The following is a 239,513-nucleotide window of genomic DNA, read 5'->3' as shown; positions in this document are numbered from 1 at the left end:
TTTTGTAGCATATTGCCAAACTCCTGGCTCACACCAACATCACCCAAGGAACCTGCTGGCACAAGAACAAATGTGGGCTCAGCAAACAGCATTACTGGATGAGCCAATATCGTTGTTCAGCAGGGGAAATAGTTCACACATGTGGCAATTTAGAATCAAATAGAGCCTGGGCATCCCAGCTGGCTCATTCTGAAGCACTGTGCTTTCACATATGGCTCTCAATCTCTAATGCATGTGATCTACATCAACCAACTGTACATATACAGTACTGTGTACTTTGTACATATGAGCTACATCAGCTGTAGGCTGGCAGATGAAAACATAGAACAAGAAAATAATTTTCAGCCCAACAGATGTTTGCACACCTACAGTACACAACATTTAGAGTTGTTGAAAGTGCACCGGCATTGTTCCTTCAGGAAGTTCTCAGGGGTTATTCTTGATCACAAGACGGTGTTGTCGGTGTCAGAGCCTCCGGTGTGAAGCCTCAAACACAAGGATGACAGATGTGTGGGGTTCTGCATGCTGCGCCGAGCGCAGAGTGGAGCCTGCAATCCAGCACGTTGTGCTCCCTTGTCAGTTTGTTTTCAAGAGTCATTTCCAGAGTGGAAGTTGAGAAGTGTGCTGGCTGCCCTCTGGAATGTCACACACGACCAGGTCGTGAGGTGTGGTTTAACCCGAGCTTGAATCCACTGCTTCGAAGGCAGTGTTTGAATTTGTATAACTTTTTTGTTTATACACGGATTTGATTTTTCAATTAGAGGCTATAAAAAGAAATTTCAGTTCCACCAAGAAAAGGAAAGAAAACATGACTTGAATTGCATGAAAGCTGAATATTTTGTCAAGTCAAATCCATTCAAATCTTTCTGTGTTCATTTAGGTTAGTGATTAGAGAGCGGAAAGATTAATTAAAAGGGCTAATGATCGATATTATAGTAACATCAGAAGCCTTGGCATATAGCCAACCCTATTGCAACTATGCGAAATCCTGGGAAGCTTTGTCCCTCAGCCCTGAGCTGAATTAACAATGCCATGTGTAACATTTCTTATCCCTACTGTAGCTGGGAAACCGTCAGGGCAGTTCTTGTATAGCATTCAGTTAGTATGGTGATTAAACATGGTATTTAACAAAGTACAATTATAAATTAGCTGTAAAATTTGAAGTTTGCTTGGACAAATGAAACATGATGTGAACTTCCAGCCACTTTGTTGGAATGTCTACTTTTTCCTAGATACAATTCTTCTGTATTACCGTGATGAAACAGCTTGTTTCAGTAGGTTCTGATGATGCTTCTGAACAGAGGCTTATTATTATTACTACTACTACAACTACTAATAATAATTCTAGAATAAAATGGCAAAGTTATTTTTCAAGAAACAATTTTCTTCATGAAAACGATTTATGTGCATGCTACTAATAGTGAAGGCTTGTGTCACAGAGTTATTAAAATTGCAAATGCCACAGATCATCTAGAATCTGCAGCAGGACCATGATCAGCACAGAGTGGTATTTGTGTACCACTTGGCAGGATTGTCAAAATGTTTGTCTTTATTATTAATAGACTGTGCCCGCTGAGCTGGAAATAATAGTGTTCACATCATCTCTTGGCCAGGAGTGACTATCATTGTGGGCAGGTTTTCTGAAATTTGGTTCTCACCTTGGTACCTATGGATGTCCACCCACACACACACTCAAGACAGAAAGCGCATCCCTGATGATTTGTACACATAAGCCGTAGGAATGTCTTTGCAATTAATATATCTTGGACTTGGTCACTAAGAGTTAAGAGTTAAGTTAAGATCACTTTATTAGCCATATACTGTACAATTTCTTGTATTTGTCAAGGAATTTTGTCTTTTTTGCATACCCCAGCTAGCTCTCCATGAGACACACAGGCACACAGACAGGGAGAGAAGCTTGGGGTCAGAGTGCAGGGTCAGCCATTTATACGGCACCCCTGGAGCAGTTGGGGTGAAGGGCCTTGCTCAGGGGCCCTACGGAGTTGGATTCCTTTGCTGGCCGTAGGATTTGAACCGGCAACCTTCCAGCCACAGGAGAAGATCCTGAGCCAGAGAGCCACCGCTCCGCCCCTCAACAGTGAAACACATGTTGTGTGTTTGCAGGTTATTTAGGATCTCCCAGGCTCTGACCCCCAGGTATGGCAATACCTGCAGGAGGATTAACATTATAGCAGCTGGGCTATAATTCCTCTGCCCACTCCCCTCATTTCAGTTCACTTTGAATAAATTACATCAGTGATGACCACTTCAATTAGTGTAATACGCTTCTAATGTGCTATTTCTATTGCCTGTGAAATGGTGGCATTTTAACTGAAAGTCCTTCTTAATCTGTTTAATGCATTCTGCTTTTACAACGTGTCCTTTAGTGATTTTCATTTATTCGCAGATTCCTCCTGGTAGTTAAATCTACAATTGATTTTATTTATTTATTAAGATTGAATAACTTTGTCAGTTTAATAAAACCAAGCAAATGTAAGGAACCCAAAACTATGTACAACCTTTTTTTTTTTGCTAAAAAACACGTATTGTCCACCTGTAGAGGAACAACTCTTTCTGTCTTTCTCCAAGCAGTTTCAGATCTTTTTTATGACTCTGTTTATTGTTATTTGACAAATTTGCTATGGTTCGGCATTCTGACGGCACTTCAGCTGTGACATAAACTCCGTGCAGTTTTAAAGGGGACAAACCGTGATTCTGGCGTTCTGTTCGCTTTTGCTACAGTAAAAAATAAAAGCAGCAAAGCTTTGTCTGTTATAGCAAAGTGCAGGGTGTTAACTAAATCAGTTTAGGAAATGAGTGTGTCCTTTTCTTTTTGGTTCATTCAACCAGCAATTCAATGGTTACGTTCATTTACTTAATTGAGAGCATGTAAAGCATGTGCACATGTTTGCACAAATAGAAGAATGAATTTAATACTAATAATAGAATTGTTTCAAAGTCAGTTTTTTTTCTCTGTGTTTTTCTGTTATGGTTTAGTTGTGCCTTAGAAGAAGATTAAAACAACAAAAGAAACACTTCTTTACTCTGGATAGGGGTTATCGGATTCTTTGACATTCAACACTGTTTCCTTTGTTTCTACACACAGTATGTCAGAGCCAAGTAAGCCATTAGAAGTTTGAAGAGAGAGCTCAGTAAGGTCATTTACACAGTTACATTATTGTTTGCTGCAGTCTTTGACTTTCTTCAGATACCAAGATAATAAAACGTGTGATTGGTTGGTATATCTGCCAGTGGCCAGTGCTGCCCCACAAGCTGCATTCTACTCAGGCATTTCAATTTATCTGTTGGCTGAACTGTTCATGCTGTCATTCTGCAGCATAGTAGGCTGGTACTTAGCTAAAAATGACATCTCAATTTCTCCTCCTTGGCAGGACATAAATTGGATGCCTTTTTAACTTCTGCTGATGGGGCAAATAGATGATAGTGGGGTTTTTTTAAAGAGAAGAATTCCTGTGAAAGAGCCTTTTCACTGGAAAGCTTACCGCTGCTAAAAGCTTTCTATGTTTTTACAATTCACTTCTCACTCACAAACTCCGATCTTGTTCAAGAAAATGAGTGGTTTCCTCGTAGAGTATAATATCCCAGCTTCAGGTATTGGAATCTAAGTTTCACATTTCCTTCAGAGCTGGAACATTTATATACAGTACAAAGTCTTGAAAAAGTATTCAGACAATTCCTATGGTGTTCCATTTTGTGGAATTACAAAATGATGCATAGATATTGTTTAACTTTAAATTAGTATTTTATTCAAATCCTGAATACTCAAGTTGAACCCTAGGGACACTAAGTCACAGTAAATGTCAACAAAAACTAAAGAGAAAAAATTGAAATATGTCAATGGCACAAGTATTCAGACGAAGGAACTCAATATTTGGTGGCATCACCTTTGGCAGCAGTTATACATTTTGGGTCTCTACCAGTTTTGCACACTAGCTCTGTGCAATTATTTCCTATTGTTTTTGGGAGATTTGCTGAAGCTCTCTTGAATGGCTTGGGGTTCACTTATGGACACCTTATGGACATTTTCCAAGTCATTCTACAGATTCCCAACAAGATTCAAGTTAGATCTTGGAATAGCAGTTACAATATAGCTTTAAAAGGTCTGGAAGTTCCTGGCACTACACAGTTCTTTTAAATGAGTGAGAAAGCATGGCATTAATAGCAGGAAGGACACAGCATTGAAACCTGCAAGGTTCGTTCTCCACGGACTAGTATCGCTCATGTGTGTATACAATAATCCATGCATCTCAAGATTGCTAAAGACTGTTCTCAGTTACAGGAGTTACTGCACAGCATAGCCAGACACTGGCGAGGTCACACATACAGTACAAACAAAACCAGAACTTGCAGCACAAACATGAAAGCATTCTTGCGCTGCCGTCAGGACAGCTCTGCACAGCAGGAAGTGAGCTCACGGCAATCTTTCATATCAACCACAGGTTTACCCAAATAAATCCCAAGCCAGTCGGCTGAAAGACAGCTCCCCCTTGGATCCTCACGCTACTCAACTGAAGTCCGTTTCGTCCGACCAGCTTGTCCCGGGGAATTAAGTTGTCCCAGCACCAGGAGGTTGCTTAGGTGCTCATCCATTTGCCCGCATACTGTACAGTGCAGATGTGTTGGGTGTGGGACCAACCTGGACATGTGATTAGGACAACGTCAGCAGTCTTCACGTTATTTGTGTACGGGCCCATCAATTAAGGCGCTTAGGGTTCGGCAGCTGTGGGTTGTGGAGCAATCCTGGAAATGAGGGGTAGTGAGAGAGCACAAGAGTGGCCAATTATCAGTCCAGACCAGCCCTCTGAGTCATTATGTGATCCGCATAAACTGGAGTAGTATCGCTGTACACCTTTCTGTCTTACGAAAGACATTTATTTTCTTGTGGCAGATCTGCCAGTAGCCTGCTCCATTCGCTTGGCCCCTGGCCTTGACGGGCTTCTTAGTCCCCGCCGATGAGAAGGAGATCCATAGCCTCATGCTGCCGCCACCAGGCCCGACAGTAGGGATAAGTGTGACTGCATGATGCAGCGTTGTGTTTTTAGACTGAAATGTTCCAAGTTTGTCTTATCTGACCATAAAACAAATTTTGCGACGTTGGCAATATCGCTTAAGTGCTTTGTAGCAGATCCCATGTGGGATATGAGATGTGTTTGTTTCAGTATTCTTTACTGTACCTTCTGCCACACATGGGCCTTCATTCCATCACATCCCCTTCCAGTTTCCTCTTTGCTCGGCTGCTCGGTTTCGAAGGACTGCCTGATCTAGGCAGTGCCTGGCTTCATTATTCTCCAAAGGATATTCAGTGTATTTGAAGTTATTTAAAGTCCTTTTTGTGCCTTTCTATAAATCGATCCCCAAACTGCTCTGAAAGCTCCTTGGTCTTCATGGGTGAATCTTTCTTTGAAATGAACTACCTGAATAAGGGATCTTGCAGAAATACAGTAGAAGCACATACTATATTTATTCTGAAAAAAAACCCCACTGTTATTGCACTAATAGACAAATAGCTGAAGATAATGGTACCAGCTGATATATACTGTAATAGCGTTATTGAATTCCTAAAGATAAACTGGGAGCATATGGATTCAGTGGCTCTTGGTGATGAGAAAGCTGGGATCTGGTTCTTACACTGGCTCCGGGTTATTGTAGCAGTAACACTGCAAGACATAAAGTTTTTCCCGATGTGATCAGCAACTTTTAAGATTTTGGAATAAAAGAAAAAAATATGCTGTCGAGCAACCGCAGGCCCATAGTCGTATAGCAGGTGAACTGGCGCAAAGTGGTGTTCTTTAGTGTTAATGAAGCATGAGAGTTGGAATCGGTCTGCTGCAAGAGAGGTCGCTCTGAAGTTGCCCACTCTCCTTTCCCAGATGGCATTCCAGCACTTTGCAGCTTTCTACTCCTCTCGACTGAGGTCCTGATTCCCCGCAGAGTGCAGCTGAAGTCTGGGATCGGTTTCTTTGCTTCTAATGGCTCTTTGGCCTTTTCTCTTAAAACAAGGGTCTGGGACACAGGAACTGCTGCTCCTTTAATACCAGGCTGCTTCAGGCGGATGATGAGTTTGAGCCTTTGGGTGCTGGTTAAGTATGAGGGACGCCTGGAAGCTGGAGAGGAATCTACACGAGTGGGATTCTCTCAGCTCCAGGGAAATGTAAGCTTGACAAAATCCTAGTGATCAGGAGAGAGCCTTTGACACAACCTTCTGGGCTGATTTCACTGCTGCCTTACCAGGGCTGCCAACAGCTTGGCACACTGCGAGCAGCCGATAAAAGATTGAGTTAGCGAGTTGACTTATCAACACTGGAACAACAGTGAGATCTTAAAACCATAATATGAAGTCCACAGTACAGTATAGCCGTTCATGCACATTTTTAAACTGGATACCTTGCATTGATTTATGGCTTTCCCACAAAATACAGTAGGTGTGTTTATAGAGTGTAGTCAAGAACACCGATAGCAGTATGTTTTAGTTGAATAAGTATTAATGCAACAAAAACAGTCAACCACATAACATCGCAAATGATCAGTTAATTAAAACTATGCCAAAACATTTAATCAATGTCGAGTTAGTCCTATATGTTTTACTTATTCTAAAACTGTACTGTAGTTGCATTCTCTGGATAGCATTCTTCAGGATAGCATTATGAAGTTTGGGCCATTAAGCTTGTCCATTAGAAATACTAAGTGTGGAGTCAGTACTGTTCTTTATTTTGATAAGGCAGAAGAACAGTTCAGTCTGTGTTTCCACTCTGGGATAGAAATGGATTAAGTAACTTTGTTCAGTCTTTTCAAAACACTTTTTTTTTCTGAGAAGTTTCTCAGTGAATGATGTGTTCATTTTTTCTTTTGGATTCCCTGACATTCGTCCAAGATAAACACTAATTAATGTTGTTAGAGCACTAATCCCCTCATGAAGGCATTGATCCTCCTTTCTGCTAGCCTTTACAGATTACGTAAAGTGATGTGCAGAGGCTTTTAAATCACTTATCTGTAAAGTACAATACTTGGAATTGATACAAAGTCTAAATATTAATACCCATGTTACTGAGGCTTAATAAAATCCTTTCTTCCTTTCTTTACCTTTGATATACAGTACTGTACACAAAATCAGCTTTACAACTTGTGTGGCAAGAATGAGTCTTTAGTGATATTAAAAGGGCATCTTCCTGTTTACTTCACAGTCTGTTTCCTGGTGAATCATTCGAATCACCACAAGGGATACATTTGACTGGTTAATGTCACCGAGTGTCTCGCCATACCCTTCATTAAAAACCTGCTCGAGCCACTTTGAAGCCATCACACATCGATGGCCACGGAATACTCCGTCTGTCGTTACTTAATTATTCCATTTCATTTTCTGCATTTGCATGTGTGTCTTTTAATTGTCCTGCGCCAAGAGCCAAACTCTTCATCTGTCTCCATGTTGAAGCCAGGCCAACAATAACAACAGTACAGCAGTGCATCACTGAGTTATCTGCCACAGTCCTGAGCTGCAGTTCTACAGCACGAGAGTCACCTTCCTCAGGATGCTTACCTTAATCAAGCCCAGAAATAGATAGCTGGATGATTTTGATTTCAGACGTTTGCCCTACCTAATATGTTAAGCAACAAGGTCACAGTTAGTTCATAACAATGAACTAATGATACAGTAGTTAAAAAAGGGCTTTCTGCACCATATTACTGTACATACAACCTAGTCTTGATGAATGAGACTTCAGAGTGAAAAAGAAAACTATTTTGGATGTTATGTTAGCTAACCAATACAAATTGCTGGGAGAACTAGCTAGATGAAAGAACAGAAATATGTGCTGTCGTTGGCAATCCTGTCTAGCAGTAATATTAATGATAACAATATGGTGCGCTCGGAGTGGCAGGCTTCGCTCTGATGTACAGCAGATACAGATACACTGCTGGAGGTGCCGGAAGGGTCCGTCGAGCACACAGACTGGCAAACGTCTTGGAGAAAAGGGCTGTTAGCAGCCAAAGAACTACAGAAGCTGGGCCAAACAGCCTCTTGGACGTCTTCTTGGACTCGTTTACGTTCTTTCATTGGTGGTGCTTGACTTTGCCCTTTTCCTTAGTTTTTACTCTCGTTTCTTTCGTGAATTCAGGATGTGTTTACATACAGTGCAGCAGTCCATGCCCCTCCCTTGTACATTAATACCCATACTTTGTATTCCCCCCCCCCCTTGTTAATATTTTTCTCTGGGCACGTTAAGGTCAGTTTTGTTGTCCGTTATTCCAAATATCCCTTGACTTTGTTTCCAGTGGCAGCCGTCTTCCCGGTGCAGGTTTCCGAGGTTTATCCGGAGTGCCCTGCCCAGTATATAAACACATTGCTTTCGCCTGTCTCATCCTGCAGCTGTGCTCGGTCTCCCACGTCCACACCATCACTTCCGTCACAGCGCCGGAGTGTGCTACAGGGAGAACAGATCATAGCCGCTGAGCTCCTCGAACAACAGACTCCACCAATCCCAAACCGCAGGCGCGAACTCCCAGGCATCGTCTTTTATGGCGCCCGGCACGGTTTATTCGTGAAGGGAAATTGAGATTTTCTTTTCCAAAAATTTTGATTAAAAAAAAACAACAACAAACCAAGTAATGCTTGAACTGGATTTAATCTGATAATGCAGTGAATAAGTTGAGGTCCACGTCTAACAGAGAGGCCTATCAGTGAAATCATAGTACTTAAGTATATAATAAAGGTCAGGAAAGAAGAAGCTATTCAGCTATTTGGGTAATTTTGTAGCTGATGATGCGTCAGCAAGGTGCTCAGCTTTATCTTCGGTTGCAAGCTATAGTTAAGCAGTTTTATTTTCTAATGCCAACAGCCCATGCTTGTGTTCCTCAGGGTACTCTGGCCTTAGCTGCCTTGTTGAAGGAGCTGTTAAAGCAAGTGCCTTCTTGCTGCTTTCTTCCCCGGGAGAAAGTCCTGTTTCTGAAGAGACCCGCTGAAAGGATAAAGCTGTGTGCACACACCCCATAAGGTGAAAGGTTCAAATGGCACTTTGGGATCCAGAAATAGGGAAGAGGCATTTTGACTTCATAATGAGAATTTGGTATTTTAGGAAATACAGGATTTCTTAGACCGGGCTGGTTTTTGTGCTGTTAAAGCAATTCGACTGCTCCAAGCTGCCCTCTACTTCCACACCCCCTCTTCCCAGAAAAATGTGGCAGAAGGGTTTGGATGAATATCCGTAGCGGTGAGACCGCGGCGGTGAGCAGGCCCCTGTCTCTTTCCTCTCTTCCACACCTTCACACAACGGAAGGGACCGGCTGCTGCTGCCGAGCCAAGAGGCTTGACCAGTCTCCAAACCCATTCACGCCGAAATCCTGCTCAAGGACTGGCACTAAAAGTTTCGGTAGAAATTGTGTGAGGACACCCTAGAATGAAATGGGCGTGCTTTCATAGTTGCGCTCATCATTAATGAACACATGGGAGCCATTAGAATTGTTTTGCTTTTGAGGGGAACGGCTGCAGTGAGAAGTTAATTAGAAGCAGGGCTGTACGACGAAAAACAGCGTCTGCTCCGCTTTATTCCTATATGGATCAGCAATGGAGGAGAGGCAATAACATAGATGACTGGAATCTCTGGCGCTGATAGAAAGGGTCTGTGCTTCGTTTGCTACCCAGCAGTTCAGGAATATATTCAGAGCACATTTATAAGGAAAAAAGATACTAGACACTGTACACTAGGCATGTTAATACCGTTTGCTACTGATCTGAAGTGCTGCCGAAAGCTTGGTGCATTTTGTAACAAACTTTCTACTTGTCCTTGGTCTTTCTCTTAAGATAAATTCTGAGCTCTTTAGAAATACCATTGAATACCTCAGATTAATTCCAGTTTTAAAAGATGCCCAATGTTACCCTGTGGAAGTCATCACACAGGAACTTCCACTTCTGACAAAAAGCGAAATGCGTAAATTCCTGTCATCCTGATCCATCCCACCTCATTCCGGCCTCAAAGGGGTTTCAATGTGGAATGTTTGCAAAAGAAAGAAGAATTCGACTGCAGATTGGAGTTGCGCACTGAAGTTTATTAAAACTTTCTTCAAGGGAGGAAGGCTTCATCTCCACAGCCTAATACTCACTCCATGTGATCTGTCCGTAGTGCAAATAAAACAGACCTTTCCATGACCTGAGCTGGCAGGACCCTAACTCATTGTAATAGTGTTGTACTTGTTGTTACAGGGTTCTGTTCATGCCACTGGTTTTATTTATCTGGTGTCCATGACCCCACTGTGAGAATGAGTGTATGGCTGCTGACCCCGTTCCATCTGGGACTCTTCAGCTTAGAGGAGGCAGGCAGACAGCAAGTGGGCCTTTTGAGCACGTGTATGGCCAGTGCAGCCTGCTTCTGGAATTGCTCCTCCTGGTGGGCATAGCTAACCACTGCTCCGAGCTCAGCACACGCAGGTCGTAAAGACCTCGTCTCCTCCACACGTATGCAGGTCCAGTCCTTGAGGCCCAGAAGGCAGGAGGCTTTCCAGGTCTTTCGAAAACATCCACAGATGAAGACCTCTGAAAAGAGGTTTGTTAAACTGGGTCACTTAATTGATTAGTTCATTTAAGTCATTAAGAGCAGAGGTGGAACAAAATCTCACAGACACTGCATCTGCATTCTAACCTGTGCTGTCCAAACTGTAATTACTCCCTACAGTAAATACCCACACCTCTTCTAAGTGCTAAAATATGATTACATTTTGTTTAATAAAAGGGGTAGTCTTAACTGAACTGAAGTAAAGGATTATAAGGGAGTTGTACAACTGTTCTCTAAGGAAGGATACTTAATTTGAAACAGGTATTTATTATTTCATTAAATTTTATAAATACTAATTATTTTACTACAGTAAAATGTTATTATTTAACAAAGTTGTTCAATGTTGTACTGTACTCATTGATTCATCCTAGCACGGAACTCTAAATCTTCTGGGTGTATTAACAGCGTTCAGCTAACTGGTTCCAACCCTGATAACTACAAATCCATGGCTCTCTGAGGAGCTGCAGTGAAACAGTGCCCTTTCGTACTCCTTGTCAGAACTCAGTGTGTTCACCTGGAATCACCTTTATACACTGTTGGAAAAAATACTGTAGCAATAAAACCACATTTACCAAATCATATCAATTGGCATACAAAGTGTCTAATGAAGAGTGTGCCTACAGTACCTTTGTCTGCAAATGCCTATTGTGATTTGAATGTTCAGTACCTCTTCAGGAGTGACACCCAGCCCTCAAACCCCAAAAGGACTGCATGCTTCATACAGATTCTTTCTTGTTCTGATATACAGCAGTAGAGACTGTTCATAGGCATCATACATTGTGCAATCCACATGCTTTCCATTGGAGAAGTGTACTGTACTTGATCTCAGAACTGACCAGATCTAATTTGAAATCAGCATTTTTAAAATCAGATCTGAACCTGTGGTACATTATCGGTCCCATTGTAATGCACTATGTCCCTAGTCGGTGTCATGTAATTTGTCCAGATAAGCACCTCAGTTTCAAAGAGGGATGACACTGAGCTGATCGCTAGATACCACATGTGCAGTGTACAAGTGTGCAATATGTAGAACACTGCTGCTTTCTCATGTAAACCTGACTCCTTTAAATTCACTGTTTTTCTGTTGTACACACTCTCAGGGAATAAGCCACAGTTTCAGAGACGTGTTTAAGAAAAACATCTTTGTTAATCTCGTTCTGTTGATTGCCTTCAGTGCAGCTGTCAATAATGAAAGAGTAGCTTCTGGAAACTAAACCTACAGTAACTGCAGGGGAAATCCTTGTGAGTTCACTTGTGCACGTGACACCAAGAAGGCAGAACGTGACTCCGCTACACTTGTGGAAATTGTATTTGTACACAACTGTCTGAATGTTATGAATTCGTGATTAGGGGTTGGATTTTGCATTTAAATAAGATACAAATGGTTGATTTTGGCATAGAGTGGTTTTGCTAAAATACTACAATTAATCAAATGACTAAATGACACCCTGCAAATTACTGTAAATTAGCTGAACTATAATGACACAAAATTGTGATTGTCTTTCATTTTAATTTTTTTTTAATTTTAATTTTTTGATAATTATTACATGGTAATGAATGGGATAAATCAGGGGTTCAAAGATGTATAGTAAAGTGAATTGATCTGGCCCTGGGTGGCCACAGCTTCATATCCTCTGTGTACATTTCCCCCATAATTGTCCTTGTCTCTAAAATCAGAGAAGCTGTGTGAAATGCAGAGTCAAAATTCTAATAAAAAAACCTCTTACTGAGAAAAAATAAACTAATAATTTTTGTCTGCACTGCTTACGCTTGTGAGTTGTGAGAAATGGGCTTGAATACTACAGGCTAAAAAGGGTTTTGGTTTTTTTCTGTCCACTGTGTTTTTAGTTGGCTGTTTCACCTCCTCATTACCCTGGAAAGTGAGTGACAAGGGACTCACCCTTATTAATTTGTTATCTTGCGAAGTCATTAAGCAGCTTTGACGTTGGTGTTTAGTTTGCTTTGGCAGTAAGACTAAGTGAAGTTTAGCTGTGTACAATTTCCTGTTAAAGAACATAATACCTGGAAGTGTCCATGTAAACATCAAGAGGTAGTTCAGGAACATTTTAACTTCAGCGTGCAACTAAATAAATGTGAAGCTTGAAAGCTCACTTTATTTTTAACTCATACCTGATGTTTGAAGTATGTAAGAGGAGAGGAAGAAACTAAAAAAAAAACAGTCTCCGTTAACCAAATGCCAGGGATTTATGAATTCAGGATGAAGACATATTGCTTATTCTGGAGCTGAAGTGTAAATATTAACCACTTGCAGGCGTCTGTGGCCTCTGTGTTGTGCTGTACTCCCTGGAGTGGAATAGAACTGAGGAGATTAAATGGTTAGTTATACAGAATCCATGTTCTTGCCAAGACATTTTGGATTTTAAGTTATTAAATGGCATTTATGTACAATTCTCGGTGGGTCCTCATTTTCTTTGCTTTTCCAAAGTTGATGTACAGTATCTTCCAGGGCCTTTTCATTTATGCTGGAAAAGGGGTTAAGGCCTCCTAAATCCTCCTAAATGTTTTTATAGTCTCTTGTAGAAACAAGACTTGAAATGCAAGGCATTAGTTTGCATGTGTTTGATAAAATAGTGTATTGCTTGTCTTCTGGACCAAATGTTACATGCTTTGCAAATAATTTAACAAAATGACAAGTTTAGAAAGAAGAGGCTGTAACAAATTAAATCAAACAAAGGATTGTGCACATAAGTCTGCTTTTTGGTCCTTGATGTCTCGCGGCCTTTAATCACATTGCATGTGTTGTGTACAGTGTGTAGAATGGTTTCAATAAGCCTGCACAAATGCTAGGAATGCATGAGACAATGGCACACCCTACCAAAAAGCTTCAAATCCTTTTTAAAAGAATAGACAGAAAGTCACTTTACATCATAAAATATGGAATACTGGGTTCACACAGGGTCATGGATGTAGATTTGCATACCTGATTCAAATATTTGTTGGAGTTATTTGCAGGTATACCACATAAATTCACGTACATTCAGGGTAAAACATATTGCATATACGGTATGAATGTTTCAAAAACTTAAAGAGAAAATGCATTATTTTCTCATTCTTCTTTTTTTCGTTAGGTTCTATCTGGGAGAAATCCATACGTCAAATCGGCTTTGAGAGGTAAGAGATTCGATTGTCTGAGCCTGCATTGTAAACAATGTCTATTAGGGAAAAATTTAAGGCTATGTTTACCTATAAGATAGTATATCATACCTGCTGCCACAGTTTTCAGCCTATGAGCCTGATATTTGCCAAATTGAACATAAAAGCATTCACTATTAACTTAGGCTTTGTGCTCTGATTTCCACCAAGACATCTGTAACAGTGATACACTAAGTGAGTAAAAGCTGACACAAAATGGAATTCAGCAATGAGGCATTACACAATTTGTTGAGAGTTGAAAGTCCATTATTTACACTCATTGTGCTGAAGAGAGAGATAGGTTTATAATGACATAAAAACATCACTATTGAGAAACTGATGGAAATGTGGGAATTTAGTGCTTTTTGATTCAGCAGATCTATGTCTTGTATTTTCTTTTTAAATGTTGTGTATCTTAAAAGCTTTATATTCTTTGTATTTGTTTTTGTTACTGAGTTTATGCAGTTTTTTCACTATATTTCTCTGCTATTTCTTCTGCTTCTGAGCATGAGATGATGAGCTTTTTTTTGTTTAAAAAAGGAACAAACTACAATCTTAAAAACAAAGTATTTATTGTATTCTTGGTACATTTTGTTTTTCGAAAGTCTGCAATTTCCAAATTCCAGTATAATGAGTGTGTGCACTAAATGTAATAATCCCATTGTTTAAGTAGTTAGATGCCTTTTCAGGAGCTCTACCCAGCCAACCTGTTTATTACAGAAGCATTATGACAGGGATGACACTTGGTAGAAAGAAATGTGAGAGTTTTGTAGTTCCAGAGCTTGGTAGTGGTTTTTAATTAAAAAAAAAACAATACACAACTACCCTAAACAGACCATGCCAGCCTGGCCAGGCAGGTCACTCTCAATGATGAAGTGCTCTAAAACATGCAGTCGCACCACGCGACAGCACTGCCCAGGATGTGGTTTGTGTACCCCAGTCCCTCTTGGGGTCCTGATCGCCTACAGAGTCCTGCAGCAAGTGGAGCTCTCCGGCTCGCTTCGCAGTCTGACTGCAAGATCCTCTTTTCTTAAGCACCAGCTAATTACTTCATAATTTAGTGGCCAACTGCTTTGGTTCCATTGTGACCGATTTCGCTACCCCCTGCATTTAGATCTGATACCGGGACGAACTTGTTTACAGAGCAGGCTGGGGGATATGGATCATTTTGTAATTTGTAAAATTCCTTATGCACATCATCTTCGGTGCAGCTCCCGGAGTGATTTTTACATTTCTGCTGTATCACACTTTTTGAAACGTTCCATTAAACTGAAAGTACTGCATATTTATCATAAATCTCCATGTGGAAAAGTTTTCCTCCTTCAGTTGAATGCAATAGAAAAGCTTTGGGAATGGTGTCCCTGCTTCATTAGGATGCTGGGAAATATTATAAAAGCGTTCTTCAAATGTTTATTTTTTTGCACATTTCGGGAGCAAGTAGCCAGGATGCTATTTTTTTCTGACAGAACAAAATTAAGTATCGACTTTATTATTATAACTTCTCACCTTACGTGAGGGCATACATACTGTATATACCTAGTGAACTTCGCCCTAGCGTGAATATGCAGGACTTATTGGTGCTGTCAGTCTGTTGAGCTGCACTTTTCACTTTCATTCATTCCTTTGCATGTTGACTTACGTGCGTATAATATCCTATTGCAGCCTCAAGGGTCATAACATGAAATATGAATATGTTATTTTTCAGTCCTATAATTTTTTTTTTAAAACTAAGAAGTGATCTTTTTTGTATAGAACTGTTACAATATAAAAGTCAGAATGACGGGACTATCGCTCTTCGTGGGTTTTCTTTTGCTTGGATTTACAGCAGTAGTGGGATGTCAGCTACAGTGATTCTCGTCCTGCAGGCACAGGGTACTTTTACTGAATCTCAGTACTAGACAGGAACCTGAAATACTGGACTGGTGTAGCTCTGTGTCGCACAAATGCCCTTACAGAATATTTAACTTGTGCTTTGCTGGTTAGGTCTACCCACTTAAACATATTTATTAGAAATAAATATTCTTCAAGGTCTGGACTAAATGGATAATTTAGTATGAGGCAAAACTTTTGCAAGTTAAGGTTTGTGTTTCTGTGCCTGAACTAAACCAAAATGTACTATTTTATTGGTATTATTCTTTATTTAATTTTATAAAGTCACTTTCCAGCACTGTAAGATTTTAGCAGCACTAAATACAAGATGAAGCTGCCTAGACTTTACAACTGTTTGCTGTTTAGAAGTCCTCCTTCAGCCTTCTTATGCTAGTGTTGTATGTCATTTCTAAAACTGGCAAGGAAAGAACCTTACGTTTTAAATACTAATAAGGGATTGTAAATTGTGAATTATTTTTCAGTTTTAAGCTTCAGGCTTATTCTGCAGAAAGGTTATGGCAGTAAAGCTGATCAATGTCCAAAACACCCTTGCTGAAGAACGTGGTGCCAACCTGTCTTAACACGGTACACAATATTACATATTATTCTATTGCACATCTGGTAAAAACCTTTCTGATGGTGCAATGCCTAAAATATTTAGGGCAGCATACAGTACAGTAGTTTCCTTTTTGGCTTCTCTTTGAGCATGTTTTCACAAATCTTTAAATCACTTTCTTTCATAATTGTGATGGAATTGATGGAATATCAAATTATTCAAATTATTTGCTTCAGACTTCAGAAACATTTATGAATAATGGGATATATAAATATTAATTATGCACTATATTTTCGTAACTGTTATTATGAAGAGTTGAATGACATGCTGGTTGCTATTATGTGGTTTTAAACAAACCACCTAAAATCTTTGGACCAATCTCTTTCGTCTTTGGGTCTTTGGGGTGGTTTCTGAGTAGCATCTGAGAATCTCGAAAGCCGGGGTTAAAACTTTTCTTTCATCGCAAAGGCAAAGAGCATTTGCCACTATGCTCCCACTAACTCTATACTTTTATTAGAAACATAAACAACATATAAAAATAGAAACGGATAAGTGAAGAACATGGCAAAGTTGATACTCAGTGAAAAAGCTGTAGGAAAGAGATACTTTTGCATTTGGTTGTATTGTAAGTAAAACCAGTGACTCCTTCCTAAAAGATTCCAGCAGAATAGATAGCAGATGTCTTTTGTACTGAAGCCTGTAAGCTCACAGGATAAACAAATAACATTATTACATGGGTTCAAGACCTGTAGATTGCACTCAACAAGAATATCAGTCACAGTATCAAGGTCAAGCAGGAAATGTAAAGTTACAGGCAAACAAACAGAGTCTGATAAATAGTTTGAGTTCTATTTTTGATATAGAAGTTGAAGATGAATTCATATGAACTGAATTATATAGAATTAGTGAGGGTTTGTCTTCTAAGGAAATTACATTGACTGTAATTCCAACATTACACATGACTCTGGGTGTCATACTGAAAATAAGCACTTGATTTTTTCTGTCTAAAACAGACAGAAGGAGACTTACTGTAAGTACAAGTCTTGACAGAGTTACTCCAAAAGAATACCTCACAGTCAACAGAGACTGACTGCTCCCAGGGTCATTAACGAATATTAAGATACATTTTATTTAAGTCTCAGAGAAGGAAGGTATTATTTATTCAAAGGATGGTGGGTTTCTGGAACAAGCTGTGCATCCATGTTTTAGTTGATCCTTTGGGATCTTTCAAGAAACAGTCTGAAACAGATTCACAGATCTGTAACTTGTAACACACTGATACCCAAACAAGCTAGTCAGAGTGACCTGTGACCAGTGTTATTTTATGATGTTTCCATGCTCTGACTGTGTGTTTGGTACAGAATTTTGCCATCACACCAGGATTTACAAGACAAGGAACCGTTGGAAAAGTCACGCCCTATAAAAATGAAAGGCTGCAATTCAAAATATCTTAAAGACTGGAAAACTTGAATTATTTTCATGGGATTAAATTTAGGATTTTAAAAGATAGTATAAAAACGAGTCTTGCAAAACGTAAGAAAAAAGCCATATAGCGAGTCTTAGATTTTATGTTGGTGTTGACAGCCACAGAAATGAATGAACAATGTGGTGAAAAAGAGGGCCCGTTGAAATTTTGATTTTCATTTTTATCAAGATTTTAAAGCATAGAGTGATTTTTTTTTCTTATTGAAAATATTCTCATCTGGCAAGAAAGAAATAATGAAACAAGATGAATTTAACAAGAACAAACGCGTGTTTCATATTTATTGGCTGGTGTCGCCCCAATGCATTAAAGAACCCTTTCAATCTTATTTTTCTTGCAGCTCCAAAAAATTTCAGGTCCAGCAAAATGTAGGGCATTGCTAGTGTACGATTCCTGCTGTGATGCAGATGATGATTTATTCACATTTTTTGAATTTTATGTGGTCTTATGTTATAAATATAAACAAGACATCTGACTGGGGGGAACACTGGTTCGTGTTGTCTTGTGCTTCACTCATTATTTTAAGATAACAGTGCGTACACTGGGTTCCTTCAAGAAATGGCTGGATGAGATCCGAAGATCTGTTAGCAGCTCCACAAGCTACGTGGGCTGAATAGTTTGCCTCCTTTCTCATGTTTCAAATCGGCATTTAAGACGCTTTCGCTGGAGGATTTTCAGAATGTAATATGCTACATAACTGTATATTCAAGACAAATGAAATCCATGATATACTGTATAAGACAGTGCTGATAGGGAATTTTTGTCAGGAATAGCTGCCATACTTAACAAGACGAAAATGGCAAAATGATGAGGAATTAGCTCAGATAGAGCTGCCCTCTTCCCTGGTGGTGGCTAAGGTTCCAGGAGCAGAAGAAAATAAGAGCTCTGCATGTACTTTCACACACTCTGAAGTGGTGTGAAGGGCCAAAGCCCTGTAGCGGCCACAATTTTACAATATTGGTTGGCAAAAAGGCTCGCAAGAATCTCTGTGTGAAAATAACCGTTCAACCGTAGCTCCAGGGATACTTTGTAGGATTAAAACAGCTAGAGGCGCATTAAATGAAAGCGTTTGTAATTAATGAAAGTAAAAAAATCCACTGAATATAAAAATAGCTCAAACTGCAGTTGGATTGATCATTTAGATAGGAATTGTTGCCAGCAGTTTTTACAATTAAGCCCATTTAAATAAAGTAAGCAGTGATTGATCTCTAGGTACATTTCCAATGAGCAATACAGAAAATGTACCTTTAGGAATCATTTTATTGCTCTTGCACACACCGCCCTGCGCACACGTCCAGTAGTTGAGTCCTCCATTATCACCGCCTCCCTTTCAGTGGGGGTGAGGGCTCCTGGGAACTGCCAATGGCTCAGCCCAGCATGCTCTGGGGAGCTAGTCCCATGTCTTCCACATTTGTGTTGAAGCAGAGCTAAGCAAGCTAGGTCTCAAAGTCCATGAATCTTGGACTCAAGGTGCTCATCCAGACGACAGCATTCACAAATGAGCTCTCCCTTTCTCTCTATCCAGAAATTAAATTCTCTCTGAAACCACGCACTACATGGGCCTCATACAGTGCTTCAAATTCTTTTAAATGACCTACAGTACCTTTCTAACTGAGCACAAGGTTCCAAAAGAGACAAACGTTTTAGGGAATCAGTGTTTGATGCATCAGTTTTTTTTATTGTTTAGGATTTATCTTAAATATGGAGGTTAACTAAAAACAAAAAAATATGAGATGAAAACAGACAGAAAACATGTACTGTATTTAAAGGAGCCATAGAAGCAAGAAAGATAAACAAAGGTACATTAATTTAGAAGACCAAAAAAGAGAGAAGGTGATTTTATTTTGGTCTGTTAGCCTAACTAATGGGAAATGGTGTTTCACTTTCATTTTGGCCAGACAGAAGTGACAGACTCTTAAATGAACCTGTGCTACAGGTACACAGAGCACCCAAGCCAGAGAAGTTGCGAAAATGAAAGCACAGAAATGTTAACTTAGATCACTCTGCTAGAATTGTTGGTTTAAAGATGTCACTATGTTAGCCTGCCTACCATCCATCTCTCACCACAGCATTGTGAACACGCCATTACAAAACACTACTCATACCCAGTTCTGCTCCCGCCATGGTGGAAATTTATATTTTGTGTCTAAGGATGTGCTTAGTGTGGGAGTGTGTTCATTTTCCAGGGATTAGTCCAATCTTCTTGGTACTATGAAGAGCTACATATTGTTGAACTAGATTTTCCTAAACATCTAAGTAACTGAATATATCCTTTTGTTGTGTAGTATTTGAAAACTATCGAGAGGAAGTACTACAGTATATGTAACAGTTGTCATAGACTAAGCAAGAAGGACACTATTAGCTCTATTAAGGTGCAACCCAACTGCTACTTTATTTTCTGCTTGTTCTTTCAGTGTGTATAAGTAAAAATACAGTAGTAATAGTAATAAAGAAGAAATAATACCATGTGCCTCTGGTATTACTCATGGTGTAATGTGATGCTGAAAGAGCACACTCGGGATCTGAGTTTCCTTTAAGTAAGGGTATTTATCTGAATGTGTTTGATTTGAAGTTTGTATTGTTAGTATTTGTATTTTAACTCCCAAGGCAACATTTCTCAACCCCTGCCAGGAAACATGTATCTCTGTAATATTCACAGTGGTTCCCGTGTGTCACATTCTCTAAAACAGGTATGCACCTTAAAACCTTCAAGACACTGATAAATGCTTATCCGGAGGGAAGATTTATATAGTGTGCTGAGTGATAGATTATGTTTACATTTATCTGCTGAAGGCAGTCATGAGCAACAGGCTTAGCTGATTTTTAACTGTTAGAGAATGAGTGTGAGCCAGTGTTACTGTACTGTACTGTATGTGTTATTTAGGGCACGTTAAGAAAATGTGAATGTTGCACTTTTAGGATTTAAATAAAAAATGCTTTAAAATAGCACAGTAGCTATAATTCACATGGGCTTTTTACACTTTGTTATGATTTGTCCAGTCATGAAGGAGATGCTATCACCTCAAAATAATAACATAAAACTACCAGGTATCCTAAATGGAGTGGGGAAAAAGTGCATTGTGGTTCTCAGTACAGTAGCTCTAGCTTGAAGTTCTCTACCAAATGCTCAAATACTTCACGATGCCAATGTAAAGACGACTTAAAGAATAGGAGGGAAAACTACAAAACTATAAATCAGTTTGGGGAAATCGAAACTCTTCAGATGCATTTTGGAAAGGGAGGAGTGTGGAATATGAGCAGAGCTGCTCTCATGTTTTCAGGAGTGCCTCTGCGCTGGTTCTCCCAGTTCTGCCATTTCATGTCGAACGTGGGGCAAGATAAGATGGAGCAGCTTCCAAGTTCTTTTGAGCTTGATATGTTGAAACTTGCCCCCATAAGTACTGTATTTAATCAGAACTGGAACAGTTTTGGCATTTACAGTATGCATTTGTTCAAACGAAATGTGATTTTGTTAGGGATTAGTTCACATCCCTAATTTACTTTCTAAGGGGCCTGGGAATAATTAATATTCAGAATAAGAAACAAGGCCCAGAGTGCAGTATTCTGAGTGACACGCTACCCCATCAAAGGGCTTATTGTTGTAATATGCTGTTTTTGTCCTTTTGTTTTTCAAATCCCCATTTTAACACATCCAGGATTATAATACATTCCATCTTGATTTCTGATCTCTTCGGGGCATCTCCAACAGACAGCTATAATTTAGCCGTCCCTGCGTGTCAGCCTTTGTCTATAAATAAGATAGGTGCTGCTGGAGACTCCCAGGAGCCGCCAGCAAACAAGTTATAATTTGTAAATATTACCTTGCAGTATTCCTAAAAGCCCCAGCAACAGCAGGCTAGACAATTATCGGAGACTTTCCTTTAATTATTCATTCTAAGGGCTGATCACTAACGCGCAGTAATGATAAATTTGCTGTGCATGTTTAGCGATCTGTACTGGAGAGAAAAATGTTACTTGAATGTGAAATCACTGAAAAGATGTTTTATTTTGATTTTTGCATGTTTTACACTAGTACGAATGTGGTACTATCAGAAAGTTTAATCACACATTGAACTCTGCTTTACTTATATATCATGGCTTCTGAGTATTATTACTAAATTGTATTTTGAACTTGGAAACATGTTGTAACTTTTGTTCCAACATTTGTGTTTGAACACTTAGAAATTAGTCTTCTTAGCATTTGAATTATATATTGACATACTGTATGACTTGTTAATTTGGATGTATTACAGTATTTAATTGTGTGGTTCTATCTATCATTAATATATGCAATGCATGGAAATGTTTTTTACTGTTAATTTACATATGTTATGGTAATCCTTCATAAAAATGTGATAAATTAGTTAAATATTGGAATTAATCGATTTCTTACTGTTCAGTAGTATAACAGGCAATCCTTGCTTCTATGGTACAGTACTTTAAAGAAATAATATTTACATCAGAGACTATTTCTTACTGCATATTTGTAAGCCACTGATGTATACAGTATATGCATTAATAAAGAAATTGCAGGAAAAGGTGAGTTACTCCTTGGACTGTATGACAATGAGAGATATTTCCGTTACAGGAACAATTTATCTGGGATTTAGTTAAACAGCATCTAAAATTAGGAGTAGCATAGCCATCTGTCCGAGGTAAGAAGTGCTACAGTATGTTTTTGAATGGCAGTCCATATCAAACAGTCAGCCATACCAAGTACCAAAATTAATCTGTCATTTTTAGTTTTATGTTGTAACAAATCCACCAAAAGGAATTATACCAGAAAACGCTTTTGAAATTCTTTCTAAAACCTTTTTATCAATAGTGTTCTCTATAATGTGTAGTAAATTAAACCACAGGCATAGATCATTTAATCTAGATGTGTTATAGATATTTTTCAAATACAGTACTGTACATCTATAATATACTGTAGGCACTGTGCTGATGGGTAGCTTCTATTGTCAGAACAAACAAACCAGAGTGGAAAATATTTTAATAGCTTCATTCCAGTGTTGCAAACAAAATGCTTTTTTTCCTTTAAATACTTGTCATCAGTGCTCTTAAAATTTTAAATGGGTGATTTGTCTGATTTCAGTTGTTTTCGGTGACTAACAGTGGAAAATTTCCATGATGTTTTGTTTGTATTCACTGGCTGTGTGCACTATCAATTAAGCTTGGCCCTAAAATGCTCTATACCCAAAATGAAAAGAAACCCAACATATTTATTAGGTTTTCTTTGGTTCATTTGGTTCTTCAGAAATGTTTTTATAGTTTTATAATGGAAAGTTCACATAATGCTTTATTGCCATTAGACCTTGTATAACTGAATCATTTTGGAACACCCTTCCCATTGTATCTCTAATGTTTTAAACATAATATGTCCTTTTTTAGGTTCCAAGGAGTGAAAACCTATAGTAATAGATAAGATAAGGTTTTTCTTTCTTTTTTATTTTTTCTTGTTTCTTAGAAGTGTTTTTTTCCCTACTTTTGAATCAGCGATCCAAGGCTGGGTAGCTAAGCACATTAATACCATAAGGGTACAATGGGACAGCTGCACCATTTCATGTGGGGAAAAAAAACTGAGTGCCACCCAATCAAGATGGTGACCTTACCTGTGTATTCAAGAGCCCTTTTGATATAGTTTCTTGGGAACCCATCAGCCATATCACCCTGCAACTGAAAACTGGCACTGAACCCATGGAAAACTCAGCAGGTGCGAGTCTGGCCAGTACCTGGAAAAGCTAAGGTTGCTGCTGGAAGACATCTTAGAGGGGTTAGATGGGGCGTTCACCCTGCGGTCTGTGTGAGTCCTAATGCCACAGTGTTGCTCATAAAACCCATAAACCCATTAAACAAATTTTCCCTGGGGATAATAAAACATTCTTCATCTTCTACATTCTTCAAACTTTCTGTAGGTTTGTTAACTGACATGCTCCTCGGTAGACATACCTTGCAAAAGTGTTCAGACCCTTGTTGCACATTTCGTGAAATAACTTACGTTTTGTTAAACTGAATGTTTTATTTAAAACCCCAATACTCAAACATGTGAGAATAGCGTAAGTTACCATAAATGTCAGCAAAACCTAAAGAGAAAAAAAACCTGAAATTCATTGATTGCTTTTTAAATCGCTCAATGTTTGGTGCAGTTTTCAGCAGCAAGTCTTTTTGGGTAAGTCTCTACCACAATTTCCAACTGATTTAATGTAATTGGTGTCCATTCTTCTAGGTAAATTTGCTCAGGCTCTCTCAGATTGCTTGGGGGCTTGCTTATGGACAGCAGTTGTGCAGAATGTTGATTTAAGTCTGATTAAAGTCTGTACCTACTGTACAGCCTTTCAAGCAGTCCAGCTCTTTAGGTGCAGAGGTAGTGTTTAGGTATTGTGCCCACTTAGAACTCATAGTGATAGCTCATTTTAAGATCTTGGAGAATCTCTTGAAATGAGAATCAATAGTCCTTTGCCTCTTTATTTAATTATAATAAAATTATATAATAAATACTTGCTATTTCTCTATAGAGTTTGGAATCCCGAACTTTAGATCGGTTATGTTTAGAATCATGAAGTCAAATAAAACTTTGAAGGCTTGGCCTGATAATGTGTTCTCTTGTTATATTGTCCCTGCAGTTTCTTAAACAGTGTGAATGAGTAATCATACACTCATCATCACCATCTCTTGAATTTAGTGATGTTGTGCCGATATCATAAGAATGCTCCATTCCACATCACCTCCTTGCTAATTCTTGTTCTGGCCTCTAAACATTAAATGCTGTAGACTGTTATTCTTTGGTAACTTTATTGTTTACATCTATGAAGCCATTCCAGTTTTACATATCAGAATTATTTTATTTTATTGATACTTTTAATATATCCTGAATTGACCAACACGCCACCAGAGACCCTCATTAAAATACATCTCCAGTACTCTCTTCAGACAGTTACTCGATGCATTAGCCTCTTTACTTTTCTTGTCTTGTTTCTCATTTGGCCTCCACACATCTTACCAATTCCAAACACCAGCACAGTGTCCAATAAACACAAACCGTACATTCTCACACCACGATTTTAACCTCTGTACTTCTGTTTTTGTGCCATGTGTTGAGTTTCTTGAAGGGAGTTTATACCTGGTGTTGTGTTATATTTTTGTCCTTTTGTAGTTGTACTTGAGATAATACTGCATAGTGAGGCAGATTCTTAACAGAACTACAGATAACTGAGAAAACTACGACATCTGTTGCTTCACCTTTCCTTGCCCTTATATCTGTTGTCATCAAAATATACAAAGGAGCAGACACTCTCCAGAAGTAAGAGTCTATGATAAAAGACACTCTCTCCAGATGGTTACCAGCTTCAGTCTAGCTGTCACAGGGTGTGGCAGAAGAAGACACTTTTAGACAATTTCTGCTTGTGTGGCCATGTGAACTGACCCTGCCTTCTTGTGGTGATTACACCATTTATATCTGTCTGGGGATCCATGACTAACAGCTGACTTCATCAAGCCTGTTTCTCTGCAAACAAAATTACCTTTTGAAGTTTTCCTTTTCTTATCTGTATAGCCCACACATGCCAGCTTTGAGAGGAACCTTCTACATTCGTTTTGTCAGTGGCACTCTCATCACTGCAAGGAGAGTGGCCTTTCAGCTGGGAGTCAATTCCTAGCACACCTTTTTCAGAGGTGCTGACTCCTGTAGCCTCTGCTCAAACCGACGGTGGCAGAGGTCAGGCTGGTAGTGGTACATTGTGCGTGTACTGGAGTGGCTGCACAGCTTGGATCACCTGTGCGACTTTTGTTTTTGGACTAACAATCATGGTCTCATACTCTGCCTCACAGTTATTGAGTTTCTGAGACCTTGCTCCAGCTGTTTCCGAACAAGCTGATGTACTGTAATCACGCTCATAGCCAAGGAACTCTGCTCACATAACCCCGGGAGCACAGAGGCTCTGACAGCAGCATGGTCTTAAATAATACCTCTGAGTGCGTCACGAGTGCCGTTCGGTCACATTGGCATCGCTGTTCACCCCAGGGCCATGACATTATGGCCGTCTATGCTCCTGTTCTTTTCAACAGGGAGCACTACAGGAATATGCTTTCTTTCAGCTCGATCATTATAGGACAAGGCTAGTTTTTTTTTCTAACAAAAGCTTAAGATGTGTTTGTCCAGTTTTTAATGCTTTATTTAACCAGATAAGCCCATTGAGAACACTATCTGGGGTTCAGATTGTTAGCCACACTTCCACACACAATGATATTTTGCTTGTTAATAAGGTCCCAGATGTGCCTATATTTAAAAATCTTGCACCCGCTGGTCAGGGTGGGTGTTGGGTGATGGTATAGGTCTGGTTCCTGTGCAGAATATTGTACACAATCCATAGTTTTTAGTTTAGTTTTTCATTCTCTGCTGGTAATTCTAGTTTAATGAACCCTTAAGCCTACTAATACTTTTTCTGAACTATTATTATTATTTCTGAACTATTAACACTGCTGTGTCCAGTTCAATATTTGACTTCTCGGTAATGTCAACATACGTGTGATTTATTGCTGACCGCTCAGCTGCTGCCAATTTCTTTACTACTTTGGATTGTTCTTGGTTTTACTCCACACACTGTATGAACAGTCCGACACAGACATGGCTATACATTAGACCTGGTTGATTCCTGCGGTCGAAATGTGGACATTTCCAACCTACAAGCATTTAAACTGGACATTCCTGACCGTAGGTTTTTCATATTAAAAATAACTTTTAATAACATATAAATATTAAAAAAGAGTATGATGGTGCAGCGGTTACCCTTGAGCCCTGGGCTCAGTTCCTGGTTTGCTGTACTGTATGTGTTCCCCATGATCGTGTGGGTTTCCTCCAGGTGCACCAGTTTCCTCCCACAGTCCGAAGACATGCTGGGAGGTTAATTGGCTTCTGTAAAATGGTGTGTGAGGGTGTGCACGTCTGTGTGCATGGACTGGTGTCCTGTCCAGGGTGTATCCTGCCTTGTGCCTGTTGCTTGCCGGACGACAGGCTCCAGCTCCCCGGTGATGCTGCACTGGATTATACGTGTTAGAAAATGGATGAATGGAAAAGACCATCCCCTTATGTAGACTAGACCTGGCGAATCTACTGTAAGTAGAACTTCTGAACCTCTCTCTGCTCCAAGAGCTCCATTTTGTTTAGCTGTGTCTGTTTTGCTTTAAGGTTCTGTTCAAATTATCAAGGTTTTTTTTTTCTCGTTTATTTTGCTTGGTGTGCCCCATGGTACATAAACAAGCTGCATTCCATTCGAGCAGCAGAACAACCTGTGCTTTTGGATGTGATTCCTCTGCCCCTGCTCAATCCTAGTCTCTTAAACCAAACACCATGTTGTTTTCTGAGCTATTTATGCTGCTGTGTCCAACCTCTGCAAGTGAATACAGTCTAGATATTATTTATACTTATTATACACTTATTACATTTTTAATACTTTCACTGTGATAGTTTTACATAGCTTTCACTTCACTGTTATTGATCTTTCCGATAGTTCTTATTTTTTCATTACTTAGGTATCTGAAAATCTTCTGTGTCTACATAAGGATCATGTGGGATGATGCCTGTGAACAGATATCAACTTATCTATGGAGCGTAGATCACAGAATCATGCTGTATGTTTTTAATATGCTGTACATGGATAAACATATGAAGAGCTATAGTGAGGGATGCAGATTTTTACACGGTTGTCCGCACATACTGTACCCTTCAAATGAGGATGATCACCTTGATATTGATTCAGACATTTTTACAAATGTATATCCATATGATTTTGTTTTATGGACGTCTGTGTTTAAAAAGCTCCGTGTTTAAAAACCTAATTACAGAACAAAGCTAACTGTCGGAAAATATACCCCAAAAGCACAGTATCAGTCTCTTTGTTAGGTGGCTAAAAGCAGCAAACTAGTCAAACGTTACACTAAAGGTCACAGTAGTAAACAGAAAAGAGATTTGTATTTTTTTTTACTGTATTACATTTGGAGGTAGAAAACCTGTGAAATGTTCATCCTGTAAAGAAAGAAGTATTTTAATACAGTATATAACCAGCTTTTTTCACAAAATAATCTAGATTAATTCTCATTTTATAATGATTAGTTCAAGATGTCATACACCTTCACTGACCTCTCACAAGAGAACACCTCCAGAAACTGCTGTTAACCCACAAAGATAATAGTGGTTACATCCTGCTTGTATTCTGCAACCTGTACTGAAAGTAGAGACAATTCTTAAAAAATTCCAATAAGTGTCACTGAAGCACCACCTCACACTGGCAGGAGAAACTTTAGTTACTTTAGCCACTTGATTATCTGTATTGCTTATGACAAGCTTGGTTGTGTTCCCAATTAAAAGAGAGTTACATTGCCAGCTTTAATTTGAAATTGAAAGTTTTTCTCACTTATCATTGAATGCGCTATTTTAGAGTTTGCTAAACAGATATTTTTTTAATTTTATCCTACACACATACTGGAGCCACACCTAAGGATGTAGTGTCACTCTGTTGTGCAGTAGATTGGAAGTGATGTGCTTCATTGCTGATTTAATGTAAAGGAGCGTGAGATTGTGCCAGTGACACAGTGACACAGGATTTGCAATGCCACAGATCGGTCTCCTTGTCTGCATTGGTGCCTCTAAGAAAGCCGGCATTAAAGACTCTCTCTTGCAGGTCTTGACTGCATGACTAACATCTGACTGCAGGGATTCTGGAATGCACGCACAAAAGAAATCTAATACCTAGCCTGAAGGTATTCATAAATCAAAAGCATATTTTCACTAAGCCTAACCTGTTTGTGCTTGAATTCCCTCAAAAGATTCTAATTTTGTGTGGTTGCTGGGCATTTATGTGTTTAGAGGTATGCATCTTATTTTAAGCAACCTGTTTTGAAAACAATGCAGATTAATCAATTTTTTATAACTAATAAATCGCTGAACCTAAATTTGGAAAGAGAAGGTTCTGTCTCACCTGTTAGAATTATTTTAACGAGTACTGGATACTGTATAGTATATTTACACTTCAAGAAAGCTTTTGATTTGGTCCCTCTTAAAAGCCTGCTACTTACGTTCAACTTCATAAGCATCTTTTTAGTCCAGAATAATGGAGATTGAGCCAAGATTCAGTATGTGGAGCGGTGGCTCTGTGGCTCAGGATCTGCACCTGTGGCTGGAGGGTTGCTGGTTCGTATCCTGCAGTCGGCAGAGGAATCCTACTCCGTTGGGCCCCTGAGCAAGGCCCTTCACCCCAACTGCTCCAGGGGCGCTGTACAATGGCTGACCCTGCACTCTGACCCCAAGTTTCTCTCCCTGTCTGTGTGTCTCATGGAGAGCAGGCTGGGGTATGCGAAAAGACAAATTCCTAATGCAAGAAATTGTATAAGGCCAATAAAGTGATCTTATCTTATGTAAGGTGCTCAGCAGTATAAATGGGGCATAGTCTAAAACTAAATGGAATTTGGTTAGTGCAGAGAATAGGAAACACTCATTTACAGAAAGAGTTATGGATGTCTGGAACAAGCTTCCCAGCCAGGTGGTAGGGATCCAAACTGTGAGCAGATATAACAAATGGCTGGACAAGATTTTAGTTTCACTGAGCTATTAAACTACCAAACGAGCAAGAGGGGAGAGAAGCTTTCTAAAATTCACCCAAAATAAAAAAAAACAGTTTCACAAAACTAACTAATATTTCATCACTGTATTCCCTGGCTTTCCTGTATTTGAGGATAGATGTGTTTAAAATGTTAAAACAACACATTGTTTTTCTAGAAATTACATAACAAAATGTCAAACGTTCAAGTCAACAAAAATGTCTTTACAGCCTATACAGTGCCCTACAGAATTGTTCATATTCTTGATGAATTATGAACATAAAACATCATGAACAGTAGCAGAATGGTCATGGTTTGGATAATGTTTCTTACTTTAAATATTTCTAAAATTGTAATACTGTTACCGGTAAACTGAAGTATTACACAGAGCATATTACACATTTGTCATAAATAATTTAAGTCCAGAAAACACAAATGTCACATTTATTCACTCTTCTAATTAAAATCAAGGAAAGTCAATAAGTTATGTTAAAGGATTTGTGCTCTCCTGGATATATTTTTCAAGGCATGTTAAGAAGTTATATCTCTTATGCATCAGCTAAAAATAATGTGTTTGCATTGAAATAACACAAGTCAGCAATCAAGTATTCAGTGTGTCTCAGATTTCACTTGCACTCTAAATAATTAAATCAAATTACTTTCACTCTTTGTCATCTCAGTGAGACCCCCCTCAGAGACACAGTGCACAGGCCACTTGCTGCTACCGGCCGTGAATCAGTTTTGAGTTTCAAACTATTAAGAAATCTTCCAGATTATTTATGCAAATGGTGTCTCCTACCCTCTCGCAGACTCCCACCCAGACTAACGCATGATCACCCCCACTGCTCTTGACATTTCCACTACAAATACTGTCTTCCTGGAGCCTGCTTTTTTGATGGATGGACCTGGAGGTAGAAAGTGCATACTGTAGATCACCCAGTATGACTACTATATAAACTACTTTATAAACAGTATAACTGGTGCAGCCAAATATACTAAAATTAATGAGCTGTTGCAGTCACTTAAACTACTGTATTAGTGTTCTAGACAAGCTGGTCCAAAGAACATATACTTTATGAAAAGGTACAATGAGGTGGCTCTGTGGCTCAGGCTCTTTGCCTGTGGCTGGAAGGTTGCCGGTTCGTATCCCGCGGCCGCAGAGGAATCCTACTCCGTTGGGCCCCTGAGCAAGGCCCTTAACCCCAACTCCTCCAGGGGTGCCGTATAAATGGCTGACCTGCGCTCTGACCCCAAGCTTCTCTCCCTGTCTGTGTGTCTCATGGAGAGCAAGCTGGGGTATGCGAAAAGACAAATTCCTAATGCAAGAAATTGTATATGGCCAATAACGTGATCTTATCTTATGCAAATAAAGTTGAACCTGATGGAACATTATACTGTACCATGACACACATTTAATGCACTGCATGTGTTTCTAAGATCCAGTAGGAGAAAATTACTGACCTTAGTATGAAACGATAACTATTTCACATCATTTGTAAGACTCTATGCTTTGAGAGTTCATCATTTCATTACATTACTTTTTTGTGCAAAGACTGTGGAGGTGCTGTGATATGTTGTGTGCATACATGCAGTAGTACATACTGTATACTGTACTGTATATATAAATACATAGAGTATATGCATACATGCTGTACATTTAACTGAAACGTGAATTAATTTCACACCACTCATTATAACACATCATTTGCTGTTTTATTGGATTTTTCTTAAGAATCAAGCAACATACTTTCACAAGAAAACAACAATACTCAGGTGTCTGCTATGACCTCACCCACAATGGTCTGTGTCCCTGTCTTGACACCGATGGATCTAGTGAGCCTCTGAACAAGCTGCTGTGTAATAGTCTGCCGCCACTCTGATGACATTAAGGTGATGTTCAGAACTTCTTCTCATACTGTAAATGTCCGATTGGTTTCAGAGCAGAAGATGATGATGATGGTACAGTTGTCCATTATTTCAGCTGCCATGGCCAGAGGCAGAGATCGCAGTTACTGTGAGAGAGGGCTGATTGTTCGGGCATGTTTGGCATGAGCTTCAGTGACAGTGACTGTTCAACTTGGGTGAGGTGATGTCGGCATGGAAGTCTGAGGGAAAGACTACGTCAGCTAGGGGCAACTGTGGACAAAAGAGCATACTCCTTTAATGTGATGTCAGTGCATTGGTTCGAATAAACGGCAAACGAGCAAACCTGAGTCACAGGGCACGAATGGTCACTGAATGGTTTGATGAGCATGAAATCTATGATAATCATATGCCGTGGTCATCCCAGTGACCAGATCTCAACCCAATTAAACACTTCTGGGAAATGTTTTCCACCGCCATCAACAAAGCACCACATGATGGAATTTCTAGTGGAAGATCGGTGTCCATTCCAGCTGTTCGTTTGGCTCATGGTGGCCCAACGCTCTATTAAGATCTGTATCTTATCTGTGTATCTGTAGAACACTGCCAAAGCACAGTAACATTATTCAGGGACTATCGAGGATGTTCCTGTGGTTAATAAGATACCACAGCAGCTCTTGAACTGTTGGCTGGGCGGTTCAGAATAGGTTCTAGAGATGCAGTTCTGGTTGGATGCGGGTGCCCTCTGCCTTTCCAGATCCCAGCTAACATACAGTAAAACATTGTAACATCTTTTTCATAAGTTGCTGGAAGCTTGTGTTTAGCTTATGTCAGTGAAATGTCGTGTTTCGGAAGGTTTTGTTCCTGGAACACTGCAATTTGTTTGAATGTCAGACATCAGATAATGGTGTAACCTCTTTACAAAAACAGAAGATGTTTAGAGTTTGTTGTGTACAGTACATCATTGCTTGGGGGGGATGTCTTACACATAATATTAAGGTTTTAGAATGTTACAGAATCCCAAGCTGACAAGAGCATATTGCAGCAACATTATGTTTGTGTTGCTGTATATTTTGGTTGTGACAACATTATAAAGTATGTTTTAACAAATTTGCATTCTCACAATGGCCTTCTACCAAGTAGCAACTTTTTGTGATGTTTCCACTTCCTGGTTTAGTGGAATGCAGCCCATTTCTTGGTTTTTGTGACATGTCATTATATGAGTAATGTCTTATATAAACAAGGCCATTTCAAACCAACAGCAATCAATCTAGTCAAACAAAGCATTATTGTGTTTCCCTTCTTCCCATGTTAGCATAAAACCATAGTTTATTTTTTTGTTTAACAACAAGTCCATTTGTTATTCCTCAAACTGCAATTCATCTGTGTGCTGCTTGTGTGTCTTTAAACAGCGTTGAAGTCATCCCAAGAAACACAATAACACAGCGAAACAATAAAAAAAACACCACACATTGTATTAGTCATGTGCACCAGATTCTAAGTGCTTCCACTGGCTTTTTAATATTAACCGTGCAGCGCTGTTTTCATTGTGCACAGGGACATTAACCGTGCTCATTGTGCTGAACGTTCTGTTTGTGAAAGCACATTCAAAGGCTGGCACATTACAAACGACATTTCATCGGAGCTATGCACACTGGGCAGCCATGGAAAAAGAGCCAGAAACAGTCCTGAACTCTGTAGCTGAAACTTGTTTTTAGGATTTTGGAATTTCTTTGAACAAAACATTTTGGCTTTACTTAAAACTCCTTTTTTTTTTTTTTTTGTTGTTGCTCCTAATAGTTTTTGGTATTTGTGAGGTGGAACCATCCTACCCCATTTTGTATTCATATACAGTACCTGGCTTAACCTTTCCCGTTAAACCTTTCGTGGCTCTTACACAACCTCCCTGCCTGTTGCATCTTCCTTTCAAAGGACTTCACGGGCTTCTGGACACTGCGCCCAATCAGGGAATTAAAGCACATGGATGCACCTTGGACCACTCAGGAAAAGAAATCTCCTTTCCCTGGAAACATTAGCAGAGAACGATCCTGTTTCACTTTGTAGACATTTATGTAGAAAAGATTCTATCTTGTGTTCAACAGATATCTCCGCCTTTCGTTTCTAACATTTTAACGGGACATTTTTTAATAGAGTGAGTGCTGTAAATCTGTTAAATCCTCTATTTCTCATAAGAAATACACGGAGCATTATAGGTTTGGAAAATAAAGGCACAAAGAATTCAGAAAGTTGATTGACTGTATCATGGTGTCTGTCTTGTACTTAACATGTGACATCTGGAATATCTTTTTTGCCAGCTTCCATTCATTTTTATAGGCTTTAGAGATGAAAGGAACCTTGAACCAATAAAGTACAAACCATTTAGATATAGAGAGGATTCATTAAAATGGGTTGCTGAAACACGAGTAAAACATCCTTTACCCTTTTGTGTGTTTAAATGTGTTAACAAGTGTGGTAGGCTGCTCGTTAAATTTTATGAGACAAATGCCTCTGACTTCAAAGCAAATTGGCTAAACTTTCCAGTTGCTGTTCCCCTTTGAAATGTTGTGTAATATGCGTAATTAGCAGGAAGTGCATCCAAATATTTGTGTAAAATTTTTAGAAACTTAAGGGAGGTTAGCGATATTTTAAGGCAATGTTAATGTTTAGCTTTTGTAAAAATATTATACATTACGTCTCTTTTAATCGTAATTATTCATTAATTAAATTAAGAATGAATGACCTATTGAATTAAGTACACTTCCACTCTTTGCATTGCAAAGACAGCTCTTGAGTTAGTGTGTTGATGCTTTATATTTCTGGCTGAAACCATCTTATTAGTTTGCATCTAACTTTTATTAGAATTAGTTTATACATATTTCCCTTGACAAATGTGCATGATTTGGTATTTTTGCTCGTAAAAATATGTCTACACAAGTATTTTTTTGCTGTATTTTATAGGAAAGGTCTCAACGGACAGTTAACATGGGTGGAACAAAAAATCCTTTAACTTTTTCTCTCCCTCCCCCTACTCCCTCACAAAAACAATTGAAACAGAGCAGCTCTGTGAAAATGACGACATAAATAATGTGATCAGTCCCTTCTTGAAGACCCTACACAAGCATTAAATCTTATTTGGAATAAATCCAATGAGGAGGGTGGTTTATAAATGACTATGCAGGTACTAATAGTTGACTTCATCACTCTAAATGTATGTAGGGCAAAGGGCATATAACTTCAAAAACAAAGGACCCAATATTCCAAAGTTGATAAAGGCTTTACTAATGAATACAGATGTCAGAATGTCAAATTTTGATAAATCATTCAATATAACTAAAAACGGCTCTAAAAGAAGGCATATAACTTACTTAAATGTAAACAGTTATAATTGTAAAGTAGAATATAAGTAAATACAGATGATCTTATTTGAAAAAGCTACATAATGTAAAATCTTTAATAAGCTTTTCACCAGATTTTCAATATTAAGACAAATACCTTGGTGTACTTAGATATGTTTTATACACTATTGCAAAACCAACATATTTTTAACTTTAACTTTTGCATAGAAGGATGGTTGCCCTGAAATATCATTTATAGAGATTTTAATTCAAATAATGAGCATTCAGTAAATGAATCCGTGTTCTGTGTATTGGTATTTCGAACATATTCAAAGCTGCGTTACTCCAGCAAGCGAGTGTCTTCTCCCTGTTTATTTTTTAAATACAGTATGTTATCTCCTCTGCGCAGCACCCACACACAGTGACACACAGTATGGCTTCTCCAAAGCGTTTTTCATGTTGCGAACCCTGTGTCTCGGCCCTGATTAGAGGAGAGGTACAGTCCAGTCCTAAAATGACACTGCAAGCGCCCCTGCACCCTGAGTTACTATTGCACGACAGCCTGAGGGATACCCAGCCCTGGGGACAGCACTTGTCCAGCTGCTCGGAGACTGGCCGTGCGTGTGCTGGGTCTTGACGTTCTCTTCCGCCTGGGAGAGCGGAAGTTCACGAGCAGTCCAGCTCTCACAGCTCCGCCGGCTGTACTTTCCTTTCCACGTCCTGCTCCTCGCTGACTCGCTTGCCCGTTTCGTTTTCACCTCCCTTCTCCTTGCACCCCGTCTTCACCCTCGTTCTCTGACTCATCCCTCGTCAAGGAAGAGGGGTGGGTGGGTGTGTGTTGGGGGGGGTGTTGTAGAGAGCCCCATTCTTGCAGGCTTCTCTTCAAGATCACCTGAGCCAGGTGAGTTACCCTAATACTGCTTGCTATTCTAATCACTCTTCTTATCTTAATTAGAATCTGACTGAACTATAGAAATTAAGGAGCAATGCACGGAATATGGACATATATCTGAAGTCTGATTTTTTTTCTGTCAAAATAATACCTTATGAAACCCTTTGTAAATTTAGTTAAACGTAAAAGTTAATTTTGGCACAGTGCTTTAAAGACCCAGTGAGAGAACTACATGATATATACAGTAATGCCGTTTGATTCCACTATACAGTGTAGTTTATTTCTTGTATCAACTGAGCTGTAGGCATTTCTTGCCATAATGACCATGAGGTAACACAAACTCTCATCTTGATAGCAGGTATTGACTTCGGGATTCTATGTAGAATGTTTTGATGTCCATGCTTGCCTTTTTTAACACATTTCTTGTCAAAGCTAATTTAAATTGTATGCAATATATTTTTTTATCTGGCTTCATATTGTGAGTTAATGACAGGAGTTATATAAAGCAAAGTCGACACCTTTTGATTTTAAGATTTACACATTCATCTGTCCAAATGTCTCTACAGGCTTCTGCTCATTATTTAACACCTTTCTGAAAAAACATTTTCATTCAGTCTAAATTGAAAAATGTGGATGTGATATTTGATTCAGGCTTGACATTCGACCTACATGTGCAGGTTATTGTCAAAACATCTTTTTTTCACCTCAGAAACATCACTAGACTACATCCTATGTTATCACTAACTGTGACTGAAAAGCTGATCAACACATTTGTCTTCTCCCAAATCGACTACTGTAGTGTTCTACTCGCTGGGGTTTCTAAATCAACTTTGAACAAACTCCAGTATGTCCAAAATTTGGCAGCCAGAATCCTGACCAGGTCTAGTCCAAGTGATCACATTACTCCTATCCTGGAGTCCTTGCACTGACTTCCTGTCAAGTTTCGTGTCGACAAAATCCTCTTGCTCACCTACAAGTCTCTGCATGGTACCTCAGTACCTGTCTGAGCTACATCATCCTGCTCCCCACCTCGCAACCTTCGCTCTTCTAATTCTGGTCTCCTAACTGTCCCCCAAGCCCGTCTACACTCTGTGGGTGACAGGGCCTTCTTTTATACCCCTGGGCTCTGGAACTCTCTGCCCAAAGATATCGGAGAGTCACCTTCTCTACACTCCTTCAAATCCAGACTCACACCCTTCTTTAGAAGAGCCTTTACTTAACTGGCTCTGTTCTTTACCCCTCTGCTCCTACTGTATTCAGTACCTCCATCTACTGTCTCCTCTTATTGTTGTTGTCATTCTGTAAAGCGCTTTGAGAAGCCACCTTTAAAGGCGCTGTATAAAATAGTTTATTATTATAATATTTTAATGAGCATTGTTCATTTTTTAAAAATAAAGGTGAAGATGCATCTTCATAAAGGATTAAATACTTTCATACGGAAGCCAGTATTTAACACTCCTTTAAACTCTTTCAGAGCTTTAAATGCAAATGCAAGTGCAACTTTTAAAACAATTATTTTGAATTTAAACCAGATCAAATGGTGTGGAGTATTATCTGTCAAGGGGATCATAAAAACAGGAGACTGATAGAAGATGTATGCTGTGCTGCTTTGCTCTGCCACTGCTGGAATTCAGTCAGAGCCACTGAGTTCAGAGCAGAATCAGCGCCACTCTGAGACAGTGGCAAACTCCAGTGTGCTGTGAGACTGAACAGCCTGCTGTGGGAGAACTCCACGCTGTCCAGATTTCTAGGGGGTGTCGTCACCTTTCTTAATAGGCTCAGTGCCATTTAGCCCTGTTAAACAATCCTGACTCTTTTCTAATGCAATTCTTAAAAATAAAATGTTGTTGTTTGGGAACAAATCTTCATTGGATAATTACATTTCATCCAAGCTCAATTAGTTTTTTTTCCCCCCACGTTTGCATGTGATTTATATGTCTTTTTTGTTTTAATGAAAATATTTATTCCCTTAAATGAAGGCCAAGCTAGCTTTTATTATGTTGATAGGTTTCTCACAGATGCATATAAAATTGCACATGTACAGTAGGACACAATTTATGTACAGAATTTGCTTTTCTGTGGAAACAGTCTTGGCTCCCTTGGCTTTATCGTAAAGGGTGCAGCAACCAATATGTATTTGCAGATATGGTTAGCTGAGCATTTTTGTCATCTTGTCATAAATAAATGTTATCTTGGTTCAGCTCCAGGATAAGTTGAGACCATGTAGAACCTGCTGTGTCTGGAATATTCTTATTTTTTATAGATCCCCATTCCGTTGATTTAGTATAGTGATTCTAGGTTTGAGAGCATGGTTTTTATGAGCTTAGTATGAGAAGGCAAGGTCTCATGGTCAATCTGCTTACAGTTTATTACAATTGAGTCTCTTTGTACACGTTAACTGTTCTGAAGTTCCTGTAGTCTTCTTTGCTCAAATCAAGAAAGATTCTCTGCTGTTAGTATCAGATACAGCCTGTCATTATAGGATTAATGACAGGCTGTATTCAATTAAGAGTTCACTACACCCAGGAATGCACAGTATCTGCTCTTATATTGTTCTTGTACTGTGTTTATACAGTGTTAACATAATATCCATTAATTTAATTTCTACTCTTTAAATTTCTCATCCTAACTTTTTGGTTTGCCTTTTTATTGCCAAGATTGCTGGTTCCCAAGCAAGGTCCAGGGGGACTGCTGTGTTTGCTGATTTCCATTCCCACTGAGCTCTTAAATCACCTGGTTGTTTAGATGTTTGTGCACTCGTCCCATACTCTGCTTGGAGGGTATTGTATCCAACTACAGCAGCAGGCAGAACTTAAGGGAGTCTTCAAGAGTTCACTTAATTCTGACTCAACAGCTCTTAATAAGTAATCAATATATGATAAGTGAGAACAGCACTGTACAGTACACTGTTTTTTTCTTTTCATAGATAGCTCAATCAAGTTCTGTTTTACATCTTGTATCTATAATTTATTTTGTGCTACCTATTATATGTGTAACATTGCTGTATGCACTAATCTATGTTAAATTGAATTTGCTAAGCGCTTGCCCGATCTTCAATTTTTCTGCATCTTACAGTATTTAAATTCCTTTGCAATTTGCATTTAACAGTGAAATTCCATTGACAGCTAATCATTCTGTTTTGGTACTATCTGCAAATTTGACTAGTTTACTAACTGTACCGGAATCTGTATTATTGATATGAATAAGGAATTACAGTGGTCCTGTGGTCATACAGATCCCTGTGATACTCCACTAATTACAACATCCAAATAAAAGCATTCAACCTGTATTGTGTATTGTTTTCTAATTAATTCAGCAGTTCTTAGTCCGAATGCATGAGTAACTGTACCTTGTCTGCCTACTAACTGCAATTTAATAATGAATCTTTGGATGGACAATAAAGTTATAAGTTATTATATCTTAGTCTTATTTTGAATCTTTCACAGCCGGTCAGCTGGTACAGTAGCACATGCGCCCGAGTACATCAGAAGGCATTTCTTGCAAAAAAAATCTGTAAAGGCTTGTTTTTCTGGGGAGGAGAAATAAAGCCTTCCAGCTCGACAGCCATGGTGACACAAACACACCAGCGGTTTAGTAGCTACATGCAATAAGTGCATACTGCACAGATACAGTATGCGAAGTGGATGTACCTGTATTTAGTACATGTTTTTCCCCTTTCCCGTTCCTGATGCCTATCTTTCTTCTCCTTTGCAGTGTGAGGGGAGCAGACGCAGGCAATGGAGTCAGAGTGTTCATTCCGGACATCGGCATGTTTATCGCTGGCCTGTCGACCTGGCTTCTGTGTCGAAGCCTGGTTCAGAACAACCCCAAAGAGGACATGGCACAGTACAATGAGGATTTTGAAACTGAGGATCAGGTAATGTCACTATTGTCTAGGATAGATGTGTCCAAGTCTCTGCACTCATCGTTTTGCTGCCTCAGTCCGGTATTTCACCAGTGGCAGAAGAGTGTTTCAGAAGCATTGACGTGTTATTTATCTGTTATGTTTGCATGCGTAATTTGGAACACTGTGCTCTCTGGTGGGTCAGTAAAGTGTGTTTCTGTGCCATTGTAAAACTTTCCTTGTTGCTCCTATTGTGCAGTTTCTACTGTAACATGCAAGAACCTTCAGAGAATTTCAAAGCTTTGTACTCCTAGACAGGAGTTGTTCTTCCTTTGCTGGAAGAAATTATGAAAGAATGACATTGCCAGTCCAGCTAAGACAAAATAATTGTGAAAAAACAAGAATAATATTTGTTTTTATTTGAATGTCTTTTTTGTGTTTAAAATTAGGTCTTTAGGGAAAAGGGAAAGGAGGAACCACATTTTACACTTAACATAACAATGTCCTGTCATTTAAAAAAAAAAATGTTGTAGAAGCATCCATAATTCCAGGTGTATTCCAGTTTATGATACGCTACACTCCATTACTAGTAGGAGTATAATGAGTGGGGAACATTATGGTCTGGAATAAACCCAATTATTATTCACTTTGTACTATTTCCAGGATCCTGATACTCTCCTCTCAACCTTTTCCTGATCGTAATGGAGTAATGGATGTTACGACCTGGAATGTTCCCAATTAGATGTTATTCCTGTCTTGTTTGATAAGCACAGGCTTGCTGAGTGATCCCCCCCTCCTGTTCTCTTCCTTATGCTTCTTGAAAGTCTCAGTTGCTGATTACTGGTAATGCACTGGGTGACATCGGGTTAAGTCTACCAGGTCCTGTATAATGGATGGTCCAGGCTGTGATGATAAAAGGAGTTTGTAACGAAAGTCCAGGAGGGATGACAACAACCAAGTTCAATCAGACTCGGCTGTCAGTAATTAGCAATCATTCATGACTCATTTCCTCTTTTAAAACGCCATAAATACCTACGACATCCCCTTCTCTCCTTCACGTGCGTCTTTTTGTATCCCACCTGCACCCCATCTCCCCCTCTGCAGCTGCCCCTGGGTCACCCCTCACCCCACAGGGGGCCCCAGCCTCCTCGTCCCCTGGCCAGGAGGTTAGCGTTCAGCCACATTTTCACTAAACACCCCATAATCCATTCAGGACACTTAATTCATGGGTGTTGTTACTTCTAGTGAAAATTATTTTAAAAGAAAGTAAGGTGAAGTGTCCGTAGTATCTCAGTGTTGAGAGCTCCACTGCTCAAAGCATGTTTTGACCCGCGGTTTAGTTTATGAAGCATGCTGTTTTGACGTTAGTATTGTGCCGCTGATTTGAGGTTGTAGAAGCCCTCAGAAAAGCGGTGACAGAATGGGAGTTGTCCGTTGGGTTTGAGGGCAAAACAATGAAGTTGCAGAAACCTCAGGGAAAAGGATGACTGCCTCCAGCCTAAAGCACAGTGGTGTCATGTGTTGCTGACAGCCTGTAATCTAAGACACATTTTCTCCTAAAGAAACATGCCTTGGTTCCATGTGTGTTCTTCTCAAACTTGTGGATGTTTTTTTTTTTTAAATGTGGGAGTGTGTAAACCACTTTCCTGGACTGTCTGCCCTAGCTGTCACGTATCGCAAACTGTACTATTGAAGAACACCTTTGGGTAACTTGAAATAGCTGTTTTAGAGCTCTTTTAAAGGTAGTAGTTCAGGTGGGCAGCTGCATCGGCATGCGTAGGCTGCAAAGGAACAAGTAAGAGGTTTATTCCATGCTGAAAAAAAAGAAGAAAGAGAATACAACGTTTCGGCTGTGGAGCCTTCTGAACCTGAAGAAGGCTCCACGGCCAAAACGTTGTGTTCTCTTTCTTCTTTTTTTCAGCATGGAATAAACCTATTACTTGTTCTTTTAAAGGTATTCCTGTAATACAGGTAGAGAATTCCTTTTCCAAATATGAAATTAGCTGTGAATAAAGCTTATTTTTCAATAGTTCAGGTGGGTAGCTGCGTCAACATGTGTAGGCTGCAAAGGAAGAAAGAAAATGCAGGGTTTGTGTTTTCTTTCTTCTCTTTTCAGCATGGAATAAACCTATTACTTCTTCCTTATATTTTAAATGGTTATTTGGTAAATTACACAAATAAATCACCTTGAACCTTAATTTTTCAAAAAAAAAAACAGTTTAGTAGCAGTTTTTATATTCTGTTTTTGTCTGGAGTGTCTTTTGAAACATAATTTCCTTATTACCAGTTTAAATTTACATAACAGTTATTGTATGATTTTAACATACAGTAAAAACCATTATAAAGACCTACTGTAGACATCCTATATTGAAAGTTTATCAAATCCATTGGGTAAAAGAAAAAGATCATTTGACTTTATGTTTTGGCACACATCATTGAGATTTAAACGACTTTTTCTCTGGATTTAACAGATTTTTGCTCTGTTATAAAGAGTTCTTCCATTTTTAATTTAAGAAAACTGTGGTTTTAAAGGCTTCTTTCACTGCTATTGGTCCTGATGGCTCATTCCAGCAGTCATGATGGAGGCCAGCATGCATGCAGAACAGGCGAAAAATCAGCCTAGAGTCTGTCTGATGTTGTTACCTCAAATAACACTGAGAATCATTTGATCAGGCCAAGCCACCCAGAACACTTAAATTGATCCAGCGTGACCCCGAGCCCTTTGTGTTACTTGATTACACAGTGGAACAGCTGCAGTTAACACTAAACAGTGATTTAATTGATCCGATTTTAATTAGACCGTACCCTTTTATTTCATGGTTCATCTGCATCTTCTGGATGGGTTGCAAGTTTTACAATGCAGGTCCTGTTCCAGTTGAGATTTTTATACATGTGGTTGAGGCCTGTTTTCTTGACTCCAGGAGACTATTGAGTTCTTCTGGCTTATTTTACCTTCTAGCTCCTCATAGTTCACTATTTGTTCTGGCTACAGTCTTTATTTTTTCCCAGTTTAGCATGTAGCACGTTTACATCTGACATTTTGCTTCATCAGATTTTGTTTTGAAATCCACACAAAATGTAGGCACATAAATTATAGAGCCAAAAAGGTCTGACGTTTGCGTACCAAACGAATTTGCTAGGCTGTGCTGATTCACTGGAACCTCTCAGATAACACTGTGAGAAAATTAAGTTAAATTATACAAATTTGATGAGAAAGATTGTTTTATCGAGAGCTATTTGTATGATCTTAGCATATTACTTTATCTTTTAATGTGGTGTTAAATTCATATTACTGTACCCTGGAATTGTGATAGTTCTGTGTATAAGCATGCTTCTTTTTGCGGATATAGTTTGGCACTATGTTTCCTTTCCATCATTTTCTAAACAGCTTTTTTTCTTTTTTTTTTACAAAACTGAAAAATCAGTTCTCTAAACAGTCTGTTCCTGAAGTGTCCCAGGATGCTGATTATGAAGTTGGCAGATGTTTCCCCAAGATTTGCTTAGCGCTTTGAAGCAAGTGTGATTACAAGATGTTCACCTCCCATCAATTTAATTAGACGGCTTATCAATACAACTAAATTGTACATAAACTTCACCAAATGTGTATGATCTCCCTGTATGCAATACTTACCTTAATTCAATATTTATATTGCTTCGAGATGCACACAGCAGTGTAACCCAGCTTTCCCATTCGTTTCTGTGCTGCTCCCATTAATAACGCGATTGCATTCCAACACTTGATGTAGCCATCTGGTGTGAATTATGGCTGTTGTATTTTCAGTGGCAGCTCTGCTAAAGTCACTGGGGTTTCTTTCTTACCTTTATACTTTGTGACTTGTATCACTTCTCTTAAGGGCCTGCCAGCTGGGCCACGTGCCAGCTCAATGCTCCTGCTTTAAATTTTCTCTTTCTTAATAAAAACAGTCTGCAGACATGTTCTCTCCAAGTGTGCAACCATTTAGGAGTTGGTAATGAGTTGGCCGGCAGCCCTGGATGTGGCAGACATTTCCACTTCATGACTCACTGCTAATTAAAACCACACTGCTTTCTTACTCCCCGTCCACCGTGAGTCTGCGAACAGATGAAATCTCCTAGATCAAGATATGGATTTCCTTTTGAAAGATTCATTCTACGTTTTGATGTTTCAGATGTTTTGGATGTCAGTGGTAATTAGCTGCAGTCGAAAGAGTAACTGGGGAGAGCACATAAGAAATGAGAGGTGAATCAACTTGTTTGGTGACTACTAAGTGATCTGAGGATCTCATCCAGCTCTTGTCTTTGACAGAAGTCAGGGTATGAGCTTCTGACAACATGACTGGATACTGTAGGTTGTTCCATACCCTCGCAACCCTTTGTGTAAAAAGGTTAGCAGTATCATCAGTCCTGAATACGGATGTAGCCATTCAAAATGCATGGTGAAACCCCGTAACGCGGGGGTGGGGCTGCAGGTTGCGGTGGCTTGTGATTCGCTGGTCAGGGATGATCGACAGGCGGCACTTGCGGTGCTTTAGTTGTTAGTGAAACGATTACTTCATTTAATCTCTCTACTGCGCACGTTTAAATCCTCTTAATCTGGAATATTAATATGGAATTTTACAAATAAAGGGACATTGCGGTAGCTGAGCATAAAAATTACAGGAGCATAACGTCTATGAACATCATATCATCATAAATGATATTAATTTGGGAATATAAATATATTATACATACTGAATATGAATGGTAGCTTAAATAAAATGTACAGAACAGTATTCCACTTTCTTCATAAACTTCTTTAACTTGGTCACCTGCTGTGGTTATTTTGGAAAGGTTAAGATCTCCTTATTGGCCCTATACAATTTCTTGTATTAGGAGTTTTTCTTTTCGCATACCCCAGCTTGCTCTCCATGAGACACACAGACAGGGAGAGAAGCTGGGGGTCAGAGCGCAGGGTCAGCCATTTATACGGCGCCCCTGGAGCAGCTGGGGTTAAGGGCCTTGCTCAGGGGCCCAACAGAGTAGGATTCCTCTGCTGGCTGCGGGATACGAACCGGCAACCTTCCAGCCACAGGTGCATATCCTGAGCCACAGAGCCACCGCTCCACTCCGTTTTGACGTGCACGTTCTGACTATATTAAGGTTATATACTTTATAAAAAGCTATAATGTTTTAACCTTTTCTATGAATACTTGCTGTTGTTATTGCAGTAAAAACTGTGTACTTTTTAGAATCTGCTCAATAGGGAATATAATATGGAATTGCGTAACTAAAGAAATGAATAATGGTATTAATTTAAGAATCTAAATATAATATATTTATACGGCTGGTAGTATTACCGTAGTCCTCTTCCTTTGTCAATGTGTTTTATTTGCCAGTAGTTTCCTCTTCCGTCCTCTTGCTTGTGTTTCACAATTGGTTCTGAATCTAGTCCATTGTGGTGACTTTGTCGATGCCTTTGAGAAGTTTGAACGCTTGATTCAGGTCTCGTTACAGCCTTCTCCGTTCAAGGCTAAAAAGATTTAGGTTTCCAGCATGTGAGTACAGGACATTCCTTTCAGCCCAGGAATTCATCTGGTCACTGTCGTCTGGACTGATTCCAGAGCAGAGATGTATTTTTGTAATGTGGTAACCACAATTGCACAGAATATTTCAAATCAGATCCTACTGGTGCATTGTGTAATTTTAACATACAATCCCTTTATTAAAATTCTGTTTTTAAGCTTAGTTCTAACATCCTGTTTGCCTTTCTGTTGCTTTTCCACATTGTCTAGAAGATGTAAAATATGTTTTAACGCACACAGCTAATCCTTTTTCTTAGGTCAGCGGTTTGCATTTTATTTCTAATTAATGTTTTTACTAAGTGCTGTACATGTAACACTCTGCACTCGTCTACGTTACATGCCATCTGCCAAGTGTTCACTGTCCTTGAATGTTGTCAAAGTCTTTTTGAATTTCCTGTGCAGCTTCTCTAGTGATGAATACCTCTCCAGCATTGTACTGCAGTGTGTGTTGGGATCGGCTAATTGTGAAATTGTCATTTTCCATTCTGGACTCAGAATTCTGGTCAGTACGTACTATTAAACAATGAGGGTGCACAGATGACTCACTCAGGCCTCATGCATAGTGGCTCTTCTGTGTCCATCCGGCTGTACTGGGTGGTTGTGTAGTGTCCTCTTGCAACCATCCTCCAACAGGATGGCTGGTGCAGACCTGGACCTTTGGATGGCCCAAGACGCCACTTGAACGTGAACGAGGAATGCATAACTAGTGTCACTTGTCCTGAGACACATACAGTACTGGACACCAAAGATCCGTCCTTCGGACGCGTAAGCACTGTGAGACAGAGTGCTCTGTGAAAGATGCGATAGTTCAACACGATCAAACTTTTTTGAACCCATGTTGCTGTGACCGTCGCAGTTCCGCGCGGGTCCTGCCCTCCGCCACCCATTCCGTCCCGCAGCACCTGGGGCGCGAACCCGGGTCTCTGGCGTAACGCAACAGGGAACCAGCCCCATGAGCTAAAGGAGACCTCCCTCAGCCCAGGCAGCTGAGGTCCCTGCTACGCGCAGTAAGGGCGATCACGTCACCGTATCTGAACTAGCTCCGCTACATAACGTAATCCCTGAAATACTGTACATCCTTGTACAGTATGCTTGTTGTCAGATGTTTCTTATTGTCTGTGATGCACTGACCTATCCTTTTATCCTTTATCTACTGTTCTTTTAGCTTTTTTGTGCTGTTATTTTGGGTCTGTGTTTCAAGCATAATATCCTTAAACAATTGCTACCCATTTTCTGTTGATTCCATAAAAATCATTCTATTTCTCTTAAACTTCATGCTTTTCCATCATTTTCTAGTTTCCCAAGATCGAAAATCATTGTTTTTGACTCAGGGGGGCACCGAGACTCGCGGTGTGAATCTGGCTCGATTGATGGGTCTGAGTGAGACCCTCACTGCCAGGCAACTGTGAGATACCGAGCCTCGTGGTGAGACCTCAAGGTTTGTGTCCACTTGGGTCTGAGTGAGACCCTCGCTGTCAGGGGACGGTGACATATTGAGCCTCACGGCGAGGCTCTGAGTGTTTGTTTCAAAGAGAGGCGCGCCGTGAAAGATCTTACCCTGGAAGGGACTGGTTAAGGTTACAACGGCGATCACGGAGGAGACTGCAGTACTGAGTTACTCGTTTCGAACAGGCTTCGGAGGAAACCTAGTGTGAGTGTGTGTGTTTGTGTCTGTACGTGCCCTGAGATGGACTGGCCTCACATCCAGGGTGTGTCCTTACTTGCGCCCTTTGCTTGCCGAGATAGACTCCGGCTCCCCTGCACCCCATGACTGGAAGAAGCAGTTAGGAAATGCATGGATGGGTATTTACTAATTACGCACTTATATCCGAGATGTTTTACAGTTCATTACCTTCAATTCTAGGTGTGTAAAAATACATATACAGTAGCTGCAAGTTGGATGGGTGTAGCTCTTCTCTGGCCCTGAGGGGTTTCGATTATGGTTATTCATTGGCCTAGAGCAGACACTGCAAATACGACAAAATATCAGGTCTTTTGCTTCTATGCTGTTTGAGGCTTCATGGGGGATGATGTCATTTCTGTAACATTCTTAGTGCCCTGTTACACTAGCAACAATTATATGTGACTAGGTCAGTGTATCTCATTTTTATTGAAACACCTTAGCATTTGACCTTAAAGAGAGAATTAAAGGTCTTAAATAAGGACACATATAATAAAGCACTTCTGATGTCCTCTTATGTGTCCTACAGTAGATGCCTGTGCTTTGTTTTATGGAACAGAAATTTTGACCACCCCTGAGTGACAAGGTGACCTACCGTCCGTCATGTTCACCAGGTTTTGCCTGTTCAGTTGTTTTATATTAAAGCCAAGTTCATGGCCAAACCCAACCCCATGAGCCTTTGGTGTAATTTTGTCTCAGATGCAAGCTTCCCTTGGCCTTTTATAATGCTGCCATGTGTTTATGTGTTTTCGTCAGGGGGTTAAGTTTTCTTCCGCATTTGAAAACAATGTTATAGAACAATAGAAATCAAAAGACAACATTGTTGCTTGACCCCTAATAAGGCAAATAAATAAATGAATCCTACAAATGTACAGTATTCCACAGTATTTTACAGATGTCCAATCTACCTTCTTGTCCATACCTTTATACAATGATTGAGTGAATGCCTTTAAGAGTTTTTTTTTATCCTGAGACATTTATCATAAGAAATAACAGTCAAGAAAATCTGCGTAACTGAAGAAACGTAGACCTTTTTTTTCTTACTTGTCATGGTGACCATTGCAAGAGCAGTTTCACCGGGCCTTTAGTGCACTGCAGTTTCATAAAATAAAATATTGGCAATGACGTTTTTAGAAATAATTGAAGGGGCTTCTTATTAGAACTGCTCAAGATATTAGTTTAATATCAATCCTTGAACTGTCCGAGGTGCTGAAAGGCTGTGTCTTCTGTGTATTAAAAGATATCATGATGACAATGATAACTGTATGTACTGCTGAAAAGTACATTTATATTTTTTCTGTCAGCATGTGCCATATTCTTACATATCTAGCCACACTGTATTAATCAAATATTTTAAAATAAGGACAAAATAAATAAAACTCCTCATATTTGTAGAAATATATACTGTATATATTCAAAGTACATAACAAATACTCAAAACATTTAAAGCTTATAGCACCTCTTAAAGTTAGCATACAGCTATGACACTTGTGTTGATGTGGTGTTTTTAAACCATTATTATACATTATAATTATCTTTTATTTATAATTGTCATTAAATGTAAAACCACTATGAACTCAGCACAGTGGTAGGTTTTTTGACGTGGTCGTGTATAGAAGGGTGAGGATGCAGGTTTAGTTGTCTTACTTATTTACTTACACTGTAAGTAAAGCACAGTTCTGTTGTGCTTCTATGTTTCGGATTTTACAATCAATTTATTTTGTCTGCCCCTTAAACACAGCCCATTTGGGAAGATCTTACACACCTTTTATTTGTCTTACACACGTTTATTGACACATTCTGTACTTGTCCCTTTCACAAAGTAGAATAGTAGTATTACTATAGTAATAGTAGTAGTAGAGTTTATGTCAGATGTACAGTACACGTACAGTACATTGGAGTTCTTTTTTGCACTGATCTCTCAGGACATACACAGTACAACAGACAACAACACACACTGTAGACAATACATTACACACATAATCATTAACAACAGAACAATAAATATGTGGTACTGAAATAACAAGGTAGACCTTGTAAAAAAAAATATTGTGGACGTGCATTGAGTCTGAGGCATTGCAGTCAGCTGTTGAGGATGTGCACTGCTGTGGGATAGAAGCTGTTCTTGAGTCTAGTGGTCCCTGCTTTAACAGTGCGGTACCACTTGCCAGAGCGCAGGGGGGAGAACAGTTTATGGCTGGAATGGTTGGGATCCTGAATGATTGGGCTTCATTGTGACAGCGGATGGAGTGAATCTCACGAACAAGTAATATGGGATTTTGAACTCTGAGGCTTGTGCCATGTTCTATACAGTACCTCACCTATAAATGCTATATGTCAATTATTTCTATACTTAATGCATTTTATATAAAAAGATTTAAAAGTGTAATTATGAATAACAATGACCATCTTATTCATTTTTGGTTTAATTGAACCATTTTTGCAACCCTTATAAATAGTCAAGCGAATAGCAAAAAAACCCATGCGTATACAGTACAGAGCATGAAGATTTTCACACAGCGACATAAAAATCTGTTTGCAAAATGGATTATGAAATGAAACGGAATGAATAAGGTAAACGCCAACAATTGTAGCCATGCCAAGTCATGTTGCGGTTTGAAATGAATAATTATTCACATTACAGCGTAAATGCTCATGCCTTACAAATTAACGATTCCTCTGAGGTTACTTTAATGCTACACAATTTCTGAAAATGATGTAATAAATTCTAAAAGAAGGCTAACTACAAGAAAAGGAGGAAGGTGTGTTGAGTTCTGAGGGGTTCCTTGTTAAGGGAGCTGAGGAGACTCACTGGAAGTCGCGAAGCACCTGAAGCAGCTGTGCTCGGCAGCCATGCCCTGTCCTGTTGGTGAGCTGTCTGGAGGAGCAGAGCTCGGTGGGCTGTGTGCACTGTGGAGCCCCCTGCCCCACGGACCCTCATCCCCACCAAGCCCTTGGCAGAGCTGGAGGAGAACCGCGCCCTGAAGACCGGCGGGCAGAATCCGGCACACGTGCGTTTATCTCGGCTGTCGTGCAGCAGCAGCAGGTTCTAGACACCTGAAATCCACTTTTGGATTGTCTGGCAGCTGGGACAGAGTAGAGAGCAGGAGAGTAGCGGTGTTTATTGCCATATGTAGGTGTACATTGGATTTGGAATTCGTGCTGATCTCTTGGGACGTACAGAACACAGTACGGCAGACAACACAGAACCACACAATGTAGACAGTACATTACAAACATAAATAATAACAGCAGAACAATAAATATGTTGTGGATAACAATGAACATGTAGTAGTGAAAAGAAACATGGTAGACCATGTAGAAAGTGCAGAGTACAGATGTGTTTTGAGTCTGAGGCCCTGAGCTGTAGAGGATGTGCACTGCAGTGGGATAGAAGCTGTTCTTGAGTCTAGTGGTCCTGCTTTAACAGTGTGGTACCACTTACCAGAGCGCAGGGGGGGGAACAGTCTGTGTCCAGGATGGTTGGGATCCTGAATGATGGATTGGGCTTCATTGTGACAGCGGATGGTGTGAATCTCACCGATTGATGGTTAAGTAAGCAGGCATGTGCGGGTCAAATTTATTTTGTTCGGAAGCTGATTAGTTGTGCCTTTCAAACAGCATAGTTTGTGCACCCTTATTGTGGAACCAGAGGAAAAAGAAAATGTGATTAATCACTGTATTAATAGCACTTACTGTAACAGGGCATAGCCTAGTTCTACAGTACATCTTTCTGGCAAAGAGTTCCCCTCCAAATACCAAATGATCACTTCTGGGTGCTGTGACTGTTCCAGTGAAAACACTGCTGTCTTAGTAGTTCAAGTAGGTACAGTAGCTGCGTCAGCACACGTAGGCTGCAAAGGAACAAGTAATAGGTTTATTCCATGCTGAAAAGAGAAGAAAGGAAACACAAAGTTTCGACTGTGGAGCCTTCTTCAGGTGTGAGATTTTTTTAATAAAGGGAAGATGGTGTGGAGCTGTTAGCCGTTAATATCCTTAGCTTCTTTGATGTTGTTGTCAGAAAGGGTAATCTGTTGTTAGAGGGAGAAAATGGTAGAAAGCATTAGTTTCCGTGAAAATTGTTGTAGAAGTCTCTGAGTGTTACTCTGGGAGGTGTCTGAGTCAAAGGAAAAAGTGTTCAGGTGAAATCTTTTAGGAATGATATTATAACGATGAGACCTGTGAAGGAATAGGAGGTGATTAGAAAGCCCGGTATTGGAACAGATCCCTGTGAAGAGACAGAATGCTGGTTTAGTAACACAGGGGGGCAAGTAAGTAAGGGGGGAAGAGAAGGACCGATGAAAAGATCTTGAAAAAGATTTAGAGGAAGGCATAGCGGGCCTAGGCTGCAGAGGAACAAGTGAAGGTTTGTTCCATCCCGAAAAGAGAAGAAAAGAAACACAATGCTTTGGCAGTGGAGCCTTCTTCAGGTGTCCGACAGAGTTTTATACTGTTTGAGGGTGCTCACACCCGAAGAAGGCTCCACAGCCGAAACGTTTCGTTTCCTTTCTACTGGATCTTAGCACTGGTGAGTTGTACTGGTCTTGAGGTGCTGATATGACATACATCAGAAAAATACAGAACTGTCTGAACGTACAGTATAAACACAGTCAGACCAGTGGGATCCCAGGTGCCTGGGTGTGACCAAACTTGAAGCGGCCTTGAAGCCTTTATTTATGGAAGCCAGCTCTACAGGTACAGGACTTGGTTGCGTTGACATGCTGCGTGCTCGAGACTTTACTGGTTACACTTTAAAGAAACATGTTTTTATTCTCCTGACTGCAATATTCATTTATTTACAAAATATCCGGCAATGAACTGCAGCACACATTAAATACAGGTTTGTAGTAAAATGTGTATTCTCAGCCCTCCTTCACAGCAAGGGAAATGCATTTGTTTTCCTGGCTGATGGGAGTGGAGCTGAATTAATGTGAAAGCATTAACTTAGTTATAACATCTTTAAAGATGCTCAGAAAGGGAGGTGTGTCAACATGCGCAGGCTGTAAAGGAATGCCTGCAGAAGCTGCACAGCTGAGACGTAATGTTTCTTTTCTTTGCCTTTCACGAATGAACCTCTACCTGTTCCTTTACAACATCTTTACTCATTTTTTAAGTTAATATTGATCAAACCGGTGCACAACATTAATGGTAAGCTGTTTGATTTTATAAACACTTCCAAACACACTGTTTTGCTGAGCTTATGTTCCAGTAACTGCCAGTTTATACTGCGAATGATCCCATTTTAAACAAATAAAATTGGTTGAATTTCTGGAGTGGAGATGTCTCAAATAGAAACAGCAACAATTATGGTACAGTACATTACAGCATAAATACAATTATTACATCATTCCGTGATTTAGTATTTTTTTAGCGTTTTTTTTTCTTGGTTGTTATTTAGCTATTAACACACTTGAAACCAATCTTTAATGTCCTTACAAGCACAGTAGTTTCCACTTGTTCTGGTTTGTGTTTTACTTTTGATTCTGGAGATCGCAGCTCATGCTGTATAATTATGTCAGAACGATCTCAAAGAAGGGAAAGATTTTTAATTATTCAATTCAAATCAGTACAGTGAAAACTATAAAAAGTCATATTCAAAGTGTCCTGATTTGAATTTTCTTCCATCGTCAAGATGAAGGATTTACACACCAGGAGAAAAGTTTGAATCGAAATATATTTTTCTTTTCCATGCCCTTTAAAAAATAATGTGTGATTTTACACATGTAAAATACATTTAAAGTTGGATACTTTTTTATTACACGTAGACTTGTAATCACAAGCATGATTATATTTTGCATATTTACATACGTACAATTCAAAAATGGCATTTGTGATTGCCATTTAAATGGGATGATTTAAAAATATTTTTTACTTCTACTTAGAAATCTGTTTTCCTTGAGTCTGACTGCTCGGCTGGGATAAACCCACGGAACAGTTGGGGATTTTTATCCGCAGTTTACAAAGCCTGTCAAAGTCTTCCAGAAATGTGTGCAGGAAAGGCCTTCTGTATGAAGGCATGCTTTGAAAGGACGAAGCAGCCTGGAACCCGATCTTAATGGAAGCTAAGAGCTCTGCAGCCTGTTTTTCTGAATGTGAGTTCTGATTGAGGTGTGGAGCAGTACGTGGAAGCAGTTGGATAAGTTAAATAAACTATGCTTGCTCAAATGTAACTTGTTAAACCAATTAAGATACACTACAACCGATATCATACAAATTAAAGGCCTGTTTTTTCAGCTCCACAAGGAAGAATTTCTTTCACGACAGGCCACAGGCAAGCAGTCCAGTGGTGTTATTCATTGCGCTGGTATACTACTGCATAGGCCAATTGTTTGAGAGTCACATTACAGGGTAGTTTCTGTATAGATCCCCTCAAATAAACAATTACAGAAGGTGTCAAAAGGTGTTAATATTTTATATTATTTCAGTGAAGTCGTTTAGGAGCCTCAGTTCGGAAGGTTCACTCATCCCTTTGTCCTCCAAGCCCTATCGCTAACCCTAACCCTTTGTCCTCTAAGCCCTATCGCTAACCCTAACCCTAACCCTTTGTCCTCTAAGCCCTATCGCTAACCCTAACCCTAACCCTTTGTCCACTAAGCCCTATCGCTAACCCTAACCTTAACCCTTTGTCCTCAAAGCCCTCTCGCTGCGTTGCACTGATACAAGTGAAACCCAGTGTTCCCACAATTCCTAGAAAGGGTGGAGGCAAAAAATAACTCCTTTAATCCAGTTTTTGCTTTTTTACAGTATGTACGACATATACTGTAGGTGTTATATGTGTATTAAATTATATAAATGTGGTTTTGAAAGAGCAAATTTTCTAAAATTTATTTTTTTAATTTAGTATGGAGTTTGACAAGCCAACTATAGTATTTAATTGTATATAGGCTTTTTGCTTTTTGCTTTAGCCTTTCCAGTGGTTTCACAGCTAACATCACCTAGACCTTTTTTTCATATCGAGACAATGCTTGTCAGAACAATTTTTAATTCTCTTGCTTTTTCTACAGGTACAGTAACTGCAGTTACACTGGGACATCAGTTACAGTAAATAACCACGGCAAATAGGTTTACTAATGATCTAAAGACAATTAAAGAGCTGTGATGATGACAAAACGGCTAACAATTACCAGTGTATTTTTTCAGCTTCACAAAGAAAGTTTGATGTTACTGTACATCAGTTAGGCTGCTACAGTAGTTTCGTCACGTTCACTGTACGCACACCATGCATGCATAAACTGATGCATTTCTTTCTCCTGGTATGTGAGAGTTCCTAGAAATTAAAAACTCTGAAGCGCTACAGAAACTGTACAGCAGGTGCAAAACATTCCTGCAAGTGACCTTGCAATAACATTTACTGCAGTAGGGTAATGCACACCATTTTGGTGAAAAAAAGTATGTAAAATTTTTAGAAAATTGATGTAAATCATTTGTTTCATAAAATGTTTAGAGAGTCCTTTTTCCGTACCTGAAGAACACATATTTACATGAAGTAATGTTAGCCAGGCTTACATTAGCAGAATTCCAGAAAACCCTCCAAAATAAATTATTTTAGCAGAAGGATAAAATTCATGTTGACTTTTGCTATGCTGGCTCAGTAAACCTGCCTGTAACATCTGCAGGGGGTAGAACAAAATAGGAAAATACGTAGTTCAGGCTCAGGTAGAATAGGAGAGAGATGAATCAAGAGTAATAAACCTACTTAAATCAATTTGTTAAAGAAATGACCGTTCAATAAGCTCTTCAAAACAAAGCAGAACTGAAGACAAAACAGCAACTATATCACAGAAACTATATAATATGTACACAAAACGTTAGTTGTATCTTTGCTGAAACAGGTTTTTTCCAACATTTTTATGTACAGAAAAGAAGGCATTGCTGCAGTAACTGAAAGTCACTTTGAGATGCCAGCTTCCAACAAACTGTCCAAGACTTCACATACTGTATCAATATATTTAAAGTTAGTCTCTAAAACAGCTGATTTCATCATAATTGCAGTCATGCTTCAGTAACGCATGATTTCAGTTTTCATTGGAGTCATTTTGAGGATGGATATTTCACAGAAGTTTTGCAAACGCAATGCTTGGTTAGTCAGAAGTAGTCGATGGGTCAGTTGAAAGGGGTAAAGAAACACTCGACAGCCTCAAAGGTGGATTCTGTTACATGGTCCCATCCTTAGTTCCCATATATTCCGGTTAGAAATAAAAACGTTTCTAATCTAAATATCTCATAATAAAACAGCATGAAAGACTCAGACACAGGTGTCATTGCAAATATTACCTGTAAAGCGCTTTGTCCATTTCTTGGTCCTGTGGGATATAGTCCACTGTTTCCTTGGTCCAATGATTCTTCTTGCTACAGTATGTTCCTAAGCCAGCAGCTGTATCACCCTGCAGCTCACAGCTGCCAGCCCACTGAAGCCCAGCAGGTGTGAGCCTGGTCAGTACCTGGAGGGGAGACTCCTGGGAAAGCTAAGGCTGCTGCTGGAAGAGGTGTCAGTGGGGCCAGTAGGGGGCGCTCACCCTGCGGTCTGTGTGGATCCTAATGCCACAGTATAGTGACGGGGACACTATGCTGTAAAAAAGGTGCCGTCCTTCAGATAAGACATGAAATAGAGGTTATTACAAATCCCAGGCCATTTCTTGAAAAGAGTAGGGTTGTTAACCTGGCGTCCTGAACAATATTTCCCCCTGGCCTTTATCAATCATGGCCTCCTAATAATCCCCATCTCTGAACTGGCTTCATCCCTCTGTTCTCCTCCCTACTGAGAGCTGGTGTGTTGGTAATGTACTGGCGCATCATCCAGGTGGGGCTGCACACTGGTGGTGGTGGAGGGGATCCCCATTACCTGTAAAGCGCTATGAGTGGAGTGTCCAGAAAAGCGCTATACAGAATAAGTGTAAAGATGTTTTTTACAGATCCGCTAAGCAAAAATACTGCCTTTTGTACTGCAAATTACAAATTGGGTTAACTGTTAATTTAAAACAAAATAGTAAGCAGTTGAAGATAACTGTAGAAATTTGAAAAATACTGCGTGAAAAAAAGAAGAATAATGGAAAGTACCTACAGCATTTGCAAAGCAGGGTATAATAATGATTATACAGTACAGGAAATTACCCTGAAGGTTTTACTTTATTGCTTTGTGCTAATAATAAATCCTAAATGCACTTTAGTGCCCCCACTATTAGCGATATTGACTGAATTTGTGTCATTCCAAAATATTTAATGAACAAGTGAATGGAAAATCAACTCAAATATAATTACCTAACTGTATTTGGTGCAGTATTTACACAATAGATATTTGATGTTGCAAAATGTCTGGTATTTTTTCAATGCAATGCTGTTTTGCTAGTAGTAGGCACATTGTAAGATTGCTTTTATGATTGAATTCCACATGCAATGTGATCTTCCTGTGTCGCATTCAGTATCCTGTCTGCGGTGCAGGAATGTTCCACACTAGTTTCCTTGTTAAGTTGGGGGTGACTTCTGTGTTCACCGTCTGTGCTGAAAAGAAACACAGGTTCTGAAACCTGGGTCAGGACATGTTCCTGTTCTCACATTTCAGTGCATGAATGTGACTATATTAGCTTTAAAATAACTGTTTAATGTGAAATGGAGATATAATACACATCAGTACAGAGTCAAATATCACCGAAATGAGGAATTACAGTTTTCATATGGTTTTCTACAAAACAGTAAATAAATAGCTAAGAGTGACAAGGTGCATGAATTCCCATTCACTGTGGTTGGGTTTAAAAGCTGTGTTTGGCTGCAGACCTAAATACAGTACCATTATATAATTAAGCGTTACTCTGTTTATCACACAGTGACATATGCCTAAGTGTTCATACCGTTTGTACCAGATCATGACATACGTATGACGTTTTCTGGTGAAAAATGAATAAAAATTATATATATATTTACAGAATATAGTCACACTAGTATTTAATTACACCTGGTGGTAAAAACACAGACTTGTAAGTACTTTGTAGTGAAAATAGGAATGCAGTTAGTTGTCAAAAACAATATTTTCTTAAATATTGTTAAGCCTGTCTGAATCCTGAGTGTAATTTAATTGAAATCTGTCAGGGTCAATATTAATCTTTTTGCTGTAACTTTTTCCAAAATAATGTGGATCCAGGATATGTACTGTAGCATTGTTGTATAATATCCCTTACATTTGACCCACAAATAGCTTTCAAAAGCCTTTAAGTAATTATCCTAAGTGATCTAATTGATCTGACAACAAATGTCAGCAGTGAATTGGAACAGATTGTATTCTGACGCTGTACATACAGTTCAAGAAACTGCGTTTATTCATGTTCAGAGCCTCCGACAGTAGGAGCTCTAACCCAAGCAAACCATCAGACTGGATCATTTTTCACCTGACTGTGACAAGAGTGAAACCTAGATGTGACATACAGTACCGTAAGAACGTTGCAAATAACAGGATGGCATTATGCCCATCTAGCTGGTCCTTGAAACAGGCCAGTGTATCGGCTCCAACAACAGGACTGGGTAGCTTGGTCCACACTCTTACAACCTTTCCTCGGTTTTAAAAGAGCTTCCACATACTGTAGTTTCCTCCTTTGGGTTTTGAATGATTGTATCGTGCCCCCTGGTAGCCATCCGTATTGAGGACTGAACAGGGTCAGTTCTTTCAGTCCGCAGGTGTGGGTCATCAGGTGATTCGGACTGCACTTCTCTGGATGGATTACAGAGCAGTCATATTTTTTTTAATTGTTCAGAATATTCTAGATGAGGTCTTGCAGGTTCATTAAACAATTTTAAAATAGTAAACCTAGATTTCAATTCTATGCTTTTGACTATACTGTATATCCTTTTTATCGCTTCCCCAAATGTTTTTTCGGCTCAACATTTCCATTTTTCTATTAGTAGTTTATGTTTGTTTTTTTTACCTGCATTGACCTCTACCCTGTACCTGTCCATCTTAACTGTAATTTCCAGGTGTTTATCCAGTGTTGAATGTCATCTGAATCCCTTTGAAGTTTATTTTCTGTGTCTGCAGTGTTTGCTAATCCTCATATCTGCAAACTTTGACTAGCTTATAGATACACCAGAATCTAGATCATTTACATAAATTAGGAAGAGCAGTGATCTTAGCTCAGATCCCAGCGGTACTCCACTATGCATATCACCCCAAACTGATCATTCACCCCTTGTCTGTGCTGCTTGTTTTCTATTTACTCACTGGTATATCCCAATACACCACATCATATCCTCTTTGTTTGTTCCTTACTGTTGCTCATTTAAATGCGTTGGTTAAGCAAGACCTACCTTTCTAAATCCATGCTAACTATTCCCAAAGATCTCATTTCCGAACAGGTGAATAGATCATAATGTTTCCTTTACTTTTGTGTGTTGCAGATGTCAGAATTAGTGGTGTGTAAGAGACTAGAGTAACTGTTTTCCTGCACTCGGCATCATGCAGACAAAGATTAGCCGTGACTGCTGGCATTCGGTGTGTGACTTTAACCATGTTGTGTGTTGTGTGTTGTGTGTTTCTCTGTCTCCAGGAGGAGGAGAAGCTGGAGGAGGATGATGAGCTGATGTTTGAGGAAGATTTCGAACCTGACCTCGAACCTCATGATGAAGAACTCGAGGAAGATGAAGAGGAGGAGGAGGAGCAGGAAGAAAGCACCAAAATGAAAATACTGCGCCGAATCGCGGGTGTGGCATCAAAATTAAAAGAAATAATTGGCAATTTAATAACAACCGCTGGAAAAGTAGTTGTGACCATATTACTTGGTTTAACAGGTTAGTATCTTTAAATATGAAATATTAATTGAATTCATATCAAGATGTTATTGTTTCTAAAATCTATAAACACACCCATATGACATGTGATAGCTTTTTACTTTGATAAAAGTCAGAAGAAAACATAATGACATGTCGAGTAGTGTTACTCATTAAGTTCAGCACGTCTGTTTTTTGTATCTCTTTAGATATGCTGTTTTCTTTTGAAATAGATTATTTTTTATTTTTTACTGTATTATGTCAATGAATTTAATTCTAAATAAAGAACTAAATTAGAATATGTGGGAAAAATCCTGACTAAGCTTAATAGATGCAAATCATTTAAGCCTATGTGTGAGCCAGTTAAGATAATTGATTTTTTCTGTTTTGTAGTTATTTCATATTTCTAGATATTCGAGAATATACACATTTAATGTCTTAAATAAAAAAAACAGTTAATATTCACCTGAAGGTGTGAATTCTCTAAGGCAGCAGTTTCAAAGTAGCTTTTGATATAACCACTTGTATTCACATCTCAATACTAAAAAGCCAGATTGATCTGAATTGAATAAAAAATGACTTGAGTTGGGTTGGGTTGAAAACAACCCCCTGGATGTCTCACGATTATGAGCTAAACCAAACAGGGGTTTGCCCTTTTTTTGAGATTTCTAAAAGTATGTGCTGGTGAGCTTAAATGGTCCATGTGGCTTATAAGTACATTTGCCCACATTATTTAATACCTTTATAGTAACTACGAAGAGACAGACTGAGGTTTAGAACAATATTATTAGACATTCGGACAAATCCTGAGGTTTAATAGGATCTGCCTGAGTGGAACTGTGATCTGTTTTCTTCCAGGCATCATGCTGCCATCTCTAACTTCAGCCGTGTACTTCCTTGTGTTTCTGGGACTTTGTACCTGGTGGTCCCTGTGTCGAACGTTCGATCAGCTCGTCTTCAGCTGCCTCTGTGTGTTGATGGCCATATACAGTGCAGGGCACCTGCTTGTGCTTTATTTATACCAGTTTCAGTTCTTTCAGGAGCTTGTCCCACCTCACGACAACTACACGAGGTGAGTGAAGTATGCCGTCTCTCCTGCAAACATTCAGCCATTAGCTTTTAAGATAAGATCAGATCACTTTATTGGTCCTATACAATTTCTTGCATTAGGAATGTCTTTTAACATAGCCCAGCTTGCTCTCCATGAGTCACACAGACAGGGAGAGAAGCTGGGGGTCAGAGCGCAGGGTCAGCCACTTATATGGCACCCCTGGAGCAGTTGGGATTAAGGGCCTTGCTCAGGGGCCCAGCGGAGTAGGATTCCTCTGCGGGCCGCAGGATTCAAACCAACAACCTTCCAGCCACAGGCGCTGATCCTCAGCCACAGAGCCACTGCTCCGCTCAGCTCTTTATATAAGAACAGAGAAAATGACTAAGAAGCCGTGAGACTATAGACTTTTCCCGTGGATAATCCTTTGAAATAGGAGCTGCTTTTTTATCTTTCATCTTTCAGCTGTTCCTTTGTTGTTTATCAAGTTAATACTGTAACTACATATTTTAAAGGGAAATATCAACCTTATTACTGGCTACTGTATATTGTAATGGTACTGTATAGTGTGCCATTTGGAACATGTGTGAGATAAATAATTTCATATGACAATGATTATAGTTTAATTTTTTGCTATTTGTCCTAGAATTTTGTGATCATTTTTTATCTCATACACTATATCGGGTTCAATATTATTAGAAAGTCAAAAACCAGTGGCAAATACATTTTGACAAATCAGCTCATATGTTTTTGGTAGTTCTGTTTCTTTTAATAAATAAATCAATAAATCTTAGACTATTAACATTAGCTTAGCTCTTAAGATAGATCTTCAAAAAGCTTGAGTGCTTAGTATATACTGACAAACCAGTATATAACCTTCAAAAACTCCTATGCCCTAGAGTCCTTTGTTTTGTACTTGGCTATTAAAATACTTACTTTCTTGTTTTCTGCTTGTAACTTTCATCAGAATGATGTAACTGTCTATGTGTCAGATAATCTTAAAGTGAAGTTGCTCTTAAATGGACTTTTTGGCCTAAAAGAAAAAGCTGCAAAATAAAAAGATGTAGTATTGTATTAAACATTAACAATACAATATAATAGTTGGAATTTTTTCAGATGGGATTTTGATCATCAACACAACGCATATTTGCAAATGACTCACTAAAAATAAAAATTATATGATGTACTGTATTAAATGGACCTTCCTTTCCTTTTTTTTACCATGCTGTATTTGTGTACAGTACTGTAGGTATTGTATAATTAAACATTTCGGCTGAGGACAAAAAGGAATTAGGCTTAAGATCTGCTAAGCATCACTAACATTACAGTGTCCCTGCAAACCCATGTGAGGGTGTTCCCCCCATGTCCAGGCACTAAGGCACTGAACCCTGACCATCTGTGTGTGTAAACTTGGCAAAATTGACTAATTTGCTTGAGGGGAATCTTCTTAGCTGATGGGATCAAATGAAGAATAAGGTAACCCCAAAGCGGTCCATCCACAATATCAGTCCACTGCTTTGTATAAATGTGAATTAAATATGTATTATATCGCAGCATTTGTATGCGGAGAAATTCATTTTATTGGATTCGTATACACGTGATTCAAAGAAGAGAAATGGTACTTGGTTACTGAAGAGAATAGATGGTAAAACCAAAGGTTAGGATTTCCAAGAAATCTCCATGGACTCCTGCCAATGACTGGTGTGTCTAAGTTTAGAGGGTACACACTGTAAAACATCTGTGTTGTCTGGTATTCTGAAAACTACACAGAGCAATATGTTTGACATCTGCATAGAGTAGCACATTATGTTGTATTTGATCAGTATAGAACCCCGCTGAGCTGAAAAATGTCTTCACTCTTGAAGTCCATTTCAGACACAATGTGTCGTAGAAATTCTACAGAAAGCAGAAATAATTATACTCTGTATTTTGAAGATTTAGATTTTTTCTTAATTTTTGAAACAACCTACACACTTCAGCAATAATTAAAATCTGCAAAAAGTGGGATCTCATAAAAAACAGGGTAACGAGGGTTGATTAAATAAGATTAAAGAGGGTTAATTATGTTTTGAACAGAATTCAAAGCATCTGTGACCAGGCTGTCAGTTTTCTCTAAAACCACATGAAGTCTAGCTGTACTTTTCTCCTACTGTACATATTAATGCAAGCAAAGGTATACTTTCCATCCGTTTTAGGAGCTGTGCAGGAATTGTCTCTCATGAATACTGTACACATGCTGCTAGATTTAATAAAACTGAAATTATGTCGTCATTTTGATTTAATTAAAATTAAAAGCTTTGAAATACCGTAACTTAAAATTAAATTAAAAGGGGCTAAGGGTAGAAGAACAACAAAATTGGTAAAAATGCAGAAACTGTGGTGTTTACAGAATGGGTTCTGTGTTGTGATAAAGAAGAGCTGCGGTATATACTTTACAGAATAGTATTAATGTAAATAGAAGCTGTGGGTGGTGTTTCACTTCTCTGACTGATTTTTAGCCTAAGTAGGAAATGGCTCAGTACTTGGGAAGTCATGCTTAATGTATTGCACAGACATACAGTACTGTAGCCTATGAATGGGAAATGTCGATATCAATTAGTCACTTAGCAGGAGCTTTCGCCTGAAGCACATTTCCAGAGACTGGATGGTGAACGAAGACACTGGCGCTGAGGTTCCACCATGTCCCACAGAACCAGAGGAGAGGCCTGGTCTGAAACCCAGCACCTACAGTAGCTTCAGGGATACAGTATATTGATGGGGACGTGTGTTCCGGGGACCCCTGTTTAGAGCAAGCAAAAAAGTTTCTGAGTCTTTTTCCGAGTCTGTTTGTCATTCTGTTTTAATTTTTGCTGGGGTCATCGTTGCCTTAACGACATTCAGTGATTCTGCACTCGTTGGATGAATATTTTCTGAGAGTCCAGAAAATAGTACATTTTCTAAGTCCGTTAACGACTCTGAAAGCTGAAAGAAGCTGGTGGTAAGTCATTGTGTGGCTCCCCGCAGAGACTGTGTAATTAATTGGCCAAACGTTTGCAAAGATGGCCTCACCGTTCTGTTTCTGGTGTTTCTTGCACATAAGGGCTCTCGTTTGCTGTCTCTGTCCAATAATGAGTGCCAGGCTGCAGGCCTGTGCTGTAGTCAGCTGTGCTTCAGCACACAGACCTTCCTGGCACTAACTACACAGCCAAAGCCTAGTAGATGGCTCAAGTGTCATTGTTACTATTTACACAGACCTGAGGAGAGCGGCACCATGCTCTATGCAAACGCTTTGCGACACATTTTATTAGCAAAGTTCTAGATCATTTTACCACAATGCCGTCTTTTAGCAGGAGTCCTCAAGGAGTTTCATTTTATACCTGAACCGGGGTGGGGTGGTGAGTGTGCTGTGAGTGAAAGTGGTATGAGCAGCTTCACAGACCCAGGTGGTTCTCATTAATGTTAATAATCTTTGGCTTGCACAGAAGTTGCACAGCTGTGTCAGGAAACTGTTCATACTGCGGACGAAAAATGTGTCTACAAAACTCGGTGCACACTTAGAATATAGAGTGTACCAGATTGAAGTGCCATGAAGTAGAAGCAAGGTAGACACAATTGATCTTAATGGGGAAACCAGTTGCAAAGTCTCCTATGCACTGAAGCACTCTCATTGTCAAAACATAGACTATGGTATTGTCGTTGTCTGGGCGATATTTCAACAGTGGTAGTCGCAGAGTTATATTGAAAAGCAAGGAGTCAAGTGCAGGACCTTATCATAATTGTTTTAACTTTTTGTGATTTCATAAATTAAAATACATGACAAAAGGCTAAAACGCCGATGAATAACAACACATGGTGTTCAGAAGCCACCGTGCTTGTTCATCGGTTCAGAAGGCAGAGATTTTTGAGTCGTATTTCCTAGGCTTTGTAGTTTAAATTTATTTTATTTCGTGATCGATTCTTACTTCACTGTCATATCCCTGGCGTTTTACAGGTTGGTCAAATCTTTAAGGAATAAACTCTCACAGTATATTATTCGAGATTGATTCTTGCATGGAAATGCAAAAACCAGAGGCACTCTCTTCCCAAAGGGTTTCGTCCGAACAAGCAGAACACTAACATAGTATGGGACTGGCCACCGAGTCATATTGTGGAAGCCAGTCCTCTGGTTTTATTCAAAAACCAGCTGGATGAGATGCCTGGAACAATTAAGCTAGATGGGCCAACTTGCCTCCTCCTCCATTTTTATGTTCTTATTTCCAACATTTTGTCTACTTCAGCCCCGGGACATTGTAATGTTACACATCTCGGAAAAGTCCCCTGACCTGACTTGGCCATTGCCTTTCAGGAATTTGAAAACTCAAAAGTGCACCAACTTCATCTTTCCTGTTCTCACAATGGGTAAGAAGAGAAATGGCTTCTCTCCTGCCTCTGTTTAGGGAAATGAGACCTTTAATCAGATGGTATTTATTGTAAATTAACTTTACAACATTATGGACTCAAAACAAAGTTCAAAATTCATATGCACTCTCCTAGGGCCAGTTGTACTAGAGGAATCTGATCCTCTTTCTTGATCCCTTTAGTAGGCCCACTGCCTGACTGTAATCAAGGTGGTTTTTAAATAATAGGCTTAAATTATTTAAGTCATTATCAATTACAGTACAGTATTTACGGATGAACATCCAGAGCTTTATCTGTCTATCAGACCATCACAACAAGCCTAAAGTCTGCAGTCTGTAATGCTGGCTTGCTTACTTAGGTTTCAACAGACGGAACACAATAACCCTGGAAAATGTGCTGTCCTTGACTTTTCAAGATCCCATTGATTTTAAAAGACTTTCTAATTTAGGTACCTTCACAAGGCTGCTCAGCCCACATGATGCTATTATGTCTATTTATACTCATACTGCAGTTACTTTCCTCTTTTACGCTATCAAGAATTGAATGGCATCCAACCCAGCAGAAAATATCGACATTCTCCATTAACCTTTGATTCTCTATGGAAAAAACAATAGGACCTCTCTATATAATATATATTTAACATGCTTTTACAATAATCAACCAAGGCATTTCCTTTATTTCTTGTAAAGAAGAGGAGCCAGTTTCCTAAAAATCTGTCATCATTTATGAATTTTCCTCCGAGACAGATGATGAGTGTTTTTTTTTTTAAACACATTGCAAACACAGCACATTGCAGTATTTGCTTGATTTATTTAAGGCTGAAGATTAAGAGCTATCATACACAATTTGAGAGTCCACAATGTGGACTTCAGTGTGGTTTACCTTTTTACAATAAGCGGTGGAAGCTTTTGCCAACTGCTATGAAGAGGCTGACTCCCATCTGCAGCTTTTTAAAATTCTTACTGTACATTCCAATATCTTTAATGAAAACTAGTTTTACAAAAAAGACTTGATAAGCAAAGATGCTAATAAAATTAATAAGTGGCTGATAGTGCCCTTTGAACAATATTCCTGAATTCTGAAGTCTCTTTCCTCTTACTGTGCTGTGCATTTTCATTCTCTCTTCATACATTTTGCTCCAAAATATTGCATATCATGCCCATGTGTATGCTTATATACCTATTTTATAGAGATGGTGTTGAGAGTTTTTGAAAAAAAATGATGCTCTTATTATTTACAGTAAGATTTTAGTTTCATGCGAAAATGATTTTACGTGTCTTATCACAGCTGTTAGTGGTTTCTCTTGTGCTAAAGATTATGAAAGACATCACCATGGGTTAATATAATGAGAACAGTTGGATGGATTTGGTTTCCTTTCCTTGGTCATAGTTCTTTTGCTGAGCTGTCAGGTGCCAGCTCTTTAGTGAATGCTCTTGTTTGCTCACCCTGACAGCGTAACGCTTTCGTGACAGAGTTCTCTCACTTCTTTCAGCGGCCCAAAACTGCTGGTCTTCCATCTGTTTCTCAAACATTGTCATTTATGTGCTGTGGAAATCTCATCACAAGGGACAGCTAAATTTGGATTAGATATACTTTTCTTTTTGGGGTCACACATGCTTTTTCCTAAGGATATGTGAGGTGCTCCAGGGTTTGAAATAAAAACTGTCAATTGTTTTTTTTCTTGCAAGTAAACAATAGCCTTATTTTTCTAGAAGCCACCTGACAGGCCTGAGCTGTTTGCCAAACACCTGGCCCTCATGTTAGGTGCTGCTGAGTGATTGTGTCGAAGTGGCGACATTTTTATTGCACTTCCTGCCTATGATTACAATGATATAGCTCCTACTGTACATGTTGCGCCGACCTGTGAGCTCACAGATGCCCAGGTGCAGGAAAAACATAGCTGACAAACAGTCATTTCAGATACTATAACTTTTCTCCCTTGAGGTGAAGTGTAATAAAAGCAAGATGAACTCTTAATGTGAAATAATAGGATACTATAGTGTGAGGGTACTGAAGACTCCACCACATGGCGTGTTGAGCAGTCCTTATTGTAAATATTGTAAATCCTTAACTATTTACAATAAGGACTCAGCCCAGAAATGGAGAAATGTAACTGCTGGTTTGAATTATTTAATTATTATCTTAATTATTTAAGGGGAATGCTTCTGTTTTCGCTGCTGTAAGGATCCCCAGAGAAACGGCTGCTTCCCCCGGTGACGGGAATGCCATCTCCCGTCAGGATCGTCCAGTTATGGGTTCGGCACTTCCTGGCAAATGTCCGATGGGGAATGGCTGCCGCTGCAATACTATTAAAACAGTTTTTAGACAGTTATTAGATTAATATCACATTATTGTTATGTGCTAGAGGACCTTCATTTATTAATAAAATCAACTACAGTGGGTGAATCCAGGTGCTAGTAAGACGATGTAAACAATCAAGCAATTGCGGTTGATAATTGAAAATGAAACGATGTGCACTGCTTTCAGGAAGATGTGAAGATTCGTGTTGTCGTCTCATAATCAAGTAGAAAACAGGACCCTCTATGTGAGTTTTCGAAAGCTAACAGTAATTGTGTTATTGGACAGAAGTTTGAGTAGACGTCAAGTTCTAATCTTGTACTTCTGCTTCCCTGACCATAAAATCTCCCTGGCTGTAGACGTGCCGTGGGCAAATGTGCTCGTATTCTGCATTGTGAGGACCTTACTTCCATCACACTCAGCCAAGACTGGAATCGTTTCTTTCCAACCTTAACCTCCCACCAAAAACAAGGAGCTCTGCTTCCACCATCTGTCAGCGTTTTACTGCCGGGTCACCTGATGTCAACAAGCCTTCTAGGATATCAGAACAACTGCAGAAGTTGTGTTCTTCCACTACCCTTTTTCTCTTCCTAATCTTGCCCGATCCTGTTCTCCTTCCTTTCCCCCTTCTCTCCTTGTTTCTTGCGGAGCGTCCAACCCACCGAATTTATAGCCCCAGCCTATATGAAGTTGTTTCGTCTCTCCCCGCTCCTTCTTTTTGCTGTTTCGACAGGAGCTGACTCCCACTCTGGCCTGCAGATGCACGGCCACCTTGTTCACAGCTCACACTGTCCCTTCTGCTTGTGATTATACTTCTATGGTGTCCATTGATCACCTCCCTTGGGGTGGTGTCCAACTGGTGCAGTCCAGCCCTCAGCTCTTCCCCCTCCATTTCTGCATGTTCCTTTTACTTGTGGGGGTTTCGCTCAGATATGTTCTCATCCATTCTGTCTGGCAAACTTCAGTAAGTTATAACTTTCCTGCTTCCGTGTCAGGCACTACTCCTCTGGCTCACCGCAGCATTTTATGAAATGAAATCAATAAAAAGACATTATTCATGCCAAACTAAAAATACTTTTCTTTTCATACAGTAGGAGATACTGATTATTTTTGTTATTTCAGATATGTTGCACATATAGATATATATACATACAGATATATTACAAATCAATAATTATGTCTCTTGTCTCTTGATTACACACGGAGGAGAACAAGGGAATGTAAGCAGACTGATCCCACTCAAATAGCTGAGCTCTGCCACTTGGGGAATGTTGGTCACAGTCAACCTGTGTCATGACTCAGGCTCAAACATGGGGTAACAGAGCTCATTCTGTGCTCGGGCCAGCACCTTTACCGTTTGAGTCACTTTCCTTTTAATCTCCACGTGGTAAATAAGTACCCATAGCCTTATGACCAGAGATTGAGGGAATGACAAATAAATTTAATTTACACTCGTGGGGTTTTAAATGAGTTGACTTTAGATTAAATTAAACCTTGCTGTATTCTGTATTATACAGGCAGAGAGAAGACTAGGTGCTACAGTATATGACTGAAGCCGCAGAGAGTCCAGTGTCCATGAAGTCCAGAGAGTTCGCTGTAACTCCTGTTTTCCGAGCACGGTGCCCTGTGTTTTACTGCTGAAGTTGTGAAACATGCCTGCGGCTCATTGCAAAACCAGCAAAACAAGCTTTTACAGTCTCTGATTTTGTTGCCATTGCTCATGAGACTAAATGACTAATCTTGAGTCTAGACAGTTTACTGGCAACAGACAACTTCACCAGATTATGAATGTCTTGCACCTTGTTCGGCAAGGTTTTTTATATCTTAAGTTTTTCTCCAGTCTTAGTGTTAGTAGTCTTTTCTCTCTTTGTTGTAAGTCATTTGATAAAATTCTCTTCTGCATTCATTAGAAGATTAGAATGGTGCATAAGCTACTCCATTCATTTAAGGGAACATCTCTTAAGTAGTAAAATGGTTTTGGTCCACAGGGTTTTCTTGAGGTAATGTGGTTTGTGAAGATATTGATTTCCTTTTTTTATAGTAATAAAGAAGCAGTGCAACTGTGAGTCAAGCAATGGCCCATCCTAACCAAAAAAAAAGGTATCATAAATGTTTCATTTTTTTCAATAGTGAAGTGTGTTGCGTGTGGAATCTAAGCGATAACACAGACTGTTGACTTTTATCATTTGTTCCTCTCTGTTGCATACCTTTAGAAAATTATGACTATTTAATTACCATATGCCAGTGTATATAGTACGTGGGACCTACAGTACGTGACACTGCTTGATAAGCAATTAGATTATGAACAGCAAAGGGGACACCTAAAGACAGTGTTTCTTTAAATGGCTTTAACTCAATGACATGCAGTGCATACCTCTGCACACTTAAAGGACAGTCGTTTGTGACTGTAAATCACCTGATGCATTCCTTGCTGTTAATGCTTAGTAATTTGTATATGTACAGTAATTAGTTGAAGAAAGCCTAATCCATTTAATCCATATGCAAAGCCAACTGTATTACTTGAAAGACTACTGAACTCTAAAATATCTCCCCAGTTCCCAGAGTAATATCACCTACAGTATGTTGAATCAATACTTTAAGGCATCTGAATTGTACTTTTCATCTTGCGAATGCGAGAAGATCTCACTATTGCCAGCTGTGCAGATACCAATCTTTTTGCTGAGGAGTGTCTTTATAATTTAGGTAATTTAACTTTGCTCCCTTTCTGATACAACTCACCAGCAGAACAATTGCTTTACCTAATGAAGGTGATTAGCCAAATTGCTGGATTTCGTGACTCACCGGTCCTTCTCTACATTGTCTCATTTGGCCCTGGCTCACATTGTCCCAGGAGTATGAGCAACCTCAATCATGAGCATCTAATTCTCTCTTCTCTCAAAACTCAGATTCGCTGCTTGTGGATCCCCAAGTTAAACAGGTTTCTTGGTCTCATGTTTTTTTTTTCATTCTGCATTCCATAGACAATACATGTGATTTTAAAGGAGCAAACATTAATATCTAGGGGACAATTATTAATGAGCTGCAGGGTAGCTGCTGTGTTTATTTCAAGTGATTTGATTTTTCAGCGATGGGTTTAAACAACCTCTTAGCTGAAATGCAGGAGATGTTTGATTCGACTCAATCAGTGCCACACTAAGTACAAGACTGACTGGGAAGAATAAGAAAGTCAATTGAGTATGAAGGGGTGAACAGTGGGACCGAGTAGAGAGACTTAAACTGCGACTCGTCAAGATCTTTCAGTTTTTGGGTCAAATTCTAATAAGGGCAAAACAAGATGACAAAAAAAAAGGTTTAAAGTAAAAGGTGTAGTATGCTTAATACTTTGTCTTTAACTCACCTGGCTGAAGAAATGACAGAGCTGTCACATTTCTCCTCACCTATGAGGTATGATGTAGGGAGAACTGCTCATCAGTGACAGTTGGCTGGAGAGAAAGGAACTAGTAAAAATACACAGCCAGTGAGCTTTTATGCACAGGGAATTGAAAGTCCACAATTACACTGTGTCCTCCATCTGAACTTCTGTTCAAGAACACATTAAGCTTATATTACACAGTTCATTTTGGTGCCTACAGGCAAATCAAGGATGTCATTTTAAAAATGTGTTACAGGAACCAATTGCTCTGTAATTCTCATACGGAAATCCTTTGAAGTCCGAATGTCCAGTGTCCATATACAGATTGATTTAGGAAATTAATAAAGGAGACATTTGCTCCTTTCATGTTAAAATTGGCAGTTTGAAAATACAAGAACTGATAGCACTGAGACCACAGAAAGAAGGATCTGAAAACCTCCACTAAAAACTAATTTGAAACTGTTACCAGAACAAGAATGAGTATTGGAGTTCGTTTTTTTCTTATCTAATGTGTCTATAACAGCATGTTCATACCCTGCAGTATTTCACACAAGGCTCCTTTGTGCTTTGAACTACTCCTACACAGTTAACAGTCGACTTTTCTGTTTCATTCATTGAGAAACATACCACTGTCCCAAATAAACAAGGTGTTGGATAGCAAACGAAAGACTCAGGCATGCCTTCGCAAATCCATATGTCAGAAGTTGGAAGATCGAGGAAGATAAGATCATTTTCTGGGTTATTTCAAGAAACAACCCAGTAAGCAGGGTGGTCAAAATGATTGCTTCTTGTTTTAACCTTTCTTAATGTCTGTTCCTGTTTTCTAAGACATCCAAACCATCTGCAGGAATCTGCAATACTCCTGACTAATATTGTTTCCGTACTTGGCCACCGTTAACTATCGACAGTGGGGTACTTTCAGATTAAGTAGTCCTGAATACAGTATGCTTCAGTGCAATATTTGTTCATTCTAGTGTGGAATTTAGAATCACAGCCATTCCGGCAATTAAACAGCTGTGCTGAGTAATTGCCTTTTCTACATGCGCATATGTTTAAAAAATACAACTACAGAACATAAAGCCATGGACAGACTTCCAGGCAAAAAGAATGTACTTCTGAGTAAAACAATGTTTGTGCTGGCAGCACTTTTTGAGCATATGCTATGTTCAAGTCTAATGTAATGGCGGTCTCTTGGGTTTGTTTCAAAACTATTTGTCCAGTAATTCCTTCTGATTGACCGTTCAAGCAGACTGCTGTACTGTTTGTTGTTAAGCCTGGATTATTTGTACAGTTTTATTTTTAATGCGCAAGGGGCCGATGGGAATTGTATGCCATTTTATTTTACCTCGTTGTTGCAGCTTAGGGGAATTAGGGCAAGACGCAGGGGCTGCAGTACCTGCTTAGTGTGAAATGACAACTAACAAATAATTTTGCTAGACTGGAAGGGAAGCCTGTCAACTTTACACAACGAAATCCTAAAACACATAAAAAATGTAAGCCTATTCAATACATACACTTGTGGTGGCCGTTATACTCTATGTACTGTCCATAAGAAAATTAGCAAACATCTGTGACAAGTTTAGAACGCATTTAAAATGCTTTTCTGTCCTGCAGAAAGTAATTTAAATTGAAGTGAGTGAACAGACTGAAACCCCTATTTTTAATAGCACACAGTTATTTGTGTTTAAGGTTTGTATTGTGACAAGTTTCTATAGCAATGTTCCTTGAATATAATTTTGGTTATGGGATGGAAAGAGTTAAGGAATATCCTCAATACACTATTCAAGCTCTCAATTGTGTGTATTGACTAATCCTATTCTATTTTCACAATTATACTGTACCATTTCATACTCCTAAAACTACTAAACCATGTAATCTGTAAAATGGTTTTGTGGCTTAATGTCCTACTGTTTTAAATTTAAACATATTAAGACAAATTAAGCGTTTGTTTTCATCTTAGGTATAGTACACATTAAGCATGCTGCTATTTGTACATTTTCTGTAATTATTACTGTATTGTAATGAGAAACTATTTCTGAAGCACTAGTGTTTATAAATTACCAAGGTATGAAGTTTCTGGGAATTTGGAAGTGTATCTCACATTAAGCATGTTACTGACACGGCTTTATGTTTTATATTAAGAAAAAATCGATCACAAAATAAGGCTTGGCATTTGCAACATTTCTAAAGGAGTAATTTGTAGGTAAGAGCATTAAGCACTGTTACCAATTTTCCACATTAAGCATTATGGATTCGTTCCTGTCGTACCAAAAACTCTTGTGGTTACTCCACACATCAACTAGAGCCAAGTGCGTGTACTATCCTTTTGGTAGAAAGAATTTGAGGGTATTTTTTCATTAATACCACTTTTAAAATACAGTACAGTAGCTGTAACGTATAACTAGCAGAATAATGGCATAATATAATTCTGTTTCAGAAAGATTACCCAACAGTAGTGCAGCAACTGTAAAATTTATCATTTTCTGTGCAGCAAATCAAAATAAAACTAAAGATGTTAAGATATATTTGGTGCATGTGAATTCAAATTCTGTGTCTCTCTAAACAAGATCAAACACACTTAGCTATAATACAGTTTCATTTATGTAATGCAGACCTCTTCAAAATGTAGGATTATTAAGAAACAGGCAAACTGCATACCTAACATTTTGTTAGAGTTTCTAATAACCTTTTACAGTTCCATGTTGATGTCCATGTTCAGATTTCCTGAATATCCCTTGGCTAGTACTACAGTATGTTCTGTGTTAAGCCAAGATCGAAACACAACCAGTTTGCTTATGTGTTGGTATGAAAACATTACTGAGTGTGGATTGATGGAGAAGAAATGGGTAACAGAGGCAGAGATCAGTAGCAGCATTTTAAGGTTTTCATTCTGTGTGTTTTTTTAGTGTTGTTTTGTACTGTATTATTATATACCAAATTGTGCTTAGTCTTGCTTTAGATTCCTGGTGCGCTACCTCACAAAAGCAACATACAATTTTGGATTAGTTATTATTGGTTGATCAAGAGCTAATAACTAATCGAAAAGCCAGCAGCAACTCACAACTGGCAACCCGCTGAAGCTAAGCAGGTGTGAGCCTGGTCAGTACCTGGAGGGGAGACTCCTGGGAAAGCTGAGGCTGCTGCTGGAAGAGGCATTAATGCGGCCAGCAGGGGGCGCTCACCCTGTGGTTTGTGTGGGTCCTAAGGCCCCAGTATAGTGACGGGGACACTATACTGTAAACAGGTGCAGTCCTTCAGATGAGATGTGGTCATTAAAAATCCCATGGCATTTCTTGAAAAGAGTAGAGGTGTAACCCCAGTGTTCTGGCCAAATATCCCATTGGTCCTTACCCATCATGGCCTCCAAATAATCCCCATATCTGAACGCATTATGGCTACCGTAGCAGCCAGGTGGGGCTGCACACTGGTGGTGGTGGAGAGGAGTCCCTATTACCTGTAAAGCGCTTTGAGTGGAGTGTCCAGAAAAGCGCTTTATAAGTGTAAGCAATTATTATTATTACTGGTATTCAGTCTGGTGATGAGATGGTCTTATGAGACCATCTGTGTCTTTCCATTTACATGAGCATTAAGCCAAGTTACAAAGAAGTACATAAATAATAAGTAAGTGGGAGATTGAATGAGTGAATTAATAAACCATTACTTTATTTAATGTATATTCATATACATATACTCAGCTACAGCAAACATTATTTTTATTGACAATAATTATGTCAGATGTGAGATGACACTGAGATGTGTGTAGTGTGAGTATTTTTTGTTTGTAGTTAAATTAATTGTGAGAGCACAACATTTAGACACGACTGAGTAACTTAACTAAAAGCCTTATTGGCTGTCCTTTAGCTAGACATCTAAATTTCACTTTTGACATCTTCTGTCTTCACAGAGGAACATGACAAAAAGGAAAAAGCCCCCCTGTGTAATGGGCTTGCTCAAATGACTGCTTGAGAGACAATACTCAAATATTTACATTTTTGCATCCTTTTAGAAATAAACAGATAGTTAAATAAGTGTGTTATTTATTAATGTTATCTATGGATTCAACATTATTTTATTTTACTTCTAGACTGGATGTTTTTTTTCCTTGTATCTCCAACAACTTGTTTAATGTGACCTATTACTGTCATCGCCGTTATAGCTTGCAGACCCACTGGGACGGTGCCTTGCAGTCTGGAGATTCGCTCTGTTTGTGTCAGAAAGGGCTGCAGAGTGATGTGGTTGTGCTCTCTGTGGTCTTTGGCAGAACGGTTTGGTCTCGGGCCAGCATTGTTTCAGCAGTATAAGATACAGGAAAGCAGGGTACGGACACAGCAGGCAGACAGCTCCGCATTTCACAAGATACCCAGAAATCATGGCTAGAAGCTCGGAGTCACTTCTGCTCCGCTTTCCACAGCACACCAGCCCAGATGTTAATTACTAGAATTAGTGATCTGTTTCTCACTTGGGCCCTGGGCGTTTAACAGCCTGTGTCAGCGGGCTCAGGGCACCGAATGAGGTACAGAAGTGATGTCACCCTCCTGTGAAATTCAAACAGTATAAAACTCTGTCTGACACCTGAAGAAGGCTCCACAGCCATAAAGGTTGTGTTTCTTTTCTTCCCTTTTCAGCAGGGTATAAACCTTCACTTGTTCCTTTGCAGCCTACGCATGCTGACGCAGCTGCCTACTTGAACTACTGAAACCGTCTGTCTTTTCACATGGCCGAGTTATCCACTGTCTAGGGACCAGGACTGAGTCCCAGCAGGGGCAGGGGGAGCTCCTCATGCAGAATTGCACTTGCTCTTGTGTTGAAGAAGGGGCGCTGACTGCATTTAAACTGACAACATGTAGACCCAACCTGTGGGCTGAGCACCGTGTTTTACAAAAAGAGGACCGCGTCTCCCTTTCATGTTCATAACACTTTGTTTTGTTTTGTTTTTGTTTTGTTTTGTTCACAGTTGGTTTGGCATATCCTCTGTAATTCAGACCAACTGTTCATATACATGGATGATTATAGCTAACCACGAACTGGAGTGGTACCACTATGTCAGCCCCATCATGATTCTGGTGTTGTACTACACTCTGGCCACCCTCATCCGCCTCTGGCTTCAAGAGCCCACCGATGAAGTAAGTCGTCTGCTGCGTAGGCTGTTTAAGACCCCTGCTTTCATCATCATGTCATGATCTTTATTTATAACGTTATAAAAAAGTGAGTATGAGTCTCATTTCATTCCGGTAAAATAACAGGTTCCAGTTCCTAACTTTATGGGATAATCGATTATCCCCTATAAACCAGTTGGCAATTACACGCTACACACGATTGATTGCAGCAGGTTGTTTTTCTCCTGCTTTTAAAACAAAGCAGCATTAAAAATAGGATTATTGTATAAATCTGCACGCAGGAAGAAACGAAATGAGCTGACATTTCGTGTTTCAGTACCGTTTCATTGATCCATTCAGAAACATAACACCCTCTCCAAAGAAAGAGGTATCAAATTCAAGTTGGAAAAGCCCCTGTCACACCCCACTAAACCAGCCCTCTCGCCCTCTCATGGACTCATAGGAAAAGGAATGATTTATTTTTCAATTATTGTTCACTGTTCAATATTTTAATGCTACAAAACTAATAACATATCAATATTTGAGTTAACACGAATCACTCTCATGTGTAGGGAATTAACGTATCAACTTTGGATATCTTTATTGATGTAATTTATGCTATTACAAATAGAACTGTCTAAGGAAATTGATACTGATGTATGAATTGTTTTCATAAAACAATGTTAAAATTGCAGTTTTCCTTTTCATCGGCGACAAAATTAACCCCCTCTACCCCTCTGCTTCGCGATACATATACAATACAAATAGAAAAATATAGCTTCAAGGTGCTTCATCATTGGTGAAGACAGATTACAGCAGATTTGTCAAAACTCATTTCCTATACAGGCCAGATTTAATTTAAATTTACAGTACATCAAGTGGGCTATACGTACACATACCAAAAAATTATCCAAATCTTATACGCAACCATTACATACTGTAGTATTATTCACAGTATTTGTAGTGCTTTGAGTTTTTGGTAGATATTATACAATGGGATACCTTCCTTAGAAACAGATATTGTGTCTTCTGTGAAAAATTTAGTAAAACTGAGTTAGTGACGCGTTTTAGTATTATTAACCATAATTATTTAGAACTATAACAGTTGCAATTATTGTATCTTAGGTTGATCTCTGGTCTGTTGAAAAGAACATTATGTTATCTCGTTCAGTAACTGATAAAAAATAATTACTATATTCACTCACCCCTCATTATACAGTACAAACGTTCAGTTTATATAACTTTGCTACAACAATACTGGTCCAGAAAAGACAAAACAGGCAAACATACAGTAATAAAGTAAGGAACTTATTAAATCCAAGTAATGCATTCATAGAGTTGTTGACGTGAAAAGTCTGATGCAAATCAAGGCAAGCAATATACTTTGCAACATACAGACATACTGTAGCTTTCAATAAAAGGGGTTTGATGGTCTAAGAAATCGTTATCTACTGCGTGTTTGCTTTGTTCCAATTGAAAATCCATATATCCTGCTGTTAATAGGTCTAGAGGCCTAACAACTACTCGAATGATTTATTGCTTATTAAAGACAGCAGGGTCTGGTTCACCGAGATAACCATGATTATACCCAAACACCTAGCATTGTTTACGTGAACTGACATACGAGCAAGATTAGTGCTGATGAAGGTCTGTGAATCCACTAGCATGTTCACTAACAGGGTCTGGCCTGGTTTTCTTTCTTAAGGAGTTCAAAGGAAACTTAACGAAGCTTAACGAAGAATTTTTTCGAGTAGTCTTGTGTAAGTGTAAATCACTGTTGAAAAGGAGAGGCAAGATCGTGCCGGAGATATCCTCCCACCCCCCCCCTCCCAAGTGTTTTTGTCCGTGTGTTTCTCCTAGATGTACTATGACGATGATGAAGAAGAAAAGAATGAGACTGAGGAGGACGAAAAGGAGATCATGTGCAATGAGATGGCCAGTACAGCGGAGAAGAAGCGACAGATATGGCGAAATGCGCACTGTAACACGGAGGAGAGAAATGTAGGGAGCGAGTGCTCTTTTCCCCAAATCAGCATATGTGCTTATTGAAACATTACTAAAACAGAGAGCTTGACATCTCTGGCCGACACATAGGAATTTACAAAAGTGGTATCAATAAATCGTTAATGGGGTTTCTTAACAGGCATTTATCATCTTTATAATTATGTGGCACCTTTCACGACACATTATATCAATTCACTCTACAAAACGAGGAAAGGACAAAAGGTGACATGTATGCCAAAAAGAGAACAAAAGAAACACAGCATTTCGGCTGTGGAGCCTTCTTCAGATGCGAAGAAGCCGAAACGTTGCGTTTCTTGTCTTCTCTTTTCAGCATGGAGTAAACCTTTGCCTGCTCCTTTGCACGTGCTGACGCAGCTGCCTGCTTACAGTATGACATGAATATGAAGAACAATAAATTAAATGAAATGAAAAGCTTACGTGGAATGAAGTTTTAAGAAAGGATTTGAAAGCGCTGGACTGACTTGCAAGATCTACAGTAATGCTGTCTGTGTTGGGAGATCATTCCTCAGCCTTGGATCAACAGAACTGAACACTCCCCCAGGATCAGAAGTCTCGTTCTGGGAAATGGAAAACAGCCAGAGAGCTTAGAACAGAAATGATGTGTAGGGGTGTAAGGACACGTTCACGAAGGAGTCAGACCCTTCCGTATCACCCCGTCTGGTTAGATTAACAAGAGTGACATCATCTAAGTGGTGTAACAAGGTGGATAGTGTTTGATTAAATAACTCCAGTCCTACTGTGGACTCCAACCTCTGTTGATCTAAACTGGCAAAGTAAGCAGACAGATCCACAGCACTAAAAGACAGCGGTGTGACTACATTATTTAAATGTAAATTAGGAAATTAAGAGAGCTTCGTGAAAGATCAACATTTCTATTGACTTTCTGGTTATTGAGTGGCATTCACCAACATATTTATAATTTGAAAGTTGTCCCTAAATTTAATGACATTAATCCATGAGTTCAGCATGAGGTCTTGATCAGTCTACAAGTTTATTTGCTTAAAAGTTTAATGCCTGTTTCTTCTAAGAGCAGCATTAAACACCATTTTAAAACCATTTTCTGTCTCACAGTTTCAGATGTTAAATTGTGAGTTCAGAGCCCTCAACAAACAAATAATTATTGATATATTTACAGTCACAGGCAAAAAAAATGAAAATGCACAGAGAAACTTATATTGAGTTACAGCTTATATAGAGTTTGTTATAAGATGAAATGTTATCTAAGATACATTAAAAGGAAAAGAGGATAAGAAGGAATTCCATACTTAAACACATTTGGGCAGTGACATATTTCAAGACTAATTGATTTAGCTAATTATTGATGGTTGTCATGATTGAAAACCAGCTCTTGAGGATTATTGTAGAAATATGTAACTATCAAGAAAATGGGATTTTGTTAATACTGACAATCAGAAGAGCAGAACCTCTGGAACTAATGACAGATGTGGAAGATCAAGGAAAATGTCTGTGAAATGTCACAGAAAAAGTGTTTGACTGTCCCCAAACGGTTCTCTGTTTATGATAAAATATTTGACATGAGAAATGAAATATACAACAGAATGAAAAGGGATGTTAGTGAGCAATTCAAAAACACTTACAAGATCAAGATTCAAGGGTGAAAACCAAGATGCCAACATTTGTTGCAATACTATGCAGAAGAAGGACACTGGAGTTTTTAGCTCACTGCCCACTTAGTTCACACCAAGTTCTCTTCCCAGTGCTGATGATCGGATGAATCCCAAACAGTTCTGCTTCTAACAACACTGTCCAAATGGATTTGTGTGCTGCTGTATGTAGCTTGCGTTAACAGGATGTAACTACAAGATGAGTAACATACGTATATTGCATCCATATCTTCTTCTGGCTTGCTCAGAACCCTTCAGTCTTTTTATTCTAGCAGTTTGGCTGAATGAGATACAGTGTGCTATGTACAAAGCACTGCTTGGCTGCCGTGTTCATGCTTAGAAAAAGATAACAAAAGTTCATGCCTTTGAATGTTTGAGCGCATCAATAACCTGCCTTGCACTGTTTGCTGTTTTACAGCTTCTTTCCACTCAGGATGGATACAGCACATCTGATGTTAGTATCTAATCCCTTAGCCTTGTCTTTGGCAAGAGTAAGATATTTTGCACTAGGCAAAAAAAATCTGTGGAGCACAATGCGATTTTAAATCCCCAGGACTGTCCTTAACCATGCCATCAGTTATTTTTATTTTATTTCAGAAATAACAATCTTTTAAATACAGATTTTCTTCTATCTGTCTGTCAGTGTTTTGATACATAGAAAATGCTTTGTGTCACATGCTCTCCCATTAATTTGATTATTTATTAAAAAAGCGTGGTGCTGTTACTCTACAGAATGTGCTGTGGTCAATGTATGACACGAAAACAGTTTTCAGAAAAGTTACTTTTAAAAAGTAACCCATTACAGTTGCATGTTACTTGTATAAAACATAACTTTAATAGAGTAATAAGTAGCCAGTGGAGATTGTTTTAAAAGGTACTTCACAGAGTAACAACACACAATATAACTGATGACTGAAATTATTTTCCTCTAACTTCTTATTCACTTTAAAAGGTACTGTAATAATATATTTTTAATTAATGTTTTGTTAAGCTTTTAAAAACCAATGCAAATATTTTCATGTATTTCTTATAATCTCTTCTGAAAAAATAAAGTAATATTTCAAATTGTTCCACAGGTACCCTTAGTTACAGCAAATGGAACACCTATTGATTACCACAACTTATCAACTCCTTTGGCTATTGAGAATGGGCCAAGACAACTAGACACCTACTCCACGCCACAATACAGGATTGACCAAGTAGATGATGAACCAGGTGGGTTACATCCCACTTTATTTTTTTACAAAACACTGCATGAAAACCTATGGAAAGTACAAGACTAATAGGAACAAAAGATTGTTCAGGAGCTTAGAACACAACGGTAAAACCAAGGTTACATATTATCACAGCTGCTGCATTAATTTAATTTGTGACTATTCCCTTGCATGTGACCTGGCTTTATTTTGCTCTACAGAGAAAAAAGAAGATAGTCTCTCTGAAGTTCTTGAAGATGCTGATGAGATGTCAGAGGAAATTGAGAACCCAAAAGTGAATGCTTTGGTAACAATCTTCAGGTTTATCATGAAGCAAAGCTACATCTGTGCTTTAATAGCTATGATGGTAAGTAAAAAGCCATTCAAGGGATACATTTTAGGTTACAGTGTAGAACTGCTACTGCACAAACTTCTGAGTATGACAAGGTCTGTTCAAGACAAGGGCTGAAATTTAGAAGGCTCTGTGTTTTCTACAGTTTCTACCCAGCAAGCGTCGGCAGTATTTAAGTTGGTTGAAAATGTTATCTTCATGATGCATTCCTGCTTTCTCCATACTCAGTGGTCTTGTAAAAATATGGTAATTAGAACATGCAGATGCAGGCAGGAGGGTTTTAGAGAATGAGATTCCGGTTTCTGTTCTTTTCTTTGATTTGTATGTTTCTTTATTTGGAAGTGTGTATGTGGTCATTTCTGTTCATTCAGCATATTTGTACTGTGATGTGCATTTGCTCTTTTGCATCTTACATGCAATCATCTTTTTTGTTTTTCATTTGATTGAATAAAATCACTTTATTAGCCATATACGATTTCTTGCATTAGGAATTTGTCTTTTTCACATACCCCAGCTTGCTCTCCATGAGACACACAGACAGGGAGACAGAGAGAAGCTTGTGGTCAGAGCGCAGGGTCAGCCATTTATACAGCGCCCCTGGAGCAGCTGGGGTTCAGGGCCTTGCTCAGGGTCCCAACGGAGTAGGATTCCTCTACTGGTGGTGGGAGCCACAGTGCCACCGCTTCACCTTATATCAAGTTGGGATTTAAAGAAATTAGAGCCTGTCTCCCAGCTGACGAATTCTTAGTTAATACAGTATGTGGTTGATATCAGCATCGTGAGTCTAGCTTTGCAGGTGAATGTTTCGAGCCAGTGTTGCCCTTGTGTCTGCAGGCGTGGAGCATCACCTACGTCAGCTGGCTCACCTTTGTCTTCCTGATCTGGTCCTGCACCCTCTGGATGGTCCGCGACAGGAGGAAATACGCCATGCTGACCTCTCCGTTCATGGTCTTCTACGGGAACCTGCTGCTGATCCTGCAGTACATCTGGAGCATTAAGCCCATCGAGCCGGTTTCTGGACTCTTCCTAAAGAAAGGAGTACCCTTTCAGGAACTGGGAACGAAGGTAATGTGCGTTCCTGTCAAGGTGCACAGCAGTGCGTTTTTTTTTATTTAAAGTGGATGTTATAGCTGTAAGAGTCATTGTTTATTCCTGAGTGCGCAAATACTACTGCTAGACCTTCATTAGTGTTTGTCATCTTCATTGACTTCTTTCTTCTTGTTCCTAATAGCATGTAAGAATATTTCCACACCTTTCGTCCTGTGGAAGATGGGGGGGATACTGTGCTTCCCATCACACTGTTGTGTCTGTCACTCTGTCCCACTCTTCACTAGCACTTTACTTCTACTTTGAAATATCACCTGCACCCATCCACCACAGCAATCTTTATATCAATGTTTCCAAATCTCAGGGAATTCACACAATGCGGATCCAAATAAAACTGCCCAACACCATGATATCTCATGTGTTTTTTGCAAATATTGTGATCATTTTTAAGTTCTCTCAAACCTTATGTCCTATGGCCTTTTTTCACATTTCTAAGCACTGTTTAAGACACCTTGGGAAGCTTCTTCACAGTTTATCCCCCTGCCCTTAGTGTAGCCTCCCTCTGTGAACCCAACATACAGTGTTATTATTTTGTACTTTTATCATATATATGTTACAGCTCATACTATACCTATGAGAAATGTATGTACTGTATATGTGGCTTCAGTTCACTCGTTTCTTTGAAATGTACCGTTTCTCATATTGTGTGCAATTGTGGAGCCAGACCTTTTGGACTAAGGCTCTGTGTCTGCATTTCAGCCCACAGCATAATACCTGTGTGCACATTACACATCAGGTTTAGTACTGAGAAAACTCAGTGATCCCTTTATAAATTGACCATTGACTGATGAAGACACTATAGAATGACACTACTGATGTCCACTCCTATAGAATATGTGACTAAGGTACAACATGACTGAGACTGCAACTTAACTTCCAGTTTCTAGAAATGAAGCCATGAGGTGGATTTGAAAGATGTGGACAAACATATGGATAGTAAGTTATAGAGTTAAAAATGAGAGCTGCGGTCTCCCCAGTGTTCAATGTCCATGTTGCAGACAAAACCCAGGGCACTCATATCTGCAAGGGGTCCACAGCATTTCCAAAGCGCAAGTTACAGTAGACGCCTGATCGTGGAGCTGATTTCAGTAAACTAATGCTGTATCGGCAGATTCTGTGTTTGCTGAGCTTTTGGCTGCTGTTGCGCCAGCATCTGATGGAGAAGCAGGAGAAGCTGCAAGAAGAAGCTGTGTTAACTGATGTCAGAGTGGACAGTCAGAAGACTGGTAAGGAAGGAAGTGAGACACACACCACAAAATGGCTGCAAGCAGGACCTCAATACTGGAGCGGACTAATCAAGCAATGTGACCCTTCTTTTTTTCTGAGGGTGGATGAGAGTATTCTACAATATTGCAGATGAGCAAAACTAAGGAATACTGTACTCATTGAAAAGTGGAGCAAAATGCATTGGCTATTCTCCTGGCTGCCATGCCTTTCTGCTCATCATTTAGGGTCACTATAGTATTGCAGATGTTCCAGATGTGGCCCCAGAGATTGCAGTGCTAGTGTTCATGCGGTGGACCTGAAGGGGTGGAAATCAGTCCCTGTGTTTGTTCAGGCTCCATATGGACTTTATGAATTTGTATCTGTATGCATGTACCCCTACTGTATACCCTGGTAGGTCTATAGAAAAGTATCCACCTAGCATAGTGTGCTCCACATTTAAACAAAAAAGTCAAAATAAGTAGAAGCTGTAACTTTAGACTCATGGAATATTACAGTTTTTGCCATATTTTGTTTTGTGTTGTTTTTCACTGAGGTGTTGGTCCCTTGAATGTAGATTGTGTTAGTTTAACCTGATCGAGCAGTTCATTGCAGGGCTGTGAAGTGCCTCTGATTTTTTTTATAGAGGAGGAGGAAGATGAGGAAAACGGTGGCAACAAAGAAATAATGCAGGTTCTAGGCAACATGGTGATGGGAATGTTTGTGAAGTACTGGATATACATCTGCGGAGGCATGTTCTTCTTCGTCAGCTTTGAGGGAAAAATTGTCATGTACAAGATCATCTACATGATGCTCTTTCTCTTCTGTGTTGCACTGTATCAGGTGAGATCTTTCCCTGCACACGTCTAGGCAGATGTACAGTAGCAGATAATGGCCCTGAACCTTACTGCTAAGAGTCATTGGTCTGCCACAAAATCAGTCCTCAGACTTTACTGTCACAGTACAGTGGTTTAAGCCAATGTTTGCTTCAAACAGTAATCTACCGTATTACTGTATGTGCCTTTAGAATGGTTATGCAGTGTTATGCAAGGTTGCAGTGCATGCCCCATCACCAGCCCAGTGCCAGGGGGTCTCTGTCTTATTATCTGTTTAGAGACTTCATTTCCATCATTAAAAACTCAATGCACGGATCAGAAAATGAAAAGCATTGAATTGAGTTTAATTTAATATTCTTTCCATTGACACATAGTTAAATTAAAAGGTCCTGTTCTCCAGACCACTGATGGGATTACTGTAAGGGATAAGTGCTTTGTTTTACAGAGGGTACTGCACGCAGTATCAGGGCTGTAGTACTACAGCTCCTGCACGGGATCAAGTGTTTTGGTTTTCAGATATTTCCAGTCACCTACTAACAGAAAAACCTCATCTTTAGGGTTTGAGTTGTGTATAATTGTGATTTTATACACAGCACAGTGTTACATTAGTTACAACACAAGTTATAGTGCAGTTACATCAATATGCATGTTTCTGTAATCGAGCCTGTCCTAATTAGTACAGTTATGCAACACTCACTCATGCTGCGAATTATTTGACGAGATTATTGATTTTAACAGAATCTCTCATGTCACTGCCGCGTAGCAGCTGTCTCCAGTGGGTACAAGGCAAGAACAAAACAGCCATTCTATACACCAGGGGCTTGTGGGTACTGTCCAGAAACCCCCTGTCTGTTTGCATTCTGTGTCCACTAGATGACACCTTTGCTTGCTAAATCTGTAATGTTTCTTAACTGTTTAGAAATATGTAAATAGTTGCAGTCTGGCTACATCATTATTTGAATTAAAGGGCCCGTTTGATATTTCAGGAGGAAGAAAAACCAACAAATCAGAGGAGATTAAAATCCCCTGCTCTAAAGGTCCAAAATTCATACATTTTTCAGGCTTAATATTTGCCTGGAAACATTGGGATCACTTAGCTCACTTTCATACACAACACAGGCTGTGGAAAAATATTAATTTTTTTTTTAATTTTGATATTTAAAAAAAACACATTCTTTCTTCCAGGTGCATTATGACTGGTGGCGGAGAATTCTGAAGTATTTCTGGATGTCAGTTGTGGTTTATACCATGCTGGTCCTCGTCCTTGTCTACACCTTTCAGTTTGACTCATCCCTCCGTGTCTGGTCAAATATGACTGGCCTGAATAAGGAAAAGTGAGTACGAGAGTGCAGCTACTCATCGACAGTCCCTCCACTGCCCTGAGGGAATTCCGAATATCGGGCACGTGGGTATGGGCACGTACTGTATCTGACTCATCAGGGAATCTGTGCCGGAGACTGTGTCCAGTGAAGAACTAGTTAGGAAAGATTGAAAAAAGAAAGAAAAATCAAAGTTATTTTGCGTCAGACTTGTCAATCAAATAGTACTGACAACCACTTTGCCTTTCTCTAAGATTTTTTGTTTCTTGTTTTTCTTAAATGTGCCGACAAACATATCTCAGTCCATACAATGAAAAAACAGAAGGTTGTTGTTGTTTGTTTTCCTAGCTAGGTTTGTACTCAGATGTAGCCACATTCTTAAAAAAAAAAAAAGATACAAACCCCTGATGTAGAGTTTTGTGTACAATTTTAACAGGAATCATTTGACTTAATTCAGTCAAAGTGATTAAGCAACCATCAAAAGAATCAGCAGTCTGTGTAGACAAAAATGTACAGTATTTAAATCACAGTTATTACCTGGGAAGGTACGTCAAAAAACCCACACAGCATGTCCTGCACTGTGGTGTGCTGTTGGCATTCAGAGGATGTGGATTCTCTTTCCTGTTTTACTTCACAGACTGGAAGACCTGGGACTTGAGCAGTTCACTGTGTCGGCCCTGTTCACAAGAATATTTATCCCCACCTGCTTCCTGCTAGTGTGCATTCTGCACTTGCACTATTTTCACGAGCGCTTCCTGCAGCTGACTGACCTGAAGGCTGTGGCTGCGAAGCAGGACTGCACTGTGTACAGGTGAGAGATGAACACACCACAGTTCAGTTCTTATTCAGCCATTAACAGGTGGGAAGGTTGAAGAAATAGCTTTTACAGAATGTAGTTAAACGGGTAGCAGTTTTATCTGATGAAAGAATGAGAACTCAAATGTTTCAGGATTTCTGCCTTTTTTCAGTTGATTTAGAACCTTAGGCGAATTTTTACAATCCGAAAGGATTACTGATCAGAAGACAGTTTGTTATTGCGCTGAATAAGCAATGCATATATCAAATTGAAAAGGCTTTGCGTGATTTTTAACTCTGTAACTTATTATCCATATGTTTGTCCGCGTCTTTCAAATCCACTCCATGGCTCATTCACAATTCTTCGGCAGAACTGTACTCTTCATGCTCTGTCTCTGTGTTTACTACGGCTATGTTTACGTGCTAAAATCTAAAATGCTAAACGAAGGCCCTCATCCCCCTCAGGGTGGGGTGCCAATCCATTGCATGATTCCCCCCAGCAAGGCTTATACTGTCGACCTGGCTGGTTTGGACCAAGTTGGGTAAAGTGTTTTACTCAGGGGTTCAACACAGGAATTTCAATAACAAATAACCCGTCGGTTATCAGTCAAGAGGCTCAGCAAACACTCTGCTGCTGTCACCTCTCCCCCATTTCTGCTAAAAAGGCAAATTACCTTGTGAATAACATAACTGTGGGAGAAGACACATGAAACTGCTCCAGCAAACGCAGAACTGAAACTGTGTCAGGATATATTGCTTTTATGTAACATAACCTCAGAGAAATAAAAAAAAAACAATCAGATCTCTCAATATAGGGCTGGGAAGCATTTAACCAATTGTTGAGGTATAAAAACGATATCAAACCATTTAAATCAAATATTTTTCTTCTGGAGCTATTCAACAGTTTAAGGCCTTAAATTTCTTGGTGTTAAAAAAAATTATGGCACTGTACTTTTTAACAGAAATGTTATGTTTGGAAAACCTTTTCTGATGAAGTGTAGTAATCCTATATGGTTTTATTTTTTTCTTTTTCTTTTGTTTTGTACTGTAAATGTGAAAAAAGGGATTTTGCTCTGCTTTTCCTATACTGTGTGTTACAGAATATGCATGATGTGGATATGCTACAACACATTGGTAGGACAATAGTAGATCAATCAGGGAACTTCAGACCTGCATGTAAGCATAGCCAAAGTCTCCAGTTGAAAGTCCTCACTATTGCTCTGTTTGCATAACTAATATTTGGAAACATCTTTGCCGTGGAGTTTTAACAGTTTACACTCATGGAGAGATTGCATGATCTTCTTCACCATCAACATCATGCTTTTTTGGGGTTATTGTTAGTGAACAGAAATAGTATGAGGAATGCATAGTTCTCCATCTCTACTGCTCAAGCATCCTCAGATGTTTTGATTTGTTTCATTCTACCCGAGCTCTTAAATACATCATTTGAACTGCTGCTTTGCTTAAGTGACGCATTCCCATGATTGATCTAAAAGTCTTAAGCATTTTAAGATTTAAAGAGAAAAGCCTGTAAATTCTGTTTGACAGGGGTCCAGGCTGACCAAATTGCAAATTAAAATGAAACAATCCCTAAGGCCGTAAAATTAATAACAACAACTCAAAAACACATTAAATTGACAAGGTTCATTTCAGTCTCCGGCTACGGCTGAACAAAGTTAATGACTGTTTAAACAATTTTCAGAATTTGTGAGCGATAGAAAGAAAATATAGCCCAGGAGTGTTCAGGACAGGAATTTCAGTCCTCTGTACAATCAGAGCACATTCATTTTCCCTGTTCCTCCAGGCCGGAGGCAATGTCAGGCTGAGAGTTTTCGTCATCCTATTTTTCAGAAGACTAAAACACTGGATGAATTCATAACTTTGATCCACAGGCCAATCCAAAATTACTAACCCCGCTCTGGCTGGTGGCTTTGTTGTACCCACTGGAAATCTGCCATCAGGTTTTGTCATTTCCGTTTGTCGATGTTTTGCTTCAATCCAGGCTAAGGTCCTCTCTCTGAATCTGAAGTTCTGTTGTCTGAACTGTTGAATACCTATTCTATATACCTGTGGTATTGTATTTTGTATGTCACATGTACAATGCATTTGAATAACTCTTTCCTTTGGAATGGAGTGTATACAGTGCATAGATCAGTGTGCCAATGCATAGTGCATGCGCCATTTTCCATAAAGACAGTTCATTCATGCGCTGTCCTGCTTTGCCAGTGAAATTTACCTAACCATGCTGTCATTTCTGCGTTGCTGTGTTTGTCATGACTCTTTATTCTTCCTTCTGTCTCTCATTTCTTCTTTGCCATCCAATTCCATGTTGCATCGTGTAGCCATGCCAAAGTCAATGGTCGTGTTTATCTGATAATGAATAGGTGGGTACCTGTTTTCTGACTTTCCTGGATATCATGTCAGCTTGGAAAAAGAGAATATTTAAATTATTGTTGTCTTCGTATTTTATTCTTAGCAGTTTTATTGTTTGTAGGCTTTGCAGTTTCCATATTTATGTTTTTGTTTCACACAAAATACTGTGGCAAAGCATTCACGTTTTGAAGCTATTTAATTTAAACAGACCTTGACTCTGCTTCGTTTTTTTCTATTTAGAGCAATTAATCAATTAATAAAATAATCATCAAAATAAATATGCAAAAAGATTTAATTTAGTGATAGTGGTAGAGATGTGTCATTTTAGTACTTTGAAATGGGTGGGTGGGACTTACTGAATGTTTGCGTTTTCTGAAAGATGCTAATTTAGTCTGTCTTAATGATTGAATCTGTTTAATCGATTTGAAAGGGGATAGAAAATATGTAAAATTGCTAAAAGCTCACACTTTTTAGATAGACAGGTTAAAAAAGGTAACTACTATAAATGCAACCCATTTAGATGAAAAGGTGAACCTTTTCTTTGAGGGATATTGTGCACTGAAAAATATAAATATTACAACTTGCTAAACATAAATATTATTAGTATTAAAAGTGGCATTATTAGTATTTATACTTATACTTAAGCAACAATAAGCTTAATAATAAGTGCTGTAGCTTGTTTTATGTCATTCAACAATTCCCTTAATAAGTTTTAAGTTGTGAAAGAAGAGCTCAGTCACAATAATTGACATGTCCTTATCATGTCCATGATGCATTTAGATTTTTAATTACCTCTCTTTGCTTTTTAACTTGAACATTGTTTTTATCTACAATTACCTCCTGGTTTTTTAATGCATCTTGGTTTTCCACTTAATCTGTTTAAAATAATGTCCCTTCCAAGAACAGTAGCTAAGCTTTAATGACACAAGTTTTTCTTTTCCTGTCAAGATATTAATATTTCCCTTCATTCCACATCTTTAAAGGCTTAGGATATGAGATTACATATACACAGAATTTTCAGTAAATGAGTCAGCAAAGAAAATGTAAATGATTTATTGGTTGCTTTAAACATTTTTTTCTCGTTGTTGTGAAATGTCATTACAGAAATCTATTTTTAATTATTCCCCTGAGTTCCCTAAAACTTAAAAATATTTTTTTAGGAATGTGCGTGATCTCTACTGTAAAAATGATTTATTTGATTTTTTTAAAATTCATTAAGTAATTAAAAACCTTATTCCTATTATTTCTTACACAAAGAAAGAATGTTCATATATCTAATGTGCTTGTTTTAATTTTTTCAATCACTGCAAAACTAACTTTATTCAAGTATAGAATGGAAACTTATTCCTCTTTAAGAAAACCTCTAACCCCTTAAAATTGAGGTTTGTCTCCTTTTCTGTCTCAGCTTTACAGCAGCAATGTAACTGCATGCAGAGTGTATTGTTCTTGACATGTGCTCTCCTTCTGATCTCTCTTCTTTTTGTCAATTACTGTGAGCAGCATCAAGCAAAAAATATCCACTCATCAGAATGAGTAAGTTTACTGAAGACATGAAATGCCCGCTTTGTTATACAATACTGTCATTTCATGCTTCCAAATCTTAAACTCTGACTATTTTCACTCTTCTGAGGAGGAAATGTCAAGTTTAAGCATTACTATATTATTGCTACTACTATCTGCAACCAAATAACTGTGAGCACCCAACAAAGCATATCCTGCACGATAGTTTTTCAAGTCTGCAGAAAAAGGTAATCTCTTACACTTGTAATTTAGGTTTGTTATGCTCAAGCAGCACTTTCATGGCATAGAATGAAAAGCGCTGAAGGTCGATTCATGAATCTGCTTGTCATTCATTACAGTGATGTTTGGGGACACGTGGCTAGGCCTTGCCATTGACACAGTGCTCCTGTATTCTCAGGCTGGTCCACCAGGACGGCAGCTTGGCAGACATCACCATGCTGAGCTCCAGCCTCAACCCGGCGAGGAAGGAGGAGGAAGAAGATATGTCTCAGGAAGCAGGAGGGGAAAAGCCCAACGAGAAGGAGCTGCTAGATGAGGGCAGCAAAGGAGAGAGTAGACACTGCAGTGTAGGAACAGAGACGACGACTGAGGACACATCAGGTAGTTCATTTTAAATGCCACTCATCACCGCCTCTGCGTTTCTTCTCTCTTGTCAAGGCGATTTGGCGTAGGTCGTATTGCGTCAAAGGTCAGGGGTCTTATTATTAAATGCTGTCCGAAAAGAATCCAATCGTTTGATTTTTTTTTTCGTGGCCTGTGGCGTGATGACAGGTTCACTTAGGTCATGTAAATTCTGTAAATAAAATTGACCTTTGATGAATTCCAGCAGTGTTATAATATCTCAATAGATAGTAGCTACTGAGTAGTTTTTATAGGTATTTTCTCTGCATTGGCTATAGGTTTCAGTTCAAGTGTCAAGCTCAGAGGTATATACACACATTGGTAAGAGGAGGCAGAAACAAAACACAGAACCCCAACGAAATTCTGAATCAAAGGGTTATGTGAGATTGTGAAGTCCAAGATATAATCACTTTGTACTTTCCGGCTTAATTGAAACCATGTTTACTGCATTATCTTGCTATGAAACACCGGATTTATCTTGAAAAGTTTCAATATAAAACATGCCTGAAATATCTTCTACTGAAAACAAAACATTTCTGCAGTACCAGACAAAAGCTGTCGGTAAAATATCAGGAGTTTTTTGTTGAATTTCAGATCTCAAGAATAAATGGCATTTGGTGATAGATCGTCTGACAGTCCTTTTCCTGAAGTTTCTTGAATACTTTCACAAACTGCAGTTGTTTATCTGGTGGCTCTTAGAACTGCACATCATTAAAATTGTGTCATCATACATCATCTGGGTCACGGTCAAGGAGGTGAGTACATAACCTGACAAACTTGTGACTTGCAGAACACAGAAAAGACAGTAAAAACCTGCTGTTAAGTCAAAGCAAATTGTACCAAAGAAATTCTAAAGAAAAATGTGCTACCGGCAAATTTCAGCCCATTCTTCATCTGTTTTTCCTTTGGCAACTGTGCTCTGGGAATTCTTTCTCTGTATTGTGTGGCTACAGATAATGTTACCAAAATAGACAAGCATCTTACACAGAACATATTTCAGACTTTTAAGAGCAAATGGTGACTTTGACTTCAAGGTTATGTGAATATTAATTAGCTCGAAATCAAGAAATGGTCTTTTAATCAAGACTGTTTCTTGTTTTTTGGGAAGAACCTTAAAATCAGGCTTCTAATTTCACTTCTGTATGTGTAGTGCTGATGTTAGGAGCTACGTATAGCTGTTTCTGCCTCATTTGGCTCATCAGCTGACCCAGCTATCTCTGACAGGTGAAACAGACATACAGTATATAAGTATTTAATTGAACCTCATAGTTCCTCAACACCTGATTAAGAATAAAGCAAGTATATAGGGAAATTTTACCTAGTTTAGTGGTGCAGATCGCAAAAAAACACTACTTAGTGTAACTCACTCTGTTGCTTGAGAATTATTTTGCTTTTTTGCAGACTCAGCCTAACATTAATTATTGATAGAATAGCTCCTGCTTAATCTTGCCTTACTTCTTATGCTCTTTGGTCCCACAGAACACAAATTACTTGAACTCTATGAAAGCAGGATGATGCCTTGTGCGTTTTTATAGAAAATCAGCATTCACGCTTCACCTGCAGGCTTATGACCAACATTAGTTGGAACAAATTATTTGTATCTATTTGGTCCGCGTTGGTCACTGTTAAGCAGTAAGGATTCGGCCATGGCGTTTTTGGGCTATCCTGTCATTAACTGGCCTGGTTTGAATCCCACCAATGGCATTTGGTTACAGCTCCAGCCTCGTGAAACCGCTTGCTAAGGATTTGAAGCCTAATCTTCTAGCCCTGTCTCACTCTGCTGATACACAGGGCAGCAGGTGATCACTAACATTACCAATTGAGTGTCTAACTCAGGCTCACAGGCAAGATAAGGTTGCTGGGTGGAAATGAAAACAGAGTGCAGCCAACTTCTGCAACAGGCCAGCATTCATCGTCCTGAATGTCATGTAGCTTTCCACATCGGTCAGTCATGGCATCCTGCAGATGAACGAGACGAGTCAACAAGGCGGTGTTTTCATTGGGCTGGGATGTGGACAATACACAAGCCTCATGACATCTTTGCACAGGATGAAATTCCACAAAATGTGTACACTTCTGCAGACTTGTCACCAATTGAGAAACAGCTCTGACAGTCTTTTTCCACATGCTAAAGTGTGCTCTTAGTCTTGATGTTTAACTCAGATTGTTAATGTAATAAATGATGACGGTTTATTGCATGTTTTCCTGCAAAAGACCATCTTTGCATTTTTATTTTTAACTATATATTTTTGCTAAATACGTTGAGAACATGAGGCTCTCACAAATGAAGTAGAATCACTTTTGGGAGTTTCATGCTCATTTACACCATATGCATTTAAAAGTAATGTTTAAAGGTAAACATGTATTTATCATGAGGGCCACAGCATTGTGTGCTCTGTGGTAAGAAAACCATCAGATACGTTTTTGTGTCACTGCCCGGTGACCCTCTCACTGTACAGTACTGTATGTCCTGCCTGATGGTTTTACTTATGGTTTTTGCACATGTAGTTTAAAATCATTTCACACAAACATTATGTGTAACATTTTCGTCATTATTATTCCATTATGTTTCAGGTTTCCTTGTTCAATTACGCCTTCTTAATATGCTGGGCTTTTGCTCTTCCATATAGTCAGTTTCGGCCCTTGGCTTCAAGTATCTGTACTGTGTGGACCTGTGTGATAATTGTCTGCAAAATGTTGTACCAGCTGGGATCTATTCAACCTCCTACCTACTCTAAAAATTGTTCAATGGTACGTATTCTGAATAACAGCAAAGAGTGTCTACAACACGTTTAATAGATTTTAGAGAATGTATTTTGAATGTATCATAAATATTAATATAAATAAATAATATAGTTTGCATTTAGTTATTAAAATTAAAAGTTTTAATTTTGATACAGATGATGTAGATTCTAAGCATATATTTTGTGATCCATATCACTACAGAGCTTGAACATTATGGTTCAGTTTCAGGTTCAAAGAACGTCATTGCTATACATTTATTCAGTTTACAAGTATAATAATCACAATTATAGAAGTTAGTCGCTGAACCGTGTGTTTTGTGAGTATTACATTGTTAAATGATACAGGCTATAGAGACAAGGAGCAACAACAGAAAAAAAAAGTTATTGGAAGATTTTATTTTATTGAAGGATCATCATTACAGTAACAGATATCTGGCCCTGGAAATATGGAGGGGACTGATGTAGTTTTTTGTTTCAAGCTGCCTGCGAGATTTGAGTCTATCCACCCATCCATTTTATAACCACTTTATCCAATACAGAGTCGTGAGGGGAGACGAAGCCTACCCCAGCAGTAGGATGTGTCTGTAGCTCAATTAAATGTCTATTTTATCATAACTGGATTTCAGTCATTTTTAGAATAGTTACCCAAGTCATTATGAATATTCTGTTTTTTCAGCCGGTGAATTATACCGATGAACAGAAAAAGGAAATGAGTACATCACTTCTTTACAACGGTTCTATTGATCCAACAAACTGGGTTGGTCTGAAGAAGTCTGATCCTCTTCTGGGGTACCTCAGGGTACGTGAAGTGCTTTTTAGCTAACTGTGAAAATGCACAAGGGTAAAACAATGGAAAAGAATCGGGTCAGAAAAAACTACTATTGCATTTGGTGAACTGTATATAATGGCTGCTTTCAAAATGCACTGCCTATCAGAAAATATTGCATGAACACAATTCTGTTATAATTGTATAGCTTGAATCTTAAACCACACCATTGCCAATTTCTGTAATGGTTGTAGTGTAGCTGATTTTTGTATTGATTAACATGATTTGAGTTTCAGGTATTAACAAGTGCATTAATTAGATTATATTGTCTCTCACACTGCATTTTTACTGTATCTAGAACAACCTCTTGATGCTGGCAATCTTGGCTTTTGAAGTGACAATTTATCGTCACCAGGAATACTATAGATTAAGAAACAATCTTACAGCTCCAGTCACTAAGACTATCTTTCATGATATTACAAGACAACACTTGGATGATGGAATTTTAAACTGTGCTAAATATTTCATTAACTACTTCTTCTACAAATTTGGTTTGGAGGTAAGTCATCCACCTTTTTATGGGTTTTTGTGATCAGGAAAATCTCAGTTTAATACTAAATCTGTGTAGCAGTAACAACTCACACTAAAAATAGATAATCTCTTTGGTGCTAGTCATGAATAGATCTCAGTATATTAAAAATACTAACAAATCTTTTAGAAAGCCTTTTTCTTATAACTGATTGTAAACACTCTATTAACATGTCATCTCTATAATGGTGGTAGAATAGTACACAAAATTGTAGTATTTGCCTTTCTGCTCTAATGTAATGTATAATACTTTATGTCAATGGTTTGCACACTAATACTAATGTTCCTTGTCTTGTCTTCAGGGCTAATTTAAAACTACTAATGTTTTCTTAGTCATAGCTAAGTCGCTAATTGTAACATAATTACTAGTGAAAGAGCTCCAATATTGTTATTTTTTTAGTTACCCCCTTAACATCTATTTAAATATGAAGTTACAACATACAATTCTGAAACCAAACCGACTTCTCTCTTGAATTCCCTCTTTTCCTTTATTTTCAATCAGCACCAGTCTTGGAAAAAGAGAAAAATATTTGACCAGTTTGATTGAACTTCTCTCTGCAGAATAACATCACTGTTTTAATCTTTTGGTGATACAGCCTTGAGTCCCGTCTGTATTTGTTTGTGCAACAGTATCAGCTGGGCACAGCTAGGAGAATGAATATTATTTAACTGACTTTTGATGAGCTTGGCATGTGTCGTCCTTCACCGTTGAGCCCAAAGATAAAAACCTCAGACCGCAATTGAGGAAGAGTTACTGAATCAATGTACTTTCTCTCTGGTTTTATTTAAGACGTGCTTCCTCATGGCCATCAATGTGATTGGGCAACGAATGGACTTCTATGCGATGCTCCATGCGTTCTGTTTAATCGCTGTTATGTACCGACGCCGGAGAAAAGCCATAGCAGAAATCTGGCCCAAGTACTGCTACTTTCTGGCTTGCATGCTGACATTCCAGTACTTCCTCTGCATTGGCATTCCTCCAGCAGCCTGCAAAGGTACCGTGTGGTCATGTCATGTCATGTCACGTCACGTCACGTCACATCTTGACGGTCCTGCTTATCCACTTTCCCACAAACATTTCATGTCAACAAGAGTTGAAGAGTTATTGATTTAGCATCAATCTATGCAACCTACAGTACTGTACATAAACTCGTCATAATCAATCCTTTCCTTCTCTGTCAAGTCTTGGTTCCTTGATCTTGATCACCTTGATCAATTAATGAAAGTGGAATTGAATGGCATGGACTGCAAGAGCTCAGTGGTCCTACCCCTGTCTGGGACAATGGCCTCAGTTAAGAAATGCCCAGAACACACCCACACAGTGTTTGGCTGATTGGTACCCATATACAGTACAAGCTGCATGTGTGAATGTACAGGACATCAGCTTCTGTATGTGCGCTGAACCTCCTTTTTATTCTTTCTCAGATTATCCCTGGAGATTTCCAAGCTCCACTACGGGCTCCAATGTCATAAAATGGCTTTACATCCCCGATTTCCATACACAACCAAATCCGCTTTTTCTTGTCTGTAAGTATGGAGAATGCCTGTAGAAAAAACTTCCTTGTGAAATTGCCTTGGTACTAACTCATAAGTTATGCATTTAAGAGCGATTGTACAGCAATAAGTCTTATTGTAGACTGATATGTTTCACATCTACAGTATTATGTAATGTAAATGGTATATAGAACCAGAGAACTGTCTGTGTGGAAATAGAATACTTGGGGTTATTGTACGTTGAAGCAGTACACTTTAGTCAACGAACTTCTTAGAGACTTTTGAACCAGCAACAACAGTAAAGAACACACACCGAGCAAGTGTGACATCTTGATATTTTTGATAAAGGCTTTTGATAAACATCCTCATAAAAAAGGATTCATACTCAAACTGCAGAGAGTAGGCGCTCAAGGCAATGTCTGTTTTAGATTCCTAACCATCGGAAGGATAGAAAATTATTAACCTGTGAATAATAAAAATGAGAAGGGTAAAATCTCCGATTGGGCTGATGTACTGTACTGTAAATAATGTTACAATGGGGATTTACTTTAGGAACACTGCACTTTCTAATTTATGTCAGTGATCTAGATTCTGGTATAGTTCTGAAACTTAAAATTTGTTTATGAAAGCGAAACAAGAGATTATCAACAACTTGGAAGCTACAGTACAAAGGAATTTTTGAGAAAACTAAGACCTAATTTACAGTACAATATCGTGTAGCGCGATAGAAAAACAACATTCTTTGTTAAAACAATGTTCTTTCTTAAACACAGCCGGGGTGTGGGTTCCAGCAACATGGCGGGTAGCTGGTTCCGTACTTCCACAAGTGCTCGTGTGGAGAAGTGCCTGCTTTTCCTCACACTGAAAAGCACTTCCACTGTGTCCCCATTTGTGCCTTCTGGTGTGTGTGTTTCGTTGTGGAGTCCACTGGGTCAAAATCCCATAACACCTTTGTGGTTCTTAAATACAATGCTTGAAGCAGTTCCCCCCACCATTCTTCTCTGCTCAAATTGTGGTATTATTTATGGTTTTATTTAGCAACCTTAAATAAATAAATAATAGCAAGCATTCCTGAACTATTTCTTAAACATCCAGTGTTCTTGAAAGGGTTCAAAATGATTGCTCCCTATTTCGATGTTCCCCAGACGACTTCATGCTGCTGCTCTGTGCCTCCTTGCAAAGACACGTCTTCGAGGACGAGAACAGGGCCGCAGTCCGCATCATGGCTGGGGATAACGTCGAGATCTGCAGGGACCTGGACGCTGCCTCTTTCAGCCAGCACAACCCCGTCCCCGACTTCATTCACTGCAGGTGAAGCAAGACGGCCCCTTCCCCCCCGCCCCTGCGGCTCTCTAAGCCTCGCTGACGGTAGACATTGCCCGTTCTCCCTCCAAGCGTCCGGCATCACTGACAACAGAAGAGGGCGGGTTGGAAGGTCTTCTTGACGTGACTTTTAGAAATGACGTTAGTTTGAAAATTCGGATTTCTCCCTTTCCCCGAAAACTGCAGAAAAATGAATCTGAGGCAATTTCCGTAAGGCATTAGGACAGGGACAAAATCTGTGGAGAGATGTGAGAATAGACTATGGACAGTGCTCTGAAGAAATGCTTTCTGCGTTTTATGTGACATCTGTGCCATTTTACTGTGTATATTATGTATAAAACGGTGGTCAGAATTATCGGTGATGCTTGGAACAAAAATCTTCAACTGTTAACGAGCTCTTAATTCAAATAAGCATGACGTGTTTTGCTGGTTTTCTCATTAATGTGCTTATTTATAAACGTCTGCGTGATCCATATATATTTACTTGCATTTTATGGATTTTAATCTAAGTTAGAACTTGAGTGGCTTTATATTTGTTTTCCGCTTCTCCATAGTTTCCAGATTTTATTCCATGTGGATTAGCGAGAAAAACATGTTAATATTAGCTTTCTGTCTGAACTCCATTTTCTTCTCTAAGTGCTTCCTTAGGTAAATAATTTTAAATGTAAGCTGTATCAGATCTTCTCTGGTCACCACTGCATTAAGGCAGAGGGAAATCTCATCACCTGCTGGTCTCCATAATTGAGTATTTACACATTACGTGTTTCGATATGTGGAGTGGGAAGGGATTTATTATGCAATCCATCACAAGCATTTCAGAAGTGCATTTTTTGAGACCTACAGCTGCACTTGTTTGGTCATTTGTTTTATATCCAATTACATATACTGCATATATATATAGAAAAAAAGATCTATATTTCACAATCATCTCATCCATTGTACACTCATATCTTCCAGCTGGTGCACTATTTTATTTCAGATAATTCAATAAATAGCTTTTAAATATTGAGAGAGGCTCTGCTGACACGAGTGAGCTTAAACAGCAGTGACACCCATCAATTTCACCCCATCAACACAAGGCCAAGCCTAGACATTTCCATTTCATCAAACCATTCTAACAATGTACTCTACCGATGCGGTATCTCCTATTTTTTTAAAAGCCAATAAAAATAATAGATTATATTCTTTCAGTAAGACAGAGCTTAAAGATGAAGCTTAAAGATTAAAGTCCTTAGTGCGCTCTAACTGTAAATGATCCCTCTTTATTCCTGATGGATCTTTCTTCTTGAAAGCCTTGAGCCAAGGATTCAATTTCTGAGTGATATAAGCCACCATAAAAAAACATATATACAATCATATATACAGTATTGTATTTCCCTGAAGGACAACTGCTGTTAAATGTTTGAAAGTAGTTAAACATATGGCTGACAGCACCGTCTCTATCAGAGGAGCTGACCTTGCCTTGGGGTTTCTTGATTTCTAGGTCTTACCTGGACATGCTGAAGGTGATAATGTTCAGCTATCTCTTCTGGTTTGTGCTCACCATCATCTTCATCACCGGCACGACTCGAATCAGCATATTTTGCATGGGCTACCTGGTCGCCTGCTTCTATTTCCTGCTCTTTGGTGGCGATCTCTTGCTGAAGCCAATTAAGAGCATCCTCCACTACTGGGACTTCCTCATTGCCTACAACGTGTTTGTGATAACCATGAAGAATGTGTTGTCTGTAAGTACCCCAGCACAACGGCCAGAAGCACTCTCTGGAGAGCACTGCTCAGTGCAATTGAAAGTACGCGACGGCACGGAGTCTGTTAATCGAGACAAGAGTTTCATTCTTGAAATCAGGAGTATTCAGAATTATAAAGTATATTTCTTAAGATTGAGAGGCACTGCTTTTAAAAATACAGTAAACAGTACCGTTATCTTGAACTTTCAGCAAATGTAATATATACAGTATATATTATATATTGAATTTGACATTGATGTTTACTGTGAATGTACACCAAAACAGTCCTTTCCTTGAACTGATACAACACAACTAAATAACATTTATTTAGTCTAAATAAAATAAAATATAGCCAGTGAAGAAAAGGCAGCATGCAAATCGTCTAATTAGTTTTGAGCGGAGTGCAGCTTCAGCGTGCAGCCTGAAAAAGAGCAGGCCAATTCCATGCTGAAAAGTAGAAAGAAATTAAAACTGCAATGTTTCAGCTAATGAGCGCTCAAACCTAACAAAGGCTCAACAGATAAATTTTCTCTGTGGAATTTCACCTCGACAGTACATCATCCAATTACAGGGGAATTGATTATTTTTAACCATTAAGTCATTTAATCATTTTTGTGCTCTTTCTGTCATAAAATATTAAAATCGTGTTTAGTCAATGATGATTTTATTTTCAATCTGGGGAAGTTTTGTCTCTGCTTATTTCTCAGATAGTGGCCTGCGGGTACATCAATGCCTTGGTTGAAAACAATTGCTGGTTAATCCAGTTATTCAGTCTGGCCTGCACAATAAAAGACTATTCACGTCGTAAGTAAATTTCAGTTGATTATTGTCATATAGTGCTCATATGTTTGAATGAACTGTAGTGGCATCTATTGTATGCTGTCTCTTACAGTAGATTAGTATCTAAAGTAAAGCATTTGTCTTGTACGCTCTGCCCTACTTGTTTAAACTCTCATATTTGTAAGGACAGCTTTAGGACTGTAACACAAGTATGTTTGAATGTATTTTGCTCCGTGTCTTCATGATTGTGATGAGGCTGTGATGACACTATGCCTTAGAGGAAGGACTCAGAAATTTCAGCAATCTGTCTGACAGCAAGCCAGCCTCATCACAGTGACATTTGGATGGGCCAAGTGGTGCCTCTTATTCGTAACATTTGGAAATGATCACAGACAAACGGGTTTGTTAAACCGAACCTCTGTTGAGACAGCATGCGATCATTGTTTCCTGAAAAGAATATACAGTAGTTCTGTTTAAAGTTTTTAAATATTGGTGGACTTTAATTAATAACTTTGCGATCAGAAGAAAATTGTGATTCACGTCCATTAGAAGGTTTTCAAAGGTGCCCTCTAATTTACCTCTAGGTTAACTATTTCTTTTTTTCACAGCTGATTCAAGTGGAAAATGTGCTTTACCCAGCGATGAAGCAGGGATCATTTGGGACAGCATATGCTTTGCCTTTCTGTTGCTTCAGAGAAGGGTCTTCATGAGTTACTACTTCTTACACGTAGTTGCAGACATAAGGTCTTCCCAGATCTTAGCCTCAAGGTACTTCAGATTTTTTTGATCTAATCCAAGTACGTTTTTGTCTTTAATGATTACTGACAAAGAGCAAAATGAAATGGATGAATTGTGATTGTAAAGAATCAATGTCCTCACCTGAACTGTTGCTAAATACTAAAGCTGTATTCCCATTCAACAAGGTCAATGCAAATAATACTGAAAAGAAGAAAAAAAAACTAAGAAAATGCATAATTGAATTCCCAAATTATTCATTAATAATATTCATTTATATTTCACATTCAATGTGTAATATGCTTATATAGTTTTTAAAAGTCCAATAGAAATTATAAACTTGTTTGCAGCATTATTTTACCAAGAATGAATTATTTTGTGTTTTTTATAACAAACTGTTATCTCTTACAGAGGGGCAGAACTTTTTCAAGCCACAATTATAAAAGCTGTCAGAGCAAGGATTGAAGAGGAGAAAAAATCTATGGACCAACTCAAGAGACAGTAAGGCCAAACCAGATTCTGAAAATGAAGAAATGTAACTAGTTTTTAATATACATAGGTGGCTACACAAGAAGGCTCCACAGCTGAAATGTTGTGTCTTTTCTTTTCAGGATGGACTAAACCCCTCCTTGTTCCTAGTTTTTAATATGCTTTTTCTCAGTTTTTCAGTGCTACAGTTCTGCTGTTTTCAAGAACACTGAAGTTTAAGAGCCTGTAAAAACATAAACACTGGAAAAATTTCAGTTTTAATGAAAACTACCCAAACGAGATTATGCTGGAAGGCAAACATTAAAATAGGACATAGGATGTTACATTTTCTGCTCAACTGGGAACTGCACTCCCAATTTCTCAGACCGGTTATTAAATCTCAGTAACAAAATAAATTACTGTATGTGACAGGATAGCAAAATTTGGCAAATTCTGAATTAAGCATAAATCGTGAACATTGTGAAAGTACTGTATAGTCTAAATTTTGTTGTGAACCGCTGGTCTTGCCTTGGGCAAGACCAAGAGTTCCCACAACTTGCAAAGTGATGCGGCCCTTCCTGCTCACTAGTACTTGTGAGTATTCACAAGTCTGTGAGTAACATAAGGCTGCAACGCGTCACCGGGAGTTTTGTTGCCTAGTTCTGAATCACAGAACATAGCGCTGCGTCTGTGATGTACCATAAATGGGAGGTTTTAGGAAGTGCATTTTACTTTCAATGTGGTTTGAAATGCACTCATCTGCGCCCATTCTTTCAAACCCTGCAATATAAAAATAGCATAGCAGTTCCCCTTTAAACAGTGCACATTTTTGATTGCTGGAACAAGATGAACTGCATGTTTTCAGTTTTGTCATACTGGTAGTGATAAAAACACCTCGTCATGTCAAAGCATGGAACATGCGAAGGGTGGTAACAGAATGAGCATATTTCCACATACCTTTCTCTTTGTTTACTAATACCAGAATGGATCGCATTAAAACCCGTCAGCAGAAGTTTAAGAAGGGTAAGGAGAGGATGCTGAGTCTGGCACAGCAGTCTGGGGAAGGACAGAACATGATGAAAGAAGAGGAGGAAGATGATGGTACGTCCTTTGTAGCTCAGAGCTGATTGCTTGGCATTGAGGGTGTCTAGAAGTGTAAACAGTAGGCCGTATTCACTCAGTAGGGGACTAACTTGCTTCCTTACTGGCCTTCCCTTTTGGAAAAGCAGGAATGTTCATTTACTGGTACATTTCAATCAAGAACCGAGAAATCCCTTAGGCTGCATTTGACCTCTTGTTTGAAATGGTTCGGGTAGCCTTCTGCTCCACATGGGTTTTGGTTTTTAGAACTTCCTTCAAGTCTTGCGACCCCAAGACATTTCACCGTTAGCCAGATTTAATGTTATATTTTATACCAGGCTTTTGTACGCTTTGTCAGCTGAAACATGCAGTACTAGTAACTCTTAGGGTGAAGGCATTACAGATTAATCTTCCGATTAATTCCCAATGTTCCAAAACATGGGCTCTGTACTTTTACAGAAATCTACTGCTACCATTAAATTTCTTGTAAATCTGTAAAATGTGATTACTCTGCAAATTGTAAACAACATTGTATTGTCAATAACATTACGATAATTTGTTATATGCTTACATTAGTTTGTAAATTGTAGTTTAATGTGAAAATTGCAGAATGTTTACGAGCCTAAATCTTCTCTAAATTCAGATTCTTGCTTTTATATCTGAAGAACCGTCTTGAGTTCAATTGAAATAGAGGCCTCCAGGGTAGGACATAGAACGTCGTAGAATCACCTGAAGTGAAGGTTGATCTTATTCACATAAAAACAGCTCCTCTTTAACAAAGTCCTTGGACCAGAACACAGTGTCAGTTTCACAGTCTGTAAAACGTTAGTGGTGCATTTTGTGTAGGGTTCTTTCTGCTTGAACATAGTTGGACCAACACAAATAAATAACTAGAGGTGTCAAGACGATTTTCCCTGGGATTCTCCAGCAGCATCAATACTTAATCCACAACAAGAATCCAATTATCTCAAGTCAATCCATCAATCGCTCGGATGAAAATGGACATCAGCTGGAGTTCTCAGACAGATGTCTGAGAGATCTCATTATAAGCTGGTGCAACAGTGCCCAGTGGGCAAATAAATGTGTGTTACAGAAGGTGATGACTCCCCCTTGGAACCTAGATGGTGAAGAAGTCTTCCCAGGCCAGAGAGCCCGTCTTTAGACAGAGTCCGCCTCTGTCTAGGGAGTGGCAGTGAACACTCTGCACCCGCCACATCGGTCCACTGGAGTCGGCTGGGCAGCAGAGGGGTGGGGGGGGGGGCAGTGGATTTCCCATGAGGCCCTGCAGGCACAGCGCCTAGGGCCTATGATATTTTTAGGGCCTTTGAAGGAGGGAAACACTAGTGACTAACGAAAAACGAGCTGGAACAACATGCATACGATCGACTCTGGGTGCTCCAGATCAATAATCGGACTCTATCTGGTGGCTGTTCTAGAAACTAGAAGTATTGGAAGTGGCAGTCGCTCAACTCGCACCATTAATCACGTGGTTTAGTATTGGAGTAGTTTAAAGCGCATCATGTCGACGGACATCATTCAGTTGGCGTTTACCCCTCTGTTCGCACGTCTCGGAGTGAAAGTGCCCAGGGAGGCACACCCCGAACCCTGGCCCCGCGGGAGGGGGAGGATGTGACGCGTCTAGGAGCGCGAGGCCTTGTCACAGGAGGCAACGCAGTGCAGAGTTCTCCCTCGGCTTGAGACCCCGTCTCACCACCGTCTAGAGAGCGGCGCTGTGCGTGAACGGCCACGATCTGCTCGACACACACTAGTCAACACGCCGTACGTCCAGTACCATGTGGATCTTTGAATACGTGCCTGAGAGCTTGTTCAACTTCAAGTTCACGTTTATTTGTCATTCCAGCCATATACAAGTGTACAGTGGAACGAAATATCGTTCCTTCTCGTCCGCGGTGCAAATACAGGCAGGACAGACAGGACACTGACATTGTAGACAGGATACACATAGTGCAAAGTGCAGATACTGCAAATTACAAGGCAAATACATAGTACAATATAAACAACACACTGGGGGGATTTAAACCCTGTTTCTGAAACTGGAGTGGGTGCAAGAAGATTCCAGGGCGTAGAGGAACCTGACAGCCCGCAGGAAGAAGCTGTTAAGCTGTTGTGTTGTGTCCGTTAAGCTGTCTTTTATTTTATTATCTGCTTTACTACTGTAAAGAGCTTTTTGGTTTTCCTTTACATTAATGTGTTAAAATTTTATTTTAGGAGAAGCAGACAAGGAAAAGGCCAAGGGCTTAAAAAGGCAGTGGTGGCGCCCTTGGGTTGATCACGCTTCCAGTAGGTTTGCTCCAGTCCTCTGTTGGCTCTCTTGAAGTGAAACCTTATATCCTTGACTAGAACCCTGAGGATTCTCTTACTGCGCTGCTCATGTGTGTGTCCTCATGGCCCTGGTTCTACAGAACCCCAGGAACCAGACAGGCATTATTTGTTTTCAATGCCTATTTAAGGAATTGAGCCAAACACAACGCAGCTTCCCCGAGCTCATTGAAAGCACACAGTGACGCACTGGCTGCTGGGCTTTGCTTCGAGAAATAATTGATCAAAATCTAATAAAAAAGGTAACCTTAAATAGGATGGCTTTGCAAAGGATACTGGCCAGGGAAAAGAAAAAAGTTATAATGCCGGTATCCGACATTTTGTTTTTTGATCTCAATTACAAATCAAAGCAAAATGTTATTAATTACAAAAGCCTGTAAAAAATGCCAAACCGTTTTATGAAAACTGTAGAGCCAGCAGTAAAGAATCACTCTTACCGTATGTGGTAGATTCCATTATACTTGGTTAAACAGAGACAGACTCCTTTCCTGATTTTTTTTTACGATGAATATTGTGAGTCTGAAAAGACAGAGACACAAACCAAAGATGCTACTGTACATGTGAAAAAATCTCAAGGAGGAGGAAAAGTGGAAGTGGAATATGTCTCTGATTTAGTCAAGGACATGTTGCAATAGCAGAAACCTAAGTGGAACAGGGTGAATGTTTCATGTTTCATGTTTCATGTTCAGTATATTGTCCATATCATACTGATTAGATCCTACTGAACATTTTTATGCACATTCAAATCCCTCAACTTAAACTACGTGCTTCCTAGATGTTTAAGTTAATCCGTTTGAATTGCAGGCTTAATGCATCCAAAACAAATAATTCAGTTGGTTATGAAAAGCTTTTTCTGCACCACTGGTCTGCTGTACATCCTTCTATAACCTGAATGGAGTGCCAGCCAGTTCCTCTTAGGCTTCTGTCTATATTCCAGTTGTCTTAGAACATAGACCATCATTTTAAGATGTGCATTAAGGATTTCTAACATTCCCATTGTGATTTCTTTGGTTTTTACTTAATTTTCTTCTTTTTATGGACCTCTGTTACACTTCAACATCCCACTGTCTTCTTCTGTTCAAGGATATAAGGCTATTATACGGTGTGATCATTAAAACCTGAAATGCAATGTGATTTAATGAAAGGCTTGGTCTGTCTCTGTAGTGTGGACAGAACACTGGCTTAGAGATTCAGAGACCGTGAACAACGAGGGAAAAAAAACACTAACACTAACCAAACAAGTTGTATTGACCTGTCTACCACTATCATCTGTTATGCCAAACTTGTCTCACTTCCTAAATTACCCATTACAACAATCTCTGCTTTGAAACAATACTTCATATTTCTGTTTTCAACCCTGGCTTTTACAACTTCCTTGCATTTTTACCTGTCTCCATCTTGCTTTGCTTTCAAGGATTGTTTTCTGAAACGTGACTGTGATCTTGCTTACGCACTTTCCTTTCCCTTGATGTCGAAAAATGGAGAATGAAATGAAAGCGTAGTTGAGAATCGTTTTGGCTAACGCCTTTCACGGCCTGAGGCATAAAAAAAGAGAAGGAAGGTGGAACAGAAACAAAATATCTATCAGACAGTGTATAACCTAGTGGAGATTGGCCATAACTGATCGTCACTCCTACTTCGGCAGTTTTGTTTTTAGATAAGAAAATGTCAGACGTTATGCATGCTACATTGAGAGAATTAATAAAAGCCCTTGATTAATTATCATCCTATATACCCAATATTTACTACTGAACTTGAAGTGCGTCGCCTTGTATCGACCCTTTCAGTGCCTTGTCACAGCTGGAAAACCTCACTGGATGAAGGTGTTTGCTTCTTTACAGTGCAATTATAAATGAAATAATTGTTGTCTGAGCTTGCCTAATGCTGTGTGCACAACAGCACTGCCTTCGTTTTCACTGTTCAACCTTGTGTCACTCAGTGGTGCGCAGCGGGGACTATTACTTATTTGAGACAGACAGTGAAGAGGAGGAAGAGGAAGACAAAAAAGAAGAGGAGCCACACAAGAAGTCAGCTTTCCAGGTGGGTTCCGCGGCCCGTGTAGATTCACACCCCCTCCTGCAGGGAGCGCTCAAGAGCGACGCGTTGGGTGCGTGTCTCAAATGTCTTGTGTTTAGTTGCCAAATCTTTACAGCTCTTCATTTACAGTACTTGATAGTTTTCACCTGCATTAACAAAGATTACTTAAATACACCCACCAAACTTGATTTTGTAAGAATGCGATAATTGTTTTATACTGTATGTGGGATTAAAAAAAATGTTAAAACCTTTCTATTTATCCGCTACAATTGCCATTTTATTAATTGAGCTTGGAAATAGACAGTTCCAAGATAAATCCTAGACAGGTTAATCTTTAAATAATAATCTACACACCATATAATATATATTCTTTGAACATTGCTTACATTTAAGAGGTGTGCAGTCTATTTCTATGACACAATTCATTCTTTTATATTTTAGGTTGAAGCTTTTACATACACATAGCAATATACTGTAAATTCTACAAAATGCTGCTATCAGCTAATGATGCTGCTGTGTTAGCAGACGCGTGTGAGACTCAACATACTGTACTAATCCAGTGTTTCTCAACCTGTGGTCCGCGGGGATATAAATATTAGTGATGTAATGAAAAAAAATGATATATGTAAATTCGGGCTACGTTGTACGCAAAAATATTCACTTAAAATAGTTTATAATAAACTGATAATTTAGCTGCAGTCTGTGGATGACTTATTTTCAGGAAATTTCGTCTAAATGCCACGTTGTTGGCAAATTAGCAAATAAGGTGCCTACTACTCCCACATGTCTCGATCCTTGGCACTGAATCTAGTTACGCGACGCAACTGAATGTCTAGTTGTTTAACTGTGGAGTAATTTTTATGGTCTCATAATAAGCGCAGTGTGTAAGAACCAGTTTAAAATTGTCATTTAAACTTAACTCCGATATTGATCAATATGGATAAGTGGTTTTAAACCTGATATTAGAACCGAAAAAAACGATGCCGATTTTCAAGTGGATTTTACTGAACAAGTCGGCGATGTTGAAATGAAAAAATCTACTAGTAGTTCTGAAAGAACAAAGACGGGGAAGAAAAGGCAGATAGTCAGGAAGTATGACGACGAATACATAAAATTAGGGCTTAAGTGAAGCTACAGTAAATCCCAATGTGTTTCTTGCTACTATGTTTTGGCAACCCAAAACTTAAAACTTGCAAATTCGCGTCGCCATTGAGAAACAAAACACATGACTTTGATAATCATGGTGATTAAAAAAAAAATAGAGAAACATAAATAGAAACAATAGAGAAATATACAAATATTTCCTAAGCTGGATCACACAATTAAAAATAAAAACAAAAAAGTAAAATCCATAAAATTAGTGATGATTTGGTGCCTCCTGCAGCGAAAGATATCGTGAGGATAACGGTTATTGAGAAAGTAAATGACTTGGACCTTTTTCTACTACTTCCCGGCGAAAGCAGAAAATCACTTGATAAATAGGGTCGAGCGAGTGGCTTGTTTTCATTGCAGCTGGATGAGACGGCACATATTGCAAATCACTGCCCTTAGGGACTACTGCCGAGGGCAAAAATGTTACCACTAAAACAAAATAAAACCCCCATCGACTCGATCTCGCCTTTCTGTCCCGTCTAGAGCTGAACCAATACTTTCTGCTGTTGTGTGGTCCACAGGCGGTAAAGGAGTATTTAAGGTGCTCCGTGGGTGACAAAAGGTTGAGAACCGCTGTACTAACCAATTATGATCTTAAAATCTTAACATCATCTACGTTTTAAAGTTATTCAGTTTGACAAAGACCATTCTGTTATGTTTGGCAGTGCCTTTGAGCTAACCTGCTGTGTTCTACTAACTCTCCTTACTTTGTCCCTCTATAGAGAGCAATTGGAAAGTTTGCCTCTGCTATTTTGGCCTTGCCAAAGTCTATCATTAAGCTGCCCAAAACTATTCTTCAGTATGTAATCAGGGCAGCAAAGGTATTTCCCTGGAGTCTGTTTTTTCACTGTCTCTGTGTGAAGTGCTCCCACCCCCTAAGATGTCAAAGGGGATTGGTGTGCTGCATTTTCATTTCTTCCAACAGAACAGAATACTTCCAACAGAATACTAATGGAAAAATATCTTCCATTGACTTACGCTAATTACCTGAAAATAATACAAACTAATGTCAGAGCTTGAAATGAAAATGCAGTATTTGACACGTTTCCCCCTCTCTTTGTTACGTTGATGCCCTTGTGTCTGAAAAGCTTATATTGCAGTACAGTACATGTACTGTATGTGTTTTAAACTGTGATGCAAGAAATATTTTATACCTCTTCTAGCAACAGTTTAAGAAGTGAGCAAATAAACTCAACCAAGCAAAAGTGCACTTGTACTGTAATACAAAACGTTGGCATCCTTGACATGGCCGTTGTTGACATTACGATTTCTTGTGGATTAAAAAGTCAGGTATTCCAACTAAAAGATTCAAAAGGTCCTATTTTCCTGCTAAGCTATATTTGCATGCTTTTGCATGTTCTGTATTTAATAGTTTTGTTGGCCCATACATTTATCCTTTATACTGCTGAATATATTCCACGTGTGTGACCTACTGACTGCAGATTATGCTAAACTAAAGTTTTTTTATTTTTTCAAAGCACCATATTAAAATAACATTTTCTCATACTTGTTCATTTACTGTAAGTTATACATATTTTTTATTTCCAAAGACGTTAAATACAGAATGTTTTCCCTGTTGCAAAATACTCAGTCTTTGTTCTGTTTGGAGTCTTGTTATTTTTCCAGAACTTATTGATGGAATCTTTAATATATATAATCTTTAACTTTTGCTACAGATAAGTATGTCTAACATTTAAAAAACAGTAATTTCATACTCAGCCATTCATACTAGGTTGTTTATAAAATATTTTACCACAGTGACACAAAATGAATTAGACTGGTGGAATGGCCTCCCTCTATTGAAATCCTTTTTTATGTTCTCCAAAGAAAGTGCCACACACTTTGAAAATTTGATTTGCAAACTTCCAGTGTACTTCCAGTGTGTTTGTATCTGCTCATGGGACAGAGCCACAGAGTGCTTCAGACACAGAAGACTTTTGTGCCAATCCAACTAAAACGGAAGAGCTCCTCTGGATGGCTAACTGAATCAAAAACCTCCAGCTGCTGGGTATATCTAAATACCTAAAGGAATAAGTTACCCTGACAGGCTGAAATAATTTATTTTTTTAGTCTTGAACAGATAAGAGGACTAAGAAAGGGGGTCATGATTGAGGTATTCAGGCTCCTCGAAGGTGCTGACAAAGTAAAAACTATGCACTTCTTCAGGATCAGCTGCGAAATATGAATCAAAAAGAAGGAACTTGAAACGAATGGAAAGGGAATTTAAGATGGAAAACGTGGGTCTTTACACTACAAGTTAGTCTGGACCAAGCAACCTACTGTAGCCGTGTTGTTGAAACTGATGCCCTGGCTTCTTTCATGAAGTGGAAGGAATAGATCTTCAGGTCAATAATAGCTACTTTTATTGTATGAAACTTCAGTGTGCCTCTGCTATACTGGACCTCTCACCAGGCTCAGAAGTCCATCTGTGAACCAGATGCCTGAAATGTCGATGCATGGTACAAGATCTCATCTGGCCCAGTTTGAAAAGTGCTAATCTCCCTGAGATGTTGTGACTCCACAGTATTAAGCTTCCTCATTTGCAACCGGCTTTACAGATCAGTCTCTGTTTTGAATTTTCTGAAAGCAAAATTTAATTAGTTTGTCAAGTTTGAAACTTTAAGGTTAAAACGTTTTTTTTAAAACTTGAAACATACCAGATTCTGGATTCTTGTCAATTAGCTATCAAAAGGATTTTATAAGTACACAGAAAGAACAACAAGTGTAAAGAATGAGAGAGCATCAGTAGTCACAAAGTTGAAGATTTTAGTTTAGTTCTCAACTATAACATTACTAACAGATGTGGAGCAGCATACTGTATATACACTTTCACATTTTAGAAAGATGTCTACACTTCACGATTTTAAAAAAGCAATTACATTTTTTCCCAAGAAGTTTTCCCAATGAGTCGAATGTCAGGCTCTAACTGGGAAAAGGAAATCAAGGCCAATGGTATGTAAATAATACCAGGTGTCAGGTCATAGAGCACATGGCTTACTTTGGCAGTGTAAAGGGTAAATGGAGATCCTTCTCTGTGCGTCTCCTGTGCATGCATCTTCCTGAACTGCTCATCACCATCTGTGGAACAGAATATCCCATCTGAACAAAAAGGGCAGCATTGTTGGCATTGTCTTTTACCCAGTCACTCAAACTGAGAGCCTTCAGTTGGTCTTCAGTTTCTAACATGATTTCATGTAACCTGCACTTTTATGGTTTTTAACCAGCTTTGTCATGATTTTTTTACACCTTCAGGAAAGTATCATGAGTCACTGGTCCAGCATTAACGATTAGACATGTTGCTTAATAATTCTTATTTTCTTCACAGCTGTGGATGGTGTATTTGCACTTGCTTTTCAGATGTAAAGACATATCTGTTTATAGCATGCAAAGAAAAGCTGGACCGTACAGAAGTGATATTATTGCATCACAATACTTACTCTATTTGCAATATGCAGTAATTACAGCACATTTTTCTGAAGTATTTTTCCAGTTTGAAGTATTTCCTTATTTATATACAAGCTTCTGCATGGTGCAAATGACATCTGAGTCCTGGCCCTTAGTGTCATTAGATGAGTGTGTTCAGTGTCTTTATTGGGATTGTGTTATGCTTTGTTGGGTACATTCCTGGTTTGCATGCCATTGTATGTCTGTTTTTGATTGTGTGACTCTGGGGCAGCTCAAGTTGCGGATTAAGATGTGTTACTGTCTTCCAGTTTGTGTACCACGCCTGGATTACAGATTCCAAAACAGCCCTGAAGGAACGAGATAAAGACAAACGGAAGTTTTGGAAGAGGTACACTAGTAAAGGCAAATGGAGACGAGGCGACAAGGAAGGTTGGTAAAAAAAGCTGTGAATTTCATAGAACATTTTATAGTTTCATTTATTTTTGATAGAGGCAGTCAGTTGTCTGACTGACATTTCTTCTTATGTAGGGCAGTGCACGCTCTCTGTGCAATGTTCCTATTTACAGTAGAGTATGTGCACTGTTTCCTTTCTAGTTTCAGTCTGTTACTTCTCCACAACCAGAGATCATCAGTTTCTCTTACAGCAGTTTCACCTCAAACATCAAACATTTTAAGAGTTATTTATTATTAAGGCTTCCACGTTGCTACAACCTCGTCTCATTTGTACCCAGTGGTACTAAAGAGATGTCATGAGAAAAGATGCAGGTTCCTAGAATATCACAATGTGTGGAAAAGGGGTAGTAGGTCCTGGATCAAGTAAGTGCACAATAATACCTCCAAAAAAGGAGGTTTGTCCACTGAGGCAGGCACTTCTTGGCTCTCCTGTGCGTCCTGTAAACTGCAACAGGGGACATGCATGTCATAGTAGACAATTCGCTCAATGCATTGTGTCACTGTACATTCTTCACAACAGGTCCGTTTGGCATCGGATGGAGGAGGAGTTTAAGCAAGGGTCACAGAGTGTTGTGGTGGTGAGCGTTGCTGCCTCACAGCACTGGGGCCCTGGGTTCAAATAAGCATGCAGTCTGCATGCTCTCCCCATGGTTGCATGGGTTTCCACCCACAGTCCAAAGACTGCGGATTAATTGGCTTCTTAGGAGAACTGACCCTGATGTGAGAGTGTGGTCATGTCTGTGTCTGTGTGCCCTGTGATGGGCTGGCGTCCCGTCCAGGGTGTGTCCTGCCAGGCACCTGCTTCTTTGCTGGGATAGGCTTCGGCTCCCCTGTGACCCAGTATTGGATATCACAGTTTAAAAATGGATGGGTGGAATTTGAACAACACGTATTGACAACGTAAGCCGTATCTCACTTTCCTGGAGATGCTTTACGCTTTGTCACATTGTGTAATCGCTACAGCTGTTTTGAAATGGAAATGAACAAAAACACAGAGCTGCTTTCCTGTTTTCCAATGCAAAATACAGCTCAGTGTTTTTTTTTTAAGTTTTGATGCAATCTAGTTAATCAAACAATAGTATTGTTTCACAGGGGAATATAAGTTTTTCAGTTCTCGTTGTCTGACTAATTTCTGACATTTAAATCTAAGCAGGCCCTTGGAGCAAACCTTTATAAAGCATCCTGGCTGTTAATCTTGCAGCAAAGAATAAGATGAAGTCTGGTGGGTGTGGTGTTGCACACTATTGTTCTCAGTTGTACAGAAAGAGGGAGCGTTGCCAGTTTCTAATTCCTGGTCTTGTGCTGCCATTTTCCCATTATTGATTCACAAGGTCAAGTTGCTATTGAATGTGGAGAGAGGGAAGATGAAACAGAAAGTATGGAGGAAGGAAAGAAATCAGAAGGACCAGGTATGATTGAACTTTTTCACAAATGATCAGAGATCAGAGCTTCAGCTTGCTATGATTCGGCTAGCTACAGTTTGCAGCTTGCCAAACGAGCACTTGACACAAAATCTTTATCATGTCATGGTTACTTATTTTACACTGTTGAGCTTAAATTCTGATTTTTGGGGGTGTACAAAATTGTTTGACAGCAATACATTTGAATAATACATTGAATATTAAGTTCTAAAACACGTTACAGATCAAATGATGCATTTTCTCTTAGTACTTTTAACTAATTAAGTAAAAAAAAATAATACAAATGTCTTAAAATACTACTCAGAATCTCCTTAGCCTTTACGGCACATGAGATTCAGAATGTGTTTCTCCCTATAAAAGCAGTCAGGTTTCCTAAGTTATGGTTTTAAGAATTCCGTGCTGTCTAGAACTTGCTGTGCTTACTGTATATCAGCACAGTATTGTAAACATATCAGAAAACTTGTAAGAGAATCTCACACGACACCAAGCCCACAATTCATTATCACTGTGATCTTCTCAAAAATGTCAATTAATTGTCAGAGCTCTTCTGAGCTGAGTCCCATCACACAGTAACAAAGAACTTCAACCCAAACCAGATTTTTCCTGCCAAATCAGATATATGGTATTGAGTAAGAGCCATATCAAAGCTTCTACATTACTTCTTTATATGTTGAATCTTGTATGATACTAGAAAAAATACATACTGTAAACCAATGAATGAATTTATCTCTTCTCAATCCTTTTTAATAATGTCTTTTGTCTTTTAGTAATGTACCCGTGTTAGTATTTTCTGAATTAAAAGTTGTAAACTGCTGGAGTACCTCATGGCACCTATTTATTATGATGATTTGTGCTGGTTGCTAAAAAAGTGGTTTCACTTTATTTATGCCAAGGTTAGAAACATATTACGCCTGTGAGATTAATGTGATCATCTTCTATTCCTTTAGTTCTAAAAACATCATAGCAGACCAATAAGTTCAGTGGTAAACAAAGATTTTCAAGAATGAAATTACACCTGATGTATTATATACTGAAGTTAACTTTAGTGATGTAATGTCCTGTGCAGTGTATTTTCTCTTTACCTATTGAACTCTTTACAGCCAGTCATTTGCTCTTCTGGTGACAGCTGTTTCTTTTCACAACAGATAACATCATCAAGCGCATTTTTAATATTGTGAAGTTTACATGGGTCCTTTTCCTGGCCCTCCTGGATAGTTTCACTGCATGGCTGAACTCTATCTGCAGAGAACATATTGATATTTCCACTGTGCTCCGAATTGAACGGTGCATGCTCACCAGAGAAATTAAAAAGGTACGTGTTTGGCCGAGATTATAAAGGTGCTTTGGAACAATGCAGTCTCTTATCTAGAATTATCTAGAATAATCTTTTCCAATGACTTTTTACTTGAATGTGTTTCAATGCTCATCACTATCACTGTTTGACTGGACCCAAACTGAATGTCTCAGGATGATACTGAACAGAACATTCCTGTTACACTGGTGTAAAGTGATCTTATCTGTTAAAGCCCATTATTGGTGACTGGAATTGTGTGTTGCACAGCAGTAAATTTCCTTCTAGTGTGTCTTCTGATATTGTCTTCTAATCATTCCGTGACAAATTTACTCGTTTGGATGGTACATGCTATGTGTAACGAAGCTTATTGGATTATCCTCTGGAGGAATACAGTATTTCCACAGGTGTACACGATGTCTGTTGTGCTCTTTGTTCCTCTTGCAGTATCATGCATTGGAAATTAAAGTACGTGGTTGTCATCATATGGCTTGTGAGTCAGGGGAATAATGAATTGAATGAAAATTTAGTACAAAGGGGTACTCTTCTACACTGTAGTTAATTTGTCATCCTGACCACAGTAATACTTTAGTCATTTTGAAAGGAAAAGACTTTCAGAACGAGAATCAGAAGTGACTGATCTGGATTGACTGTATCTTCTGTCTCTGATCCATCTGTTAATGAAAAGGCTAGTGCTTCTACACCTGTGCCCTCACATGTGAAGAGTGCTGCCTCTCTGTGGTCAGTTGTAGTACTGTAGTACTACTCATCCAGGCAAGTCGGGAGTTGCAGGAAATGTTCAAAGTTGCAGGATGTTGTTGTGTTACTGATTATAGCACCTGTAACTGGACCGGCGAGGGAAAAGGGAATCATAGCAAGTATTTTGAAGTGCACTAGCCTCCTAAAACACTCAATTTCAACTTCGTAGGATGCTAGATATGCGTCCTTTAGCCTAACGTTTTCTGTGGATTCTGTTCATTTGCTATCACGCTGATCAATACACCAGTGTTAGGTTACGGTAGCATCTTCTTTCAGCTGAATTTCACTTGTTATAAAACTGTTGTTGCTTTTGAGGACATGTTGAAAATAAGGTGTGGAAATGTATAAGGACTGATTATTGTATCTATATGCTGTATATTTATTTCTGTATACCTTTCCATTGAACAGAGAAAGTTAACGCTCAAAGAGGTATCGCAAGAGCTTGTGATAATGGCTTTTCAAAGCACACAAAGGTGCCCTTCAGCTGCGCAGTGACAGGTTTTTGTTTGCTCAAACAGGGGAATGTTCCGTCTCGGGAGAGTATACATGTTTATTACCAGAAGCAGATGCGCATGAATTTTTCCAGAGAGTCCAGTCTGGACAGGATTGATGAGGACCTCTCTGGCTCCAGCTCCCATAAAGCTGAGCGGAAACGAGGCGCTCACAGGATGGACAGCTTAGATTCAGTCGGCTCTCGTGACACCTTGTCAAGGTATGGTTTGAGAGAGTAAACTAATGTCGGGAAGGGTAATTTAGCACAGCTTAACCAGTCTAGATGTATTTGAGTACAACAAAATAAAATGTTCCAGAAACCAACAATACCGTAAGGGCAAAGTGGAGTCTGCTTTTCAGCATGACAGGCATATCAGCTGCTCTTCACATTTTCTTTGACATTTCATCCACACGACCATGGAATGGGAAATGGACGTGTATTTGCAGTGCATTATGGGAAGCTGTCTTTGGAGCGGGGGCTATTTTGACACCAGATAAAGCTTGTATTCCAATTACCATTATACATTTCAACAATCCTGGTTTTCTATTTCAGCTGAAAACAAGCTTAGAAGTATTATCTAAGTAGAAGTGTATCGCCTGTCTTGATCGAGATAGTTTTAATGTTATCCTGCTGTTTCCATTTCAGTAGGTCCCAATGCTCTTTACACAAAGGATGGTTTAGTTGAATTGTTTTAGAATACTGGGAGCCTTGACTTAATATTCAAAGTCTGTCACTTTCGAAAACCTCCCATTTATATTTGAAAGGATATAGCATTCTATATTCTAACTTGGCTTCTGCTACAAATGGCAGGGGTTCAACCATTACTCAGCTAATACCAGAACACTGTGCAAAACTGATGAGTTTTGCGCCATTTTGTGTGCATGTGTGAAACAGGAGAAAGGTGGATGTGTGTAATCTTGTCACGGTGCTCATTATTAACCAAACTGTGTTGTATAACCATTTGTGCTGCCAGCGTCTATACAGAGGCCACCATGCTGTTTTCAAGGCAGTCTACCTTAGACGATTTAGACGGACCGTCAGAGAGCATTCCCAAAACGAGTGAGCGCGCCCGACCCAAGCTGCGCAAAATGTACAGCATGGACATGTCTTCTTCATCCGCAGACAGTGCCAGCGTGGTCTCGAGGTGCTTGACCCATGCATGCCTTTTTCATCCCTCACTGCACATTTTATCCCCCTTTATCACCAAAAAAGAGCATTTGCAAAATTTTCCAGACTAAAATGGGCGACGATTCCTCGGGTTTGCTAGCGGCTTGATTCATGTTTTCCCGCGCTTGCTAACCTGATGCATCATGTGGCAAAGTCGCAGAGTCGCAGCGGCTCGTTTGCACAGGCTGGAAACGAGCAGGCTAAGGTTCATTCCCGGCTGAAAGGTAAAGATGAACCTTAACCCACACCTTTGCATTCTAAAACTTTGTTATGCAGTATATATTAGTAATACATAAAGTTGTTATATAAATAAAGGTTTAATAGATAGTCTGTTAATGCTCAGTTTATTAGCTTTTGAGGTTCTGTGGAATGTTAATAGAAAATCTCTGAGTTCTTGCTTTCTCTCCAATTCTTTCCTTAGCCTTGACCTGACCTCTTTACTAGTTTGTCACATATTGCTGTATTGAAATTCTACAGACTCTCAGTTGAGGGCAAATTGATGGTTTCTTGGATGTCTATTAATCCTTTATTTGCACAACATCAGCTGGAAATACTTTAGATTAGGGAATGCAAAGGCCGTTTATAAACACTTTATGCACACAAGTATTAATAGAGTGACATAAATGTGATAGTAATGAACATATGGTGTAGAGTAATGGCATGTTAGCATAAAAAAACTCTAATCCTGACCATAGCCTTCGGTTCAGGGTCTTGCAATATTTATATGCTACTGTTTATGACACAACATTTTAGCTTGCTCATAAACATCTATTAGCTGTTGTAGATGAAAATCTCAATGAAAACACCACTCTTAATCTAAAGCATGGTCCAGGTTGGTAATTTGCTTGCGTCCTCTTTCCTTATTTTTCCTGCTTAGATGCAAACACTTCCCTTCCAGTGCCAGTCAGCTTGCATTCGATGCATGTCACATGGGTGCCTGCGTTCAGGGCCAGTTCACACCCCTCACAGTATGCTCTTCTGAAAGCTTATTGCTTTAATGTTTGAAGTGAATCTCTGCAGAAGAGACTCTGTGTGACAAAGCATATTTTTCAATACTGTTGTAGGTATATTTAGACCTAGCAAAAAGGCAAGTGGATTTTGCTGCTCTGTAGAAGTCTTTTTTTTTTAAATTGTTGGCATTGCATGCTTTTAAAACTCAGGAAATTAGTAATATTAATTATATACCGTGTTTATAAAGGCTGTGCCTACTGTAGCAGCTGAACACCACTGTGGTGTTTGACATTTATAGCAGCGTCTCAGTTTACCTGAAAAAGTTTTACAGTCGTCCAAGTCCTGGAAAGTAATTTGCCATTCTTACCAGAGATATGTTATTTCATATGTTCTACAGTTAGTGTAGCAATGCTGTTTTGTTAGATTGACCAGAATTCCCTTTTGTAATTCAGAGATCAGTGCTTAAAAGAGGTGATCTGAGGAATATCGTTATTATTAGACAGTGATGAAACATGTCTGTTTCTCTCTGTATTCGTCTGCTGAGAAAGTGCTCAAATATTAAAGAGAGCACAGTGTTTTTTTGTCAAGCACTGTTTTAGTGTACATGTCATAAATTTCTCCTCCTCCTGTGTCCACCCCTGTTGAGTGTTGAAAGCTCTGGAAAAGTGCTCTGCTGCTTCCTGCTTTTATCCCCTGTCTGCTTTGCATGAAGGAGCTGGGAAACAATGGGTTAGGGTTTTTGATGCTTCTGCCATGTAAAGTCTCATAACAATAGATATAAACAAAGTTAACTTGCTCTTCAGTCACCAATCATTTTTCCCCCATAGTCTATTACTCCTGTCTAAAAGGCTCAGGTCCTTTTAATTCATCCATACCCTTGCTAGAGTGATCTGAGCAGGATAAATGTGAACATCTCCACACTTACCTTTTGATCCAAAACAACATGCAAAAGACCTCAATCTCTAAACTATACATGCAATAAATTTGTAAGTAAAGATTTGAAAAGCATTTAATTTGGAAATGGTAGCAACCTGCTTGAAGGGAAGAATACTGTACCTTACTCATGATAAATCCTTTTTTTGGGGGGGAAAAAGATTTAAGAATTTGTAAGGTGTTGAGTAATTGAAATTGTCACCAGGGTTAGTTCCAACTAACTGGGCAGTACCATACAGTATGTATCAAGTACCAAAACCAGTTCTTTGCATTTGTTCTAAAACTGTTCAAAAACAAACAGCATGAAAAAAATTGTTGGATTTTATACAGGAAAAGGTCAGCCAAGTATGTTTGTAATCAAAGTATCAAAATTGTGTAATCCCTTGTGCATGACTCCCCAATACATTACTGTATTTCGTGATTGTTATCAGCTAAAACATTAAAACATGATTTGATTTCAACTTTGCTTCTAGAAGAACTGGTGGAGTAACAATCTGATTCCTAATTTAAAAACTGAATATTCAACTGGAGTACTGACAGAGAGCTTACCTAAAGAAAGAAGCTGCTGAACACACATCTTGTGACAGTGCTGTATGTTGAAGTGGTTGCTCTTTTAACTTTAAATTCTCTCTTTGACCACCGCTTTTAATGAGCTCCGGCTCCATATTCCTTGGGTGCCTCCTTTCATCATGAAACACTGCCACCTGCTGTGACACATACTGTAGGATTTACTTTTCTGTCCTGCAGAAACACACAACAGCTCAAAACGCCAGACCCTAATCACACCAAGTGGTTGATTTCAATGAGAGAACGTTTGTTTAAACCTTTGGGTTGCTCATATTTCTGGGAGGTAGCCCTCCTAGGAGGGTCTTGCCGGGGGGTAAGAGTAGCCCAGTTGCTTCTGTGCTCTTCCAGTGATCGGCCTGTAAACCCTGAGCCGTATGTATTTGCTTTGCTCTCCCTGTAGCGAGCCAACACAGTGCACCATGCTGTACTCTCGCCAGGGCACCACCGACACCATCGAGGAGGTGGAGGACGAGCAGGAAGAGGAGGCGGCCCCGCCCGGCTCCCTGGGGCCGGGGGCGGACTCGGACGGGGCTCCGGGGGCGGAGGCTGGGGACGGGGAGCCTGGCCCCGGGGAGCCTGCCTCCGAGGCGGGCGGGAAGGAGGAGCGCTCGCAGGGGGAGGAGTCGGAATGGCCGGGGGGGGCGGAGCCCCCTCTGAGGGAGGAGGGCGCAGGGGAGCACCTGTACCCCGCGGAGTGCGAGGTCCAGCTCTACTCTCCCGACACAGACGCGCCCGCCACCTACCCCACCGACGCGGACGCGGACGTGCCGCCCTCCTACAGCAAGGCCGTCAGCTTCGACAGGATGTCCATCAGCTCCGGCGAGGGCCCCGATGACAAGCACCTCATGGCCATGACGCCCGACGACAGCAAGTCTGACAACGCCGTCGACGCCCTGCTGCCCTCGCTCACCCACGAGCTGACCGCCAGCGAGCTGCTGCTGAACAAGTGAGCCTGCCGTGTCGCCGGGACCGCGTGTTGGAGTGAGAAAAGCCCATCCGTGTTTCTCGTGCACGAGATGGTAGTTCCACGTTTCATTAGCGGAGAGCAAACGTGTCGCACTACACAGAGACTTGTCGAGGGTTGGGTGTTTGCCTGAGGCTCTTATTCAAAGCAGCTTACTTTGAATTTATATGAAGAGATCTGAAGTATTTTGTTAGAGGTGCAGATGCATTGCTACACTAGTGTTCACGGCAAGACTTTGTGTAATGAATGTGTTATTGCGTACAGTACAGTATACAAAGGCTCTTGACATGTGCAGTACATCACTTTCCTTCACTTTCTGTCACTGTCCACAGTGTTGCTATTGTTGGATACTGACCTTCTTTCTGAACTTCACCCCAGCCCTTAAGATCAGGTCAATTTAATGTACTCCAGGTTCCCTAGAACCAAACTACAGTACGTGCTGTGGGTGACCATGACGTCTCCTTCTCTGCTCCTCGCTTGTAGAAAAGCCTCCCAATCATCCCAGACAAGCAGATCTTTATAAGAGGCCTTAAACCCTTCACTACCATCAAGCCTATCAACCTCCAGTACTACAAACTAAATTCCTGTCTTTTTCCTATTTGGTTACTGTTGAGTTCCCTGATTTCTCTTTTTGAGCTTTTACTTTTTGGTGAAGCACCTTGAGATCTATTGTAATGAAATGTGCTATATAAATTAAATGTATCGATTAATCCTGAACATGTTGCCAAAAACTCTTTTGAGGGGTTTCAGTGTCATTGCTCCTTGTTTTTCTGCCCAGGATGTTTTACGATGAAGAGCTGGAGTCCTCTGAAAGGTTTTACAGGACCCAGCCTCAGATCCTGCAGCTCCTCTATGCCCTCTACAACATGTTGGTTGCTCACTCTGAAATGGTGTGCTACTTTGTCATCATCCTCAACCACATGATCTCAGCCTCCATGGTCACCCTAGTGCTTCCCATCCTCATCTTCCTGTGGGCGATGCTTTCTGTTCCCAGACCCAGCAAACGTTTCTGGATGACGGCTATTGTCTACACGGAGGTAGGTTTCAGCTCGGGAAGCCGCACCAGCTCTGGCATTTTCTGGCAGGTTTTTATAAATGTGTGGAGACAACTATTCAATGTTAGCCCTAGAATTCTGTACTTCTGTTGCACTGCACCGACTTCAGCAGTATTGTTCTACTGAAATAACTAGGTAGAGTGGTCAGTGAGTGCCTCCAGCTGGCCCTGTGGGATGGGAATTGTTGTCAAGGCATTCTGTATCCTGTCTTTGAATCGCGTGACAAAGGGGATGTACAGTATTGTATCCTGCCTCCGTAAATTTGGTAGTGTATACTTTAGGATCTGATAAATTCATGAATAGTCAAACTGATAAATCGTCGTGGGTAGAAGTTCATTTAAAAAAAAATACTTCCATCCGTATGCATGTTTCATCCAAAATTCCAAGGGGTCCCAGAACTTTATACACACTAAGAAGCCACTTCATTCAACACTGCAATGATGCTTGGGTGATGTGCGGCATGATGACCCACCACTGAGCAGTTCAAGTGGAGAAATTCCTTTACCAGATAAATTAAGGAGGAAACCTAGGCATCCCGGAGGAAAGCTTAATCCAGCCAGGACATGGGGGTTAACATCCCTACTATTACAGACAGGACCATGGGATCAGTTTCACCCATCACTGTACAGGGCATTGCTTTGGTAATAAGTATGAAAAATTGTAGTCAGACATTAATGCTGTTACATTAACACTTATCAATGTATAATACCTATAAACAGCATGTTTAAATATATGACATTCTACAACCGTCTTGGTGTGTCCATGGTAAATGATACGAAAATGAATAAGGAAATTAATACGTTTTTTTTCTTTCATAGAAGACAGCAAATGACCAATACTCTCAGGGTGTTTTTTTTAACATTGCACTTTCGTCGGCTTTTTTCGTTCCAGGTGACAATTGTGATTAAATACTTCTTCCAGTTTGGCTTCTTCCCTTTCAATAAGAACGTAGAAGTGGACAGGAGCAAGCCCTATCACCCGCCAAACATCATCGGTGTGGAGAAGAAGGAGGGCTATGTGCACTACGACCTGGTCCAGCTCCTCGCTCTCTTCTTCCACAGGTCCATACTTAAGGTACTCTCCTTTCTGGCGTTTCCAGCAGTCTGTCTCTTGTTCTTTTCCCCTGTCGATGTTCAGTGTTCATGTGGCCCTCAAGCCGTTAAGAAATAGAAAAACAGAAGACCACGTGCTCGGCTTAACCCGTTCTAGAAATGTTGTGATCCGGAGATGATGAGATACCCGTGTTCCACAGATGTCTGACATTAACCCCGAAAGGTCAGAGTGTAGTGCTGTGGGAACTCATATTCAGGCATCTCAGGCACCGAACCCACTCAGCCCACAGGGGCCGTGGACAAGCCCAGCGCTCCACACAGAGGGTCCGAGCACTCCTGGGACTCCTCGGGGGGGACGATGCCCTAGCGTTTTCAGTAGCCAATGAGTATTAAGAGCCCTGCAGACGATTTAAACACCAGAGTTGTGTATTCTTTCCCTGTCCCAAGACAAGCAACAGGCTGTCGCTGTAGATCTCCATAGTGAGTTTGAAACTTTTAGATACCTGCCAGTACGATAAAAAGACCTTTTTTTACCTTACGTGCGTATGTCTGTGTGGAGTTTTGTCATTCGAGCGGTGTTTCCGTCTATGTGCTGCGGCTGCGATCGAGGCCTCGGAGAGACGTGCTGCTTGTGTCTCCCCCACAGTGCCATGGCCTGTGGGATGAGGACGATGGCGGCGTGGCGGAAAAGGCCACACACAGGGACGACTCCGAGGACGAGGGCTCTGTGTCGGCCGAGCGGAGGGGCTCCGCCGGCTCCCTTAAGTCCATCAACCTGGCGGCCTCCCTGGAGTCGGTCCACGTGCACTTCCCAGAGCCCCAGACCCCGGTGCGCAGGAAGAGCTCCAGCGCGGGATCCCAGATCTCCCACAGGTCCTCCCGATCCTCCGGCAGGTCCAAGAGAGGTAGGGACAGCTCCACCAGCCGGGGGATTTCAGACCCTTGCTCTTCCAGAAGAGCAGTTTGTCGAACCCCAGTAAAGAATGTAATGAGCTGGAGGCAGTCCACGTAGGTTGTCTGCTTTTTAAAGTTCAAACCACATCTGTTCACCTGTACAGTATGTCTAACTACTGTATACAGCCAGCAGCCCTGTCACCCTGCAGCTCACCGCTGGCAGCCCACTGGAGCTCAGCAGGTGTGAGCCTGTCAGTACCTGGATGGGAGACCTCGTGGGAAAGCAAAGGTTGATGCTGGAAGAGGTGTTAGTGGGGCCAGTAGGGGGCGCTCACCCTGCAGTCTGTGTGGGTCCTAATGCCCCTGTATAGTGACCGGGACACTATACTGTAAAAAAGGCGCCGTCCTTCAGCTGAGATGTAAAACCGAGGTCCTGACTCTCTGCGGTCATTAAAAATCCCAGGGCGTTTCTCGAAAAGAGTAGGGGTGTAACCCGGGCGTCCTGGCCAAATTTCCCAATGGCCTTTACCTATCATGGCCTCCTAATAATCCCCATCTCTGAACTGGCTTCATCACTCTGCTCCCCTCCCCACTGAGAGCTGGTGTGTGGGGAGCGTACTGGCGCATCATCCAGGTGGTAAGTCCATTACCTGCAGGCAGGGCTTTAATGTGCCATGCAATTGTCTTGTAGGAAGCACCAGCACCAGGAATAGCAGCAGAAAAGGCAGCAGTGTTCTCAGCGTCCAGCAGAAGACCCGCAAAGAGCTTATACTTGAGAAACTGAAGGAGCAGCTCATCATCGCAAAGGCCTTTACAATTAAGAAGTGCGTTCTTTATTGCAATTCTCTCTTCAGGCACATATTGCATGTCTTGATATACTGTATTTAGAAAGGAGACAGTTCTGTTCTGGTATGTGTCATTAATTCGCCATCACTATTAGTGTTGTTCACAGAAATAAGAAATTAAAAAAAACATTTGTTATAATTAGCCTGACAGCAAAATAGATGGCTTCTGACATTCAGGCCCAGAGAAATGTATTTAGTTCCTTGTTTCTTGATGAATATGTTCACAGATGATACTTTCAAATAAATGGGTGCTTAGTGTCATAGTATGTTAAAGTAAAATCAGTGAACACAGCCCAAACTGTACCAGAAAGAAGCACATCCACTTCTTATTTAGTTAGGACAAAATATATTTTTTTATAGTCATTAATTTTATAAAAGCAGCTTTGTTCAAATTTCAGTTAAGTAACATACTGTATACTGTATATTTCACCTTCAAAAAGCACACTCCAAATCTTTTTAAGAGCAGTCACTTTGAGTTATGGGTGTAAATGTTAATTAAGTACAATGTTGTTATTAGCAAGAGCTAACACTGATGCCTAAAATATGTACAGTATATATTGCAATGCCAGACTGAGTTAATGAGGAACCGGCTGCTTAGAAATTAAGAAAGTGAAAATAAAAAAATTAAGCATTCCACAAGAAAAACAACAGGAAAGATTACCATGAAAAATTCCTCTTCTTCTTCTCTCCCCTTGAAGGACTCTTGAAGTCTACATCCCCATTCGCCGGTTCTTCTACAATCTGATCCACCCTGAGTACAGCGCCGTGACGGATGTCTATGTGTTGATGTTTTTGGCTGACACCGTTGACTTCATAATCATCGTGTTTGGATTTTGGGCATTTGGGGTATGTAGAGGTCTGTTTATTTCTACGTAAGCAAGTGCAAATCCCGTTTAATTCAATTTAATTCAAACAGACTTCTTGAAGAATATCTTTAAACCGCTGCCATCCGTGATCTAATTATTCCACATCTCTTCCCCCATACCACTTCCTTGTCTTATTCCTTTGTAGTCAGCTTTCCTGAGATCATAAACCTTAGGTTTGCACTTTATCTGTTCTGTTTCAAAATACACTTCAAATATTGTACAGTACAAATACAGTACAATATTTTAATCACACTTCCACAGTTTTTATTGGACCTGGGGATTCCTCAGTGTGCCTTCATTGGAAAGACTTGATCATTACAGTCAGAAAGCAGCCTCTATCCACGTCAATCATTTCGGCTCTGATGTCCATAATGGTTTTTCCCATTTTTTCCCCTTTCCCATAGAGGAAAATTAAAATCTACTTTGATAACGTCTTCCTGACATGTGATCCTGTCATCCGAATCTGGTGGCTTGTAGCATCCCACTAACGTCATGCCTTTAGACTGTTTTTGATCAGTCTAAACCATACAGATCCTGACCCTTGATTCATCTAAGCTAACGTCCTGTACACAAACTCTTTTTGAAAAAGAGCACTATACAGTACAATACCTCTACCTCTCCAGAACGTGGTGTATCCACTCCCAATATCCACCAGAAGCTGAGTGACCGATCTGGTAATCCTTTGTCCAATTAAATCCTTTCTGCGGTTCTTCTGCACAGAAACATTCGGCCGCTGCAGATATCACATCCTCCCTGTCGGAGGACCAGGTTCCTGAGGCGTTCCTGGTGATGGTGCTGATACAGTTCGGGACCATGGTGGTGGACCGTGCCCTGTACCTCAGGAAGACTGTCACGGGGAAAGTGATTTTCCAAGTCATCTTGGTCTTTGGGATTCACTTCTGGATGTTCTTCATCCTACCTGGCGTGACAGAGAGGTACGGATAAGTGAATATTTCGCACCAGTTAGTTCTCTGCATTAGGTTTAACAGGGGTTCACATGTTTTGATCCAGTGCAACTAATATTAAGTGTTGTATGACAAGACGGATTGAAATCCATATGATGGACAATGGCAATCCAAAGGTGGAAACATCAGACCAAAACTATTAACCTGACAAATATTTAGTTGGTAACTGCCTGCTCCTTAGTAGCCATCATCAGTTTTAACTTCATATTGAATTAAACATCTTGGTTAATATGTTCCCATACCGTGTATCTACAGATGTTATTGACAAGGAAGACACTGTATAAATCGCCCCTTAAAAATGTCTAGGAAATGGGTTATACTTAATATAGGATGTAATTTAAGGTGTGCCTACACTATCCGTGATTCAGTTAGAGGTGACGATTCTTTCACAGAGCTCCAAAGCTTCTTGTAAACACCAGAGAGTGCTCTGCCCAAAATAACATGCAGTCACATTGTCTTAATTTCTTGTAACTAAACTACAGAATATCTGTGCACTTCAGAATCATGAAATGTGTTCAAACTTTTAACTGTGCTGTGGAATTTCATGTGAATCTCAAAAGACCGTAGGGTGGGCTTTGAAAATGAACAATATTTATATTGAAAATCAAAACAGGCCTGACAGTACTGTGCCTGATAACATTTTTCGAAGCAGCTTCAGTTCACATTCTGTAGATGAACGAACTGCAGACAGCATTTCTTTTGTGGTCCTCCAGGCGGTTCAGTCAGAACACTGTAGCCCAGCTGTGGTACTTTGTGAAGTGCATTTATTTTGGATTATCGGCCTATCAGATCCGGTGTGGTTATCCAACCCGAGTGCTTGGCAACTTCCTGACTAAGAGCTACAACTATGTCAACCTCTTCTTATTCCAAGGGTGAGTGAACGCGTCCGATTTCCAAATTAGTGAGGCACCAAATCGTGTCACACACGATTCCCTTATTAACTTTAATTTAGTTCAGGCAGGCAGCCGTGTCAGCGTGTGGAGGCTGCAAAGGAGCAGGTAAAAGTTTATCCCCTGCCAAAAAGAGAAGAAAGGAAACGCAACGTTTCGGCTGTGGAAGAACAACAGAAGAAGGCTCCACGGCCGAAACGTGTTTCTTTTATTCTCTTTTCAGGGTGGAATAAACTTTTACTTGTTCCTTTATTTCATTTAAGCAACTTGAAGAAAAGGACGATCAAATTTCTTAAAAGCGATAGTCTGCCTTTTCTTGTGTTCATTTTTTTAAATTCCATCTATTACTTTCACTGGACACTGCCACCAAATGAGTGCTTTGAGGGTCTTCTCTACCCCATTCTTCCTGCCCCCTCGCTAGTCATTACAGAGAGTATCCTGCAGCAGGACCGATTTCGCATTGGCGTCCACCTGTTTTTCAGGTTTCGACTCGTGCCCTTCCTGACGGAGCTCAGGGCTGTGATGGACTGGGTGTGGACAGACACCACCCTCAGCTTGTCCAGCTGGATCTGCGTGGAGGACATCTACGCTCACATATTTGTGTTGAAGTGCTGGAGGGAGTCGGAGAAGGTCAGTGCCCGCTAATGCAGTGGAATGAGTTTCCCCACACGCACGTCCATTTAGTTTTTTTTTGCAATTTGTCTTGCAGTGTTGCCAGAACGAACAGCCAGCAGAGGTATTTTTAGAAGCCCCAGACACTCTGCTGCAGAAGCTAATGGCAGCCGATCTAACTGTCTGAAGTTTGAGAATCGTATTAAAGCCCTCCTAGGAGAAATGGGGGTTACCGAAGGCACACGAGTCAGCCGCGTCGTCTTTCGCTGTAGTTTTCAAGTGCGCTTCGGGGTGATCCTTCATCCACAGTGCCTGAGAGGTCCCGGGGGGTCCGCGGTGGCGGTAGTGGTCGCACGCGGGGGCGGGAAGCTGCTCACGGCGGACCTGTGTTTTGCAGAGGTACCCCCAGCCGCGGGGGCAGAAGAAGAAGAAGGTGGTGAAGTATGGGATGGGAGGCATGATCGTGGTGCTGCTGATCTGCATCGTGTGGTTTCCGCTGCTCTTCATGTCCCTCGTCAAGTCTGTGGCCGGAGTCGTCAATAAACCTCTAGACGTCTCCATCAAAATAACTCTCGGGGGCTTCCAGGTATACCGGAAATTTTACCAGGGTTTTTTTCCCTGCTGTATATTTTGACAGGTGTGTATGAGCTCTACGGGTGGATCTTGTGTGATAGTGACCTACAGTAGCAATGGGAGTGCTTGCTGAATAACCAGTATAAACCAATGTCGTAATCGGGGAAAGCATTTCGGGTCTTGCAAAGAGTATTTTCCTTCTCTTTTTTTATTTCCCCAGCCTATCTTTACTATGAGCGCCCAACAAAATCAGTTAAAAAACCTTTCCAGTGATGATTTTAATAAACTTCTGGGTGAATATGAGTCTTCTGCTGTAAGTACATTTGAAACCCTCCTGTGAAAACGTATTCAAGTTTCATTTAATAATAAGCATATTAAAACCAGTATTAAGAAATGTAACCTGTCATAAAAATGACCGTTGATGAGTTTCGTTTTTAAGCAGCATGGTGTTTTTTTGGGGTCTCAGGACTGCTCACTTGTACAAGAATATAGCTAATGCTTTTGCTGTGTCACATGAAGCACACTGCTCTTTTAATCAATGTGTTTAGGGAGCCATGCAGTTTTTGGAGGCGTACACCCATGAAGATGTCACAGTGGCAGAACTTGAAGGGAGTTCTAATGCCTTGTGGACCATCAGCCCTCCCAGTCGAGACAACCTGATCAAGATGCTGAGCAATAATAACACATTCCCTGTTACTGTCTTCTGGACTATACAAAGGTATGCTCTGAAGGTGTTAAGTACAATACAAAGATAAGATCACTTTATTGGCCATATACAATTTCTTGCATTATGAATTTGTCTTCAAAGTCAGTGAACTTTGTAACACAGCCCAAACTGTACCAGAAAGAAGCACATCCACTTCTTATTTAGTTAGGACAATATATATATATTTTTTATAGTCATTAATTTTATAAAAGCAGCTTTGTTCAAATTTCAGTTAAGTAACATACTGTATACTGTATATTTCACCTTCAAAAAGCACACTCCAAATCTTTTTAAGAGTGTGCAGTCACTTTGAGTTATGGGTGTAAATGTTAATTAAGTACAATGTTGTTATTAGCAAGAGCTAACACTGATGCCTAAAATATGTACAGTATATACTGTAAATAGCAAATACTATATACCCTCATTTTACAACATTATTGTAGTTTTCATACTGTAGGTGATTTATCTCACAATTGCTCTTATTAGGAGCACATAGTGAAACATACAGTATAATACATTTTACCAATATTCATCTTTTCACCACTGTAATATTTCCTAAGTGCTACACCTTGCAAAGTCCATAGCTGTATGTTCATACACAACAGCAACATCTGAGACCTCCCAGGCAACTGTTATCTTGCAGTGTCACCAGTTCACTCCTCCCGTCAGTGCAAGTTCTCCTCTAAAAGAGAGATCACTTTATTGGCCATATACAGTTTCTTGCATTAGGAATTTGTCTTCTCACATACCCCAGCTTGCTCTCCATGAGACACACAGACAGGGAGAGAAGCTTGGAGTCAGAGCACAGGGTCAGCCATTCATATGGCACGCCTGGAGCAGTTGGGGTGAAGGACCTTGCTCGGGGGCCCAACAGAGTAGGATTCCTTTACCAACCGCAGGATTTGAACCAGCAACCTTCCAGCCACAGGCACAGATCCTGAGCCTCAGAGCCACTGCTCCGCCCTAATGACTAACCAGAACACTTTGCTCCTGTACTTGAATTGCTTTAGCTCTGATCCCTGCCTTGTATGGAGAACAGAATTCCTTTCAAGAATAGAACAGACCACCTCCATCAATGACTTTCGTCAGTAGACTTAATAACTAAGAAAGGACAAAGCAAATTTAGATGAAGGCAGTCAGGTAAAAATGGTGGAAAAAAAATGGAACTGCTTTGCATTTCATGTGTTGCTCTTGCTTGTTGACTGTATATGCACACTTTACTTTTAGTGGCAGAGTCACGGGTTTGAGCCTCGGTCGTGTCACTAGCTGACTGTAACTGGGATTCCCCAAGCGTAGGTGCACGGTCAAGTGGCAGTAGTCGGCCGGGCCTGTCACTGCTCTTGGCAATGTATCGATCCCCTGTTGAAGCTCCAGTACAGGCCCGTGGTGCCTGTGATGTGTGAAAAGCTGACTGGCTCAAAGGGGGAAGGGTGGGGAAAACTGCCGCCTCTTCCTCTCTCTCTCCTGCATGTGGTCCTGGGGCTTCGTAGATATGAGGACAAATCTGACATTTGAAACTGGCAATTCGCAAACCAGGTGGAACTTAAAAATGGTGATTGTTTTTTTTTATGAAAGAATATGGAATTGCATGTGTATGAAACACAGTGTCAAAACCTTTTGCTTCAATTTTATGCAGGAATATGAGCCTGGGTGCAAAAGTGGAAACAGCACAGGATAAGCACATAAACTATCTCGACCAGTCGACGAAACAAGAGCTTATAGCTTTATTAAATGGAACGAGGAAGACGGCTGTGTAAGTATACGTATTTGGCCCAGTTTTCAGCCATTTGACGGTCTGTTCAATAGACTGAGGGTATTCTGATTTTGTTTTCTCTTTTACAGGTTAATAGATAATGTTTTCCCATGCTTCATCCGAGCTCCCAGCGATTCGAATGCGAAACCCATCCAGCAGCTCTATCTAGGTATGCCTAGAATGATATTTTCATAGCAAGCCATCGCGTTTAGAAATGTTTGACGTGCTGTTTGACGTACGGTAACTGGTAATGTCAGGAACAATATCACCAGTAAAAGTTCCAAAGTGAATTATTCATCACGTTATAATTTGATTTAAAAAAAAAAGTTGATCAAAATAAGTTCAAGTTCATCTGGTTTGCCGATACATTTTTATTTTATGTGAAAAATGCTGATTTAGTCGCAATTGGGGAAGTCTTATGCTTTCCCGATTTTTCCTGTGGTGCAGTGGAATGTTAAGGCCAGCTCTCCTGATGGGCTTGATTAATTATGGTGCAGTATGTCGGGGTAAAGGGGGTTGTGGCTTCCACTGCCAACAGCGTGCACTTTATTTCCTAACCACTGCTAGCGCCTGGTGTGTAGAACCTGTTCAATCTGCACGAGCACATTCTGGCGTTAATTCTCTTGGAATCCCTACTAGATAAAGCATATAAAAACATCACCCTGAGACTGGAGAGGAAAAGCAACGACACAGAGGAGATCCAGGAGTGGTGGATTATAAACCAGACCAGCAGACTGAGCATCCGGAAGTCTGATCACAGCAGCATGACAGGCCTGGAAATGTTTGTGTTCAGTGATAAAGTCAGTCCTCCGAGCTTAGGCTTCCTTGCAGGATATGGGTGAGCTGGACTTTTTTTTGGGGTTTGTCTTAAAAAAGAGCATACCATTAGTGGGAATCTTAAACCTTACGAGGCTTCTAAATTCTACATTTTGATCCATTCAGAGTACTTAGGTTTGGGAGCCCAACAATGGCACTGTTTTTCACTTGACTAATGGAGCAGCTGCTTGTGTGAGATACCACTTTCCACAGCTTCCCCTTCATTTCCGGAAGGACTGATACACAGTACACACTGTCATAATCTCAATTTGAGAAAAACAGATGTAAAAATAGAAGAAAGGTTACAAAGAAAGGAGGGCATTTATGCTCATCTTACCTGTTAGGTACTGTAGTTACTAGTGAATTAATGCAAAGATCTCATCCAGCTGTGTCTTGAAGGAAGCTAAAGTATTGCCTTCAACCACATGGCTTAGTATACAGTATTGTTACAGCCTCCCACAACCTACACAAGGAGGTAAATAAGTGCCTCCTGTTCTCACTTTTAAATGTTAAAGTCAGCTCTGAGTAGTTTCCACTTGTGACTTCTGGTTCAGGGTTCACTGTTATGTTCTGAAGTAGACCAGTACATTGACATTGTCGTCAATTGCCCCCCCGAAAAAAGTATTTTGAATTGAAGAGACTTTGTCAATGTCTTTGAGAATTGTGAATACTTGTATCAAGTCCCCACGTAGTCTTCTCTGTTCAGGACCGATGATGTTCAATTCTTTCTGCCTGGCATTGCAGGACAGCTCTTTGAGTAACAGAATGTATCTGTTTGGTATTCTCTGGACTGAATCCAGAGCTGCAGTATGTTTGTTTGTGCAGAGGTGACCAGAACTGTACACAGTTTTCTAAATTAGACCTCACTACTGTGTTATACAATTTGATTAAGTGCTCAATTAATTGAGCTGTTCCAGTCAATCCCCAGCTATGTAAATGAGTTGAAAATGTTAGATGCTTTGGATTAAAATGGCAGGAAAAATAGTTTATTTTTAATATCCTTTTACGGATTATTTTTCGGCAGCTTTTAAAGTGTTTAGGAGGTTCTTGATTCACACTTAAGTGTGAATTACAGTGAGAGAGCTCCGTTCCTGTTTCCTCCCTACAGGATCATGGGCCTGTACGCCTCGGTGGTGCTGGTGATCGGGAAGTTTGTGCGCGAGTTCTTCAGTGGGATCTCCCACTCCATCATGTTCGAGGAGCTGCCCAACGTGGACCGCATCCTCAAGCTGTGCACGGACATCTTCCTGGTGCGCGAGACCGGCGAGCTGGAGCTGGAGGAAGACCTCTACGCCAAGCTGATCTTCCTCTACAGGTCGCCCGAGACCATGATCAAGTGGACTCGGGAGAAGACGCAGTGAGAGCCGCCGGGAAAACCGCAAGCAAGGAGCACAATACCGTCAGAATACCTATGCGTTCTGCGCAAGAAAGGGGCAGTGCTAGCTTCTTCCCTGGCAGGGCCAAGGGTCCGAGCTTCCTGCTCCCACTGCCTTTAAATCACAGCCCTGGAAGCAAAAGAAGATTCTGCATTTTTTTTAATGCTATTCCAAAGACTTCCAGGAATTTCTGGTGGATTAACTGTCTCCTTATAGATTGTTCTGTCTGAGGGTGTTTATTGTACAACTCCTACATTTATTCTTCTGTCTTTCGGTTTCCCTCACTTTCTCAGATGGGAATAACATAAAAACGAGGGTTGTGCAATATGCTGTCCTTAATGGCTGGCTGTAAACTTGAAAGGACGCTTTGTTTTTCCATCAACCTCTCCTGGAAACAGAAGGGCAGCAACCGGCTGAAAAACACTGGCCACTTTTTTTAAGAGTTATTTTATTTTTTAATCTGGAAAATATTGCGCTTTGTGGGAATGGAAGAGAAGGGCTTTGAGACACAGAAGACAAGTTATATGACAATCTGTTATCTGCCTTATTTTGTTTCTACCTTCAACTAAACAATGTGCGAACCATTAAGGATATTTTTCTCAGGAAAAGAATTTAATCATCTCACCTGGAGGGGACTACTCCTCATTTCCATTCTGAACACATCATTACATCATATCTCATTATATTTCAACCCAAGGAGCCCTTTCCATGAGCTGTTGTTCAGTGTGATGTAGATATGCCTTGGATAACTATACCTGGAAGAACTTCATGACTGTAGTCCTATACTGTATGAATGCATTTTTCATCTTCTTAAACTCTCAGTGTATTTTTACGGACTTTTAATTTCTTTAAAAAAGACTTTTAACTCAGATTTCTATTTCCACATAAATAGAGAGCAAAAAAAAAGAAAAGAAAGCAAAATATTGTTCTTAAGGTTCAGTCAAGTTAGTCTGTTTATGAGACTGGAGCTAAAATCAGTACAACTATACAGTACATTAGAATACATTGTAGCATGAAACAAAAACAAAAAATGATCTTGCTATTAATTTTCATTCCATGTACATACATTTTTAGGATAAAAAGGGAGAAAAATCTATCTGACTGAGTACTTGTATGGTAAAATGATGAATTGTGATTCAATAATGGTCTGGAAATAAAGCACACGTTGCAAAGCTGTTTGAAAGATATTTAAGTTTTCTTGCTTGTTATACCCTTAAGTAAAACAGAATGCTAATGTAATAGAGTTGGTTTATGAGTGCACGCGGATGATTGAACATGATATGTCTTAGTGGTGTACTAAATTTAGATAGCAGAGGTGACATTCGTAAGTGATCTGTAATTTTAAAAGCCCATTGCGATCTTCGCCTCTGATGACACTTGACAGTATTCTTAAAGCTCTGGCACCCACTTGGCTCCTGGTGGTAAAAGCATGGATCATAGCCGGGATACGAAGGCTGTGGAATCATCGTTGGGCTGAGTGCAGGATCCCCCAGTGAGCATGGACAAGAGGGTGAAACGGTCTTGGCAATCCTCTTCTCTTGCGCCTGTCACTGCGTATGGGCCTGCGGGACGACTGTAGCTACCTGCCCGCCTCTAGGGAAGCCCCGCTGTACAAAGAAATGTCAAGCCCATGATGCTGCACGTGTTCAGTGTGGTGTGAGTGGGCCTCCGCCCTCCCAGGCCTGTGCTGGTGTTACAAGAGCAAGTGGGACTGCCAAGCTTTGGTGTAGTGTATTAGAAATGGCACTTTCTGTCACACTGCTGTGCCATCTGTATCCGAAAGAAAGGAACAAAAGTTCACAAAGGAATTAATTTGGAACACTACAAATTTCTTTTGGATGGGTCTCTCATTCAAGTTTAAATCAGACCCAGGCTTGCTTAGTGTTTGGTAACAGAGACAAGTTTTACAACTGGAGAAAGTATTTTGGGCTTCAATTTTTAAAACCATAGTAAATATTACCACAACAATGTATACAAACCTGTTCTTATTTAGCTTAAGACCTCACAACAGCAATAATATAATAATAAACTTTATTTTATATAGCATCTTTAAAGGTGGCTTCTCAAAGTGCTTTACAGAATGAGAACAACAATAAAAAAGAATACACGATAAAACATAACCCAAGACAAGAGTCAGGAATATACTGGAAAATTGCAAAGGTTAAAATTAATGTCAGGTTCAACTCGGCAAATTTGTGTTTTGTTCTTACTGATACAACAATACTTAAGTCAGCTACAGTACACCTATCAATATTATGTGTCAGGACACCTGAGGATATAATGAACACTACATCAAAGCAAGTCATTTTGTAGACCTGTGTGTATAACAAGCATTTCTGTTTGGAACTAAGATTTATATACAATTTGCTTCAGTGATGGTGTTCAGTTTTGAGAAGCCACTTTTAAAGGCACTATATCAAAATAAAGTTGATTTACTCTTCCTGTAATTGTGTGGTACTCCTGCCACCTAGTGACCACCCAGTGCCTGTGTCGTAGTGGCATGTCACACAATCACACATTTGTAATCTCTTTTTTGCTATGCTTAGATGTTTTTTGAACAGCAAACAGGCACGACTGCAAACGGAGGGTATTAAAATGGTGAAGGTGAGCCACTAAAAGGAAATCGTGCAGAACATACAACTGGAATTACTGCTGTATCCCTGATTTCTCCTCATTGTGCTCAAGTGAATGAATATCTTTTAAGTTCTTGTGCATACAGCAGGTTTGAAGTTTTTTTTTCCAGTTTCACAGAGAAACTAAGCATTTTGTTGTTAATATTTTATAGTTTCCCACTGGGTTTGCTTTTTTTTCCCCCCTTCTTACGTGATGTGTCTGTTGCATATATCATGACAGGTTTCAGTAGCATAAAATGGCTTCAGATCTGGGGATGCAAATTCCATTTAAAACCTCTAACTTAAAATGAGCATTAGTCAAGTGTCAATAACCTGATTGTAACCTATGCTAAGGATTTGTTACGTTTCTTAACACAGACAGATGAGTCATTTGCAATTAAATTACCCCTGAAGCGTAACTGTTAAAATGCTTAAAATCCTTCTATATTTTTTAACATCCTGACGGGATCTGTATGACACTGTTGAATCAGATTTTGATACCACTATACAATAAGTGGGTGTTCAAGTTTAATCCATGGAGAAAATCATATGAATAGCCAGTGAATGTCACGACAATGTGCATTTCACATTAGCTCCATAGGACAGGATGTATTATTACTTCATATGTAATTCTGTATTCCAAATACAGACATTGTAAAGTGTTCCTGGATTCTTATTTTTTTTTCTATTTTCCTCTATCAAGGCCCATATTGTAATGTGACTTCCAAAGTACTGTATTTGTTGCAGATATAGGAAAAAAAAAACTAGTTTTCAATATTTTTTCAGGATCAGCATTTAACATTTTGGGGAGTTACTAGTCAACACGAAACTGTTTGTAGTCCTTCAGGGTATATTAGCAGGTTCTCCAGTTCCAAAATGGTGTGATGTTCACTTGTTTGACACCCTTAGCTGCAACACGTTTGTCACAAAGAAGTTTGGGAAAAAAGGGATGGGCAATATTATTAATGTTAATTCAATGCTTAATGTTTCTTTCATTTGTGTAATCTTCATTGGAATTTGTTAGTATAAAAAAGCTGTGGGTCTTGATATATGAATAACTAGTTAACGGCTAATTGAATAAGAATACACTTCCTAGAATATCCTATTCTCTTTGGTTTAAATGTGTTAATGTCTTACAATTTTAATTATTTATTCTGGACTGCAATGATTGTCTTTCCATCTCCCAGAATGCCTCAGTTGTGTTGGCAAGTTAGTCCTATAGATACTCAGAAGCCAGAAGAAAAAATGTAGCTGTGGTTTTCTTAAAGACATGCCATTCTAATCCCAGCACTGTGTGGCTCTGCCCTGCTAAAGAATCGTTAGTTTTCAGTGTGAACAAGTTAGTAGTGAATTTGGTCTCCCTGGATTATTAATAAAGTTCAGTAACACACAGTCCTGATCAGCCTCCGGACAGATTGCTGTGGGATGTTCCACCCCTCTTCCTGTGCCGCTGCAGAAAACCGGCTAAGTTTTAGTGGTCACAGTTGTCTCCTGTTGATGGCATTTGAGTCATGGTCCCACAGACACTGTTTAAGTCATGAGAAACTAGCCACGAAAAATATCTAGTTTTCATGTTGTGCCATTATCATCCTTGTACGATGTAGTCTTGCACTGACCCGTTTAAAAAACACTTCTGGTTTGACTTGCACTTCCTGAAAAAAAGCGCTTTCACTTGAGACTGCATCAGGCAGGACTCACCAAAAAGCAATTGCTGTGTTAAAGGAAATTCACCCATGTCCACATCAGTCAATGCTGCTTCACTGGTTGGCTCGAACCTTTAACAATCCCAAGACAATGTAACTATAACATTACAACGTCTCCACAGTTTGACTTCTTTCTGGTCTGTCAAATGCAAATGGCATCAGGTATTGAATACCACTCTCCAACACTCTCTTCCACCACCACCTCAAATGTTCTTGGACCCACAGATGACGACCGTCACTTCTCAGCATTACTCTTCAGTATGCCACCACGCATCTTTTTCGCGCACACAAAGAACTACAGTTATTCCCCGATGTTAATGTGGGCTATTTCTTCCCGGCATGCCACATGCAGGACTGGGCAGCTCTATCATGCTCAGCCCCTGCCTCACTGAGCCATTGTTTTGGCTGTTCAGGTCTAGCCTATAAGAGTAACAATTATAATTTACATTGTTACCTATTTGAATGGGTAACTTGTAATGTTATTTTAATATAACAATACCAATGCTACCTTTTTCTGTCGTTTATTATATTTATACAATTAGCTTTACTGGAGAAAAGAGAAAAATGCTCTACTGTAACCTCAAGAATACAACAGCAACCTTAGATTTGAACCTACAGTCCTCTAGTTATAAGTTGTCTAACATTTTGTACGTTTATTAAAATTGTCTTTCTGAATGGCGATTTAAACAGATTCTCAATTTCTACTCAAATACCATTAACCACGTGGCACTATTGTAAAATAATATGACTCAAGACCAACGCTTGGTTATAAGAAGGAACAGTTCTACCCCATGTGCTCACTATTTAAAATGAAATGGAAATAACATTATGTATCCAACGAGTAACTGACCTAAAATGTAAGACTTGCTCAGAAATATATTCATGTGTTGATATATGCTGAAAATGCAGCAATCACAGGAGTTATGATTTTAAAGCATGCAATGTATCACACTTTCACATGAAAAAACAGTAACACAATTTTATTTCTGCCACTTTGAAATGTCAAAAGTCAGTTTCACCTTCATTCCTATTCATGCACATTCTTGAGTCTTAAAAATAATTCTGATTCCATGCTGAAACCGTTACCATGCCTGAATATATTTTATCATTAAATTAAACAGGCACGACAGCAAATGACACTTCCAAGGCATTTATGCACCACATTTAGCATTCACTCTGAAAGCCACAGGCAGGTGCCTGAGTCCGTAGGTAAGAGTGAAACCCTCCGAGTTACCCGGAGGACTGCGCCGCTACGTGCTGCGTCACCATTACAGACTGACTAGACCAGTCTCTTCCTTTTCAGGGCACTTCCTGCTGGCTCACAGTTCTCCACGTGTCCGTCCGCTACCGACCCCAAAGGGGAGACCATCTGCAGCTCGGCGTCGTCCGCCGCTTGTCCGAACAACGCAAGAAGGAAGGCCACGCCGTACCCCGTAGCTCTGTCTCCCTGCATCAGGCGGAAAACACAACGGCTCAGTAACCTTCACCTCCGGCATCCGCCTTCTTCCGAAACCCCTGGTGCACAACACATAGACTGCACATCAGGGGCCAGCTGCCGTATCTTGGACAGTTAAATCACTGGTCATTTTTCACAGGGTGCTTGTAAAGTCATAGATTCTTCAATTAAAATTGAGTTTGTTCATCAAGATAAGCGTAGGGCACTTTTTTAATTTACCTGGGACTTCTTTTTCATGTTTTGAGTCAGCATTCAGTGATAAGGATTTGATTTAGGTAAGAATAGACACCTTATGTAAACTCCATAAAAAGAGACCTGGTTTTGCAATGGCCTACTCACACTATACGCAGGACAGCCCATGTCCACATCAATCCACACTCCTGACCAGTTAAATCCAATGTGTGCCCCAAGAAACAGACCAGCGCATGAACACTGAGCATTACTTCTGTCCTGTAAGGAAATAACATGGACAAATTCTTCATCAAGCAATTAAATACTATTCCTATACACAGTATTACTTTGATGTTCTGCATCCCAGACTTCCACAGCTGCTCTTCAATTGTAACTCATTATTTATTACAAATTAGTACAAGTTATTTACTAATGGCAGCAAACTCCCAGTTAGAACTACTAAAGAAAATTATTTATACAGGTAATCCTTGTTTTTAACACTTGGGACAGTTTCTTCCAAAATAGTTTCGAAGTTTTTATCCAAAGCAAAACAAATTGTTAAACTTAACTGTGAATTGGACTCCTCTAGTATATCTTTACAACTTGCAATAAAAAAAACATCTTGTGTAAGTGGCACTGTGGAGGTGGCATTAACTTTTTTACATTAAAACAGTACAGTAGTTGTAAAAGTTTATCATAAAATGGATGTGCAGCAGAACCAATTGCAATTTAAAGTGCACACCGAGTACAGAATAACACCACATGCATTTTTAATTTACTCTCTTCACAGCAACGACAGCATCAGCAGTATGAGACTTTTTTAAGGATCGTTACCAAAGCCTTAAAAAAAGCCAGCGTCAGCGTGTCCCTGGAACTGCTTTGCTATGATATTACTCACACTCACAAAATTCTTCATGTCAGCCATAGCGGATGAAAACTCACTGATGTGCAGTTCGGGCGTGAAGACGAGGGGGTGCACCAGGTCCCCGCTGGTCCGGCCGGCTCTCACACAGGCCTTCTCCCACTCCGCGCTGTTCGTCAGCAGGCCTGCGTGGTATCGGCCCGTCACCACGCCCTGGAGGCGACAGTCAAAACACAGCTTCAGGGGAAGCAAACCCAGCGTGCACGGAATACTGACCCAACACAGGTCCGTTTTTTTGTGAAGCATTAATTGTGCAGAACCAAACATAGGGATTTCCTAGTCTCACTCTTTTTCTTTTCCCCAACTAAAAGGGTGGAGTGGTGGCTCTGTGGCTCAGGATCTGCACCTGTGGCTAGAAGGTTGCCAGTTCAAATCCCGCGGCCAGCAGAGGAATCCTACTCCGTTGGGCCCCTGAGCAAGGCCCTTCTCCCCAGCTGCTCCAGGGGCGCCGTATAAATGGCTGACGCTCTGACCCCCAGCTTCTCTCCCTGTCTGTGTGTCTCATGGAGAGCAGGCTGGGGTATGTGAAAAGACACATTTCTAATACAAGAAATTGTATAGGGCCAATGAAGTGATCTTATGGTAACCGCAGTCAGTTGCCGTCTTCCTGCCCCTTGTTTGCAAAGGTATGAAGAAGATGAAGAGTTAAAAAAAAAGCACCGCGTTCTCTTTTCGACACCTTCATACAATCTGCGATTTACTTTCTCAGTCCTGACAAGGTTCTCTAAACTCCTTCAAATCCAGTCTCAAAACCTTCTTCTTTAGAAGAGCCTTTACTGAACTGGTTTCTTTCTTCACCCCTCTGCTTCTACTTTTCCTAGTACCACCATCCACGGTCTCCTCTGTGTATTGTAATTGTGTTTGCTCTTGTGTATTCTTTTTATTGTTGTCATTCTGTACAGCGCTTTGAGAAGCCAACTTTAAAGGCACTATATAAGATAAAGTTTATTATTATATTATTCTTATTATTTAATTACACCATAAATGCAAGTGGAGGTCACGTTAAAGGTAATGCAACTGCAGTCTCAACGATGGAATCAAACCTGTGCTTTCTTTGTTCACCTCCCTGCTGACTGCTCCCTTCAGGCTGAAAACATTAACAAACGTCACAGAAATGTGCAATTGCTGCAATTTCAACCACCTCTGTCTATTTCTGACAACTAGAGCTCCCTCTTGTGTGAGCCCAGAGGGAATGATAAAGGAGAAAATAAAACTGGAAAAAAAGATCAGTTTATAAACTGATAGGATGGATGTCACCAAATTTCAGAATTCACATTTCTGAAAAAAAAAAAATATTTTCCGATTACGTACTACCCTTTTTAATGATAATTAACAATCGCAATGAAGAGAAATTTCATAACTAATGTGGTATTCCTATTTCACACACTTGGAGATCATAACTCTTACATGTGTGATCAAAGTAGGGCTGGGCGATATGGCAAAAAACATTAACACGCTAAAAATTTTCATATCAGTCGATATAGATTATTATCGCGATAAATCTCAAATCATTATTTCTTTCAAGTTTAAATGCAGATTTTTTCTCCTGAGTGAAAGTTAAAGAAATGGTTAATTGGAAAATTTAACAACTCTTTATTTTAAGAACACAAGTTTAAAGCGCTCTGTTTTATGTCTGATCGTAAAAAGCCAAAATATCTCCAAATTACCGAAGTTGAATGACCTTTTCTGTCTACGATGACATCGTCCTGCGAGCTGGTCGATGGCAGTACTGCATTTGCTTCAGTGTTGCTCATTTCTCCACTCAGCCACCACGTTAGCAGCCCAGTCTGCAACACGCATGCACGCACGCGCAGTATTTTGTTTGCATGCGCATACCATGTGCAAAGCATAAACGTATATATCGAACATTTATCGAACTTTTGTTAAATTTATATCGAGGAAAATTTTATCGCGATAATTATCGTTATCGAATTATCGCCCAGCCCTAGATCAAAGCACAATTTTTATTTTTAACTTCACCAAAAAAAGCAATTTTTATGGCCTTAGTGTTTAAAAGTGGCATTTATTAATTTTACATATCATTTTTTTATTTTTAAAGAGTCTATTTAAAACTGAATAGGAAGTGTCTCCCTCATCAAGCACAGAATGTACTGTAGGAAGTGTCTCCCTCATCAAGCACAGAATGTACTGTATTTTTAAATGCAAGACTGCTGCCATCTGTATGTGGATAAAGACTTGTTACCTGGGCAGCAGTAAGATTTCCGATACCCACGATGATGTCCGCTTTGAGATCTCGACTGGCGTACACGGCACCATCTGCCAAGGCTAGGCGACCCCCAGCATCTGTGTTGTTGACTTCCACAGTTCTGTAAAGCACACAGATGTCCCATGCACATCAGGTTGAAAAACAGTTCAAAAAGTTGTCAAAACTGTCAACACCTAACTACACTCTACACCAAGACCACCTGACATATATTGGACCCTCACACCTGAAGAAGGCTCCCTAGCCGAAACGATTCATTTCTTTTCTTCGCTTTTCAGCAGGGAATAAACCCGCTACCTGTTCCTTTGCAGCCTGTGCATGCTGACACAGCTACCTAGTTGAAATACTTCATATACTGAAATACTTCTTACTTTACGCCTGAGATAAAAAACACTAATCACGTATGCACAGGGGAACAGTAACAAAAAGATAAATCTTGTCATTTAATCCCTCTCACACTATAATTATGTAGAAGTAGCATCTGGGAACCACTCAAATCTACCAAGATACAATATTACTACTACTTACTTTCCTGAATACAATCGAAGAATATCATCTGGCCTAGTTGCCTTGGGACCAATCGAGTTTTCAGCCAGGCAAAAAACAGCATGTAGATTTTCCTTGAAACCCTGTGATTTCACAAAACATGAACAAAAAAGATCAACTTAAAAAACGGATTAATGCTCATTTTACAAACAAATATTTTATGATACCTTCCAACCAATGGGCTATAATTAAAAGAAAAGTTCAAAGTTTAAATGATGTATTACACTGTTTATACCCAGGGCCCTCAGAAACCCAAGAACCTTGCAGAAACAATTACTGTCAGCTGGTCTAATGAAACTGCCCTCAATCAGGGGTCCATTTATGATCCTGAGTAGTTCCAATACTTCAGATTACAAACAATACAAGCAATAGCCTCTAGAATTATTTTAGGCCTTGATGAACAGTAAATCAAAGCTGATGGCATTTCCACCACGCTTGCCAGTACTACACCTCCAGACACTTTTTGCTGGTCCTCCTGTTTCTAGTTTTTCTCAGCTTGACACTGCATGCCTTAGGAAACCGATACCTTTCTACTACATCCCATTCCTTCCCTTTGATTCCAGTCCTAAAAAAATAAACATGGTTCTGGACTAACCTAAACAATTTTCAATTTCTGACCTAGATCTAATCTGACAAACATTTTAGAACGTGCTGTTGCAAAACAATTTAACAATCACCTAATTGCAAATAACCTCTCCGTACACTTCCAATCCGGTTTCAGACACTTCCACAGCTGAAAAACTGCCTTTCTTAAAGTTACTAGCAATCTTCTTATGGCACCTGATTCTGGTTCTCTATCTATCCTAATTCTACCAGACCTAACTGCTGCTTTTGATGCTGTTAATCATGATCATTTTCTCTCCTGTCTTGAGACTGCATTTGGAGTTTCTGACATCTCTCTTAAATGGTTTAACTCTTAATAACTGATCGCTGACACCTCGTTCTCTTGGGGGTTTTAGTTCAGAAGTTGTGTTTGTCAAGTCAGGTGTTCCCCAAAGCTCAATACTGGCCCCCCTGCTATTCAGCAGTTACATGTTACCACTTAGGAATTTAGATTAAAATCACATGGTCTGAATGACCATTTGTATTCAGATGATACTCAAATCTATGTCCATATTAAATTTGACACTGTAGTAGCTATGTCTCTTCACTCTTTAAATGTATCTCTGAAAGTTAAGGTCGAGTTACTCAGCATTTCCCATTACCTATGAAAAATGTGAATGCAATTCAATTAATTTTTTTGAAGATTTAAATTGAAATTTTTTAATTATTGTTTTAATTCACCTGTAATTTTCACAGGCTTTTGGCAAAAAGCAATCTTATTTGCTGTATTTTAAAATGCTAGTTAAAGCTGTTTGCATGAGATAACACAAAATCATACCATAACATAATCTATTAGAGCATATACAGTACTACTCCAATAACAGGTACAGTCAAAACTGATCGTGGGGTAATATTTTTAGATTTACTGGTCAACAATAATGTCTATTGCCAATTCCTTGCAATAAATGCTGTCAGTACAACTGGATTAATGAAGTGTTTTACAGTTTCACACAGTTCGGAGGTGGTTAATATTCTACAAGGGCTATATCTCTGTTTTAGCCATTGTGCAATATGTACCACACCAACCTGCAATACACAATGTAATCTAGCTCAATAGAGAAGTGCTAACCTGCTTAACAGCTGCTCTGAAAGCCCCAAGTACAGCAGCTGCTCCAGCACAATCCCTCTTCGCCCCAGGCATTAGAGTCTGCAACAGAAAAGAACACCATACTGACACGGACAATGCACAGTGCTGTCATACACACCACATTAGTCACGAAAGAAAGGGGTGGAAGAGAATGTAGATTGAGCACAGACATTCACACACCTGCGCGGAATATTAACCAATAAAAAAAGTGATGGCTGACTCTGAGCAAGATATCCACTCGATTCAAACCTTCGTGGAAGAGAATGACAGCCATCGAGTTTGATCAAGAATCCGTTACATTTCATGTAAACTACAGCCTCTGTAGATTACAGAATTGGGGAAGATGCCGATGAGCAGGAAACCATGTTCACACTGACATCCACAGCAGCACATACCAAAGCTAGCGGTTCAACGTCCTCAGCCCCCCCCCCGTGTGCTGCAGTCCCTGAACAAAGACTGGCTTTCAGTTTCAAGCACATCATGCTCTGCTGCACTACTTTACCTGTCACTTCAGTTGACCATTACCTTTGCTTTAAGGGTTAACCCTCCTGTGTTGTACACTATCCCACTTCCGATCCAGGCGATGGTCTGGGTGGCGCCCTCCGGAGCGTGGCTGAGCACAGCCAGGGCAGGGGGGCTCCTTGCAGCCTTCCCAACGCCGTATATACCTGAGACAGGACCACCACAAGGCAGTCAGTAGGAAGCCGGGCCTCTTCCCCAAACACAGAGCCTCACGTTTGAGCACTTCCCTGACACACACACAGGGAGCAGGTCGACACCACGGAGGAACCGCCCTCCGACGCGGTGGCCAAGCTCGACTCCGCCTCTTGAAGTGGGTTTTCTGAGTCAGCCCACGTTCATGGAGCCCGAGAGGGCAGCGCGGAGTGGCGGCTCGGACTCCTGACTCCTGAAGTGAGGGGCTGTGCGCGTCGCGTGTGCCACCTTTCTATTTCTCAGCGTGGGACAAACCTGTACTGGTTTCCTCCACACCAGCCAACACATGCTGATGCAGCTCCCCACGTGAACATCTGAAAGTCTCTTTTCCAACATGGAACTTCACAAACTGCAACCTCGCCTCTGAAAATCAGAACGTTCAGAGCTCTGCAAGCAGGTGCGTTAGAATTACCTCCAAACCCTTTCTTATGAAGCTCCTCCCCACGAACGACAGACGGAACAATTCCCAGCTCCGAACCGACTTCCCTGATCTCCTGTAAAGGCATTACTGTCGCTTTCAAGAGCAGTCAGCACAGGGGGATGGGGATGCAATTCTGATAATTAACTACAGCAAAAAATGTACTGCACAGATATAATCAATGCTTTAAAAGACAATTCACTCGCACAGCCTAAGCCACAAGCCCAGTGTTAAATTACAGTCCCTTTCACCCTTCGGTGTCTAAGCTAATGGAAATCAGATTCTTTCCCAGGACAAGGCAAGGCTTCCTGGGATATTCGGAAATACTGTATCCCAAGGAGCCCTTTAAATGTTCAACGTGATTTGGATGTTGGGTGCTCAAAATGTGAATCTAATTATCTTTTACCGTACACTCATCAAAGAACCGGGACTGCACAGTTTTTTTAGCTCTGCGTGGCCTTAAACGCGTATCACAGAAAGATCTGTGGCAGTCTTCTGCATCACACGCTAAAGAGAAGGAACAGAAGTGCCAGCCGGTTTCGTCCGACAGCACGGCACCTGCCTGAAGGAAGTCGTCTGTGCTCATCTCGCTGCAGGGTGTGTCCACGATACGGGCTGCCAGTCGGATGCTCTCTGCCACATTCGATAAGCACTGCAAAGAGAATAACCAAGGGTCAGTGAATGCAACGAGCTCCTGCACCAATTCGTGTACTGCATCGTTTTTATTTTGAAACAAAGCATTTAACAATTTTACCACGTTTTCAACACACAAACGGAAAACGATGGCTTCAGCAAGCACAGATGTTGGAAAGCACCAGTGTTGGTGCGATTAAAAAAACTCCCATTTTGAAGTGGTGTCCGAAAAGCATAGTAAACTGGATAAATAACTGCTAAGATGTGGAAATGAATGAAGGGGAGGTTCTCGTTTCGCAGCAAACTTCAGAGTTCAGAGTTCTGTTTATCTACCTTATGCACAGGGGCAATGAAATGCTCATTTGCACGCATGCTCCAGTACAAAGACAACATCACACATCAACACACATCGACAGCACAGTTGTTACACAGCACTCAACTTTCAATAAAACTCAGCCCAAGCAGTGTGCGAAAAACACACATCAGAGCTTGCAGGGGCAGGCAGTGACCGGAAGCACTTGCCGTCAGCGTCTCTAGGGCCAGGGGCTGGTCGCCGGGTTTCGCGCACAGGAACTCCGCCGTGACGCGGCGCGGCTCGCCGGGCCTTCCCCGCCCCGACCTCCGGGAGAAGAGGGGAGAGGCCCGGGCGAGGGCGCACGCCGAGGCGAAGACTGCAGGCCTCTCGCACACCACCTGTCAGAGCACACACAAACACGAGTCAGCGCCCCCGCCGCGGGAAGAGACACCTTTCGAAGAGAGGGAATCGTGCACGCCCATCTTCAAGGCCTCGCTTATGTAACTGTGTACAGAAAAATAACAACACCTTTAACACGGTCACCCTGCAGCTCACAGCTGGCAGCCCACTGAAACTCAGCAGGTGTGAGCCTGGCCAGTACCTGGAGGGGAGACTCCTGGGAAAGCTGAGGCTGCTGCTGGAAGAGGTGTTAGTGGGGCCAGTAGGGGGTGCTCACCCTGCGGTCTGTGTGGGTCCTAATGCCCCAGTATAGCGATGGGGACACTGTACTGTAAAAAAGGCACCGTCCTTAGGATGAGATGTAAAACCGAGGTCCTGACTCTCTGTGGTCATTAACAATTCCAGGGTGTTTCTCATAAAGAGCAGGGGTGTTACCCCAGTGTCCTGGCAAAATTTCCCCCAGGCCTTTACCAATCATGGCCTCCTAATAATCCCCATCTCTGAAAAAGACTGGCTCCATCACTCTGCTCTCCTTCCCACTGAGAGCTGGTGTGTGGGGAGCGTACTGGCGCATCATCCAGGTGGGGCTGCACACTGCTGGTGGTGGAGGGGAGTGTCCGGAAAAGTGCTATATAAGTGTAAGGAATTATTATTATTAATATTATTATTAAGAGCTGAAGTGAAACTTCCATTGACAATAGTACTACACGTGGGGGACAGCAGAAAAATTGATAAGAATAAAAATGGAAAAATTAGATAAGGAGGACCTGTGTTCCAGCCTACAGAGTCACTGGGCTAGACTTGAGCTCAGCTTCCACAGTGTTGATAATATAACTGATAATATTGGACATGAGTCCGTCACAGCTGGGTTTATAAGGGGGTGACGTTCAAGGACGAAGCAAGAGCGTCCTTTCCGGGGGTCACACACGGCCCCTCACTTCAGAGTCAGGAGTCCTAGCCACTGCTCCACACTGCCCACTCAAACCCCACGAACGTGGGCTGACGCAGACAAACCCATCGGCCTACAGTACAGTATGACAGCCAGAAAACGGGAAGAAATTAATAATAATAATAATAATTGCTTACACTTATATAGCGCTTTTCTGGACACTCCACTCAAAGCGCTTTACAGGTAATGGGGACTCCCCTCCACCACCACCAATGTGCAGCATCCACCTGGATGATGCGACGGCAGCCATAGTGCGCCAGAACGCTCACCACACATCAGCTATCAGTGGGGAGGAGAGCAGAGTAATGTAGCCAATTCATAGAGGGGGATTATTAGGAGTCAGCTCCAAATTAAGGAAGCTCTCAATGTCTCAAAACAAAATAAGCCATGAAAGTCCATTTTTAAGAAGTTAGATAGCCCTGCCTCTTATGTTGCTGTGTGGGTTCTGACCACAGAGTAACGCTGATGAGCACAATGAGGAGTAGTAGTTAGACGCCCGTCTGGTTCGGCAAACGCAGGAACAGGGTTTCTCACGCACCACGATGTGCTGGCTGGTTTCCTCGGGGAGCCAAGAGCGCACCAGCCGCAGGAGGAAATGCGCCGAGGAGGGGGTGTTATGTCGGCTGACTCTACCGGGGAGAGCCGCCACGGCAGCCGAGTTCAGCCACAGCGGACACACGTCGGTCGGGTTTGGCCTCAGGGACCCCAGCGCCGTCCTCCATGCCTGCGGAGACGACAAGACGCAGCGGGGCCTGAGGGTGAGGCAGACGCTCGCCCCCGCCCGGGGTGGGCGCAGGCTGGGAGCCCACGGGCGACCGCGACAGGACCCTCGCAGGGCAGAGCTGCCCCCCGGCATCCGTGGGCGCTCGTCGCCTCAGTAGCCAACAACAAAAACGCTCATGAACCAGTGCCGTGTGACCGGCAGAGCTGCTGTGCAATTCTGCTTAGACTGGTAGATATCGGTACTGCGTAATCTGAAGCGCCCCGATTGGCGCAGTTTTAACACCAGATGTGATCGGTTTTAAGCTCTTGGTAAAAAAAAAAATAACTGAAGAACTTGAATCCTAGGACCTTGCAATGACCCCCCAAAATGCCCTTCCGTCCCTTCTGACGACGAAAGTGTCAAAAACAAACGGAACTGAATTATGCAAATACTATTATAAATATATACATACACGGTAAGCTTGAGGTAAAAAGAAAAAATCACCAAGCCAGGCGACTATAGTGGGCACTCAGTCCTACATTATGTGTAACTTATTATTTAATATTATTTACACTGTTTCCATTTCATGACGGCACTTCCTAAAGTTACAATTGGTGTGGCGCTGGGGTTGTGAAATCTTGAGCACGCCACGCCGCGACAGATTCGTGGAAAAAGGCACTGAAACCGACAACGCCTCCACAGCGGGCAGGACATTTCAGGTTCGCCGGAGTCGCAGACGACTTCTGTCCACGAACTGCGTTATCATATCAAACCGAAACCCACTGCAGCGACTTCGTCCTACCTGCTCGTGTACTGGGGGCGGTAACTTGTCCTTGACTTTGTCCCACGTCAGTCTGTGCAGATGTGCGAGCTGCCCCACAATCAGCACAGGTCTCCCTTGTTGGCTTTTTTCTCCAGGTCCCCGGCAGAACACAAGTTCTGCAGCAGCCATCTTCCCAAACGCTGCTCGTCAACACCAACCTCAAGGGCTGGCCACAGCGTTTTTGGAGTAGGTGACCCAATCTCATTGAGCTATCAACATGGCTTCTTCGCTTCGGCAGTTTCCGGAATGCCTCGTACGCAGATTTTTTTTAACAAAACGGCAAGACACCTGTGTAGCTGCACAAAGGCAGAAAATCCTAACAAATTTGTCCGCATGTGGACAAAATTAGTTGCATCACTAGGGAAGCCCATTAATTAGCACTCGCTACAAGGGATAGTGTACGCTGAAATGCGGTTGAGAAATTATCTGCGCTGTAAAAAAATAATTAAAAAAATGTGGCCAGTATTTTCAATTATATGGCGTATCTTACCTATGATGATTTTTTATTTTCGGGTAGAGTGTATTTACTGGCCTTTTTTTATGGATGTTGTATGTTATTGGAGCATAAATCTTTTTTTTTTCACTCAATGAAAACAACTTATATTTTACATTAAACTGTACAGTTTATTTTTAAATAGTTTATTTTAACAGAGGAAAACAGCCATCTTTGAAATAATGCTATATTTGCTAACAACTTGTATAGTTTATTTTTAAAAAATGCACTTTTGTTACACCACAATTGAAAAAAAGTCAAAGCAACAATTTCATACAATACAACATTTACACAGAGCAGATTGCATTTGGTTTGCACAGTTTTTAAACCGGACTAAAGCAGAAACAGGCCACATATAGATTTTACTGATCAATATATGCATACACAGTAAGAACAATTTTCGATGCCTTCCGAATATCAGAACAAACCAAAATAAATCACGAATTTGAAACTAAGGAAAAGCATACAACAAATAACTCCATTTTAACATACCACCAACATAAATGAATGTAAAACACTCAGTACAGTATCACAGAACAGCCACAGATAGATTTATTGCTGTGCTTATGTTAACTTTTTTTTTACTAACCTATGAAATACCACACGGGGTAAAATACTAATTACCACTTTAAAAGGGGGTGATTTGTATTGTTTCAGTTTTCATGTCTCTTACCTACACCTCCATAATCTAACTGCCAGAAATACCTTCACGAACTGTACAGATCTTTTTGAAAATTAATCACATAAATTGAAAACAAATTATTAACAAAACAAACGAATTAAACAAATTCCAAGTCTATAAGAAGATGAAGGGTGATGTTTTGCTGTAAGTTGCTCCACAAACACCATGTACGTGTACAAACTACAAGCAGTTGACACAAAAGCTTAGGATATCGATACTGAAAAACGTACTATCCACAAAGAACAAAAATGAATTATGTTAGGGTGAACATGACACGCTGAACGTGTATCTCCTCTAAGTGCTGCGACCAATAGTGTTTCTCTCAATCTTGTCACTGCTGCCAACATCCGCTGAACTCAAGACTCAAGAAATAAACCCTGCCTCTACCTGATTACACATGCATGTATACTGTTCCTGATTGTAAATTTAAGATGTGTTATGTCTGTGCCTTTCATTACTGTTTAGAGTGATCCTTTGATCGCATTTTGTAATGCAGAGAGTTTTGTATTCCAGCCACAAGTGCAGTGAAACTCTCAATATCCCTTCAAAGGGATTGAACAAAATAGGTTTCATTAAGACCTGATCAACTGGAGCTCACCAACAACTCGGCAAAATACCGATGATGAGTCACTGCTGTCCATATCGCAGATATACAACCCGACTGTGCTTAACATGCATAATACATTTATCAGTGGAAATTCCTAGACTATGTATGATTTCTGCCATGTTACAGTCTGAGTATCTTTAACAAGACTTTATGCATCACATTTTACAATATGGTTTCACAGGAGTGAGAACTGAAAATTTCACTCCTGGCTTGAGACTTTGACAGCTGCAAAAACATGTTTAATCCAAAAGAGTCTGTTTAAGCCTTGGAATGGGATATAACTGTTTCCAAGATTTACTTATAATTTAGAGCTGCCATAAAGGCACAAAATTAGCTGTACACTCATTTTTTATCAAATATACAGAATGAAGTTACGCGGGATGGAATTAAACTGTTTTGCTACAGTAGGACACATACCAACAGGCTCATGACAATAACCACAGTGATATTACCAGGAGTTTGATTATATAGTCTTTTTTATTCTGACTGAGACTTGTAATAATTGATATTAACCTTCATGCAAAATAGGCAATTATACGGACATTTTATATATGAATCGAAACAAAATAAATAACACAAGATCATTTTCCAATACCACTTACAAAGGAAATACACATCTAATACCTTCAGGAACTAGGCTTTATAATTATTTATAATTTGATTTATATGCTTCAAATTTGAAATAACTTTTTAAACCTGTATACAAAGGCAACAATATCTGAAAACAGGAAATGGTATGTGTTCTGCTTTTTCAACGATCACTTGTTTGGATTTTCTTGTGGGCTTTATGGACCAAAGGAGAGCAAAAGTTAAAGTATAAACATTGAGCAAGTTACCCAGCAACATGGTGGTAATGAATGTTAATGAATTTGTATGTTCACTTTTGAAACATGATTTTCAAGATCTTTCCCTTGGCTAACCTTTAATTTAAACACAACAAGGTGAAAACAAAACTTGGAAGTCATGAAATAACGCCGGGGATTCGTTTTTTGTCTTCGGAGAGCAGGCGGGCATCAGTATCATTTTGTAGTCATAATTAATTAGTAACATTGGCGATGCAAAGTAATTGATGCTGAGAAGCTGTTTCAATGTGCAGAAGTCCCCCTCAAGGAGCTCTCGGGACAGCCTGTACCTGACGCAGATCTGCATGAGCTGCTGAACAGCGCAGCGGTAGAGAAGTGTCCAGAGCTAGCACAGTCCCCCAGAGTACTCATCCTCCTCCTCCTCGACCCGGGAGCCCCCAGCCCCGGCCTGGGGCGTGACAGGAGATTTCTTCTTGGATCCGCCTCCCGGAACCCTCAGACTGAGAGCCAGCTTGGCATACTGTAGGAATAAGGAATGGCGGAAAAAACTGTTTCTTTCCACCTCTCAGACACATGGATTAACCTCAGTGTTCTGCACTGCAGAGGTGTCTTATCATACCAGGCAGGGCATGCCTGCACTACACCGGAACTTCCTGAGCTCCATCAACCAGTCCTTTAAAATTAATCTTAATCTGTGCCAAACACTTGGAGGTGTTGGCAAAGAATTCCTAAAGATCCCTGGAAAAAGGCTTTGTCACAGTGCAATTATACACACAGAGACACACATACAGGACCCTCCCAAATACTGAGGCCAAAGTTATCTGCCAAAACTAGTGAGAACAAGTACGGATGCCACAGACGTCCTAAACAAAGTCTGTCCTAAACAAAGACCTCATACACACAAGAGGCAGAATTCAGAAGGTTAGAAATTTAGATGGCTTTGCCTTTCAGCACTGTGGAAGAAAAGACAACAGCCATGTAATTTGTTCTGACAAAGTTTGCAATGACTGTGTCGTCTTAAAGACGCCATAACCCTGATATTTGTTTCTCGTAAGACCCATGTGTGTATATATATAAATGAAGCCACAGCGTAATCTAACCTAACACAAGAGCTGTGGTAATGGCTACGACTATAATGAGACTAACCACTCCAGCCCTCACTAAATGAATCTGAAAGAGTACCATTATACTCAGAGGAAATGATGACTCAGTCACTGTAGTAATTTAACTGCAGTTATCATTATCCAGTTTCACTGAAAATGTCTGAAAATAACTCAGTGTTACAGTAAGTATCAGTATTATACAGAGCGATCTTGTTTACTTAGAAGCTCATCTTTTACAGCTTTTGGAAACACAAGACATGTTTCCAAACTGCGTACATTTCAAGACATTTCAAAACTAAAAAGCACATCAGTATATCTTTGGGTCATTACTGAAAAATAATTAAATGTATTTCAATACTTAATACAGCAAAGTAGGAACGGACTGAAAAAAGTGTCACAGCAAAGCCATCATTGATTCTCTGCAGCGAAATATTAACTTTTCACATAAGGCTAAACATGCCAACAAAACAAGGCTTGACGCCTCGCTCATGTGCAGACCACTGCTTTATGTAGTGTTCGCTTCTGCTTTCACTTCTTAAAACTTTCACCACTGTAAAATCTCAAGATGGCCGCCCAGGTGGCTCAGCAGGTACAGGCCCAGGCAGAGCTCTGTGACCCGGGCATGGCAGTCTCGAGCCCAGGGCATGCCATTTGGGGGCTATGAGTGGGATTACCCCAATGGTGACGCATGGTGTTTGTGTAGCTGCAAGGTGATAAGAGAAAATCTGTGATGGGTGTTTCCAGATGGAGCGAGACTAGGAACAGTAACTACCGATTCCAGGTTTACAAGAGAAGAATGTGATGATACACAGTTAGAGGGTTGGCCCCGAAATGCAGTTTCATAACATTTATAGCAATTCTGCTTCTCAGGCAACGATGAATTCAACGAGGTGTAACCGGCATGCAACCCTGCATAAAAAGCGTGCACAAATGACAATAAGAAAATACAGTTTTAAAATTGCTTTTTGCCCATCACAGAAAAAGGTTTCACTGCGATACAGTTAATGGTTACGCATACATGCCTGCATTCTTTAGCTATCAATGGTATTTTTTTTTAAATAAAATGTTTTAAATGCACTCACATCATTGTCCATGTATTTGAATAAAGGCGAGTTGCACACAGAAAACACTTGGTCCTCATCCTGCTGGTCATAGCCTTGCAGAAGCTGTTCCAGGGCAATGCAATCTTCACTGCCACTGAACCCTGGGATACTGAAGAAAGAACAACACTTTTTAATATTCTTACCATTACTGTAACCGCAAGGGTTTTGATGAATTTTTTTCTCCTTCTTTTTAGAGTGGGTCGCAGGACTGGATGTTTTGTTGCGCTCTCTTTTTTGACTGCTGTTTCTTGAAAAAATGTTAAAAAGAACAATACGGTGCACAAAGCGTACATTCCCCAAAGTATTTTTTTAATATATCTGAAACTAAATTGCCAGCTTAAGGCAGAAATAAAATTCTCTCAATGGTATGGAAACATTTACAGCAAAACACTCTTCAAAGCTATGCTTTTTTAGACAAAACCACAATGAGGATTCAATACTTTAGCATATGTTCTTTATACCAGAAACAGGGTTTCAATGCTTTTGTGCCACATCGCTAAACCACAGGGAGAAACGAAGAAATTCACTTAAGAAAGCCCCTGGAACACATTTAAGTAGACATTTCATGAATAGCACTGAGAAGCTGTCAAGTAAAAAAAACATTCATTGAATACGCCTTCTATTATAAAACACTTAACACTGTTTTTTTTTGTTAGGATTATGTACATAAAATGTGCAAGGGGCAGTATTACTACTGTACCTGTAACTTTCTCTGACACATTTATCTGCTGCAACAAAGTCGTTCCGGTGAAGGTGAACAAGTACCTGGGCGATTGTTTTCTACAAAAGTAAAAATGAATGTTAATAACATGTGTGACAAAATACTGAAAAAGATCACTGAAGGTGCCTATTATAGGCCCTGGATAAGGTACAGGCTCTGTCCTATGTAACTTTCCCCCTTGAAATCCTGCAGTTTCAGAATTCAGAAAGCAGATTTGCACACACCAGGTATGTTTATTCTTTATTTTGTTTTTCCAGTGCTGTGGGTTAGTCTGTGGGTTATTATTGACCCATGAAAACTCTGCTAAGAAGAATGACAACACTAAGTTAACCCCCAGATGAACAGAGACCAGCTGAGGCAGCCAGCAGTCTAAAAGGTGTCATAAGCATCACAACGATTTATTAATTAGACATTCAGAAATCAGTCCAGACAAAATTAGTTTTAAAAATAAATCTTTGATGAAGTGTGTTTTAGGTAAGCCAAATCCTGTTTTAATTAAATCTATTTTTTTATCTGCAAAAGAAATAAAGGTCCTGGTTTTATCTGTCCTACAATCAAACACACTTGATTGTACAAAACAAAATCCAGGTTTAGGAAGGCAAAGCAGTTTGAGATTGTAACAATTTACCTTAAAGCAGGTGGGGTAATTTTCTATTTCTTTATACATGTTCTTTTCCTTCTGTATTGACACCGCAGCTTCATCAAGTCTGAGAGTGTGAAAACAGTGTCAGTGTCAAAGACAGGCATTTACTCATGGACAGTACAGGTGAAAGAAGAGACTTCGACCACCGAGCAAACGCATGCAGCGAGGCCCTACCTGCGAGCCCTGACCAGCAGCCGAGAGGCTTTGCCCAGAAGCTCCACAGCCTGTCTCAGGCGCTCTTCGTTCTGCACAGACACAAAGCAGACGCTCGCTGGGGGTTCGCTCACGAAATACGGGCTTCAGCTCCAGAGACCTGGTCACTATCCGCAGACACGGATCTGGACGCTAATATTTGCAACATATGCACCTGCTGTTACGGGCATCCATTTACTGTATTGTGCTCGACGGTTCCGACAGGAAGCCGTCTTGCGAAAGGGTGTAAGCCCACAACCCACTCGGGCTGCGAATCCACAGCCCTGCAGCTAGGAGTCCTGAGCCGAAACCCACTGCTGCCACACCCTGCTAGGCATCTCTTCATTGCCAGGCCTCGCAAACAAATTACTGGTGTAAGCATCACTGCACTCCTACAGTGGCCAACATGAGAGAGGAAGAGGACACATCGGGCACTTCTGTCGGATTCGTTGTTATGCTGTAGCCTTGTGCCGTATTTATTCTGGTCAGTGGGATTGCATCTTGTGCTACAATTCTTCTGTCCTGTGTGACGTGTTGCATAAGGCATACCTCACAGTTAGGCCCCACTATCATGGAACTCAATGAACATGAAAGCTCACTCCAGCTGCAGAGGAGCTAGGGTATAGCCACGAATTCAGTGACAGAGCCCACGATGATGCATTGTGTAACTTACTTCGAACACAGAGGCTGCTTGCTGGTAAAGTTTCACTGCCTTTTCCAGGTTGATCGGTTCGATGAGCCTGAAAGAATGCAAAACAGCTAAATTTTATCATCGCCCTCCCCGGTATAACGGAAATAAAAGTCATTAACACCAAAATGTACAGTATTTAATTTGACATTATGAACTCAACCTGAAAATGTCTGCGTCATGATGGGTTTAGTTGTGGTTTTAGCATTTGTTTTACCCTGTCGCTGGGTTACTGGAGCCCACTTCCAATAGGTACCACAGTAAACTGCAATGACATGTGGAGGTTTCCACTGCAGCTGGGTAACTGGAGTAGCAAGAGAATAGAATGCTTAGAATATGTGAAGCTGGTGTGTGAGGGAAGATCAGGTGAAAAGTGAACACTGCAGCAATACCGCAGGGAAGTATGCAAATCCAACACAAAGGTTCTCGCCTCCCAAATATATATATACACACCCAAAGGTCAGGGTGAAGCCAGGTACCTGGTCCTGGAGTGTGCAGTCCCTGGGAAAGGGCTAGAGACTGTAGATACGGCCTCACCAGAGCCGCACAAATCCGTATCGTATGGCGGCAAACCTACGTCATTATTTCTAGTTCTAACCCAACTCACTTTCCAGCCCGGTCCAGGGACATCGCCGCTGTATCGGGCGTGCCATTCTCCACATACATCATGCTGGCCTTCTCGATTAACTCCACCGCTTCGGTCATCCGCTGCATGTCCTGGACAGAGCAGACGGCACAGCGTTACCACGCGGACACGCTCTGCCCCAATACAGCCCCCGACTGCTCAGTCACTTGGTAGCCCTAAAGGTTGACCCTTTGCGGCCTGCAAGGACTTTGAATTCCCCCCAGTAGGAAACGTCTGTGTGAACTCTGAATCAGGCTTCCTGCACTGGTGGGACAGCAAAGTCACGCCAAGGGACATTAGACTGCAGAATCTAGAGTCCGTCCCCAAAGTGCAAGATGGTGTGGATTGTGGGGCAGTGAAAAAAACTGAATTCACGGTGCACACCATGAAAGGTTTTCCTTTGCACGAATTAAGAAAAGGACTGCTCTTTGGAGTTTCATCAGCCAAGTATTTTTTCCCTGATTGTAGCTGAAACATTATGCTATGAGCGGATGCATCTTACTCATCCATCCACTGTCTGCCTGTATATATCGTTGTACAGAAATTAAAACTTTTTTGAGTTATTTTTTCATCAACGGAAGCATTCCAACAACATATAAGCACTTCTTCCTTTACAGAAAGAGCAAAATTAAAAATTAAAATTACCGTCTTAAAACACAGTCTTCTCGGAAAGTCAAACAACACACGTACGACTATTAAAGCAACAGCACTGACATTAAACAAAGAAACAGATGATAAGAATACATTTTTTTAAAAACACTGTAATTATAGTTTTGAAAACAATAAAAATACTTGAAGTGGAAATCCATTGCACTGCACTGACCTTGAGCATCATGCCAGCTTGCTCGAGTGCTCTGAAGAAGGAAAAAACTGGGTTTAAAAGCACAAATCGCAGACAACATAATAGAAACTTGAAGACAAAACTTAATTTTTCAAGCAATGAAAAACATCAGTTGCAATGTAACACAATTTAATTTTCTATTTTCTAAAAAATAAAGAAAATACACTTTAAAACAGGTATTTATTTACTAGTAATACTGATATTTTGAGATTTACTTACTTGGCAGCGTGGAAAAGACTGTAAATATTGTTAAGAAAAATTCGGGGAAAAAATTTCAAAAGGTAGCAACAGACCAGAATGTCGCATAGAGGAATTACTACAATCAAAAATTAAAACTACAATCTAAAATAGCCATCAGAGAGCAATTCAAAACATATGTAGTTTCTAGTATATATTGCAATTTACCCTGAAACTAAATGTATTTAACCCTTTGAAATGCAAAAAGGATGGCTTAAACAACAAGCAGCATTTTTTGGAGATACTGCTTTGCAGATTAGTGGTTAGGGCTCTGGGTTCAAATTCAAGCTAGCACTGCTGGGTACCCTTGAGTAAGCTACTGCACTCAGACTCCTTCTTTAAAAAATGCCCAACTGTATAAAGGCTACAAATATACAGTAGCTGATACATATATAACTCATTGTAGACAATGCTGCTTGCTGCATGCTGCAGTTTCTTCCTTTAAGGATACGCTCTGTTATTAGTGTGTGCCTCTGCTTCCTTGAAGTAAGCTTCTTTTGCCTGTTCAAACTGTTTGGCATTTTTAAAGGCAACAGCTGTGGACGACAGAAGATGCAGAAACATCACACATTTTATCAGAACGACCCTGACCAAATGTTTCCTCGAGTTCAAGTTATTCCGGACACAAACGCTTGCATGGCTATGAATCACAGAGCTCAAACTGGTTCTAATGACACTGCATTTTTTTTTTTAAGTGACTGCCTACGCAGTCTCACACATTCTGTTACCTTTCTGACTCCAGGGGCCTGCCTGACTTAATGTAGGCTGAAAGAAGCCTTAATGTAGGCTGAAAGAAATGGGTCATCTTCCACAAGAGAAAGATCCCCCCCGGGTTTGCTAGCATGACTCAGGAGGTCACTGCACCTCAAACATCGAAACACGTAAACAAAACAAGGCTTCATGGGGTGACTATGTCAAAGCCTTTGAGGATCTTGAATACCTGGATCCGGTCTCCTCAGTCTTCTCTCAAGACTAACAAGGTCCAGTTCCTTCAGCCCGGCGGTGTAGGACACTCCTTTAAGTCCTGGGCTGTATCTGGCTGCTCTTCTCTGGACTGATTCCAGAGCAGCTGTATCTTTCCTATAACACTGTGACAATGGGGGGAGGGGGGTTGTAATTTGGGGGGAAGCAGTAGAACCAGTTTACTTAAGGGTTAGTGGAGGCATCCCTATCTAATGGAGCTTTTTATAGTGTTTTTTGAAAAGTCTTTTGTCTTCTTGAGATCTTTAAAGCCAGGGGACTTCTTAAAAATCAACAGTAAAACACAAACCAGAAAACACAATGATGGGCCGAAGAACTTCCGCTCGTTTATAACCTTTCACAGACGATCATGTAAAGGATCAGTTTTAGGAGTTACTACTTCTGCTATAGAAACACAAGACTAAAACCTTTTGAAAAGGTTATATCGTATGTGTGCTACAACCTTCGTTTATAGCACACACAAAAGAAATGTTCAGTTGCCAACCCACAGTAAAAAAAGGACTCAACTGTCTTGAGTGACATGGTCTTACATGTACTGTGCCTTCATTCATAATACCTGACACAGGCAGTCGAGGGGGATATGTGGGTTGAAACAAGATAAGATCACTTTATTGGCCATATACAATTTCTTGTATTATGAAATTGTCTTTTCGCATACCCCAGCTTGCTCTCCATGAGACACACAGACAGGGAGAGAAGCTGGGGGTCAGAGCGCAGGGTCAGCCATTGTACAGGGCCCCTGGAGCAGTTGGGGTTAAGGGGCTTGCTCAGGGGCCCAACGGAGTAGGATTCCTCTGCCGGCTGCAGGATTTGAACCAGCAACCTTCCAGCCACAGGCGCAGATCCTCAGCCACAGAGCCACCGCTCCACCCCATTTTTTATCGAAATGTAAATTCCAATATTTTTCTCCCAGTCATCAAATTACCAAAAGACTCCGCGGCATAACACAAAGTACATGCTGATTACACAGCAGCCATTTCACTTCAAAACATAGGGAAGTGCTTTTTTTTCCTGGAACCATCTTCAGTTTTCCATCAGATCACTTCTTGGGAAAACTGGGAAAATACTTAACGGCAAAAAATACAGCCCCCTTCCAAATATTGATTTCTGTCGCGTTACACATTGCAACAGTTTATTTACAGATCACAGAGCGGAAAATCCTAAGAGGAGCAAATACCCTTGCAGCTCGTCTTATAACACTTAGTTGCAATGAAGCGTGACTTCACAAATTCTACTGGTATGGATGATAACAGCAGAAAGAGATGTTTGATATCTTAGTGAAACACATTGTTTCTTACCTGCCTTTGCAAACTCTGCTGCGGCACTGTCATAATCAGGCTTCCACTTCATGAAGCTCGTTTTTAAACTATGACGAAAAAAGAATCAAGCAATTATTTACTGAATACTGTACGTCTCACAGAGGAAGACCAAGCCAAGTGCTAAATACAGTAGGTGGCTCAGGAAAGCTATCTTTGAAGCAATATCCTTTCCAATTGTTCTGTACCCAACCCATAGAGCATTATACCTGCAGTACACTATTAAACAGCAAAGGTAGTATAATTTAAGGTGCCTGTAAGAATCACATCTTCGTATTCTGGGGTCCTACCACCCCAACATTTTTTTCATTCCCACTGGAAAGAAATTCTCTTCTTTTAGTCTGAGTAACTTTTTCTCATCAAATATCAGATCCTGGAAGACAGATGCACCAGTGTGTGCTTGGGGAGGTAAAAGACAGCTGTCCCAGGACCGAAGTATTATTAGTATTACTCCTGTGAGGATGTTACTGCTATTGTTTTCATATTTTGAAAATACCGTATCCCATATGTTTCCTTCTTGATTGTTGGGACATGGAGTCAAAAGACCTTGATTTAGGGGTCAAATTGATGATTTGCCACTTAATTGTGCTTGCTATAGGAGACATCACAAGCTAAATACAAGAATAATTTTATGTATAAGGGACCAAACAATTTAGGCTTCGCTCCATCATAAGAAGGCTTACTAGGTTTCATAACAGCACCTGCCTAGACTGTGGGAGATTCATAAACTCTGCACTTTCATTTTGATATTTTGGCCCAGCTCTTCACAGTTATTCTATCAGGCTCCATTGTTATTTACTTTATGACTCATGTGAATCAAGGATGGTTTGTGAATGTGTTAAAAGTATTTGATTAAACTCTATGAGTATACTGTAGCGAGCTAATCTTGGTCTGTGAAACCAGCTCACAGACTATTTTAGCATTAGATAGTCCACAATCGGAGTAACCGTGTGTAATGTGAGCGAGACCACTAATAAATACGTAACAACGCACAATCTGAAATGCTGTTAAAATCCCCTGTACAGAAGTACAGAAGTGAAAGAAGCAAAAGACAACGTCCACACTGCTTTCAGAAAAATGGGAGTATTTTCAAGATCTATGTAATTCCTAATCCCTGCTGACGTCTCAGTAGGAGTATACCTCTAGTAAGGGGGCAATAATTCAGAGGCACAGTAACCAACAACAACATCATTTCAGCCAACAAGCTAGAGGTAAGAGCACCTCTAGCTTGTTGACGCTATTAAAAAAAAACACAAACATGTGAGGTTTATGAAGTATTACTGATTGCACAAGATAAATTTTCCATATTGTCTGGCGTTTTTCAGCAATTTCCTAACAAATGTTCAGACTCAAAATTCACATGACATGACAGCACAGGAAGTAAATCCACGTTCGCCCGTTGAATTTACCATAGGGCATGGTGGTAGATGTAGTATTTGAGATATATCGTGATCACAACAAGAGAGGGCAGAGTCAATGACAAGAACTACAATCCCTACAATCCTCGGTAAATGTTGCGCCATCTGTTTCACAGCTCTTGACCAATCAGCATGGAGCCTCCCGAAAGCTAATCCAGCCAGTCTTTTAAAAAAGGCGAAAAAAAAATAATCCGTGGGATAGAAACTAGAATAAGAAAATACATAATTATGAGAGTTTAACCCACGATAATTTAAATGTCTCGCTCGGTAAAGTACCCCTGATATATAATTTAACTGACACTGAAAAAAAAATTGTGATCCCAGCCTGATTGTACAAAACATACGCAAGAAGGGCTGCAGATTCCCGACCTAAATAAAGCAATCGCCGAGCACGATCGTCCTTACTATTTTTCCGCCTTAGCGATGTGTTCGTGTGCTTCATTGATCTTCTGAGCGGCCATGGTCCCGCGGCAGGGGGAAAACAGACCCAGCACAAGCACCTGGAAGCAGTGCCCCTCTGCAGAGCTGAAATATGACAGCGCTGTCTGCACAGACAGGGAGAGAGAGACGCCCCCGTCACTACGGGTGCCCGACAGGGACAGTACTGCTCACGGGCCCGGCTGCGCCAGCTGCGCCAGCTGCGGAGCTGCCCAGCTGCGCCAGAGTCTTCCAACTCAGCTCAGTATTTCTGACACGTCATGTCGCCTTTATTCAGCGAGATGCTAGGATTGTAGTATCTGTTGCCATTATAATTGGTGCCGACTAATTCTGCCTGCCCGTGTGTCGGTGTGTCTCATGTAGAGCAAGCTGGAGTATGTGAAAAGACGAATTCCTAATGCAAGAAATCGTGGCTGATAAAGTGATATCTAAAAAATGGTGACAGCCTTAAAATCATTTTTTTTTTAGGTGACACGTACCGTATGCCGTTTATCCACCAGGTGGAAGTACTGCACTGTGTTGATTTGTTTTGCCCGTGCGAATAAACTGCGCATAAAACGTACAACGACAAGAAAGGAGTGGGATAACAGTAACAGTTGTACATGGGGTTTAAAATCCGATATTAGTCAGGTGCTAAAGAACATATTACAATAGAGGTTAGAACTGTCATTTCAGTACTGCGACACCAAAAGAACCAGTAAGGATTAAGAAAAAAAATATCAAGAGTGACGCGAGAAGTTGTAGACCAATAAGCCTGACTTCTATTACAAATAAGGATATGGAAACAATTATTACAACTAAACTATGATCCTAGATTTTATTTCATATAGGTGAGCATTATGGATATAGACCTTGCCTAATCAGCTTGTTAAACGTTCTTTGAACAATTAACAACGGTAATGGACGTGCACAGAACATACAATATGTTGTATCCAAGGGAATGTTCAGGCTGTAGGCATTCAGAGAAAGGCGTGTGTTTAGACTGAAAATTAGTTAATAAATAGAAAAAAAGTACAGACGAGGGGTGAATGCTCAAATTGAGGAGATGTAATTAGAGGAGACCACCAGGGACTTGTCCTAGGACCTCTGCTCTTCATTTATATCAACGATCCAGGTTCTGGTACAATTAGTAAACTAACAAGTTTACAGATGATAGTGAAACATGAGGATTAGCAAATGGAATAAAAAAAAGATACATTTCAATATCATTTATTATTATCATTCACCTTAATGTTGTTGTTTAATGTAGATAAGTGAAGGTGCAGGTAGTGAAAACAGAATCTATCATTATCTGCTCTCAACTAGTCTTTTCACAAAATCATTAAATTCACAGAAAAAGTTTTGTGTGCGCCATTTTATAAATGAAACTAACAAGGAATTTAATACTGTATTGCTTTAAATCTGTCAGAGATAGCCTTGCATTTTTTACGTTGTAAAATAATCAGCTTTTGGCATGAGTTAATATATTATATGGTTTATATTTAGTTCTATAATTTGTAATCCATTGGAGCTGGGTATTATGTGATTGGAAGTATAGCCAGTCATGAGATATCATGATAATACCCAAGCAGAGGATTTGAATTAGCCTGTGAAAAATACTTTCTTCATAGTTAACATTTGCTCAATTATTAAAGAAAGAAAGTTTCGTATTGATTACAGTACCTGAAGAGGGAGCTGTGCAGAGGGCTACAGTGTTAAGGAAGTGAAAATAGAGAAAATGAGGGTTATCAGACCCTTTTTGACAACCGAGGAACTGTCTCAATCATTTATGAATGTGCAAATTTCTTCACAAATTTTACATTTTACGCAGTGTGCCATTCCTTTTTCAAAGCGATCGAATATTCTGTTGTTTTTTTTAATGTGGCCTGATGTAAAGGTTTGATTAAAAGGATCTTCAAGTATTCCACATCATCAGTTACCAGCATTCATTCTCATGTGAAATCAAAGGTTTTCATCTTTAACAGTTGGTTCGTGGTCAAATTAGCCAGTCCAGCAGTTTTGTTCATTTATGGCAATTGTTCATCTGCTTCCCACTCCTTGGCAACAAGTGAAACAGGAAAATTAAAAAATATCTTCATTTTGTGGTATTTTTGATGGACTTGAGTCTGTAAAAACCATACATTTCCTGTAAATAGCAGTTGACCAGGGCATTCCCATCATGCACCATTACTGCGCTGCCAGTTGCAAAGTCTGTATAATGTCAATATACCTATTCAGCGCACAGATCGGGCCTCTGTGTGGTTTAGAGGAGCATGGAGCAGACATTCATCATTTCCCTCGGTTTGCCCAGACACCACTTATGTGTATTCATGAGCTTCAGTGGGTCAGCCAGAAAAAAGAATATTTTCAGACATACTTTATCATCCAGTAAGGTTTACCAAACCCAAGTGTATACAATATTGTGATTGTCGGCTTAAATTGTTAAATCGTACTTTAGGAAACAAGACTTTAAAGGACACCAGGTTGTTTTTTCTGTAATCACAACACTGGTTGAATTAAACACTTGGGTAATATGTTTTTTTTTCCAATGCTTTTTTTATCATCCAGAATTAATACTTAAAATCAAATAAATGTCACATAATATCTATCCAGTTGGTTGCAATGTCAGTATTGTAACTTGTGAAAATGAATTGTCTTGTTACTCAGGGCTGCTAGGCTAAGAAAACATGCTGATTTCGCTAATTGGTAATTTGTTATAAAACTAAGGACAGAAACAAAATGTTGGATTTCTCCATAGTATTAATTTGAATTAAATTGAGTTTGATCAGTGTCATGCAATATACATTAATACTGTATATACAGAAACAAATAAAGGTTTGTTCCGTGCTGAAAAGAGAAGAAAAGAAACAGCATCACAACACTGACACCCGAAGAAGGCTCCACAGCCGAAAGGTTGTGTTTCCTTTCTTCTCTTTTCAGCGGGGAATAAATCTTTACTTGTTCCTTTGCAGCCTACGCATGCTGACGCAGCTCCTGTACCTACTTGAACTTCTGTAGATGCAGCACATTCAGACAACAAAGCATTATGAAGAAATCAGATAAGACAGCACATCAGTGGAGAACAGTACAATATACTTCCATGTTGTTATTTGAATTTGCGTTGAAAACACATGTATTGTATCTGTAAAGAATCTGAGAGAGAGAGCAACGGCGCCTCTGGATAACACGCGGTGGTCTTGCAGATCTGAAATCACTAGATGGCTCCCCTTGCACATTTTATTTAGATGCTCCAACTTGCTTTGCATTTAATCTGAGATCAAAATCTCACCCTTTTATTGATTCTTTGTTATGGACTGTAATATTCTTGTGTAAAGTATTGAAAAAATATTCTGTCAGCTGAAGAAAGGCTGTGTGATTTTGCCTGTGTATCTATGTTGCTGTGTGCATTGTGAGACAAGTGGTAATTAAAAGAGTGCCACTAGAAAAACAACACAACAGAGAGGGCATGAAGGGAAAAATCCCATTTCTTTACACAGGCAGGGACTGTGATTTTCACTTTGGACCAGTGCTATACATGGTTAAAAAACTGGTACTTTATCCATAGGTGTGAAAATGATTGTATAATGAAGGAGAATATTCCAATAAAACAATTCAGTTCAAAATCCAGATATAGATGTGTGTGAGTGTCGTCTACGTTTTAACAAACCGAACACCACACTTAAGACTGAAATCTTCTTGCTGACCTGTGTGTTTGCTCCCTCAGATCCCCAGTTGTGGATAGGTAAGACAACGCAACACATTGTAATGGCTTCTTAGACCAAAGTTTCTACGTTACACAAGATTCATCCTATCCTGAGTTGCACGTTTATGGAAAGAGAACGCAAAGGTCAAAATGGAATTGGAGGGCCTCTGCTGTCGATTGTCTGAGATCTGTTTCCTGCATTGTTTGAGGAGTGTGTGAGCGAATGCGAAAAGCCCAGGGCTCTGCGTGTTCGTCTGTGTTGAGTGCATGCACACAAGGTTTCCATCACCGACGTATAACTCACAGGCCAGACCTCAGGCTTCATGTTTCCAGTGAGGCCCCACCCAGCTCTGCTAGAGTCTTCCTGGAAGGGAGCGGTGCCCAATTAAAACTGAATTCAAATCATCACAGCTCACAGCTGCAAGGACACCCAGGATAAATAACTGTAGCCCTGCAGGACAGATCGAAGATCGATCTCAGTCTACAATCTTAGGAAACTTCTTGTGTGTGTAGACTGAAAACAACGATTATATCGAACATCCACAGTCACTTCCCTGATCGACAGTGAAACCCAGTGGCTGAGCTTCAAGCACACAGACAGAGGAAGGGGAGGCATTTGTGATTGGATGTTGTGAGTTAGATGTTAAATGTGGTTCCAAAACCAATATTTTCTAATAATAAATACTAAGAAGAACTACACCATGACCCTGTACTGAACTAAGCAGGTACTGAATATGGATATACAATAGTAATAGTAATAATCATTTCATCCAATTCAGGATCATCAATTTAGGGTGCAAGGTAGGATGTATCCTGGACGGGATGGCAGTCCATCAAGGGAACACACAGACATAGACACACTCATACCAGGGTCAGTTTTCCCAGAGGACAATTGATCTACCAGCATGTCTTTGGACTGTCAAAGGAAACTGGAGCACCCAGAGAAAACCTCCGCAGACAAGGGAAGAACGTACAAACTCCTCACAGATAGTACCCCAGATCACAGATAGTACCCCAGCAACCTGAAATGAGCTTATTTTTTGCAATGCAATGAACTACAAAAGCCCACAGTCAAAACAAAAATGAGCTATACAGTATACAGTTAAATTAAACTTAGATTTTATACGTCAACATTGCCAATTCACATTGTACTATAATCATGTATTATTACATTTATTATTTGAAGTACTGTACAAATTTACTTATCTATGCCTTTCAATCCTAATATTAATGTCTTTGTTCCTTCTAAAGAGGACTTTAAAAGTGAATAGCAGATATTGAACTCAACCTGTCTTTCGTTATGATAAATATGTGTCAATTGGGTGATCACCTGGGGGGCTCATTCAGCAAAGTGTTATGCCCAGCAAGCCAGAGAGGCACAACTCCAGACCTGAAGGACCAGAACGTTTCTGTTTTTCTTTCCACCTTCCTTCATTACCTTACTGAGCTCATTTATTGCTTAATCAAACAAGTGAAAGTCTTTTCTTGTCACCCAGAAGCTGGAGATTTAAAGAGACCTATACAATCTGCAGGACTTGGCCCCTTGAGGACTGGAGATATGCTGCCCTGCATTACAGTTCCTGAAGAACTCTGGCAAAGGAGTGAACTCACTGCGGTTTCTGGCGCCTGCTGTTTCATGGGTGACTGCTAGTGCTCCTGATTGCACCGGGGGTCTTCTGCAAGACGATGGTGAAGTGAGACTGAAGGAGCTATTAATGATAGAGAGGAGTGGGTTTTCTAACAACTCCAGTGTCATGAATATCAGCAATTTAAATCAAATAAACAGTACTACTGGAACTATGCCCCAAAAGTAGCTCCACCACAGCAATAAATGGTCACAATTAACAGCAGTTAAATAATGACCATAAATAAATTCAGAGTAAAGAAAATTAATTTTCCATTAATTGAAATGGATTTCAGACAAGGAAGTCCATTATTTTATTTATTTTTGGAATATTCTGATTCATCTATCAACAGTCACAGCTTTAGACATTTAACTGATACTTGGCACTAGATGTTGATCTCTTGTCCTTTAAAGATGGTTGCTATGTAAAACCAAATTTTAAGAAAAGAGCACCTGATGGTAAGTTTTAAATTATGTGTGTGTGCAATAGGGGCAGCTGTATTATCTTTTAAAAAAAACAGTGCAATTGTGTCATCGCCATGTGATTTTAAAAACGGCATAAATTTCAGGTCAATGACAGTTACAAAAAGTACAAATTACAAAACAAGAAGACAAAATCTGTTTTGTTCTTATAAAAGAGCATGAGCTCTCGTTACGAAGGGTAAAGGACAGCTAATTTTCCAATCTGCCCAATGTACAGTTTCACCTTAAATAAACTGTGTGTGAAATTTGCACCTAACACAGTTACACGGATGGTGTCCTAGGCTTCTTAACCCTTTATAACAATCAGTAAATTAGCAAATTTCCAAGAACACAAGAAAGTAGAATGTTACTCGAAAAAACATACAACTATGGCATAAGTGTGGAGGTGTTCTGGATTTGCACCAGGTGCCTGAGCTATTTAATTTGAAAGTTCAGTATTGGTTTCCTGTTGGCCAGACCACATGTCCTTTCAAGTGATAATGAGTGGAGATATAATTGTAGCTTTGATCAAAAAAGGAAAAAATAGACCGTGCTTCTGTCACGGATAGGATGACTCCTAAATGCAGGAACTACTTTGGCTTTGTAGCTGACTACACCACCTAGCAATCTTAAAAAATCTGCGAAAAGCAAAACCCATCTGCGCCGACCCTTCATACCCCTTGTTTAATAACTTCCAGTTACTCCCATCAGAATGCAGTACTGACTCCCCAACTACAAAGCCAACAGATTGAATTTCTCATTCATACCTGTAGCCATATCGTTACTTAACACTTGACCTTCTATGCAAATATATATGTATATTGTTGTTCCTCTCGTTTTTTTTCTTTGCCAATCTGTACACCAACACTGCAGCTGTAAAGACAAGCAGACCCCCCCCAAGTTCTGTTTAGGTGCCGTTTCTAATTTCTAGTGATTACAAAATTCAGCACTATCTAAAAACACAACACCCAAGACGCAAACTCCAAGGGGCACATTTGATTCCAGAGGATCAACAGTCCACTTAAGAAAGAAAGAAAAAGTCACTAAAAAGCCCATATTACTCCCTATGCAGCCTGATTACATCAATACAGGGTTAGTCAAAATTCTGTCGACAACTTTGACAGTTTATAAAAAATTAATGCCATGGGTTACTGTGACAAAAAAGGTTTCAAATGAAAGCATAAATATCAAAGTTTCTAGCAGCTAACTTACAATCATTAGCCATCTGTGGAGGAGAAAACAAAACTTTAGTAAAATAATTGGCCTTTATACTTGTCAACAACATTATGACCAACCCTGTATATACAAAAAGGAACTATCATGGACGCCAGAAAGGCCAGCTGTGGAATGAACAGAAGAGCAGTAGAGACCCAAGGCGTAGCGGCAAAACCGGGACAAACAGAGAGGTTTGCTCCGGGCTCATGGGTCATGTTGGGGATAAGGCCACAGCCCTCAGGACACGGACGTGGGGTGACCTGGTGCTAGGCAGGCCTCCCGACATCTGTACCCTAATGCTGAGCCACAAACACTGGAGACACAGGGACTAAATAGGAAATGGAAACCAGACACGCCAGAAGGACATGAATAATTACACGGAGCTAGGAACAGGAAAGAAGTGGAGCGCCCTCTAGGGGGTGGATGTCGACTGAGCAAGCACCACACGTAGAATAAGCTGCACAGCACAGGGGGGAGGAAAAACGTCATTTAACTGTCAGGAAACCTCCGGGAGTCCACGGCTGGGAGCTACCCCCTCCTCCAGGGTTATACAATAAAATGTATTAACAAGTGGTAGTGGGAGCCGGAAGTTTCACGTGGACCGTGACAGAAACCATTAATCTGCAGTTGTCTCTGTGGGTAACAAGAACAGCTGAAAAGCAGAAGAAAGCCGCCCGGTCCAATCTCCCCAGTCTCCGCAATGGCCGGACTATATGGAAATCCTCCTGCAAGCTGCACTCTGTTCCACCACGTCTGTTCGGCATCAGCTCACCAGGCCCGTTTCTTTGTTTTTTCGCCCCCAGGAAAGCGAAGTCCCAGCACAGCGCCTCAGTTCTGCCTCCAGTGCTTCTTCTGGTCTGTGGTTCCTGGACCAATTAATCCTGGGCTTCCCTTTGTTCGATCTGTCTTGCGTAGAGGGTCTCATCAGAGGAAGGGAGAGCTGCTCTATCCATGACCCTTTTGGCCAGCCCATTCCACTTGCTGGAGGTTTTATCGTTGTCTCGGTCGGGGACAGGTTTATCCAGCCCATTACAAGAGGAAGCTTTGCAAATCAATATGGTTGTTTGAGGACTGTTTGAGTATGCAGGTTTCCAGGTGTCTTGGTGACCTAGCACACTTTTGTTTACTTTCCCAATCCCCTTCTGTCTGGGGTCTGGTCCAAAATGGTTCAGCGGACGTCAGACATGTCCATGTTAAGTTGCAGAAATTCAGCAAAAAGTGTGTTCCTGCATCCTTATTTAATTTCTTCCTGCCCCACTGTCTGCGTTTGACAACTCTGATTAGGGGCAGGACACAAACTCACAGGAATAACACAACCATACCAGTACTACACACCAACTCAAATAGTCACACCCCGTTATCCTTTTGCCTTCTGCACTGTTAGCACCCTGTGACACTTTTCGTGCCCCATTTGAAAGAATTTTACTGTTAAACATGATATTTTCACTGTATGTTTAGGAGTTTGAACTCAGGCAACTACAGATTTCACAGGTAGATTTGTTGTTTTCTGAATGAAGCTTGACTTTCCCCCAGTAAAAGTAATACTGCCCACCACAGAAAATCATGTCAAAATACTTTTGCAATCGACATAAAATACTGTATATCAATTGCTTGTCCATTCATTTAATGGCCATCCCTGAACATATGCCAAGGGCTCCCCATCAATGATGGGTGGCCAATCATTGAGGCCTTGCGTTAACCCAAACATAACTGATATGACCAATATTCAAATCTCTATGTTGTCTTCCCAGATATTCATATGATCTGTTACACATTGGAAAAACTATTAACTTAAATTATGGGAATGCTTCTCAAATAAATGCCTACTCTGAGATCAGTGTAATCAGTATAAACAGTCATCTGACTGAAAGGCCCAAGAATTGAGGGCCAACACCTCACTGACTGGACACCAATGGAAGGGGATGGATAGAAGGGATGGAGACCTGTCACTGTAGTAACCTGGGCCATGACCAGAGTTGCTGCATTGGAGATGGTGAGGGCTGAGAACAAGGAGGCACAGATGAAGTGCCGACTGACGACATGCACTCAATAACCACCCATGAACATCAGTGACCGGGGGGACTCATGTGGGGACAGCAAAAAGGAGATTTGGGGAACGAAGAGAGACGAAACAATGAAGAGGCTGAGGCTATAGCAGAAAAAGGTTTGATGCTCGGCCATACACAGAGAAATAATGGGCGGAGGGAGGGAGAGGAGTGAGCGGGATTATATTAGCGGTCAACTTGTTCCAGAATCTCATAACCTTTCACGTAATGGCGTGCTTCCTGTCCTCAGTCTAAAATGCCGTCTGTCCCGTGGGCTTTGTGTGAAAAACAGGGAATGAACTGACACCTCAAAATTTCGAAGACATTTGAAAGTTGTTTTAATTTCTCTCTGTACTGGTATATGGGTAGGTACGGCAAAGAAAGATCAGGATTTAAATGGAAAACATATGGAAGACAATGAGCTTGATGGAGAAAACAACGTATGATTGCCTTATTAGCTTCTACAGAAAGTAAAACCTTTACTTAAGTAAAACACAGTAACATTTGCAAAATTCTGGAATGTTGTCTCGTAATAATAAAATCTTAATGCGAAATAATGCAAAGATATCTCATAATAGCACAATGTTATTTTGATTTTTCACTGTACGTTAATATTACTAAATATTACTTGCTTTCATGCAACTCTTATCAGAGGTATAAAGGAAGCAGAAGTAATTTTTTAAGCTGAAAAATAGAAAAAAGAAAAACATCATGAAGCTTTCTTAACGTGTTACTTTGCATCAATAATTCAGTGTGGAATTACCCTCTGCTTTCCTTCACAGCTCGCATGCTGACACAGCTCCCCATTCCAGCCCAGTTAGCGGTATACTCACCATCCTAAATTACTTCTCAAAACACCATGAAGCACGTGAAGAACTGTGGAAAATAATTTAGGAAACTTGCAAATGCTAAATAGACTACGAGTGAGTTTGTGTGTATCATTTCGTAAACATGATCATTTAGAATTATAGTCATGGCTTTCTTTCAGCCATGTTATAAAAACGTTCCAGTGCCATATTAATTTACACTTAAATGTGTTTGTATTAATTATAGACTCCACAGCTGTAATATGTTAGCAGTAGAAATTTTTTGAACAAAACTCAATACAAATACAAACTTTTTTTGCATGGAATGGAAGATAAAAATGTTGAAAGTTGGATTAGATCATTAGAAACAATTTTTCAAATCACAAATGCGATGAAATGCATTTAATAACATAAATAGGCTTTGCATAATAAAAGGTGGATTGCCAAAGGTCTAAGCGATAATAATGATGATGTAACAGTCTCTATCTCGCAATCTAAAAGCTGAGACGTCAAAACCATTACAAGTACAAATTCCAGGATTTCCAAACAGAAAAGGCAGAATTAAATCTAGAAATTAATTGCCATTCCCAAGAAGCATATTTTGAACCAATATTTTCTTCCTGACCCTATATTCTTGTGACTCATTCACAGATATCTCTGTAAATTTTGTACTTGACTTTCTTTTTTTAATTATTTTAGAATTTTCCAGATTTTGGAAGCTGAAGCCATTCATTATTGTCTCAGTGTGATTTTAACAGAGTCAGTATGGATACGGCCACAATTACGGGCTTCCCCAGATAACCAGCAACAGCAATATTTGTGGTCTATTGCTTTGGTTGGTCGACGGTTAAGTTTGGCTGTCAGCAATGAGGCCAGCACTGGTTCATGGTTCAGAGCCAAGTCTGTCTGCGTTTCAGAGAGACTCACTTACCTTTATCTTCAGCAGTCTGGCGGTGTTGGCAATGCACTGCTGCAACGCTGATGTCACCAATATATTAACGTAATTATGTGGAATTAAACATATGAACAAACTGTTCTGATGAAGCTGTGAAACAAACCTGTTTGATGATGGTGGATCAAAGCTGGAAGGCAATTCGAAACATAATGAGGTACAGTAAGTTGTCCCAGATTCTTGTTAGGGCCTATTCAAGGGCAACAGCAAACAGCAATTTACATATCAATGGAAAGTCTTATACTACTGTTTGTGCAACAGTACATGAATATAGTTATATCGTTATTAATTTATTCAGATACGCGAATCCATATTATAATCCCTATTAATCCAATTCTAAAAGTCTGCTTTTGTTTACTCCGATAACGAGCATATTCACAGAAAAGGTTAAAACGATCAATTTTCACAAAGTATATGGTAATATGGTCAGAAGGAGCACGTAAAAACGTTGCCGAAATAACCACATGTAACATTTGATGCTTAAAATGTTTAGGGAGAAATGGAACACTGGTGTGTATTTTTTCTTTAAACTGCCAAGACCAGCCATATACAGTACAGTTTACATAATATGTTTATGTTCCTAAATTAATATCGTTTATGACCATCAGATGCGTTATGCTCCTATTCTTTTTATGCTCGGCTACTAAAATTTCCCTTGAGTTGTAAAATTCCATATAAATATTCAGTACTAAGCGGATTAAAACGTGCACAGTAAAGAGATTGAATGATTTAATCTTTTCACTACCGACCGATGCACCATGAGTGCCCATCGGTCATTTTGGCCTGCCAATCACATACCGCGGTACGGGGCAGTTGTAACGAACAGTTCTTTCCGGACCCTATGCGGACGACACAATCCGACGGAGTGGGGAAACACTGGGGAAACGTCATGCAGGAAAACGGGGCTGAAGACAGGGGGGCGTGTCCAAGGTGCGCTGGTGCACGGGGGAGGTGTGGCCGAGGCGAACAATCCAAAAGAGTAGTCCTTAGGGAATATCCAAAACACAAGCGTAAGTCCAAAACCAGGAGATCCGTCAGAACAAGGGAATTAAAAACACGAAGACCGGACCGGAACCGGCAGACAAGGAACAGGAACAGGGGTTAAAACCTTAACGGGACCAGGCGCTTCCAGGTCCCGGACTCGCACGATATGGAAATCAGATGCAGAGCCCGGATGAGCGTCAGCGCCTGGCTTTTAAGGGGGAACGGGAATAGGGATCAGGTGCAAACAATGGGAGGGAATGAGGAAGAGCTGGAGCTCCCTTAAGAGGAGGGGTTAGCGATCGTGACAGCAGTGGCTCGTGCGTAGTTGCGTGCGGTACGGGTTTGTACCGTGCATTTTGAATGGCTGCAACTGTAGTTGCCATTAATCAGCTATCATTACCCAAATACAGGCTGGATATCAGACACTCAGCGCTGTCATATATTCCTCATGGTTGATGGTGATTGCGCTGGTTAAACTTCTCATGGCTGCAAATTCTACTTGAACATCTGGTAGATTTAAAAAAAAGCTGGATTTTTTTAAGTTCACATTGTCCTGTCATGGAGAGGCTGAAGGGCCCCAGATGTTCCTGCTCTGTTGTTGCAGCATGTTTACTCTAACTAGATAGGTATTTTATTCATTGGAATCTACAGTTTTAGAGCTCTCAGAGCAGCACAGACTAAATGGTAAGGAAATGAAGGGGACAAAATATTGCAGTCAGTGTGTCCTTTTCTCCTCTGGTGCACTTGGTCAGTAGTGCAAATCCTTTTATTCACCTTACATATATTTTAAATGTACAGTACATACCCAAACTACAGTACGTGTGGCCATAGTTCAAAGCGCCTTTTCTTTCTTTTTAACAAAGTACATGTTGAAGACATAACTGGCCAAGAGTTACAATAGCTACATGGGATAAAATTCAAAATTACAATTGATCAAATATTTGTCTTTTTGTCTTTTGGTTTCAATGGCTAAAATATATATTTTTTTTAATTTTACAGTTTTCTTTTACTAAATAAAACACTTTTTCTTTAATGAAAATTGCTTCCTTTGATGTCATTTTTATTGATTGCTGAGTGAGACAAAGGCCTTAAGACATTTAAGAAACATTAGCAGAGACTGTGTTTCCCAATCCACCACTGCATATTTTGGCTTCTAACACATCTTTAAAAAGAATAAAAAAGTCAGGCAGGCCAGCAATACTTTTCTTCCGATTCATCTGTCACTTCAAAAGCATGAAGTTAGTCTGCTGTAATGAAAGACAATATGCATTAAATTCATTTAAATATAAAAGAGTATACATTAACCAGCATTGTTCCATATTTCAAACACAGACATGCTTTAAGCAGATCCTGATTTATTGTCTGGAACATATTTCTGCATTAAACATGTTTTTTGGAGGAGTCATTTCCATTTCTGAAGTGTGTAATCAAGTCCAGACATTTACTGACAAGGTCAATAATTGGTCTGTGGTTTTTTTTTTCCCCCAACACGAGCCTCTCATCCCTACTTGGAAGATTTTCTTCAAATCTCCCAGTCCTGGCTGTGGGGACACCTGAGATTAAAGACAAAAGAAACAAATCAAAGCGTCAGGCAGTTGTAAACCTGGAGAAGCTGCCTGATTATTAGGTACTACTCTGAAGGTGTCCAGTGATGAAAGCACACCTTGATTATTAGTGCTTAGCGATGAGAGAAGCAACACCTAATACATCACATTATCTAGGAGCATTAATCAAATCTCCAAAAGCCCAAGCCCTGAGTGTAAGATATGACTCCACATTTAGCTGTGAACAAAGAACAAAAACAGTTTGCAGAGCTAGACAGGTCTGGCTCAAAGCTAAATAAGTGACTGATTGTGACTGGGAAGCCCCAGAGAGCTGTGATCTAAATGGAAGATTTACTTAAGGATTCCTAATTTTCTCTGAAACCACATCAGAAGGTAAAAAGCTAAAAACTGGATCTACTGTGGGGGTGCTTTAGGGAATTAAATATTTTTGGCTCTTAAATGTGAGCAAGCTGGCTTAAACCTAAGCAAATTTTCAAGCAGGTTACAACAACGACCCCGCGACACAATGCTGAACTTGATCCAAAAGTATAATGTTAATGTTACAAGACACCCCAGCATCACATACAGGACTTGATTAACGTTGATTTGGAAAATACAGTATTCTGTATTCGGTTTGTTTTGTTAAGTATCTTTGTACTTTATTAAGACAGCAAATATTTGCTCAAAGGGTAAAAACTCATTGAATGTTGCTGATATGTTTTTTGCATTTTAAATACTGTATATATACTGTATGTATTACAAACAGCCCTGCTTGAAAGTTTTTTGAACCCCTTTAAATGTTATGCTTTTACGCTGAAATGTTTATTTAATCAAAACTAGCCCTTACTTTTCTAAACAAAAGGGTTTATATCCACAAAATCTATTTATTGTTTAAAGCAAACAACGCAAACATGACAGTTTGGTGTGGAAAGCTGGGGTTGAAAAGCCCTGGTCTGCGATTTATATCATAATACAGACTCCACACACCCATCAACACTCCTTTGTCCTCTCTGCAATAAAACTGCTCGATGAATGTATTGTATGTAAAAGTACTCCCATCCACTGCCAATTTATTTATCCATTTATTCATGTCACATACTGTCGCTGGGATGTTATCTGACTTTTATGTTTTACTGTACTTCTATGGGAGAAGCCAAAGACAAATTTCCCCAGCAGCGGACAGTTAGGTAGCTACAGTATCTACTGATGCGTGTATTACATGAAGAAATAGGTAAAAAAGAATTAGTCCTTCAAAATGAGCAACAAGGAAACACATCCTGGATGCTCAAAAAAACCCCAGGAGAGGGTATCCAGCAGGACACCTTTACTCTCAGAAAACAAACATTGGTCCTCACCTTCAGTTTGCAAAAGACCATCTGGACGATCCTGTAGATTTCTGGAAGAACGTTCTCTGGACAGATGAGTCTAAAACCGATCTTGTTGGACATCACAATGTCACGTTTGGCGAAAACCTACAGTACCCCATAAAAAACCTCATCCCCAATGTCAGGCATGCTGTTGGGAGTGTCATCGTTTGAGGCTGCTTTTCTGCTTTTCCCATGGACCTGGTCAGCTTCCTGTCATTGAGGAAACCATGAATTCAGAGTCATACCAAAGAATTCTGTAGGGTAGCACCAGGCCCCGTCTGCGAATTGCAGCTGAGCTGAAAATGGGTCCTCTAACATGACAACAACCCTAGAAATTCCAGCAAATCTAACAAAGACTGGATTAAGAGGAAGAAATGTGGTGCTTTCCTAAACCCACAAGAAATGATTTGACAAGACCTGAAGTGGGCTGTTCATGCGAGACAGCCAACACATTCGGAGCAGCTGAAGCGGTTTTGTAAGGAAGAAAAGGCAAAAATTCCTCTAAGCTGATGCGAGAGACTGATCAGTGACTGTAGGAAATATTTGGTTGCTGCCATAGTGGCTAAAGGATAGGCTGCTGCTTATTGAATAAAAAGGTTGACTTACTTTTGCACATGGGGATCACTAAGTTTCTGTTAAATACACATGTCTGATTTAATTTATAATGAAACTATAAATCACATAATTCTTCTTAGCACAAAACTTGCATTAAAAGTATGTTAATGTATGTTAGTCTTGTTTAGCAAGGGGGTACCAAACTGCATTTCATGGAATACCAACGGTACTTTAAAACTGTTTCATTTTACTGTAGCGTGAGACGTCCACACCACCCGTCACAAAGCAACTGAACAAATTTATTTGCAAAGCAACGTTTTACATCCTTAAGAAACAAAACCGTACACGTCTGTGCTTGTGAGTGAAGTTTAATTTAGCTGCTTTCACTTGCAAACCAATGGCATTTTTTAATTACAATGGGACAACACGTATAGGAGAGAAATTATAGCTTGGAAAAGAAAACCGCCGCGGCCCTAAAGCATTAGGGGAACAGTCTGATGTGGTAGGAGAAGATGAAACAAGCGTTCAGACCACTAAAACAATGCCTTTTGTGTAATATGAGATTACAGTACAGCTAATGGTTTACTGCTATCTTAAAATATCGCCCTGGAAGCTCCATCATATGTCTCTTCGTACAGTCGATTGAGATCAGCATTCATTCCTTTTCTCAGCAGGTGATAAAGTATCAATTTCAATGAACAGCGATCACTTCTATCTGGACGATGCCTGGGGTTCCTGCTTCCTTAGCCGAAGGCAGGCAGCGTCTCTCTCCTGCTAAGGATAAACAGTATTAATTCTGTCTCCAGCGGTCCGATTGTTTTCTGCTCGTCTGCTTCGGAAGTGTGCGCGTCCTTTGAAGCTGGCTAGACGGCCTCTGTAGCTCTGCGCTTGCAGCTGCTGCTTTCATTCTCCGCAGTCAAGAGGACACCCTGGCTGCCCTTCAACTAAGTCCCTTTGCACGTTGCATAATCTTGCTTAAAATATGCTAAGCAACCGAGCAGTATTATAACTGAAGCTCGACGACACGCCGGTGTTTTGAAAAGCCCAGTAGGTGTGTTAAGTGCCTTGGGAAAGAATATTTAAAACGTCCCATCTCGGATTTCAAGAAATTCGCTATCTTCCAAGACCTCACACGCCACCCCCGACTGCAGGGGGAAAAAAGGCGCAACAACCTTATTAAATGCACAAACATCTCTCTCTTTTGAGGTCAGATCGGGAGCTGTCACGGAATACTAACCACATGTGGCCGGCACACAAAACAAACAGCTCCAAAATACACGAACACGATATATTTTCACTCAAGCCACTGTTTTAATTTCTAAGTTCCTCTGTTTATTTTTCAGTATCAACCACATGCAAGCAGCAGAAAGCCTAATAAAGAGGATTTTGTGTCAGCACAATCTTAATGATTGAAATTTGATTTCTGTTAACTGTTAGACGCGAAGTGAAAGCAAACATATTTAAGCCTCTCTGGTTAGCCAGGATATTTACCTTTGCCAGAAAAGTAAACGGTTTTTCAAAGCAGCACGTTTGTTTAGATTAGTATGCGTCTATATTTAGATTTTCTTACCCATTTCCATTTTGGTAATTCACAGCAGTAGCCTGTATTTGATATATGGCTTTATACATTTCAGGGATCATATCCTTATCCAGCTAAACGTTTTTGCTTAATATGTAAGCAAACTTTCTCTGTCAACAGCATTTAAACAAAACAATGATATTTTCCCCGATAACCGATTTAATCAGTACGTTGGAGTCCTACCGCAGTTGTCCCCACGAGTGACGTATTCTTTCCAGGGGAAGTCATGTGATCGCTACAGGATCACATGACTTCCTGCTCCCGCGAGCCCTACAGAAGCCGGAAGAAGGCGTGGCCCGATGAGACGCTGGGGCTCCTGCCTGTTTTTAAATTAACTAATTGATTCCCACTCAATCGCACACACACTTTTCAGCTAATTGCATTATTTAATGAAAATGTTTGAGAAGTTACGCACTTATATACATTAACGACTAGAAGGTAAAGGAGTTAAGGCAGGAGAGAGACGGGGTGGCATGGGGGTGGCAGTTACCATTAGGCTTTCCGTGAAATTAAATTTTGTCTTAAATTTACCAGCAAAAGAAAACTTAAACAAAGGAAACAATTACGATTCATCTTCAATGCTTTTAGAAGTGCCCATGTAGCCTGCATTGCCAGTGGTCGGTGACGGCAAACACACGGCAGTTCGTTGCCAAGCAGCTCCGTGAAGGCTGCGCGCGGCTTCGGCTCGGGGTCGTGACGACATCGCAACTCGGGCGAAGGCAGCGGATCTCAGTACAGTCGGGAAGGTCAGGTTATCATCGGGAATGAAGAGGTATCGATACATGCACACTGATGTTGAGATGCTTCAGTTTGCTAGTTGTACTCACGATGTTTTGGTCTAATTTACTATTTTTAACTGTCAGTTCTGCCTCGCCCATGGAGTAAAGTAGGGGTTACCAGTGTAACGGGTAGAGAGAAGTCTGTTACTCCTGTGCCTCATCATCTCCTCATGGTCACGATTCGCTTTCTCCCCCTTTCTCCCACAAGCAGCTCTTCCACCTCAAAGTCTCACCGGAAAACCACCAGCTCTAAGGCCCTGCCATGCAGTCTGCTCCTTTCTCCCATTTTTCCCGACGGCTGCTGTCCCTCCGCTCTCCTTTTCCCCAATTGCCACTCTCTCAACCCCCTCCCTCTCACTCCCCTCTTTCTCTTCTTTTCCGTTCAATTGTCCAGCCCCATCCAGCCTTACTTCGTTGTTTCGTCTCTCCACCTTCCTCAGTCCTCCATTTCACCCCGTCGTTAATGACCACTCTGCCCCTGGTGTGCAAGGGGTGGGGGCTTCAGTCTGCTCTGGATTAGGGCTTCTTGTTAACAGCTTTTTGGTGTGTCTCATGTGCCTGCGTAGCCTCAGGCAGTAATCCTTGTGATTATGAACAAGTAAAGGTTTATTCCTCTCTGAAAAGAGAAGGAAAGCACCACAAAGTCTCGGCTGTGGCGCCTTCTTTGGGTGTGATACCAGCTCCACCTTTTAGTTGAGATCCCTGAAGAAGGCTCCAGAGCCGAAACGTTGTGTTTCGTTTCTTTTCTTTTCTTTTCGGCAGGGAATAAATCTTTACAGCCTACGCCTGCTGATGCAGCTGCCTACTTGAACTACTTCATCCTTGTCATTACACCCATTGCCTGCTGGGTTAGTCTCTGGCTTGCCATGAATCCTTCTGGACTGTGTGGTCACTGAAAATGGATAGAGAATGAGAAAACAGGGAAATGAGCCCTGCGATGCATCCATATGCTGGGCAATGATATGTCTAACTCAAATCAAGGATGAATGGAGGAGTGTCTTTGCAGGTAGTTTATAGTCTCACTCTTGGGTACAACCAGAGAAAGGTAGTCAGTCCATTTACCAACCCCCAAGAACACATCAGGAATTATTCATGAAATTTGATGAATGACCAAGGGGCATTTACTAATTTTGTTAAGGAATATCATGTATGTCATTCATGAATAATTTATTTAGCCGAAAATCATTTGAAAATACCCAAACATTCTTTAATATCAATCAAAAAATATTCAAGAAGTGACATTGAAATAAAAATCAATCATGTGCATTTCAGTGGCTGACTTAATCGAGACTTGTCATGAGTACTCATTAATAATTCATCAAGTTTCACAGGCGTCCAGGCTGTTTGCACCTAATCAATCATCAATTGGTCATGCATCCCAAAACACCTCACTGATCTCACTAAGGTTTTTCCAGTAGGACTACAACTGTTCCATTTCCTCCGAGACATGCTGACCACCATGAATGACTTATGACTCACTCTGTTGAAAACTATTTGTAGGTGTGCAATTTGGTGAACATTTTAAAAACATGGCTACTAGGGACCTTATGATATGGGTTGTTTGTGAACCAGAAGGGTAAAGCAAAAAATTGCAACATGTATCAGATGTTGATATTCATCCTTCTCCTGTAGACTGTAGGTTAATGAGTACAGTTGCATCTGTCTGACAGTACATGACCTTTGCATTCTAGGTTGATAGCAAGACAACCAGACAGTATTGCATTTTGACTGTGCGGTAGTTTTAGGATTCCTGTGTTCTACATGACAGTGTTTTCCTGCAAAAAGTAACACAAGAAACCTCTGCACCTGCAAAATGTTCTCATATGGTAACAGCAAAACCTCAAAAGTTAAAGTAAATGTTGTGGTTACCAGGCCAAAAGAAATAAACAATTAAATAAATTAAAAGGCAGGACAAGCGGCTTTATGATGATGGATAGATGAACCAATACTATTCAGTTTTTATCAATGATTGGTATTTTTTCAATGGGACAGGCTTTACATGTTATGTCGTTACGCTTTGATTGTTAGATGTGTCCTAGTGGTGGTGTGAAAGTACGTTTCCTAGAAATGTAAAACCATGTTCTGGGTTATTTTAACATGTAGTGATCTGATCCTCCTGTGGTGAAGGCCAGTGGGATAAACTGGGCTGATACCCAGCATGTCTCCAGATAGACGAGTCCACAGAGCACAGCAAGCTTGAGTCTTGAAAGATAACAAGCAAGGGGGGATTCATAATGCACAGTCACAAAATATACCCGATGTATGTCATGGTACATGAATGGATCATTTTGACCTTTGGCTTCATCTTCTAAAGTCATCAGGAAATCAGGAAAGATGTTTCCTTACATTCTTATTCCAACTGCAAAACAGTTAAAAGGAAGTGCAACGACTCTGATGATCACACCGGCATCTCCCGGACCGCCGTGTCTTACTTTTCCGTTTTCTGTTCCAGACTGACCTCTGCAGAACACGTTTTTCTGTATCACTGTTCTGACCACGCTCCTACGGTGTCTCTCGGCTAGCAGTTGCCCTAGGAAACCATGAGCCCTTGTAAGAATACGATGGTTTTCCAGGACAACCGCAAGCCAAGGGACACAAACTGGTTGCACAAACTGGATCTGCTTCTGGTGATCCACCTGCATTAACAATTATCCAGTTCATTATTTAATTTCTCTTCTCTGGGTAATGCCAAGGTGCCGCTTCAACAGCTCATTGTTCATTTCACCCCTTTCCAAAGACAGACCGAGCTACACGAGCGTCCTCCTTTATTCCGGGGAGTTCCGCACAGGGTTTGCTCCGAGGCTGAAGCTGTCCCATTGGCAAGGGTTGAGATCTCCAGTCCAGATGCTGACCATTCTCGCATTTCGCCGCTGAAGCAGTCTGCCCTGACTTCAGTTCAGGACTCCGAGACCCTGCTCCACAACACCCCCTTCCAATCTGCTCCGACTCCTGTTCCCGTCGTCCAGCACCTCACCCTGCCCTGCAGCATTCCGTTCCCAGTCTGCCCTGACTCCAGTCTTCCGGACTTCACCCGGCACTGCAGCCCTTCCGGAGCCAAGGGTCCCAGATTCCGGCTCAGTTTAGTCACAGAATTCTCCCAGAATCCCGGGTTCTGCTCCAACTGAATGCGGTAGCGAAACATTCTGTTTCTCATTTCACGCCTCCTCCGGAAGGGGACCCCGAGACTTTTGACAATCCATGTCCTACTGAGTGATAAACCAGGAGAACAATTTCAAATCCAGATGGAGAGCAATTTCAGATCCCGATTCAGCATTGATCTGCTTAGCTAAAGGAAGTGACAGCCTGCCCAGGAGCACTGGTATATCAGATCCAATGAGGATCTGCTACAATAGGCAAAGATGTGATCCCAAACAAGGATGTGTTTGGTACCATACAGCATTTATACTTCATTGGGTGTGGTCAGCATTCTTGAATCGAATTCCATCTAATCCCAAGCAAGTCTTTTTATACAGAGTATAAAACAGGCTTTTCTTGATAGGCATGCTTTCTCATAAACTGGCAAGTAATCATATTAAAAGTATTCTTATTAAAATAAAGTATTAATAAGAGGTATTCTATGCAATACGCCGGCACCATAAATTATGGCAGCCGGGCAGCTTTCCTTTTAAAAGGAAATAGTCGTAATGTTCTGGAAATGTTCTATAAAAAATACTCAAAAGATGAGTTTTCCAGATAAAAACCTTAGTGTTTGAACACTGGAGAGCTGGCACATGTGGGCTTGATCTCTAAGTGCTGTCTGAAATCTTTGGTTTACTTTAAAAAAGACATATTTATGCGGAGCCCCACAGCTGTTACTTACGGTCTCCTGAAACCAGTTTAGAAGTGATACTTTGTCATAAAGAGAAGGTGGGAGTAAATGTGAATTGTGTGTAACAACAATTTGGAGAAAAGAGCTAGATGTTTTCTTTTAAGCCATTAGGGTGATGCCATATACAGTTGCGTCTACAGATTTCTTGAAAGGCCTTTTCTTGACTGATATCTATTCAAAGAGAGCCATGTTTTTAGGTTGTTCAGCTTAACACTGGGTGTATCTATCATCTCAGTATCACTTTTAATTCTTTTAATTAAACTTGTAATTAAGATAATAAATATACTTTTAAATTGGCAGAAACCTCATTTTAATCTACTTTCATGCACAGTTTTGAAATCCTAACAGAACTAGATAATAACCATCTAAAGGGAGAATGTGCAAAGTGTTTTTTGATCTGTCTGGCAGATAAATGTGGCATTCAGTTCAAGATAGGCCTACAAAACTGGATGCACCTGAAGAAGGCTGTAAAGCTAGAGTGTCCTGTATTCCTTTTATTCTCAGACAGAATTAACTATTGTTTATTCATGGCTTTTATCATGTACTACTTTTGTGTTTTGGGATTTCATAGATTTGCATTTGTTTGTTCTTATTCAGTATCATGAAACCATGGAGTTCAGGAAGATAACGGTATAACCTAAAGTGTTACGTTTTTCAGAAAACTGTAAAGAGCAAAGTCAATTTAAATAATAATAGAAGTAGTCACAGTTGCAACAGTAGTAGTTTTGGCAGTAACAGAGTAAAAGTACAGGGAATCGTACAATAAAAAAGCAGTAGCCATACTCTCCCAGAAGGAAAATGAGAGCTTGTGTAGGAATATCAATTGAAATGGCTTCTCACCAAGACAAACATAGCTATTACTCAGCTCAGTAATGGTTTGGTTTCTTCATGTTATGGCTACACATTTGGTAATGATCAAAAATGTCAACTATGGTTTACCAGACCCATTATATGTTACCATACAAGGGCTGGAGAAACAGAGTTAGTCCTGATTAGCGTGGGTCTGATTCTGGATGGTAGACCGGAGACGCTAGATCTAAAATGCGGGGGAAATGGAGTGAAACGTGAGAAGAAGGGCGCTCTGAACTCGGCCCCTAATAAAGGTAACAGTAAAACAACCATGTTTTAACAAAATAAAGCTGCGTTAATAAATCTTGCATTCCATCGCAAATTGATAAGCCAAGAGGTGAAAAGGTCAAACAGCGTGCCAGAGTGGCATCTAAACAGGGGGTGCCCCTGCTCACAACTGCCATTCCTCACAGCTCTCTCCTGCCCAGCGTGCCACGATGTCCACTTGTTGGCCGGAGTTGAAAGGATGAAACACGAAGGCGACCTTGGATTTAAAAAGCGGAGTGCCCTTGATTCAGCGTGACGGCCTTCACCACAGAGGTGTTTACAACCCAGGGGCATGTTTTTGAGCTCAAAATATATAACCCAAGAGCTCGTTCCACAGTATAAACACCCCGTTCGTCATCTTCAAACCCATATGGCCATTCCTTTTGTTTCAGTTATCTCCATTCTGGCTTCTGGACCTGGTGGTGTGAAAGTCTAAGCATTAAAAAGTAGGCAGATTACTGCCAGGACCTTGTTGACCTTGTCTTGTTGACTGTGTTTTACTTTGGAGAAAAAATCGGGCTTCACTTATTTTAATGACTCAAGTGACAGGAGGAGCATCTAGATAACATGTATGTTCTTTGTAAAAAAAAAAACATTTATAGGGCTGTCGTCAATGACCAGTCTGCGAAAAAACATGCAGTTATGAACAGAAAAGTGTTGCAGAAATAAGGAATAAATAACCCAATAAACTTCTGTGGTAAAATTGTGTAGTCATAACTCAATCTGCACTGTTTTAAAGCAGCAAAGTATATAGCAATATTTGTATTGTTTATCCTCTTTAAAATGGGTAAATTCATTTAGATTAGAGAAGGTATGTCATTTGTAGATGATAGCAAAGTCAGAATTAATCCTGATAGAGCATAATGTTTAGTTCAAAATAAGATATACTACAAGACACAATTTCTGCCTCCACCAAACTTGTCTTGGGATTTTAATTGAAAATAGTTATTTTTTCTCCAAAAATTCCAACATCCCATTTCTGTGTCCATACCTGAATTAAGTGTAGATTATTCTATGTATAATGTACTTCACTGGACTAAGTACATAAATAAAATTAAAAGTACTTGAAGTTAATGGCACACAAACATGAAAATTAAAGGTATTTAATAGGGTTAAATCATAGATAAAGTTCTTTTTCTTACCAATTTGTGGTTATGCCATGAGGGTTTGGCTGTACTTCTGGAATCCCAAAAAATATCGACATCTATAATCAGTATGTATGGGTTTATGTTTGTGTGATATCTGAACCTTTCATTTCTTTTGCACAATGTCTGAAACACATCAAAGAAGCAATGGAGTGCAAACTTTTCTTTAATTAAGAAAGTGATCTTTCAATGTCACTCTGGGTAAAATCCACCTGCTGGAAGGGTTCTGCTCATTAACAAACTTGAAAGTGCACTTTATTTCTGTGAAGCTGCTCAGCTCTGCGCATCTCAATTATCTTTTATTGTGCTGCTGCTTTCTTCTTCTTTGCCTTTTGAACATGATTAAAAGCTGATGCCTTTGTACAGACTTGCTTTTTAATACAAAAAACTTTATATATCCATCTACAATATCTACAGGCTCAAACATTTCTCACCTTACGTTCCTGTACTTTTCTACATCTGAATCTGTTATGCTTGCAAGGAGCACATTGATTAATCCGAGTTTCAAGTGGTGGTGCATGCTAAAATGTTTAGAAAACAAGTAAGGCCCCACACACAACAAAACAGAATTTTCAGTATGCAATACTAGTATTAAACATCACTTAGAACCAGACTAACCACTCCTAGCGCTAATAGTGTTTCAATAGTTCTGTTAGATCCTAATAATTGTGTGAGAGAGAGACAATGCATGCAGAGTATATTTGTTCCCTGCTAAGGAAATTGGCATTTTTCTTCTCTGGCAGAGCTTTGGAGAAAAGAGTGATAAATCAGGCACACTGGGTTAACAAATATTTCTTAACAATGACAATAATACACATGGAGAACACACAACACACACACACCCACAAAATACAAGTAACTCAATTTGCAAACGAAGGGTCCAGTCTACCAACCAGAAAGAAAGACTGCATTCAAAAAGCATTCAAATCCTATATAACACCTAACAGGACAAAACAAGAGATAAACCCGCCAGTCTAAACCAAACGCAGTCCTAGAGTTAAATTTCTCTCTCTGTGAATCCAGGTGGTATGAAACGAATGGAAACCTATAGTATCTCCCTATTCTTAAAATCCACCCATTAACCAGGAGGGGCCATTTTTAACCTAGGGATTCTATGTAGAGGAAGTCAGAGTTTCCCCAAAACAACAGAATGGCAAGCTCTCTTAACAAGTTTCAAATATTTAACTCACACCTGATTGGAACAAGGACGCCCTGCCTGGCACCTCCTGTTCTCTGCCCTTGTGTACTGCTCCTGTCTTCCTCTGTTTGTATCTCTCTCTTCTCTCTTCTGTGTTCTCCTCTCCTTTTCTCATCTGACCTTCTTTCATCCTGAGTTTCTGGACTGTTGGCGACACTTAATGATTTTCCCAGAACTTAATTAAACAAGGTAAACCAAGGTAATTCCAATTCCTTTCACCCATGTGTCTCAGACCCTTTACAACTCAGTAAACACTTCATGTCTGTTCCCCCTTTGAAGCTTCCCAAGAACTGCTAGGTGTTGTCCACCCCCATCTAGCTGTAACAGTATTTTATATTCTAGAATGTTGTGGCTTGAAAAGAGTCTCCTGAAAAGGCGCAATGATACCGTCACTACTTAAAATATTCGTTATTCTTTTGCTCAGACTAGTTTTGTATTTTACACTCAAGTGTGATCTTTTCTTCTCCCTGCAAAGTAACCTCCACAACTTTATATAAAACTCACAGTTTCTTTCAAAATCTTTCCCCCTCACTTCCTAGGAATTCTGGAAGAAATTGACTTCTGCGTTAAGGGCAAGCAAAATGAATAAAATTCAGCATTCTCGGACATTATATCTTCTACCACCATGAGTGCCTCATGCAAATATTGTACTTAGGAAAAGTGTGAATGCATTTCATGAGTACACAGAACAAATAACATAAGAGATAAGAAGACTATTCCCTAAAGGCAGAACTTATTTTTGCTGATCCAGCATTAAAACTGGCCAATGGTGTTTAGACAACTAGACCTTAACCTGGTGAAAAGATCTCTGTATATAAATGGAGCTTTTACTGTGTTTTTTTAATACATTACTGATTTATTTATGATAATAGTTTGTACTGTCTGTCTGAATTAACGTTATGGGAAGTTTTTTTTCCCCTGAACCAGCAGAATGTCTTCAGCACAAGGCAGCTACTGTTCAGAGGAAGGTGAACTCTTCAGGGTGTAAGGACACAGAACAGTAGGTAGCTGAGATCACACCAGTGATAGCACAGAACTAGGCTTTGTGAAGACTAAGGACATCACTCACTACAAGTGCCAAGTATTATGGGTTCAGAGGTAAAAATACATATCTGGCAACATCCTGTGACATCAATCTTATGCTGCACGGCACCTGGTTACTTTTTTCTCTCTCATGCTGAAAGGTTCGGATAGATGCTTACTGCTACTTTACATTGCCTGACAGAAGTACTGTAGGTATTTCGCAGGCATGCTGCTGCGGGTCATGTTTGAAGCGAAGAGTATCAGTTCATTCCCCAGCATGTTGTAAAACAAATGAAGCTTTTACTAAAAGCCCCGTGGCGCAGTGTTTGTTCTGTACTTTTATAGAGATGAAATGAGAGGCATTTGATTTAAATTGGCTAAATTATTTGATTAAGTGATAAATCCTCTTCATGTCTAACATACTATCATGCTCTTTAAGGGATCACGTTTGACACAGGAGTCACAGCTGTGTATCACCGTACATTCGCACATTTAGTCATGAATGTACACTTAGTTACAGTGTTGGGGTAGAGAAGCGTGCGGTCAGATGGCTTAAACACACTCAGACATGTTTGCATATATTTGGCACTCGTGCCAACAACTACCCCTCAAGCGTAAGTAAGCATTCACAGAAACTTTAGATTTAACAAGTATACACCCTAATAACTGTAAAAGTAGTTATTGTTATTTCTCAGTACCATTAAAAGTTCACTTACTGTAGGTCCAATAATGTTGGCAAAGAATACAACAAATGCAAAACTGACCAGCTACTGAACTGCTGTCATTTGTAACCTTTCCTATGTAAATAGTAAGATAAATAGTAAATTATAATATTTTAAAATGACAATGAATTAAGCAGAAAAGATTCTGATACTGAAAAAGAATACTACCTCAGACGTTTTGTGCAGATAAAGCCTTCGTATTCTAATCTTTCCTCAGAAAATGTTGGGACCCGGATCAACTGAAAAAAAACCACAAACAATAAAATGCTGTTTTCCCCTTAGCTCATAGTAAGAAATTAATGAAAATTGTCAATGCAAAAATAATTTATTTGTTGGAAAAGTATAATTATTCAATGTTTTTTTTTTATTTCTATGAAAATTGGTCTCTACAGGATAATTCCTGTACCATCTGAGTTTCATTTTCCTGGTTATGTAATTTGCAATCATCATCAGATCATACGGATTTTGTGCAGATATTTTTCAATAAAAAGTAAATCCCAGGGGTCAAAGAGCTCAAAACTTAAAACTGGAAAATTCTGGACTTCTGTTCTGCAAAACTAAGATACAATATTTCTGGCATTATTCTTCGAGCTAAACAGATTTGTTAAAAAAACACAAGACTGTTGGTAAGGCAACCAGATGTCTGGCACCGTCAGGAATTATTTTCAGTCCCACAATGCACTGCCCTACATCTGCTGCAGCCCACACACTGAAAACATTTTCTGATCAAATTATCTACATTTCAATTTTAAAGGAAATTATTAAACACACACCCTTGCATTCACATCTGCACTTAAGTGGCCTGTCTGAACTGGGTTCTAATGAAGTGCATTCTTTATGAGCGGAAAGGGAGATCCTTTGACAGTTCTGTAATTTTAAAGATTTGTTTCTTTGATTCTGTCCTCCCTTAATCACTTCATTCTGGTGTCGCAGGTCTTCAGTACAAGGGGGCCTTAAAATTATTGCTGGTCTGAGGCTGTGGATTATTTGGGACTTCTTCAAAAAACATATCAAACTATTGTTGATACCAAGTTTTCAAATGTGTCTGGGCTTTAAACCACTCATTTATTTTATTTCTGATATTCTTCTGCACTTTCTAATATTTTCCCTCAATGATTTTGTTTCTGTAAAACTCTTTTTTCAGACATTACTGAGTAAATCATAGTGAACACAGCTATGCCAACTACAGTCACATGTGTAGCCGGAGAGATCTAGGTTTTGAAGGCCTTCTTTAAAAAGAGAGATCTGCAGGGAAGAGTGCTTCGGGGATTGATAGAGGGAGATGGACATCACTTTCTCTACAAAGCTACAATCTACAAAGCTGATGTGGAAACCTTTCCGCTTAATGTAAAAAAGTTTGTAAAAAGATTGTTGTAAGAGACTGAGAAAATGTCATGGTAACAAAATCAAATGTGAAAGAAGAATGAAGGGAACCATCTGAAGTCTTCTTGGTGAAGACTTGGTCTTCCCCAACAGGGGAGCAACACATGATCTTTGACCCCAGAGGGGGTCAAACCATAGCAGTAAAGCAGTGCCTTGACACTAAAATGCCATAACAGCAATGGGATGAATCCCTCCTGGCACAGGTGATCCTGTTTGGTCAGAAACACCTCTCCATACCGTATCCTCTGGCAAATCACTTATAAGGCTGTGAAGTGCTCAAGGGTTAATTCCAAGGGAGCCCATTCAAACAATTCCTTTCTGTCAAGTCAAATTCCACTCATTCTTCCGAATGCCCCCACACGCAGTGCTCAGGTGTGTCCAAACTAGCACCTGTTTGGCTCAAGGTCAACCTATGGCCTGAGTTTGAGCTACAGTAAGAAGGATTCTTTTCATGGAAGTCAGCTCTCAGCTTATCATGGAAACATTGGTTATTTTAGTACACATTCATCAGGGCTCCAATGTCTGTATGTGGAGTAACTGTTTTTAATAGCCACAAAGCACAGAACAACTATTTGTTATTACGTTTGGCCTCCTGCTAATACACTCATCTGTGCATCATCTGCACAGTTTAAGTATCAGGTGGAGGGTTAAGGTTGCTTCAGGTGATAACACTTGCAAGTATTTCCATGATCATGCTTAGCTAAAAATGTATTCAAACTCACACTCTCAACACTACGAACCACAACCTGCTCTGTAAGCATGAACCAAGCGAAAAGGCATACTGTATGTGTGCCTCCGTGTGGTGATATGTTCACTGCTGTTTGCAGTATACCATTTATTATGCCAGAGTCGCTCTGAAAACCCCTTGACAGTTGGGACGCTGTGGCTGTGTACGAGAGCAATGCAATGGAATTCGTGGATTTAAATGCTTTTCACTCTGGAAGAGGGATCTGGAGAGACTGCAGATGCATTCATTCCCAAATCTTCTGGCTTACATGTGGAGGATATTCAGAACGAGGGGAAAATGTGATATTTCACAGTGGGGTTGATCTGTATTTAATTAAAGAATATATTTATAGATATGTACACACTTAATTTAGCTGAGTATTGTGTTTTCCCTGTAATAGTCCACCTAAAATGAATGTAAGAATAATGTAAATGTAAAACTGAAAGAAGGTCAAGAAAAATGGACAGGAACTGTTTTATCTCCCTTGTGTATTTGAGTAAAATCATTGCCTACATCTGTCCAGAGTACTGTACATTTATCCAAATGGTACGTGGGGTAAAAAACAAGATAAAAATTGATAATATTATTAAGGGTTTTCTCTTCAGTCCCAGTATTTATTAGTTCTGCTGGCTTTAACTTCAAAACTGTTTTGCAGAGAAACTTTATAAGTAAACTTTGTGTGGTGGCTAAACAGTTTACATCCGGAAAGGTTTTCCAAACTCTGTAGAGTCACAAGACAATGCAATTGTACCACAAATGTACTGCATGAATGTATATGAGGATACTGACCTCTACAACACTGTGGTGCTAAATGGGTGACTTGTGATTAGAATACAGTGTAATATAAAATTCATTAAAAACATGTCTATCGTTTGTGGCAGTGTTCTGCAATTACAGAAGTAAATTAAACAAAAAACGAAATCTAAATATTTTTATAACCTTGATGAGAGTTAATCCCCATGGAACAAAAATTATTGTAAAGAATGTACTCCTTCAGATTAATCATACCTTCAAAACTGCCCAGGCAGCCAGAACTGTAGAATGACATACTGCGAATGATATGCTTCAAGCCCCACAGTTCTACAGTAAAATAAAGTTTGCCAAGACCTTTTGGTGTTTAAGTTCAGAAGTTAATATCACGCAGGTCTGTCTTCCATACAGAAATCCAAAAGCAAAATCTGTTTCATATTATCAGTTTTGAATAGCTTTACTGTACACCGATGCCCTGCGAATCATCTGGTCAGTATGTCCAGAAGCATGTCTGGCTGCTTCTGTGAGGATTAGTCATCTCCAACTTGAGAAAAAAAAACTATGTTCTTTTCCCAATTAATTGAGTTATCTCTACATTTGAGGAAAAAAAGAGGTTCACAGAAAATGCATATATTAGAATTGGCTGTATGAAGAACAAATTGGACTTGATTTGCTTATCTACAAAACAACTGAATTACACTACCTTATGCCTCAGCTTGATCAAATGACCAATTTAATGGCTACAAAGGGCATTTCAATTTGTAGCTAATTAAGAGAGATTTCCTGCTTGAGAGAGAAAGAGTCTTTATTGTGTGCATAACATAAAACATGAGTGGAAAAATAATCGACCACGCACAGCCAGAACTGAATGGATCTCTGCTAGCAGAAGGACCCTGAACTTGCTCTGCAATCATCTCTGGGCAGGTGTGTGTGAACTCATGCACATCTGGCTTTTGTCAAAGCTCTTTTTCACTGCAGTGCACACACTAGAAGTCCTCTGAATCACAACAGAAGTTAGTAGTTAGACTGGGAATAAATGTTAATTCATATTAATTCCTTATATTTGAATAGTAGGGTGGCACTGTGGTGCATTGTTGACCGGGGTCAGTTCTGAACATTGGGTGCTGTCTGTGTGGAGTTTGTATGGTCTCCCTGTTTTTCTGTGGGCTTCCTCGGGGTGCTCTGGTTTCCTCCCGCAGTCCAAAGACATTCTGGCAGGCTTCTGGGAAATGTATCCTTGGTGCGAGTGAGTGTGTGTGTGTCTGTGTGTGCCCTGCAATGGACTGGGTCCTGCCCAGGGTGTAACCTGCCTTGTGCCCATTGCTTGCCAGGATAGGCTCTGGCTTCCCTGCGACACTTAATTGGCTAAAGCTGTTAGAAAATGGATGGGAGGATGGATTCTTATAGTATCACTCATCTCAACATATCACAAAGTGCTTTACACATAGGGGGGCTTCCTCAACCGCACAGCAACCGGCCGCCTGGCGACCAACACTACCACTACACAGCAGGTCAGGCGGGGAAGTGAGAAACTACTTCACCTCTTGAATTGAGTGGGAGATTTTGCGTGGGTCAGATTGCAAAAAAGATATAGTGTGGTTTTGTCAAGACACCAGGTTAAAAGTGTCTGAAGGATGGTACCTCCTTCAGTGCAATTTCTCCAGTCAAGATGCTGGGGCAGTGGATGCATAATTCTGGTACAAAAGGCAGAGCGCCACCTACTGGTTCGTCAACACCGCTGACAGCAGCAGCCTGGTTCTCCATAGAGATTTCCCATCCCCTCCTGTGATCTGAACCCTGGGCGTAATCACATGGACCTGGACCTGCCTTGCTCAGCTTCTGATTAAATCAGGGCGTGAAATGGTATTACTGTGTTAGAGAAGAGAGCTATGTAGTACTTCGGGGCAGTATTTACAGGCTGGATCTCTGCTTACCCACTTCATGTCTGTGGGTGAATATATTGTATCTACACCTTCGAGCAAGTGGTTGTAGAACTTACCCATTTCTGTCTGTTTGATAGTGCTATATAAACTTATTTCACGCTCTTCTGCTACAGTAAAGTGGTATAATGGATGCTTTGCAGATGTGTTCTGCAGGGAATCAATAAAGCTTGAGTAATGCCATAGGAAAATCATGTTTACAGTACGTGATCTATTGAGTAACCTCACTGTTTGTTAAATATAATAAGTCTGATCATTTATGTATCAAGGCCCTTTGCAGATGTATAGTGCAGGTTTATGTTATTGTTCATATTGAACTATGCAAGGAGTTTTGCAGGAAACTGTATTGATAAAATGCATACAGATGGGATTATACAGTATTTGCAGAAAGAAAGAGAACTAACAAGAATCCCAGTCCCCCAGGCTTGAAAATAATGTGTACTACAAGATGGAGAACTAAAAACCTGTCAGTGACTCTTTAAGAACATGATATATTAGCAATAGTTAAATTAAACAATTCTGTCTAACAGTTTTCCTTTTCAGTCTTTTTTCAAAGGTCACATAACTTAGACAGGTATTTCTGTGGGTTTGTTCTGCATAGACACGAATCACATCTTTTCAAGAAGGTGCTGAATGTGATGTGCTGTACGGCTGAGTCGTTTTATTTCTGCAGTTCTTCTATAAGAAAGAAAACTGCTCCAATATGTCCCTGGTCTGCCCTGGATGTGATTACGCCCTGTAACCTTAGAACGGGCTTCAGATCACAGGAGGGGTCTTCCTTGGTGGTCTGTTGACTCCTTTGTAATTAATGGAGCCAATCAGTGTGGTGCTGTACCAAACCCCTACAGTTTGTTTTTGCCTGCAGCTCCTTCAACTGTCCATCCCAGCTTTGGGCTGTTTCTTATTTTTCCTTTCATATTTTATAATTTATTATAATAAATAATGACTGCCCTATCTTTCTCACACCCGAAGAAGGCTCCACAGCCGAAACATTGTGTTTTCTTTCTTCTCTTTTCGGCATTGAATGAACCTATTACTTGTTCCTTAATATTTATTATGATTACAATATTTAAATAAAAATGAACATGAAATGAACATATTTGTCATTTGTTATTATGTATTATTTACATATTATTCAATATTTATTATAAATTATGTATGAGTTATATGCAGCTCAGTCCAATGAAAACAAACTGTGAAAGAGATGTAAGAACCATCAAATGAGGTAAAAAAAATAAAGAGATAAAGAAGAAAATGTTTTTGAGATTTGATGTACTTATGGTAGTTTTAGTTTAAAACTGCAGTTTCTTTGTTTTAAATGTTTATAAGAAATGTATTATTCATCTTACCACAACACCCATTTTTCAAAATAGCAATTCCTATTGTCTTTTTTTATTTCCTTATTCATAATTTAAAACCAGTTGTACAAGCTTAACAAGCATTTTTTCAATTGCTCAAGTCAAAAACAAAATTTAAACACTAAAAAAATACTCCTTGCAAGTCAATATTTTATAGTAGCTGATCTGAAGAAAACAACTGTGTTTCTTAAAAGCAAGTTAGATACAGTAGATAAAGTTATTACAAGGATGCAGTCGCTACGATTTATAGGAAGGGGTACTAATTACAGTAGCTCTTGCTCATTCACTGAAGAATTACTCCTCCGTCAACATTGAAACAGCAAGAACTAATTAATATTTATTCCCATAATTAATTCCCATGTTGTGAATATAAAAAGGTTACAAATGAGAGGAGGACAAAGGCATTTCAGACAAACATTTAATATTTCTGTAACAGAAATATTACTGTTCTCACTGTCAGACGATAAATTCCTTATTGTTATACGGTACTACAGATGAGTGTTTATTCTTTAACAAATCAAAAGAAGATAAAAGTTTAAATAAATGTGTAAAGAATGTGCAAACTTGTTGTTTCTCTCCATATAACATGCCTTTACTTATTTTATAATAATACTGTGGCACAATGAAAACAGCTGACATTTTACATCAGTATCTCCTTGGTCACATACTGTACATATTGCTTTGTGATTTGGTTAGGGGTTCATTATGGGTTAGTTAAGAATCTGTATGTAAATATCCAGTCAAAAGGAAACGACTTCAATTAAATTCAAAAGAAATTCATAAGATACCGCCATCACATCCTGCTGGACTGACAACGACAGAAACCAACAGGTTTCAATCGTCATGACTGAAGGCAGCCTGTCTATAACAGACGTTTCCCAGGGAATAAACTGTTGTGCTTCAGCAGTCAGTGGAGAATCCAAGAATCCAGCTCCATGCAGGACAAGCCACATCCTGCAAGTAAGATAACCACACTGGCCCATCCAACCTTCACCACTGACAGAGCACAGCAGTACAATCACTGCGGTTCGCTGTCTGCATAGAATCGACAGCTGGATGATACAGTATGTGTTGTCTTGCTGTGAGTGAGCCTTTGAACCGCCGAGGTGGTGCAATGGAGAGTGACGGCGTGTTTTATCCGTCAGCGGATGTTGTTCTGCCCGTGACGAACCTGAGGGAAGAAAATGTGTGGAGATTTCACAGGGAGCGTCCACACAGTGCTGGCTGTTGTGCCGTGTTCAAGCCAGTCACAGGGGCGGTGGAAGTGTGATGATGCCCTTCAGCACACGAATGCCAAGAGTGCACATCTAGTGCTTCTTACCACTGCAGTGATGAACACCTTCAGTTAACAGACTTCCTGTTCCTGTGAGCCCATCCCAGCCGAAGGAGCAGGACAATGCAAGACCACACACTGCTAGGACTACAATGGCACAGCTTCAAGGGGACATTATTGAATCCCTACCCTGGCCTGCCTTTTTTTCCTGACCTAAATCCAGTAGAGCATCTGTGGGACCAACTTGCCAATGTAATCAAGAAGAGAAATCCTTGACCAGCCGGCCTTTGCCAGATGGCAGGGAGAGTAGTGGTCTGTCCAGAGGCACCGCTGCTGCCAGGAATGTTAACGCTCAGGGAAGTCATTCCCAATAGGAGCTCTGTAATGTTGCGACAGCGTGTCTTATTTCATACTGCAGACTTCATGTGATTCTGGGATCTGCATTAGTCATCACATTTTCTGTGATTTAGTTGGATATCCCTGTTTTGAATATTTCATTACAACGCGAGAGCTGTGTTTCTTTGGTGCCTCACATATTTTGGAACATACTGTAGACGATGTTTGATGTGATAAACGTTACATGTTTATGTTTAGTTATTGCAGTTTGAAACTTTGAAGTAAGAATTCAAACTGTGTGTTTATTTCAAAAGGATAACAAGTTGCAAGTAAATCTATGAATTTGACTTTTACAGCAAACAAGAATATATTGTATAACAGCTCCCAGATTTCTGCAAACAATATTGAGCGCTATGTTTAGTCTAAAGATAAAGTTTAGTAAGTGGAGTTTCTTTTCATATTATAAATGTAAAAAACCCTAAGGGATTTGTTTTATAGCTTTATACAGTATATAAGCTACTGTAACCAGTAAGACTGAATAAAATACATTCTAAATGTAGAACAGCTTACAGCTTTATTTGAAAAACTGTTAAACCTGTCACAGAGTCCATACTACTTCAAAGAAGAAACTAAAATGCAGGTCCCTATAACATTTAATAGGCACTCAGAATGACAGAAAAATATTTCGTCTGAGTGAGAGAACAGTCTATTGTAGCAGCAATTAAGCCAGTGGAGCATTTCCAGTACTTTGGTGCCTAGATTGTATAAATAACAAAGGATATGGAAACAACACTAAGATGCATATTATGGAAACATTTGTCTATATAAAAACTCACATTAAAAGTTTCTTTCTAAATTTGAAAAGAAGTTTAAGGATGAAGTTCACAGAAAGACTGGATTTCTCTCTTGCACTCATGTTATCTGTGAACTGTAAACAGGGCTGACTTCTCTGCTTTCAATCAGATTGTCTGACATTCTGTCTTCTGTTCTTGGACTTCATCCTGAGGTTGAAGTGCTCGTTCCAATAAGAGGAATTCGTGAGCAGAGAAGCAGGCAAGCCTATCAGCAGAAAATTACCCACAGCCCTGTTAGAAGGAAGAGCTGTTCTTTACCATGAACTATTAAAAATAATTAAAGAAGAGAGCCTCTATTATCAACTTGACTGAGTTAAGTTGATAATGCTGAGTTAGTATTTAATTGAGTGGAACGTTCAAGTGAAAAATTTGTTTTTTCACATCACTACAAAGATATTGACCCAGAACTCAAAAGCTTAAAAAAAAACACTCTGCAAACCTGTAAATAGCATGATATTGTTTTCATTAGAACATTTCTTCAGGTGACTTTAATTATAGATTCACATATATGTGCATATATAAAATCCCTTTAAAGAAAACGTGTTTTGCTTCAATCAATTTGTTCTGAAATGTTTCTCAAAATATTGCAATAGGATATGGACACAGAAAAAGATCAATACAATTTTTTATAGCCACCTTCACCTGAAAGTACCTGAAATATTGTGACACTGACACTGCTGAAGGCTATTCTTCCTGTCCACACTCACTATTATATTCGATGTATCAGGAATAATGCTCAACTTTAATAATCAGTGACATGCAGAGGCAAGATCTAACTGGGATTTTTTTTACTTAAAGATTCTACATTTATTATCGGGCTTAGGCTTAGCATACTGTATCTCATTGAAAGAATTATTTGCTGATGTCTTGAAATAACTGACACTTAAAAAAAACACAGTCAAGATTCTAAAATAATTTCAGCAGTTACTGTAGGTCAGACAGTGAGAATGAGAAAGTACAGTACAGTGTTAAAGGATTGTTTGGCTTACCCCGTCTACTTAGAAGAACCATAGCCTAAATACGAGGTGAGGATGAGGCTGACAGACCCTCCGCCCGTCACTTTCATGTGGAATGAGCCAGGGAGCTGCTACAAGGGTGAAGATGGGGTGATGGGAAGGGCGCTAGAGGAATGCACAGAGGGGGTTCAGGTGGTGATACATACAGTATATACAGTACGCATGTAGGAGAACGTAAATAGGCGAGATTAGGATCTAATCCTTCTTCACAGGCTCCCTTGGGCTCATTAAAGCTGGTGTTTTTTTATTGTGCTATCTCAAATAGATGAATTTTACAATGGTCAACTTGTTTGCAAAGTTCTCCATTTCTGGACGTCCATCTTATCCTCAAACGAATGCTTGTGAAAAACAACAATCACATTTCTGTGCTGCACGCAGAATGTAATTCATCCGATTCATTACAGTGGCCTGTGAGGAAATTTTGTTTAATCTTTTTGCTGCATGCTATTCTCTTGAACAGTGTGAAACCTTTGCAAAAGCTTAACTGTAATTTCTATTGTTGTCCTTTATTATTTTTTTACTTTCTTTTTTTTTAAATAATGAACCTCCTATTAAATGGTGTAAGACATTTTACATTTATCTTATAATCAACGCTAAATTTATCTGGAATTCAGTGAAGTGTCTCCTTTGCTCCATTTGTGTTATGTGCCAGTTCTGAACTGCAGGATTTCAATATTTGTTAGTTTGCCAAAATCCTCCTTCTTTAAACTGAAAGCAGGATACCAATGAGCATATTTCTGTAATTCTAAGAAGCCACGCTTGGTTAAGGCCGCAGTGCTCCCACACCACTGTGTAATGCCACCCAAAGTGCTTCACTTTGCACACTTGCACTGTGAAACTGCAGGTCTGACATCAACAGCACAGCTCTGCCAAAAAGCAGAAAGCAAACCCTTTTCTTCTTTTACAAGGCACAGCCCTACCGATCCAAACTCCCACATCACTCTAGAAAATGGTTTTATAATTCATAAAGTGCCCAACAGCTATAGCTATTTTAAGACAGAATTTCTACTTGAAGTAGCCCTTTGTAATATTTGTGATAGTCTATAAAAGGGTTATCTATTGCTTTCATAGTACCGTATAAGTAGTTTATGCAGCAATATGAGTTTCCTTAATAAACTAAAAAAAGTGAAACGTTTATGTGTATCTAAACATGTTTTCTTATTAAAATGCCGTTGTTCTCAGTAATATTAGTAACGTGATTTTGGCTCTTCGTACAGCAGGACACTCATCTGTATGCTTGTCTTCAGTTCTGAATCACATCAGTTCTGTATCTTCATTTTGACATCTACTGTAGGCTGCCTGCATTGCAGTCCCCTTGAAGTTTTCAGTGTGACCTCAGCTGACCACAAGTCTTCATTTTAACTTCTCACATTTCAATTTATTTTCTAGGACATGGAACTTGAGAATACAATTAAGACTTTAATTACTTTAATTACTCGTTAGCCCTGGAATACACTCAAAGACGGGTCTGCTTAATGAAAACCATTGTCAGTCATCCTCTAAACTGATTCAGAGTATTTTCCTTTTATGAAGTAAACTTCTGTTTCTGATTAATAGCCCCTGACATTCCCCATAACCTACAGTCCTTGTAATTACCACTTGCTCAAGTCCAGAGAAAAAGGAGGAAGCAGAAACATTGATTGATATGTTGACTGATTTATTAGGCACTGCAGTTCCAATATGAGGCTGTTTAAAACACTAGTTTGACTGAACAACAGCCTTTTGAGAAAAATTTTTGACAATAATTTTTAATTTCCTTTTGTCAAATATAGTTTTCCCAAACAATGTGTACGTTATCAAGCATATGAGAAACATGTACTTCCTGTTATTTACTACTGTAAAAAACATCAAAATACTGTATATAACCTCAGCAAGATTTTCTTTTTGGTCCATACAGTTATTCAGCCCAGATTGCTTTGGCCTCATGTTTTTCTGCAATAAAGTGAAAGAGGGGTTCTTGCATTTCACGTTTTTATTTTTATTTATCAACAACTCAACCTGAACTCGTCAACACTGAAATAAAGAAGGCAACAGAAATTCAACATGAAAAAGAACAGACCAGGTAAAGATTAGGGTGCAGATTAGGTAAAAACGTCTCTTCGTACGATTCAGAAGGCCACGTTCTTGAGTGAGTAAAAAACTGTACTGCTGTACTGTAGATACCACCATGACTTCTGGTGGATCTCCAGTACAAGGAATGAAGAAGTGAGTCACCTTCCCAAGCTCTTTCAAATCAAGATCTGTCCCTCTGCTTTCCTACTGTATTCCAAACCTCCAGTATAGTAGATGACCCCTCCCACCCCTCCCACTCAAGGTGCTGTATAAAAGAAAGGTTGTTGTTGTTGTAGTATAAGCGTACACACATACAAGTGTATGAGTGAAGTGTGCTGTATGATCCTTCTTGGCCCATGGCAGTACCTCTAACATGTGTGGAAAACAGAAAGAAAACACTGCTGGAAAGCTGCGCTGAACAGAGAGGGCATAGTTAATAGAGTGAAAAAGTAATGTTGACTGTCATCACTCTCCTGATTCATTTTTATCATCTCTCTGCTGAAAGACGCACAACCACCTGAATGAAACATGATTAATTTTTAGTTGTTCAATATGAAAACCTGCAAAATATACACATTGTATCATGTGAGATGCTTGTAACATTTTAAAATTGATTTCGGGAGGCTTTGAGAAAAACCCAACAACCCCAGCTAACTGTGAGGAGTAAAAAAAGGTACACCTAATTATATTTCTGTTATTGCTGTGTGATATAGTCTTGAAATGCTTTGGGGTTGTTGCTCCTGTAGAACCTCAGTTGCCAGTTCTGTGTGCCTGGGCAACTGGTCCACCAAAGACAAACACAAGCACTGATAGAGCTTTTGTGTTCTGTTTGAGCACTTCAGCCTTTGTAGAGAAAAGAATATGCAATCTGACCACAGATCTTAACACTAAGGCTTTCAAAGTTTTTTCTTATCTTCCTCTGCCACTTGTATAGTACTGTGCTCTGCAGATGAAAAAAATAGCTTTCAATATCTGCAAAAGCCATGTGTGGGTTTTCTTTGTTCTAATAAACTGCTTTTATCTCTGTAATGGGAAAGAAAATGAGCTGTTGAGCTTTGTACCTGTTCAAGAAAAGACACAAATTGGCAGAAACATACTGGATTCTGTGAGGGACTCCCCCCAGTTCTGAACTGCGTGCCAGACTTTCTTTCCATTTCCTGACTTTGTTCTGCTCATGAAATAATGTTGCTGGAAAAAATGGCTCTGTATTTCTTTGAAAGTATTAGAATTACATCTCTGTACATAACCGTTGACTTGGAAATGAACTGTTGAAATACAATGGATTGAGCAAGTGTAGGGGGGCTTAAAGCTTTCTTTTCTTCCTGGATATTTCTTGTTTTAAGTCATTTAAATAAACATAATAAGTCTCAGTTACAAATAGGGAATCCCCATAAAGAGCAAAACACACTGGAACTATTGAAAACGCAGTAAAAATAATGAAAATGAACTTAACTTAAACCTGAACTGAAGTTACCATTTTGAAATTGTATTTATGGTTTCTGAGGAGTTCTTGTAATGATGACAAATCTGTGCTCTGGAAATCACACTGTTACTGACAAATACTGCAAGACCTCATGACAAATATGGTACAATCCAATAATAAAAAATACAGTAAGTCAAATATACTGTTGAATTTAAAGTTAAGACCTTAGAAGTATTGAATTCTCTGATGGATGGTCTGGGTTAACTAATTTACAAATTTTAAAAAATTTAAAATCTGTAAATTAGTATTGAATGAAATCAGGAATATGTTTCTCTCATCTTTGAAAAGCTCTATTCCACAGCCTCCTTTCTGGGGATGAATGAAGGTTTGCAGTATTGCAGTAGCGGTGATGAAAGCAGATGTACTCACACATGGATCCTTAACACAACTTCAAACAGGCCGATCTGCTGCTGGGGTCACTTGTAAAATTATTGCCAAAGCTCCTCTTTCACAACTGCAACAACCTAGATCAAATAGCAAGGTGCTGCTCAGTGGTAGTGAGCATTATTTTGATATATCAACCCATTAAATTCTTTCTTTTTAAGGACTGAAATGAGGTGGAAGAAAATTATTTAATGGGTACTCAGATTTTATATTACACTATAAAGTATGTTGTCTGAGAAAAAATAATCACATTCTGCTTGAGTTGTTACAGTAATCTCAATCATTCATTCCATGTCTAAAAAGACGGACATTTCAGAACACATGGACAATTAATAATTCAAATTACACAGCTTAATGAATTGCATTAATCAAATGGTGTGGCCCTTTAAATACCTGTTTGAAAGACAAAATCTAAAACAAACATGATCCCCTAAAAATCTGTTGAATATTGTTAAAACTAAGGAGAATATTGAATACTGCAATGACACACATACTGTACTGTAGAACAGAAACAAATATGTTCATTTATTCAAAGATTCAGTTTCCTGTGGGATTTGTGATCTGTATTCAGAACAGATATCCTCTCTGTTGCCTAAGGATAAGAAAAGAAACCTGGAGGAGGAAAATCTCTTTGTTTCCTCAAGATGCTTTTATAATGTTTCGTAAATAGGAATTTTACACTTTTAAGTTTTAGTTCTTGATAAGGGTTTGTTACACCATGCTCATGGGATCCATATTGGAGCACCTTGTAAATTCTGAGCTGTGATCTGAGTGCCTTTCTTCACACAATTGCTCCACTTAAAAATCTCCAGGAAACGGAATGGCATTTTTGAAAATGGAACATGCTTTCAACGAGAGTTGTGAAGTGTGTCTCTGACTAGCGCTGACAGGCTCATAAAATGCAATTCACTCCCTTTGACTGGGGGGATAACTCTAAGCCCTCAGATTACAAATGCGTGAAATGTATATTATTTTACATATAATATGAGAGGACAAATAGTATTGCTAGATTTTCTTTCTGTTACTGAAAAGGGCTTTACTGCATCCCCTACCTCATGAATTAATGAAGTAAAAAATTTAGAACGTTTCAGCTGTCCCATCTAAACAGAGAATCTCGCATTAGTACACAGAGTACCACAGCATTCTAAAATTAGATCATGTATGTGGCCAGTACTAAATCTTAAGATTAGGAAAACAAACTAGATTTTCTAGTTTGTAAGTAACTTCAGCAGCTCCTCCTCTTTAAAAGGGGCAGTATAAGCACAAGAGTATATTGCGGTATTTTTGTTTCTGACAAAAGAACACTCATGCAATAGAAACAAAATCCATTGTTATTTCCTTTCATGATGAAATTGATAGCACTTCTGTAACATATCTATAGTATATGTTACAGATAACATCTCTTACAATCTGTGTGCATGATCATATATGTAATGGTATTGAAACCAGTAGGAGCAGGATCACTGTAAAGAGGTTCAGTACTCCTATCACTCCTGACACAGCTCTCAGACTTGGCACAGCTTAATCACTGCATTTCACTCATATTGCATTCTGCTTCCTAACCTTTGGACAGGCGAAGGTCCGGTGCCTCTGTGCATGTGGACAACAGTCAAATGAAATCCTGCTTCATGAAAATCAATAAGCCATTGTGCACAGGCAACAGGTGCGCTCCCTGAGCACAGAGCCTGCACTGTTCCAAGCTGTCAGCCCTATGACATCTCCCTTTCCTCTCACCTTCGTGCCACATAAAGTCCGGCTACTCTTACGCAATGCTGCACTAAAGACCTTCCTGTGTACTGTAGGCTTCATTCATTGTGAGGTCTTTCAAACCACTCAAATACCTCTGGTGCCCATGATGTGAAGTCAATAGAACATCACATGTGTTTGCTCTGGGCAAACTCCTTTGAAAATGTTTGCCCTCAGCTACGTTGGAACTGCCTTTCCAAGAAAGGTAACGTTTCAGACTTATCACATGTAACATCAGGGTAAAAAGTACATAATCAAATACAAGATTATATATATTTCATAGGAAACTCATTTCTGTATCCCGCTGAATCTTGACGATACAGGTTGTAGAAACACATGGTAACCCAAAACATAAATTCTTTCACGTATGAAAATGAGTCTCAGGGTCTTTGCGGTGTTTGCGCTTATTAATATTACATTACACTGTAACTAAGAAGTGTCATTTTACATTTCCCATTCCATTTATCATCGACAAGAATTTACAATAAGCTTTTATTTTAGCTTTAACACACACACAACCAGTTATTTCAACAGATATCAAGAGAGAACAGTGTGAAGTATGTTGATCAAGAGCCAGGTATGCTAAAAGCTAGACAGAAATGTGTTGAAGCACTTCAGAGTGAGGCCTTGAATTCAACAATGAGCACTTTGGCTTGTTGGCATGCTTCAGACGGTTAAATATTATGTTCTGATACCGTCACACACTTAATGAATTCAGCAAGAAGTGGAAGGTGAAAGGACACCCTCCTGCCTTGTGTCTTTCTAGCACCTTGCAGCAGTTTTTGTAACCTAGAAATCGTGATTTCGAATCCCATCACTTACTGTAACAACTACTGTTTTGAGTGAATCACTAGCCTAGTGCAGGTCGTACTCTATGGTGATGATAAATGGTCACAAATATGAAATGTTTCAGCCTACTCTTCCTTGTATCAAATGACAGGCTATGATGGTAATGGACATGAAGCCAGGAGAAATGTTACACAGAATAATGTAGGAGATGGCCTTGAGGAATTTGATTGGGTTTATCAATGTATTTTGGGAGGCACTAAACAGATTTTTAAATGGCTACTTGGTATAATTTGTAAATACTTTTCAAATATAACACTGCAGACATAATGGGCTTCATATTTTGTTTAAATAAACTGAAAAGTGGTACAGTATACAGTTTCTTACAAATTAACATGGAATTACTTGGAAATGGAACAGAACTGTTCTTTGAAGCTAATCGAAAACATTTTGGGTGAGTACAGGTAGCCAAGTCTTCGTTGCAGATCTACGAAGAAGATACATAAAACTGTGTAAGTGGATCACACACAGGTGAGTTTATCTTTCAGTGACTGATTTCTCAAAACACTTTTTAAAGCTGTTTCATCTTGTATGGAAACATTTGAAACATCTAAAAATCCTAGATGGAACAAGTCAGTTTTTAACAGTTTTTAACATGTCAGTTTTCCATCTTGCCAGTGTTTGACATGTGAAATCTGACAGGAATCGTTGTGCCAATCAGAGATCAACACTCATTTCATGTGATCATCAGCTGAATGACAATCAAGATAAGAGCAGCAGAGAAAGTGTGGGATACATGAACAGAGAACAAGTGAGAGGCCACATCCCTTCAACGAGATGAAACAGAGATCATTGCTCTTTTGCTTGGCACATTAGGTCATAGTTGAATGCCTTTAGCGTAGATGCTAAAAGCCATGAGGTTGTTTCTTCATAACACTTTTGAGACTTGAAGTGCAAGTCATAAAATATGCATGTTTCTAAGGCCAGCCTTGTTCTGGGAAGTCTTTTAAGTCTTTGCTACAAATGTAGTTCAGGTGGGCAGCTGCGTCAGCATGCGTAGGCTGCATAGGGACAAATAAAGGTTTATTCCTTGCTGAAAAGAGAAGAAAGAAAAGACGACGTTTCAGCCGTGGAGCCTTCTTGGGGTGTGAGAAAGACAGGGCAGACAGACAGTGGAGACGCGTACTTGGCAGACTTGATGAGACTAACTTACTTGCAGATATAGAAGTTCTTGAATAATGATGCTTAGAACAGAATCTGCTGTTGTACTTTTCAGTAAGGTGCTTCACTGCAGCACCCTGGAAAATCTTCTGTTGCAGAAATGGGTGCTGTCCGATTTGTCAGTGTAGATTACATCTTTTTCTTAGTTGATTCATCAGGTTAAATAATAAACTAAATTTACAAAACATTAATGGAGTGCTCTGCAAAGCTCAGCTGACTTTATCCCTTTAGGTCTGCCCATATTTAGTATCATTACAACAAAGCTTTTAGACTAAAGTCAAAATGTCAAGTACAAATGTTGTGCAATCTTTGATATCCATGCTGTGATACTATGCCAATTACTGTATATGAACATGAAAATTATATCATGACTTCTTTAATGAATGGCTGGCACTTCAGCCACAGACTTAACATGATTGATACCCTCAGGATACATGACATAAAATAAAACTGAAAGCCTGTTCTTTTATACATTTTAGAAATAATGTATAACCAAAATAAAAAATAAACTGTATGGTTTCTATTTAGCCATTTAGATCTCTCTCAGTAACATAAAACTTGCTGAGTAAAAATACAGTGACATAATACATTTCTGAATTATTACTGTATACAAAACACAATCATGTCCTCATGCTTTCATCATTTTATTGTTTGCCTGTAAATTCAGAAGAATTATTTTGTGGAAGATTGGTGCCAGAAAATAAAACTTTCCAAAATCCAAAAGTTTTTTTATGCAACTGAAGATTTTCCAAGAATAGTGTTTGATGCCACATGGATTTAATTGTGTTTTCATCTCATCAGTATTGGAAATTAAAGTGAATACTCCCTTTAAAAAAAAAATTGGAATCTTTTTTGTGTGTGTATATATAAAGGAAATTAAATTTTTGCAACGTATATTTTTATTTAATGCATTTTTTATATACTGCAAAACATGGGAATGTATCAATTATACATTAGAACTTAACAAATGGAGAGTGTTTATGGAGAACTCCTACTGTTGTGTTCATTCAAGACATCTGGTGCTAGGTCACTTTATTTCTTTGGCTCAAATATATTATCTTAACCTGTGACAGTAACAGAGTACCCTGGTAAAAAGAAAAGGCACAGAGATTTCTTCAGTGAAATGAAGCAAAGTAATGGCTTGGCCAGAAAACTCTGTTTATTGCAGGTGGCTGTATCTTGTGTTTCATTCAGGTGGAGCTCGATACGTCCTGTGCTATTTGACAACTGCACAGCTTGTTTGTTTAGATGTTTATTTAAATTGTTTGTTTGGTCAGTCCTGAATTGTCAAAAACGCCCTACTTCAAGAGGACTATTTCCAATAAATTCAGCAGACAGAACTTCACATAACTTCTCCTCATTTCTGACTGGACAGCTCTTACTCATTAATTAAATGATGTGGAACAAAAAACAGTGAGAGTGACATTGAACCATACACTTCCAAAACGTGGGTCCATTTGGTTATGATTGGTTACGAACACCTGAACAAGGGCAGATCTGAAACTCAGAACGCAGTACCAGTCGATGCCAGTTACAAATCCCATTTGAACCTTTAAGACCGGAAAACAAATTTACAAATATGACCCAAATAGAAAACTGAAATTACACTGTGATTAAGAACTCTGAACAGAGATTTCTGCTTGTCAGGCCAGCTTTAAAGCTTAGACATCCAAAGTATTGCAAAGAATGGTGCCACATGTCTATGGTCTCTAAACGTAGAGTTTAGAAAACATTTTTCACATATCTTGGCTGAAAGCATGTCAATGTCTTGAAAAATGAAAAGACGTGACATTCAAGTTTGTATGTTTGGATACATTTTAAATGATAAATTATAAATTTAAATTATACATTACTACATCATGAAAGAGCAACTATACTGATGTGGCTTTGCATATTTGAATATTTTTACTATTAATGTAACATGCCAGAACGTCAATGCTCTCTTCCAACAAGTGCAGAACAGTAGCTTCTGAGAAGAAACTTCAAAACTGCCCGGAAAGAAGCTGATTAGTGTTGCCCGGGGGTCCTTTGCCCAAGATATGTGTATTAATTCACATGTTAGACTGCTAAAGGCTCCCCTAGCAGTCCAGACAAATCATGACATGTTCTTCACGTCATTCATTTCAGCACATGTCGGGGAAAGAACGCTACGAAGAGACGTGTTGCAGACCAGGCAGTGAAAAACAATATATGTTATAAAAGCATCAAAAGTGATGAGAAGGAGCTGCCGCAATGTGGATCTGTCGTTAATTCAAAGCGTGAAAGACGTGCAAACCAGGTTCAAGAGTAAGAGCAAGTGATTAGCACTGAAATACATGGACTGGATTAGTCATGGCTATCGGCAATAGTGCTGCACGGCTGACAAGCGTCGAAACGGGCTCTATGACAACCAAGGGCTCCACATGCAGCATTCTAACAGCAACTGGCGTAATGCTGGCAACGTGTGGCATTGTGACATCAGACACTTCGTTAACCAGCCACACAGCAGGGGTTTCCTTGGTAGAGTATTCAACGCCCAAGTGGAAACGTTTTGTGGCAACAAAGCACCAAGAAAGCCAAGGCTGCTTTGAAAAAAAATCAATCCAGCTGCGAGCAATAATGCTGAAATTGGTCCATTTTGATCTCGTCACTTAAATAAGATTGGAGATAATTTGAACCATACCGTACTTCACCTACCATAGCATCGCTGGTAGTGAAAATCCATATATATATATATTTTATGTCCTTGTGCCTGTTTCAACCACATTGTGAGATCCAGGGACATCTAGCCAATTTTGAAGGCGTAGCAAGCCAACCCCTTTGGTGAGCGTGGTAAGTCCATGAAGGATGCACAAAGGAACAAACGATCCTTGTGGCTTCGCTTCGACCTGGAGCAGCAGCATGGAGCTGTGGCCAGGGATCAGTCTGTGGATGCAAATCCCAGAGGAGATACTGCTGTTGTACCTCTGAGCACATTACTTCACCCCGATTGCCCCAGTTAAATATCCGGCTGTATATCTGTCTGGAAATGTACTGTAAGTATCGGCTAAATAAAAGAGTAAGTATTTAAGAGTGGTGATAATTGGTTCTGGTTCCTGGCTGTTGCAGATTACTTGCTCTTGGTATAGTTAACAGCAGATATCTTTGCAGCAAGGCTTAATTTCCCACAAATCACAGAGCTCAAGGAGGCTGTTGTAGGGCACAGTGAAAGAATATGCGAAGAGCTATTAAAGATAAAGTCTGGCTATTTTAAAACTGAGTAGATTCCAATGGACACAAAGGAGTTGTTGGATTCAATTCAAGGAGAGTATCAGAAAACACTTTTGGCTTGGGTAGATTAGGAACAGGTATTCTATTTGCAAATGACATATAATGCACAACGAATTTGCTCTGAAGTTGCAGACAAGCATTTGATTCAGTATCACTCTCAAACAAAAACATTATATTCTGTGCAACTGTGGAATTACTTACAGGATATTGCCAACCAGAATTTCATAAGCTTGAGCACGACAAAATTAAAGTGGCTGTGAGAGAAAAAAATGCTCCTAATATGGCTGGTAAGTGCTTTAATGTATAGTGTCTGCCAACTGGGAAAAGCTGAAATAAATGATAGGTTGGGTGAGATTGATCCAACAGGCTTAGCCTAGTTGGTGCTCCCTTCTCTCGGGCAGAGAAGGTAGATTGCATTCTAAAATTCTAGGTGCCGGCTTACTAACGTTCTTGAGCCAAACTTTATCATTTTGTGATGCACTTCCAAACTGTGATAAAAAATAGAAGCACAATTTCAATAACGGCTTCGCACAAGTGGGTCATAATAACCCATTGCTGATTTATTTGGCTGATGCTTTTATCCAAAGCAAATTGCATGTGTGCCTGTTTATACAGCTGGATGTTTTACTGGAGCAATTAGAATGAAGCACGTTTCTCAGAGGTGCAACAGAAGTGTCTCATCTGGGATTCTAACCCAACAGTGAAGGCAGAACACCAATTCGCTTCAGTCAGAGACCAACACGTGCTCTTGTGCTCTCTTTGTGGTTGAATTGACCTTCTTCTTCCGCTTAAAATGTTTGAATGCACTAGCAGAAGAGTCTGTGCCTCCCAGCTCCCAAGTCATTGTCACCCTCAAATTTGGTTGTGATATTGTAGGCTGACTAACTGAATTCACAAAAAGTATGAAAAGCTGCAACATTCTCAGAAATAAGCCTAATACAAGATATATAATTTCAGAACAACATCAGCAGTGACCATTGACCATAGTTTTCTTTCCACCTTGAATACCAAATTAAATCATTAATTATTAATTAAATCACTCTTTGATCAAGAGGACAACTTGAAGCCTTCCCTTGCTCTTATAAAGCTGGAGGTTTAAAGAGCACTATAAGACCTGCAGGACAGCAGCTCTTGAAGGTCGGAGTTATTGACACCGATCCTGAGAACTTCCAGGCTTGTGCCCCAAGCGATGCCTCAAACACAGCCCACACAGACCTGGAATGTTGTTCTGACACTATCAAACAACGCAAATAACTAACATTTTCAATTCCGTAACGATTCCTGATGTCATTCCTCATGTCAGCCCTTTTCTCCATTTCCTCTTCTGCCCCCCTTCTCCAGCCTGTCTCCACGGGTGCAGCTGCCCCCCGGTCCCTCCTCACTCTGCTGAGGGTCCCAGGCTCCTCGTCCTACAGCCACATTTACAGAAACACAATAAATATTTTCCGATACACCTCATTCTAGGGTATGGTTATTCCTCGTGAGCTAGCGTGTACTAGAGGGCATATCTCACTAGGTCTCAAGATACAACAGCCAGGCCAAGGGACAAGACAGAGTGAATTGCTATACATAATAATGCAGAATTGAAAAGCTTAAGGATTTTAAACATAGCAGTAATATAATAGGTAACAATACAGTAATATAAGGCATAAAATGAAGTTGAAGATTAAAATTTACTACATATGGATTAATCCAATAAAAATGACAGTAAGAAAGATAGATCAACCTCAGCTAATTTGTAATTTCAGATCTTTTGGCTCATCTGGTTTTGAGGAGCAACAGCCTGGCCAGGATAATGAGGGACTCTAGATTTCCCTACAGTACCCAATAGTTTCTGCATTAGTGGTGGTAAAGAGGGTTGGAGGACAGATGTTGGCAAGATGCAAGCCATAGTTATGTTCTACAGTTCGTTACTTAAAGGCTTTGTAAGCATCTTGCAAGTCTTGCTCACTTATTTATTTTTGCTTTCTGTCGAAAATGCAGCAAAACAACAAAATGCTTTTCAGCAGAATTAAACCTTTTGACATTTTCAAATTAAATAGATTATTTTGGATATTTACATTAGGTTTCATAAACATCTTTTTCGCCTTTTGTTTACAGTATTTCTTGTGTTCTTTTCCTTTGGTATCAGATAATTACAAGCACATTCAGAAAATGACATATTACAAGCGGTAATGTGTGTAGCAAAAGCAGCTCATTCTTCAACAGAGCTCAATAAATCCTGGAGATTATCGGGAGAAAGGATTGGCAACATCTTAAAAATATTCTGTTTGAAATTAAAAACATTCATCCCACAAATAATTAAATCAAAATCTGGCAACGGTGTATTGGCCAAAATAGTTAAAGTGGTGTAAGGATAAGCAAAGAGCTTTACAAAGCAGGATCAGGATGCAGTTAAAGAAAAAGAATATATTGCTCTAACAAACATAGGTTAAAAATGAATGATTAGAAAGGCTAAAAGAGAAAGTAGAAAGTAGTATTGCAATAGGGCAAAATGTTTGTTTCTTAATTGCAACAGCAAACATCAGAAAAGGATAAAGAGTCGCAGAGGAAAAAAAAACAGTTTAAGATAGTATCAGGAAAACGGCATACATGATGTATACAATGAATATTTCAATGAAGTGTTTACAAACGAAGGAACAGACAACATGCCCCAGGCTGACAAAACACAAAGTCTAATGTTTAATATTGTAACACAACGGGCAGCTCACTTCATTCCCTTGCTTAAGTCCCCTTCAACTCCTCCTATCGCTATTGTCTTTGCCAAAGAAGTCTTCGGGTTTCCATCTGGCATCACTTTTTGTTTCCCGGTTCTGTAGGGCTTTCTGTATCAAGCTGGGAATCAGGGTGTCACGATTGTAGCCCCTCCCCCTTAAGGGCGCTCCGGCTCTTTCACTTCTGAGTTGATTTTGTGCACCTGCCCCCTGTTCCTGCCTCCTATTTACCCCACCTTAAAAGCCAGACGCCCACTCTGTTCCGGGATCTGCACTGGTTCCTGTACCAGGCGAGTCCAGGACCTGTAGCGCCTGGTCCCGTTCCCCTTTTTTTCACCCTGACCATCCATCAGATGCCGCTTCGGTTTTTAATCCCGTTTGTTTTCGTCTCAGATGGACCGCCCGGCTCTGGACTTTTGCCTCGTCTTGGATTTCCCTTTGGACTCTGTTTTGGACAGTTTGCCCCGGACTTCCCCCCCAGAACACCTGCGCACTATGGACGCGCCCCCTGTTTTCATTCCTGATTCCTGCATGCTTTTTTCCCCGTATTTTCCTCACTCTTCCCCGGATTGTGCCGTCTGCATAGGGTCTCGAAAGAACGCTTTTGTTACACAGCTTCAATGTGTCGTCAGGCTACCTGACAGTCGCACATGTCAGACGGAACAGACCAGCCTATCCACATTGCCGAATTTCAGGACAGTTGGGTGCAGCTGAACTTTCTCGAAACAGGCTGGTTAACTCTTCCACGAAGGTGTCTCCGTTTGAATGTGTCTGAGGTTTTACATACAATGTGCTGAAGATTCATTTCCTTTTGGGGATTAAACAAGCATTGGATCAACTCCAGATCCGTTCTCTGCATGTGAACAAATCCTGGAGAGTGGTGACTGTATCTTCAGGCCACCTGGATTTTTATATCAACACATACTGTACGGTACACCATGAATACGTTCTTATGGATCGTGATATGCCAAGCTAAACTCAAAATAATGAAACAAAAACCGCGGGGAGGATTACAGTGGACATGTTCAATTAAAATCTGCCAATTCCACAAGAACGGCTAAAAAGAAGCAACAGGAAAACAAAAATGCAGGTCAGTTACAGCACACCAGCACTCTTCTAGAAATGCCTCCCTATCATTTCCTGTGAACTTTTTTCCAGAAAAAATGCAAAAAGAAACAACATCTCTTCAATCTACTGCTTGGAATAATGTATAATGTATAATGTATAATGTATAATGTATAATGTATAATGTATAGTATTAAACAAATCTCTGAAAACACTTCTGTGTCTGTTCTAACATTCATACACCCTTAATTCTATTTCTATAATGACAGAGAAGTGAATGAGGGCAAACTGCAGAGCGGTTGGCCTTTTTTTCTGGTCTGCATGAAATCACAACCCAAGATCTCCCAAGGCATTCCACTGCTCTGTGAAGTTCTGACTCCCCTACACTTAGGGAACAGATAAAAGCAATGTCCCACTGCACCACTGAGTGTTGTTTGAGTTTCATAAATTGTTTCTTGTGACACAGGGCCTGAGATCCAAGCAATGAGTGAGATCAAGTGCTTGTTCCGTCCATTCCTGGAGAACAGAAAGAGAACAAATGGCTTGTCACACTTGACCAGTGCTGTTGTTTTGGCTGTATGAATCCTTTGAGCACACAAAGTAAAAATTTTAAGTGCCCCGACAGCCCTGTTCAGTTCATTTCATTGAAGCGGTTTTAATTTCACGGGATCGGAAAATTGTGCACCAAAAGAAAACTATTGAAACTGCAAGAAACTTACAAGGACAAGATCTTTTCTATACTGTAGCAAGTGCATTGACGTTCCTTTTGCACAGACATGACAGGAGTGAATTAATTATGATGATTAAAATTTGTCAGCAACAAGGAGTGTGCTGTGAAAATCTAATTGGCTAAGAGTATGTGTGGCCACTGAGGGGTTGATCCATGATGCTTGCTTTGCACCAGTTTGCAGATGTGAGATCGTGTTCTGAGCGAACATGTGCCTGTTCACTGTACTCTGACCACTAGATGCCATGCAATTTACCAGCTCATCCCAAATGATGTTCACTAGGGCTCACGTCCAGCGAACTGAGCATTCAAAGCATACGTGTCACACTCTCATTTCATGGGAAAGCTGTAGTTGCTGGAATGCTGTCACATGAGGATGAGCCAACAAGCAAAGGCAAAGCAAGGGGGTCCCAGGACATGATGCACAGTAGAGCCATGCAGGCAGGTGGTAATCAGTCCACACAAGTGGATGCCCAGATCATCCCTTCAGCCTCTCCATCAACTGGTCTCTTGTCAGGTTTCTCAATCCCCCGTCTGTGGCCCAGCACCAGTGCCTGGAGTGATGTTGACCACTCCCTGCCGAAACCATGAATAAATACACAAATTAAACTATTATCTTGCTAAGGCCTAAAGGGCTAGACCTTAGGGAGCTGGTTCCTGGTACAAACATTTTGGAGAAGCACCAGACAATTGGACATAGTTAGCATGTATGCCTGCTTGTCTGTGGCACACTTGTAAATGTCCATTAGTGTGACCTAGTCAAGTCCTTGTCTCACTTGGCATCTCCTGAGCTGTGGCTCCAACACTGAATTTTAACAAGGCTTGATATTTAATAGGTTAAATCGCCTGATCACCCGTGCCCTGAGACTCAAATGTTATAAATGATCCAATTTGTGAAAATGATGTCAGGAACCAGAAAGATCAATATCCAAAATCCATGTACTTTATTTTTCTAAAAACGTGTACATATAGAGTGAAACTCAGTATATAAGTCATTTATAATTAACTTACACCATCATACAGTATGTACCATCTACCATTGTAAACTATGGTATTCATAAGAACCTCATTGACAATTTAGGTCTTTTTTGTTCTTTGTTCGTTTCCCAGGATTACTGTGCCTTTGTCATTTCCCTCAACAGATTCTCCACCCGAGAGATGAAGTTGATACCTGTCAGTTCACACACCTGTGAAGAGGGTCACAGCATCTGTACTGTTCAGATGTTTCACGTCTCTTGTTATGGTTTGATCTACTGTATGTGACCTGTGGGTGGAGCACAAATGCAAACATGAATGAGCTTCTGCATGAAGGTACTGTGTACAAGAACTATCCTTGCTTATTCAAGTTTCTCTTGCTGTAGTTTGTGAGCTAGCACAGAAACAGATGAGCCCTGAGTGTTCTTTACCCTCCTCGTCTATAGTGTAAGGCTTTGTCAATTAAAGCTTGCCAGCAAACCCTTCATTTATTACCGTGGTTTAAGGGCTCATGTTCTAAAATTAACTATTTAATTAAACTCATCTGGATATTTTATATTCTGTTTTGCTACAGCTAAGGGGGAAAAACTGAATGATATGATTACTAAATTTATGACAAGAAAATAAGGCACAAAAAGTAATAGAGAACATAACTTGTTAGAACATTAAAAAACTTTTGAAAAAACATGAAAAAGTTTTTTATTACATTGTGTTTTTCTTGGAAAAATATGACAATTTAAAATGAAGTAGACTTCAAATTAAGTTAGAATGGAATTCCTGTTGAAATATGAAAAGAAACCAAATAAACAACAATAAAATCATCTATTTAGAGCTATTTTATAACTTTTTCTTCATGATGTTAAATTGTAACAATAAATAAAGCTTAGCATTTAAAATTATAGGTCTTCAGAACAAATGATAAACAGATTCAGACATTTCACAGGGCAGAGGCTGGTGTTACATTAAAGCGTAGAAATTCAGAATCCTCCCTCCACTTGCACAAGAGCACAATGCTGAAATCACATTACACACTTTTGTATCACACAAGGGCAAGTGCGGAAAACTAGTATCACATGGAAAATGTAATGACTTTTTAATGCTTAAAAGCCTTTCATGGAAGGTTTGTATATGAATGAGCAATGCTATTGCAACCGTCATCATAATTATGATAAGTATAAACAAGCTGGACAAAAAAAATTGTAGAGTTTCCATTCATTTCCTGCTTTTAAGAAAAACCTATCTTAAATCTATCATTCTTTCTGCACGAAGAAGAGTCAGTCAGAAAAGTCACTGCAAGGCTGCTCACGTAAATTAAATACGCCCTAACCTGAAATCCTCTCCCTTTATTTGACTGAATGTAAGAAATGTCACCACAGTTAAAGAAGTCACACAGATTGCACATTATAGCACTGTAACATAAACCAACCGTGTTACCTTCAAGATAATCCAGCGTTTTTTTTAATTAAAGGGTCAAACCTTTCAGTATTTCTAGAAAATATAACTGATGTAATTCTATTCTACAATCTGAAATAAAATTGTACTCCTGGTTGCAGTAGACTGTGTTTAACACTCAGCCTCTATCCACAAGAGCACTGTGCACTCTTAACAGTATTCACTGGATTTGAACCTTAACTTAAATCTGGGAAGGAAGGAACACCGTCTATCAGAAAAAGGTCAATATCAATGGAACAGTGGACTGTTCTGCAAGAAATTGTGAACTGACACAAATATCTTGACCCAGCACCTCTGTGATTCCTCTGCTCAAAGGACTGCAAACTACACACAGAAAAGTCCTATTGAATAGATTACACACATACTGTTCTGTAGGTGTAGGAAACATTGCTGTTCCAGTGACAGAATAGAAGCCCAACCAGATGGGTGTGATTTCATTTTCATACACGTGCTTGTGGTTCCTTATTGTAAGACTGTTCATGGAAACAAAATAGTTAACAAATGCGGTGGCAAAGCAGGCAAACGCCCGTTGTACCCTTCTTATACACAAAGAAGAAAGTGACGTGACACTGCAACACTGATATCAATTTTACAAGCACAACCCATTCTACCCCCTATCTCAAGACGAGAATGAATTACCCTTTACTTGAGAAATAGGGACAAGAAGATTGCAGGAATGGAGGAAAGGTTTCAGACTAGTTTCTTCCTGCCTCTCAGCAGACGGGACGCTGGATTTGGGAATGGGAAGCCCACAAGTCTAACATCTGGCAATGATAAGGCTGTTCTGTAAGCAGCCTGACCGCTTCCACACATCCAGTCTCTCCAGCTTAAAAACTGATACGCTGGTGAAGATGCGCAGAGGCCCCAGCTGCCAGGAGGACACCCTGGGCTCAGAGCGCAAACCTCCCTGTCATTTGATCTCCTGGCGAGGCCAGACGAGATGGGCTGTGTGCCGCTGCCAAGAACCCCGAAAGAATCACACGAGCGATTCGCTCATTCCCTGCGAATTGGAAACAAATGCCCCAGGACTGCTGTCAGGACTTGAAGATGGATTCTTTCCATTCCTTCCCAAGGCCCCTCTGGAGAGACAGAGAGCTCCTTTCCTGTGTCTGCCGCTCCGGTTACTCAGAGGAGCGCGGAGGCCCCCACAGCACTCTTTCCCCGGGGACTCCAGGCAGTCATTCCACAAAGCCACATCACAGGCCGTGTCCCATGTGTTAACTATCGTGTGTTTACTGCCATCGGCCGCGTCCCTGCCAGCACAGACGCAGTCGTTTAACAAGGCCCTCCTTTGAAACACAACTGGGTCACCCACATTCTAACAGCTCGAGCACTACCATCTTCAGCTCACCGGCCTTATGGCACGGTCAGCAGGGTCAACAGAACGGCCTCCTCTTGTTTGTAACGAATACACACACACACTGCTGTATCCCCTGCTGAACACACCGCGAAGGACTGGGTTTTACCTGTCTTGATGGTGACAAGAAATCACGTGAATTGATTCACGAAATAACTGAAAAACCACGACCAGTCAATGCATGAAGCTCCACCAACAGCCCTGAAGGAGTTAATAGCATCAGTAACAATCCAGCGCGAAGCAGATTTTCTCTGCTTATTACTAAATGCTGCAACAGCATGGTGCTAAAGATGCTCCCTTTTTATAAAGTTCACAGCTTTGCTCAGGAGACAGGTTTGAGCAGTCAGGGCTTAAAGTGGAGGAGATATACATCTCCACATCTCGCTTTTTCTGTCCTTATGATTTATCATTTTTAACAGAATTTCTATAAAATATATGAACACCTCATTCCACAACACTGTCTTCTCCCTCTAACTGTACTCACAGATCAGAAATAGTTTCTCCTCCTTTGTTGGGGTTATTCAGTAGCCTAGCATAAACCACTTTGCAGGTTTCTAACTCTCCCATTGCTTTCTTGTCATATGCTGAAGCACTTGCCTTCTAAAACCAGGGAACATCGTTTAGCTCTCCTCCAATTTGATTCAATCTCTGAAAGAGAGAGAGCCCACACTCAGTTCAACTTTCAGTTCAACTCACAGCATCCAATATGGGGAAAAAAATTCCCTTTCTCACTGTCCAGCTGTTTCTTCAACTATTCTTCTTAGAATTGCCTGATTACAATTTTTTTCCTGTTCTATTCTGAGTTAGGAAAGAGAACACTATTAAAGTGTCAGTTTTACCAGCCAGGTTACCAGCAGCTGTATCACACTGCAGCTCACTGCTGGCAGCCCACTGGAGCTCAGTAGCTGTGAGCCTGGTCAGTACCTGGAGGGGAGACCTCCTGGGAAAAACTAAGGCTGCTGCTGGAATTAGTGCTAGTTGGACTAGTGGGTACTCACCCTTTGGACTGGGGTCCAAATGCTCCAGTATAGTAACAGGGACACTTCTGTTAAAAGGCGCTGACCAATCATGGCCCCTAATGTCGCATCGTTCAGCTGGGGCTGAACACTGGTGGTGGAGGAGGGGATTCCCATGACCTGTAAAGAGCTTTGAGAGCAGTGTCCAGAAAAGCACTCTATAAGAGTAATTTAATATTAGTAGTAGTAGTTTTAGTTTTTAAAGGAGAGTCACTAAATTCTAGTGAGGCGGAAGATAAAAATTGTTTGCCCTTATTATTATGTATGCAGTCTGCTGTAGATGCTGTATTATTTGTAGCACTGTATGAAGGTACAAAATACAATACAAAAGGCACACAAAATGTTAGAATATATTAAAAACATAGCATTTAAATTAATGAATGTTAAAACTGTACAATACATAAGCAAAACATCATTATGAACACTGCATATAATTCAAGTCACCAAATGACAAAAGTAGATTTGGCTTCTCTGGAATCAGTCCAGAGAAGACCACCCAGCCATACTCCCAGGCTTAAAGGAATTTCCTACACTACCAGGCTGAAGGACTTTTAAATCCTGAACACAGAAGATTAACTGGAGACCTCATTGAAGTCTTCAAAATCCTCAGGGGCAGCAACAAAGTCAACCCCATGTGCTCTGGAATCGACAGCAGAACGAGTTGGCTGGATGACAACTTAGGACCAATTAGCTACCAAGCAGGCTAGAGGTCACAAATGGCCTCCACTCGTTTGCAGCCTGTCTTAAATTCTTATGATAATTATGAGGTAATATTGCCATCGTGATCAACAATTGTTAGTGGTGTACAAAATGAGACGTAGGGTGGACAAGACACAGCCCTGTGGAGATCCAGTGGAAATGTAGTAAATGTCATAAAGCCACTGTCCCACTTTGACCTCTCGAGGTCCGACTGTTCAAGGATAGGACCCATTTTATCCAGATACTGTTTAAACTGAAGTTCCTTGAGAGTTTCTGTGCAGGCAAAGGTGGTTGTATTGTATTAAAGGCAGAGAAAATTTTACAGAAAAGATCCTTATAAATGTAAATGGAAGAGGCGTTAGTAGGGCCAGCAGGGGGCGCTCACCCTGCGGCTCATGTGGGTCCTAATGCCCCAGTGTAGTGACAGGGACACTATACTGTAAACAGGCGCCGTCCTTCGGATGAGACGTAAAACCGAGGTCCTGACTCTCTGTGGTCATTAAAAATCCCAGGGTGTTTCTCGAAAAGAGTAGGGGTGTAACCCCGGCATCCTGGCCAAATTTCCCCATCGGCTGTTATCAATCATGGCCTCCTAACAATCCCCCTCTGTGAATTGGCTTCATTACTCTGCTCTCCTCCCCACTGATAGCTGATGTGTGGGGAGCGTTCTGGCGCACTATGGCTGCTGTCGCATCATCCAGGTGGGGCTGCACACTGGTGGTGGTGGAGGGGAGTCCCCATTACCTGTAAAGCGCTTTGAGTGGAGTGTCCAGAAAAAGCGCTATATAAGTGTAAGCAATTATTATTATAATTATTATTATAAATGTCTTTGTTTGACCGAGATGCTGGTAGACCAGATTTAACAATGTGAGAGCTCCACCATCTGCTCCCCTCCTCTCTCTGTGTGCAAACTGCAGGGGGGCAGCGGGTCTGCACACTCTGTACATTACTGCTGCTTCACTCTTCTCGACTGACTTTTCACTGGGAGAGCAATTGGCCTGTAGCTGTTACACTCACTTGGCCTGGCAGTTTGGGGAGCAGGAATAATATTAGATCAATAGTAGACAGTAATTGTTCAGTTGCCATTTTTCAGTAATTTTGATGTACTGTATTAGACACTGAAACATGAACCACTGATTGTCAGTACAAACTGTGCGAAAGTGCATTTACACCTTGGCACAGAAGACGATTCCCTACACAAAGGATTGTGGGTGTACGGAACTAGCTACAAGGGTCGTATTTTAAAGCTAAAACCCTGGCTTCTCTGAAGAAACAGCTGGATGCGATCCTTAGTAATTACATACTAACTACCAAAAGGGTAAGATGGGCCAAAAGGCCTCCTCTTGCTGTTTTACATTTCTTTACGTTCTTATGTTCAGTAGCTATGCTTGTATTAAATTTCAAATTAACGGTAAGAAAGCTCTGGTAACATGATTTTGCTCCAGTTCTTTTACAAGTCTCTCAAGTCAAAGTCCATTTTATAATGAAAACTCTCCGTCTGTACTGCCATCCAGCTCAGCTGATTCGGACAGAAAGCTGGCAGCGTTAAGGCAAAACAACATAATAAAGGAGAATCTATAGGCCTTTCCACGCGGATTGCCAAGTCTACAGCTCTATAAATTTTCTAATTCGCCAAATGTTTTGAATTCTCCCAATTAAGTCAGGTCTTGAATAAGAATAATGCAGCACATAAGGCTGTCGTGTTCAGAGCTCCATGGCTTGAAAGCAATACCTGTCAGTGTTTTTTTTTTCTTGCCAAACTGCAGCAGGGCTAATTTGAACACATGGTGGTTTCGTCATCCCTGCAAAACCTGGACAGCACTGGATTGTCCCACAGCCGGAGACCCAGTCTCCTGGCGCAGGGGAACGCTGTGCTATCCGGGGGGCGGCGGCGCGCTACTCTTCGGGCTGGGACGTTCCAATGGGGCCAGATCGGATTCCAGCAGGGCCTGGGCTGCACACGCCTCAAAAGCAGCAGCTGTGATTTCAGCGAGAGAGCGAGGCACGTTATTTTCTCTCACTCTGTGCGTGTGTTCGCACAAAAAAGCTTCTACCACATTTGCTGTCAACCTAAATTTACAGTAGATAGAGATCCCCTCTTCCAACCCAAACCAGGAAGCAATCATTGTTGCTCAGTTTAAAACTCTGGCATCATGGTGGTGTGGAACTGTAGACAGACACAGATGCACATCTTCCAAAATACTTTTTTAAGTTCACGTTCCCACACTGAGATCCTGAATACACTGGAGCTTCTGTGTCTATCAGGGGACAGAGTTTTACAGGAAGGTGCTACTATCCTACAGCAAACTGCCAGCTCCACCCCAGACAATACCATTAACACAGACTGCTAAGATGTGATGAAGAGCTGAGGTGTGCCAACCGTAACTTTCCTATTGCATTCGTGGCCTAAAAAGAAATAAAGAAAGGCAAGTATTTTCTCTCCTGTTAAGCAATGCAAACTAAGCTATCTGCAGTCTAACAAGCGCAAGGATTATATACTAACATTACTTTTAAAGATCCAAAGCAAAAAGTAAAAGAGTCTATATATATATACAGTATGTAGAGAAAGAGTGATTAAAAATGCACCATATGATCCATAACAATTGGAACCAATAAAATGTATTGCATTTTTAATGTCTCTCTGCATGAAATGCAGATAACCGTCTCTTCTTTAATATCACAAATATTGATGTTTATGTGTGATGACAGCCATATGTTTCCTCCTTGTACTAGAACACCCGTTAAATATTTAGAAAACACTAGAAGTGTTTAGTGTGCAAGTGCTGTAAGTTGATTCGTCAGACAAAACCCACACCCTCCACAGCTGTACAGCTGTCCTAGTAAAATGAGAACATTTTGGGCTGCAATCACAGAGAAATTCCTCTGTGGCAGCAGTGCCAAAACTCTAGAATAGAAATTGCATTTTGTAACTTATTTCCTTATTATATACAGTACATATGGTAATATTCCAATGGTACATGGCAGTCCACTTGGTAGAACATATTACTCTGTTTAATCCTTGCTGGCTCCATCTCACCGGTCTACATTTTGAGTCAACAGTCTCCAGATTGCTGAGACCATCACCCTCCAATAAGAATTAATTGAGTTAAATATATACATAACATGTATCCCTGCAGGTCACAGACTATAATAGGAATGGCCAAAGTGTGATGATTTTTGAGCTATGCTTTTCAAAGAGAGGAACTATTACCACTGACTAAAATAGTGTGATAACTGATGTTCTAAATTACAGATTTACTTTAAGTAGAGGAAATAAGGTGGTTTTAACTAACATTGTTAGCAGGTGAAGCATGCTTCGTATTTGATCTGTAATTATGGATTTATTTCCCTGAAGATGAATTGCATTTCTCGGTCAATTCATTACCTAGAATTTATCTTTTCAAAGGACAAAAATATACAGTATACACACACGGTAGTTATTGTAAGCATGCTATCAATTACAGTCTTTGCTGTATATTGTAATCCATGGATGGTTTTGTGACTTCACAATCAAGCAACATGTGTTTGTCTTAAAATCTAACATGCCAATGACCCACATGAAAGATGTCAATCTTACGAGAACCCTATTAATTAAATTACATCAAAAGTTCAAAGAAAGCTTAGTTTTCTTTTTTAATATGAACTTTGATAAATGTGACTCATTGAAAACATGCAGCTGCAGTTTTTTTTAATTATTTCATATAGGATCTGGATGTACAGAAGTTTCAATTGTTGTTTTATAATAAAAGAGAAGAATTAAAGAAAGCTTACAAAAGGGAGGGAGGCAGCCATTCTGTCTATCTAGGTATTTCAGAATTGTAACAAATCCCCTTAACTTAAATTCTACGCTTTATATATCCTAACACTCTCACTACTTCGTATGGTTCTCCCTCTTCGTCTAGATGTACCCTAGTACATCTATTTAAAGTGCATAAAAGATGCGATTAGAATATCGAGCTTTATTGTACTAACTTGCCTGGCTTGGAAAAACAAAAGCTCTTCCTATAAAGACGAGGCTAACAAACAACTTCCCTTTTGAAACAACAGAGGCGGCCAGGGAGCAAAAGCAAAATGCATAAGCAAGTCAGCAAGAAGCATACTATTTCTACACAGGCAGGCAGAAGTGGGTGAGATGAGGGTTTCCCCTGCTCCCAGACATTTAAACAAAACTCCATTTTAGGATTGTTTTCGCCACCTCCATGTAACAGTCGGCACTTTTTGACATTAAAATGTAACTTGCCAGGTGTCCACCGAATCTTTAACTGTGTCTTTTTACCATTGTTCAGCAGCTTCTACAGCTTTGACTATACCTCCTACTTTGGCTTAATCTGAAAATGCAAGCAGCTTATTATTCAAACTAAGAAGATCAGGGTTCCTAGTACAGATCCCTGTGGTACACCACTAACGACATCTTCCCAATCGTATCTATGCTGTTTCATATCTGTTAGCCCATTCTTCAAATATGTGTCACCAGGGGGAGGAATGGTTTGAATCTTCCTTGAAGAACAGAAAAAAAGAGGACTAAAAATTCCTTCTCTGTAGTCCACATGGACTACAGAGATGCTCCTCAGCTTTTCCCTCAATGCTTCAGGTCTATTACTCTTTCCTCTAGTCTCTCTCTCAGGGGCTTCCTTACTGCCTTACACCTCATCTGCAAAGACAGCGTCAGTTTATATAGAGGGGATGGCAGCTGTCAGCCATCAGGGCAGGGATTATCTCCAGCTGTGTCCTCTCCAGAGAACCATGGGCTGACAGCCCGGCACAGGGCTTTTAAACAGCACATTTGCACTTCACTTAAACTGTTATCATTACAGTACTGCAATTTATTAGCACTTGAATACTAAAAGTAAGCCAAGCAAACAGAATGACAGTTTTTAGCAACATAGACCTACACGTACAGTACCTTATTTCTCAGTGTTGGCTTGCTTTTCACCCATAGCAGAAAGGGGAACACAGAAAATGCGCAGCAGTACAGAAGTGATTCCAGACAACGCACTCTATTTGCACTAGGCAATGCAGAAGACTATAACCACACAGAAATTTGGTACAAATGTGCAGCAGAAACTAGGCAAAGAGGAAGCACTGTGTCTGCGTGCCGGGGGATGTTTACAGCAACCAAGCCCCCCCAAAGTCAGCTGTGACAGAGCTGTGACAGAGGATGCAACTTGCATAAAACCAGACATTTATTTTCCCAGATAGTAAAAGGATGATTTTGCATTGGTTTATAAAGACAGCACTGGTTAATATAGCATCCTGAAAGTACAAAGAAGGAGTGTAAAGCTTTTACTGCATCCACAATAATTTTCTATATCGTAATCCAGAATACCTAGCATGGACAATATTAATATACAATATATAATAACCATGCCTTAAGTCTCAGTGGCCTCATTTGTTTTCATAGTCTGATTTGTTTCTGTAAAAACTGCATTGGGGAAAGAAACGTTGAGAAAGAATATTAAAGGTATGAAAGTGTCACTGCTGAGAAACGTCTCTAATGTCAATATCTTCTTCATTGACTCGCACTGCTTGAATGAATACCAGGTCACAGAGTGCAACTCACAGTCACCTTTTGTAATTGTCTATGTGTCAGATATTTGTAATAGATATTTGTTAAATAAATCATAAACTAAGGCTGTACCCCATTATTCAATACTTAATAAAAACAACAAGGTAATCGAATGCAGCCTATGGCCTAATTTTTAAACTGTCTTTTGCAGATAATAGGCTATAAAGCTGTATAGTTCCATTGTTTTTTTTTCTGCAAATTATTTGGACCTTCTGCAACTTTGTGGTGGTTGAGACAGCTAAAACGTTACAGCTGTTTAAATTCAGTTTCTCTTTAAGGCTTAAAACTAAATAAACCTGCAGATATCTTAGGTGCATCACTGCTTCACCTGGAGAATAGAGAATAAAGAATAAAGCTTAATCTATCACCTTCTGTACATCAAAACGAGTTTAGCCATTGAACCCATCCAAAACCTTGTCTTGGTTCCTTTTATTCTTGGGTAATTTTCAACTAGTAAGCTGACTTTCTGCATCTAGAAATAGAAATCAGCTGGAACAAGATTAATCAACATTATTGAATATTTGCATCAATAAAAATTCATTGTTAGTTTTAGTTTTTTTTCACAGGATTATTGGGTAATTTAAAAGTACCAGATTTAGGGAAGAATAAACTGGAGAGAAAGAGGTCAATTTCTAATTCAACATTTATACAAAGAAATATAAGTTTTAAATTAAATCTCACGCGTATCATGCAATTGACATACAGTACCAGTTCAGTATGATTATTGATTCATTAGCCTATGTTTGTCTGCAAGCATTTTAAGTGCTTAACTGACATTTAACAAGATACAGATATCCTATTCTTTATATTAAAGAATTAGAAAAAGCTGCCTTGGGGCTTCCAAAACATTTTCCATATTGTTTGCATTTATCTATACCTCTTTTGAAAATTAAGCTTACTTTTGAGACTGTTCTAAATAGCACATGCTCTTTTAATTATATGATGAGTATAATAGCATCATTTTGCCTTATTTGTTCATAGTAATTTGTTTTATCCAAAGTAGAGATAAATCTAATAATTTTAAAATATGTTCCTTTGGTACAGTGATCATATTTTTATATCACTATAATACCTAAAACTTATCCCCCCGAAAAAAAACTATCAAGGGAAAATTCATCTGTACAAGCTTCAGATAAAATTTGTGATCCCGAATTAAAACTTAATAAAATAAAAACAGCTATGAGGCTTACTTAAATGTGAATCAGTATGGTTATCCACCGTATAAAGGCAACAGTCTTTAATAATAATAACAACAACAATAATAATAATAATTATAATTATTTATAAACCTTTGCATAAGAGAAAATCACAATTTCATGATGCACCAGAAAGATATTATTATTATTATTATTATTATTATTATTATTATTATTATTATTATTTAGATCATTGGGTAATTCGTTGCTAAATGATTTGGGGATCTCATGCAGCCAGTGCCTCCTCTTTTCACTTGTGACCTCTGGTCTGTGTTTCACATTTTAGCCCTCATGTGGAGGATCAAAGCTTTGATTTAAATTAAGTCCATCCTATGATACAGTATATGACATTACAAACAATGACTGTAACGTCATTTCAGCAGCAAATTAATTGAAGCCTTATTCATTTTTTAATTCCTTAACAAAGGAATCTGTCCATGAATGCATATTTAAAGAGCGTGTGTTTTGACAAATAAACAGATTTTTTTGGGATACACAACAATCCTGTGACTTAACTCCTACGACAATGGCACAGTGCCATATGCCACTGACAGCATGCAAGTGTATGGGTGAACTGTCTTTCAAATTAATATAAAATCTATTTCACCTATTAAAATCCTCACAATATAGAAAAACAAGAAAAAAACAAAGTTGCATTGTGTGGTCTAGCTTACCTATGTTTTGCCTCATTCACAGTCAATCCCATTTCATAATTCCCATTTCATAATTTTTGAAGAAATAAAACTGGTCTGAACAATTAAAAGAAAAATAAACACAGATATTCAGAAAGATTTTTGAACAATATTTCCGTAAATGATACACTGATAAAAATTCTCGGCAAATTAAATATTTCAGCAGATCAAACATTTTACACTTATAGTCTTTTCCCAACATATGTACTAAAAAATAATTTTGGAAATTCCTTACAAACACTAATCTCCTTTATATTTTTATTGGTGTAGAATATTACAGACATTACCATATTTGATCAATTTAATTTTTAAAGGATATAATAACATTGCTCTGTATATATAAATGCTTTTAATGATGAGAGTTTCTCCTAATATTAAGTGTTCACAATAATGGTAAATGACAAAAACCACTGAAGATCCAAACTCATCAGAAACACAAATCACAGAATTTCAAAGAACATGAGCTGGAGAAGTGTGGATTTGCAATTAATTTAAAACTTGTTCAGAATTAACCCTGAGAGATGCTTACTAGGATATAACAGAGTGCCCACAAAAGTTAGCAAATTGTACATTAAAACACATTTCTGATTTTTGTCTCTCATGCACAAACCTGAATTACAGAGAAAAGCTTACAGAGCAGAAGTGCTAACCATTGTACCGCTTAAGCACAAGTACTGAATTAATCAAATTTAAGCATTTGTCTTTCTTCCAAGCAGAATATCCACAAAAACTACCCAGAGAGAAATGAAATAATACTGTACAGGAGCTAGCATAAGAATGTGGCACCATATTACAATTATTAATATAGTGGAAATTAGCAGGACATTGTCAGAAAACAGCACAGACATGACAGTCACACGTTCAATCCTTTCTTGGGTCACTTTTAAAACCCAAACAACTAGTTATGTTTCTTAGACCGAGACAGTGCGGGGGTCTCAGGCCTGCTCCTGATTGTGTGCGATTAACTCCAGCCTTCATCCTGCTCTCATTTCCCAGTAGACTGCTCTCCCATCTCCGCCTGACCCACCAAGAGCCCTCACCAGCTCAGAGAGAGGTGCAAAAAAAAAATCTATTTTTTTTCCCCCCAGTGAGGTCGGAGCCTTTGAAACTTGACCCACCAAGTAACAGCTGGGCTGATTCGTGTGACACGAGCCAGTCACAGCTGAGCAGGGTGTGCGATATGCCCCGTCTCCACACAGGAGTGTTTATGCTTGGGGTGACACTTGTCTCCCTGTTTCCTGCCAGCTCCCACCTGCAACCTGATCTGTGCAGGACAGGCGGTGGAGAGAGCTCACGAAACACAGGAGGCAGTAGACAGAAGTATTCCAGAGCTAAATAAATGAGGCTCTCCAGGAAACAAACCTTATCAAAATGGATTTCCTAACTCAAATAAGACCGTAATTCAAACTAATAGGATACTCATTCACAATTGCACTCCAGGGAGGAACAAGCAGTTTCTTCTAAATCCCTGGTACTTTTCATAGAGAAATTTGTTCTTGCCCATATGTTAGCTTCTTACCTTTACAGGATGTTTAAAGTGTTTTTATTTTTTCAAAAACCTCAACATCAGGAAGTAGAAGTAGACATTTGCATTACTAAATATGCAGCTAAATTTCAACCATTGTTTTAAAGAAAACAGCCAAAACATTTTTAAAACGCATGTTTTCAAATTAAAAGATCTTATACAGTCATAGGCCCGCATCATCATTGTTAGTTATTAAGCATTATTTTGTACCCTATTCTTCAGTTCACGTCAGCAGTGGTTAATAATTTAGAGATCTGGCCTATAGAAGTGCTCAGCTGAAGTGATTTAATTTGAATTTTCTAAGGAATCGATCTCAGTTTTAAAAAAAACACTTCCCGAATTAAGCTATCCATAACTCAATCCACCCAGCCCCATTTTATCAGAAAGGTGCCTTTCCCAGGTGCCTTTCAAATAACATTATATTTGCCACAGTTATAATGTAGTTTAATGAATACTGTACATATGTATATTTATAAAAACACTGTCACGGTTTAGGACAAATAATTGAGTAAACTGGTGAGATTTCTTTTGTGCTGAAGTCAGCTACTGCTAGCCTTCATCTAATGGAAGACAGGGGGGAGAAGCTACATTTTCAGTTGTGTTTTACATTGCTTTACACAATTTATTTCCAAAACACTTGAGTTTGAAAGACAAACAAATAAATTGCTGCTGTGTGTGCTGTTACACTTCTGTGTAAGGCAGTTACAAAAAGGAATTCAGCTTCTTTTAAAAGCCCAGAATGTGCAGATTACCATATTTTCACAGAATATAAAACATATAAAACTACACGCATTTTCTTCGTGTTTGAATTATTAATGCTGTTCCGGGCCACCTTTTAAAAGGTATTCTGAAAAATAAAATTAATTTATGCATTGCATTTTAATATACTGAATTTATATTCTATAAGAAAATATACGGGGACAAAGCTATTTTTACTTAATAAAAGCTCAAATTAGTTGGGATATTTCCTCTGTTTGTGCTGGATTTTTTATACTATATCTGTTCTACAGAAGAATGTTTATTTCCTTTTCAGTTCTCTCCTAAGAATATTCTACGATATACAGTATTTTAGCATCTGTTTTTTTTATCATTTCCTCAGTCCAGTTCAAAGCAAGATCCTGTTCAGCCCAGGGCTTGGTATTTGCAGTTGATTAACAATCTACTTCACAGCTCTACAACAGTTTTGACTTTCTAACCACAGTGCTGTGCACACCGAGACTGTGAGGTAGCCCAGACAATAATAGTGCATAACATCAATATGATTTCTTCATAGGTTACTAAAGTATGATTTTTATATATATATATTGAGATTTAGAAATGTTTAGGGATTTAGTCAAAATTCTAATTCTATAATTATATATTTTATATTAAATTTATATTTAATTGTATATAATTTTTATTAAATTACATTACATTTTATATTAATTTTTATAAAATACAAGCTAACTAAGAGGCGTTTGGCGTAAAAAAAATTGCCAGGTGTCAACTATGTTTAATTGAGGTGAACAGTCTTAAGTTAGGCAATAAAACTGATAAATGACTTGGGTGGTATTCCAGCCATTCATCAAGAGGCTCATTCCAGTCCCCACCAGTTACACTGTACGTACAGAATAAGGGAATGTGACAAGAAAGACTGAATTTTCATGGAAAAAACTAAACAAAGTTTAATTAGACCCAGTATCAAATTAACCACATACATTGGTCAGAAGTATTACACTGCCATTAATTTCAGTAACAGATGTTAAAAAATGGTTAGAATCAATCATAGCAAAAGTAATTAAAATACAGAACAGCTATACCAACTAAATAATCAGATTAATGCACAAGAAAAGCTCATCTTACCATTGCCTTTTCCAGAACTTAAACTCTACAATCCCTCATGGGAGTGCATTTCTAGTAAAAATGTTTGGTTTTGCAAGATTAACAACAAAGTGTTGTAGATTTCCTCCCTGTGGAATTCAAGCCTCTTACCTTTCAAAGTAAAGCAAGAACAATCTTCTAGTCTTCTAATCTTCTAAAACACTGAAAACAGTAAGAACTGATGTTTTCCATCACCCAAACATCAGGTATTGACTGACAACTGGAATTTTGTGCTTCCTGTTTTTTTTTAAATGATGGCCGGTCATTCCCCACAGCCTTCTGGGTAATGTGGTTCAAACAACAGCTGTCACCTTGTCTTAACCTGTGGTCATATCTCACAAAAAAGGTGAAAGAACAGACTACAGTACATCCAGAACAAGCTCTTCGGCCAGCAAAAGCTTGGTCCTATCATTTGGTAAGCCTGACACAGATAAAAAGTTAATGATTCAATGACTCACTGGATTAAATTTTAGAACTTGACATATTATTCATCAGCAGTTCACTTGTCTTCATTACTTTTACATTTTTAAAATACATTTATTTCCTTGCAATCCTAGTCTTATATGAGGCTTTCAGAGTGGTTTTCCTGATGTGAATTGCATGTTATCTAAATTAGGATAAGACAGGAAAACTGAAACCACAGTACAGCAATTCCTTGATGAAGATGTATTTTAATACATCTGCCTCAGAAACATAGATTGCCAGGCAGGACTGAAAGCACATAGATCTTCTCACTCCGGACAGGAAAACAGTCCATCCCAAGGAAAAAGGGTCAAGTAAGAATAGTCAATTAAACCTACAGTATGGGTGCCAGGAGATAGCTAGTACACTTGGAGAAAACACACACTAATACAGGGAGAACATACAAACTCCACACAGAAGACACTGTGGTCTGTATTAAACAGCCATGGTAATATGGTAATATGATAACACGGTAACCACCACATGGAACTCAGGCTAAAAAAATGTATTTCACAAAATGTAAAATGTCTAGTAACAGAGTATTTCAAACAGTCCTAATGTAGGCCAGACATATCACAATAACCTTCGTGTGAGAATTCTAATCCACTGAAAGACCCCAGATGACCTAGGTACATCAAAACCTCCAATTACTTAACACACGCACGGTCTGAGCTTGGAGTTATTGTTCTGAGGCAGCTATTTCCTCTGTGAAAATAATTCATGCTCTGCTCTAGATATTTCATTGTGTTTTAGTTTTTTTTCTAAATAATGTCATGAAACTTATGGATTTCAGACACATTACAAGGTTTTAAGGACCTCCTAAATAGATGCATCAGGAAGAACTCAAGGAAGAGACAAAAGATGAGGGTGTTTCAAATACTCAGAAAAGTTTTATTTTTGTTTGGTTTAATGAATATTTTATTTTCAGTTTTATGTGTAAAAACCTTGATCGAATAAACTGAACTAATGATGGAGCATAAATGTACATCAGTTAATGTAATCCACAAATGATGTTGTCTGGTTATGTTCTCTTTTCAGTATGTGAATATGGACAGGATATTCTATTCACTTAAAAATGCATCCGATCTTAAAATCTGTATTATCATTGTAATTTCCATTTCATCCACATGTGTGCTCTAGGCACATCTTTAATTCTGTCTGTATATCCTTTTATTAAATGTTCTTTTTTTAATATATTTTAGTCATCTCTTTAATCAACTGATGTTTAATTCATCTTTAAAAATTTGACCTAATGTGTTTTGTCTCACAATCAGCCGTAATATTTTTTTTTCAAAACTTTTCAAGTTTTCTTTGAAGTGAAAAATATGAAAGTCACTGATATTCTTGTTCAGTAGCTACATTGTTCTGATGTCTCCTAAGAGGAGGAGGGTTTAATGATTAAACAAGCTTATATTCAAAGATCAGAGGGGGGTGAGAGAAACAGATCTGAGCTGCAGACAAGACGCCTTATAAATGATCCCATCTTTGATCAGCAGGGGTGTCTCTGAAGGAGGCCACAGAAATCAATCACTGCAGGAAACACACAAAGTATTCTCAGACGTTGGCCTATAGGGGATGCGTTGCTTTCTTCTGCATGAAATTAGACAAAACAATAGTTTTCAAAATGAAATGTCACTTTGAGTGCCAGAACCCATTCAAATGTGCTGTGGCCTATATGTTTCTGATTATTAAGATATTACACGCCTCTGCCCCGTAAATAAATTTACTCCAGTTCCACAATTTTATTTTGAACTTAAAAATGCACAGTATTCAAAGTCCCTAATAAAACTCCCTATTTTCACCTTATAAAAAGGTAAATTATTATAGGAGTTCTGTGTGCAAAACTAATGGACAAAACGTGTGGCTGAATGAAAAAGAAGTCTTAGGTATTTTGCTAGTCTGATCTACTAACTAGGTTCCCAAGCTACTTTCTCATGAGGAAATAGTGCCATACATACAGGACTGCCAGGCCGTTTCACAGTGGTGTTTCTAAAGTAGACACAGCCAAGTCCAGAGCTGTAACCATCACTGTAGATGCCATTAAAGAAACCCTTACTTGGATGATATAATAAGAAATATACAGTACCACCCAGTGAGTCAGCAGCATCAGAAACTAAATGTGCAGCATCTGCAACTTCAGCTTCTTATACTGCATATTAGGAATGGGGATGTTTATTCTTCAAGAACTCTGTCATTTAATATTACAGTGATTTCAGCAGGGTAATGGACAATTAACGTATTGTCAGCTGTAATTTCTTTGAACTCTGGTTTGCCATGCGGATTCTCATGCTTTTGAAGATACAACAGTAATGCCTTCCGTCGTATGAGAAAAAGGGTCCAAGTTGAAAAATGTCCTACCACGTAATTAAAACAATTTTTTTTAAAAAGAAAACAGCATGAAATATCAATTATGTAGACCAAAAATAAAAACAGCATAATGTGTAATGCAACAACTTTTGTTTGGCTTATCCAGATATTAGTATCACCTTGTCCAAAAAAAACTAATTGGGCATATACCGTATCAACATAAATAAAACAACATAGACACTTGCCTCATTCACGTCTGAGACTCGTTATTTTAATGTAGCTGTCAGTTCTGTTATAACGTGGGTTTTTACGAACCGGGTTTAATATTATTCATTTATTACCATCACATTTTTTTACACCACCAGTGCGAGGTGGTTATAAAGCGATCGAGATTACGGTAACTAGCCACACGTGAGTACGGAGGAGTAGGATCAACTTTTATCTTCCCCTAGGGGAAAGTTTTTTTTTATGCACACACAGCGTTTCTCTACATCTAAATCACACAACATTACACATCACATCCAGCTATAGATCATGCATAACTCGTTACAACAGTCACACACGTACGTGTAACCCACCTCCTGGATCTTGGACTTCCAATCCTCCATCGGCACACCTCCAATGACGTGACGTGTGCTGTACCTGTTTCGTGCATTTTTTTCCGTGGTTGTATTCAATGAATGTATATTGTAACAATAAAAGACCTTTTTGATAAAATGACGCATACAAACTAGTAGTAACATACAATGACATTAAATCATGATGGTGTTGTCTTGACGTCGTACTGTAATCCTAGCCCCTATAAACGAGAGGTTTACCTGCAGGGGCTCTTCAGGAACGCGGCTGTCTGTAACTAACTTTTAACTTTTTAAATATATATTCTTACTGCCTGCTTCCAGTGTTATCCTTTTTTGTGTCTATTTATATGGACTTTCCTTGCCCTTTTTTCCAGTTCGTATCCTCGTTGGGGTTTTTTTCTCAGGGTGCCGGCTGCCCTTGGTAGTTCTGTACCAACTTTGCTTTTGACTGCACATAAAGGAGCTCTCTCTCTCTATCTCTCTCAGTCTCAGCGAGAAGCATTTTACACCAAAGCGAAGAAAAAGTGATGATCCGGTCCATGACCTTGCTCTCAGTCAAATGTCCAACTTAAAACATCGATTAAAACCTCCAGGATAAAATGGAAATCAGAGTGCTGTGTGTACACTGTACAGTAAACAGAAGGTTAGACCTTAACATGCTTAATCTGAGATTGATTTTTAACATTTTGCCAGAGTTTTACAGCCAGGAACTGCAAATGGTTTTACATCCACTGTAAAACAACACATAAAGACACACGTAACTGTTTGAGATGTTCTGCTTGTACTTTCCTTATGCTTTGCACAGATTTTATGAACTGGAGATATTGGCTGTGGCAGCCGATTGGAGCTTAATAAATACAGTATTTCAGTAAGGCTTAGTAACAATATAAATGTGAAGTACAAACATTCTCATAAAGTATGCGCTTGCCTCCACCCTTGTTTCAAGATCCAACGAACAGATCCAGCAGATGGATATTTTTATTTTTTTATGGATAATTTTGTGAGTCTCGTTTTACACAGCAGCAAGGCGCTGATGTCTTCTGTAGTGTAACTCTGAGCTCATACAGCCAAGCCTTTGGTTATATCTGAGTTCTCGCTCCAAATTTTAGCATTTCTTTAAAAAAAAAAGATATCAGTGCTGGGTGTTAGCGGGGGCAGGGGTTAATACAGTAAGTAGATTCTAGTGGATGTGGATTTTCTGTCGTTAAAAATACAGCTCACTGATCATGGATGCACTGTAAAGGTAGAGTTTCGGGTTTATATACTCCCTGTACTGCAGTTTAACTAAATAAAAAATTAAAATGAGTTATTCTGCACACATGGTGAAATTATTGACAGAGAGCAAATGTTTTTTCATAAAAGTGCAAACTCATACTGTACCTTTGTGAGGTCTGTAAATCAAATACTGAAAGTTTACTTTAAAAAAACGGTCAACTCCTTGGAGTACCAAAACAGACAAAAATTGTTGTTTTTTTTTCTGACAGATTGAACAGTAACAGGGTGTGTAGAAATATTCCCCCGTAAAATACAATGATTTGTTTTTTCTTGTTTATTATTTTACAGGCTGCTTTATCAGTTAGAAATGTTAAATGAACATTGTGTATATACAGCATTTATAAAGTACACCTGCGCAACAATTAGACAGTTAGGTTAATTATTATTTTTAATTTGTTTAAATATTTAAATATTAAAAAACTAAAATGTCAGTACTGTTTTTCCATTGTTATTACATTATCTGTGCCCCTTTGTTTTTAAATGTTTGAATAGAAGACAGTGGTGCAATATAGAGGAGTAGATTAAAATATAATACAAATAAACTCTTAAAGTATTAAAACAGCATATAAGCTTTCATTGTGGCCATGTACTGTTTATGACTGTAATCTACACACATTGCTTCTGTGAGCTACACAGGCTCCAATGTGTGGTGCCGATTACAGCTTAGACTTCAACACAATCAATTCAGCTTCATATCAACCCCTCAGGCTCCCTACAGCGTCTCCGTTAGTTCAGCTCACCTCAGGTTAATTTTTTCTCGGTTACCGCAGCGTCTTCCACCGACCGCTACAGAATTTCTATCTCTAGCGGTCTAGGTTTTGGTGGCTATATTGCCTCTTGTTTGCTGACTTGCGTTGCTTGCTTCACTCGATACTTATTCACTCCACTCTCCACTCTTTTTTTTCCAAAACATGGCATCTGCCAAGCATCGCACAAAGCTCATGCCTTCAACATGGTGTACACGCATCATTCGCTTCACATTATGGCACACGTTCTCCTGCAAAACTTTGCATATCCTTACCGACGAGACAAAGCTTCCAGTCCAATAGCTCCGTTATTCAAGAAACCTATCTTGTAGGTTTGGGGTTCCTAAGTACGCTATCCCAAATATATGTCATCACGCCACATAATGTGAATATAACCAATGAATACTGAAATGGTGTTGTTCTAGAGGACTCTTCAGGCTGTCGTAGGTATAAATACTGTCCACAGCTCAGCATGCATCATTTCTGGCTCCCATCCCTCCACCCCTGCTGCACCTTTGCAGCTGCCTCCCTGGCTCATTCCTCATAAGTGAGAGGGGCTGCAGGAACATTCCCATTTCCTCAGCAAGGGGAATTAACACCCGCCAAACACTAACATATTTTATGTTGTTATCCTTATCGTTTTATGTTGTTGGGGTTGTTTCTTCTTAAATTGAATTTCACTGATATATTACATTTACATTTTTTAAAAAATACGATGGACATTTTAAAAGGTTTTCTTTGACAGGATAGTAAGTTAAGAGTTATTATACCCATAATTTCAGCATGTTTTCTTTTGTAGGTATACATAAAGTAACATTTTTTTTAGTATGTAACATTTTAATCATAATCAGTGTATTTATGAAATATTTTTACTGCATCAATTTCTCATGCACTCAGTAGTTGGATATCAAGCTATTTAAAAGAAAGATGAGTGTAAACAGTTACAATGAGTCACAATAACAAGAAGAGAGCTGGAACATTTAAGTTTTGTTTACTTTAAAAACTGGGTCATGTGGCTCACAAACAAAAAAGACCATTTAAAAATAACTTGGCTAGATTTTAACCTGTGACATGAAAAACATAAAACAAATGTTTAAATTACTTGTGCAGGAACACTGGTATTTCATTATCTCATATGTCTGTTAAGATTTGGATTTATTGTTATTTGGAACACCCATGCCAAAGAAAATTTCTTTAGTTTTGTATTTAAGTCCAGATATTTAACAATGTAAACATTTCAGTAAGATTTACTGTATTTATAACAACACTAGGGGCAAACATTATTGGGGAGTTCAGTATTTCAGGGCAAAGTGTCAAGCTTAATGATAACAAACAAAACCACTCCTCTCAAACTACACAACTACTGCAGAAACTGTGGTGTTTCCAATAGACGGCTTCCTTTATAACTTTCTTGTGTTAACCGAAATATTACTGAATATCTTTTTCTTATGTATCAAATGATACACACAGGTACTAAGGAGTTCAATGAAAAACAAAAGGCTGAACCAAATATAAATGTTTCAGGTGTGATTTCCCCAGGATAACAAATGACTTATGAGTATGAGGGGTCTTTACACCTTTAAGACTTTAACTATTCCTAAATAAAAGTCATCTTTGGGACTGGCATATGCCAAAACATCAAGTTGAGAATCGCTGTGTCTTTTGCCCTTGTGGTTTGTCAGCAAAATCTGTCATGTACACTTATATTCCCAGATATATTTCATCTTCCTTAAATATATTAAGCGGTTTCGGAGCACTCAGTCACTAGTTTCAAAGCTGTGAGAGTATCATATAAAGACAAAAATGATAACCCAAATAACCCCAAGTATATATTTATATTTAATGCTTAGGGAATTTTAAAACATGTTTAAGTTTGTTTATAATGTGTTAAAGTTCAATATTTTAAAAAAGGTCAACTTTGAGTAACTGAGTGTGCAGTTCTGTTTTTCTGAACAAAAGTTTCATAGGTTTCTGTAGAACATGCATTCCATTGCATTCCATTGATTCCAATTTATCAATCAAAAGTGTCTTTCAATTGATCAGCTGGACTCAACTGCGAAACTTTAGTGCATTTAAGATTGTGAACAGTAGGCATTTCTTTACACTTTACACTCCAAGAAATGGCAGAACGAGACCCTTGGATCAATCACCTACTATAAACCAGACAAGATAGGTGGGCTCCACTCATTGCATAGTCTTCTTTCCAATAGCATCTGGTCTGGAAGAGAGTCCCCAGGTATAAACTACAGAAGGCTGGAGTGCTGTGCCATGAAAAAGCTGCGTCCAACCTTGTCTGCCCAATTTGCATGCCTGGCATGTTTCAGGTATATATTTTGACAGTTAGTCACCTACGCTGTAACTCTGCTATATAAAGGTCAAACCTACGTACAGGCTTCAGATACGTTTTATTTAGTCTTAAAAACTGTCTAGGGTTTTAATGAACAGATTTTCCTTTTAATAAAGGTTTAATTCTAAGAGGTAGAAATAAACGACAATTACACAAGGAGGGTGTTCCTGATTACCTCGAATGGCAGCAGTCTGTACATGCGCTGCCTCTGAGGAAGTTGTATAAAAGCAGGTTGAGGAGATGCACCGGCACCAGAAAGCTGTAGAAGGAGGTTCTGCAAGCAAAAAAAGTCTGTTGATTCCCCTAACTCCTCAGGGACTTTGCGAACTTCCAAGCATCCCATATTCTAATCTAATGTGAAGAAAAAGCAGACAAAGAAATAAATAACATGTACCTGGAGATCAAGCATGATTTGTGGTTCTAGAAGGATGAATCTAGAAGGATAATGCACTGCCAAGATGAGACATAATGTATCTGTAACATTTCATCGAATTAGTTTTATAAAACAAGCTCCCTGTTTTCATAGTGTGATTTATATCATGAAAATATATGCCACTTCTTGGCCGTTCTGTGGATAAAATTAAAAGTAAAGTCTGCTGGCACTGAAGGAGCTCGTTTTATTTATATACTCTCCTTCACCATGGGTGAGGCCTGGGGCCATCTGTTTTTTCTTGAAGTTGTGGTCACAATAATGCAACATTCCACATCAAAGCTGCATGCAGCTATTTGAAAATAAATCTGGGAGAAATTCTCCTTCAGCGCACACCACAATCTGACTTCACTTATGGAAAAATTGCAATGCACATCATTTTGGGACATAAAGAATCAATAAATCGTAGGCCTGGCCACTAACTTGTGTACGAAGGATTGGAGAGCAATCTCTTTTTATCCCCCATTTAAGTGCAAGAGCCCAGACACTCTGTAATATTACACAGGGAGTGTTACAACATAGCGCAGATATGTAAAAAGAAATAGAGTGTTTTTTCAATCTGTATAAAGTGCTGAACACCAAATAAACATGGTTATTCATTCCTTCCATTGTGTTATAGGGAGGCATTAAACACTCCAGAAATGCTGTTGGTCCCAGAAGGCCTTTGCTGTGTTATACTGTCTCTGTCTTTAGTAGAAGATCTGATGATGAACAAAATGGATAAAAGCACACACGCGTTTTTGAAGAAAATGTATTTCCACTTCCTTTTTCTTTTGTTATTTTATAAAACATAAAACATCTTTCTTATTCATTAATTTACAATAATAATCCATGAAAAAAATTATACAGGAACAACTCCAAACAGCTGTTCTTATGTTTTATCTTTACTTATTTGTTAGTTATATTGAGCAAGTCACATTGCAACAAAATGTCTTGAAATTCTATTTGACTTTTCTTTAATTGCTTAGAAAAACTTTATAAAGTCTTATGCTAGCATAGTACATTGGTTTTAATAGATGAGTCCTATTTACTGCTTACAGAGACAGCTTAACCCATCAATTGAAGATATGAAATTTGATCAAAGTAATTCTCTATAATCTATAATGAGTGCTAACCTGAAGAGATTTCATTGGAACAGTTGCCCTATTATCTGTAGTATTCTAGATAACTCATAAAGTCTTGACGTGTGTAATCAGTATAATATACTACAAGCACTGTAAAAACAACAAAAAAATACTTTTCAAATGAATTAAGTTTGAAAATAATTGGGTTTTCTGACTTAATTTCTCAAAGAAACTGCCAAAAATAACATACAGAGTTTGTTTCATTCAGTATCTTACATCACAACTGTCAAGATTCTTTGTGAAATCAACTTATAGATTTTTCATGTTGTTGTTTCAGCATTTGATAATGGAATCATATACTTAGATATGATTTACATATACTCTTCAAATGCAAGTTGGATAAAAGAATTAGCCAAATACATTGGTAATTAATACATAGCTGACAATCCAATGCACAAAGCAAAGCATGTTACCTGATCATTCATGGAAAATCCCCTATGAAATATGATTGCTGTCAAATAAAAATAACAGCAACAACTCTATTTTACTTTCTTAAAGCATCATACACAAAGGGTTTAGAAGAGCATTAGGAAATGAAGTAACACAAGGTTGTAAAACAGGTGAAGTCCTGTTCAGCTGCAAGTTCAACTCTGGTGCGGCTCTTGAGTTAAGAAGCTCAGTTGTATAGAGGTAATCCACAGTAAGAAGAAACAGACACAGCAGGTAAGTAAAGATGCAAAGCCTAGAATGCAGCCAGAGGAATTGAGGAAAAACACACACTGCTGAAGAGTGCTACCCCACTGTGCATAGAGATCAAAAATGCCTTAAAGGCAGAAAAAGAATTTCTTTAATACTGCACGGTCCCGGCTGCCTTTTCATTGAGGATAAACTTCAAAACACAATGACAGAAAGTCATTGAATTGCGGTTTAATTAAATAAAGATGTATTTTAGATTTACATTTTGCACTATGTAAAATCATCAAGACACGATAGAAAGACTTGTGTAAAACACAGTTGCTACATATTACTCAGCACTCTTAGTACAAACCACATTACAGGCCTGGGGACTCCAGTACCTTTAGACTGTATATTGATTGGTACATGTAGGTCCTGTTGCATTTTCACAGTTATAAATAAATCCTGCATGTAGAACTAACATTTAATGTATTCATTCAGCACCCATAATTTTTAAAGCTTCTACATTGCGCTGGGGTTCAAAACATGATTGCTTGGGTGCAGCATAGAGGCTCAGATGTGCGTTATTTCGGTTCTATGTGCTTTGTTTTCTTTTCTCTCTGATGTCCAGCATCCCATTATACCTTTTCTTCTGTGGCTTAACAAGCTCCTAAATCTATCTTTTGTGACTTTCAAGTCCTTTTTGTTTTGTAAATCTCATTTAATCTGGGGGAACGCTTTCATGTTTTTCACTGGGAAGGTCGGTTTTGAAACTGTGACCAGCCTGCAGTAATAAATCAACAAACGAGACTCCAACCCCAGACAGAACTATAATGAGCTTTTCTGTTAGATAAAGAAGTCACTTGGATCAACTAAGCTGCTTCCAAAAGCAGCGGGGAAAATGTAATTATGTAATTATGACTTAGTGTTAATTAAAACAGAACAAGGCAGAACACTTGGTTTTGCAGTACAAAGCCACGGTTTTTATAAAAGACACAAAATATGGGACAAAGATTGTAAGACTTTAAAAAATGTCAAAATTCTTTCTGACAGAGAAAAAAACGTATATACTTTTGTGTCTGTTTTGTGTCTAAAAGACTAATCACTTACAAGAGCTTTGTGTTAAA

The 239,513-nt window shown here is 39.7% G+C and overlaps 3 protein-coding genes and 1 long non-coding RNA gene across 13 annotated transcripts; 1 reads left to right on the top strand and 3 right to left on the bottom strand.

Annotated features, from left to right (window-relative positions):
• The first annotated feature begins 13,655 nt into the window (after nucleotides 1-13,655).
• Nucleotides 13,656-132,511, top strand: LOC102682176 (piezo-type mechanosensitive ion channel component 2). Of its 5 annotated transcripts, XM_069191624.1 has the most exons (52): nucleotides 13,656-13,694; nucleotides 39,020-39,182; nucleotides 57,902-58,142; nucleotides 58,980-59,193; nucleotides 74,172-74,340; nucleotides 76,174-76,314; nucleotides 78,382-78,417; nucleotides 79,040-79,178; nucleotides 79,378-79,523; nucleotides 80,343-80,573; nucleotides 81,727-81,841; nucleotides 82,465-82,661; nucleotides 83,840-83,988; nucleotides 84,611-84,784; nucleotides 87,111-87,152; nucleotides 88,642-88,674; nucleotides 89,060-89,262; nucleotides 89,878-90,038; nucleotides 91,858-92,034; nucleotides 92,704-92,826; nucleotides 93,152-93,352; nucleotides 94,172-94,376; nucleotides 94,807-94,908; nucleotides 96,021-96,186; nucleotides 97,682-97,925; nucleotides 98,633-98,729; nucleotides 99,314-99,473; nucleotides 99,852-99,941; nucleotides 100,891-101,009; nucleotides 103,218-103,289; nucleotides 105,268-105,368; nucleotides 110,231-110,351; nucleotides 111,707-111,784; nucleotides 112,942-113,108; nucleotides 114,365-114,558; nucleotides 115,313-115,483; nucleotides 118,358-118,903; nucleotides 119,700-119,958; nucleotides 120,868-121,050; nucleotides 121,675-121,933; nucleotides 122,614-122,746; nucleotides 123,466-123,613; nucleotides 124,354-124,568; nucleotides 125,312-125,470; nucleotides 125,971-126,118; nucleotides 126,498-126,686; nucleotides 126,894-126,986; nucleotides 127,222-127,391; nucleotides 129,016-129,132; nucleotides 129,222-129,301; nucleotides 129,772-129,970; nucleotides 131,057-132,511. In XM_069191624.1, exons 2-52 carry the CDS (start codon nucleotides 39,075-39,077, stop codon nucleotides 131,307-131,309), a joined length of 8,238 nt encoding a protein of 2,745 aa, XP_069047725.1. In that variant the 5' UTR covers nucleotides 13,656-13,694; nucleotides 39,020-39,074; the 3' UTR covers nucleotides 131,310-132,511. The 5 variants fall into 5 exon arrangements, with proteins under 5 accessions (XP_069047725.1, XP_069047726.1, XP_069047727.1 ...); XM_069191625.1 differs by lacking the exon at nucleotides 78,382-78,417; XM_069191626.1 differs by lacking the exons at nucleotides 87,111-87,152; nucleotides 88,642-88,674.
• A 4,093-nt stretch (nucleotides 132,512-136,604) lies between these two features.
• LOC102682377 (probable aminopeptidase NPEPL1) lies at nucleotides 136,605-147,987 on the bottom strand. 5 transcript variants are annotated; one of them, XM_006633956.3, is made up of 12 exons: nucleotides 147,562-147,803; nucleotides 146,595-146,780; nucleotides 144,936-145,106; nucleotides 144,343-144,432; nucleotides 143,775-143,856; nucleotides 143,174-143,316; nucleotides 142,631-142,708; nucleotides 140,941-141,041; nucleotides 140,392-140,515; nucleotides 138,165-138,341; nucleotides 137,435-137,545; nucleotides 136,605-137,086 (listed from the first exon to the last, which is right to left on the bottom strand). In XM_006633956.3, exons 1-12 carry the CDS (start codon nucleotides 147,709-147,711, stop codon nucleotides 136,919-136,921), a joined length of 1,581 nt encoding a protein of 526 aa, XP_006634019.2. In that variant the 5' UTR covers nucleotides 147,712-147,803; the 3' UTR covers nucleotides 136,605-136,918. The 5 variants fall into 5 exon arrangements, with proteins under 5 accessions (XP_006634019.2, XP_015209130.2, XP_015209131.2 ...); XM_015353644.2 differs by having other exon boundaries at nucleotides 138,171-138,341; XM_015353645.2 differs by lacking the exon at nucleotides 146,595-146,780 and having other exon boundaries at nucleotides 144,895-145,106; nucleotides 147,562-147,987.
• Nucleotides 147,988-148,200: 213 nt separating this feature from the next.
• napgb (N-ethylmaleimide-sensitive factor attachment protein, gamma b) lies at nucleotides 148,201-160,611 on the bottom strand. The gene is made up of 12 exons (XM_006633867.3): nucleotides 160,441-160,611; nucleotides 158,600-158,667; nucleotides 156,772-156,856; nucleotides 156,303-156,320; nucleotides 156,066-156,096; nucleotides 155,225-155,334; nucleotides 154,603-154,669; nucleotides 153,912-153,982; nucleotides 153,723-153,801; nucleotides 153,074-153,153; nucleotides 152,353-152,482; nucleotides 148,201-150,687 (listed from the first exon to the last, which is right to left on the bottom strand). The coding sequence occupies exons 1-12, from the start codon at nucleotides 160,494-160,496 to the stop codon at nucleotides 150,553-150,555; spliced, it is 930 nt and encodes a 309-aa protein (XP_006633930.1). The 5' UTR covers nucleotides 160,497-160,611; the 3' UTR covers nucleotides 148,201-150,552.
• Nucleotides 160,612-172,980: 12,369 nt separating this feature from the next.
• On the bottom strand, nucleotides 172,981-177,571 carry LOC107078125 (uncharacterized). 2 transcript variants are annotated; one of them, XR_011189953.1, is made up of 3 exons: nucleotides 177,280-177,571; nucleotides 175,143-175,364; nucleotides 172,981-173,796 (listed from the first exon to the last, which is right to left on the bottom strand). It is a non-coding gene; the product is annotated as an uncharacterized lncRNA (long non-coding RNA). The 2 variants fall into 2 exon arrangements; XR_011189954.1 differs by having other exon boundaries at nucleotides 177,472-177,571.
• Between the last annotated feature and the right edge of the window lie 61,942 nt (nucleotides 177,572-239,513).

The sequence above is a fragment of the Lepisosteus oculatus genome, chromosome 6 (genome assembly GCF_040954835.1).
Source record: "Lepisosteus oculatus isolate fLepOcu1 chromosome 6, fLepOcu1.hap2, whole genome shotgun sequence".
Taxonomy (NCBI): domain Eukaryota; kingdom Metazoa; phylum Chordata; class Actinopteri; order Semionotiformes; family Lepisosteidae; genus Lepisosteus; species Lepisosteus oculatus.
Note: the sequence above shows the minus strand (reverse complement) of the source record. Positions and strands in the feature narration are given on the sequence as shown.

What these genes read in the sequence shown, in the direction of transcription:
- LOC102682176 (XM_069191624.1), top strand. Translation starts at nt 39,075, where the DNA reads ATGTTTATCGCTGGCCTGTCGACCTGGCTTCTGTGTCGAAGCCTGGTT. An exon ending in AAGGCCTTTACAATTAAGAA is followed by an intron (nt 122,747 to 123,465) that starts GTGCGTTCTTTA and finishes CTCCCCTTGAAG; the next exon opens with GACTCTTGAAGTCTACATCC. An exon ending in GCTGGAGGGAGTCGGAGAAG is followed by an intron (nt 126,119 to 126,497) that starts GTCAGTGCCCGC and finishes TGTGTTTTGCAG; the next exon opens with AGGTACCCCCAGCCGCGGGG.
- LOC102682377 (XM_006633956.3), bottom strand. Translation starts at nt 147,711, where the DNA reads ATGGCTGCTGCAGAACTTGTGTTCTGCCGGGGACCTGGAGAAAAAAGC. An exon ending in GGTTAACCCTTAAAGCAAAG is followed by an intron (nt 142,709 to 143,173) that starts GTAATGGTCAAC and finishes TTTCTGTTGCAG; the next exon opens with ACTCTAATGCCTGGGGCGAA. An exon ending in TCAGAGCAGCTGTTAAGCAG is followed by an intron (nt 141,042 to 142,630) that starts GTTAGCACTTCT and finishes GTGAAATCACAG; the next exon opens with GGTTTCAAGGAAAATCTACA.
- napgb (XM_006633867.3), bottom strand. Translation starts at nt 160,496, where the DNA reads ATGGCCGCTCAGAAGATCAATGAAGCACACGAACACATCGCTAAGGCG. An exon ending in AAGCAGCCTCTGTGTTCGAA is followed by an intron (nt 153,983 to 154,602) that starts GTAAGTTACACA and finishes GTGTCTGTGCAG; the next exon opens with AACGAAGAGCGCCTGAGACA. An exon ending in ATTACCCCACCTGCTTTAAG is followed by an intron (nt 153,154 to 153,722) that starts GTAAATTGTTAC and finishes TTACTTTTGTAG; the next exon opens with AAAACAATCGCCCAGGTACT.